The following is a 223,110-nucleotide window of genomic DNA, read 5'->3' on the forward strand; positions in this document are numbered from 1 at the left end:
ACCCAAAGAGCATTTTCCTGCAGTTACTAAAAAGTCACTAACTGAGGACACTTTTTTAAAAGGTTCCACCGGTAGCTGACAGAGAAGCTAATACCTATATCGCACAAATGAATAAATTATGATAGGCTGAACAAATAAGAAGCTGCAAAATACATCTTTTAAGTGCATTGTTCAGACTAGTGCAAAATAATACACTTTAAACTTTCACCTAATAATAAACATTTATACAGTAGCTGTCAGAAGAAACACAGAGAACAATCAGAGTTGTCAGAATGAGGCAAAAGCGTGTATGGTAACGCGTGTTTTGCTTCCCGCTGAGCCTTGTCAGAGCAACTATTCTGCTCTGAAAGGTGCAGGGCAAGTGGTGCAGCTCTCCGGGGTGTACTGGGCAACTCTGGCTTAGAAGAACAGTGTAGTAACACACTCCAATTTCAGTGGTAATGGAGGGGGGTCAAATCTGAACTTCTGGAGGCACTGTCTCACGACATGACACCAAATCTCAGCTTTAGACAGGGATATTTGCCAGCAAAAACACACACAACTCTACTACAAATCTACCTAAACAGCCATTTTGTGTCTCCTTTTAGAAAGGCAATGACATAGATGGAAACATCCTGTGGTCATACCTGACATTTTTAAGGCCTGTAGAGCCACGCCGTAAGAGACGTCCACACTGTTTCTCTGTGTCTTTCCAGTATCCGTTTAGGTATGACATTTGATTCAGCTCCATGCAATAAGAGATACCCTGCCAGAATTGTTTCTGGCAATGATGTTCTGCAGAACAATGATGTTCTGCAACAACGATGTCTGCAGAAAAGTTTCTCTAGCTGATAGGACATATTTCACTAGCCACTGCACTGAAGTCGTGGTGTTCCCAGACATAGGTCTATCCACCTCCCACCTGCCCAGTTGGGTAACTCCTGCTAGTGCCCATCTCCACCACTGGGACTCTCTATAGTACCCCAAATGCTCCCTGTTGGAACCAGCTTCATGGTAATTATCGAGTGAAAAACAAGAAGAGAAAAGATTTACCATAAAACAGGAGAGAGTCATGAGTGTAATTAAAAAAGCATCACAAATGTCAGCATCTAATATTTTGAATTCCTGCATGATTAGCTTATTTTTGCTTTATTTAACTATACAAAAGGATAAAGAATTAATTATTAATATTCAGTAGTCATTAAAAGAGCTCTGCATGTATATGATCCCCGTCCATCAGTCAGCTGAGCTGGATGAAAGAAATTTTATTGCTTATTTTGGTGAAACACAAACTAGGTATTCATAAAAGTCACTGTGTTGACACTGAAATCACAAACCCACAGCCAAAGGCCTGATCCTCCAAACAGATTTGTACGGGTGGAACTCTGACTTCTTGTCATTCCTATTAGCAAAAAGATCTTCCACAGCTATAGTTTAACTAAATATTTGGAAAAATAATGTAGGAAATACAGAACTGACCTCAAATTAGCAGCAAGATTCCCACCAGTATCCCTAAAGCCAGGCTTTAACCCATCATCTATAAGTGTCTTTGAATGCACTGACATAACAGCTCCGTAAATGTCGATTTCCTTATGATGCGTGAAGAAAGAGTTTGAACTTTCTCCACTAAGTTTGCCAGTGCACAGAGGTCTTTTATAATATAAATTTAAATACACAATCTGTTTTACAATGTTTTCCATCATCTCTCCTCTCCATATGTTCTCCCACTAGGAATCTAATGAGTTCTACATATGAGGGATGACAAGGGAATATGCCTGAGAAATAATTCCAGCAATTACGGCATATGGAGGCATTGTTTTTGAGTCGCTTTTGCCATGAACATTAGGCAGAGCATCTGGGACCAAATTCTGTCTACCTGCCCATGGACATTAGCAAAATCATCATCTTCCATTTGTAAATTCTGCTGAGGTAATCTGCCTTACAGAAAGGACCATTTCATCAGCTTTATGATCAGAGAGCATATTGAAACACAGACCATTTATAGTTAGGAAAAAATGCTTCTATTCAGATGGAATAGTTTAAGCTGGAAACCATTTTAAGAGAAAATGATAGAGACACATCATTGCTCTCTTTCTTTTCTCTCCAAGAACTAGGAAGAGCTTGTGTTCAGTTCCAGGCCACTATTTATTAAAAAACTTTTCTCATCAGTACTGACTTATTTTAAGAACTGACTGGATCCCAGGAAAAAGAGAAAATGACCAAAAAAAAGTAAAGGAACAACAACAAAAAGGAGACTCGAACTCTAAGTAAGTAATAGGAAGGATTATATTCTCTTACCCAAATATTGGCAAGGCGTCCAGAATTAATCATAAAGAGAGAAACAGACTAAAAAACGTCCCTTATATGCAGACATAGCAACTCAAACAACTTGTGTACGTTTTGTGAGTTCTGGATATCAGATCTAAATACTAAGGCATAAGGCTGGAAAATTCAAGTTTAGTTTTTGTCATGCTTATTATGACAGTAAGGAGAAAAGAGATCAAGAGATTCAACCAAAATGCTGATATGGAGTAAACTTGCAACTCCACCCATTCATCATATTCAAGAAAAATGTCCTAGCAATGTGACTAACATAAAGACTTTTACATGTTGTTTTCCCCGCTGTGCAGTTGAAGCAGTGAAAGCAAAGCCGTAAATCCCAAACTACCGGGTCTTTAGGTTACCTCAATGTTACAGGGGAAAAAAAAATGGCCCTGCTGTTATCTAACCAGGATCTAGCCAGAATTTTACAGTTATGAATATAAACATAATTTAAAGAGCTTTTTTATGTAATATATATATTATATATACATAATATAATATGAGCATAATATACAGCTTTTACAGTTAGGGTTACATATGGGCAATAATATTTCTACTACACAAACTATTTCTTGAACTTAGTTGGGCAATAAACTGGTTTTCAGAACTGAAAACCAGACATGTTTCAAGTATTTTAGTCATGGCTAATATTGATGTGATCAGTGATATTTAAACAAGAAAATCTATTATCACAGAATAACTGGATTTCACTCCCTATTGCCACAGAATTCCCTGTGTAGTAGCAAGGAGGGATTGAAAATCGTTCTTTAAACATTAACCTGAATAGGGGCAGGCATGTGAACTTTAATAAACTTGCTTATTCAGAATTTTCTGAGCAAAATGCTGGACACTCTCAATGGCAGCTGAAGGCCTTACCCAAACCCCACGGAAATCACCAAGGCACCTCGCCATGCCTGCAGTCTGGCCTTGGAGCAAATCCCAGAGACACACAGGACAGACCTTTCCACCACTCTACAGACCAGGCCTGAAGACCTGCTGTCACCACCACAGCCCCAGCTTCAGAATGGCGACTGTGCCCCGGTGCTCCCATGCGGGATCCACATCCCCAGAACCTACATCTCTGTTGATGAAAGCATACTCCAACGGTTTTGCCTAGCCTGGCATCCCACTAACAGCAGTCCGAGAAAGAAGCAGCTTATTCATTCCCTTATACAATAGCTTTCAGCTTTCACTGCCAGTGGTCCTCCTGCCAGATGGTCTTAAGTTAGTTGTGGATTAAGAGATGTTGGCAACACTTGTCATCACCTGTCAAAAGAAAGTTGTGGGAAATTCAGCCTTTTCATATACTACCTCTTGCAATCACCGCATAAGCAGTGCAGATGAATATAGTAGATGCAAAACAAACAGCCACGGAAGACATTTTTGCTAAAATATTTGCAATGACTGACTGTAAAGTGCTATCAGAAAGTTACATAACCTCTTACAGAAACAAGATCAAAGACGTAATTTGGAAATGTTTTCTCATTCTGTAAAAGAACAAACAGAAAAGTTTCTCAGGATACAAACTGTGTTATAAAGACTAACAAAGTGATTAGTTAATTCTCATTATTCAGTTTAATACCCCAGAGAAATCACGCAATACCATCAGATTGTTCAGATGTAGCATGTTTGATACAGAGCTATCTAACTATTGGCAAAAAGAAACTAGAGGTTAAAGCAACACTTCTATTACAAAGCAAAACTGTGCTCCTTTTCCTTGCCAATAAATTGGTTAACAACAGATGCGTAAAATTCAAGTCATGAAGGAGGAGGCAGTAAATCAACACAAAAGGATGCCAATCACATCTTTCTGGTTTGTTGTCAGAGACATCCATGCATTACCTGGAAATTGTAAAAGCCAGATGTACAATCATAATGAGCAAAAAGACCCTGCATATATTTTTATGAAACCTAACAACATAACGTGCTTTTAGTTTCAAAAGAAATCTATCTGATGCACTCTGTCTCCCGTTTTAAAGCATATAGATTCTACACAAAACAGAGCTGCATTGGCTTGGTGAAGCACTGAAACCGTATACCAGTTACGTTCCATTCTTGAGTAGAGCTGGAGGAGCCAAGATTTAAAAGATATAGGATAGATAGGAAGATTTAAAGGATGTAGGATAACAGGTGGATTTAAAGGTAGTAACAGTGGCATCTGCAGCAGTGCTGTTTCGAAGGTTAGCACTTACTTATGACCAGTAAGCCAGATGAAATCAAGATATAGTCTTGAATGTTTTTAAGCTCTACTTTAGATTAATTATAGCTGATTTGGAATTTTTTTTTTATTAAGACTCATATCAGGATTTCCTTTTTGCTTTGTTGAACTGCTCCAATACATTTCATTTTGAAACATCTGAACAAAGCAGTGTATTGTCTTTCCCCGGTGATGCGCTGACGCACGCAACTGCAGAATAGGAACCCAGATTACTGAATTCAAAGGGTAACATGGATTTCCCTCTGATTATAATGCCTGATCATCTTTGCAATCGGATGAGACTGGGTATATCAAATTATCTGGGAAGTAGTATACGTGGAATACAGGAGTAACTGAAGCAGGATTCGTCTTCATGTGCCTACAACATGAATGCCCAGAGCTGATCTAGTCACCTGTACTCCTTTTCTAAAGGCAGCACAAAACCAGGCACTATGGATAGCTGAACTATGGTGTCCAGCTCGCTTCAAGATGCACAAGAAGAGTTCACGATTGAACTGGCTTTATTTATTTTCTTTTAAACTGTTCAACAAATTAACCTGAAACATTTTCAGAAATTTCTACTATGTTCTCTTGCTACTGAAAAGGTCAAAAATAGAATTTTTCAGGATTCCCATTTTGTGAAGAAAAAAAAAATTTATTCAGTCTGGCCTGAAAAGAACAGTACGCCCACCAGAATTTCCCATGACAATGCTAGAACAGTTGTGCTAGAGATCAGTTTCCTTTGGAAAAGGACCTTTCAAAGCAGTAGGAGATATTCCCAGCTCTACAGAAGAAATACAAAATTAATATAACCCTTGAGATTCTTATTCACTGAAAAAAAAATATTTTGTTCCATGGGTAAACAGAATAGATCTCCAAAGCGCACATCCATACAGGGAACTCTATTTTATATTACAATTTTATTCACTTGTTATGAATATTCACAACATTAATCTACTGCAGATAATCTATTCAGTATATTTGAAAATCCATTTATTTTCACTTATTGATATGCATGTGTTACACTTGTATATAATACAGTATCTTCAGTGTTGGTTTAAGAACAAAGAAACAAAGAAAACAATTATTGAGAAGCATGATGTAGAGTTTTGACCAAAGAGAGGCCAAATTCAGATTTTACAAAACAGCACATTTACACTTTGCACTGTCCCGGACAATTTCTTTAAGATGCTACCTTCTGTCCTGCACTGGTTAGCACAAATCCATACAATATTAATCCATCCTAAAATACTGAGATACCTAGTGGCTGCTACAAACAGTTTACCCTAATTAAATTTTAATCAGAAAAGAATATCTTTCCCTGCCAACATTTTTTATTATTTCTCAGCAGAATGATAGAAGATACTTCTCAATTTTATTCCCAACAGTCATTTATTTTATTTAAGCTCTCCTGTGCAATAATACAGCAGAGGTAATGAAATGGTTTTGGAACAGCAGGGGCTACTGTGACAGGCAGAGCACTCCAGGGTGTTCATCCATCATGGAACTTAATACATAACTACCTAGCCATGTCAATGGCTTGTAATGATAAAATCACTTCCCTCTTTTTCTGGGAGTCTGGTAACCACACAGGACTTCTTTAAATAAGCTCGCCCCTATATAGTTTTGCCTACCATTAACTGTGTGTGGTTTTCATTCCAATGCACCAAAGCACACAGTCAGAGCTCCCTCACCCTCTCCAGGCAGCATGCATATGCAGCGTCACTACAAGGAATCGCCAAATTTCTGTTGTATCCATATTACAGGTGGTACAATATACATTAAACGGAGTATAAAATTATACATTCTGTAATAACTTAGAAAAAAGCTCGTAGATGCTTAAGGCCTTTAAATATTGAGGATCTTTTTTCATGTAACAGCACATCACAAAGTTCGAAAATTGCTACTGAAACAAAAAATTAAAAAGTAAATGCGATTTTGGCAAGGATCAGATCTGAATTGGATGACTGTAAGCAAGCAAAATACCCACAAACTGTAAATCTGGGAGGGCACTAGGCCTTTTTTCCTTTATAGCAAACAGACTGAGCAGACATCTACATAAGCATCCAACAGTACTTAGGTTCAAGCAAGAGATTTTATTTTTTAATAAAAAGACAAAAATTCTGAATGATTACCATCCAATTTCATAATTGCAAAACTCATTTACATCCCTGCCTACCTTTATAAAAAGGGATGAAATTGACTGCTTAGCATGAATTTCAATCAATTAAAGGTTGGGAAAGTAAAGTACATACCAGGAACACCCATCTCCTTCAAACCAAATGGAAATGTATATCTTAAAGGTATAAAATGCCTTATAATGGAAGTGGTAATTGAGTTTTGACCACTACTTTTTTAACTGCCGAAGAGCTGCAGTAGGTGGTTAGCCTTAGGGAAACATGTCAACCTGACTATACATTCTAATATGACTGATGTATTCAGATAACTATTACTTGTCAACAATAATTATTAACAATGGATATATATTTCCATTCCTATAACAAAAGCAACTTCAAGATGTTGAAATATGTACCTTTGAGAGCTCCAAGATTAGAATACAAATAAAAATGTCTAAAACTGCGCCATGCCAGAGGACAATTTCTGCAACAGAAATTTAATTAAAGCAGTGTGCAGTCCCACCAGCAATCTGAACGGCAGACCAGGGATCATTTTAGCGAGAAGGAACCAATACATTTTGGAGGTTGACTTCATCAAGATGAAAAGCCATCAGTCTGGAATGGAGAATCCAAAAGATTGCTGCTTTTCTGCACCTTTTGAATATCAGCTCTTGTGATTACAGCTGCAAATTCCTCAGCAAGTGCAATTTTACAAGTGTACACAGTTCAAACAGTTGAAATCTTTGTGACACTGAAGTTCAAAATAACTTTCCAGTAGTTTTGATATCAAGGCTGTTGCTGATTACAAGCCAGGTTCTCATTGAAACAATTGGCTCTGAAGGATACACCCAGCAGTATAAAATTTCACTTCAAGGATTGCCTGGAGGAATGAAATTCCTATGTGTTGTATTTAATGTTATCAGCCTTGAGACTGACTTGATTTGTCTTTAGCTATCGGGTTACCTGTAAAGAAAAAGAAAATCAGAAAATCAAAACTGTACATCGAGAATTTACTTCTGAAGTACTGGAAACTGAGACTGAAGTAGAAGATCTCTGTCCAGCAAAGCTCTTCCAATTGTTTTTAAATAAGTGAATAATTCCCAATGGCATTAGATGGGATTGCTCCCCAAGTTAAATTGTGTGTTTAAGTGCTTTGCTGGAATTGGATCTGACAAGGAGAAATTGACATGTGACCATGCTTAAAAACATAATAAAAAAATGTGAAGGTCACAAATTACTGACCCACAAACGTCCAAAGCATTGGTTTCAAGGAAAATTTCTGTATTTTGTTCATCTGTTTTAATGTTAGAGCAAGCATGGTAACAACTATGCTTTTAAAATGTTAGCCATTGAGTATAACAGTGACTGATACTGGAGATGTATTCTTCTGTTCTTTGCATGCTACTTTAAAATGCAATGTCCTGTTAAGGGCTAAATGCATCTTTGCAAGCAATAATCACTTCATGGAGAAACAGGACAAAAATCATGCATACATAAACAAGAGATAAATAGATCCTGTTATTCACAAGGTATAAAATAACTACCAAGGAGTTTACTTAGAGTGGTTTCACCCAACCTAACATGAAACAAGAGTGGAACAGAAGGACCACAGAGAAAGAGTGGGAGACAAAGCATTTCACAGTAATTGGACTTTCCCTGTGTCTGATTTGGATTTTAAACATTAAAAGAAAAAAAATAATCCATCATATCAAAGAAACATAACTGAGGAATATTTCTGCTGTGTCAGTGGATACAATTAATGATCATGTAACATTTTAATATAAAATCGTGTCAGGGGACAACATCCCAACTCTTGAGGAACAACCCGTTGGACCGCTCACAATAACATTTTATGACATCAAGGGGCACATGCTTTTCATTTTGATCACAGAGAGAAGGGTCATGCTCCTTAATGATGAAACATTCTTTTGCCCTCAGCAAAACTGTTTGCATACAGCTCTCGTCGGCTCTGCAGAGCACAAACGTAGAGCAGAATATTAAAAGGACTGTTCAAGGACTTCATTACTCCGGTCTGCCTTCTCCACCAAGTTGTTTCTAGGAACTGCACTTAAGAAGGCAATAATAGAATTGTGCTTTGTGATTTTTATGATACATGGGTTTATTTATTACACTGCTCTTGTTTTGTTTTGTTCTTGCTGTCGGAAACAGCCTCATGTGGCCCCTTCTACAGTGGAAGATTGCCTGAAAAAATAATGAAGAATTAATTTAAAAGTCAGGCAACATATTTCTGTGCCCTGCACCAAAGCTCAAAAGGCTGACACAGCATCTTATTGTTATTTATTTTTTGCTTTATTGTAACAAGCTGGAATTCTACTCATGGACCCAGGTGCCACTGAGCTACATAATGTAAAATACACATCTTCTGATCCTATCTTCAGGTGGATTTTTATTAGCTGCACTTTATATATATATATATATACATAAAAACTGTGGTAAATCAGCTGATGCAAAGCACACGGAAGACAGATCAAAGGATGTGAGACTCGCAAAGAGGCCAAGTAGATGCAAGGTCAAAGCTTCTTACTTTTCCAAACAACAGAACAGACCAAATCCAAGAACCAGCGGACAGTTTCCTCAAAGGCACAACTGGACAGGCAGTCACTGGAACTCAGCTGAATTCTCTATTCTGCCAACGTACCCACAGAGCAGACCTTTGCTATTAGAAAGAGAGGGTACTGGATGACTTTTGAGAGACCAAATTGACCGTGATGCAGCAATGCGCCTTTGCCACAAAGGCAGCTAATGGTATCCTGGGCTGCATTCGACAAAGTATTGCCAGCAGGTCAAGGGAGGTGATCTTTCACCTCTGCTCAGCACTGGTGAGGCCACACCTACAGTAGTGTGTCCAATTTTGGGCTCCCCAGTACAAGACAAACATAGAGCTACTGGAGAGAGTCCAGTAAAGGGTCACTAAGGTGAGTAAGGGACTGGAGCACCTTTATAGGAAGAAAGGCTGAGAGAGCTGCAGAAGATGCTCAGGAGGGATCTCATCAATGTGTACAAATACCTGAACGGAGGGTGCAAGGAAGACGGGGCCAGGTTCTTTTCAAGTGGTACCCAGTGACAAGAGGTAATGGGGACAAACAGAAACACAGGAGGTTCCCTGGAAACCAGGGAAACACTTTTTTTACTGTGAGGATGACTGAGCACTGGCACAGGTTGCCCAGGGAGGTTGTAGAGTCTCCATCCTTGAAGATATCCAGAAGCCATCTGGTCCTGGGCAACCTGCTCTAGGTGGCTCTGTTTGGGCAGGGAGGTTGGACAAGACAACTTCCAGAGGTCCCTTCCAACCTCAACCATTCTGTGATTTATTATTTCTGTTACATCCAGCTCTGCCAATGCATGGGCTAAGGTAATAAATTGCAGCTAGCATTTTCACAAATACATGACTGCTCAGTTACATAGCTGTTTGGAAGTGCAAATGTGTTAAGTCATAAAGAAACCCAGTGAGATCATAATCTGCAAGCCTATATCTGCTCCCCCCATCTAGCTCTACAATTGTGTGGTGAAAAAATCCCTATAAAAGCAACATACATTGTTACATACAAAAAATAGGTGATATAAAGAAAAAAAAAAGTCAGATAGCCATTCAAACCTCTGCTCTATAACAAGTATCTAATCATACACAAAGGTCATTTTGTTTATACAGCCTGCACAGGAAGTCCAGCTGCATATTCCTAGTTTTTACAATTACACGATTGGAGTTTTTAATTGCTTTCCCTTGCCAGATTTTTTATTGTTCCACCTGCCCTCTTTCTTCTTTTTTTCTTTTTTTTCCTCTTAACTTCCAGGTCACACACTGCTACTCTGAGTAACACACATAGCGGTCCACATTTGCTATGTAAGAAGGTGATACTTGTTACATGCAAGCACACATCGGCCATTAATGTTAATGGAAGTTATACATCCATACATGTTAGAGAGAGAACAGACTTCTCGGATGCTAAAAACAATTTCATAATGAAGCAATGAAATTTTAGCTAATATCTAGTGATGGTATTTCCACTAATGCCTAGTTTTGGATATAGTAAAAGCTATACGGTTTGAGTGGCTGGGAAGCAATGTATTACACCAAAGGACTTTATAGGAAAAGGGGGACCGATAGCAGTACATGTCCGATCTTTAAAATCCTAAGAGAACAGTAACACACTGAACGGGTGCAAATCAAGGCTAATCAATTTTTCAGTTAATAATTAATAAGTATGGAAAATTAACTTTGCTGCTGTTTAACAATACAAATGAAAAAAAGGACGTAAAACCTTTAGCATCCTAGGTGTTGATTTGAATTAATTTGTTCATTCTTGGAACATAATTACTCCCTTTATGCTAATATATTTTTTCACATGCTTGTTATATCATAAATACAACACATTAGACTCTCTTCACTTTCTTGTACTAAATGTGCAATTAAAGTATAATTACTCTACAGTTGCAGACTTTTTTATTTAAATTAGTGAGTGGCTGCCGTAAATTGGCTATAATTGTATGTGAACTCACTTGTTTTATTTTAAAACAACAATATGTAATTAAATGCAACTGAAGTTTTCCACATTTCTTCTGTTCACTAAATGTGCCAACCAGATTCATTCTTTGGGTACAGCATTTTTGCCAGGGTAACCCAGAATGGACCAGAGATGAAAAGATCTCAAAAGCAGCGCATTAGAAAAGCTACCAGCTCAAGAGATTTTTTGGACGGCCTCCATTCCAGTGCTGCTGACAATGGGTGAAAAATGTCCATTACTTGTGAAATCCCCACAGCTGATGAATACAGTCGATAATACCATCTATTCCATAAGAACAGATTCCCAATAAAAACCCAGTCTGATACTTTTACTCAAGACTTCCTTCTGCTTGAGAAGAGGAAGGGAGGAAAATCAAGACTATCGCATGTAAAGAATGGCTGAGTGAACATTCTCTGAATAGTAAAGCACTTCTCCTTACTTTCACGCACCTAAGCATCACAGGATCAAAATTAGGTACAGTACAAATCTATTTCTTCAGAGAAACAAATGTATCACCAATTATTTGCTAACTACAGAATAGTTTATACATGCAAATGAGGCATGTAATTCATTATTATTTAGTAATGTTAGAAGAAAATAGATAACAATATACGACATATTAAAATCAGTGTGTGCAGGAACATTGCATAACACAACTTTGTACACTACTATTTTTTTGGTTGGCAACACTTTCAATTTTTTTCTATGTTTATCGCAAACCATACAGAAAATCCATATTGAAAACAGACGAGTTTGCAAAGTCAAGCACTTGAAAGTTAGCGACTTGCCTTTCTACGGGTGCCCTTGCAACTCCAATTCTACTTCTCTTACATCATGCACAGTAAACAACAGAATTTAGTCGGGAATAGTGCTGGAGGGAAGCCTACTATAATGTTGTCAGGACTATGCATCAACGCAAATGCAGAAAGAGGGAAATTTTTAAGCCAGTGTTTCCTCCCTCCACAGATGACTCAGCCGTATGATGGACCCTCTGTTCCAGATTTTCACCAAAGAATAGAAATAAACCCAAGAAACAGAAGGAACTTAATACTGGGGTCCTTCTTTTTAATTAGAAAAGTTCCATAAACTGCATAGGATTGTGTGTGTGGTCATAGCCTGGGTGCCATCTGAGCATGCTCAAGAATCATCAAGGTTTCTTTTTTTTTTCCCCCTGATATGCGTAATGCAGAGAAAGGAAATTATTATTTTTTTTAAAGTAATGAATAGCTTACCCTGAACTAAGTGGAATGTCATGAGACAAAGAAAAGCCATCTTGGCACCCCTAGCATTCTTTGGTACAATATTAAAGGCCTTTGAGAAACAAAAATGGTGTGGAAATTTCTTGAAATCAAAAAGAATCTCACGAATATATTTAATGTACAACAAGAGATAAGCCAAATGCAGGGAATGCCACAGGAATCTCTTAAATGCTTGAAGAAAGAGGCCTAAGAAATGGCTTGAAGAAATGCCTAGATATGGATTGTCCTCCAAGACACAGAGATAAGACAGAGCTCTTGTACCAGGACAGCCCTTAATTGTATGCAGTACATTTCCATCCATTTTGTGTCCTTATTTTTATATTCTTCTTATACTGTACATAAACAGACCACAAAAAAAATAAATTAATAAAACAGGGTCAACAAAGTGATTCTTTAGCAAACCTTTCCTAATAAGGAATGGACTTGAAGAGGGCTATAACAGTCATATTTTTACATGACATAAATAACTTTGTTTTGGTAGTGAAAGCCTAATATGAATATTACAATGCAGAAACAGAAGGGCCCACACAACCAGAAACGAACATCTGCCAATGCATTTTTTCCACTTACACCCTCTGCGAATGAGGTCGAGGTTGGAAATGAATCTTTTGAACAGATGGAAGCGCACTATTTCCTGGAACCTCAAAATCCATAGAGTGTGTTTGCCATGCACTATCATTCATACGTGGCTTATGAAAGCAAATGTCAGTTTGCATTGCCACTTGTGCGTGCTTATTCACTGAAACAGTTCAACTTGTAAGCTCCGAAGGTGCTTCTGGTCTAATACTACTAACTTGTACCAATGATACTCAAAAGTACGTTGCAAATGTTAACAAAGGACAGGCTCACCATTTCCTCACAGCTTGAGAATCCTGTAGTTTATTTTCTAAAGTGGGGAAGCTAGACAAAAAGAGCTGTTAAGGACCTTTTTGCAATAGGGCACCTAAATGCATATGCACTAACAGCAGATAGGTGTGGATTTGGGTGTTTGTGCTAAGTTTCTGGCGACACAAGCAACCATTTCAAAAGTCCAAGAAATGTTAAGGTGATTCAACCATATTTCAAGGGTATGCTTGATAAAGTAACTCCAGCAGAGAACTGTGAGTTAAGAAACAGGCTCTTGTTTCAATATCACAGACCGCTATTTGACTTGGGCTAATGACAAAAGACAAAATTGGAGTGATTTGTGAGGAGTTTGGAAAACAGATATTTAATGGTAACTATGGATACATTTACCTTTAGAGAAGGTGACATATTGATAGACATTTTTCACAAGTCTTCAAATGTTTCATTCCTGCTCATAAAACTTTGGCCCTACTAGCGATACCAAGACTCAAGAGCTATAAATTTTTCCCTTAACTTTATTTTAGGCACTGCAGCATGAAAAACGTTAGTCTAAACATGTTCCCAAGCCTGTAATGGAGCAATTTAGAATTCTAGATCCTCAGGTCTGTCCTTCGGCAAACATCTCTAACTCGCTTTATTAATTAAACAGAACATTTCCCAGTACACTTAAATGGCTCAAAAGTTTCTGATGTCTTTGATAACCTCCAGACTCTACAGCTTTTTACTCTTTCATACTTTTATTGCGCTGTGACTAATCAGAATTGCATTTGTGATAATTCTTGTGCTTTGGACCTTTGATTAGAAAGAAACAAACATGTTGAAAACCCATTTCACAAAATGCCATTTGAAGTATATAATTCTGTATTTCATGTTTTCCCACTGCTCTTAATGATTTCAGCAGGAGATTTTTGGTGTTAAAGTGAAGACCTAGACAATCAGGGTTAAAATTTTTAATTAAAACTAAAAGGCTTTGGAAACCTTTCACACGTAAATTGAGCTTTCCACTTGCTCCAAATAAAGTTAGGACAATAAAAATAGGTAAAGGAAGAATACTTTAAAGCATGGCATACGTTCCTGAAAATGGCAGACTTCTTCATCTTAAACATGGTTTTAAGATTAAACAGAAAACGTCTAGCATATTTTAAGAATACAGTGGAAATACCCCTCTGCCAACTTTTTCTGCATTTCAAGTAATCCAGTATGGGATGCTGAGCTTTCAACTACAAAGCAACACCTAACTGAATTTACCAAGATGTACTTCCTTTCTAAGTGCTGTTGTTTTCTCCAGAGCCTCTGTTGCTTTCCCATGATAGTAACTTACGTTCATCACCTGGGTCTACCTTTGAAAGGCGAGTGAGTGAAGAAAGACATATAGCGGCTCCCTGAAGCATCTGACTGACACACTGAGGCTGCTTAGCAGCGCAATGCAGAGTCTCTCCAACCACCCTCCTGAAGCTCTGCCCAAATAAGCCATGATTCCTGGGCTTCTGCAGCAAACTAAGCAACTACAATGAGGAGTAAGGTACAACAATTCCTGTTAATACTGCATAAACCTGTATTTGTACACACCTGCTGCTCTGTGAGTAATAAACCAGGGCTGGAACACATTTTCTGGAGTGGTTTGACTCTTTATTCCTCAACGAACGTTCTGGCCCTTCCTTAGAATCCGACCAAGACTAGGATTCATCACAACTAGTGCTCCAACGTGGAGCCAGAATATTTTGTGTGTGTGGAAAAATCAAAAATTGTCATCAGGCACAGCAGAAACCTCCTTTCTCTACTTCTCCATTCGGACTTGAGGAGTTTTACACGTTTGCCTAAGAAACAAACACATGTCAAGTACTACACTGTTACGGAATTAGTTACAGAAAACAAAATTGGGAGAGATGGAATTTTCTTTAACTTACAAGGAAAAGTACAAAATGATGTGCAAAAACATATTTCAGAATCAGAGAAACTTCTCTTAGCAAAAGAGCATGGCCTCAAAAACACCCCCAAGATACAACAGTAACCCAAAGAATAGGTTTAAACGTACTCAAATTCAAACTCATTGATTTGTCAACAAAAACCAGTCATTTTTGCAAGTATTTCAGCAATTTTTAACTATGATAAAACAGTAATTGAAAAGTTCTTTGAAAACAAGTCCTTGAATAGACCTGTGGTACAGAAAAGAGCCATGAAGTCAGAATAAGATTCCTTCCACATGAAAGAATTGATTGTGTCTTTCCCATATATGCTTAAAGTAAAAATAAATAAAATAAATAAAAAAAACACACAACCAAAAAAACTTACAAACCAAGAAAACCAAACCACAAAAAAACCACCAACAAAAAAAACCCAAGGACCAAAACCCAAAAATCCCCCGAAAGTTTAAAGCAGGAAAAATGTGAGCATCCTGAGAACTCTACTTATAATCATTCCTATGGTTAGTGGGTTACTAACACTAGTAAACACCATAAAATAACAGATGACACAATTCAAAAGACAATATTCAGTTCAGACAGCTAGTTCCTTATCTAGATATTTTTTGGACCTGCTGATAATGATTGCTTCCAAAAAGGGTTGCACAACACCTCAAAAGATCACCTAAATTTCTTTAAATAATGCTTACAAAAAGGTTATTATTTTCCTTTTTCTTATCTTCAGGCTTTTTAAGTTAAATAGCATACTACAGATCGTTAGAAACATACATTACAAGACTAAACTCATAACTTTGATAACTTGATGCTTTAATAAAATCTCTAGACATTTAAATACTATGAAACAAATTCATATGGCTCTGTATTCATATTTCCTTGAACTTGATAGTTTACAAAATAAACTCAATTGATACAAGTCATTGGGACAATTATCATAGCGCATATCTGATAAAGACGTATGAGTTATGTCAAGGCTAAATCTAACTCATTAGTCTTTCAAATGTACTTCATTATTATTCTCTTCCAAAAGGTAATGTCACTACAATGCCCATACCTAAACTTTCTCAATGTTTCTGAAACTCAACAGAGAAATTAAGTTTATGGTAGAAGTGTTTTAACTTCACAAAATTTTTCAATTACAGACAAAAATTTTATATTAAAAGAAGACTTAAACAAAACCCTTATTTTACTTTCTGTAACAGAAAATAACTGTAGCAATTCAGACAAGGATATATCCTCTTGAGGTTTTTGTGGTGATCACAACTCCACAGTGGGACTGCAGCATGGCGGCATAAAAGACTGCAAGACAATTAATTAAATAAATGTAATTTTCTTCCCTTTTACACCACTTATTCCATCTAGTCATCTCAAGTGGGAGATAAAAACAACCTCCTTCCTTTTTACAGATAAGGAAACTGAAGCATAATAAAAAGTCATGCTACCCTTCCAATTGTGAGAAAGTAAATGGAGAAGGAGGGATGGGAACAGAGTCCTTCTGTCTTTGGCTTTGTCAGATCTCAAATACCTAAAGAAAAGCCTACTGTTGTTCTTGACTGGAAAGGAAAACCTGTAACAAGTGGTTTCCTGTGTTTAATATTCTAAAAATGGAAAAACAACTCCCCCCCAAAAAAAACCCAGCCTTGTTTTAAAACTAGGTTGAGGTTTTAAACTGCCAAATAGGTATAACGGATTTTCATCTTTTAATATATTTTTCCAGAAATTGGGTAAGATTGAACTTGAAATTATCCCCACTAAAAAATCAAGTAGTCTAAATTCATTACATTTGGTATCTTTTTCTTCTTCAGATGTTTATGGTGTGTTAATTTTTCTGGGATTTTGAATGGGAAGTAACAAGCCATTTGGACAAGATCAAAATAGAAATGGAAATTATTTCCTTACCTGTAATTTTATCTTCTCTATGAGGGTACCTGCTGCTCTGTTAGTGCAGTACTGATGTGTTTTCTGCCTTTGTCCCAAGCTTCAGAGATTCCTCTGGTGATATTTCCCCACTTGCTTACCAGCTTCCACTGCTGGCATTTTGAGGTAGTGCACTCACATTTGGCTCCAGGAATACTGCCACAGCTGAGGGAATATAAGACAACTAAAAAACAAGTTAGAAAACAGCAGAGCAATATCCAGGCAGGAAAAAAAAATGTTTAAAAGCAATGAATCAGTCATCAACTTGAAACCCTTCGATCATTTTCCTCTCTCTTTCCATCCATTTAGAATCTCCACACGAAGAAAAGACTTTGCCATGCTTGGAGAAGTTTTAGCCAAAGTAGTGGGTGCTGACAGAGTAGTGGGTACCCATTCAGAGAATATAAAATTATTTTAGGGAATCTAATTTTAACTTTCTCCAGTATGAGTACCCATCACGCCATCACTCTAATACAGATAAGAAACAGCAGAAAGGTGGAAGATTTGGAGGATTTCAGGAAAATCCTTGTCACCCTGTCTCAAGTTTCAATAGAACCTGGGAAAAGGAAGATTCAAGGTTTTTCACCTAAAAGCTGTCATAGATGAACAATTAGAAGGATTTCTCATTGCCCAGGGAAAAATACATAAAGTCTGGGTCACTCAGAAGTAGTCAAGATTATCATTGATGATTCACAACTACTAGTTGTAGTCATGTTGGTCACCAGAGAAAAAGAAGCGAAAAGAGCAACTAGTACTGTCGATTTAATAAGTAAATAAATTAAACACAAAACAGAGACCTTATCCACTATCCATGCCTGACGTTGCGTGTAGATGACAAAATTTCACCGTCATTCTCTTGTGTTTTTTACATGTAATTGGTCACAAATTCCTGTGGCATTCTTCAAATAAGATAGCATAACAATATGGTATTAATTCCGTAAAATGATGGCTTTGATGCTTTTTCCTGGCATTTGCCCTGAACTCATGATAAACTGATGCATGTTACTAGCATCATGTCTGAACTGATTTGAAATATCTTCTGGCTTGAGTATTATGGAGATTTTCAGGTGAAAGTTACAACTTCCTATAACTCCTCTGTACTGGGGGTCATCTTGATACTTTTTTTGAGCTTCACAGTACACAGAAAAGATGTATCCTGTCAAAGGAAAAAATGAACTCTAGAAATTTAACTAAGAACCTGCGTTGGTATCCAATTTAACTTGTCTTTCTTAAAGAACCTGGCCAGTTGTCTTCAAACCTGCATCTTCTCATTATCTTCTGACTAGTATGTCACCCAAGATAAGCTAAGTATGAATGAAGTTAATCACAATTAGAGAATGGTATTCTAAAATCTCAAGTCATGAAGCAAAGACTGACAGCTCTGAAGAGGTTGTTGCCTTCAAATTTCAGGAATGTAAGTGGCAATGATTTGCTTTAAGGTCAAGAGAGAGAAAAAGGACTCTGGTAATTTCCTGAATGACCCTCCAAAAATAATTTGGCTTTGCAAGTAATCAGCTTCAAATTTGCCAAGTTGCATTCTAGGAGGAAGTCTCCTGTTCCTTTTTCATACTTTGAAAATGTTGAACAATAATAATTAAAAATTAGAATGATGCCTTGAAGATGATAAATTTGCTATGCTCTCATTTTCCAAGGTCACTCTGAAAAGATGACACAGAGGTAGAACAGAGGGACTGCAGAATTCCAGAAGAACAACTACTCTGATTTTTCAGGGCATCTGTCTGAATTGGTAACAGCACAAGCAGAGGTAAAGTCTTTTGGTCTTCTTTTGGCAGGGACATGTTCTTGAGCCACAAAGCTTGAATTCAAGATGAAGGAACAAGCTGCTGTTCTTCTGGCTGGCATCAGTAAGATATTTTCTGTCCTTCTTGAACTTGAAGAGGCAAAGATGTTTTGGACCTCTTAAAATATGCAGCTCCATTAAAATTCTCAAATCTTCTACTACTACTGAGTTTGTAGATACATGTTGGTTAGACACAATCCATTGTTTTCTTGAGATCGTATCCATCTTCATAAACTGGAGGCACACTTGTGTTCCCTTCTGGTTTTAGAGGTCTTGCCAATATAATTCTATGGGTTGCATCAAACAAATAAGTCATGGTGAACTGGGTATTTTGTAGCTTCACCCAGAATCTCCACTTCAGAGCTCTGTGAAATTTCTCACTGGAGTTATGGAAGGGGATGAATAATACTCAGGACAGTTAGACCTGAGAAGGAATCATCTATGTCTGCTAATAATGCAGCAGAAGAAAGCTCAAAATCCATTTTATAGAACACATAAAGTCCTTTGGAGTCTTCTCTCCATACACAGCAGTAGTGTCTTTCCTAAGATGAACGTCGTGTTCACCAAGGTGGAAGAAGGAGTAAACAACAAGCGATAAAAAACATGAACAATTTTGAATTCTTATGGAAATTAATTTTATGCTGGTCCTCTTCTTTTTTTCATTTAGTCCTAGACATCAATCTTCCACTTATTCTTGCCTGAAATCCATTTTTTCTTCATTTTGAACAGTTCTCAGACAGGACAGGACTATCTTCTTTATTCTTATGGAGAAATAAGTAAGATTTACAGCCATGTTCACTTTGCTGTACAAGGGAATAGTATCTGAGTAATTTGATTTCAACTGGTTTGAGAGTTGTTCACTCCAACAGCGACTGTGCATAACGCTCTGTACGACTGACTTTCTCCGCTTGATATTATTATCCATTTCCTTCCCCGTTAGAAGGCAGAAAAGCAGCGCTGCGACAGGACAGTACTTCTGGGGTTTTCTAGAAACAGTCCTAATGAGTAAGGAAATACCTCAAGAAAACAGTGGGATTTTGGAGAATTGAAAGTAATACCTTTTGGACAGTTGGGGGCCACTTTGCCCTTCCCTCACATCAGTTCTGCAACTAAGCAGTGATGCACAGCTCGTGAAGCCTGTGTCAAATACCCATCGCAAGAGGCAAGAGTGCTGCCGGCAGCTATTTAGGTAGTAGGTAATGTGAGGTCTCAGAACGCTCCAGTTCCTCTGAGCTGAAACGTATCATTTCTGACTCGCAGAAATGATCCAAAGAAACCCTTACAGACTGCAAAGGAGGGTGAGGCAAGGAAGAAGCACTAGTTGTAGAGCATGCCAGCATGACTCACACAATACTGGCATTTAAGTATCATCTTCCTATATGGTAACTTGTGAGGTAGTAGAAGCTGACAAGGATTTTCCGTGAAAACTAAAAAGGACTGCTAGATATTCAAAGAGCCCTTCTAACACAGCTGTGGAAGGGCAAAGAGACTGGCAGAATGGAGCTGGAAATCAGAGTGGCAACATCTTTTATTTCAGTGTCAGGACTTTTCCACTTCATGGAGAAGTGGAGAAAACCAGTAATTTACATACAGCCTTCAAAACTCATTCTTATTTTCCATCACAGAGGCAGAAAATTATTCTTCAGACATGAGGTCAGTATCTCAAACATGCCAGCAAAAGACAAATTGGAGGGAAAAAGAAAAGAAAAAAAAATAAATCACAAGTTGAATCTTTTGGGACAAAGGCAGAAAACCTCTTGGCTGGACTGATGGAGTGGAGGATTCCCATGTGGAAGAAAGAAATGCTTGCAAAAATCACTGATTAGTTAATTAATGACATGCAACTGAAATCCATTTTCATTTTCTTTAAATATTGCAGAAACATTTTCCTTTGATTTCAGACTATTTCTGTCAATTTTCAGGTTCTGCAGCTAAAATGATGTTTTACAATGGATGCTAGCAACAGTCTTACCTTAGGAAAAGCTATTCCCTCATAAAAATGTATAAACCACAGCATAAATTACTAACAGTCTGTGAGTGTGATGAAGGGATTGCAAAAGATTTCATTTCTCATGATTGGTACAGTGTGTCTATTCACAAAAAAATGAGAGTAACCCTTCTGAATAGCTACAGACAAGACAGTGTATTCACAAGGAGATGCAGCAATGGACTGAAAAAAAATGAAAAATTGCAAGCCTTCTACACAAAAGCTGCTAATAATAAAATAAAAATACTATTATGGTTTTAGAAATTATTCTCTTTCAAGTAATGCATTAACAGGCTCCCTCCTTCCCAAATAGAGATACCTACGAATATCGTCTTTAACCCATTCTTTCTTTTGATGTTTCTCATTTTCAGTTCTTAATATCAGTATCCATACGACTCAGTCAGAACAGAACTAAACAAAATTTGAGACTGAAAATTTCTTGGGAGTTGAATGTTTGGATTATCTTTACCTGCCCAACTGACTTTTCAGTCTGTGACTTTGCTTATAACATTTCACACGACAGCATTTCCTCTTTTAATCCTTTTCACCTTAACTTGTGTCTTGTGGGTATTTTTATGTACATTTGTCTTTGGGGAAAGGACTACAACTTGTCTAGATTTCTGTGACCTACAAATGAACGGCATCAAGCAGTACGCCTAAACTCATGTCAAATGTAGGCTTGCAACAGGAACCTTTTCACAGGGTAGAACTAGGCACACCACGCTAATGAAGTAAATTTGGTATATAGCAGCTGTGTTTAAGAAAATCAGTGAATTGCATAGCCCTGAATACTGATGATTCCTTGTAATATGTGTTGGCTGGAATGCTAACTATTTTCATCAAAATGTCCAAGTGTCCCAAAAGATTAATGTTTAGGTGCCCTACAAAAAATACAGAGCTTCTATATAAAAGAATTGTGATGCTAGATCAAAACAATAATTACTGACTAATACAAAAAGCTAGCTTTACCCCAGAAAATGTCACTCTATTTCCATTACCACCTCATTTGCCCCCTGAAACTTGTATGTATTTTTAGGAAAATGTGTGCGTACCACTTATTGCTATGTTAATGACAGATTAGATACAGTGGGTCTCTGAGTTAGCAATGAGAAACATGCTGAGACAGCTGCAAATTTCTCCTAGTGACAGATTAGCCAAAGGCATGGAAAGAGATACCATAGCAACAAAGAGGCTGTCACAAGTGCAATCACTCTTTTCCATGGGTAATATTTTGCTACAGTCTGCGCACTTACTTATATTGTAATCGCATCCTTTTTATGAACCACAAGGTATTGCTAGTCACTGTATGCATGTGTATTATTCCTATAAATCTTCATCTGAAATTAAGGTAGAAGGAGAAGAGTGTATAGACAGAGGGCCTGAAGGAAAGCAGGGGGAAAGAGCAGTTTTACATTGAGGTTTTTTCCTAATTTATTCATACAGCCCTTTAAATAATCTTCCTGTCATTGTTTACTACTGACACATGGCAGATCATCGATTTATCCTGTAGGCATTTCATGTGTCACAGTGGTCAAAGCAAAAGGCAAATTGTTTCATGTGAGGGAAGTTAGTAGCAGTTTTACACTGAAAAAATGTCATGTGAGAAATACATTGCCTTATTAGCACTGACTGACCACAACCACCATATATCTGGTCTATCGGAAACATCCTAGAATAACCTATGCACAATGTTTATATGATGAGTTTCTGCTTTTTCTAATTACGTGTCACTACTACTGCTGTTTTGAAAAGCCATGAGGAGGAAAAGGAATAAAGATGTGAGGGAATAGGCTACCACAATGGCAATATTTCTTTTCAGCTTTGGCAGAAAAAAACAGTAGTACTTGTTCCATTTTTTTTTCCCCTCTGCTGCTGCTTGAAGAGCCTGTGCGTCTGTTCCTCATGCGGAGAAGCACAGACCAACAACTAACGTAGCTGCATTGCTAACTCTGATGTCAGGCTCAGTTACAAGAAAAATGCCATTTTCTTCTCATATCCAGGGACACATTTTAGCTCTCTTGTATTATGTTGTCTTACTTAAGCAGTGGTTATGACAGCACTGGTAGTAGTTGAGTTACTGCTAAAGCTGCCTCCTGATGCCAGGAATCTCAGTATCCCACTGCAAAGCATTACTACCTAAAGGTACCTACCAGTGGTCCTTTCATTCCTTGTGCCGAAAGGGTTATGAACAGCAGATATTATAAATTGAAGCATAAATAAAATTACTGCCTCTCCTTTCAGCAGCTGTAATTAATTTAGAAACAATCCAGCATCTGCAAGTGAGAAAGAGGTGATAGGGTAAAAATGTAAGCGGTATTTATAGGTAGCAGCAGAACTGCATTGATTCAGAGTATTGGAATGCACATACTGAACACCATTTGGCTTCGTGTGCAGCCAGTTGGTGTGTTTGGATGGTACACCTTACTCTCTTCCAAGAATGTTATTCAATTTTTAGTTTCTTTTAAACTCTGGATGCTATAATGTAAAATTAGATTAAATGGAACATTACAAATATCTGACTTCAGGCTCTCTCCAATATTGTTCTGGAATGCAGATAAACACTCTCAGTATGGATTTCTCTCCATCCTGGCAATATTTCTGTTCTTTTCACACTAGTCGTCTATCTCTGGTATTGATTTGGAAGGCAGATTTGGATTTGGAATGTAGATAAATATACTCAATATGGATTTATTTTTGGTCCTGTAATATTTCTCTTTTATTTCTCTCTGTCCTTGTAATATTTATTTTATTTTTTACAGTACTCTATTTCTAATATTGGCTTGGCATACAGTTACATAGTAATATATTAGATATTGATTTCTTTCTATTCTGCCGTGTGCTTTCCTCCACATATTAAAAATAACAGCCAGTTTTCAGAGTGACAATTGCAGTTCCTTCTGCCGCTCATAAAAGTGTGGGTGCTTAGCTATTGCAAAAGTTGGATGCTCATTTCCAAAAGATGGCCTTTTATGACCTGTATGAAAATACTACTTTCACTTGTTTATAGGAAAACATTGTTCACTTTCAGCTTGTAGAGATTTTCTGAGGTTAATAATCAATACCTGCTATGCATTATATCTGATCTTTTTGTTTAATTTATATTAGTAGCATTAGTAGTATTAGTAGTATTATACCAAGTCAATTCTAAAAGAAAATGCACTGGTTGCTGTTTTTCGGATACTGGACATGTTGCTCATCATATTATGATTCACCGATGTAGCTCATAACTGTGTATCTTCAGAACATGAACATTTCTGATATTTCTCTTATATTTCTCTCTTTTCACCACCTTCCTACTGAAGACCACATCAAAGAGAGTAAAGTCTCCACGCCAGCATCTTCTGATTCAACATTAAGTATCTAAATGTTAGTTGCTAAGCTAGTCATCAGAGCTTTCCTTTAGAGTTATTAGGGAGCCATAAGCACCCGCAGAAGATAATTCATCTGACTTATCTTAGGACAAAACAAATTCTCCTCTGGAATTGAACAATCCTCTCCAATACTAAAAAGAAGAGCCTAGCGTTTAGGCTAGTCATTTCACTCAAGAGAGTCCTAACCCAAGCAAAGTCCAGTAAATTCCACTCCACATATATCAACCAGAACTTAGTACTTAGAGTAAAACTATGCCTCATTCCAGAAGCAGTTCTACCAAATCAAACTAAAAGCTTAAGGACAAGGCACTATTTCATTACCGTGCGATGGTTCAAAGCTACATCAGGGGAGGTTTAGACTGGACATTAGGAAAAATTTCTTTACTGAGAGGGTAGTCAAACACTGGAACAGGGTTCCTAGAAAGGTGGTTGGTGCCACAAACCTGTCAGTGATTAAGAGGCATTTGGACAATGCCCTTAATAATATGCTTTAATATGGTCAGCCCTGATTTGGTCAGGCATTTGGATTAGATGATCGTTGTATGTCCCTTCAACTGAAATAGTCTAGTCTAGTCTACTCTAGTCTAGTCTAATCCAGTCTAGTCTACTCTAGTCTAATCTATGTTTGTTATGCTATGCTATTCTATTTCACTTCAAAAATATCAATGCTTATTTCTCTGTATCTTCATAAAATATCAGCCCAGGGACACTTTCCCACTCCCAAGCTCAAATGCACACTTCTCCAGTCATGCCGCAGGTCCAGGATGTCAAGATGAGACCCAGGATGCACCACTTCACCTGTGTTCCTGTGCTCCAGTTTCTGCAGGAAGGATACACGGGTTTACGGGCTGGCCAGGAGCCACGACATGCTCCAAGCCAGTCCCAGGGTGGATGCTTGGGAAACTGGGACACCAGGAGGCATTGCAGCATACACTTTCATATTGGTTACATGCAGCTTCCAGTACTCTTATTTAAAGTCAGCCTTTATTATAAAGATAATGGGCAATATGCTGTTCTTAAACATACAAATGAAACCTGGCATCTGGATCTGCCCTGGAAAAAACCCTATCCAGAGACCGCTGGTGTGAAATACATCCTATAACTGAGAGAAATATGATATTGTTTCTCCTCAAAATGTTGTTTTCCAGCCTTTGTAAAGGGCTCCTTTGTTTAATACAAACTCATAGCAGTTTTTTAATGTCATTGTCAATTTTATATGTAATACTGCTAAATTTTGTAGTTTTCAATTGATGGGAAAATTCCTGTGTTTTAAACAGACATATTCCTTATTTTGCAAAGCGGAAAGGAAACACAACCAGGAGAGCTTTTTCAATTAAAATAATTGTATTAGAAAAAGTCTATTACAGAAAAAAATATTTCAAAGTATTTTTTTTCCCCTTTTTAATGCTTTTGTCATCATTTAAAGAGGGTAACATGACAAACGCTTTGTGTTTGTTTATCAAAATGTTGAGGCCAGCCATATAGAAAAAAAAATCAATTTCTTCCTCTCACAACAGTTTCTCAGTCTGGAGGAGAATTCCACAATTCTCCTGGTAAATCTCAGCTATGCACATAATCATTTCGTAATTCTCCTAGTGCATTCCTGAACATCCTCTTTTGCTGCGATACAGTGCTCAGGAATGCAAACATGCATTTCTTTATCTGAAGTAAAAAAAAAATTACTGTTTTAGCTAAATTGTCATTGCCTTTTCTCCCCTTCCCCTCCTGCAGGCTACATAGATACGAAATAGTAAATTCTAAATGAGCACAAGTTAGGTCAGTACTCAGCCCTTTCATACACACTTCCCCCCACCCTGTATTCATTCCTTTTCCATGGTTAAATCCTAACATTGGCCTTCTCCCACTAATACGCAGACAAACTCATAAAAACAGTTCGAACTTTCCATAATACCTGCTTTTGCATTCTGAAGATAAATAATTTCCACCTGACTTTTCTTGACATATGAATTCTGAGCACCATAACAGTCATGTTATTACTAATTCATTATTCATGTATTGCCATATTAGATCCGCATATCTGAACAAAATGCAAAATGTCAAGTAGACCACATTTTTAGAAATCGATTCGTTTTCTCCCACTATTCACTTGGTCTTTCTGCTTAGTGACTGGTACCGTAAGTATTAAGAAGTTAGTATCATCATTTTTTTACAATACTGTGATCAAATATGCTAATAGAGGTGGACAAGCAAAATACCTCCTTCCTCCACTAGTTTTGTCTCTAACATAGTGCTTAACAATTAATAGCTCGAGATGTGGAAACGTAGGTACTGCTTATGAACTTGGTATCCTGTAGAAGAGAAGATAGTACTTCAGTGATTGGGTTGCTTTTTCTGCACATGAAGGAGGCAAACTTGCAGAAAATGTTTGGAGGTGAATATAAACCCTCCTAGGCCTTTCAGGAAAGCCTTCACAAGGTTTTTCTGCAATACGCTTAAATCACCCAAGTTGTTCAGTTAGAGTTTGTTTCTTTATGCTTTTACATTATACATGATAATCACATATTGGTTATTTTCTTTGACCATCAGAAACTTATTATTCATGACTTCTTAATACTGACTCTGTACAAGTCTTTTCATTTTTCTCAAAAAAGGGGGTTTTGGAGCTACAGAGCACTTCAGAATTTTTCCCCCTTTTTTATATAGGCCTTGGGGAGCACAAAGAGGAGCTACAAAAATATTGTAGTCACAACATATTAGGGAAAAGTACTTGCTTTCTGAAAATAAGCTACTCTCTTAACACAAAGAAACATTCACATTTCCACCAGCAATGTATATTTTTCTGGGCATCAGAACGACGTCTGTTAAAATCTCAGCCTCTTGCGTCTGGAAAGATGGAGACCTTCATTCACCTGCCACCTGGTTTCAGTAACTGAAACCAACTCTGTCAGAAATTTGAATTCAGGTTTGCTATTGTGTCAAAACAGCTTTGCAGCTGTGTGGGAAATGAAGGAAGAAGGCGGAAAACATCTAGTATTTGGATAAACTGGAAGGCAGGACAAATAGTGGGGGATTTAAGGGGATTAGTATTTTCCTTTTAGTGGTGGTAGGTCTGCAAGCAGCTTTTGGTAGCCATTGTACTGAATCAGTGTGTAAGATGTCAAATAGAGAACTGGGCTGGCTTTTTCATAGCTTCACTTCTGAAGAGTGAAGATTTCACTCTGATGTATTCACTCTGAAGATTTCACTTCTGAAATATGTCCTGAGGATTGACACTGTTCATGGAGGACAAGCCCAACTCCTGCAAAGAGCCAGACCTATGAGTCTGCAACAGAGTCACAAGCTCTTGACAGAACTTCATAACCTTGACCGACGTAGAAAAACCTATCTTTTGACAAAATGTCAGGAAGAAATCTCCTCAAGGTGATTCTAATTGATATCTCCCTCATTTGTGACCTCTTTTTTCCTACAGAAACAATCCAGACCAAATTTTTACTTACTGCTTGTTAAACACTCACATGAAATATAAAATGGCATGTGTTCTTCAACACTGATGGTGCCATGTAGTAGTAGCCAGGACAAATTTCAAAACGCACACATACATAATTTTTCTATTTCCATTACTGTTATTAAATTCTATCTAGTTCCTTTTGGTTATAATATACATGGGCACACGTTACGTGCATATAATTAGGTTTGCATTGGCATGTACCAAGTTAAGTGAGGGCAGCATTCAAGCAAGGTTAGCTTCAGAAGAAACCCACTTGAAAGAGGATTCAGGAGTGGAGTTGTGTATCAAACATTTAGAAAGTACCCTTCCTTCAAAAAATTTCAAAATGTCTTAAAGACATATACGTAGAGAAACTGAGACGCGTAGAGCCCTCTGTGGAACAGAAGGAATGTAATTCACTCAGCGCATATTACATTTCACTAAAAACAAATTTAGTGCCTATGCAAGGAAGATTTCAGTCAAATGACATAGACACTCAAAACTCGCATAGAGTAAACACCACACTAGCAAATTATGGCCTGACACTGCAAGCAATTACTAAACACTTACAAGCAAAACCAGTCATCAGTATGTGTGGTGGGGTGTAGGGGTGAAGGTGTTTATGCTTGCGCACGTGCATGTGTGTGTTCAGAGTGTGTTTTAATCTGGTTTAAATTGATGAAGAACTGTGTTGACCCTATAGAGATACAATGGTGTAGTCTTAGGAAGTTTGAGTGCTTAATGCTCATCTGAAGAATTTGTTATTCTTCTGTTCCTGTTAGCCACTGAAAAGCTGAGATGACAGCAGCTTTACTTTGTTTTCAGGCATTATATATGATGAATGTTAGATGTATTTCTGTTGATGTAATTTTGAACCAATAACACAAAAAGTGTCAAATGGAGATAAGGAACTCACTGAAACTCTGTCAAAACCTTTTAGCAAATCCCAGTCATACAAGACAGAAAGAACCAGAAGATCATACTGTCATGACACATCAAATGCTTACCATACTCAGCAGTATCTTTGTAGAAACATGGTAATTCCATGTTACTGATAAAAATGCACTTGTTTGCTATCCTGTGAATGAAGAGCTTATTAGGGTGTAGAAACTTTGTGCAACTGGTTTCAGAGAGAAATACATACCAGATTATAATACATTTGATCATTACTGGTAGCTGAAAAAGAGTTCAACTCTACTATCTCCACTGCTTACCTGAGAAGGTCTGGCACACTGCTTACCATGTTCAAGCAATTGCAAAGTGTGCTGAGAAAAGTGTGCAGGACCAAGAAGTCCAATCCCAGTATGATTCTCTTCCCACGCTTCTTTAGTCTTCTCAACTGGTGTCTTCTATATGGACGCAATTTCCTGTGCACTTTTTTTTTTTTACCTGTTGGTAACATGTAAGGTTGGTATTATACCTACCCTTGTTGTTTTTACTTTATTCCCAGAGGAACAGCTCCATCCCTTACGATCTGGAAGAACTTTACATTCCTCCCCTTCAAGACATGGTTGCATGTGGCACCACCATTTCTGCTCCACTATTGAAGCTACAAGAGAGGAACACAAACATATTTGCATGTTGTTGAAATGGACACTTTAATATGTCATTATGCTGTGACATTTCTTTTATTGTGCAGTAAAATGTTAGAAATATATTGACTGACAGCTAGCCTGTGATTTTCAGCCAGCTCAGAATCTTCATAAGAAATCAGAATCACAGAATCATAGAATCATTTAGGTTGGAAAAGACCTTTAAGATCAAATCCAACTGTTAACCTAGCACTGCCAAGTTATCACTAAACCGTGTTCCTAAGCACCACATCTACATGTCTTTTAAATACCTCCAGGGATGGGGACTCAACCACTTCCCTGGGCAGCCTGTTCTAATGCTTGACAACCCAGTCAGTGAAGAAATTTTTCCTAATATCCTAACAGACCTTCAGGACTGCCTCCCAAGGAACTCTGTCAGCCAGTCTCCTAAACAGGCCAAAGTCTGCCCTCTGGAACCCAAGGTAGCAGTTATGCTGACACCACTCCTTACTTTTCCAAGAATTAAAAAGCCTATCATCTTGTGATCGCTATGCCCAAGATGGCCTCCAACCATCACATCATCCACAAGTCCTTCTCTGCTCATGAACAAGAGGTCTAGCAGGGTGCCCTCCCTAGTTGGTTCTCCCACCAGCTGTGTCAGGAAGTTATCTTATCTTCCACACACTCCAGGAACCTCCTAGACTCTTTCCTCTCTCCTGTATTGTATTAGGCCTCAATTTGCACAAGGTGCTATGTGATTCAAAGTCAATCTCTTTACTGTGTTTTTTTTTTTTTTTTCTAATCTACTGCAGTTCAGGAACTAATTTCACAGGATCTCTTTCCAACCCTCATTTTTTTCTTGCTCAGCCAGATTTCAAATTTTGAAGTAGAGTACCTTCTTTTGAGTTAGTGTATTTTGCCTGACCTGCTATATAGTCTAGCATAGCCTGATTAAATTTATTCCCCAATGATGACATATTTACAGCTTCTCTGACAGCCAACAAGGTATCAACAGTAAAGAGATCACGTAAAGGGTGAATCCATCCTGCTTCTCTTTCAGAGAAAGAGATGTGAAAAATCAGCTAGTATTTTCCCAAACAAAACATATGAGCCTATGCCAGATTTGTTAAGTAAAACATTAATATTGCACCGTGAATAGGAAAAATAGCATTGATCTAAAAAGACTAAAAAACAGCCAGAACTATATTCTGTTTGTTTGCTTATTTGCTCCTCTATGATAAAAATAAATATATAAATAAAATGTAAGACTGCAGCACATGAAAATGATATGCTTATGTAGATTTTGCATAAACACTTTTAATTAAGTGAATTTCATACAACTCCGAGGGCACTCTTTTAGTTAGATCAAATTAAGCTTCTCAGGAGGTCTCTTTCACTGACATCTAATAATTTTGCTTAGCATTTCCACAGAGTAATAGCAAATAATCCATTTTTCCCATCTTCCTCCCCTTCACCTTGGGTGTCCCCTTCAAAATGCAGAAGCCTTCCTACTCTTATTTTAAACAGTTAACTGTAATGGAGTGGTTCTCAGTGATGACAGTAACCCAGCAAAACACCCTATGAACATGCAATGAAGGGAAACAATAGAGTAGTCGCACCATCAACACAAGAAGGAGCTGCCCGGGTGGTACCTGCTACCTGCCCAGGGAAGCAGGAGCACTTCACCGTCTGTGATCTTTCTTCTATCTTGTTCTTATTGCAACATCTGTGCAGTGCCACCACTTCACAGGTCCCAGTTTTAACATGGTGAGCTGTGAAAATAAGATGATGAGCAATTTGATAACATTGCAAGTTAGCATCATACTGTTTGGGGTTTTTTTTTAAATTAGAAATGCATTAAACTTGGCTCTGTTTATGCATGGTTTCTGCCATGCATGAAACTAGAATTACAATGATACTAACACTAGAAAGTTGATTTCTTTTCCAAATGTAGTGCAGAAAACACTGGCTAAAGTAGAACAATTGGAGAAGGCCACATATGGGACTGTTCCAGTGAAGCGGGAAGCAGAAACATTATAAAACTAACCTAGAAAATCTATTAATTTCTGGACTCCCATAAACAGCTGTGTATCTCTAACAAGATTTTTTTTTCTTTTCCCTAAGGGAGAAACTTTCAAATGGAAGTGTATCAATGTTAAAATACCCATACATGCATATGTTTTGAGAATCTATGTCTCCAGCTTTTATGTCCAGGGCAAATGCAGTTTTTGATATGATATCCCAAAACCTTCCTACAGATGGGAGGGTGGAGGGACACCCCTCAAACAAAACCCAGAAATAAAACCTATAAGGAATCACATTTTAAATCTTTCTGCCTGGCACCGCAAAGTCTGGGAATGTGGGGAACCAACATGGGAGGTCAAACATGGGAGGCAACAGGACAATTTTCATTATCCCATATCCAGTACCCATCGCCCCCACGCACGCTGCTCTAACTGATCACCAGAATCATGCTACTGGAGTCCTATGAGAGGACCAATTTGGTAAGAGGGGAGCTACCAAACTATCCTTTCAGGTTCCGCAGCCAGTTACCAAAGAATCCGGAGTTCAGAAAAAGTCATTTTAACTGAACTTTCAGTGGTTACTGGTACAAGATCAGATATTTCTGGGGATACTTCATTTCCATCAGAAGGAAGACAGAAAGAAATCTGAACTTTTAGCTTGTACAGGGAGGAATATTCATTATACAAAGCATATGCGTTATGACAGTACCTCTAAATCCTCTATTACTAATGCTGTTAACTTTTTGTATGCTTTATGTAAAGCTTATGTACTGAACGCTTCAGCTACCTTTTATACCCCTAATGGCAAACAATAAACAAGAGCTTCCATGAGAAGAAGGCCCTACTAACAGGCTTTCAGGAGCCCAACATTGATCTCTGGATTCACTCAGTTGTTACTGCGCGCTATCAGCTCCCAAAAGGCCTGAGGAAGGAAAACAAACTTGAGGCAGACTATGGAGGCCAAGAATGTGCCGAGAGGCAAAAGCCACAGGCAGCAATTAGACGCTGGGTCTTCATCAACAAAACATAAACTACTAAACATTTCATGTGGGCAATTACGTGTTTTTCAGTAGAACAAAGTCCGCTGAGCAGTCTGTGATGTTTGTTGCCACTCGCTACGTCGTACTATGTCAGATTAGATTATACTCTATCACATCATACTGTACTACAGCTGAAATGATATAACACAATGCAAACAATTAACCCATTATCCGTCATATTTTGGTACACTAAACGTTACATATAAATGAGAAATCTAGGACATAAAAATTCTTTTCTTTGTTTTTTAACTATTTATGACTTTTAATTCAATAGAGCATGAGGAAAGCAATTTATACTATCTGTGTGAACTTTGTAATCTCCGGTATTTTCATACCTTTGATGACGAGCAAATATTTTTACAGCTACCAGCACAGCCTGCTGTAAACATTAGTTTTATTTATTTTTAAAAAAATTTCACTGGTACATATGCCAATAAAACAATTTAAATAAGTACATTAATTTTTCACAATAAAATGGCTATAAGATTTTTTATTTGTGAATATGGTAAGAAAATTAGTCTAGGATGTATTTTGAATGTATATATAGTAGCACAAGCACATGCTGCTTTTGTAAGTTAACATCAATTTTTATTTTGATTACACATCTTATGCCCACACATGCTAACACAAATTCACTAATTTGTATTTTATGAAAGGTACATAAAAAAAACCCAGACACTGAATCTACAAAAGAAAGTAAATTTAGTGGTAGGATGTGCGCTTTGTCCCACTTAATCCTTCACTGTATTACTTTTCAGTTCTTATTTGTATTCCGGTGTGCATCACTGATCCTGAAATTTTGTCTTCTCATTCTCTTATTAAATAGCTCTACACAGCTCTACCAGGTCTACAGAAATGCCATAATATACCTGCTAGGAGAAAATAAAGTACAGTGTGCACCAATAGCCATCTGGAATGGAAGCCAGTTAAAAGAGCTGTTGTAAAATTCTGTAAGGGAAATGTTCATACTCAAACGAAACTTTTGAAAGACTTGTTTTGTAGTAATTAGGGAGAGAAAATCAGGCATTTTAAGACTTCTATGGAAAAAGAGTGTAATTAAATGAAGCGGTCACTTACATTTGTGTACCATACAGAACAGAATTTCAAAGGGTGAAAATATACGTGAAAAATGGGAGAGAACAAAAAATAATCACATGCTATTGATAGTATTTGGGGAACTTTAATAAAGCTGCCTTGAAATTTTCTAGGTATAAAACCAAAACAACCTAGGAAAGTATACAAAGATATTTCAAACATTGAAAATCTAGGCCAACCATCCTCTACTTTCTATTTACCATCTAGAGTATGCAATGAATATTCCTTGAGAGGAAACGTAGGGATTTCAGCTCCTTATGCTATCAAATAATTAAGTTCCAGTGCAGTAAGTACAGTATCTGTCACATTCATGTGAAATGAAAGCCTCTATACAGTAGATAAAGGATTTCCCACAACCTAATACAAATTAACCTCATTAAGCCACTGAACCATTCCACGAAAGGAGGATGGTACTTTAGGAGATTCACATTTTAGTTTTGTTTCTTTTTCTCCTAGCACAGACTTCAAAGTATGCTGCTTGCTTTGCAGAAAATGTTTGAGGAACTGAATGTCATTTCTGGAATCCTACAGAAATTCATTATTCAAAACCACTGCAAACACTCCGTCCGGCATTCTCTGTTAATGCAAGTAATCCTTCCTGAAATCAATGTGAAGAAGGACTGAAGAAAGAGGCTCAGAGATATCTATGTGTACAGACTGTGAAGTTTTCCTGATGATTATGCGTAACATAATATACGTATATATTATGTTGCAGGAGATGTAACACTGAGAGTGTAACTTAAAAAACAGACATAACCATATCTCACCCATTAAAGGTATATCCTGTAACCAACCTGCCACTTTTACAGCATTTTTAATGTGGTGAAATCATCAATAGATACCTCATAAATCAGCATGATATTAGTACACCAAAAACATAAGTGTTTATAAGCATGATCCTGGAAAAAATAAAGTTAAGTCATTATTATTCCCCATTTTACATAAAATTGAATGCACTTAAAGAGTATGTTGAAACATACACAGCAAAGACCTTTAAATATATATAAATTCTACCTGTTCTTGTTCCTTCATGGCAACTTTAAGTTTCTTTCCTTCAGGTGAATGAAATGTCACTCATATTTGCACTGTGCACCTGGCACTCAGTCATGGCCCTTACTCCTTTACTTCTATGGGAAGTTTGTTCCAGGCCAGAAGGCAAGTTACTGTTCAAGATTATTATTTTGCAACTCACAAATATGAATATAGGCTATTTAGCGTAGATGCAGTGTTATACACAAACCTAGCATTAAGGAAAGTCTTCTGAATTCCATCGTTTTTTATGATCACCGTTTCCTAGTCTTGCTACCTAAACATTCATGTTCAGTTCTGGCACCATTTGAATCTTTTCCTTCCCAAAAGTTGCGTAGGTCATACATTAAGACACACATAGACCATTAACAAAGAGGAAGAAATCATGTTGCCATAGATGAAATAGAGTCACCAGCTGTTTCTGTCCCCTGGTTCCCCGTCATTGCAGCAGCCACGTACAAACAGTGAAAAAACCATCAAAAAGACTCTAGAATCTGCTCTCTGCAAAGACAGTGGCACAACTGGGTGATACAGCTCAACCCATCCAATGACTAACAGCTACTGGAAGAAAAAGAAGAACCTTTTTCCCTTTTCCCGCACTCTTTCATGCCTTGCTTGCCCGAACACTGTCATTTAATGGTAACGATGGTAAGCCAGGGATTTACACTGGCAGGAAAATATTGCCTATTTTGGTTGGGTTAGTTCTTTTCCAGTTTAGCTGCTATGACTGGGTGCAGAGACTAGTGAAAAGCAGTTTCAGCCATAGAGAAGCAGCAGGAGCAGGCAGCCATGGGGACGTGATCACCTCCTGCTGCAGAAACCGGTTCCTATATCAGCTTACAAGCACCGCAGCTCTGCACTTTTATATGAAATAAATGTACCTTATTTTATTCCATTCCAGGTAATTCCTCTGAGGTTGGAGAGACTACATAAAGTGTGCAAAGCTTTGTTTGCCCGTGTCTGTGTGCTTTTTAAAGCTCTTCACATAAACAAAGCTTTAGTTGAAACAAGAAGCAACAGATCAGCAAGAAGGAAACAGAAATTGCTCTTAGCCATGAGTTTCAATCCAAATCACATTGAATATTATACTAACTTTGTCCTTTTTATCACCTTGGGTACAATCAGGAAGATGTCCTATATGAAATACCTACATGAATACTTTCACAATAGGCACACAAGTAGTCTTTATTCGTGTAAACAATATCCACATGAGTAATTGCATTAAGGACTATAATGGAACTACTTTTTTTTAATAGCCATCTGTAACAAAAACCAAACAATATTTCAGCAGATTATCAACCTGCTCCATCCATTTCCCTGAGCCATCACTCACTGTTTTGTACCACAATATTCAAACAAATGTGTGTGTGTGGGGGGGGAGGGGTATCAATATCAGAAAAATAAATAAAATTGGTGATTATAATGTTCAATTTCCAGATTAGGCTCTAAATCACTGTCCTGCTTTTAAGTGACCAGGAAAAAAAAGTGGGTTTTCTTATTCACATAGTCTGTTTGCTTTGTTCATACTGATTGACATGGAAAACAAATGTAGGTTATCTTTCTGCTACACTTCAGCAATTTCAATATGTCGTATCAGTCTCAGTGTGTCACTGTAGATAGGAAGGACACAAATAAATTTGCGAAATCTCTCACACACAAAAACCCATACTCACACACAATATTTTTGCATTTTTTCAATAGTTTAATAAGTGTTAGTAGCTGCCACATCTAAGCAATCAAAATCTTATGGAACCACAGCTAAGCCAGGATTTACAACTAAGCTTTCTCTGTTTAAACATCAGACAAAGACTTATGAAAAGAAATACACTTTCCAGTTCCTTCATTCAATTAATTTCAATAATTTTCAATATTTTCTGTTATATCCACCTAACAGCTGGTAAGGAAAAACCTGAATTTGTTTTATTCATGCTCTGACGACACTGGGGGTGCTATTGCTGCAGTTGGGTGATCTAATATGAGCGACGAGAAGTTTTTTGTTAGAGGTAAAATCTTTGATTTGTCCTCTCATTAAGTAAAATTGGGGAAACAAACAGGCCAACTTTTGGGAACACAAGCTTCAGTTTGCTTGTGTGAACACAAAGTAAAGCACGCCTGCCTTCATTTCAGCTCCATGGGTCAGAGGGAGAACTGGCAGCACAGAAATCAGGAAAAGCAGAGGTGTCTTCCATACCTGTCTTAATCTCGTTACCTCTGGCACGCAGCAAGCCACCGACCCCCAAAGAAGCACTGGTAGATAGATACACGTTGCCAGGAACCTTACTGAACATGACCTTTAAAGATCGGATTCAATACCCTTTCAAATCAATGGGTTTGGTTTGATCAGTGATTTTGGATCAGAATTTCAATGATAAGAGTTAAAATTTTGTATTGCCAATGAAAGTGACATCTGGATTTGAAACGGAGATATTTATTCTGGTGATTGCATATGTAGCACCTATTATAGTGAGCAAATGATGACATATAGTGTAGTATGTGACTGAAAAGTGTAATGAATTAAGATTTTTAAATCATGTTTTAAACCATTATTAGAGTTGTCATGTGTTTTTTCATTGAACCGTTCATTTACTAAAAGTACAGTATGCAAGCAGGGTAACTATTTTTGAAATCTAGTCAAGTTTGGTTAGACATTGAAGCTAAAAGTAGGCATCCTCAGAGGGGGGCAAAAAAAAAAAATTGTTTCCACATGTGTTTTTAATTTTGTTTTTTAACAATATGTTTTATGGCTATGACAAACTTAAGGGATTTTTAAAATTGTAAAAATTCTCTAAACAAAGCAAAATATTTTCTTTTATTTGGAAAAAAAACTACTTGTTTTTTTTTGGTTTTTTTCCTGTTTGGCCAGTGAACTGAAAAATCAATTACAGACACAGCAGTAATTCCTGTGTCCTCAGTGGTAAGAATGAGCCATGCCACAGTTGTGGTGCATCTCAGGAAAGGCACTCATGCTGCTTTATTTTCCAGATGACACATGGGGTTGCGCTATAGAATCAGCAGGAAAAAACGGTAATTTTGTGCTGTCTTATTCTACACCATCATTACATTTCACATGGCTACTTAAAAACTTATTTAGCTATCTATTCCACTGATGTCACACACATTTAAAACATTCGCGTAGTTCAAAAGTAGTGTACAACTAAAAAGAGACACCAGATTTTACTTTCAAAGAGAGAATTTTCTGTAGGGAAAAGCTGCAAGCTGCGCTCTAAGTCTAAGATGATCCCTTTTTCAAATACTAAGATCTGAGGATGTGCCAAATAACCCTCACCTTAGCATGGCCCTTGGCTAAACAAGAAGACCCTGGGGGTCCAGAGGACCCCAGGATGCTAATGAGTACCGAGGGCACACTCTGACCTGGTGCTCCCAGCGTCATCCACAGGGCATCATCAGCCCCTGGGCCTTGTAGGAAACCCACCGAGATGAGTCAACACAAGAAGCTGCCTCCCGAGAAAGCCTTGCAGACTAAAGGGAGTTACGGCACGCAGGCATCTAGGACATGTTCTCGGATGAAGGGGGAACAGAGTTTTGAGATTGTGTGAAATTTGCCATCAGACACTTTGTGGAAACGTGTGTGACTCATCATGGGCTGCTTAGTGGAAGGACCGGGGGCAGGGAATGGGAGGGGCTCAGGGTGGACTGGGGAGGAACAAGCATGAGTCAATGAAGGGGACAGGATCAGAGGGGCCAGTGAGGTATAAACAGCAACTGATCAGTACACTTGCCTGGCTGAGCCCTGTGCTCAAACACTGCAAGCTACCTACACTCTCATTAAATCCCATTTCATTAACTTGCGTGCCAGGAAAAGCATTTTGTTCCATCTGCATTGATCTGTGGGGCTGGGTTCATGCGTATGTGGGTCTGTGTGTCTATGTGTTCATCTATATGTGTCTATAGAGCATACATGTTCAGCCTTCCATTGGCAGAACCTGGGGATAAGGAGCTGCAGCTGCCTACTAGTCGAGTATTTACTCCACTACTGTACTCACCAACCTCTAACAGATGCGAGCATTAAAAACCTTTTGGAAAGAAAAAAATCAGCAAGGAAGACAGAGGCAGCATTTGGCAAAATCACATTCAAGCCTCAGCCTTTGCTTCTAAGAAATATACACAGACTGTCAAGATAATTCTCTCATATTAGGCACGTTACTCGCAAGATCAGCAGATCAATAGCTGTCGAGGGGCACATGCCAAAACACTGCAGTGAGTCAAGCAGAAGAGTTGCCCTGTTCAATGAGAGCAGTCCATTCCACGCCAGAGGACATGCAGACCTCTTTCTTTGCTTGATTTGGCTAATGCTATGATGTGGACAACTCCTTCCCATGCAAATATTTCCTAAACCCCTACAAGCACACCTTATTGACAGGACTTTGAGGTCTTATTTACTGCATTGACATTTCCATGCCTTGCACCTCAGCTAGAGCTGTTAAAAGTCACTTGGTCACCTTGGGCACTGAAAAAGTCCAGATAGAGCACAGACTATGCTCTACTTACACCAGTGGAGAAACAGTTTAGCTCAAAAGTACACCATTGCTTTTCATTTCTCTTTTACTCTGATGTTTCTTGCATCTTGGGACGGGTTCTCAGGCAAAGTGTTAAAAAAGAGAGCTGATTGCTTGGACAGATTATTTTTGCAGTGCCACCTGTATGCAACACATACACAAAAGATCCTGCTAACTGCAGCCTCTCCCAGGTTTCTTGGATTCAAGGTGGTGTTTTCTCTCCTGAGAGAACCATTTTAAAATAGCAAGAGTAATTCTGGATAAGTGTTTATTCTGCAGATGTTAGCCCAGCTCCTCTCATCAGGCTGCCTCTACCATGCAATTAACCCGGTTAGTCCACTTGGGTGAAGGATGGTAAGCAGAGTTCATATGACAACACTATGCAGACAGCGTCTCTGGTAGCCTTTAAAAACCGAGCTAATGAATGGCTTGCCATAGTCACATTGCCAAGCATACTTTTCTGCACAGTGCCAAGGAAAAATCTCATCCATCGGCTTGTCTGCCAGCCACCAGTTATAGCCATCTGTGTGGGAAGATTTTTTTCCCTTTTGGAAAAAAATCAAGGAAAACTACAATGTAAGCATTCCCCTGAGAAGAGCTCGCTAATGGCCCGGTGAGATCAAGCCTCAGATATTTCCATGGCACTACCTATGCACTGAAATGGACTGAAGGATTAAGTTATCTCCACTAAGAGAGAAAAAGACTTACTGGAATAACACAGCAAGCTGGCAAGGTCCCAGCTGGTCACACAATCTTTACAAACATAAAACCGCAGATGGAGCACCTCATGTAGGATCTCTTGGACCTGGAGAGCTCACAGCCATCTGACTTTACCCTCCTGGCCTTACTGAAGCTAATTTTATTCAATCAGTCCTTTGGCAGGAGTGAGCCAGTCTTACTCAAATGAGCTTATCTCCTCTCTCTCACAAATGTCAGAGCCTTTTTACAGCAATGGCTACAAATTATACTTTCATGCCAAACTTTTAGCCAAAGACACAGGAACTCTAAACGCAACTAATTTTCAGGTAGCCTGAAGGGTAATTTCCTCTTCTTCACATCACCCCTTCTCAGCCTAGAGTGTCACCCTCCCTAGGTCCTGCTTTCAATTTTGAAATCAGATGATAGCTAGGCCCACGAAACCACGGAGGGTTCAGAGACAAGATCACATGCAGCGATCATTCGGGATCTTGCAGCTCTTTCTATGTTTGCCCGCTGGAAGAGGAGGAGAAGAGGAGGAGAAGAGGTGGAGAAGAGAAAAGGAGGCTTCTGGACATTGACCTAGTCCTCGCGACAAGCTCAGCTCCCCAGCTGCAGCCAGCCCACCAGGTCTCTCACTGCCTACCACCACAAGGTGCCCAGGGTGGACCTGCTCCACAATAGCCACCCACTTTGCTGAGCAGTGGAGCGGACAGGGGAGGAGGCTGACGGCAGCAAAGGCTGCGTGTTTCCCTACAGGCCAGAAATGGAGCCGCTTTGCTTTTTGCAAGCAAGACGCTTCCCGCGTTTCTTCTCTATCTGACACCATCCACAAGACCAGCCTGTGTAGAGCTGGCAGAGAAACACCCAGGGCGAGGCGCAGTTTATAAATACTACAAGAAGTCAAAAGCCCCAGTATCTCTGAGGTTGTTATCAAACATGTTAAGCAAACGATATATTAAAGTGTGCAGACATTTTGTAAATTAACAGGCTGAGGTTTGAGATTACTAATTATATGATTTCACAGAGAAAAAAAGACCAATCCGTCTCTCAGGCACTCAAAAGAACATTTGGCACGAAGACTTTTTATTCTCTTCTAGTCTCTCTGTGGGCCTTCTGCCAAATATCTCGACTCAGCAAGAAGCAGTAGCACATGTCTCAGAGCAGCCTTCAGCATCTGACAGAATACAAAAACCCCCACATTTTTTCGTCAGTCTCAGGGCTTCAGAAGCTTGTGGTTTACACAGTTTATGGGGAATATGTTTCCCCTGTTTCCTTAGATGACTCTCATTATTAATTTTCTTTTCTTTCCAGCCGACCCAAATCGTCTCAGGGCACATTGTACTAGATGACAAATTAACATGTTCTCAGGGACGCATCAGAAAAAAGAAAAAAAGTTTTTTCTACCCTCACGCATTTGAATGACCCTCTGGCACACAACCCTCACCTGAAGTAACATCTTAAGAGAAATGCTGTGTATGGAGTCTCTATGAAATAGGATTACTGTAACAAGGTGGAGAGTTAAATTCAATAGTCCTTTTGAACAGCCTGCTTTCAGGCTTCTCATGCTTATTAGAAAACAGCTCAAGCACCGCAGTGGACTTTAGGTCCCTCTGTGGAAATGGCAGCTGAAGCCTAGGGAAGGACAACCATGGTTTCCCCAAAGGATGCAGCTGGGTCCCTGTGTTCTGATTCCACCTCAACACACATCTAGCTTCTCATGTGTGATCTTGCTTCCACAATTAGGGTATTTATTTCTATATTAAGGAGCAGAAACTTATTTAGATAACGGATCTCAGTAATAAGAAGGTCGATATATATTTAAGCACTTGAATGTCACCATGAATTCCATTATCGAGGTATTTATGCTTTATTCAACTTGTCTTTTTAAAAACTTACGCTTAGCGCCCCTTATTCACCCCATGCTAAGATTCTTCAAGGTTAGAAAAGCAACAGTCCCCCAAATTTATTTGGAAAGTCTTTAATAAATGCCACCAAAAGAATAAGAGTAAAGAGTAAGCAATGACTTCCAAAGTAAGCAGCACAAAGATTTTTTTCCTAAGGGTGAATATGAACATTGCTTGTTTAATATCTGTATTGAAGACCTACTAAACTGATGAAATCTAGAATATATGCTATAACAGAAACACTCTGGGATTTTAGTGATGACCTGATAGAAACCACTCAGTGGGGTCAAGGCTGAAATTCCACCAACTTCAAGACTGAAGCGTGCAGAATTTTCCCAAACATAACGTTCAGAACACTGAGTCACTCTATATCCATCTTCTATACAGAAACACAGCTACGAATACCTGTGCACATCTAGAAAGTATATTCAAATAAAAATATACCATAAGATTCTGAAAATACTTTTTTACTTTCATATGTGTGTGCACACTCATCACATCATGGGGCTTGTTTTGGCTTTGTTTTGCTTTGCCTTCTCTATTTTCATGACTGGGTAGAACGGTATCTCTATGCTAATTTAAAGTTTCTTTAATTCTGTAATGTATTTTTATAATACATCACATTGCATTTTGCTGCTCTGTAAGGCATTTTTACTTAATCTGTCACTTAAACCAAATTATCAAATATACCTTGAAATATTCCTCCCACAAACTGCAGGCACATACATGCACACTCATCTTTCTGAAAACTACGTAACTGTTTTTTTCTTTTTTCTTTTCCACCCCTGCCTTCTAGGACTTCCCCACAGTGCTTCAGACTCCCCCACACGTGTTAAGAGAAACTCCATAGGATGTCCCAGCACACAGTTCACCATCTGAAAGAAAGATCTTAATTTTAAGTTTCAGCTTGCTTCTGTAGAGCCCCAGGCAAGCTCTTTGAAGTGCAGAGTCAGGGGAGGAACTTAACTCAGGCCTTTAGAAAAAACCTGCTAACAAGGCACATGTCTAGTCCTGTGAAATCCCCTCTTTTAGAGTGATCTCCCCTGCTACAACCTTCCCTCTACATTATTGATTCCATATAAATAGCAAGTCTCTAAGCCATGGGCATGATGAATCAATAAGTATCTAGACAGAGTCTATGAATTGAAACTGGATGGCCTGGGAAGAGGCTGGCTATTCTTCAAGACAGAGGAAAAGAAAGCACATTTCAACAAGCAAAGTAAAAGAGGAGAAACTGCCAGGAGAGCCATTCAGAGCTGTGCAATCAAGAATATTTTTGCTCAAGGATTCCCAGTAGATAATACTTTCAGATATCTCTTCTTGCTGAAAAGGTATCTTTTAAGATGCTCCCAGCAGACTCCCTGGCACTTGTTTCTGAAGGAACTCTGGTTAATAGAAGCTGCTGATAGGAAACATATATACCACTCTCTGATAGGAAACATATATACCACTCTCATTGCTATCCAAAGTCAGAAGCTGCAAAAATATCACAGTTCCCAGAACTGCAGAAGCGTGCTTTGTAAAAACTGCCAGGTAATGAAAGCATCTGAAGTAATTCACACCTTCAAGAGAAAGCTATTAAAAACTAAGATATGAAGGGGGGGATCATAATTATTCAAGGACTTTTTCAGAGAATGAGGACATAGCTTCATGCTTGGCATTTTACCCCGTACCTCTACAGAAGCTCATACATTGCACCCAGCAATGCAAGAGGCCACGCCAGGCCAGCTCAGAATCCCTTTTTGTTACTGCCTACCCATGAAACAAGCCAGGCACTTGGTGGATCTAGACCACTGCTGAGACACAAGTACAGACCACAGCAGAGTGTGCTGGGCAGCTCTTGGGCATGAGCTTCCTGGGACCATAAAAAGCACACCTGGAGCAGGATGTAAGTAAATTTTTAGTAAATTAATTTTACATTATGCCAGAGAGGTCGAGCCTCCTGCATTGAACACGAGACTTGCAGATGTGCCAAGAACCCTGCCTCCAGCCATGCAGCAGGAGGAAGGCTATAGTGCTGTGCTGTTGCTGCTGAAAGGGGTGGTGAAGGGGCTGCTTTCAAGGCAAGCTTCCCACCCATCACCAGGTCCAGCTCCCACAGCTCCTCCTCTGCTATGCTGCCCAATGCCTAGATCCATCCTTCCCCAACAAGAGCCGGAACAATGTTCCCGCAGCCGCTGGGAATGAGGCATCCTCCAGGGTGTCGTGTCAGTGCTGGAGACTGCTTGTGCCAAAGGGACAGTCTGAAGTTCTCCCATCCTTCTCACCACTGTGAAAGGGTGAGGGGGGAAAGGAGAGGTGTAGGCCCTCAGGGAGCAATAAAAAATTAAAAAAAAAAAAATCAACGGTCGAATTTTAATTCAAATGTTGCTAATAGGAACTTGCAAGGACGCACTTAATATATAGGCAAATGACCACCTGAACATAAAATTATAGCATCCATATACTGGCTGTATACATTTTTATGGCTGCATATACTTTGATCTTTTTGCTACTTTTATGTAGAATTCTCTTTACACAAGTCAACATTAGAACCTTGAAACTTCAACCCTCAGATCACTCCGAAGAGTGCATTTTAGTTAAACAACTGAAAGATCCGTAGATTGAGAAGCAGTTGTTATCTGTGGGCTAGTTTGCATATACTCTTTCAAAGTCCCAAGTGCGAATCTAAATGCCATGTACAATGCACAGCAGTGAGGTATATTTGTCTGCCAGTGCCTAACGACGTCTCAAAAATGACAACAGACAAGTGGCCATTTCTAAATATCCGTAGGGCTGTGCCTCTTTTCAAGGTCACATGAAATTATTATGGGGAAATAACCAACTACCCGCGGTTCCTTAGGAGTATCTACACCGACTCACGAAAAATATTTTTACTGCTTTAGTTCTAAAATGCACACCAGAAAAAATAGATGAGAATTAAATAACTGTCCAGGTCCGCAGCACTGATATTTTGTGAAGGGAGCCAAGCGTAATCTTCTTTAGCGTGCGGAAGACTGTCACAAAACAAGAATTGCCTTCCCCTTCGATTCACCGCCTTAAAAGCTGAACAGCAAGGGGATACACTGTAGGATTTGACAAAACGCCATCCATGAGATACCTTGTCTGATCGCATACACAAATCTAGCGGGAGTTTTATCTTCACAGGGCTCACAAGGCAGGGAAGTCTTGAGAATAATCCTAGCACGTATCCTCCAGGTGCAGCTGTAGTTAGCAGAGCATTGTAAAACAAAACAAAAAGATGGGGGAATCAGAAAGTGAAGATGCAGCAGAGTGAGCCAGCCTTTCCTGACTTCAGTGGCACAGCCTTGCTATACCACCTAATTCTTCATGTGAAAGTGCTGCATTGCCTAGGAGTTATATTATGACTGGGCACCTATAATTTCTAAGGAACAAGATCCACAATAAAAGCGTAAATATGGACACTGAATTTCCTTTTGTTTCACACACAACTACACTGATATTTGTGGTTTATGACTGCTCTTCACTTGGATTTTTACTTTAGCAAATATGCTGCATAATACAGATGCTATCTGCTTATTTCTGATCCTCTGTCTGCCCTCTTCTAGGGAGTGGCATGCTCATCCACATTTCCTTTCCAGTACAGTCATTCCTAGATTGTCTAGCAACACACATATTACATGAATATGTTGTCAGCTGAATGAACAAGAAACCAAATTCCAACAGTGCATGCATGGTTCTGAGACCCAAAAGCAATATACAGCAGTGTCTGAACCTGCAAACTGGAGAGAGTTTCTGGAGTTTTGTCTCTGGTTAATTTTTTCAAGTATTATACATACGCATACATACATACACACATACACAGTCAAGGACATATAAGAAAGTGTCTCTAAGTAGAAGGATCCAAACCTTTAAAACAGCAATGCATCTTGACATTTTTATTCACTTTCTGAATCATTATACCATTATTTATTAAAATATTATAACAATGAAGAAAGTGGGGTTTCCGCTGTTCTCTACAAAGGCAAGTGGATGTCTACATCCTGGATGTCTACAGCTTTGGCATCTAATCTAAGCTGGACATCCCTGTATAATCAATGCAGAGCTAGAGAAAGAAGCACCCCCAGGAGGTAATAACTGAATTTTAAGCACGCAAGATTAGATCCCTCCCTAAGGGAAAGAGCTACACCAGCAGAGACATGACTTGGTCCCTGGTTAGTCATTTCTTTTGGGAGATTGCCCTCATGAGAATCTGACACTACCCCAACAAACAGGCCTAACAGAAGGTCAGTACTCTATGACCATGTCTGCTCTGGGACTGATAATATACGTGTGTAACTAAACCAAGCCAAAATATATCCACTGATTTATCCTCCGCTGTAAAGCTGACCTCTAAGGTCTCAGACATTTGCCAGGACACAGCAGAGGAATGACTTTCAGGTCCAAATATAATACTGAAGTCAGAGAAAGAAGCAAAAGGATATTTGAGGAATGTACTCCCCTAGCTATTATTTCAGGAGCTTTTAAAACATTACTTGTTTTGGTAGCATGATATCTAGACTGATTTTCAAAGCTCTCTTTAAACGGTGAACTTTCCTCTTCAAAGAATAAAAAATTGAAACTTAGAGGACTCAGACAAACTTCCTGGATTTAAAATACATCACTGATTTATTTCCTCATTGTAGACAATTAATAAAGAGACATAGAAACAGTCTGAAGCTTATAAATCCCACTCTATATTTGTAAAATAACATTTCCACATTTTTCTGCAGGTTGACTGTCAGAAAGAAATCTCATGTGTCCCATTTATCTCCTCCATAATTATTCATTTGCTATGCATGAACCTAGGAGATTTTTCCATAAAATAAATAAGGTACAAAATAAATGCCAAACATAAAAACTTCATTAAAAACTATTGAAATTGTTACCCCCCAGTGATCATTGCTATGAAAAATGGAGTGATGTTTTACAGTTTAACAATTCCCTCCTAAAATGACTCTATTAGGATAAGCCATAATTTGGCATTTTCTCATATTTTTAGTGTGGGTCATATTGTTGCTTAAATGTAGACTGTTGTATTTCTAGCACCCATCAGAAGAACAAATTAGTTTATAATCAGTCCTACAGATCTGCTCGGATTTTTAGGAGAGCTTTTCTGGCAGCCGAGATCAGTTGGATAAGTGGGCCTTTTACATTATTTTTCTTACACCACCACTTGGTGGGATGGTTTTAAGTGTGAGTTCTTCACAAGGCTTATTGTACATGCAGGTTAAAAATGCTCATTAGACTAAGTTATATTTGAAAAGAGAAGCAAAAACTAGACTTGAGAAAGGCATTTGCTTTAACAAATTCATTATTTTTAGAAGTACTTTCAGGACTTACCACCAATAGTACCCAACAGACTAGCAATGTTTCTTTCAAAAAGATGAAAAAAGAATGAAAGTAAAATATTGCCTGTGATGAAATAAACCACATGAATTCCAAAAAAATAAGAGTACAATACCATGTGCCATTCAGACTGCTCAAATTTAGTTTTGCTCTGATTTTCAGCAAAACCCTGAAGTTTTAAATGCCTGTAACGTGAACATAAAAAGATGATAATCTATTAATGGAGGTCTTAGTCCAAAATAATTACAAGATTTTTGTGTTTCGCTGTTTCCAAAAATAGCTGATTGATTCTGAACATTCTTTTGGGTACTTCTATAACTAAAGAACAGCTGTTCTAATACGCATTTTTACAGGCAATAATATGCAGTGGTCCTTCTGGTATTTATTTTTTTTTAAAGAAAATTTAAAATGACGCCAGTTTAAAAACTGTTTCTGTTTCTCTAACATATGGCTTTACTTCAGATTTGTGTACAGTATGTCTATGCCAGAAGTACAATATGCCTAACCCTCCTCTGGTAGCTAAGCTCTTTTCTTCGGACGTTTTCCTCTACATGAGCTGGTTTTCAGAGTAAACCCGGGAAAATGCAATGACTGTGATGTTGTGGCAGAGGGAGGCTGGGAAATATGTACTGTCCTTAGATCGCTTAGCAGAAAGCACATCTAATGATGCAGGGCGAAAACTGAAAAGTCGAGAAAGGCATGAGATAAGACTGGTGAGCACTGTCCTCGCACTGGCATAATGGGGATCCTCCTAATTGCCCATGTTTTAGCTGTTTACATCCCATCCCATCTTTTTCTCTAACATTAGGTGGGGGGGCCTGACTGCAGTTCATTCCTGCAGTCCCCAAAGAGCAGTTTCCAGCGCTGGTGTGACAGCAAAGAGTGGAGAAGCCTTTGTGCTTATCTAAATTATATTATGAAGAGGAGTGGCACAAGTAGGATGAAAGGTTAATTGTTTTCTCAGATGTTTCCAGGGCATAACCTCTGCAGGATGCCCTTTGTCTTCTGCAACCCAGCTTTCTAGTATACCATGTATTGGTATGATGAGGGACAAAATATGCAAAAATATGGATTATTTACTTACCATAAATGAGATTTTCTTGATTTTCCCATGCTCTGAAAAGGTAAACATAGGCATGGAGACAGTATTTTTATTTTCCTAAGGTGTTTTTGAACCAAAACTCGAAGAAGAGAGATTTACACAGCCTTCATATGCACAGCATGCAGCAGTGTAACAAGATGGCACAATATTACTCTTCCTCCTTCCTTATTTAAACTTGTATCTTCTCTCCGATACAGTTATATTTGCTCTTAGTATCTCTGGCAGATGTTCTGGGGTGAATGATGCAATTAAGAATCCAAAATTCCCATTTCTTCCAGATGCTTATTTTCTCAATATTCACTCACTGGAAATATATTTACTTTCCACTCTGTGGTGTCTAGCAGTTAGCACACCTTCTGGGTTCCATTTCACAAAATTTCCACAGTTAATTTGACACATGCCAATGCATCTTAGATGAAAGTTTAGCACTAGTAACCTTTTTTTTTTTTCTCAGAAGTAAATTTACATAACATAGCAAAACTGAGCAAAGTTTTAAATAAGTATTATACTTAAAAAATCTTTTCACTTTGATGTTCATAGGTACAATACTTTCTGCAGACATCTTTTTAAAACTTAACTTTGGTTTTCCTTAGTCTTCCAGCTCACTGAAGGAATCTAATGATGATTTCAGTCTTTTCTATGAATCGTTCTTTTCACTGAGATTGAATTACAGGCATAACTGCTTCACCCTTGCTCCCCTCTCATCAAACACATACATAGTCTTGGGTTCAAATTCTGGATCCAGAACAATTCTGACCTTCCCAGAAACTCAGTCAGTCTCCTACGAGCCCTGGCTCTCCTCTCGCACACGGTCCTGGAGCACAGACTCAGCTGAAACAATTCTAATAACTTGCACCTAAAAATACAATGGCATAATGCACCCAAGCTTTGTGTTGGTCTTAACAGAACACTTTTCTCAGGCATATCCTTTCCGCAGTTCTGCATTCACCCAGAATAACCCACGCATTCAGCTTTATACTTCAGTCATTCAAGGACACTTGATATTGCAGCCCAGAAGTATTTTGCAAAAAGAATTCTAAGTCTACTGCGTTTACTTGAGAACAATTTCACTACAAGAGTTATACAAATCTATGGGGAAAAAAAAGAACAAGCCAGACTTGGCAGCTCCTGCCTCTGCCTCCTCATCACCGCAGGCAGAATTCTTGCTCAGCCTGGCAAAAGAGCGCCGCACAAAGCAGACTGCTCTTTTATGATTTTCATGCTTTCTGTCATCTAAACCCCCAAGCCAGCCTCCATTCTCCAGGAAGTACACCATGGTTTTGCTCGCATCTATGTGGAGAAGTGGGTTTTTCTTGGTCATGGTTAAATGGTACTTTCACACTTTAATGGGGAGGTCAAAATTTCGGTATCGCCCCTCTACAAATTGCAAGAATTCTTCCTGACTTTCTGTGTATTTCGGCTCAACAAGGAGAAATGGAGCAAATGCCAAACACAGGTTTTACAACCAAATCTTTTTTAACACAACAGAATGACATTTGCAGAATGATATGCAGATATAAATGAATCTGTCACAGACCAAATTTCACTGGCTTCTGAACCGCAACATGAGACTCCCTTTGAACAGTAGAAATAAAATAAGACCTTTACAATTTTATTCAGACATTGTGACCCTGATACAGGAGAAGAATTATTAGGCAGATAAAAGAGCAATATCCAAACTAAGTCCTGATGCTAACTTCCAAAAGTTCCAGAAGGTTTCCAATAGGTTGCAAACTCTTTGGTATATGAATTCAGGGAAGTATTCACACCTACACTGAAAGTTTCAACTCTCACTTTGTGAAAGGAATGAGCTCTGAAGGGTATTTCAGAGCACCTGAGACACCTAAAACTGGATATTGTGGAAAATTCCCTGAGTTTTTTGTCAGGTTTGAAAAGCACCTAGTTTTTTGTGAAGGTCCCATAAATAAATAATAATCATTTTTAAAACACTGAAATGGTCCACGTAAGCTATTTCATCAGTGATGACCTTGCATTTTCCTCTTTCATCCAAGTGTCAGACCTCTGTGTGCAGCTGCGCACACGTAGGCACGCATACAGACACAGGCTTTGCTGCTTTGGAGCCATTGGTTTGTGCAGCTTAGACTCAGATCAATTCCCTTACCTTCTGAAAAGGTGAGACCCTTTTATAAATTTGCATCGAGTCCTTTAAAGTTGGACTCGATGATCTTAAAGGTCTTTTCTAACCTAAATAATTCTATGATTCCATAACTCTAAATCTGTACTACAGGGTAAGACCGTCCCAGTGAGCCTCAAAATGGTAAGTCCCCCTCAGCCCACCAAAGAACGCAACTAAAAATTTTTGTTCAGAAGGAAACTTTATAAATTGCAACCCAAAACACATAAAGGATTTTTCTCCTGCTATTCCCCAGAATAGCTGACTGTTCCTGAACATTTCCTTGGCACTTGTATGACTAAAGAACAGCTGTTCTAAAATATGACATTGTACAAGCAATCACTTAGCACCGCTATAGAGTAAATTCAATGAAGAGTGTCAAGAGAGAAGGGCATAGTCTTTAGGCATCATCAGCAGAAAATTAATGCAGATGAAAGTTAGATTAACATATCCCCTGAATGCTACCGAAATAATCTCTACATGGGATGCGATTTTCCAGGCACAAACCTCCCAACCTGAATATGTGAAACCACCTGAATCAGATAACGGGAATGTGCAGTAGATACCAGCAAACATATGGGGCAGTCATCACTGCATGTATGGAATGCATATTGGATCTATGAAATGTATATTAGGAAGCCTGAGTGGCAGTGCAGATAACCCTAAGACCAGCACTGGGATATATGCTCTTGAAAGGCAGTGTAGCCGATGAGTAAAAATATTCCCAGAAAGGGAGAAGGATCTGGGGACTGGGCACAGACTGCTGCAGCAATCCCATCAGCTCACTGTGGCATAGCATCCTGCTTCATGGTGTATGACAGGAGTCTCCAGGTCACTAACAGTCCTTCTGTTCCCCCCTGATCACAACTGCATCTACCATCCATTGCTTTCCTTTTCTACGCCGGGGAAAAGTTTGTTTAAGACATTATCTATAATATGATATACATTTAGGCAAATGAAACATTCAGAATATAACTGTAAGCCCAGAAAGGAATATTTTTAATCTGGAAATGCTAACAAAAATATACTACTACATACTCCATTAATTGAGCACTTAATAAGTTAATGAAACAACAAGGAAAATTCTGATCAACAGATCCAAGAGAGTGGTACTATTAAACTAAAACTAATTGAATAAAAACGACTATCTAGGGGAGCTAACAATTTCTTTTGTACTGTTTTTATGGGTTTAGTCAATACCATGGCATGCAAATGTAAGCACTCTGTTTTCCTAGGTATAAGGATAAAGGAATCTAGCAGAATGCATTACTTAGCATACATAACAAATCAACAGGACTAATTTCAAATTAAGAATATAAAACTGGAAAAGTAGATCTGATTACAGTATTAGGGAAATGTCAACATTTACTCATGACAGAAAGAAGTAACAGCAGGTTAAGTATATTATCAGTGTTTTTTCAGTCCTAACATCTTCCAAAACATAAATTAGTTGATTGGTGGGCCAGCTATCCAAGGGAAGGTAACACTACTAAATGAAAGGACTGAAAATGTTTAAAAGTTTTGTATTTACAGAAGTCAACTATGTAACTTTTACGTTAATATAATCTTTTGTGCAATCATCTCCTTTCCACTGCAACACAAAATCTGAACGTATTTAAGGAAAAGATGCTGGGTACTCACTCATGGAAAGTTAATAAAAATTTGCAACTGGGATTACAAGATCAGGCCCAAAATAAAGAACTGCTATGCACTTCCCTTTTACTTGTCTTCTTAGAAAAATATCAAGAAACTGTGATATTTCCCATATATAAACAGAAATATTTTTAAGTGATCAGTATAAAGGAAAATGCATGATATCTCATTGCAACTCTCCAACATCTCTCTCCATGGCTGCCTCAAGGACAGCCAAGTTTCATCGCCCAGGCAGTGGTGGGAATGGGGGAAGAAAGGAAGGCAGCCATTTGCTGGCTGTGATGGAGCTGGCAGCACAGAGAAGAAATGGGCGTAACCCTGCTATTGCCACGATTTCTGCACCCATGTCCCAGTGAACCATCAGAACTATCAGCATCTTGGCAATCAGAGAAAATTATTTTCCTTTATACCATGGCAGAAGGCCAAGGAATGTTATCTACTGAATTCCAACAGATATTGTATTAACATTTTAGATTGCAGTGACAGATACCAATATGAAAGTGTTTGACTGACTTTTCTATTTTATCTTCAAGCAAATGGCAATTTTGGGATCAGGTTCTGATCCTGATATAACTGAAACTTTCAATTAATGCCCAAGCTAGATAAGAACATCTAATATCTTTCTTCCCTATGTCTGCTAAAATAACTATCATCTTCCTTTGTTTCTATATTTAAACATTAATTACATTAAGAATTAAGTCAGTGAAAGCTGCACACAAAGCGTTCTCATTTCAGAGAATCTATCTCTGGGACAAACTTCCACAAGAGATAAGATTATCCATGTATAAGATATTTAGCAAATACAACAAAAGACTTTGATGAAGCAGGACTGACATATCGACAATAGACAAGTGGATGCCTCCATCCAATATTTTGACAGACCCCACTGACATCTTCCAGCTTCACCTGGCAGCCCCCAAGGCATCCGCACACACCTCTCTTCATGCTTGCAACTTCCCTCATCTACATATCTGGCAGTTTTCTCCCACCTAATTCCAGTAAAGAACCTGGGATATGCAGAACAACTCTCATATCCTTTGATAGGCCAACACAACCAGAAGGTGCATGTTGAACACATGCAATTTACCTACAGGGTCAGATCCCTCATCAAGTGTTACGGTACAGGCACTTCCAAAAAGTGCAAACTGAGGAAAAAACAGTACTGCTGCTGCTTACCCTTTATATTAAAGCCCGTATCATGGAACTGGGAGATCTGCATTCAGTGCCCTCTTCAGCTCAAAGAGGTTCAAACCTCATAACTCGTGTCCCCAAAGAATGCCATTAGCTCCAATAGGACTGCTTCAGGAAGGAAGGAGAACAAGAGGGAGCACGTGGCTATCTCGTGGTTACTTAGCTGGAAAGAGGGATGTCTTTTATCTGGTTTGTGTCCTCTGCACTAAGAGTACTTATTGCTTTTAAAATTTAATACAAACAACCTCTATTTCTGCATTATGAATGCTGTCTTCGACACAATGTAAAGTCCTCAACAGAAAGGACAAAGGTACATTCATACTAAAACACTATAACTTAAAAATGAAGGCAATTCTACGGAAAGACAAAGGTTTGAACTCTTCAGAGGTCTCACATGTACTGGTTAGGGCTATTCTTATCTAGACACTGAGACTCTAAACACTAGAAATGTAGATCTCAACCACCAAAATTATAGGTAACCCCTAATTTTCCTGAATAAAGTAAACTAGACAGCATCATTTAGCTGCAATGTGTTGTAGGTATTTACCCAAGCTTCTGAACATCGTTGTCAGCAACCTGCACAGTCTTAATGCAATAACAAGACACCAGAGTAAAGGACAGATACAGTCCTTCACCAGCCCTTCTGAATGCTTGTAACCTCCAGTGTGATTCTGAGTAGTAGAACCAGTTACATATATTCTGCAATATTCCAGTCGATGTAATGTTTGAGAACTTTTAATATGATTTTTCATACAAAATGCAATAATACCAAACACAGTCAGAGGTCTGTAGCAGACCTTTTCTTACAGGGTACCCTAAAACTTCAGCAGGACTAATAATTCAAAGTCATTATTATAAAGTAGACACAAACACATTTTAAAACCGAGAAAACACAGTGGTGCTGAGCAAAGCCGAACAGAAATAAAAGAGCTTATAAACAAATATGCCCTTGGTGGGATGGATTCCTCTTTCCAAGTCTGCCCTCAAACCAGAACCCCTCAATACAGTCACATCTAGCTCCTTAAGTCCCTCTCTTTCCATCACCTCAAAAGGCTAGCGGTTTGTCTCTTCATCAGTCCTCAGCTGTCCCCCAGTCTTTGCTCCTGCTGTAGGCTTCCTGCAAGCCAGTCTTGTCTCCTTTTCTACCTGACCACCCATGTGCTCTAGAGGCTTTCTCCACTCGAGGCAGTTTAATTTAGTCCACAGGAAGCAGTCAGCACAACAAAAACAATGTCTTCTGCTCTGCTGCTTCAGATTTAAACATACAGCAAACAGCCAGTCAGGAAGACAAGTGAGAAGACCCAACCATTAGTGCTCAGAAGCATCTCCACTTAGGCATTGTCTTTAGTAAACGTCAAGGTACATTTACTCACGTCCATAATATTTAATACTTCTGATAATAAAGTTTTGTCCTGTGAGTCCAGGGCGTGCAAGCTAGTACTGGACTTTTATATACTAACATCTGAACACGGAGTTACATGCATAGCAATAGAATTACACACAGGCGACTAGATGAGTATCAGTTAGTGGAGAACTGTAAAGTTCTATTGCAAGGATCAGAGGATCAACAGTATCTCTAAGGCCCAATGCACAACAGTAAGAGGTTGGAAAGCATTGCACAAGATTCAGCAGCATGCCTCAAGTCCCTCGCACTGCCCTAGTGATACAAAGGAAGAACAAATACGACATAAATCACCTATTAAGTTGTCTAAACAGCTGTCCTCAGTCACCAGCGAATTTCACCCCATGTGCATGAAACAGGCATGAGGGCATTGAGGCGACGCACACAGGCCATTACCATAGCTTTTAACAAAGTGCTATATTATCTCTCCTCAGAACAAATCAATTCCACAGCCCAGGGGTCAGGCAGAGCCAGGAGCCTGTCACATGCTGATTCAGCGCAGCGTTAGCGTTACTGCACTGGCTAAGAGAGCCCCGCTGAATGCTCGAAGCCAGAAGAACAAACTCGCACCACCCCGTCTGTCTGCAAGGGCTACAAGTCCTTCCACTCGCTCTCCAGAACCAGGCGTACTGCTGCCCATACTGGCCTACGGCATCACATTTGATCATATTTGTTCATTACTATCAGATTTCTTCCCCCTAAAGATACACACATGTAGAATGTGTGTTAGACTATATGGAGTCCTGTTCAGGGCTTGCCACCTTGTGGTTCCTTTTCCTGATAGAAAACATGACAAATCTAGACATGAGACTTACTTAAAAGCTCTTCCAGAGCAAACAGAAATAATGAGTTACCCAAAGAAAATAAGATACCCAGGGACAGTGATTGCAATTAAGTGGCATTTCTAACTCAGTTCCACAAAGACTTAAAATCTTCAGACAGCTCCTTACGCTTTCCAGGACTGTCCTGCACATTTTATTTGTACTGTTTTCACAAAACAAAAGGAAAGAGACCCGGTGAGCATGGAAGAGGATGACCACTTATGAAAGTCCAGCCATGAACATAGACCCATCAGTACCGCCTGAAAGCATGACACTGCTACCGCTGGGTTTCTTGCTTCTCATAGCCATACCCATTCCCAAACTCCAGGGACATGTCTGGCACAGGCTATGTCCTATATCACAACACTGGTGCCACCAGTGTTTCTGCCCCAGCGAGGCAGCTGAGAAAGGCAGAGTCACCCAGGAAGGGTGACCTAACTTGCAGCTTTAAAGGCTCAGTGGCTCCTTCATTCAGCTGGGCTTCAGAGCAGCTACTTCTCTGCAAGGAGACACCGAGACTCATTTGTCCTTGTGAACAGTGAGACATTCCCTCAGACTTCTAATTTAGTGCAAATTCACAGACAAGGAGGAGCAGCAATTCTGCATCACAAACCATCAAGAGTTTAGTTTAACTGTATGACAGGCATCAGATGAGTAAGTTCAGCTTCTGAGTGAAATTTTTTAAATGAAAATAAATTATCATGCCTTTTCATCTAGTAAGTCCAAAAATACTCAATTACTTTATTTATCTACCTGGAGTCTTTTCTGGTTCCATAACAACGTCCTTCCAGCAAGTATGCATTCATGAATAACCATATTTTTAAGTAGCTTTTCATTTTCTCCAGGGATTTAAAATTTATTATAAAACTTGCTGTTTTGTATTTTGAGGAATATTAAACTATGCTTAGATTCAAAAGCACCCTTAATTTATTTAGATGACCTTCTTGTGTTATCAATGTGAAAAAAAACCTCAGTAATCACAAAAAGCTCAAAGAAATACGCATTTTGAAAGTGTTTTTAGTTTTAGGGTAGAAACTGTGTCTCGTGGTAGCCTCTTGTCTACAAAGGAGTGCTTGTCAGGAGCTATCAGTGTATTTCCATCTCAAGAGGACCAGTCCAACACTTGAAACCTGAAACGCGGGCTGTGATACAATGGTCACCGAATCAATTCATGTTCCCTATGACAGAAATAGCAAACAGGCAGTGATGCTGAACTGATGCCTGCCTGCCATATCTGTCAGTGAACGCTGTATGTTTGCACAGGTTTATTTGTTTTCCAAGGGCTAGCAATGAGCAGGAGGATCAGGATCAGTCTTATAATAAAATACCCTTATGGATTTCTTTCAGCCACCCTCAAGGTATATCAGTTTTTAGACTCATAACCTTGACAACATCCTTTTGGAGATTGATATGCCACTCTTGACTTGTCTGCTCATACATAGCTACTGCCGCACAAATGGATGTGGCACTGCGGGCGCTTCACAGGTGCGTGTACTCGGGTAAGGCACACGTCACACCAGTATCAGGGTCCCCAGCGAAATGAAAAAGAAAAAGCAGAGTTCCCGTTTCTTTTCAGAAGAAGGGATAAATGGAATATAAGTATATGCAGTGCTGGGAACTACGCAGAACTCATAATCCTGTGTGCAGCAAAATAGTGATCTTTGTATTTTGTTTTAAACACTGTGAGTGTTTATCTATTTTACCTCTTGGACTTTCTGTCCAGACTGATGAAGCTTTAACAATCAGCCAAGATAAAGGGGGCAGACATGTCTTCAAAACAGTCTTCTCAAGAGAAAGAAGCATGGACTTGGCACCCACACACCTGACGCTGAAAAAACGTAATCTGAAATCCCAGTTTGTAATCCTGCTGGTTGCTCAACTGGACCTCACAGCCTGGTTCCCTGTGCCCTGCCTCAGCCTCTGTTTTTCTTGCTCCTGACGTGGGATTTCTCATCTGTGCTTTATCCCTGAAATAAGCACAACACGCCTAGAGATGGCCTGTCGGAGTCAGCTGTTTATATCCCTGCTGAAGTCTGTCTGCAGAGCAGAATGCTCATTAAACAATTTTTCACACATTGATGATCTTTCCTTCTTGTTCTTTTTCTTTTCTTTTACAATAGCCTTCAGAAAAAGAGACGGGTTTGAGAGTGGGTGAAACTGATACATAACATGCCTAAGTCAATAGGATAGTAAAGATTTTTTAAAATGTAGATTATTGATCTTTGAAATTGTAAGGGCTCCTTCAAAGTCATTAGGGTTTGTCCTGTCAATATGTTAGTAAGGACTTCTATAAATTAAGATTAATGATACTAGGGATAATTATCACTGAAGAAACTCGCATATTTCTTAGTATTTGGAAACTCTGTGCAAAGGTGAACAGTGTCAAGCTCTCCTTGAATGTACCGTAGCTCCATTTCTGCTACTAGACTAGGAGGAAGATTTTCTTTGACGCAATGGGACGTTAACTCCCAGTTCCTCTGGAAGTCTATGGTAGTTGAGCTTTGTAACTCTGATTTGTGCTTTTTAAAAGCACAAATATATACAGTGAGCGCAGCTGATTTGCAGGTCTACCCAATACACAAGCCAAAATCCTTCTGAATATTTTTTTCTTTCCAGAAGAATTCCAAAAGAACATGTACAATAGCTTCTTTTCCAAATTAAACACACAAGTCATGCTTCTTCTCATTGTTCCCCGCACGATTTCTTCATATATTTTGCTAAAGGCGTGAAAAGTTAAAACTTAAAGAAGAACCAAAGCTTTTTGTTAACTTCCAGGAATGTAAAGAAGTCCCTAAAGCTAATAACCTGATTTTGCAGCGTGGCTCATGTGCATATTTTTTTAATCTAAAGACATCAAATTCAATATTTCTCAAGTTATTTCTGCTCTAAGGCCGGGGCTCAAATGCCAAGTACTGTCCAGATAATTAATGGTATAGCTCTGCTGGGGCTTCCCTTGCATAAATATATCTAGAAAGCTAAAATTGGTGGGAGATCATTTGATTCTCAATTATGAAGCACTAATTCCCCAAATAGTCTTTAGGATTATAATTTGTTTCCATGAAATACTTGGTGACAGGTTTTACTCATCAGTTTTTCAAAAAAAGTAGCAAGCATGCTTTGGCAAAGTTTGAATTGGATTGAGGCGAGCACAGCCTGACCAGCCTTTGTGGATGGCATCAAAATGATTTGAAGATGCGCTTTTTTGATTTTTAAAGAAAGATAATCAAAGACAAAAGAATTCTGAATCCAGGCAAGGCTATCTTGGCTCTTTTTCAACAGACGCCTGAAATGGCAAGCCACAGCACAAATCCATATTCTGTTTCAGAGGGGAAACAAAGGTTGAGCAAAGGATGTCAGCACGGTTCCTGTCTGGCACGATGCCCATCTTTGGTGGCCTGCAGGACCACATCAGAATCTGTTTTGTCCGCAGCCAAATTGCAACTCACAAAAGACTTTGCAGAAAGTGCCTCTGCATGCTGAAGTCCTTAATCAGTGAGGAATCTTGAAGAAAGGTATCTTCACACAGCAGAAAAATATCTAGCAGCTGGATATATAAAATAACTGATCATAAAATCCCGTCATTAGAAGGAACATTATAAAATGTACACGAACATAGAGAGATGAACTGATTGGTCTTACTGGAATCCTATTTAACTCTCTAGCTGTCAGTAATTTTCATGTCCCACCTTTACTCAAGTTTTTAGAGTTTATCCTGATCTTGAATAAGTGGACAAACAGCCGACAGACACTCTATGAAGATGAGAAGTGGACTTCAAAGTATATTAAACTGCAGATTGCATTCAAGTTATATTAGCTTATAAGGAGACATTAGTATGTGAATCCAGACAGGTTTTTCCTTGCATTAGGGGTTTACTGAAACAAATAGACAAAGCAAAAAAATAAATAAATAAAAGGTGGGGGGGAGGTTTTTACAAGCTTCAATAAGCCATCACACCTTCTGCCTGTGTGTATAGATTTTAAGGGCTGGAATGACCAAGAAGAAACAAATCTCACATTGTCACAAGTTACTAGAGTTCCTGGTCCACTGTTAGGAATGAAGCATAGAAAAGCTATGCAACAGCCTTTTGCAACAGCCTAATGCAAAGCAATGGGCTTTTTCTGGTGACGCAACAATCACATTCAGCGCACAGTACCCACGAAGTTAGCCTTGACAGATAACCGCACACAGTAGCAGTATACACGTTACTAAAAATTGTTTCTTTCTAAGGTTATTTCCAGGAATTCATTTGTGGCACACATATGTGCTATCTGGTATATCTATTTTTATGAGACAAGAAGATTTCATTATTTGATTTTTTTACTTTATTGTCTTTTACCATGTTTTCAGCTGTGCCATCATTACAAAAGGATCAACAAGATATTAAAATTAGACAAGGCTGAAAATGGGCTGAAATACTTAAATTCTCAAGAAATTAGCAAAAGTCTACCCATTGAAAAGTCTCCTCCTTTGGTACTGATTAGTGGACCAATACCAGGAGACACAAATACGCACAAGGAAAAAAAGATTGCATAGACTGGACACTTCTGCATTTGTTGACAGAAGTCCAGACACCACAGTATAACAGAACGGAATTTCTTACCTTTATGGTGATTTGCCCCAGATGCTAATTTCCCCCACAGCGTTACAACAAATATTATTATTAGCAGTTTTCCTTTTGTTGCTTTCTGTAAGTATCTCTTATTCATCCTGGAAACAAAAACACACAAAAATAAGTATTTATCTTAAGACTTCTTGAAAAAAAAACATTTTTTGTCTTAATTTAAGAAGAATTCAGGAAGTTTTTATAAGTGGCTGGCCGACAACCCTTGATTCTTAAATTCTGCTTAGCTCTAAATGAGGTACGTCATATAGAGCATGCGTATAACCTCCCGCCCTGGTCCTCCAGCATTCCTCCACCCTGGTCAGTACTAAGAGAATTCAATGACTCCACTCATCAGGTTTCTCTTAAGGCAAAAACAGTGTTCATAACAGCAGCGGACTCCTAAGCTGACAAGAAGGAGGAAGCCATGCAGCTATGCTGCAGGTTTTGATGAACAGAGCAGTTCCACTGGGGTGTCTGGGCCCAGTCATGGTCAATGTGGTCCTCTCTGACCATGCAGTGGAGTTTTTAGCTTTTGGGATCACAAATCTTTTTTTGAATCTGCCCACAAGTCATAAGGAGGTAAGAGATGTGAATATACCTCCAGCACACATATGAACTATCCCACAGAGAAATCCTGTTAGGAAGACATGAGTGGTTTGGAAACATAGACTCAAGCCAGACAGATTCACTGTTCTCTCTCCTGTCTATCTTTGGGTAATGAAAAGATTTGATTTACTGCACCAAGGGAAATTGCACACAGCTACCCTCATCTTGCTCAGTGATGTTTTCACGGTGACAGCAAGCCACCGTGGTGGCTCAAGCACAAAGTAACACATGACCTATTTCTCAGTAACCTCCTCCAAAGACAAAATACCCCTCCACCTGCCAAAAAGACAAGTTCAGGAACGTAGGCTCTAGTGCTTAAGGATTACAGTTGTGCAGAGAATGGCAAGAGGTATAATAATGAAACCTTCTCTCACTTTTCATTCTCTGTAGAAGAGCCCTAGGGAGCTGGCTAAGAAACAGCTCTGCACAATGGTCGTGTTTCTGCTGATAGGACAATAGGATGATGATGCCTATTCCAAATCACTTATACTAGTAAAGCTGCAAATTTAATCACTTGAACAAAATTATTGCTATTTTGTAATGCCTGGAACTAGAGTGCCTTTCTGAGCAGAAAAAACTGCATTGCTTCAGTGTGGTTGCACATTTGTCTCCTACTCTGTTCATAAGAAGCCCAAAGGAATTTAAAAGCATCTCTTTTGCTCTGCTTGTGTACAACACTATCTTGGGCAACAACAACCCTGTGAAAGGCAGACTGCTCTAATACAGAATTAACAGGTAGCCTGTTCAAAGTCCCAAATCTCTTCCCATTCCTTCAAAGCAATTCTTTTCCTCTGAGCAAATTGCTTTCTAACAGAACACTACATGCTGATAAGGCAACCCCCCACACACACCCCACAACTCCACTCGTGATTTCCAGACTTGTAACCACACCACTTCCCGCAAAACTGCCACTCTTGCTCTCCAGGAGATTGATGCGACCTTGTTAAGCACTGGTAAGTTTCCACACCAGGCTGTAAGTAACAAAACACTATGACTCAAATTTAGAACCCACTGAGGAGTGTACCAAACCCTTTTAAACCTGAATCCAGTGCAAACAGAACTCAGCGTCCTTTGACAGAAATCACACATCTACAGCGTGTTTCCCAGAGGTTCAGATATCACATTTATCAGGGAAAAAGAGAGAGGAGTAAGCACGTGCTATATCTAGGATGGTGGATGTGCCCCTGAAAGCCTGACTGATTAATAACCACAGCGGAGGTCACGGTGTGCTGTGAACCACACCAAGCTCTGCTTTCTTGCACTGATTCCAGTGCCTTTGGAGTGTAAACTGCATATTCATCATCAGCTACAGGTTTATGAAGCACTCAAAGCTAAAGGGAAATACATTATTTGTCACTGTAAATAAAAACAAAAAAAATGAAACTGGAATGCACATTCAGCATATGCTCTTTCACAGCTATCTCTGTGAGCAGAATAGGAATTAACTCTTTCACTCCTGGATTCTGTTACAGCACCTGTTACGATGCTGGTGCCAAGTCATGTCTCATTAAAATCAAATCTTTCTTCCTCACCTACCCAACACTGCTCAAAACCCAGTGGGACTTGCACCATTAAGCAAAGTACAATCTAGTACAGTTGCCTCCTGTACTCTGCTGAGGCCAGGTTCCCTCGCTGCGCTGCGAGGCTGGCAGCAAATGCACAGCAGAAAATGCAAATACCTAAGGAAAAACAGTAGCAGCAGGGGGAAAGAGAGAAAACCAACCTATCTGCCTGTGAACAGCAGCCCCTCAGGGTAGGTGGCAGAGTGAAGATACAAACCTCTGCCCACAGCCCAGCAGACCAAAGAGGAATAAGCCAGCACTGAATAGAGAAGAGACTGTTCTGCAAAGTAAAGGAAGGGTTTCAGCTTAGACGCAGAAAATATGGGCTCCTTGCCATTGCCAGATTTTCCAATCATGAGAAAAACAACACACCTTCTCTGTACTGCAAGCCTGTTACACTCTCGTGCATTACTTATTTGTGGTATTCACCTTTGGAAGGACAAAAATCATAACTTTGTCTTTTAGCAGTCGCATAATAGGCACAATTCACAGGGAAGTCAGGGTAAGTATCAGTTCTAGTTTGGGACTAAGAGTTCAGAGGCCATCACCAAAGTACAGAAAAAAAATCTCAGCAATTAAAGCATTCACAACACACGGCAGCTCAAATAAAAAGTTGGAAGGTGATGTTAAGTTGCAAACTAATTATGCAGTATAACACTAGACCTGCAGTTGTGTGCGTTGGCCACTAACAACGGTCAGCCCAAGGACAGACGAGTGGCTGCATAAGCGCAAGCAAGGTAGGAAGCACTCTGCTGCCAGCGCTGCTGGTCCACACACAGAAGCCACCCTGGAACAACAGAGACCTGGAAATAAAAAAATGAAGCGTTTCTTGTCCAAGAAACTCGGGGGGCTGGGATGGATGCATCTCATCAGCAAAGCAGGCAAACAGCTAGATAACAAGGAAAGGCCATGAGATATGCTCAGTGTCTGAGTGCGTGTGTTATCACCTGGGCTCAGAACGTGTGATGCTGGGTATTTTTTGTGGATTTGCAAAGCAAATGACAGAGCACTGAGAAGACACTGGAACTAGACAGGATTTGACCTAAGCTCTGAAACATAACTATTAGCCTCCTGCAACCCCGACCCATGTCAAGTAAGTGCATCCAGGAAATAAAATTCCGTCCATTACTGTACTGTTATTACACTAACATAACAGGCTGTGTTAAATAGAACAAATGAGCTCTGAAATGAGGTCTGCTTTTCCTAGAGGTGACGCAGAGCTCCACAGACAAACTATAGCCATTAAACTGAATGGTTTTCTCTGCGAGACATTTTCCTCTTCTATTTACCTTTCTTTCTGCAGAACCTCTCCCTTGCTGTGATCCTTACAGCCTTCAGTAACGCCACGTAAACCAAACGTGATCAAAACTGAGAACAGCCATGCTATAGGAGATGTCTACATTTGAAAAACAATTTTACACAAAAATACAAACGGTATGTGTAACAAGAATTTCCCTCAGTTTCTAACCCAAACACATTGGAAATAAAACCAAAGAATTCTCAGAACTGTCACACAAAAGAGAAAATGAAAGGCTGCCATGTTTCAGTTCATTTTTCAATGTCTTAGAGGCAAGGAAAAAGAAAGATAGCTCCCTTTGTGGTTCCAGGGACACATTCAAAATAAAACAAAAGGATGTCACCCACATAATTCAAACAGGCAGTGGCTGAGTGTGAGATGACTCTGCCATGACGAGCTCTTTGCTAATCATAATACAATGAATAAATTCATAGGATTTGTTACTTTTGCTCCCTAAGATTCCTTTCCCCTAAAGCACGCTCCATGAGACCATCACCAGTCCGGTATCATGGACTCAAGGATAGACTGTTTTGGTGATTGATGACAAAAATAGCTTAAAAATTGCAGGATGTTTTCCCAGGGTGAAAAAACATCTGATGCTGCAGAGAAGCCTCACAGATTGCTGTGTCAGCAGAAATCCTTCTCCCCGGCCTCCGTGGCTCATCAGAAGCAAACTATGAATACACTAGTAGGATGCACAAGCTCTCCTCATCGGTGCTGCATCTCACTCTCAGCCCCCTCCCAACAGCAGATTGCCCAACTATTGCCCAACAGTGGCCCAACTATTCGGTTTTACTGAAACTGCCATGTGCAGATGCGTATTTTCAATTTCACTGCAGCAATGTGGCATCCTTAAGTTTTTGAGTTTCTACTTTCTTCCTTCTTTGCTTCTGGGCTTGAGATCAGCCACCTTTCCAACAGTTCAGAAATAGAGAAGAATCACATGGGAATTGCCTTACATTGTACGGCCAGTGCTAAATTGCCTTGCTTTCCTATTTTAAGTAAGTGAAGTGTAACCTCATGTAATCTTTATTGTTGAGGAGAAAAAAAAAAAGTAAGGAAATAATAGCTTTCATTCTTCCCTTAAGAGCTCATACACAAATAAAATTCTCATCTGTTTCCTAGGAGTGACAGCGTTTTTCTTTGTTGCTCCTTTTCTTTCTTTTCTTTACAAACATCAGCTTCTGTGAAACTGTTCAAAATTCATTCGTTCCTGCTTTACATATGTAGAAACTTTCAGTGTCAGTAAGATCCATTTGTCTTCTACAAAGACACACACCCTGTGAATGCAAGTGTTCATAAAGAGAAGAGAAAGCCTATTTCTCTACTCAGTCCTGATGAAATGTTTAAGAGACAAAAACCTGATAGAAAATTATTCACACATTCTCTTCGTTTTCTTTTTACGACGAATATTTTATTTGCTACTTCAGAGAAACCCTAAATGAGTAGTAGAAATCACTTCTGACCCCAAGTCTCTTGTACAGAAATAATGCAGCCATTTAAATTATGTTCCATACTTTCTTGAATCTTACATTATTTATTAGTTGTGTTAGCTTCTACATCCCACGCAATGCAGGTATTTGCAGTTTTATTTAGCCTTTCCTGTGTAAGCTAATGCAGATTTAAAAATGCCCCTCTGGTGGATAAGGTCACTTTGCAAAAGTAACACCGATGTGACCCCTGTGCGTTTGCATATATATAAATTCCCTCTATGACATTCCTGTCATGTTTGCTCAGTGAACAAGCAATTTGCCTCTCTCATTACTGCAGGTACAAGGTAGCTTGTGAAAATCAATCTTCTTTCTGCTTCATACATCACAGCCTGTAACAGACACAAAGTGCATTCTGATTCTGGAGTGAAGCTGGGGGAGAAACACAGACCTGTTCCCGTAAGTGACTTTCTTTGATCTAGGTGGGCAAGGAAAGAAAGAGAGCAGGCATTTAGCCTCGCAAAGCATGCAGGGCTTACGTAGGAGTCACAGGGGAAACCTCCATATGTCAAGCAAAAGGGGTGGGGTTTGTTGGTTTTTTTTTCAAAAAGTAGTCATTTACCGGTGTGGATCTTTTAATAGTAGCCCTAGAGAGCTTAGCGCCGCTATTGAGAAATATTCGGAAATAGTTAAAGCACTGTCGGCAGAGCAATACCGCAAGGTTGTCGCTGTCACTCAGCTGAAGTGTACCAGTGGAAGCAGACGGAACAATTTTAGGCTTAATGCCGTAAGGAGGGCTTCTGAAAGGCTACTGTGCAAAGACTTAAGACACTGAGGCAAATGAATTCTTCTTCCCAAAAGTACTTATGCATATGATTGATGTGCATGCCCATACTTGTCTTTTATTTAAACCATTGTGACTTAAGCACATACTTAAACTGGAGCACTTACTTTCCCCAACAGAAATGTATGTATACAACACGAGTTCTTGAAACACAAATAATACGTGAGCTTTTATAAGAAGAGACAGTTTCAAGAAAAAAAATATCTCAAGTATCTGAAAAATAAAAAGTTATGGAAGATACAAAAATATGCAAGAAACCAAAAAACATTTTTCTTTACATACTGCAATTAGTTTCCCAGTAGTGGGAAGCTGGAGACAGTGGCAAATACAGGTAATTACATTTGCCTGCTGTATCTCATAGCACTTGGATGTGAAATTTACATATATATTATTGTTTCCAAAATCTGATAAGCAGAGATGCTTGAATTACCAGCGGTATAAAATGCTTTAGCCACCTAGCTGCATGCCACCTCACAGCTAGAAACCCTGAGAGATTATGGGGAAAACTTTTTTCTTCCAAAAGGGTATGTATGGTTGCGATGATAACGACTTGAAAACTCAGATGATACTGATGAATGGCCTTCCTTCTAAACTGCCATCAATGTTAATCTCCCCTGCTTCCAGATTAGCACTAGTTCTTTGCAGACACAATTGATTGTAATTTTCACCTTCATTAATTTTCAGATGCCACACCTAACTGAAAGCAATAAAGAAAGCAAAGAAAGAGTAAACAAGATACGCAGTGTTCTCCGAGCCAGCCTCAACTCAAACAATACAAAGATGTATTTAACTGTGTATATATTAAATTTCTTTCTTGGTCATTTCATCAGAAACAGCAAAAGAGTGTTCACCTGATGAACATTGATGCTACACAGAAAGAAAATGTCATGAATTTTTGTGGGATTAGATTCTGTACCTCTATATATTAATGTACCTATATATATATAAATATATATATATTAAAAAATATATATATTTATATATATAAAAAACTGATAGTAATAATCTAGCATTAGACCTGCATATCCCATTCATTGTGGTTTTAAGTGCTAACATAAAACATTACAGAATATTTAAACATCCGAGATATTCTAATATCTTTAATCTGCCCAATGATGTCCTATACCCTTGTGAAATAAGCTCTCACAGTTAAGTGTTCAGTATTAGAAGGTACTTAGGCTCCAATTCACATAATTTTCTCAGATATTATTATACCACTTTAAACGCTTTCCCAGTTTCAGTGCTTAAGGGAGCTTTAAGTTGTAGGGGGGAACTATCTATTCACTTAATCATCACGGCAGTAGTATTTGCTTATATCTTACATGTGATCCTCTTGCAGATGGTTATTTAAATTTTCTGTATTCACATCTCACTAACCAATCAAAACTTTAACTGGAAAAAAAAGGATAACGGTTCAGTGGGCTTTGAACAAAATGTCTCACTGAGACCTGAATCACTAGGTATACTGTGATTTCATAAAGGCCACTGCAGTGGCAGAGATAAGCCTCCAAATCTATCAAGGCAGAGGAAGCATCAAATATCAGTGGAGAATGGCAACTGAAGTGCTCATATTTAAAAGCAAGGACGAAAATGATCTGGGCAAGCATAAGCCTATTAGTCTGACCTCTTGAGTTTGCAAGAGCTTAGAATAGGCTTTGAAGAAAAAGATAAATTAAAGACAGAGAAGTAAATAGAACATAGGATAAAATGTAGCAGTGTTACCAAGGGTAGATTGTGCCAGACTAACTTGACAGCTTTTTTGATAAGATAACTGATTTTCCAGACAAAGAAATGAAGTAGATATAATTTGTCTGGATTTAGATAAAGCATTTACTGCAGTGTCACTCCGGAACTTACACATTAAGCCAGAGAATCTGTGGATTACCACAAGAATTGAAAGGTGGATCCAGGTGCGATAACAGCGAGTAGTACTGAAAGGGAGTACCAGGGATTAATAGCAGTTCTGCTGCAAGTTGGGAATTCATCATTTGAAACAACACATGTAAAAAACAACTACTGTATTTCAGTTGATCACTCAGAGTACACCAGTATCAATATGACATGAGATGGCTGTGAAAAAGGCAAATCCTATAAATTACTAAATGATACATTTCTAATAAAGACACAGAAGGATGAGTATGCATTTTCTTAAAGTATCACTCAGAATAATCCACACAATTCTGGCCAAACATCTTCACGAAAGAAAAACTGAACTCACTAAACATATGGGGACAGTCTTCCTTGATGGTTATAGGAATGAAGACCCTACCACAGCAGGTGCTTGAAAGAGCTTGGCTTGTGGAGCAAAGCAAAGGAGCAAAGCGAAGGATAAAGGGAAACAGAGACTGAGGAAAGGAAATAAACACAGGGAGGGCAAGAAACATACCCATAAAAAATGGATTAGATGGTATCTTGCCAGCACACAGGATCAAGACGCTCAGCTTCGTGATTCAGGAAGTCTCTTCCAGCCTTCTCTCTACATCAATATCATGATCCCTTTTTGTACATTAGTACAGGAAGTCAGGTGCTATTTTTTTCACAAAGAAAACAATAAGCAAGTTTGTTCCAAGTGCGTTAGTGTAGTGGTTTTTTTCTGAGTGATTTCACTCTCCTCAAAAAGACAAAAGTCACAGCATCTCTCTGTGATATCCTACGTGAAAAAAACTGACGGTCCTCACTAATGACCTGAACCCACGTTGGGTTCCATACAAAAATTGGCCATGCTGATGAACATCTGATTAAGATTAATATTCCTCCTTATTTTTCAACATCTTCAAGGCATAACTGCCATCTCTGTCTCATATATTCGATGATTCTATAATATTTAAGATGACCCAAACAGTCACAGTACTGTATTGGTGGACCATTCAGTATTAAAATTGCTTTTTGAGTAACTTAATTGACTCAAAGTCATACTATTGAACATGGCTAACCGTTCCATGATTGACAGTCCCTCACTTTCTTTAGAACTCACTCTCTTTTCTATCACTCTTGCTTTAAATTGAAAACCTTCCTATTGCTTTTTACCTATTCCTATTGTTTTTAACATTGCCATCATGGAAACATACAACTGGCAAGCATCACAACTGTCAAGGTAAGAAGGAGTTTTGTTTTCCTCAAGAGTCTAAATGTAAAGAACAAAAACTATGTACTTTCAAAAATTAATTAAGCATTTTAAAATAAAACCAGACTAAACAATACCATTAGAAGTAGTCTAAGAGTGTGAATACATGCATTTAAAAAATTCTGTTATTGTTAAATCCTTTCAAAGTGACTACCATCTTAAACATAATGTCTTTCAAGCAATACTGGAGGACTACTACTGGGCTTCTTAGCTGTATGTAAGAATATGGTTGTATTACGCGACCTTGACAGACCTGAAATTTAGTATGTTCACAGGAACCATTCAGATTCTACTGCATGACTTCCCTACTGAAGGATAAATTTTGTTTTTCCAAAGAATTCTTCTGGAAAAAAACACTGTGACAGACCTCCGCAGATGAACAGGGAAGTAAGACTCAGACTAAGTCCCCCCCTGCTATTTTTATGACAATTGTATCTGTCAATAGGCAAAGTAGCGCTTCTGACAAATAATAGGTAGGTCTGAGCCCAATCTATGTTTTATTGTCTGACTCCTACACATTTTAGGCCACACTTGAAAGCAAGGGTTCAAGCGTAAATAAAAAATGACAAGTTGCTCAAATCACAGAAAAATATAAAGCTTGCTTGTGCAATGACCAAAATAGCTCTAAGAGCTGACATAACACACTAGGAAGATAGGAAAGTTGTCAACTGGGAGTAAACCTAGTTGAAACCTAGTAATGAAACACATTCCTCCACTCTTTTAGTGTTAAGTCCTAACACATGCTCATTCATCTCAGCCCCCACAGGCATCACTCCCAACGTTAGACCAGGCTCTTCCAAATATGAATCTGGTATATAATCCGAATCTCTATCCCTGAGCTAATGCATAGGAAAGGACTTCTTTCACTCTGAGCGATGCTAAGGAAAGGAAGCCAGGCCGCACAACCAACCTTCCGCTACCAGCTGGGAAGTAGAACACAAAATCCAGCAGCTAATCCAGAGCCTTGTACTCAGCAGAGCTATGCCCACATAGGCACACAGGGAAAATCTGAATTTTCAGCTTACTCGTTAACAGCGGTTTTTCTGCCTATGCGCAGGGTTTTATCAAATATACGTGGCTTTTAGGCCCTGGCATGCGATCTAATCTGTCACATATACTATAATAACTAATGCTGTCTTGAGAAACATGCTATATGCCACACAATTTTGAAGTCTCCTCTCAGTCTCTATTTCCTCATCAGTGTTCTGAAACAGTAAGAAATCATTAATAACCACGTCATACTGGAAAAACAATCAAGAGTATTCCTGTGATGGCTTGCTAGGAATGGATTCAAGTCAGGTCAGGATTTGCTTGATGACAGCTGAAATATCTAAATGACATCCAGTCTTCCTTGAAAAGCTAAATCAATTTCCCATCCCCTTTCCAAACACCCTCTTTTGAAGTGTAAGAGCAGCTATATAAGAGCCATATTGACCATACAATCCTGAGTTTCATCCAAGTGAATGTACCTCCAGAAACAAAGCACTTACTTTGGCATGTACCGTGCCAGCCTTACAATGGCATTTTAAGATGGCCAGGAGCTCATTAAATAGCCAGTCATAACCTGCAGTTCCTACAAGTTTATACCCAGCTTCCTGCTGCATGATATGGAGCTTGGCATTTACAGGTAGAGCACAACAGGAGGGTAAATGACATAACAAACGAATAAATAGTGTTCTGCTCATCTAGCACCCGGGATCAGAGACTCTTATGAGGTGCAGTTTTGTTAGCATTTCAGTTTGGAGCTGCACTTCACTTTACAAACAAATTTTCAAGTTGTCTCCATTTACTATGATTTGGATCACATCAGGGACTGATTCTGGAGGACATGAAATTAATCCCTTTTAGCTGAAAACATAGCAGAAGATGAGCCTGAGGGTGGATCTAATGTACTCCAACAGTTTAAGGGTGTTCAGTTCAGGGGACAAGAGACAGTCAAAACCAATCTCCTTCTCCATTAAATGAACATAATGTGGACATTGTGCCCTCAGCAACAACAGTTTGGGTCTACAAAATCACTTCTGTAGGGATAAACTATTTGCTAATATAGATGCAGCCCTATAATCTTGTGAGGAAGGAGGTAATTATCATCATTATTTTAAACTTAGGTAAGATGCCCTTTTGGTTGTCATTAATCTGAAAAGCATTTTCAGACCCTCAGCAAACCTCAACAGCATGTTGAAAGGGACCTGTCACTCAGGAGGCCCTCAAACAAGTTCTGATCTGCATTTTAGGGCCATTATTCCTACCGTGACACCACAGCAAAGGGAAGGACAGCTTGTGTGCCAAAATCAGGGAACAGCTACCTGCAGTACATCCCCCTAATTTAGAGCACGGAGTACAGAATAAATGACTTCAAATTACTCAGTGAATTGTTCCTTTTTGTGAAACAGCAAATCCCTTGTCTTTCAATGCAGAAAATTAAAGACAAGAGCTTTGCTGTCTTTTTTCACACTGAGTACTGCCTAATTTACCAGCAACTCTACTGTCGAAGGAAAGTACAACTTATTGTAAAACTGTCAAAGTGGATACTTTACTGCCTCCATACCAGCCGTTCTCAGGTATTGGATTATTGACAGTTTTTCCCTGAGTCTGGTAGCCAAGCTACCAATAACCGGTTGTGTAGGTTGACCCTTTTAGTTGAACAACAGAAAACGACAGGCCTAAAGAGAAAGCCTAGGAAATTACTGACTGGAGGTGGGACGGGCCCTGACCCGCGAGGACCTGCCCCGCCCAGCCCATGGGGAATAAGGACCCCCTACATCCCCTGGCCCAGGGGGAAGGTACTGCGTTCCTGTTGCCCCGGCAGCAGGACTTGAGTTAAAAACCAAGCCCAAGTACATTTTGGTGGATTTTATCCAAAAAACAAAGGTCATATTCATAATTAATTAAAATTCTTTTATTCCAGCCTAGCAATGTAAAGTATCCTTAAATTAGAAGTTTATTAGAGTAAATTAAGTCTGACTCAAGATGCTTTTTGTTCCCTAATACAGATTTGGCCGAGAAAATCTTCAAATGTTACCATATTTACAACAGGATTAACTGTTTCTAACAAACTCTGCATTTGCATTTTTATGCATGCTCAGTGGAACAAAAAAATTATTTACTTTAATTTGTATTTCATTTTATTAAAGAGGGTTATATTGTTATACTTCTGTAACAATTGCATTAACAGCACCAGTATTAGACACAAGGATGTTCAGCATTCCATGCATTTTGTTTCAAAAGAAGGGGTTACAGCCAGTGTCTGTAGTATTTATGATAGAGAGCTTTTTTATTATTATTATTCATTTTATAATAATTAATTGGAACTGTCTAGGAAGTAAGCCAAGTAATGCCTGTTCTGCTGTAAGTAACAATCTAAATTTGGTAACATACAAGAGCCCTACCGTCCACTACAGTTCTTCTACTGCTGTCTAATAAAGACTTTCCATGTGTCTCCCATACTAAGAGTGCATTATTCTCTAAACATGCAAGACTTGAAAACAGTCTTTAGATAAGAATGAGAATTAGCTAGTACAACATAGGAAGAGCCATAAGTAAAAGACAGCAGAAAATTACCCAAACTTTTAAAGACAAATAAATGGTGAGATAGAAAGGTTTAGAATGTTGTTTCTGTAAAATCATGATTTAATTTTCATAAGGGATCCTTATAATTTACTAGAGCACAGGTATAATACTGTACATATATTACTTACTAAGAAAAAAATGGTATAATAATATTTCCATACCATTTCAGTCACAATTACGGATGTTGAACTGACATCACCATCAAAGGAAAAGATTATGTGCTTGCCAGACTTGCAGGAAACTGTGTGTATGATACTGAGACCAGCAGTTCATTACATGTTGTTATAATTTTGGAAAATCACCACAGATTTCATAACTTGAAGAGAAACAATGCACAGTCTAAGCCAACATTTGTATTTCCTTCTGCACCAGTTAGAATTTTATCTTAACAGCTATCATCTGCCTTGCATTTTCCACAATCCTTGCCAATAAAAGGTGAAAACTGTTCATATGACACTGATCCAGTAAAGGATGCTTGCTCTTTTTTTTATTCCTTCTTGCATAATTTGCAGTTGTGTTTGCTACCAATGGGCCTCCATTTCAGTACCCTATTGCACAGTGAAGCAAGCACAGCTCCCCCGGTGTTTTCTTGGTATTTGATGTTTCTCTGAAAGCTTCCAGAGTTCAATAATTAGATAAGAACTGCAATTTTAATTATCCTTTGCAGTTGCAGAGAAAATGTGGTTTCTGAAGGCAGTAAAACAAAAGGATCCATTTTCATTTATTAAAGCCTTGAGAACTTGAGAAAGATGAGCCTAAATTTCTGGACAATCGGATTTGGCAAGTATTGCCAGATTTTTGGTTTGGAAATAACCAGTGGAGGTTATGTATTTATTTTATGCTTCTTTTTTCAAATTATCTACAGATGCTGTATGGAAATTTATTCTGAATAGCTACATTAAATTTGATAAATTCACTTACATCATTGTTGTTCGTGTCTAATTAATATAAATGCCCAACTGGGAATGTAAAGAATTTGCATAAAACAAGTCACAAATTCTGGAAAGGGGAATTTTCTCCTCATTTCCCTATGTAAGTTTTGAAATTTTACAGAGAAAAATGAATTTGAGATTTCAAGGTCAAGACGGGTTAGGCCACAAGTGAACTAAAAAATGCTGCCTAAACTATGTAAATTACTTACTGCAGAAATACGTATCTTTAATAAAAAGCCATTAAGATAAATGGAATAATCAAGATAAAAGAAAATAAAAGTTCATTAAATAAGACTGCTTCTTTCAATTTCTTTTTCTTTTTAATAGATGACAGTAGGTTCCCCTTCCTTTTTTTGCTGGTACTACAGCAATGCATATTTTGTTTTCACTGTCAAACCCAAACGCTGCTAAGACTCTGTCTCCTGTGAATGGCAGGAATGAAGTTGAATTCTCATTAACATATCTCTGGAAACAAAAAGAAGAGCCATGAATTTTCAAAGTTATTGTTTTAGGTATTTTCAGTGGTAGCTGGGTTGCTCTTCTCTATCCAGTCTAAGATGTTGCATTTGCTGGTGGCAATTCAAGCTTCTTCAGTAAAACAAGGAGGACCAAAATCTGGTCGAAAGAAATTAAGTGTCTAAAGGACACTTCTTTGCACACTAAATGAGATCAGTACCATTTTCCAATCCTGTGTTTTCATTGTACTTCACCTAAAATAAAACAGAGCTGATGAACCGAAGTTGTACGCCGTGACCTGAAAGTTTACTAGTCATCTCAAACTATTCATCATCTGTTAACTGCAAGATGTGCAAAGCATATACAAGAACAAATCATGAAATGCAGTGGGAAAGCAACTCACCCAAAATGTATTGCTCCAATAAATATAAAATACTATATATTTGTCGTGTACTGTCAGCCAAATTAAGCTTATCAAATACCAGTTCTTTGTTCAGCTATAATGAAGACCTTTTACGTAAGGCAAAAGATAAATGGGACATTTCTCATGACTGCTGTAATTCAGAAATACTCATCTGTGGGCAGTATGGGAAGGAGCCTCCACACCAAAAAAAGTTCTCTGAGAATCAGTATATTTATTTTTTTTCTATTTTGAACCATTCCTCTAAACATGATAGTTGTGAAATACTATTTAAAAATAAAAATGCTATGCAAATACTATGTTTTATTATTGTTGCCTTCTAGCTTGTATGATGCCAATACATAGACATACATTAATGATTTGAAAAGTATGAGATCAAAATAAAGATGACCCCACATTAAGACTTGGGAAGAGAGTGGCACAGTGTTTTAGCAAAGTTCAAATCCAGAAGATAATTTTATTCCAAATTAACTTAAAAAACATCCTAACTCTTATTTTCAGCTTGTGAAATTCATTAAAAGAGGGACGAGAATTTATTTCTTTATAACAGGAGAAAAGTTCTGTAGCTTCCTTGCTGAGAAAATGCAGTTTCACTGATTAAAAATTATGCAGACGTTTGCACTGAGGTCACCTAGATAGCTCTGATGAAGAAAAAAATAAATCAAACTAAATAAAGAAAATGACAGGGCAAAACAGAAGTTTTAATTTAATAATACTGCATAAGCCATTCATCCAGCATATGGAAAATCCACGTTCAGGTCCTTGAAGGTAGCTGAAGGAATAAGAACCTTCATCTTCCAGAAAAATATCCCAATGAGTATGCAGTAGTGTACGGTACTCACAGATTCTTATGTTGCCCCTACAAACTTCATTATTCATTGCAACATCAAAAAAATGTATTTCACCTCCTAGGTGAATATCCCACCCACCAGACTGCAGTCATTCCCTGAATAATTATGTTTGATACAAAACAGAAAAAGCATCAAGGGATAATCTTTGGGGCAAGCCATTCACACCTTCACTGCACGATCAAATTTCTCAAGGTAAGAAGAGAGATCTAAATACAGGTAACCTATGTCTTAAAGGAATTTTGTACAGAAGTAGCTGTTTCTCCTCATTTTTGAGGACCAAGACTAGGTCTTTGTTTTGCTATTTTATACTGTGTGTAAAAGAAATAAGTTTTCTTTTAATCAAATATTTTGCTCAATGCAAACACAAAATGCACCAAAACCCCCAAAAAAGGTATTTCAGCAACAGCAAAACAGAAAAACACTTTCATTCATGTTTTATCAAATGAAAATCTGATGAAAATCAAATTATATCTGGAGATCTTGAGCTTCCACAGAACCTCACCTTTTCTGCCCTTTCTTCTGTATATATCTACATCTACATAGCCCTGGATGTGTAGTGGTCACTGCCTCCACAAGCACATTATCCTTTAGATTCTGGCAACTGGAGACAGAATATTCCCACAAGGCACAATGATTGTTCAGTCCCATGGAAACAGTATAATGCAGATAGGGAAAAAAAGTGCAAATCAGAGGGTAAAATGGAAGCACAGGGAACAGCCTTAACGGGGCAATACAACTGTTGAGGCAAACAACCTGAAACTGTTTCAGTATTTCCACATCTTATTTTAATCCTATTGCATCTAAATCCTTGATTCTGAAAACTATCTAAATACAAAACATTAAGCTCTTATAACCCCAAAACTAGTATTTTTCAATGCAGGTGAAATTAATCTTTAAGGCTATTTATGAAAACCACGTTATTTGAAATCTACACAGACAAAGTGCTTATAAAATATTGTCATAGGAACTTAGTTTCAGTTAACTTGGAGTCGTATGTGAATGTCCTGACATACTGCAGAATATGGCTTCTACATAGTGGAATAAGTGAGTTTTAGAAATAAAACGTGGGTTTACTTCACGTTCAGCTTTTGGTCATAATCTGTTCTTGAATTATAGTAGTTTTGTAAGATCTCTGGTTGAAGGAGTTCCGATTTGAGAAGATGATTAAATATTCATCAGAACAGACAGAAAAGACCTGTATTCCACAGAAAACTGAATGATTTGGTGAGGCAGCCATCGCAATAAAGAGTCATTCCTTGATTCAAAGTCTATTTTATATATATGTAGTGTGCTAGCTCCGTGAGAACATACTACGGGAGACTTAACGGAGAAGACTCTCTGCGCCAAAGGTTACGACACTGACCTCAGGTAAAAGACTCATCTCAAATCTGCCTTGTGGAAGGTAGAAGTGAAAACTATATGCTTCAGTCATTAGGATAATGACATAATCATGGAAAACTGAACTCAAATCCCTTCAAGTAGGAGAGGAAAATGGTCCTGCATAATTGGAGAAAAGCCCTAATCCGCATGGTCCAACCAGGGAGCTTTATGATGAATGACTTGCAGGATTCTTTATCTGTCCTACTTTTATCCATCTTACTTCCTTTTCTCAGCATTTCTGGTGAGCAACCTACTGTCTACAGTTAACCATAGCTATGGCCATTGTATCTGAGCATGTGTGAAGGAAGACGTGAAACATACCCACACTATGCAAGCACTAGATTGTGCTGAAAGAAGCCACTACATGAATGCAATCTCTTGGAAGGAGACCCAAAGATTAGGATCTAGCTGCTAATTTTTGACCAATCTACCTCAAACAGCGGACAACATCCTATACATGTGAATCTAGTTCCTGTAAAATCCCATAGGCAATTTCCCCTATCACAGAATTCTAGAGTACCTGTAGAATTATGAATTAGTTGGCTACAGCTAAAGTAAATTTTGGAGATACCATTTAAAAGTCAGTACACGGCATGCTCCAAATACTAAGAAAAGTTGTTTCAGCTACACAGTAAAAAAGAAAGTGTGAAAAATGTCCCTTAACTACATGTTCAATAATGCATGCCAAAAAATCAAAGTATCAAAAAGATTAGAAATTATTCAAATTGACATTCCCAGAAGTACTATTTTTCTATCAATAGAAGAATCAGTAGAAAGCAACTGCCTACCTCACAGTTCATCAGAAAAAGAATCACCTAGCTATATTTCATCAAAAAAGACACCACACCAAAATGCCATTATAATCCAAGAATCAAGGAAATAATTCATCTCTCTATTTATGAGCCTATGATGTAGCTGGTATGCTGTGCAATGCTGATTTAAAATCTACTCAATGTCTCTTCTAACTCTGATTCTTGAAAAATATTCAGTGTGATTACAAAAAGTATTTAAGTTTATAATGGCCATTATATTAAAAAAGTGAGAGAAACAACTTTAAAACTCACCGTATTTCTTATCCCTTTAGCATTTTTTCCAGTAGCACGAGAGGAAAGATCCGTGCTTTTTTTTTTTTAAATAAAGGCTTTCCAGAAGTGATCAAAGGTGAGCCAAGTGTTTAGACTTACTAAAAAGAAATCTGAGCCATGCATACCTACCTGCCCTCTTAAATGTACCCACTACTTCAGTACAATTCAGAATGGCTCAGAATTTATGAATATCATAAGCAGGAAAGAGTAGAACATTGATCCTCCTTCCACCATAATAACTACCAGGGTGTACAGGGCATGGAGTAAATGAGACTTTCCTTCATGGACTTAAAGAGTTCTCATTAACCAGGTATTATGTTCGTATCAGTTGACATCTTGTAATATAAACCTCTGATGACCACGCCATGCAGTATTCTGGTATCCCTCATGTTAAAGTTTTAACTGCATACATAGCCTTCATTTGGCAGGCAAAATTTAATTTTCACAATTTGAAGAAAAGAACATTCAATCCCACGGTCCCTTATTTCTCCATGATAATACATAAGTGCTGTCAATATGCTTTAAATAAATCTGAACATTTCAACTTTTCTGCAAATACCTTGACCTGATTTTACTTTTAAATTTTATTCTGTACATCCACTGAGCAAGGAGAGGATATTTATGATGAATCCTTGAATGTGCCGTAACAGTTGATACATATGTTTATCATTTCTCAGAAAGTCCGTCTAGATATTTTGTAGATAGTGGTTTGACTTGGGGAAACTGAATCACTGCTTTTGATTGTGCCATTGAGTGGCGGAATAGTATTAACAAAAACTGAAAACATACCCAATGACTACAAGCCTGTCACCTTTTTGTGACAATTTTCAACACTTCATGAGATGAGAGAAAAATTACTGTCCAGAAGGCTGCATAGAATCTACATGGGCAGACACACACTGAAGGTTCGAAATAAGCACCCAGACATTACTCGCAAGTTTATTCCCCTGGAAGCAGCTTTTTTATTAAGGATTGTTAAAGATTTAGTTGAGCTTCCTGGCTGTGACTTCCTTTGCATGGTATATCAAACAACATGGAAGCAGTCACTTTTGAAATAGTTAAATTTTCAGGGTGTCTTCACTAAAGTAGACAGATGCCATGTTTGTAAATATGCAATTAGATGTATTTATAAGACATTTGGCTCAGCTAAACTGAAGAGCTAACCACAGAGTAATCCCTAAAACACTGAAGAAATCATCTCTAAGTAAGACATGAGATCTGTTGCTGATTGTGGGTGACAAAAAAAAATCTGAATCCAATGAGACAACGCAGATAATCTCTAAAACACAAGAGATATTATCAGGGGACTTTTTCATGTCAGTAGCTGACACACTTGACCATGATGTGGAACAACATTTTGACTGCAAAGATTGGCACCCTCTCCCAGCAAAGTCAAGGTCAGAGATTTGAGCTCAGTGTCACATCAGAATTTGTTAAATCAGAGGGAAGGCAGAACTGTAACCGCGAACCCATCCAGCACTCCAGAGACTGTAGAAGTATATTTCAAGGGCTGAACATCCAGAAGAAAATCTGAGTTTAACAACATATTCCTGCACCTCCTTCCCCAAGGGACATAAGACTATGAGGGTCACACCACCAAAAAGGATCCACAGCTTAGAACTAGCAACACCACCTTCAAGCAGACTGGTTCAAGACACTTAAGGACGTGTCACCAAGTTGAGGTACGTACAAGTAACCTTTGCCCTATTAATCACAGCAATTTAAACATCATCCAGGAAAGAAAAGTTTGGAAGGAGCATTTGGAACAGTCTGCCAAGCACACTGCTGGGAAGGTAGCTGCAGCCTCAGCCACTCCACACCCTGGTCTGCTCTTAGCATATAGCCAATATAGTTTTAGCCATATAAACTGGGATTAACCTGTTCTAGTTAAAGCATTTTAAAGATTAGGTATCTAAATGTCTCCATTTCTCTTATAGTTGATGGAGGGGAAAAGACAGATTCAGGAGCTGGTTCTCAGCAGCTTAACACAGGTATCCAGAGGCTGCTGAATCATCCCTACAATTGCAAGTTTCTCTCCTCTCATTATAAAGGGAGGTAGAGATACTGTAGACAGACACATCTGCCTTGTAGAAGTCTAGTGCAGGAAGCCCACTCATGGAGTCCTTTACTTACCGAGCAAGAGTATATTAAACAGCTGCAATCTCCTCCTTTCACACGATTATGACAACTACCTCCTCCTGCTAAGAGCAGCAGCAATGAACTGCACACCTATGCCAGCTACTGAGATGTATTTGTTTGAGAGGATAATGTTCACTGCATTCTTCCTCTGCCATGCACAGAGTTCTCCACTGAAATTATTCTTGATGGAATACTCCTAGACACCAACTCTGGAAATTGAATAACCCACTGAGATTTAGAGGTGAGTCTATTCCCCAACGCTATTTTCCAGAATATCTGATGTCCTGATATATCCTTAAAAGGCATTCTATGTTTGCTAGCTTTCCTTTAAGGAGCAGAAATGACAGTTCACTCAGTGAAAACTGTGATTTCATTATTCCAAGAGCTGGAGCACTAAGTCTACCGTCTCTCTGTGTAGATCTCAATCTGTGTAAGATCAGAGAGCTGCTGAAATTTCTGCAGTTTTTGCTGTCCTCTCTTTAGAGCCAGAAAAACACAGTCTAAATAAAACAGCACATAATATATAGTCTTTACATATTTTACAGCCTTTTAAGGACTTCAAATAAGAAATTTGCTTTTCTAATCGGAACTTAACTCCCGTTGCTTTAAAATTCCTCACTAAAAATCTATTTGAATGAGGGTGGTTTATGAGTATCAAGAGTTTTGTTTTTACCTGGTAGCCAGATGGCTGCTCTTTGTCTGAGGTTTTGGTGTTATTTAGTTGGATTTTAGTTTTTGTTCTTAATAGGTATGGCAAACATTTTATTCTGCTACAACTACGTTTTAGCATATTTAATTGCCAAGTTCACAAGAAACTGACCCACTGCTTTTCCCAAGCAGATGGTGGAAGTTGTTTTTAAAACTGTAGTGAGACTTCTCTTCCAAAATGCTTGCATAGCTTTATGAAGTCTAATCGCTGTTCAGTATACACGTAGAAGATCGGCTTATAAGCATGCATATGCACTTAGGGGCTAAATAGGCAAAGAGTTGAGCGCTCTAGCCTAGAACTCTGCACTGGGATGACTTTTTGTATCCAAAACTCAGCACATGTTCCAGTATCTGTGGAAGTGGGACTACAGCTTCAGTTTCTGGGAGGCATGAGGTCTTAATAAACAGTGGTGTCCATTTTGGACTTTATTATTTACCCTTTGATTATACATATCTTCTCTTACTAGTTTTAAATATGGATAATTTACAGAAATACAAGTTGGAAAGGTATACAATAAAAGCTCACTTTTAAATTAATTCTACTTTAACTGCCAAGCTAAATCTATGGGTGCTGCAAAATGAAGAGTAACCTAAAACAACAGTGTAAAAAATAAAGAATTTACATAAACTTATTTTTTGTAGCTTGGCAAATAAGAAATATGAAAAAGCACATTAGATGACATAAATCAGAAATGTAGGTCCAAATATCTCCCAGCACTCTCTGAAGATCAAATCTGGATCTGAACCCAAACACTATGCCTTGCCAACAATTACAATTAACAACTGTAAAGTAATATTCTAGTATAACTTCACAAAATCACAGAATCATAGAATGGCTTAGGCTGGAAGGGACCTTAAAGATCATCTAGTTCCAACCCCCCTGCCCTGGGCAGGGACACCTCCCACTAGACCAGGCTGCTCAAAGCCCCATCCAGCCTGGCCTTGAGCACTTCCAGGGATGAGGCATCCACAGCTTCTCTGGGCAACCTGTTCCAGTGCCTCACCACCCTCATAGTGAATAATTTCTTCCTAATATCTAATCTAAATCTGCCCTCTTCCAGTTTGAAGACATTACCCCTTGTCATATCACTACATGCCCTTGTAAAACGTCCCTCCCCAGCTTTCTTGTCAGCCCCCTTCAGATACTGGAAACCTGCTATAAGGTCTCCCCAGAGACTTCTCTTCTCCAGGCTGAACAACCCCAACTCTCTGAGCCTGTCTTCATAGACAGGCTATGTCTTGTGTGCAAACGAAAAAATAAAAGTCAGTAGAACTACCTTTTGCTAAGAATACAGCTTAGGGACACGATTTGGAGCAGCCTGCCTGCCCTGCCCTGATCTCAGAGCTCTTTCCCCCAGCAAAGCAAGCTCCTGCCACCCCACCGAGGCATGGCAGCCCGCAGCCAAGGCTACATCAGCAGCTACGGCCCCTGAGGTGTGCTCTGCTGGAAAAGAATTGCTAGAAGGAAAGTGCCCTGGCAGCAGCCTCCTAAACCTCCCCTTACCTCGAGGGACCTGGCCCACATCTTTTATAAGAGGAAGTATTAAATACAATTGTTTCACATAAATATAATGCTGTTCACACTGAAATCTTACATAAATGTCCACTGGTTTTTAACAAATCACTCTTATTTTCAGTGAGTTTGCAATATTTTTGAGACTGTCAATCCACGGCTTTTGCGCCACGTTTAGCACAGTACTAACTCTAACAGCTGATGCCCAGACAAATAAACAAGAGCTATAACAAACGGCATCCAAGTAACAGGTAATCCTACCCACAACTGAACCATCAAATTAGCAGGTCACTGGTATTAATCGGGGTCTTTGAATATTGCAAAATGTTACTCATTTGTACAGTGAAAGTCTGATTCTTTGCATAGTTACACAAAGACTAGGAGAGAATAAATATAATGGATTAATGAATAATATGAGAGAATGAATAGTACGCATTATTCTATGGGAAGACAATGATGTGCCATTAAATAGATCGGCTATTATGCTTCCTAAATTTCAATAATGTAGTTAAGAAAGGGCAAAAAGAAAGAGTGAAAGAAATGTAATGTTGTTATTAAAAAAGCGTGTCTAAGGACCTTGTGTGTATACTCCTTCACAATTTAATCTGATTAACAGAAAGTAATAATTTTCTGCTCAGCGCTACTTGTGGGGAAAAAAGAAGTTTTCGTCTTATGTAAGATTTTGTATAAAATGCTTTTCAGCCTCAAGATAGCTAACAAGTTAGTTATTAGAGAGCCTGCATAATTTTATGACACAAAGTAGGGCTTATCACACATTTCACATCTAGACTGTATTGTAAAAAAATGGTATCCAGTCATTGCTGGGTTTGACTGACTGGAACTAAACATGGTGGGAATAAAATGCACATTCTTTTCCAAACGCAAGAAGAAAGGAAGTTCCCATTAAAATGATTTGCCGATATGACTTAAAACAATTTATTTAATCTTCACCTTTTTTATGTAAATATTCTTCAACTGAGAATTTTAAAAGTATAATTTAAAATAGATTTTGTAAAGTATAATGAGATGCTCTGTCAGATGGGAACACAAATTAAAAGTGCAATTCACACTGTTATAGCAGCATTGCCACCACGGAGCTACTAATCTTTTGCACAATGCTCACAGTAGAATGTACTACAGTCTCTGTAGGGCACGTGACTATAGACTTGCAGGGAGACTGGGATTTAAATTATTCATCAATGCGGATTTCCTTTTGCAGAAAAATTAGTGTGCCACATAAATAGCCAAACTCTTAATTCTTGGCCTTTTGCAAATTAACTGCCTGGTAATAGCACCAGTTATTACCGGTTAATTTCCCTAGCAGTTACAATAGCAATATTCTGTCAAACAGAAAGCTGTATATGAAAATAATGCTAAAGACAGAACATCCGCACAGCCAATTAAATGTTCAGAATGCATTAGGTCCTGTAAAGGTAAATAGCCATGCATAAGCCTGTCAGGAGATGTGACGAACGCCAGATTACAGGCACAACCTATACGTCCAGAGAACAATGCCATCTTATCTACGGCATGTCTTTACATACGAACATCCAGAGGGAATAGGATATCGAAATAATTTGCCTGAAAAAGACTTGCAGTCTTCAAAACTGTCAGGTATGGATTTCAAGTGAAGTGATATGGGCTTTCATCTGCCTGTTAACCACAGAACGCTACAAGCCCATTATTTACAAAGTCAAATTCTGTTGTCATCTAAACAGTATTATTAAACATTTGCGCAAGTGGTACCTGCCCCAGCTGGGCAGTAGAGGATGGCAGCGTTTGTGACACGCTGGCTCTGTCAGCCTTTCAGTGCAGCAATACCTGAGGCTGGTTTCTTCTACATTTGGGGGAACTGCCACAGAATTTCCAACCTGCAGGATGGATTTTAATAACTGGTTCCGAGCAGCTTCACTGAAGGTATTCAGTAGGCACAAAGTTAAGCTGATGCCTAAAATTTGGCCATTACTATAGAACAGACAGAGTAAATCAGTGAAAGGACTGTACTGGTTCCTTCCTAAGTGCCCAGAAGGGTTCTCTGGACTTGTGGCTGGCTCAAAAAATTGTAACCTATAAAAAAATATTTTAAAAAAATGAAAGGCTTCATAAAAAAAATAATTTTGACAGTTAAATCAAAAAAGCAAATATCCTTGATTTTAATACATAATTGAATTCACTGCTTCTGCTTTAGGAATGAAACATTTAAAAGTAAGAACTAGTATCAAAGAGAAAAATATCGACCTCAGTGAAATATAGGCGAAATGTCAACATTAAAATTAGAGGGAAAAAGAATCAAAGACACTGATTCCATCTGAAATAATTACGTGCAAAGAAATACATGCAGTTGACACTGGGCCAAAATACACCATTTCCAGTTCAAAATGTGAAATCGTTACCTCTGCAGCCTGAATGGTAAACAAAATATATCTTCAGCCTAGACTCAGGTCTCCTCTAGTTACACGGAAATCGAAGCTGTCCATGGTGTGACACAACACGAAAATTAGCCTGTTACATCAGATTTCAGTTCAAACCTCAGCTCGCAGTTTTGAGAATTCATACGACAATACTTTGGTCTCATGGGGCAAATCACATTCTCATTTTCAGTATTTTTCTTTTGGTACCACCATAACACTGCGATGGAGCTATAATGGATGTGGACCAGTCCTATGTATGACCAATAAATCTGAATATTTCAGTTAGTCTTGATCACTCTCTCCTGGAAGGTCAAAAACACTACATCCAAAAAACTTAGGGAACACAATCCGTTCTCTCCAGAAACAGTTAGATCTACTCAGCCTCCTCTCCTGCCCTCAGAAGGACACACAGAGAACACACAGACCAGCCAGGACTCTTCTCCATTTCTCATGGCTATCAATGGAGGCAGTCTGACAGGTAACACTTTCTTTTTATTTCCCACAATAATGATCACAATACAAATGCGTACAGATGAAGGAAATCTGTCTACAGGACCTGAAAATATCACTTGGGACACAAAGCAGATACTTCTAGAGAGAGGACTTGGTCAGTGATATATTGCTTTTCTTAAGTGTTGAATTTTTTTTTATTTTGCAAAGGTATTCAACATAGTAAAGCAAGATGTATTTTACTGCATAAGAATAAGGGTGATCTTACTCACTAAACTAGTAAACATCACTGATTTGAACTTGACAAAATCCATGAGTAGTGAGTTGCCACCACCAGCAAGTTCTACAGATCAAGACACTCCTTCCAGGAGTATAGACCTGAACCTAATCCAAGAAGAAAAATGCACTGCAATATTCTTTATAGTTTTTTAGGCCAGATAACATTATGATTTAAAAATACAGCAGGTTTCATTATCTAGTGGGGGTTCATTTGCTACTATAAACATTTCTGTTTTTTTCAAGAACAGTGTTCAATCGATTCACCTTCCCTTGCACTCAGAGACAGAAGCAATGGAAAATCGAACGCACGTGGAGATCAGTCCTGGTTCCTAAATATTTTATCACAATTTGTAACATATGCATTTTTTAATTTCACTTAGGTTTCAGGTGTGAAGTTTAGCATCTTCTTTCACCAGTGTGTATGAATTGGAAATTTTGATTCTGAAATTATTATTTGGAAAAACTAGTTGGATTCATGGAAATCTCTTTCACATAAGATACCTTATAAAACTTGTATTGAAATTAATATAACTATCTGCACATGGATAGAGCCGGCATATTTGACCTCTAATAGACAAACCCCCACATAGTGGTGGTGACCTGAAGCATTCCTCCTGCATGCTGCCCTCCCTCCAGCCTCTTATCCCTTCTTTGCTCAGAATGTGTAATTTAGATATCCTTCTGGGAGAGCTCCAGAATGCCAAGGCTTTGGATACGTGGAAGGATAAAAGAATGAAATACTTTTATTTAAATACAGTTGGATTTCCAAATATGTATCTCATTGATGATTCCTGTAATGTATAAGCAACATAGTGAAAACCTTGTTCTGCTGAAGCAGCACTCAAAAAAAGATAATTACCTTGCCTGTAGTATCACTTGTCTCTCTGGAACTAGCAATCCCAGTGCTTGGGATAGACCTCTACAGTGTATGTAATGGAGCAGCCAGCCTAAATATAGATCCATGCCACTGCAGCCAGGCTGCTTCTGTTACTGCAGCTAGTTCATTTAGCAGGAGATTAAGCATCTCTACATTGCACAAAAGAGACTGAAGGCCAAATCCCTCGGTAACTTTAAAAAGAGTCCAAGCACAGAGGAAATTCTTTGCAGATAAAATACAGCTGTCAGACTATAAACTTTCCAGTTTTTCTGTTCCCTTCCTTTCCTCAAAGGGAGGAGAGGGCTGAGCCTCGATAATTACATTGTCCTTTCAGCATAATTACCCAGCTTTGTCACTGCTTCACACATAATTAAGTATTAATATTACCCTATAAGTAAACAATACATACATGGTATCTCTGCAATGCGCGAGAAAGCATTGCCTTATATACACTCTGTTAGCTGGAGTAAAATTGTAAAATGCATGCTGAATCTGAACCTATACTATGCTGTCAGATATTTTTGGTTAAAATGAATTTCTTTGCTCTTCAGTACAACGAGCCATTAAGAAATAATTTGCACAATGTTAAAAGGATTCATTATTGAAGGGATTCCTATGCAATGAACAATGCATCTAAATGCCTGAGTCACCACAGAACACAAGATACTGGGCTCAAGACTGCTGTTTGGAAACATCATTACATGTGTGTCAGTACTGTAAAACTGCCTGTGGTGGCTTAACCCCAGCCAGCAGCTCGGTCCCACACAGCTGCTCACTCACTCCCCCCCAGCAGGACAGGAAGAGAATCAGAAGGGCAAAAGGAGAAAGCTCATGGGTTGAGATAAAAGCAGTTTAATAGGTAAAGCAAGAGCTGATTGCACAAGCACAGCAAAACAAGGAATTCATTCAGCCTTTCCTATGGGCAGGCAGGTGTTCAGCCACCTCCAGGAAAGCAGGGCTCCATCACATGTAACAGTTACTTGGGAAGACAAACGCCATAACTCCGAACGTCCCCCTCTTCCTCCTTCTCTCCCCCAGCTGTTACTGCTGAGCACAACGTCATATGGTATGGGATAACCCTTTGGTCAGCTGGGGCCAGCTGTTCCAGCTGTGTCCCCTCCCAGCTTCTTGTGCACCCCCAGTCTCCTTGCTGGAAGGGCAGCATGAGAAGCCCAAAAGCTTCTCAACACTGTGTAAGCACTCTCAGCAATAACTAAAACATCCCGGTGTTATCAACACTGTTTTCATCACAAATCCAAAACACAACAAATTACAAGCTACTGTGAAGAAAATTTACACTATTCCAGCCAAAAAAAAAGTACACTTCCAAAGAAGAGTGGCACTATATTAGATGTTATTTGCGTAAGTGCTGATGACTGCATGGGGAAGAGTGGAGAAAGCTGTCGAGAATGAGGTCCTCCATGTTCATTTGTGAACTTTGAGACAAGTAAACTTTAGAACTTCTCAGTCTGGCCACTTCCCTGTATTGAATAATCACCAACAGACAACAGAGTTCACACAGAATGTTTCCCTCATACGACAGCCAGCAGTGTAGGGACTCACTGGGTCTGATGTCATACCAAGACCATCAAAAAGAATAACTATAAATGGCCTATTTTCCATAATTTAGTTTCATCACTTCTGGAAACCACCTCTGTGTTTGCCTTTCAAAATATCCTATAGTGGTGAATTTTAGAATTTACTTCTCAGTTGTACGAAAAAGCACTTCCATTTCTTTGCCTTAAATGGCTAAATTAAGTTGGTGCTCCTTAGTTTTAACGTAACAAAAAAGAGTGGTCATTTATGATTTTGTACATATTTTCACATTTATTCACAGCTGTCTGTTTTCCAAAGGAAAGAGTCCTAATTTTAGATTGTGATTTCTAATAGCGTAGCTGATCCATGCCCCTGGTCCATATTTGGTTAAATTCCCTGTGCCCTTTCTCGTTCTGCTACACCTTTCTGTGATTGAATGAATCTTGCATGTAGTATTCAAATGAGCTTGTGCAATGTGTAATTGCAGTAGTTTAATGAAATTTCGGTGTTTCTTCTCAAAACCTTACCTCTAAATTTTCAACACCTACTTCTTCTTTTCAGTGTTCAGCATGGAAGTGACATTCTGTATGAAATATCTGCTGTGATTCTAATATTGCTAAATGATAATAGTAATGCTAATTTTGAGGTCATTATTCTGTATGTGTAGTTAAGACCATTTCCTCTGCATGCATCACTTGGTATTTATTGACACTGAATTTCATTTGCCGTTTTATTACTCAGTAACTCAGTATTGTACCACCAGAATCTCATCACAGACTGTTTTAAATACTAGGCATTACTTTGTTTTCTCTGCAAACTTTATTGCTACAATACTCATCATTTTCTGCATATTTTACGAGTTTGTGAAATTCAAATTTATGAATATGCTCAACAGCACAGGCTCAGCACAGGCTTCTAAGCAGGACTTTATTTGTAACTACACTCAGTTATAAGAAAAAAACACTCATTTCTAACTAGCAATCTTTTAATAAGGTGTCAATATGGGTCTTTGTTGAAGGAATCTGTCATAATCTCCTTCACAGCTTTAACTACATTGTATCATCTGGATCGTCTTTATCCCATGTTTACTGATACATTCAAAGAACTCTAGGTTTTTGACTCATGACATCCATCTAGTTTCTAAGCCATTTCAGTGCTTATTGCATATATTTATCTCTGTGTCCACTGATTCTAGGCTTTATAACAACATCTATCGAATTGCTTAATGCACATGTCAGATTTCTAGGTATGTAATTCACAGAATCATCCTGAGACCCCATTTTAAACACTGGAATCACATTTTCCACCTTCTACTCATTACAAATGGTAGGTTGTATATTACTATTACTAGCTCGGTAACTTTGTATTTAAGTTCGGTCAAACGTTTGGATGAAAGCCATTAGATCATGGTGATTTGTTACTATTCATTTTATTGACTTGCTCCAAAACATCTTTTATTGATACTTTAATTTGAGATAGTTCCTCAGATTTATCATCCATAAACAATTACGCTGGGGTAGGTATTTTCCTGACCTTCTCTGCAGTGAACATAAATGCGTACAATTAATTCAGATTTTCTGCACAATGGCCTTATTACACTCAATGACTTTGATTAGCTATCTACCTAGCTATCTCGGAGATTCTCTGGCACACTTCCCAATTCTGATGGGGGTGCAGGGCTTATTTGTAGGTCTCTGTTAGCAACTTGTCCCTCAAATGTTTTGGCTTGTTTCATTGCAATTTTACATTTAAACTGCCAAGTTTACATTTATTTCCGCCTTCCTCATTTGGACATGACATGCATGTCTATGAGTTCTAACAGTTTCTCTCTGGTTGCAATTTAACATGTTTTCAGTGTTTCGAAAGTAGTCTCCTATTAATGCTTAAGTTTATAGTTTATTTAAATGTATCAAGGTTACCTGCAAGCCTTTTTGTCCTTGCTGCTGCTCCCTTCAATTAGTTTCTTTACACTTCATCTTTCTCACAGTCCACCTTTTCAATGTTAAAAGCTGCAGTGGAAATTTTAGGTCATTTTGTACAATGTATTTGGAGGCAACTGTAATCTCTAAACATTATTGTGTTTTCTGCTTTCACAAATTCCCCAGTCCCTGGTTATTCTTCTAGGGAATGCTCATTTACTGTCTCTTTCAGTACAAGAACTACAGGCATCCATGTGAAATTGTCAAGTAGAAACTTGACAACAGGCAATGGGAAGAACCCTTTTCATCCAGTATTTCTTTAGACTATGGAATTCACCGTCAGCATTTAGCTAGGTGTTCAGTAACACAGTATAACAAACCTTTACATATTTAGGCACGCCATAACGGCCTCTAGCAAATCTGTGACTTATTTTAACAAAGATACCTTATATGACTTAATGTTCCCACCCATTCACATCATGACTTGGTGTGTCATTTCTGTTTACTTTCTGCTGCAGCAATACATGTCTCTGATTATCCTCTCAATTTTTCTTCACAGGTGCCTTTTATAGCAATATGCTCATTTAAAAATAGCCATTTTCCTTTCTCCATTTGGGGCTCAGACTTGAAATGTAGAGATGGAACTGAAGGTGGAAGACATGCACAGGGAGGTATGTGGAATATCACTGTATTGCTGACTACTCAAGATAAGTGCAAGATGATTAAATAGTTATTCCAAAAGCTAGGAACAAACATTAATTGGGAAAAAGTGTTTATTTACAAGATATTGACTATATCAGATTAATTCCATGTGTGTATCTTCTTATTCTACAACAAGAAGAACTTATTACAAAAGAGTTTCTTTCCAAAAGAGTGTATCTATATACAGCATTAATCAGAAAGAGTGGACTGCAAACAACTTCTCAGAGATACCTCTCATCAGCCAAATTCTTAATTTTCTTAGGTCATAAATATTCAGTGACAGCTGGTTTTACTTTTGTCTAAGAAATTATACAAATTAAATACAGTGTTATTCATTTCATGCAACTAAACACTTTACTGACACTAAAATAGGCTTTGTATAGACTGCTGTGTGCTTGCAAAGAATTAAGGCTGTGTGAGTATCTCCTTTATCCTCTTCCTAATTCAAGTTGTGCAATATTAATTTACGTTGAATCTCCTAATTGAATATAAATCTCAAATGCAAATCTCAATTACAACAGTAGCTGGTCAGACTGCAAATAATCGTATACAATAGCGAAGTGGTAGGCAAATAAAATGGAGGTGTAGGTTTATATTATGAACACCACGTTTCAAACTGTCTTCCAGAGGTTGAGTAAAACTTAAAATTATACGTGCACTTCATTGGCTTTCAGTCCCCAGTATGTGCTATTATCGTGTTATACTCGGAGGAGAAATGTCTCCCCTTCAAGAATACAATAGATTATACTGATTACACAGATTATACTGTCAAGGTCAAGATAACTATTGTGCAGATATATAGACAGATAGACAGACAGAAAGACATATAACTTTTTTTCAGTCCAAAATACTGGTCCACTCTTAGTTGAGAAGTGAACACAGAATCACAAGAAAATGTTTAATCTTGTTTCTCTTCATAGTAACAAGACATAACAAAAGGAGAAGAGGCGTATATGTCAGATCAAACGCTCGTGTAACTCAATATACGGTCTCTGGCAATGGTGAATAATGATACCTAAGGAACCGTATAAAATAAAGCACATAATGGTAATTCTGTGATAAACTCTCCCTACCTACAGAAATCTTCAGCACTGGGCTAGTCAAACGTCTTTTTTTCAGGGTGAAGTACACTGGCATAGAAAGTCACTCTTCATGTATTTAAAGAAGTCATTACACACCTTTCATGAGTCACATCTTCTTTCTCTTTCTCTTTTCTGATTCTTCTATATGGTTTTCAGGACTAGAACCCTAGAAGTGTACAAATTATTAAGGATGAAGACAGACCAGAGATTTGTGCAATGCCATAATGATGTTGCCTGCTTTGTTCCCTATTCCTTCCCTAGCGAGTCTTTTCATTTTATGTGCCGCCTTTGTGCACTGTTGAATCATTGGCTATTTCCAAGCACTGAGATGACTTTTTCATAGAATGAGCTATTATAATTCCAAGGTTTCTTCCTTCAGTGAAAATAACTCATTCAGAGCCCATCATTATGTATGTAAAGTTAGCTTTTTCTCCCAATGTGCACCGCTATACATCTATCAACACTGAATTTCATCTGGCACTTTATCACACAGTCCCTCTGTATTGTGAAATCTTTTGTAACTCTCCTCAGTTAATTTCCATTTTCACTTCACTGAATAGATTAGTATCAGCACACTTTGTCACCTCACTATTCACCTCTTTTGCCAGATCATTTATGAACATCTCGAACAGACAGACTTAGCACAGATTCTTCTGGACTCTACCAGTGATCTTTCCCTACTGAAAAAGATTATAACTTCTTTTTTTTTTTTACTGCCATTTAACGATTTATTAGTCTAAGTGAAGACCTTCCCTCTTATCTCATTGCAGCTTAATTTCTCACTGGCTTTGATGAACAATCTTACTAGACACCTCTCTTCAGAATGCAACCGAGAAATCATTTGCAAATATTTTCTGCGATTCTGGTAAAAGAAAATGTATTTGTGAATTAGAATTTCATTTCTGATTTTTTGACAAAATTAAATTTTCCATATAATTACAGAAGTGGACTAAATATTTTTATGATAAATTTCATTTCTGTTTTCTTCTTGCTTACTTTGCTGGCTCAGAATTATCTTCTGGTACAGTTTTGTGCATTGTAGCAATAGGATAATTGAACAACTCGAAATACAGGATCAAATAATCCTGCCCGATTTTATTATGTACTAATAAGAATAATAATTTTCAGTTAATCTTTTCCTATTCCTAGATAGAAAACTTACGTCAGCTAGATATTTTCTGTTTCTTTATTATGATGGCCAAGTAATAGAACTATTTGGAAGTAAATGGCTGAATCACACTGGCCAATAGCTGAGCTGGCCAAATATGACAAAAATTATTGATGGGTCTTTTTGTACCCTAGTAATTCATTTCAATAGTATTAAATCACTTTCCTTTTATGTTATTTATTTTAACATTTTAATTCAGCACAATCCAAACATTTATAAGACTATGTCAGCACATTATCAACCTGAACCCCAAAACACTAAAGGATTTATATCAAGAGATTTAGCTGAACTTTCTATGACCATTATTCTTCGAGAGTTTTTAAAACTTGTTTAGTTTTTCCATTTTGTACTAGCCAGATGATTCGTACATGTTGTGCTTTCATATTTACCCTTTCAAGATTGCCAAAGAGATACCAAACACGGATGAACTGTGAAAGTAATTCTTCTTTGTCCTTTTGCTTTTCAGATAAGCCGCTGAAGAAGGCTGGAAACTGTAGTGCTACATTTTATAAACAAGATAGAAATATGATTTGTAAAACTGGATGCAGAGATTTCTCTATTTCAGTCACTGACGCATCACAAAGGAAAGATGAATTGGTAACACAGCTTTATGTCTCTGCTTGGTCACAGGCTTTATAGTCCTAATCAATAAGCAAATTGAGCTCAGTCAGCTTGCTCTCCTGCACTCTTTGTAATGAGGCAAATATCTAACTTCAGCAGTTGCTGCAAGACAGTTCCTTCACAGTAAATTCAGGACATTTAGCAATAGAAATTATTCTATAGTGCTTGAGTCACTACAGGGAAAACTAACCTTGTCACTCAGTCCAGAACAGATGGTCTTTCCAGCTACAAAGAGAAGGTGGAAGAACTGTTCTAATTAATGACATCAGTGTCCGAGCTTCCCTTTGCTTTCCTAGAGAGGTGCCGCCTTTGCTTTCAGAGCACAGGGATTAGCTACACATTGTCCAAAATATAAAACACTGGAAGAGGTTTAAGTGCAATTATTCACCCGTTCCCCTCGAACTATTAACGACCTTAACTGCTCAGTTTTCTCAATATAAAAACAAAACTTGCACCTCAGGGTGGAATTACAGAATCATAAAATGGTTTGGGTTGGAAGGGACTTGAAAGATCATCTAGTTCCAATTCCCCTGCCATGGGCAGGGACATGTTCCGCTAAACTTTAGTTCAGAAAAAAAGCCAAGAGTAACTCACATCAGTAACTCACATGAACAAAGTTCAAAAGGCCACAGAGAGTGGAAACTGAGGCTGTATACTAAAAAAAAATAGGAAAAAAGTGGAGGGGCTATTTTTAGTGACATGGAACAGAACAGAGAACAAACCTGCTTAATTTCTCTTTCCAGAGGACCTGCAGTGAAGCAAGCAGAACTCCAAAGACATGGCACCTAAACTCCCAGTACCTGGCCAGTTTTAGAAGAATAAAGGGAAAAAAGCAGAAAAGGAATGAAAAGGGGTGAACAACTCAAATTCTCAAAGAAACAAGGCTAGACTATGCTGAAGCACAGAGAGGTGAGGATGGGAGGACAGGGTCTCAAGGATGAAGAAGCAAAAGGAGGTAATACAACAATGAAAATTTGAACAGTGTTGTCATGAACTGAAGGAAACTGTATCATTTAAGTTCACTCTTCTGTTTTGTGCCAGCACTGCCTTCAGGTCCTGTACTGCGGAATGCAGGGAACTTTCCAAAATATAATCAGTAACCTGTGCAGACCTCTCCAGGCAACACTCCTCAGCATCAGCCGCCATCCAACTTAAATACATTTTGGACCTTCAGTTTCTCCAGGGGCAGCCAAGCACAGAGCGTGTGGCAACTCCTTGCTGTGAGCTGAAAGTCTTCAGCCCTGCAAGTCCTGTTCTGTCTCTGAGTCCCTGACTGCTAGTTTCAAGCTTTTTTAATAGACGTTTGTTGTTTAAGTCATAGCCCTGTTGTCACAGTTTTTTCTTCCTATTCTAATTCAGTAAATTTGCGTAGGTTCCTAAGGCAATAAAAGTATTTTCATTTTTACTTTTGGTTTAAATTTGATTTTAAAGAATAATAACCTAATAAAACTTCCACAAAACCTGCAAAAAGTGCCACAAAAAAATCCCCAAGAAGGAAAATACAATCCCATATTAAAGAATTTTCATTTAAAAATCGTTTAAAGGTACATGAAATGTCCCTTGATTTTTTTCATTAAATATTCATGAGTAAAGCAGGAGACAAAACATTCTAAAAATAAACAAAGTTTCAAGTTGGAAGATGAGCTCCTATCCCAAACTGTGCAACACCTCAGGATCATCTTTGGTTCTTTTTCAAATGCTGTTAAGGGTAATGAGATTAGTATGAATGCAGCCATTAAGTGTCAGCTGTGCCAATTCCCATTCTATCATCGTGCTCTTACTTAAATATTTCAGTGACAACTGAACAACTTATGATATAATCCATGAAGCACTCATGAACTAATCCCTGAAATTTTCAATAATCTGAACTATAAAAGAAAGACATTTTACTTAATTTTTTTAAATCATCTTATGTTCTCAAAACAGGAATACAGAATATCCCAGATGAGATGTCCCTAGAGATTGTAGTTTTGCATCAATATCTCACTGGCCTCTTGTAAATCTTGGAAAGTTTCCAAATATTATTTCTTAAATTGCAGTAAGGCTTTCTCTGCACTGCCAGGTATTTTGCAGCACGTATCAGCCAGCCATAATTCCAGTGACTACTGTTCAGCCAACCCTGTCTTTGTCAGGAGATAGCACCATTTCCCTTACAGTCTTCCAAATGCACCATTGGTCAGGATGCAGGTAACAGTTAAACAACCCTTTTCCTCAATCCAATTGTGTAACGAGAGTGTGTCTCTGTTAGGATAGTAAAAGGTCAACTGAGTCTCCCAAGACAGCAGCAATGATTGCACCACTTTAATGTCCACCAAGCAAAGAATTTAGTTCCTTCCAAACCAAACAAAACAAAAGAAAAACAAACAAGCAAACAAAAAAAAATCCAAAACAAACGAAAACCCCAAAACAAAACAAAACCAAAAAAACCCAAAACCAAACAAAAATCAAAACAAACAAAAAAAACCAACAACAATCAGGCTACAATCAGAGTCTTCTACTGTGATCAGCTGGACCTCACAGCTCAATGGAAAATTACTTCTTTCTGTTAAAAAACTCAGATGTCTGGGGCAGAAGCAAAGAGAAATATGGATTTTATCAGCAGCTACTGTAATTTTGCAATCCTGCATTCTCAAGTCTACAAATGCCTGAGCTAGTGCCTGAGTACTGGGTTCTCTATCAGTATATGTGTATCTCTCCCAGGATCTTAAACAGTCTCTCTACCTATACTTTAACTGCTACCTGCAGGCTAATACGAATTGTAGCAATTCTGAACAGTGTTACCACACACTACTAAGTAGTTTAAGAGCACTCATAGTGGTATATAGCTTCCATAAATATCAAAGAAGTAGTCTTTGTTACTCTCAAGTTTGGAGGCCACTGATAATCATTCCAGATCAGCACCATTATTGTCACCCACCAGTCCATGCTTGCCTCCAGGCCTGTATTTTGCCTTGAATAAAACTGATCTAAGACACAATCTTTCAGATACGGTTGTTCTGTGTGCTCCTCTTCCACATGCTCTCCTTGCTCTCCATCACTCTATTGCTGCTTCAGCCATTACAAGCAGCTGCCAAAACTACTGGAAAAGCCGTTCAATACTGGTAGTAAACGTCGTGCTTAAGCCCTTTGCAGATAAACAACAAATATATCACACAGACAGCTCCGTAGTTGCAATAAACATTTGTCCATGCTGACCAGATACAAGTTGAAAGTAATGTTTTCTAGCAAAAATACGTACTTGGAATAGCAAGTTGTCAATGGAAGTTGTGTCATTTGGCCCCAGATTGCAGAATTCCTATTGACTGTTGCAGATTTCCAGTTTTGGTTAACCTCTGCCATAGCAGGGCATCCAGTAGCAGGGTGAAGTGACTGAGATAACTTGGTTTGCTATCTTGATCCAGTATACAAATTTATGTAATTATGGAAATTGTAGAACCAATTATGAATAATCTATAGAAGGAAAATTGTTCACCTAAGAGCCCTGTACAACATACAATGAATTCATTTAGGGAAATGAATTATTCTAAGTCATAAGTTATTTGCCAAATAAATTATTCACTGTGAATCGTTCACCCCCTAGTAATCAAGGGCTAATCTGCTGTTCCTCCAAAGACCAAGTCAGTGGATGAATGCAAATTAATCTGGAAATTGTAATAACCATTGATTCATCTCTCTGGCACACATAACAATGCAACTTGATACTGTTTCCTATTTCTTTATAAAGGCTATATTAATTCATTTGATGAAGATCAAATCTGAAAAAAACTGAAATACTCAAAATAAAAAGCAGAAAGAAGGAAAAGTTCTTCTTTTGCAACAAACAGCAATATTCTGCCTAAGCAGAACTCATTCTAAACAGTATATGCACTTACACTTCTGTTGTGGTATTATAATCCTCTTTGCTCTCTCTGTTATTCACCTAGATCACTTACACAGCTTAAATTCTCTAGGCATTATATTGAACAAGTGTTCTTTCTCAAGATTTTTACTGAAGGAATTTGATGTCTGTTTGTTTTAATTTCACTTTCACTTGGAGAGATAATTTTGGAGGCTGCTGCAAGACAAGCAAAAACCCATGTCTGAAGGTATTCTGTGTCTCTCCAAGGAGAAAGACCCCTGAGGCAATACAGTACTTGTTAAAATGATGCTGAATGCTTCTCATTAAATCATACCAGAAATACGGTAGCATAAATGATTTAAGTATGTGTGGTTAGATAGTAACTTTGCACTGAAGCAGATGTTTGGATTAGTAGTCTTCTTTTGATTCTTATTTTCTATTATTGTCTACCTTAGTGAGTAGGTCTAGAGTGTTCTACCCTAGCTGTAATAGCTGTATTTCTCATTTCTCATCTCTCTTCCCTGTTACGGTGTCTCCACCTTCTTTACGTTCCTTACTTTTTCTGCATTGCAACAAGTTTTTCTCCTGGCATGTCCTCTATCTTCCACCACTGCAAGAGTTCTAACTTTCTACATTTCTATTTGTCCCTTCCTTTCTCCCAAACTATATATTTATCAGAAGTTCCTATGTTGTCTTCCCCTCTACTGGCAGAGTACTTGTAATTCCATAGGAGGGCCAGCCTCTGCTCAGAGCTCTTCCCATGGCATGCCAGGACAACATCTGACAAATCCTCCAAAGGCAGTGGGCACAGACATGCTGTTTGTGGAGTGGTTCATAGATTCCCAATTTGTGTGCTTTCACTGGCAAAAGGAAGACCCCGGCACACACGTACCACAAGAGCTCCAGGTCACTGTCCGCTTTCCAGCTCATCCAGATCGTCTTGCTGATACTCTGGATGCACAGGTCTCCTCACCTCTTCCTCTTATGTTCTCTCTGAGGCCACACACACAAACTCATTGCACCTCTTCATTCACCTTCTTCTGGCTCTGGCATGCTGGCCATTAACACCGCCAGGAGGAAGAAAATAATAGCAGGGAGGCTTCACTGGCCCACCTCTCTGAGCAAATCACCACAGATGTCTTCTGGAAGCAATGGGTGCTCTCAGACATGTTCTGCTTCGTGCCTTCTTACTGGGCCCACTCAATCCATTTTGGAGCCCTTGACCCTCAAACCTTGGGGGTTTTTTCCACTGGTTGTTTCCCATCATCAGTTGCTTGATTGTATTCTCCTTACATTTGCTCAAGAGACATCTAGGCACATTAAAACAGGAAGCATCAAGCAGTTTGGGAAGCCCATCTCCTCTCTTGACAACACCAAGTTAGGCGGGAGTGTCGAACTGGTTGAGGGTAGGATGGCTCTACAGAGGGATCTGGACAGGCTGGATTGATGGGCTGAGGCCAATGGTATAAGGTTCAACAAGGCCAAGTGCCGGGTCCTGTACTTGGGTCACAACAACCCCATGCAGCGCTACAGGCTTGGGGAAGAGTGGCTGGAAAGCTGTCGGGCGGAAAAGGACCTGGGAGTGTTGGTAGACAGCTGGCTGAATATGAGCCAGCAGTGTGCCCAGGTGGCCAAGAAGGCCAATAGCATCCTGGCATGTATCAGAAATAGTGTGGCCAGCAGGACTAGGGAAGTGATCGTCCTCCTGTACTTGGCACTGGTGAAGCCACACCTCAAATACTGTGTTCAGTTTTGGGCCCCTCACTACAAGAAAGACATTGAGATTCTGGAGTGAGTCCAGAGAAAGGCAACAAGGTTGGTGAGGGGTCTAGAGCACAAGTCTAATGAGGAGCAGCTGAGGGCGCTGGGGTTGTTTAGCCTGGAGAAAATGAGGCTGAGGGGAGACCTCATCACTCTCTACAGCTACCTGAAAGGAGGTTGTAGCGAGGTGGGGGTCGGTCTCTTCTCCCAAGTAACTAGAGGAAATGGCCTCAAGTTGCACCAGGGGAGGTTTAGACTGGATATTAGGAAAAATTTCTTCACCAAAAGGGTTGTGTGGTGAAGCATTGGAACAGGTTGCCCAGGGGATGGTGGAATCACCATCTCTGGAGGTATTTAAAAGACGGGTAGGCATGGTGCTTAGGGACATGGTTTAGTGGTGGCTTTGGCAGTGTTAGGTTGATGGTTGGACTCGATGATCTTAAGGGTTCCTTCCAACCTAGATGATTCTATGATTCTATATGCCTCAAGCTCCAGTCATATTTACGCACCCAGTGGATTTCTTAGGGTAGCTGCATGCTACCTCTTTTCACATACTGCAACAGATCTTAGTGGGAAACTAATTTCCTATCACACAAAAATATTCATGATTTCAACAGCTTTCTTTTCCCATATTCAGGAAAATAAAGGCCAAAATTTCAAACCTTTTGCAACTTGAAAAAGCGAACAGAAGACATACTTTGGCAAGTCAAAATATTTCATTTTTTAAATTCTCATGCCATTGATGATATTACTATATAACAAAAACACATTTCAAAACAATTATTTCTATTAAGAAAGACTAAAGTCTCCATTTGGACAATGGCAAAATGGGATGTTTTTTCAAAACAATTTTAAACCAGGTAAGCAGATTGAGGGAGGTCATCCTCCCCCTCTACTCTGCCTTGGTGAGGCCGCACCTGGAGTACTGGGTCCAGTTCTGGGCTCCCCGGTTCAAGAGGGACAGGGAACTGCTGGAGAGGGTGCAGCAGAGAGCTACCAAGATGATTAGGGGACTGGAACACCTCTCTTATGAAGAAAGGCTGAGGGATTTGGGGTTTTTTTAGTCTGGAAACAAGATGGCTGAGGGGGGATCTTATCAACGCTTATAAATATTTAACGGGTGGGTGTCAGGAGGATGGGGCCAGACTCTTTTCAGTGGAGCCCAGTGACAGGACAAGAGGTAATGGGCACAAACTTGAGCATAGGAAGTTCCACCTAAACATGAGGAGGAACTTCTTTACTTTGAGGATGGCAGAGCACTGGCCCAGGCTGCCCAGAGAGGTGGTGGAGTCTCCAACTCTGGAGACATTCAAAACTCGCCTGGATGCGTTTCTGTGCAACCTGCTCTAGGTGACCCTGCTCTGGCAGGGGGGTTGGACTAGATGATCTCCAGAGGTCCCTTCCAACACTATGATTCTGTGAACTAATCAAAAAAGTTATTTCCCACAAGCAGTTTAAGTTCAGTCCCATCAATGTTTTCCAACTAAAAATGGTTTCATCAAAAATTACTCTGATCTACTCCATCTTGTACATTATTGATGATGTTTTGATATGTAAGTCTTCTTCTATGCTTTTTTCCAGTTTGCTTGTTCTGAAAATGTTATATTCATTCAAGTGAAGTATTTATTTTACCAATTAAAATGCAAATACTTTTTTTCATCACATGCAAAATCCATAGGCCAGAGTACAGTCATAACTGAGTTTCATATTCAATATCATTGTCTTTCAGATAATTAATTCTTATTTTGATGTGTATAACACTTAGCAACTGTTGGTATTTCTTTGCTATGTATTAGAATACAAGGTGTAATTGCATAATTTCTCCAAGAGAAGGTAATGTTCAAAGAGTTCAACATTTTCAAAGCTTACCTCTAACACCAAAGGTGGTGAGCTCTAAACTTAACAAAATACTGAGAAACAGTAAAAGATTCATTTTTTATTACACTTCACATCCCATGTTTGGTGAAAGCTTAGCAGGTAACACTAGTGCTTTGGAGAACTGAGCCAAAGCTTATAACTGTAACAAATGTTCTCCTGAAAATCAGATCCTACAAAAGGATCAGCTCCAAATACAGACAATTCAGAAAGTTAGCACCATCTTATATCAGCTCTTTAGACTGTAAACTCTTGCTAATAGAGTCTGAACAGAATATATGAAGAGTGTGTGTGTGTGAACACCTGTCTACAGAAGCACAATAAATAACAGCAGAAAATCTTTCTGACTAAGCGAGTGGCAATTCCAACAAACCCTTCCATTGTTGAAATTGAATTTTGATAAAAGTGGAAGTTTTGTTGAGATAAGGGTATCTTATTTCTGTTTTGTATAATGATTCATAGGTTTTATCAAAATAAAGGAACAGACTGGTTTGTCTTTAATTGATGGGAGAGATTAAAAATTCACCTACATAGGTATCTACAAAATTATGCAACCTTTCATATAAATAAAATGAATTTAAATTAAAGAAAAAATGTTAAGTGTTCAGTGCCACTTGCATTTAACATAATGTATATTGACAAAACCTTTCTGATTGCAAAAATAGTATGAAAGCAATCTGAAGGAAACACTTTTATAGTTCATAGCTAGATACTGCTGATTGTTTATGAGTTAATCCGATCAACTGATCACTCTCCACGAGGTTCAATGAACACTGAGATGCAAGCTTACAATTATAACTTTTTTCTTTAATTTCCTCTGCTCTGTACGTAGATTGTTGATGTTAGAGAAAGATATTTACAACCTAGACATTCGGAACATGAGCAAATGAACTCTGTATCCTCTAGTGCAAATCCATGTGATGGCATAAACTGTTCCCTAGGATTGTTGAAAAACATTACTAGATTAAAGGCCCCCAAAATAAATCTAACCTATCACTTTGCTTTCTGAATTTCAGGACAGCAATCTACAAGTGATGAGCTCTTCTTTTATCAAACCCAAAAGGCTTCTGAGCAGAGAGGTTTCATTTAATAAAAAATAAAGCCATCTCCTTCCCTAGCCTTTTGTTTTTTCATCCTGGCCTTTAGTCAAAGCAGCTGAGGTTTCACAAGGGTACGGGTGCCCAAGCCTTGTACTCACATTTCCCTGCAAAAAGAGCTGCAGCTCTTCCCATAGTCAGTAACACCTGTGACACAGCGGCAAGGCTCTCTCCAAGTGCCTTGCTGATTTCTGTGAGCAGCAAAAACCAGTGCCCACCGCGCTATATTGTTTTGCTTCTTTTGTGACAGTGATAAGTGAGGCCTTGCAGCAGGAGGACCATTCATTCTGCGCTATTAGAGACAGCCCTTATTTGGTGCCTAATGTTCCATGACCCGTAAGCATTAAAGGAACTGCTAAGAAGTATTTGATCGGGTAAAAGGTATATTTTTGAGCCACAGGCATGCAAAAGAACATATTGGAGAACAAAAATGTTTCATATAATGAATAGAATACAGCACCGGCAGGTAATAAAACAACAGAACAAAAGCATAGTCTGACTTGGAGGCAAATTCTTACACGGAAAAACCACCACCCTCTTTGTGGCAAAACCAGAGAGACAGTCAGTCCCAGGCACGACAACAGCCAGCCCCTCCTGGAAATGCTGCTTGACCTGAAGGTTGCAACACTAATGCAGGATAAAAGTAAAAAAATCATGTCATGTTTTATATTAGTCCATTAGTGCCTGGTTTCCTCTGGATTGTCAATAATCCTCTGAGAAATAGGCTTTCACAGAACCCATCACAGGGTTAATCCCTTGTGAATGCCTTGGTCTGGCGGATGAGCAGAATAGTACAGACCACAGGCAATACCGTGTCAAAGCCATATCTGGTGCCTTAGGCAAAAAAATGGGATATATAAGCACAGTCTCTCTCTTCATCTTCCTGTGTCCACTTCTTTTCCCACCAGCAGAGGAAACATTATTTTAGTCAGGCAAGGCTGGAAGGGACATCAGGAGGCAGGAGGTCTCTTGTGCAGCTCCCTGCTCAAAGCAGGGTCACCTCTGAGCTCAGACCAGGTCGCACAGGTCTTGATCCAGTTGGGTCTTGAAAACCCCCAAGGACAGAGAGCACAACTGCCCTGGGCAGCCTCATGGTGAAAAAAAAAACATTTTCCTTATGTCTACTGTGTACCTCTCCCTCTTTCAGCTTATGTCCATTATACCTCAGCCTCCCAAAGAGCCTGGCTCTATCTTCTTATTAACCTCCACACAGGTACCAGTAACCTGTTGTTAGGTCCCCCCAATGCCATGCTTCCACCAGGCGGTGAAGAAGCCCTGGTCTCTCAGGCTCTCCTTGCACTGGATCACCGTGGGGGCCCTCAGCTGAACACACTGCAGTTCATGTCTTTCCTTGGGTGTCCCAAAATTGGACACAGTGAGACAAGGTCTAATGAGGGCTGGATAAGGGAGGATGATCTCTTCTTTCAGTCTACTGCTTGTGATCCTGTTTGTGCAGCCCAGGAGGCTGACGGCCATCCTCACTACCAGGATGCTCCATCCTCAGCTGCCCACCAGGACCCAGAGAGCTGCTCCCCAGCCAGCCCTCGCCCAGCCTGGGTTGCTACAGGGGTGCTTCCTTCCCAGGGGCAGTGCTGGGCACTCAGAATTAATATGGATCTAAACACCATCCTCAAATGGATAACCGAGACCACCACCAAGAGGAAGAACTGAACCTCTTGCAATAGATGTCTGTCCAACAAAATCACTCCTTTAGGGCAGGGTGAGAGCAGCGGGAGCAGCCGCTGTGCCTGCAGGGCTGGCACTGGCCCTGCTGCAGCAGCAGCACCTGTAGAACCAGCTCCAGTGCCTGTCCATGCGCCTGCTGGCCCAGGCAAACCAAAGATGGGTACAAACAGCAACTCAAAGGCTCGCTTAAGGCTATCAAATGAAGTGGCAATGGCAGCCTCAATAAGCAGAGTCCAATGAGTAGCTCAGGGAGAAAGCAATCATCTTGTTAGCCCTTAATCTGACAAGAGCAGCACAGAGCCCATCCTGAGAGCTGAACATGATTAACAGTTATTCTAAGGTACCACTGTGTAATCAGGAAATGCTCTGACAACAACTCCAGGAGAAGATTAAGGTCTTTTCTCTGTCTGCAAAATAGGTAAGTCCTTCTTAAGTAAGGGAAACACCTATTTTTGCCAGCAGGCAAGGGCTGGTCCTGCTCACGCTCTATGCAGGCTCTCCAGCCAGTAGCTGTGGACAGAGATTTTTCCTAGTGAGAAATCTTCTCAACCAGCCCTTTCTTTCTATGGAGAAACGGGACAAGTTGGTTCAGACGTAGTGTTATACCCTTCACATGCACACACAGAGCAGCTTGTGCCTGCTCAGCAAGCCCCAGGTAGGCAGTGGATCCCTCCTGCTTTAATCAAGCCATAGGACCACAGCCCTGCCCCTTCCCTTACTCCACTGCTCCTTCCCAGCACATCCCAGGGCAGCCCGGACCGTGGGTGGCAGTGTCAGCCTGGACACAGCCCCATAAAGTGGCAACCACACGTGGGCAGCAACAGCACTGAGCCCAAGGAGCTGCCCCTCACCTGGGCAAACCAGTGCCCTGGAGAATTCACCCAACCCAGCTGCCTCTGAAATACAATTTACAGGAGCCCCAGCTGCCGGGCCAAGTCTATTTGGTTGCTGCAGCAACCATTTTCTGTAGCCCCACTTGGCCCTGCCACCTCCTGCATTGCCACTAAAAAGAAGTTTCTCAGTGCAGGGAGGGGGAAAGCTCCTACGGAAGAGGAAATCCGCAGGGGAAAATCCATTTAGATCTATACAAACTGTACAGCCAAAAAGATCCTCAAGACATTTTTAAATAAACAACCACTTGAGCATTCAACACTGAACCTGGAAGAAACCAGAAAGGAAAAAAGAACCAAGGGCAACACAAGCCAAAGCGTATTTCCCTTTGAGCTTTGTTTTCTCCAAAAGAGACAATGCCACATGCTTTATCACTGCCCTACTCCAAGAGAATTAGGGGTTTTTTTTCCAGTACATTGCTTTGCCAGCTGATGAAGCTAGTAACAGATTTCAGTAGCAAAATTTTGCAAATGTAGTAAGTTTTACTCACTAAAGGTTGAAATTACACTGTATAACTCCCTACAACTGCAGTAATCATTTAATGTCTTTTATTTAATGATACCAACAAAGCAGCCTATGTTAAAAGCTGGCTTTCATAAAAATGAGGCAATTTGTTGACTTGGCAAATAAGAAAGATGAAGAAAAAATACCCAAATGAGGTAATAAACAATTAATTTCAAAGAACCAATCATCAATTTAGTAGCTTACACAATAAAAAGAGATGGTGATGTAAATATAGTGTAGCTGCATCTACAAGATGTGATTTAATTGGTAAAATAAATCAACTAGAGAAACGACTAAAAAATCCAGCATTTCTCAAGTTTAGGGAGAAGGTTTCCTTTCTGGTTTGTAATGTGAAACATTATTGCTATTCTCTTCCCATTCCACTGTAAAATGTCACTGATGTCCACTGGAAGTCTGTCAAGTCCCAAATATGTAACCAATTCATCTTGCAGAGCACTGATGAGTTTTTTGCCCCAGACCTGTACTCAGTAAATGCTCACTATTCCTGTTCACAGTGGAAAAGTCCCTTTCTAGGTATCATAGGCACATATAAAATTTAAAGCTGGAGCTCTCAAAACTCAGCGTTTTCCTATTGTTTCCTCTGTTTTGCCTTCTTGCCCAACAAAACTGATGTGTCCTGAACTGAAATATTATATTGAATGCAAACATTCAGTGGAATGCAAATATACATGAGAAAGCGTCAGAGGAAATGGCAGAACAGGGTTAAAAGAAGAACGGCCTGTACTGACAACCAAGGACACAGACAACAGAGCGGACAAAACACTCAGAGAGGCGATGTTTCCATCGAGACTCAGGCCTGTAAAGAGCACAGCACAGATGACTCAAGAGTGGAAGACCCTACACTTTGATAAAAGGAGGAGGACAGCAAGGTTAGAGCACATCAGATGAGCTGTTCCTCTTCTTGCCAGCCCAACAGGAAGCTAGGTTACAACTCTGAGATACCTAAAGTCAGGAAACATAAACAATGTCCCGCAAACTTGCCTAAAATTTATGACGGCTGAAGTAAGCAAAATTCTGAGGCAAAAGAGTCAAGCCATAGTAACAGCTGAATCCTGAAGGATATAAAAGGCCTGCTCAAATCCCCGTTTGTCATCACCAATCAAGAAAAACCCAAATGCTGTGATGAGGATTCAGCAGCCACAATCCCGTGTCCTTTGTGTCACGCTGAGTCATCTTGGCCAAACCACTTTGACAGACCTATCTCAGTGCTGCCAAGTATGTGGGGGTGAGAGTATGAATGAGTGAAATCTGTGACAGAATGACTGTGAATTAAAACAGTGTTCTTTAAAATAAACCCACCTTCCTCTTCCACAAGATCTCACACTGAGTCTTACTAATTTCCCACAAACACTGAAGGGGATATGGCCACAAGTACATAGGTTGGCATGTACTTTACCAGTAAGGATTAAGGAGGGCCTAGAGCTGCCATGATCTTTTAAAAAAAATGGATTAGCCTTTAATTATCGAGAGTCTTCTGTTTTTATTAGATGATGCGTTAGGAACGCAAAGTCAAGGAGTCTCCTCCCTTACTTGATGTATTTCAGACAATCTTCCCAATTAATGCTTGTCCCTGGAAAACACTTTTGTCATTCCTGAGTCCTCATATACAAGATCTGACCTATGTAGCTCCCACGGAGATGTAACCCGTTCCCTTTTGAATTTCCTCAAGCTGCACATCCTGGGGATCTGGGTGCTTCCTACTCTTGCAGCAGCTGGGCATTAGGGATCGCTATCTTTTGGTTTGGGAACATCCTGACGTTCCAAATCACCCATTGCTCAGGTACCTGTTGCACTGTTCGACCATCCTTCTGGGGACGAAAAATACAACAAAATAAAATTCCTCCTATCTAATCTCCATTTCCTATGTTGTAAGTTGCATCCGTTGCCTCTCATCCTACCACTGTGCATCTCCAGGAAGAGTCTGGCTCTGTCTTTTCTACAGCTATGCAGTAATTACCCTTTCTCACAGAGTGCTCCAGTCAGATTCAATTTTTCTCTCCCCAAGCTGATTCATCTTTAGCAAATCCAGAACAAAGCTTTAATATTCCTCCCAGTAAGTTATGAACCAGCTGGTACAACATGCAAAGCCTTCTGCAGTGGGCCACGTACTATTCTTGTATTTATTATTCTGGTTGGCCAATTTGAAGTAGAACTTTCCCCATATTTCAGCATGAATTGATTTTATCCAGTGAACCTTCTATTTTGCACCAGCCTATAGTGCAGCGCATACAAAAATATAAATGTGATTCATGCACGCAACTTTTTACTGTTTCTTCACTGAAATCAGACACATAATAATCAACCATTTGAGGTGACTGTGAGTTTGAGATTGCTGGCCCCCCAAGTCTTTAAGTTTTCTTACAGTTTTCTATACAGTACGCATTCCCATCCCAAACTTTTTCTACGGCTTTTTTAAGTTAGCGTTGTCGTTGTTTGAGTCTTGAAGGTTTTTTCATTACCGAGTAAACAGGGATTTGGCATGGTGACAGCAGCATCTGACTGTCAAGGATATCCTGACAAAGTGCCTTTACAAATAAGATTGCTCACCAGGGATATGATGAAAGTTTTAATGTCTACTTAATCCTAGTCTCTTTATAGAAACTTGAAAGACCATAATTAGTGCTAAACAAGATGGTATTTTGTGATTTGGACAGCTGTCCACTACCATAGGCCAAACAAAAGCTCTCAGGTGATAACTCCATTCAGACAGTGCCAACCTAGCCTGGGACATAAATCAATGCCCTAGGGGTGAAAGTCTTCAAATCCTGTTACTATTTCCCTGAACAATCCATCCTCCCATCCTAAGGATCCTTGGGAGGTGTAAATACCAAGGCAATAACACAACCTAGACAGAAGAACACATTTTCACACATCCTTTAGTATCCTGTACTGGTCAGCTTATTAAGGTTGTCTGCACGTGTCAATACAGAAAGAAATATTTGGCCATCCAACTGCAAAAAGAGTTCACAAAAATTAATGGCAGCTATAAAAATCTCATCACTTTATTTAGACTGAATCTATTCTTACCATGAGCTTTGGAATGTGACAGCTATATGTGCTGTACACAGGATGAAAAATGCACTGTAGCATAACTACAGCTCCATGAAACTTTCCAGGACAACTTCTTTTTGCAGATCGTTCCCTAAGCAGAAAACCAACCCATTTGTGAAGTCATGTTTAATCAGTTAAAATGTTTTAAACAAACATCTGCTTCAACTTGTAAATTTGTAAAGATTATTTCATTTCAAAATGCATCTACAAAAATATCTTTTTTTTATGTTTAAAACATTCAAAAAAATCAAAGTATTTCCTTCTGATTCCGAGCACAATAGTTTTTCTCTTTTAGTTCAAAACCACAATATTTTGGTTTGTGATTCTTCCAACACATTTTATATTTTCAGTAGCCCTGGTCAACCAAGAACACACCTCTTGCCAAGCATTCCCCATTCCTCTGCATAGCCCAAATTATCCAGCACCCCATTTCTTCTTTGTTAAAGACTTGCTGCTTTGATAAGCTCAAAAAACAACAGTCATCCAATCAAGTAAAATAAAGGTTAAGGAACATCCACTAATTTGTCTGCCTTGTAAAAAAAAAAAAAAATAATAAAGTGACTGTCTATATTATTTGTATAACATTTTAAAATATTATCACTAGTTAATTAAAAAAAAAGGAAAGGAAATTTGAAATACTGCAAATAATTCCAGAAATGGAATGTCAAATCAAATTGACTGTGTGACAGAAATTATCCTTATTCTAGTATACAGTAAGGCATTTTTATTTATCAATATAATTAGTTATTACACTTTGCATTTAAAAGCATTTGCATTTGCAGACCTCAGCCGTAGCAACAGTCACTTGTGTGCTGCTGGCAGGGGCGGTCATGTAAGAGCTCAGAATTAGCTAACAGCCTTTCCAGCTTCCAGCTTGTTCCTCTCTGGTTCTTCAGGTCATGCCAAGAGCAAAATGCCCTGCAGGGTCCTGGCAAGACCCAGGCCACCTGGTGCACTGCCTTGCAGAGGGTGGCTTTCCTCCCTCTCGCACCCTGAGACCCGCCAGCACAGCTGGTGAGCACATCCGATGCTGCAACTACGCGCGCAGAAGCTGCACCTTTCAATTTTGTTCCACAACCTTTTGGAGACACATCAGCATTCCCAAACCTCTTAATCAAAATTTGTATAGAAATAATTGTCTTTTATATATAAATAACTGCCTTGAATATTTAGGAGATATCTATTAGGACAATGTCCTAGTTAGATAGATAGGATAAGTATTAGGACAAATTACTAAAAGGATAATACTTTTTGAAAGGAAGTGAGGATGGAGAAGCACTAAAGAAAGTAAGTGGATTTCAGTTGTATCAATGTGTGCTAGTGAATGCGAGACTACTGTTACCGCATTACCTATAAGCTATGAATATAAAAATACATTTTTAACAACCATTGGCATTTCCTTGATTGAGTTCAAAAGTGCCATAAACATTCTTCAAGACAGAGCACAGGCCCAACAAAAGAAAATAAGAAAACTGACCGAATTTTCAGATATGAAACTCAAATCTCTGATTTTCATCTCTTCTGAATATCTCCTACTTCACTTAGAATTCAATCACAAACCAGGCAATTTCCACACTCTTTTTTAACTTTAATACCACCCAAATGTTTTCAAACTGCAAAAAAAGACTTGGAATATCTTGGAAGTTTTTTCAATGTTTCATTTGCATTTTAAGCCCCACATTAAGCAGCTCAGAAGACATGGATTTGGGAAAATCTACTGGAAAATAATATGATTCCAATAGATCAGACTATACTTCTGAAATAATGCCATCACTGATGTTATCTTTTCTACCTCACGCATACTCATTTTATTAAGTGTTTGTAGCATAATGCTATGTCAAATAATTTAACTTAGTATAGCAGGCAAATTCTGATAGTGATGTTCATCAGAGTCCTGATCCTTTGTTACTATGACTTGGTATATTGCTGTCAGTTGACTTGTCCCACTTGGGGAGCTGACTTTATGTTGTCACCATTTGAGTCAAACAAAAGTATTCAAGGACTGAAAGAATGGGAGACTTTTGGAGGGTATCTTTTAAATGAATTCGTTGCACTAATTTCCTCTTCATCAGAGCATTTGCATGTTCCATTAGCGTGAATCATAACACACGCAGATGGATCAAGCAGCAATCACCACTCTATCACATTCTTATGCACGGCATGATGAAGCTGACTAACAGAAGTTGCCTTTTATTTGCTAAATGTGGAAATGCTCAGTCAGCATTAACATTTCTTCTCTTGCACAGAGGAAAAGAGAGAAAGCAGCAAAAGGGCAACTGAACTGAGCCCTCATTATTTTGGGATCATGTTTTGGGGCCAACCTCCTCTGGCACTGAGTAGCTGAACTCCGTTGAATGAATGAATTTAAAAGTACTTTTTGTTAGATATGTATGACATATATGTATGACTTTTAGGCCACAGCAAAATATCTTCATAGAAAAGATGTGGTTTATATCCCTAAACGTTAGGACCTGACGTGCTAACATTACTCCAGATTCACAAATTCTCAAACATCTTCTTCAAAAATGAGCCTATATCTGGACTAAAGATTTTTTATACATATATATATATATATATATGCCTATATATGTCTGTGTGTGTATATTCTCTCTATTCCACGCATACAGGCACTTAAAAATCACTTAAAATTAGGTCAGTTCACATGTTGTTTCCAGCTTACAGATATGGAGAAAAAAGAAATGTAAAGGAATTTCCTTTAATTTATGCTTTACCCTTTAAACTGCATTCCTGTGTAGATTCATCTAGATGCCTCTCAAACCTATGACTACAGCTTTCACTATACCAAAACCAATGACAGCCTTGCCTGTATTTTTCCTTTCCAAAGCACTACTGAAATAATCTTGTCTAAATACTGAAGTAGCCAAACCTCAAATCATTACAAACATGAATCTTCACCCAGATCCCACCGGGAAATGTTCAGTTTTTCACAGAAAAAAGAAGAAAGTCACTAGATGTTTTCCCTGCCCAAAGAGGGAACCAGCTGTATTTATGTCATTCTTCAGCGGCTCTATATCAGTCCCTTCTTCTTCAGCCTCCCTTAGATAAAACGCTTTACTGAAGACTATGAAAGGTTCCCCAACTAGTGAAAAATAAACAAAGACCCTGAGTTCTGTTTTAGAAAGGTATTTTTGAAATTCCTTTTCATCACATCCTTGAGAATCTGAAAAAAAATCCTTCAAATCTGTACTCTGAAGGCAGGGTTGTACCTTCACTGCAGAACAGATTTGCAAGAATACTGCTGCAGACAGACACTGCAGTACAATCTTCCCAGTTAACAAAAGAGCTGCATACCCTTGACACACACACTGCTTTTTTATTACAATGTTGAAAATTAATTCTTTGCCCAGAAGGCTTTCATGGCCCTACCGTTAAAGTTATGCATGTTCTGAAAGGAAATGTTTAGATTATCTAAAGATGCTGTCAAGCAAATTAAGCCTATTGTTGAATGTTTGCATTTCACTGCCAGACACCTACTGGCTTCACTGGGACTATCTGCTACAAATAGCAATGAAAATACAGGACAGTAAATTAACCAACATTACAATTTATAAGAAAATACTGAATTAATTCAAACTTCTGAAATCTTGAGGAAGATCCATGGATCACTGAATGCACTAAGGAAATCATACTCCCACGTATCTTTTATTATATCCTCACTGTTCGACTCTAATAGTGGAACAAGAATTATTCATGGTAAAACATTTCTTAAGATATAAATTAGTTCAATAAATGTAAAGAATATCAAAAAAAGAGGTGTTCCCACAGTTAAAAACATACCATTCCGCTCTAATGTACACGAATATTAAAGTTAATGGCAAAACAGCCAGGTGTCTTAATTTCCCAGGCAAGGAACTACAGTTTGACATTTATTTGACGGAGGTCTCATCCCAAGAAGATCACACAGTCTGTTACACCTTACAGTTTTAAACAAAGTTATGAGCTCCAGTTTTATCTCAGCCCTGATAAGACCATCTCCTTTCACACCATCAATTTTTAAATAGAACAGTGCAAAGAAATCAATGGGGAGCTCTACTAAATAATTAATATGGCCAACCAAAATTCAAGCACTACACATTGTACAGCTGCCCTAAGACGTGCCATAAATGGCTGCTATTATCAATCACAGTAATTAGACTTCCAGAGTATATCCGTATATCGAGTTGTGTAAAAGAGCCAATTTGGTGTATTTATTGTTATTTGTGTTAGATAATTTTCATGACGTATCCATTCCAAGCACACAGGGAGACATAGCTTCTGCTATTTTTTTTCATCAGTACTACAACATAACATGCAATTTATTTCATTCCTTAGTGCAAAATAACTACATGCATTATTGTAAGTATGAAGATGATAGATATTTGATATTTCTTGAGTAGCTAAAAGGTGAGAACTCTGCTAGCTCGACATGGAATAGATTTTGAAGAATGAAACTGAGAGTTTTATTCATATGCTCATTACAGAAAAGTTGTTCATGAGAAGACAGGTGGTGCAGAGGGTTAAGTGCAAAAGTTTCTCGGTCCTGAGTTTGAGTCAGGACTGAAAATGAGCTTTACTGTTCTCATGCAGCTAATCCTAAGGAAGTCTGCGAGCTTCAGAAGAAAACATCAATTTGTCACAACTGATAGCCTGCGCTATAGATATACCTTACTGAAATAAAAGGTTATTCCAGGGAAAAACTGGCAGTTATGCGGGAACACAAAAGAAATGCCTCACAATTGTCAATCGATCGGCTCTGTCTAATGAGTTACAAAATGAAATGAAAAATTTTGTAAGGCATCTAAGATCAAGTGAATAGGACTGACCCTTTTTACACAGTATTTGTTTAAATGTGACAAATATTAAAATGTTTCTACCCCTTTTATATTTAGATTATGTCATTATAAAAAAGTAACGCTTATTAACATGGATATTGAAAATTTTTAATTCAAGGTGTAAGTATTGATTATTCTACAAAAGCAAATTATTTGATAAGGAAGAGCAAGAATTTAAAAAAGCATTTTTTTACATTTGACTACATTCTGAAATTAGAACAACTGATTCCTAATCAAATTAAAAGAATAACTCGATCAAGCAATAGAAAAAAAAAAGTAGTTCAACATTGTCAATGCATACTGTAGGGAGAGAGGGGGTAGCACATATACTTTTCTGCAACATATTAACATACCATGGAACTGTGATATTAAACAAAAAACTATTATAAAGTGTTGAACATTTTGTACATTTATTGAAGCTAGTTCACCTTCAGATATGTATTTGAAATCTGCCACCAGCTTCACCAAGTAGAACACAATGCTCATGCTCTGCCAGTGCCAACACAGGACATTACCCACACAGCTGAGGATCTCTATACGTTTCTCTGTCTTCTAAAACTGTTCTTGAGATCTCATTTTGCAATTTTTTGGCTCATTTACATTTCATTTTGAAAGCTAAAACACAGAATTGAACATTTTACAGGACTGATCTGCTGCACAAGCGTCTTTCTTCTCAATAACTGCGTTGAGCTGGCTGACATTTTACACATATCTCCATGCATAAACACAAACATGAGGCTGAAATAAAATCCCAAGACAGTAAACATTTATCAAAGCAATAAGAAACTGAAAATGGGGTCCTATGACAGGACTTATTAGGGAATCTGACAATAGGCAGGGCTAGCAATCCCATTAATAATATATACACGTACACAGTATATGACACGTTCATTGTTTATGATGACTAAAAGTAGTTCATGGCAGCAGAGAATCAAGCTTTGTAACTTTAAAAGTCTTTTTCTGTATTCTTCTCTTAGCCTCCATAGAAACATTTAACTCTGCATGAGATGTGACATGTGAAATTTCACAGGGAATGGCTTGTTTTGGGGACAAGTGGTTGATGGGAGTTGTAGATCAGGCTTGTAATGGAAGCTAGCTTCAACCTTAACTGTGCAATAGCTATAACTGTTTCATAACAATAAAAAAAGATTAAGTCATGGTGTATTGTTTTGTCACACTGGCATCCTGGAGTCGGCAAGAACCATTTGCACAATCCAGTCAGGATAAAGCATGCTAAGAAAATTGAATGAATATAGGTTTCTAACCTTTCTAGGGCAAGGATTTGTCAGATGTTTCTTTCCTCTAGTTTTATTTTGGGAAAGGTATTTTAAACAATTGGGGTACAAAAGCAATATACAGTGCTGCAAAGGTGGCTTCTACAAAGCAAATCTCCATAGACACAGGAGAGCCATTTACAGGTTTACTTAGAGGTCACAGTGCAGAGTTAAAGGGAAGAAATACTGAAGACTGAATTACTCTGCATATTCAGCAAATGTACTGTGATATATTTGTCTCTTAGTTGTGCTTAAGCAATGATTAGAGACTATTTTGTTAGATATTTGACATTTTGAAAAACACCAATGGCAGAATTCTGACCTAAGTTTCCTTCTGTGTAAATAAAAATAAAAAGTCAACAGAAATAAACAATGCAAGAAATACCAGAGACATGTACTGTATAATCTTCTGCATGATTGTGGCTTCTGAGCAATTATTTTACAGCAGACCAAAACATTAATTCCACTCTACTACGAAGCACATTTTTTAAAAGTTTGCCTTAGTAGGAAGACAAGATAACAAGCTACCAGCCATTGCTACTACACCTCCAAGAGAATGAGAAAACAGAGGCTCTGAGAACTGCTCTCAAATGTGTAGGAAGGCATCATTAATATGCAAGAATTACCACTTTACTGATAAAAAAAATATTATTACTAACGGTCTCTTAAGTGTTTGGTGATACAGATTTTACATTTGCACAGCAGAAGTTATCATGCTTTAGACCTCCTCCTGTTAAGTCATATGTGATGTCCTGTCCCAAGCGACTCCAAGAGGGTTAAACAAGTGGTATATAGTCTTACAACAACAGTAAAAATATTTTTAGGAATAGTTTTTTCCATTATTATTTCTAAGCGGCATGGAATGAACAAATAAATCAGAAATATGGGAGACTATTTATATTTATTAGTAAAAACTAAGCTGCTATCAGTTCAGAGAGTTTATAAAACCTTTGGATTTCGTACCATTTGAAACAACGTTTGAGAAATGCGGCCATTTCCTTTTGGTTGCGGAGAGAAACGTGAATACAAATTACTGGGTTTCTCATGTCTCCAACTGGTAAATTACTCTTGTGTAAGTAGTTTTCTTGTGCCATAAGATTAAGAGACAAGATATTTTATTATCTCCTGTAACATGTTTTGTGTGTCAAAAACACACTTAAAAACTGCAGTAAGAAGTAAAGCTGCTCTTTGATTAGGGAAAACTCTTTCTGACTATAAATAAATTAGTCTACATAAAAGCTGTGATTTTCTTCATTCTTATAAAATAATAATGTTCACATAAATTGTTTCAAAACATTTTTCCTAGGGGTTGCGATTCAAAAAATGGATCTTATTTACAGTAGTTTATAAAGAATCACCCCAGAAAAGTTCATGAGGATCTTATTTGTGTAAGTAAAATGGGGTCAATAAAAATGAATAATCTAAAGATGGAGTAGCAGAATTAGATTGAGCGTGAAGATAAATACATTTTGCTTTAGTGTCAGGAGTTACTGTACTGAACTCAACACATGTATAGGTGTCCTGAAATGCAGAGTGAGTGGCTGATCTTGAGATGTCATTTGGACATGCAACCCTTTTGTTATAAGAGCAAGTCAATGATTAAAGTTTGGAGTTATAACTTTCATTGCATCAGCCAGAAGGTATTTGCAGGAAACTAGGTATTTGTAGCTAAATATTTTTATAAAAAATGCCTTTCGAATATACATCCACAACTGGATCAGAAAAAGCTGTGTCATTTACTAATTTCCTTTCAAGTTTCAACACAGGCACATAAGATTTTAAGAAGATTAATTACCTACAAATGCAGAAAGCCTGGAGGGGAATGCCTACTTGAATCTTCCAAAGGGCTTGGTGAGTTTGTCAACAGTAGGACTTAGGCACCATTTAATCAACTTAGTCAGAATAGGCCATCTACAAAATTCCTGCGTCTAAATTCCTGCCATCCCTTCATAAGTCTCGGCTTCCTATGCCTATTATTCAGCAACAGTTTTATGTGTAAACTTTACAAGAAGCAGGAACTGAATCCTAGAGTACCTCCCCTCTACACAAATGGGCTTCATTGCTGGGCTACTGACTTGATCCTGGTCCTATGATACTTACATCCCTTTCCACAGAGTAGCATAGATTCACTGGAGAAGTAGACTTAGAACATGTAAAATACCCATAAGACTGCAGAAAGACAGGGGTCAATAATGGACATCAGATGTAATCAAGGTATAACCAATAAAACCAGCCAGTAGAGAAAAATGGCCAGATCAGGGGGAAATATGCTTTCAAAATAGGCCAAATGAGTCATTCTCTGGTCGTTGCCGGTTTTTCACCATTGGCTAAAGGTATGCTGGGATTACTACTTTAGACTACTTCAAAATCACAAGCTGGCCTCTCCCAAGCTCAGGGGTGCAGAGCAGCAGGATCCTCGCTCCGTAAGGCAGCAGCCACCCCCGCTGCAGAGAAGGATGGGGCAGAATTATTGCATATGCCTTGGCAGAGGATTCACTTTATCTTTTGGAGCTTTCTAAGGCAGTATGACTTTATGTTTCCTTTCTTCTCTCTAGCCAATAAAATATTGTTTGTATAAGCCTGTTAAATTTAGCAACTGGGGAAGTATGTCTCACCAAACACTTGCGTAGCGTTACTCAGTTTCCCAAATCTCAGCATTGCATAGTTCTGTAGAGCGCAAGGCAGCACAGTGTTTTAATAACCCCTTGAATCTGGTCCTTGCTATGGTAAACAAAAAAAAACCTGGCAGAAGAGTCATATAAATAATTGTAATAATGGTGTTAAGTTTATTAATTATGTTGCAAATTTCACTTTGTAAACTTCCTTACAACTTCTGGGATTATCAGCAAACAGCAAATGACCCCAGAATGGTGGCATGAATTGGTGAAACACTATTTGGCCCATATTGTTTTTTCAGTGGGGTTGGACAATGCAATACTTCCAGCTATGACACGCCTACCATATCACTAGTGAGACTTCTTTCAAAGGGACCAACATTTTCTGCCATAAAAAGTGAAAAGCTGGGCTCTCTGCACTAACCTCCCGATAATCTCTGATGTTATAGAAAATTGGAACTTATGAAGGAACTACTAATCAAACTCCACATAAACAAGGGAACTTAAATGATATGATAGCAATGAGAACTATAACAATTTGAAGTTTCAGAAACATCATAAGGATAACAAATAACAAGCAATATTTTAAAACTTTTGTTGCTTTGGTGGCAAAAACATTTACGTGGTAAAATTTTTTAAAAGCAGGAAAGCAAATGGCACTAGAGCCATCTACCTTTTGCTCCTTCCCAAAATCAGGCAGAAATAAAATTATTTTGTAAAAGTTCTTCATATAATCTGTTGAACAGAGTATGATAAAAACTCAAGTATTTCAGTGACAAGACAGCAGAAGCCTAAGAACACTGTAAATACAGACAGAAAAGTGAATTTCCATTGCAAAGATAAGTGTTGATTTGAGTTTAGTCTTAAAAGAACAAGTTACCTGCTTTTTAACACATTTTACTTTATTTTACGTATAATTACCTATGGATTGCTGATCTTATTAAAATACTTCATTCTTTGCTATGATTTTCATATTTCATTGTTTTATCTCCAATATATTTAAAAAATATTATTTTCAGGGACATGAAGCATATAAAGTTATCCTTGTATAACCCCTTTCAATTGCATCATCTGCTGTTTGCACTCCACTAAAACTATCCTCTGTAAAATCCCTAATGACCTTCTCGAAGCCTATACTTAAAATCCTTACCCTCCTTGATTTATCAAATTACTTCAAAGCATATATACCCTTTTCTTCTTCCTAAAACACTTAATTACAAAATCTTGACTGAAGAAAAGGTCGGCATTTGTATCAGAGATGAGGACTGAAAGTTCCCTCTTCTGTTTTTAAGCTTTTTCTCCATACCTTGGCAGAAGCTTGACGCCACATAGCTCAAGTGGGATGCGCTTATTTCTTCTGCAGAAAGGGAAATCAGAGAGTGGTTTAAAAAGAGTAATTTTTGAGCTACTCAGACCAAATAATTAAAATGGATATGACAGAAGAAGATACACAGTATTTCCCTGACACCCCTTTGAAAAACACAGGAGAAAAGGACAAAAGTCTACAGGCCTACAAAGAAGTCCTCTCTCAAAGGACTCGGTGCTCAGAGGGGACATTAGCAAAGAGAAGACCATTGAAGTGACAGCATTTCGGCACTGCTTGGGAAGGCCCTCAAAAATGTGAGAACTTCTCTGTTCTTAGTTGAAGGCCTCTCCTCTCCACAGCTCTCAAATCTGAACTGAATTTGACAGAAATCATTCATTAGGTTGAAAGGACAAGGAAAAGCCAACATCCAGGCTTTTCATACGCCCTGTTAACTGTTAGTTTACACATCCTGGGGAGTCAGGGCCATTTCTTCCTATGCTTAAAGAAAACTACTAAGAATTATGGCTTTTAAATTGCGTTGCTCTGCACTACTAGGCCTTAAGGGCACATCAAATCTGTGCTGAAAGCACAAAGTTTTATTTTCTGTTTGTGAATTGAGAGAGCAAGGAGAAAACAGGACTTCAGAAATTTAAGTAGGAGATGTTGTACCACTGAGGGGAAAAGGTCAAAAAATGTACCTCTATATTTCATGCATATCCATTTTTCTTTTGTCAGTCTTCCATTATTACAAAAGACTCTGAAAAAAGGGGAACATTTAAAAGCTGAAGTGAAAGGCCAGAAATAAGAGAGAATCTGCTCATGTTATTCTCTTCTTCATAAAAAAGAAATAAAACTCATAAATAATCTCAGAAGTCAGGAAGGATGCGTGGTTTACAGAAAGAGCCACTGATCATCGTTGGTGGCCAATATACCTGCAGCGCAAGGGAGCTGCAGTCACAAGTGCTGTGTTCCTAGCAGGCAAGACAGGAGCAACTCTGGTCATCCATGCTGTTGAATACTGGGTTTCTGTGCTCCTGAACAGAGCTGCGTGACCAAAAGCGAAGGTCGGTGCTTTGCAGTCCCTGGCACCAAGAGTGGAAGCCTGATGGCTAACCAGCATCGGTGCCTTCCACTCTCCTTATGAGCTGCTTAACTCTGCCCACCAGCTATACAGGGAACCTGACATGCCAAAAGCCCAGCAATATAAATGCATTGCCAGAGCTTTTAACCTCATTCAACCCAATCCCCTTCTTACAGTCAGGTACATACAGCAGAGGTCTGTGGAGAACACCTTCTCTATTTATAAAGCTGCAGCTTCAGTCGTTATCAAAGTGCGAACAGCCAGTTTCAGTCTCCTTCTCATAGGTAGAAATTTCATGGTATTTCCTTATGAGACGATGACTGGAATTGATAAATGATGGTGCTGTCTAATAATATGAACATGATTAGCTCAGTCGCCTTCTGCTAAAGAATTTTGTATGCAAGTATCTGTTCTCTAAACACCCAGGCAGATGTAGATTCACACTGTGGGACCTCCATACATTACTCTGCAAGGCACAATAACGTTTAACGTAAAACCACTTCTGCTCTGAGTCATCAGAATCACCATCCTACAACACAGCATTAGGTCTTCTTTTGAAGTGCAACCAAAATCACTGAAAGTCCAGTGAGTCCAGCTTGAACCAGTACAGGAAGGAAATTTTCCATAGAAACACGTAGAGGGAGCAGGAGGCGGTGGGATCTAATGTTGTCTGTGATTAGCTCCAGACAGTCCTGGTGTCTCTAAGTATTCAAGGAAGCTGTCTTTACTAACCAAAGGTATGTCTGCACAGCTCTGAGCAGTTCCACACAGAGGTGACCAGGTTAGCATGGACAAAACTAGCCTAGGTACTAGAGGGCACATAGCTCCCTTAGCATGGCACTCCATGAGTCATTACACCCAATTTCTCAGTAAAGCTGACTAGCTGGGCAGTGAAACACACTTACTGTACAACCGCTGACACCTTTAGGCACATCTGCATGGCCATTCACTGCTTTATAGACATGTCTTCATAAGATGTGACTTGCTAACCTTGAAGAATTCGTATTCTTTCCCTGAATGGCACTAGCACTTCTTTTTCATTTTCGGACTCCTGCTAGAGGCTCAGAGGACTCTCTGTATGTGAGGGCTGAAAACACCGCTATTATCTTATGTCCAGAAAACGAACCAACAGATCTTAGATATAAATGCTTGGATCTTCCCCTATTAAATCCTTTAAGATGACCTTGCAAGGTCCTCTCCAGTTGTTTTCAATCATAAACTCTTAACTGGAAGGTACAATCACATGCTGCGATTCCTTCAAAAAGAAGCTCTTTGCTGATCCTTTCAGCATCAAGATTTCCTTCAAAAAGAAGACAAACATCCTTCACTTTCTTTATTGTCTGATAGGAAGTACAAATGCCATGATAAAAATCCTCAACAGACTGGAAAAAGTAAGAAAGGGTCCTTTCTAAAAGTGTTAAAAATTGATATTTAATTTTTTTTTTTTCCCCATCAAAGATCAATTAGGGCACTGATGCTACCGATAGACCAAACCCACAAAAATAGTATTACTTCAAAAATTGAAAAAAACTACCAACACTGTTTATAAAATTAAAGAACCAAAAGAATTATAAGATAGCACAGTAAATCTCAATGTGTTTCTGGAAGCAATAGCCCAGTTCATGGAAAGAAACCAGAAATGGTTTTGCTTCCTGAGTATTGGATCCAATAAACACACACAAAAATCAATAACAACTTACTACTTATTTCCTTTTATTTATGAAGAAAGACTCAACTCCTACAGCAGGGCTCCAGAGATACATTGCCATGAAGAAGGTGGTTTATTTTAAATCAGCAAAATATGATGCAGAATTATTTGTTTGGGGCTTTTACAATTATCATATATCTATGTTACGAAAATTGCATACAAAATTAGTTATACTCAGCAAATAACCTTGAAAGCTCTGAGGTATTTTGGGTTTTTAATAAACTAGAATATAAATATATAGAAACATACAACTTTGAAGAAAAAGACATTCAGACTTAAAAAAATTTGAATTTAAATGCTTAACCATAGTGGCTTCGCTTATGAGACAATCTCTAGCAGCAGGAGATAAATCATAGCACAGCAATAAATTATAGTCTTAATTCATCTGATTATATAATTTTAGTCTTCTCTTTTTCTCTCTTTTAAAATCGCTGCTTGAAGGAATGAATTTATTGCTGAGACATCTCTTCCTGTTCTGAATGATGGATCTCACATTATTCTTGGAATTTCATATATATGGAATCTAGTACTTGAAAAATAATTTTCTTTGTTTTATAATTTAGTTAAAAACATCTTCTGCATACTTATTCATGAAATATTAGAAAGTCAGTGAACTGCAAGAATAATATAAAATATGTAAATGTTCTACCAAAATGTGTTTTCATTGAATGGTACATTTTTTTTGCTTATCAGATCTTATTTATTGAATGAAACTTTTTTAGAAAACTGTGATATGAAAATCAGAAAGTAAAGAGTAGCTCAGTTACTTGATTATGACAGGAGACTATACCAGTCATCTAAGACTGGAAGGTTTTGAGTAAACAGGTTAACAAAATGAGTCAAGAGCTAAAGTCTATAATGCACTGGCGTGAGATTAAATCGCTGCAGACATTAGTGGGAAACAGGTAAATGCAAAAGGATTGACAAGTGGACACAGCTTAGGGAAAGAAGCAGCTGGATGAAACCTAGCTGGGAGTATTTTTCCTTTTACTCTTTTGGAGAAAGAGAAGCAAGACTTTTTTCTGTGCTCCGCCTTTCCCTGGAGGATGCACAAGGAAAATGCTGTTGAAGGACTTGGACAGAAACAAGTCCTGTCAAGAGCCAGGCACCCAATGCAAGCAGAACCTGCAGACTGGTGAGCGTGGCAGTTGCCTTTCCTTCTATTCTCACCAGACTGTCTTTTTAATCCTTCTCTTGGGATTAAAAAATGTTGGGGTTAAAAGCTCCAGCCACTTAATTTTGCTCTACTCATGTCCTTTAGCTCTGCTTTGCTTTTTAGATAGATCCTTGTCTCTGTCTCCCACTAACTCCCAGTACAACATCACTCAATCAAAAAAAAATTGTATTTTTATTAGGTTTGAGAAGCACTTCTTGTATAAGAGAATAGTGAGGAAGCAGCCAATTCCTGTAAAACATTTGCCGTTTGTCCTCACAGTTTATATGCTAGGAGAAGCTGAAATAATTTGTGTAATAACCAGCTGGATCTCAATATTTTCCTCTCAAGCTGTTGGTTCGCTCAGTTTTCTCCCTCTCTTCAATACAGTAGTTCTCCCACTGAACTTGCTGTTCCTTAAATTCCATCTGTGCTTTCAAACCATTATCCATCTGTGCAGCATGAACTTCAAATAAACCTTCGACCAAGTGCTGAGCAAGTGCACTCTGGTTTTGTTATACCCTGTAGCCTCTTTCATGAGCTGGTGAATAATCATTAAACAAGACCGACATTAGATCAACTCGTACATGAACCTATTTATTTCTCACTCGTAAGAAAAGAGGAAATTAAATCTTTTTTCCTAGTTAATACATACTGGTAATTTTTAATGTTAAAATAAGATTCCTTCCTAAATACACTAATGCATTTAAACTGGTAACTGTGTCTTCTGTGTAACTAGGCTGTCATTTTTGGAAGTAGATAGCTATCACCTTTTACTGCACTTTATCAGTGCCCAGGAGTACCAGCCAAAGGGACTTGCTCTGAGCACAGGGGTCAGCTCTGCCCGCCCGCCCGAGCACTCTGCAGTACCACCAGCCCCACTGATCCAGCACAGGTCTACACCATGAAGCCATGGTGAACGTTTGCCCACAAGATGCATGACCTGGTGTGTCACAACCTCCAGCTTCTGATTACTGTGCAAAATCAACATCTGCATTTCTCAGCAATGCAACGCAAGGGGTTTTAAGAAAGCTTTTAAGCAGTGAGTGAAGCAGTGACCTCTCCACTCCACAGGTGTTTTCTTTCTGATAACACACTGTTTTCCTTTTTTAGTAGAAATGAAAAAACAGCAGAGATTATATATTTGGCCTACATGTAGCAAGAACTTTTGCACTAAATATGCTCTAGCTAAAGTCACAATGAATGATAGCACCACCTTTAAAGATACAGTCTAGTGGTCAGGTCATAGGTCAGCCCAGGTTTCACAGAGCGATAGATAAGAAAACTACAACACAAAACATTCACTTCGATCACAGAACATGTCAAACATGTTTTGCAAGACTATACAGGATTTCATTTCCATTGGTTCCTTAACAGGCCTATTCTTGAAGAGCTGCAGCGATGATTCCTCAGCAAAATGAGATACGATACTTGCAAGTGTAAAGCCATTAACAAAGCAAATGGGTTATAATACTAATTAAGAAACCACTAAGCAGCCATGCATGACCTATTCCTGATTTGTGCCATGAGACTGGGCAAACTGAAAGCAAACAAGAAAATTCAGCAGAGAGGATGACCATGCTGAGTTAAATGAATCCATCATTCTTTATTAAATTAGCATCTATATCCTAAAGTGTTGTTAATAATGTTTCGTTCAGTTAATACTGGATCTGAATTAAAGTTAATTATTTCAGCAAAGTAGAGCTCTGTAAATCCGTAGTATGAATTCTGTGAAATTCTACATTAAAAAAATGTAATTTTATATTACTTTAATCTCTACTGTTACAGTATTCATAATTGTATTAAAAAACTACTTATCATTGTTTGAATGCAAAATCCATCTTGGTACAAATATAGACCCCTTCCTTTTGAATTTTTAATGATTAAAAAAAAGGCATGCTTATGTTCTACAGTCACATATTCTGTAGTAAGTTTTTTCTTATATTTATCCCTTTTTTGGATTTGTAAAGCGAAGAAGTTCTTGTAGTATTTGTAGTATTTCAAAATAAGACAAAAAAATTGCTAAGGCTTAAGAGTGAATCCTGTGGGAGCAGACTGGAGACTTTTGCTCAGTCATGTTATAAGACATAGATTTTTTTTTATTATTTAATACTATGAAAAACTATTTTATTGTACTCTGAACGCACAAGTTTCACATCCACTGTGTGCATCAGATCTTGACAGTTTGGGTTCTGAAGTTAAACTGACTGTTGTCGCACCTATTTTCTTCATTGCTATACTTTCCCTCTAAATGCCCCACAAAAAAACAGATTTAATCTAACTTTCCCTGGCAAAATTGTAGTCATATAAAGAAAACACTGCCCAATATGCTGGTGTATGGCTTTTTCCTTCTATTTTCTTTTTAGTATGATTGCTGGAAGTCCAACCGAAAATGCAAATTCAACATAGTACCATCAATCTGGCACGATAGTCTAGCCCGGTGCAGCAGGAGGGCCTATCTGTGAAACATAATGTATCCTCCTTTCACTACCACTATATTACAAGCCTGCTTGACTTAAGGCAAAACGTGATGAACATCCAGTTTGTTTTGTACCTAGGCATATGACAAGACTACTTGATTTAGGTTAGAAGGCGAATTATTTTTTAACATCTGCCTGCTTGGCATAGTTGTATAAAAGTAGTAAAACTAAGATAACAGCACCCGATCTACAACTCCTTGAGGGTATCAGATAACCTGCACAAGTCTGCAAACTCGCATACCAACTGAAAAGACCAGGATGGACAAATGTTGGGGGATAACACCTGCCTGGACAAGCTGGAACAGATTTGTTCCCACCTGCAGAAAGATGAGGTAATCCTTTGAACCAGACTTGTCCTAATCCACGGAAAATGTTTATCCAGATGCCAGTAATGCGAGTGGAGCTTGGGAGAAAAAAAAAGAAGACACTCACTTCAGCTCCAGTTTCAATCATTGAAGAGCTCTTGAGTCAGCACGTCTTTACCTCAGACACCTGAGAACCACCAAACACTTTGGCCATCAAGGCCAAACACAACATTAGACTTGCAATATTGTGTACCCAAGGCTTGGCCAACTTGTTTGACTATCGTTGATTCCCAGTTGTTGAGCGTATGTAAAGGCTTGTTTGAAGTTTTGAGATTTGCCTGGTGCCTCAGCCTCTCAGGGTAGTTCCATCACAGCAGCTCCCAGTCCCCTAACAGTAACAGCTGGAAATAGAAGTTGCTATCTGGAAGGGCCACAGAGTGTATTTGGTGAGAAATATTTTTAATTCTCCCCTTAGGTATATATCAGAAAATTATAGCATCCAGAGTACTTCCTTTACAGACTTTTAAAGAGATGAAATACACTTGCTTTGAACCAATTTTCATACATGGGATATATGGATATGGGGAAGCATATTAAAAAGTTCCCAAGATACATGTTCCATTAAAAATCCCAGAATTTTAGAATTAAGAATGAAATTCAATCTTTAATTTCTGTGACTTTATATATATTAGTCCCTAATTATACTAAAGCTTCTGAGATGAACCTTCATTCAAAGAACAGGCAGTTTTATACAGATATGTACCATAATTTTACTGAGGACTTACAGTCTAGATTAAACCCATCTACGAAACATTTTACTATACAATATTCTTGCAAGTTATGTTTAGCCAGTGGCTATTTGAATTCATATAATTCACGTATAGATCATACATTTCAGTTCATACATATATATCGGGATGAGAGGTACTTGTTTTCCCCCAGAATTTTTCTTATATCAATAATAGTTATGGGAAGTGTGAAACCAACAGGTGAGAGGTTGATGAGCTCCCAATTAACTGGGAGCAGTTAAGAATAAGGGCAGCAGAAGTATACATATGGCCTGCTAAAAGTGCCTTCATTACTGGGCACCAAAAATAGCTGGCTATACTGTAAAATGTCTCTTATCAAGCAAGTTTTACATACCAAATCTCTTTCAAGAACTCAAAGAAGCATGCAGAGACACTGTTTGAGGATAGGTTTTTTGGGCTATGTGAAAAATTATTTCTTTAAACAAAAATGAAGAATTTAGTTAGAAAAGCAAAAGTTTGAAAAATAATTGTACATCTTCCATTGAAAGCAAAAAGGCTCTTTGAGAACTCTCATGATGTCAAAGCGTGGCTGTGAAGAAGGTTTATTAACAACAAAATAGCTTCGGTGTCACTGGAACTCTAGGAGACGGCTCTACTGAGAATTATAATAGCTCTTTTGGAATCTATAAATAAATAGAGAAAAAAAGTCTACTGACATTATAGCAGCCCTTATATTAACTTAAACCCTGCCATGTCAATGCAAATGTATGTAACCTTTCAACTAAAAAGAAACACTTACTTCACAAGTGATATCTTCAGCACATAAATTCTTTGAACTTGATGCAGTGACCTGGCACAACCAGGAATTTTACTACGGGCCAATGGGGTGCAAATTTGCTGTACATTATACTCTTCTGAAGTTAGGAAGAAAGACACTCTGACAGTGATAATTTTCCCTCATACTGAAGTTGAAGGAAGTTTGTGGCCACTCTGGATTTCTATGCAGTACCTACCCACAACAAATGTCTAAAAAATCTAGATGAACGAAGTCAAAGCAACGTACAACACACTGAGCTTTCACGCTATCACTACTTAGCTCAGTGTAAAAGCTGTTCTTGAGTTGATGTTTCAAGATCAAGCTTCTAACATTTTCTGTTATATTTAGGTTTGAACCCATTTTCAAGAACAGCTACTCCTACTTTCAAGCAAAAAGAAAACCAATACAGAGAGAGAGAAAGAACTTAAATACATCTAGAACACGTCTGGTTTCTTATTTATGAGGTCTGGGCAGATGAGGCAGGGTGATGACCAAGCGCACTAAGGACCAACCCATGAGCAAGCCCAGGCTCAACTCTCCCAAAGCACAGGGTCAGTGTTCAGAGAGACCTGCCATGTCCCCAAAACTCAGGAGTCCAGAGAAGGTTAAAAACTCTCAGGTTCAGCCTTTGTTTCTGAGCAGAGATTTACCCCAAGAAGCTACTTAACAGAAAGCCAAAGCTAGATAATAAAAATGAACTTCAAGAATAATCAGCTTGTGGTTGAATAGTGCACTGGAACTACAACAGAGCTGTCTGGGAAATGCATACAGCCAACAAGTTTTCTTCCTGGCCAGAAATAACCCACCTTATTTGACAACTTCTGTGGCTTTCTTTCAGCTCTGGTCTAAGTGCTACCCATGTTGAATCACTGTAGATGCACATTGGACACACTTTTTATCCTAGAAACCTTCCCTGCCAGCTGTGCCAGCTATCAATCAAGTCAGAAGCTTTCATAACATTATTTAATACAGCTGTATTGCAATATTTTTCAAATACTTTTAACTATTGATATGAAATCAATAGCTTATATGTCTAGTTTCGGGTTTTCAAGTATTGCATTTAAGGTCTCAGTTGTCAATGCTAAATATGCTAAAATGTTTTAATAGTCATAGTCAAAGAACGCAGCTTTGATCACAAAGTAAGCCTGTCATGATAGGTTTAAATCAAGTGGAGTAACTATGGATGAGAGAGACTAACAGGGAACTGTTAGTTAGTACTGACATGGCACATCTGGGATTTGGTACTAATTCTGATAAAAATAATATTAAAATTCTAAAAAACATAATGAAAAACTATTTTGGAAAATAGTAGAAAAATAGAAACTTAGAAGGTGATCCCTTTTTCTGAAGTAATGCTACTACAATCGTTTTGTTAATCTGCCATTCTAGCAGTACAAAATCTAGTGAGTAATATGTGACTGATATGCAAAGTATTGTGCAAATGATATGCAAATCACAATGACTGATAGCAGGTCAAAGCAGCATGCCATTAATATTCTACTAGTGGTACTAGAATTACTGTAAAGTACTGTCTGCACACGACCAAGACAATTAATGACATTCTCCACACATACACTAATGCACATTACATTTTTTCTTAATCTTCTTTATTTCAGACACAGTGAAAAGAAACCTAGTCACTACTTCAGCATTTTAGCTTTCATTAGGATATAAAAAACATTTCCAGATGATAAGCACTAACCCTTCTAGCATACAAGGGTTTCCAAATGCCACCCTCACACATTACCCAGGGGATGTACATTTTAATCTCACTCAACACGTCTGCGTCCCAGTGAGCCAGAATTTTACAGCAGGCTGATTAAGCAGGAGAATAACTTTTTGTTTTGTTTTCCCTTTCAAAACACATTACCTGTACTAAAATTAAGATATCGTCACACATAGCAATGCACAGTCAGCTGTGAAGAATAATACAAGAGCCAGGTATTTAGCAAGGGAGTGGAGCAAAGTCCACATTCTCCAAGCAGAGCCACCACACTGCTCTTTAACAACCACCTCACACCACCTTGGGAGCACATTTATACAGAAAAAAAATGCCATTTTGAATGGAAAACGTCTCTTAAGCCAGCAAATTAGCATCACATGACAAAAACAGCACCGGGAAAAATAAAAATGATGGCTAATAATAGAAGGCTACACACAATCTCAAGTATTTTCCCTGGGTTACACAAAGTGACTGCAGAATGACACTGAGGTAGCACTGCTGTTCACTGAGCAGAGATCTCCAGGTCCCTATGCTATAAAGGAGAGTGCTTTCAACAAGCCACTTTTCCCTTCGTAACCCATTCCTGTTCTTGTAAGAATTATCCATTTCTGCCCATCAGATAGAAGCGTAAAAGGAGAAATTATCCCTTGCTTCTTTCAGTCATAACTGAAAGGTCATCACATGAATCAGCAGGCATGATCCCTTCCTTCAGACGATTCCCTTTCATGAAGAACTTAATAGTTATTTTTAGGAGTTTCCATAGGTTAAATACCATAGCATTTGGTGTCAGATTCACATATCTTGAATGGATCCTATTTGGGAGGATTTGACATTTTGGGAAGTATTCAAGGGTTCACCTTTTCTGAGAAGAAAATTCCTGATACAGAACAAAAGCCATCTTTGAAATCCCAATACATTGCGGCACAGACAACTCTTTACACGTGACTACTATTTTGTTTAAGAGAAATCCATGTTCTAGTTAAAAGTTCTGTATGTTGTTTCCTGGTATGCAATAATCCACAAAAACTATTATTTTTCCTTGGGTTTAATTTTTTTTTTTTTTTAATCTAGGGGTTACTATTGCAAGTTATCTCCTCAAGCTTATCCAAACTGATGTGATATCAGTTGCTACTCAGAGATCACACTAGCTATAAACAAGCTAAACAACTGCAGGTTATCTCTATTTTATGGTGACTCGTGTAGTATTGTAGCTATCAGTTCCCTGAGGGAGGGTTATCTCTACCACAACTCCAGTAGTGTTGGAACCACATTCACAACTTAACAAAGTTGTATAGCTGCTATGGGGCCTTCTGCACGTACATGCATTAAACATTATATTCTGTGGCCATTGTCCAACATCAATACTGTCTTCAGGAAGCCAATGAGATTGGGTAGAAGGATGAGTTAATATGTGCTAAGTGTTGTTATCCACCTGTGGTTTCTCCAGCTGAACTGAAGCAGCCAGATAACAGAACATGCTGCTCCGTTGGCAAAAGGAGTTGCCTGTCACTATGTCCTCACCGCTTTTGTCCAAATGTGTATATTAACTCCATCTTAGTTTTGGTTTTGCATACTAACTTCATCTTAGTTTTGGTTTCTGATTAAAGTTTGATACAGAATGAAGACAAAAATGACTGCACTGGGTGAGCAGTGGATGTCATTTACCTCAACTTTAGGAAAGCTTTCAACACTGTCTCCCACAGTACTCCTTTATAAAAGTTAGGACATTACACTCTGGAGGTATGGACAACAAGAAGGGTAAAAAAATGTTGAGATGACAAGGCTCTGAGAGTACTGGTTAATGGGTCATACCCTGCCTGGAGGCCAGTAGGAAGTGGAGTTGCAGGGGTCTGTCCTGGCACCTGTCCTGCTTAACATCTTTATTAGTGACTTGGAGGAGGTAATGGAGTGCACTCTCTTCAAGTGAGCCGATGACACCAAGGTGCAAGGGCCAGCTAATATGCTGGAGGGTAGGCCTGCCATTCAGAGAGACCCAGGAGGGCTGGAGAAATGGGCTGACAGGAGTTTCAAGGACCTTCATGAAATTCAATGAGGAGAAATGCAAAGCACTGCCCCTGGGAAGGAAGAACCATTGCAGCAGCCCAGGCTGTGGAGGGACTGGCTGACCTTCTAAGGTCCCTTACAACCTGAATTATCTGTGACCCTATGATCCTAAGAGCCATAAGCTTCCTTTAAATAGGTATTATATAATACAGTCATATCTGAAGGTGAAATAATAATGCAACAGCTGCAATGTTTTAATTAAGTTTACTGCTGCACCTAACAATCTCTCTCTCTGTGTCACACATGCCTGCACACACACTTTTCCCAGCTTCTCCATCTTTGCAGTGAAAGTATCATATCAAGGACATAACCCCTTTAAAATCACAAATTTTGACAGAAATCCAGATGTTTAAACGAATTCCTATTTCCTCTATCTGAAGATTGCTCAGCATTAGCTCAGTACCTCTTCAGCAAGAGGTTTTGCTAGTTCCAGTCACCTGGGTTCTCACCTTGTGAAATGTCCTTTTCTTTCACATAATAAAGCGTCCACTGTTCGGGTATTTTGAGAGGTACTGGATGCCTGGTGTTCGTTTGCATGCTTGAAAAGGAAACAGTTCTGTATTTGTATCTCACTAGTCTTTTATCAAAAGCAAGAATATTTTCATCCTTGTGAACAAGAGATACAGAAATAATGAGTCATGTGTTATGAATCCTTCCCTGTAAGTTAATTTCAGTACAGCACAGTGGTCTGAAACAGACATGTCATTTCAATTTCCTTTGTCTTGAGCAACAAACATTTCAGACAGAAGGAAAAGAATATCCAGTGTTTAGGCCAACAGTTGCAAATTTAGACGAACATGCCTTGGCTCCCTGAACTACTATAAGTTTCTCACAGGACCTTACAGAACCCAGTCAGTCTTCTTACGTGGACACTGCATCCATAAAACTGGAAGGCATAGTAAGACAAATAATCATCTTACAGTGTAAAGTAAAATTTTGAAACACTCAGATACCATGTTAACAAAAGTGGATCATATAAATACCATGAATATATAATCTTCCAATTAAGTGCAGATATGAATGTGATGCATTGTGAAGTAGATCTGTAAATATTGAGAAATCGGGAAAAGAAAAACAAACTCATTTCTGGTAGCATACTGAGTCTGCTGCAAAGCAAATCTCCAATAGGTAAAAATGTTTTATGTGCTTGTTTTTAACATCAGAAATATCAGGGGCTGAGTTCCCTGTAGTATTTGTGTTTGTTCTGAGATATTTGCTGAAGGGCTAGCATTGTTTAAAGAACTCACATGTACACAGACATCATATTGGGCAAGATACCTGGTTTAGAGCTTGTCTATGCGCGACACTAGAAAAAATTCTCACCATTTTCATCAGCCAGATCCTAATAACGCATAGCAACATTTAGGGGTAGAAAAACAGGCAGGTGCTAACAAAATAATGAATATGTAATGGAAATGGCATCTCCACGCATTGAATTCTGGAGGCTTGCTGTGAATTTTGCAGGACCAAGTGCTGCTACTACTTCAAAGATATTATCATTAAAATATCACGCTTATGCTTGCAGTACCATTCCTGCACACTCCTGACCAGTGCCTACTTGTAAGCACAACAAAACCAGTGCTATTCCTCCGAGAGCCCTGTCCTAACATTCATGATTATTTCCAGGGCAGATATTTCCAGTTTGGAGTTGGAAGTGCTGGGGGATGATTCTGTTGGCTGCTACACTGTGAGGTCTTGTGTGTGACCATATTTCAAGGAGGCTTCTCACAAATTCCATACAGAATATCAGATTCTCTAGGGAGATCAGCCCATCCTTCATTTTTCCAGAGGTGTTCCCAGAAGATGAGAAAGTCCTTCAGCTTAGTCCTCCATCTAGGGAACTCAGCCATATATATAAGCTCAAGTCAAAGACTGCGACCAAGTCCCAGTTATTTTAATAACAAGTATTTGGTTTTCATAAAAGCGCTTTCAAGTATCTGGCCTATTTATTTTAGTAAAGAAGAGTTCATTATTTGAGCACTTCACTCTATCTATGAAAGGAACACAAACATCCATCAACTGTTAAGTGCCAGAAGCAATCTTATTGGGATGGGGCGTCCCTCTTTACCGTGACTCGCAGCCAGGTGATGAGAGGACCATTGAGAAAACAATTACTCACTATGATAAAACACACTGTTGCTGGCTTTCTGAGTAGCTGAGAAGGCAGGAAGCAACATAACCTTCCCTCCAAAGCCTACTAGGAAGTTTCCTCACGGGCTATGGTCTCTGCAGCGCTAGAAGACTCATCCAGGGCCTCAGCGAGCAGCAGACTGATTTCAGTGCCTCCATTCCTTTCTCAGGAATTGCAGAAGGCTTAGCCTCAGCTTTTCCAAGGCAGAGTGCTTTCTTGTGTTCCGACAGCACACAGTACAACACGACCTGTGCAGAGCTGTGTCTATAAGATGGAATCAAACTGAACTCTTTCATTCCTTATTTGTGCCTCAGGTGTGCATAATATATAAGATGTCCATTGTTTCCACTGAGGCTCTCACTCTACATATAATAATTTATTCTTTACTGGGACTTAGAAATCTGTCATACTCTGTTCTTTTGTGACAAATACTACACAACCATGTAAATAAAGTATCAGTTTTGTCAGTCTGCTTCCTGAATCCTATTCCTTTCTTCTAAAAATCCCCTATTCCATTAATTTATTTTAATTTCTAAGAAAGAATGAATAAAGAATCAGAAAAAAATCAGAACAGATTACCAGCATCAAGATAGCCTCTGTAATGGTCCTTTGCACTACAAGATGTTTATCAAAAATCATCCATCACTCTTTCAGCTGGGGAGCAATGCTAAAACCAAAGGAATGAATTTTTTTCTCCTGAGGGCTTATAACTGGAGGTTTTAACAGTCACCTTTGCAGCCCTGAAAAATCATTTTATTTTATAAAGCAATCCACATCAGAAATTTCATGCATTGTCAACACATTATCATCACTGTTTGCCTACACTCTTTGAACTGTCTCCTTTCAGCTACTGAAATATTAAAACTGCATTTTCCTCTGTTGTGTCAAAACGCTACACAGCTTAACAGGACAGTCTTCTGTAGTTCCTGAATGCTCCATTCTCTCCAGTGAAACTGAAAGTGGGAATTAAATGCATGATGTTATGGAAAATAACCGTTAAAATATAACAATGATTGGCTTGCAGCGGCATGGAGAAGAGAACAGGGAATTATCATCCATTGTTTTTTCATAATAAATAGTAAGTATTAATGCTGATTAAGAAGTATCAGAGGAAATAAGACAAACTCAAAAACAAATACAAATTGCAATGTTTGGACAGAGCATACAGTTATGGCAATCACCAGCACAGGATAGGCAGATACCTAAACTTTTTATGGATTCAGTTAGATGAAATCATGGAATAAAACTATCATAGTCTATTAAACACAAAGATGCAACCTCTGATTCAGAAAGTCCTTAAATGCAGACTGCTGCAAGGGTATAACCAGCAGGCAGGACTTCTGAAAGCCTGTCCTGTTCTCTGCTTTTCTGCAGATCTCAGCCACCGGGGAAGCCCAGGATGGTTTGACCCAGTACAACTGTTCTCATATTCTCAGTACACAGCAAGACTCGTGAATGAATTTTAAATGACCAGCTAAATCCAGTAGTCCAGTAAAATTATCAGTTCAGATAGTAGAACTGTGACAGTCAGACATGACATTATATGTGTTCGAATTGTTTGAACTTAGTCTTTATTAACAGGTCTTACTAATTTGTTTATTGGTCTGACTTTCATCATTCATCTGTTGAACATAATGCTGTAATTAATAAAAGTACCCTCCCACACCCCTTCCTCTTATAAGGAAGGAAAATGTTAATCCTATTTTACAGCTGAGGAGTCAAAGAACAGGGAAATTAGGCATTCCCCTTGCAATGAATCTATTTACGGGAAGGATGCTGTACTGCAGAGCTTGCCTGATGATCCAGTCACCCCCCCTCACATCCTGTTTTCCCTACATTAAGAACTGTACAATAAATCAGTTAATTCAGGGGATTAGGGCTTGATTCCCGAGTCCCAGTCAAGTGCTTTAGCCAAAGAATATCTTATGCTCTCAACTTCAGAAGAGACTACTTCATCATAAAAATCAACTTACTGTCATTTTATTCAGCATTTCTTCCCCTCATCCTTATGACACTACAGTTACCTCATGGTATAATTTTAGCTTATTCTGCCAAAGCAAGGACCTTGTTGTATAAAATGTCTACCATCACACTTTTGACTGCTGTGGAGTAAATAACAACAGCTTAAAAATCATAACAAGAACTTATTTCAATCTCTTGAACATCCACTGAGGTGTCCTGGGGCAGATGGTTACCTGGGCTACAGAAACGGATAACTTTTCTTTCTGTCTCTCACACAGACTCAGACACATTGTCTTAATATAAATTATATTTGGCCAAAGATTGAGTGTGCTGAAAGAAGTGTTAAGGAACTGTAAATTACTAAAGACCAGTCAGAACTGTATTTGGAACATTATTACTCTATACAAAGAAGCTAAGTATAAGCTGACTACTGGGCATTTGAAATTGCACCTTTAAAGAAATGTAACTATTCGTATGTACCCTGCTTAGATGTCAAGTCTACTAACAAGTCAGAAGTTCCTCTATCTGAGCCCCAAACTCAGAGAGACAAAGGATGCAAATGAAGAATTTCATGGAATACAAGCAAAGTTAAAGTCCAGCCATAAAGTTCAGATTTGCAAATGAGTGGTATGTGAGTTCCTTAGAAAATATAATCACAAATAAATAAAGCAATCTTGACATTTACTCATACTATGCATGTTCCTTATTTGTTTATATTTTCAGTATATGCTTTGAAATCATATCCTTTGGATTATAGTTATTTGCTTCACAGAGTCAAACTACAGTAAGTATTTAGAAGACAATAATTTTAATGGACTCCTCCCACCAAATATTTTGAACAGCTTTTATTTTTGATAGCAGAGATTTTATAATCATTAGATCTTTAGACTTTTATGAGGCAACAGATATTTAATGATGTAAGGATTATACACCAGTTTTATTTGTGATCCCCAAAATATTTCAAAACAAAATAAAGTCTATGGATGTTGCTGATCCCAGGGCAGTGAATGAAAAGCTTCAGAGTGATTTCTACAGCAACAGCTTCAGAGCCCCCAGTGGGTTTGATCCAAAGTTATATGAAGTTAGTATTAAGAATTATCTGTCATCTTCTTGTTCTGGGATTTGTCCTCCATTCAAAGAGCAGTATCTTATACTGATCTGTTTAAAAACTGTTTCTCTTGATTGCCTTCATTCATTTTTAGTGTATTTACAGAAACATCATCATAAATTACTGTACACTTGCTAAGAATGGGCCAACTAACTCAGAAACTTTGACCTGCCAATCTTTTCCACGTCACAGGTTTGATAGCAGTTATATGACTAATCAACAGATTACTGAGCGGTCAGAAGTCCTGATATACAAGTCACTTTTTATTAGTATTTATTTTATAAAAGAAAGTGCTAGTAATCTCAAATAACTGTTAAAAAAATTAACCCTCATGTATTCCAGAACTGCTTTATTCAAGATAAACAAACTGAGATGGGTATTCAAGAAAGCGTTAGGCATCTTCTAAACTTCTTTTCAAGAAAGAAAACTGAACAGGATGTTCTGAAGCTGTGTCTGATGTACACCACAAAATATTAGCTTGACTTTTCTCCAAGAACACTCCCAGGGATACCCACTCCTGCAACTTCTAAAATAAACTTTAAAACTGGATAAATAAAGACAGGTCTGACAGTACCAGGATCATCTTAGAAAAGGAATGTGAGAAATTTCTGAAGTGCTGGTCCTAGGAAAGAGCCATGTTACCCAGGGCTTACCCTGTAGCACTGGGATTTCAACAGTAGGAACATTTTATATTCATTTTCATTTAATAGCTCATAATCATAATCCTACTCATATATGCCACTGCCTTTTTTTTTTTTTTTTGCTATTTAAAAAAATTAAAACTCCATTAAAAATTCCAAGCTTCCTAACCCTACTGCCTCATCTGTAGGGCCCAATGACATTTATAGCCCTCAGGCTGCCACGATTCTGCCAATGCAGATCCTGATGTACAACAAATGGCAAAAATGATGGATGCAAAAAAGTATTTCTTCAAGGACACTGAAATCCAAATGATTGTTTAGCATATTAGACAACTCTACAAAGTTTTTAAACACTTTAGTAGCTTTTATTTCATATTTCTATAGCAATTAAGTGGCAATTTTGTTATGTATAAGAAACTTTGGGAATATTTTAGAGCTTTATTTACTTAACATAGGAATATTCGGAGAGCATTAGAAAAACATGGTAACTTTATTTACTATAAAATAAGGTGCCTTTATATCAATTAAAATATAATATTGTAAAAACAGAATAGTATGAGAACAGCCCTGTTAGCCTAAATAAATGACAAAACCATCCAGCCACAGAAAGAGGGACTGTTGTACCCTTAACATACCTGCACAAGCAGCAAGACCCTGCATACCCTGAAATTCAACAGCTTCAAGTGAACTGGAAAACATGAGATCCTTTTGCTGAAGAATGCAATTCCAACTCCAATGTACTTGAACAAGGAGGGATCCAGTTTGTCTGCTTTTGCCAGTACCTACGAGGTGACTTACTTTTTCACAAGGATTAAAAATTATGATTCCAGAATAAAATGTGGTCTCACGTATTAGAACTAATAGCTGAATGCTGTCAAACAGTCACATAACATATGCTGAAAGAGACGCTGTTTAAGAAGCCCACTGCTGCACGTTATACCTTTCTAAATTTCTGAACATCTTCTAAATGAATCAACATGAGTGAAACACAACAGATTCCTATCAGATGTACAAGGGCACCGATGACTACACAAAAATTATTCTACATTTGGAGGATGGAAGAACAACCTCTTAGTGAGACAGAGAAATGTGGAAAAGAAAAATTCAGGCCACGCTTGCTCCCTCAGCTTAGGAAGCCAGCCCTCCCAAACTGGGATCTCTGTAAAAGGGCGCAGCTGCACACTATGTACTACACTAACTCTCTTCCCCATATGGAAACTTCACCTTTGTCAGTACAAAACTGATTTCTCAGCACCACTGATGCTGCATAAGCTGAAGAGGAATTTTATTTCAGTTATGCAGCTGCAAGCATACCTCTTTTGTCATTATAATTCCCTAACTGTTTTTTCCAATATTCAGAGTGGGGAGATTCAACACACCAGAGCAAAGTCCTCCTTAATTCAATGCTATAAACTGCAATATAGAAAAAGTTCCACCAAGACTAAATAGTAAAAAGCTGGACACGCTAAAGAAAAGTTAATGGCCACAATCCTCCGCTCTTGCTTCAGCTGCCTCATTCACCTACGTAAGGAGCAACAATGGCATGTACCGATCCACCGCCACTGTCAGCAGGAGTCAAGCCTACCGCTTTTGTCACTACAAACACACACTGCTGCCTAATGAACTGAAGCAGAGATTAAGAAGCTTAGCAAGTCAGCCAGTAGCGAGAAATATCAGCTTAAAGAAGCGTTTATTTGAACAGACCTACAAATTGCCTGTATAAGGAGACAAGTTTCAACCAGTTCTACAATGACTACCCTGTAAAATTTCCATTCCAAGCAAAAGAAATGAATAATGCCAATACAACCAACTTTTTTCACCTGCTATTCTACAAAGAGTACAAGCAACTTAAACCACTGTATTCTGCTGAGAGACAGTTTAGTCTATATCTATACAGCAATTTATTATAACTTTGAATGGATCATACTCTTTTAGTATCTAAACTTTTCGTGGGGGAAAAAAAACTTCTCACATAGCATTATCACAGTACTTGAGCTCAAAAGTTACCTTTTCTTAGATTACATTTATAGAATATAAGAAGAACATTAAGAAATATTTTGTAATAAATAGAGCAATGTCAGACGTGTTGTATAAGAGGAAATTTTTCCAGAATTTTGATAGAACATTAACAGATTTCAGCAACATAAATGTTTTGAAATATAATAGGTCTACTGTGGACTTGAAGATGTTGCTTTCCAAGTTTATAATGTAAAGCAAAATAACTTTATAATGCAGAAACTCTTTCAATTTTTAATCCTGAATTTTTGATTTATCATACTAGAGCAAAGTCCTGTCTCCTTACTTCAGTGCTATAAACTGCAATATAGAAAAAGTCCTGCCCTTTTAAACAGTTGTTAAAATGAAAAAAGACAGAGTTTTTTCAAGAGGTTGGGACATGGAAACCTGTTTATTTCAACTCTGATGGTTTCAGGAATGCTATTAAATTAGAAAACAATAAAACAGACACATTAAATGGTACTAACTCCCCAAATAGATAATGACCAAAGTGGATCTAAGATCAATAATTCACATTATAAATCTGTGATAATAAATCTTGATGTTCACCAAAACATGATGTCCTTAGTTTAAATCCCATAGCTCTGACATAGGCCAAGCTCCACATCAACTTGGCTGAAAAACAGGTTTCCCTAGTGAAGAGATGACTTCTTGCAAATGTCATAATTAAGCTCCAGAAAAAGCACACAGCACTCAACTAAATGTAAGTTAATATTTCTGCCCTGAAGAATTTACAGCCCAAAAATATAAACACAGGCAAGCACCAAAGCACCAACCACCCAGTTGAAGGGCCCCCCCACGGAGCCTTTCTTCTTTCTGCAGTAAGTTTTAAATAAGTCTGATAAAAGTGAAGAAAATCCTTCTATTGTGTTTCGAGGATTATCTGGTTTGAAGTAAGTTATTTTGTCTTCCTCGCTGCGGTGGTTCAGGGTTTGTCTCTCTGCCGCCAGCCTCTCGCAGAAGGAGCAGCAGCAGGGGCTGCTTCTGCCCCACAGCTGGGCTCAGCTACCTCAGCCCCACACCCCCTGGTGCTGGGAAAGGGGATACATCCAGGCTCCGAGCTCTCTGCAGCTCACAACGCGCTTATACACATCTACGCAGATGAAAATGCCTATATATTGTGCTTTACTTATATTAGTTTCCCCTGGTGAGAGAATATGTCCCATCTATCAGCCTAACTGAGACTCTTAGGGTGCTTTACAAAACAGAATGTGTTTATTTTAACAAGACATTTCAATCTCTTAATTATAAGGCTGGAAACCAAGTCACAAAAAAGAAAGATCTAGAGTCCTTGGCTATTTTAGCATGTGGGAAATCCTTTAACTTGTCACAGAGATAAGAGTTGAAGGAGAAATCTGTACAGCAACACTTCATCTTCTGAGTGTGGCTCTGAGCCTGTGCTTTTTCTCCTTCTCAAAAATATACACAGCTTCTGAACTTCACTTCCTTCTCCGTTTCAGTGCAAATAACATATTTCTCTTCAACAGGCAAGAGACTTGATAAACATCCACCATTTTCTGTTGGTTCCTCACCTCACGCTATCTGAGGCAGGTAAAAAAGAGGCTAGATAAAAGTTTTTCAGCATAAACCAGGTCTCACCTACCAAGTTTTGGAGCCTGTCTGCCTGTATATTCTGTTTGTTCAAGAAGATGAAATAATATTTTTCAGATATCAAGAGAATATATTGGGAGATGCTTTCTTTAGGCACGTAGATTAAAGTGAAATGCTGTACATCCCGGGCTAAAATCTAAATTGTCATAATTATCTTTGATCCAGTGGATCCACTGGAGTGGATTTTTGGAGCTTTTCCAAAGTCTGAGTGTTGCTGTAGACCTTTATTTTTTTAGCTGACCAAAAGATAGGTATGCAAGAATCTGTTCAAATGGAAAGCTTTCATGTAGTCATTATAGTATAAAGCATAAGCTGCTTTTCCTTTGAAATTGACCTCTTAAAAATTACTTTTTAGAGGTTCAGGCTTCCTCTTAGAGGGAGAAAGACTTCACTAACATAAGGTTGCTAATTAGACAGTGCTGACTGGCATACATAAACAGGTTAGCACTATTACCCAGGTTGCTAAAACCACTCTGATTATTCTGCTTAGGACAACTCAAACAACAGGATTTTCTCACCTATGTGCCAGTGAAAAACAGATACGCTCAGAAGAAGAAAAAAAAAATAGAATTATTTCTTCTTTTTCTGTCAAAATTTAAAATAGCTGGAGAAAAATCGTAAAAATAACACTTTTTATGTCTTCTATGAAATTTTAATATTCAAAACTATCATCAAATCTGGACTGTCATTTGGTGAATTTCAATATCTGTGATTAATTAGCTTTCAGGAGGACTCATCCAAGTCCATAATTATACACCCACAAATTAAAAACAGGGATAGGAAAACCTGCAATTTAGATGTTCAAGCAAATACAAAGCATTTCCACGTTGATTGAAAAACAACGCAAATTCAGCTTAGAGAATATCAATAGATAATTTACTGTCTTGATGATGTACAAATCTTAATAGACTTCATAAGGACAGCTCAGGAAATTGGATGATCTACAGGAAAGATCAGAACAGCAAAACGATTACTTGCATGATAAGCTCATACTAGTAATGTTCTAAGATCCCTCAAATACATATAATAATTAATATGATTTTTTTTCTACTTAACAAATGATGAAATTTTTTTTTACTTAATAATCAGCATAATACATTCAAATAATCTCATTTTGAAGAGAATCCTCATGGCAGCATAATGTGTCAGTTGCAATTTCCTAAGAGCACAGGCTGAAAGTCCCAAAAAGAGTGAATTACAGTAATCAGCCCTTGAGATGACAAAAGCATTAATCAGCATCTCTGTATCTTTACTGCTGATCAAGGTCTCAGCTTGGCAATGATACAAAGACTGCAAAAAGGAGCCTTTGTAACAGATGCAAATACTTACCAAATGGTAAATCTAAGAGCGATATGACACATTGTGACCAGATGTATCAAATGATGCTAAAAGCATTACAGAACGTGATAGCAAAAGGGAGAGACCAGAAAATAAGTAATTATTTTAAATATTCTGCAACAGAATTCGTGCTCTGTGAAGGATACCATTAGGACTGGTATTTTTCCAAATAGATTAAACTTCAATAATTGAGAACATAATTAAGAATAAATGGAATAACTTCTAAATGACTTAAAACACTTGGTCACCAAAAATGGATTATTGTTGTTGGCAGACTTCACTGTTCTTCCGATTAAAATCAACCACTTAAAATGTTTTCTTCCTATTAATCTGACACATTTGATGAAGGAACTATAAAATTTAACACCCTCTAATGAAACTATTTCCACCTTGTACTTCTTCTCAGTAAACGGTGACATTCTGCTCCCCAAGCAAAACAAACAGCCCCATGGATTTCCCAGGGGATGAAGCCCTGAGCAGCGTTTGACAACTGAAAATGCAGATAAACCGCTACCTGCCTTTCAGTGACTTCACTGAAAATGGAGATTATCTTTGCTGAAGACATTAAGAACATTGCATATTTTCTTGGAGAGGGTCCTTCCGAATCAAAATCAGCAATACTTATGCAAATGGGGCCTGACCATTGGTCACTACCCATCACTGTAAATAATTCAGCATATACAAGTCATAATTGGAATGGAAGTCGCAAGACAGGAGCAGGACTTCCATAAAGGCAGCACTCATGCTCCTATGAGAGCTGTGATCTGGGAAGTCTCTACAGCAAGTCTAATACACAGTAATGGGAGAAAACTTGCAAAAGCAAGCCATAACCTTTTAAACTAACCATAAACTGCAGTTTGAGTGGAAAGCGACTTATATTACCCCATAGTTGGAGGTATCAGCGAGAAGTGGATGGGTTCAGAGGTTTCTGCAGCCTGAGAAATTACAAACGTATTCCCATCTTTCAGGGACAAGCCTCTTGCTCTCAGAATACAGATTTTTTTGTGGCACTGGAAGGAATTATGCAATTGATCACAGTGGTCAAGGCCTTATTCAGTCAAGTCCTAAAGACCTCCATCCTAAAAGGATGGAGACTGCACAGCCTCTCTGGGCAGCCTGCTCCACTGCCTGACTGTTCTCATGGGAACAGTCTTTCCTTATACCCAGTCTGAACTCCTTGTATTACAACTTACGTCAATTATTTTCTGTCCTCCCACAGTGCACAACCAGGAAGTGCCTGGGTCTGTCTTCTGGTTAACATTCCCCTAGGTATGGGAGGGCTGCTGTGAGGTCCCCCTGAAGTCATCTCTTCTCCAGGCTGAACATACCCAGCTCCCCCATCTTCTCTTCACAGGACAAGCACTCCAGCCCCCAACCAGCTTCACGGACCCCCGCTGAGCTCACTCCAGTTTGTCCTTGTCTTTCTTGCATTGGGGGACCCAAAACTAGATGCAGTTTCTAGATGCAGTTTAAGTGCTGAATAGAGGCAGACAATCCCCTCCCTCGATGTACCAGCTGTGCCCCTGCTCATAGAGCCCAGGAGCCTCCCCGCTGTCCCTGCTGCCAGGGCATGCGACTGGTCCACGCTCAGCTGCCCACCAGGACCCCAGCTTGTATCAGGTTGTGTGACCTGTCACGAAGACAAGAAACAAGGAGCATTTCTCTCTCATGTTGACAGATAGAACAGTGGCACCTGTGGACCTCTTTCCTGCAAAAGCATTGACATGACTAATGGGTTAGTTGTATAATCATGCTTGAAGAGGGGAAGACAGGGAAAATCCCAAGTCCTGCCAAAAAATCTGTGACAAAACATTATCCTGAAGATTTTTTTTTAATATATTAGGCAACATGGTATCTCTGGAGATCTTAAAATCCCTGAGCTCTGTGACTTATCCACCTGGAACTGGACAATGGTAAGTCTCTTCTGAACTTAGTATTAACTGTCTGTTTAAAGCTTCTGTGCACTGCTTCATACACCTTAGGTCAGACTTTTAAGGACACCAAAATAATTAATTTATGGACATTTTTAATATAGCATCAACTGAGATGACAGTAACAACGTACCACATTAAGATGTGCTACTGGGAAATCCCACAAACAGCTCTAGATAAAATCCTCTGTTAAAATTTATTAACTACCTGAGACCCTGCTTTTCCTACTGTAAATTATGCACTAATAAATGTTTGCTTCCTACTGCAGAGTGGCATTAATATGACAAGAAATAATATCACAAACACTATAAAAATACACACAAAACATCTAATTAGCCCCCATTACTGAAAAAGGAACCCAACGCATAATTAATTAGTTTTACTAACTTTAGCTATTCCTACATCTTATAAGAGGCCTTACATCAGTGTAATTCCTATTCCTACACCAGAATATCATCTGAGGACCTGGACAAACCCTTGCCTTATATTTTTAATCACAGCTGTCGTTTCTAAATCTAGTACAGGAAGAAGCTGCCACTTCACTACAACATAATCTCATTTGCTTTGCCATCAACATGGCAACTTTCCTTTGCTGACTTGACAAACAGAAATAAATCCTAGATTTTGAAAATATATTTAGGATTTATTAATTTTTACTAAGAGAACAGAATTTGACCAAGAGGCCTGCATCTGGTCACAGAACTGCCTATTTTAATTTTAAATATCTTCTCCAGTGTAAACTTTACAAGAAATCTTCCTTAATATCTCTTACTTTCAGAACCTTAATGAACAAAACAGGACAGACTTCTTTTAATATACTATTTTGTTTCCATGCAAAATAAAAATTGAATACTGAATGAAGTATTTTGTTAAATGACATGCAGCATATGGAATTATATATATGCAGTAGCATCCCAGCTCATCAGGCAAAGAAAGGGTGTTAGACAGGACTGTTTCCTTCAAAATATTCTTCTAGATAATTTTCTGATAGCATCACAATTTTCAGGAAAAAATGCGAAAAAGTGATAAAGAAACTAAAGTGCTGACATTACCAACAAGTGTTTCTCATTTCATTAATAAGAATCTAGACTCCGAACAACAGTATAAAAGAGCTGATATTAGTAATTTCTCAAATGAAATTGTGCTGCTAGGTAATTCTGACAGCTTTCAACCACAGATAGCTTACACTAATGAAGATGGATGCTATATTAGCAGAGAGATGGTGGGAAGTTAAAACACTGCACATCAAGGGAGCTGAGTCCTACTCTTGTATGACTTTGGACTCATTTTGAGGGACAGCTTAATTATTTTTTTTACCTGAAGCACCAGAGTTTACGCACAGGTAAAAGCAAGGCAGAGAGGATTCAGAAGCATGGATGCCACTGCCTCACCTGGAGTTCAAATGACCCTCAGATTTCAATTCAGAAGGAATTTAAACTTTTGTTCCAGAAGAATCATCTGGGGTCACTGAACTTTTGACAATGTGACTGCCTCTTGGGATCATCCAAGAGTTGTAGCTGGCAAACCCCTTGTCATCCCAGAGACACAGGACATGGACAACTTCCTCAATCTCTTATTTTCTTCACTGTGACATCGTAGTCGTCTCTTTTTGGCCTTTCACCACTTTAGTCTTGACTTAGCATTTGTCACAGAGCAGTAGGAATCACTTTTGTGGTCAATGATATGTGACTATCTGTGCAGCAGATGTTCTGCAAACATCAGATCCTGTGAGGCAGCTGTTCTGTGAACGTTTGAACAAGACATCTGTTGTAATAATTGTAATAATCCTCAGTAATTGCAGGGGATTAGACTCAATGACAGAGTTAGTCTATACCTGCCCTGTCTCACCTCTGTATAACAAATTCCTTCTTTGCAATAGATAAACATTTCTTCCCCCTCTTAAGAATGATTCCTAGCCAATCCATTAGTTGGAAAGTATTCTGAAGTCCTCAGGTCCCAGAAGGCAACAATCAGAGCAGTGAGTTATTCTGAACTCTAGAAAGGGCATATAAAGCCTTCGAAAAAGAAGTCACCTCACTACAAGCTTCCCCTTGCCTCCCATATGCAGAACACAGCCCCCATCAGCTGGTGATGGGGGATCAGATGACTTATTTAAAGCAAAGAGCAACACCCAGAGGCTTTAAGTCTCCTCCTGCTTCCCTCAAGCCCCGACACATCTGTTGGGGACAGTGGAGCTGCAGCTTCCCTTGCCACACAGCAACAGCAGATAACAGAAAGACCTTAGAAGAGGCAAACATAGGAATTTCAAAGCCTCAGAATTGCTTCCCCAAAGGAGCCTGCACTATTAGCTAAGTATATAGGAAGTACCTTAGTGTTTTCTGTCAGGAGGCAGTTTTGTTGAGTTGGCCATCTGACATTCTTTTGGTAGGGTGCTTTTTTTTTTCCCTTTACGAGACATTCTTGACTGTTACAGAGGAGCTGGATGAGCTACACTTTGGAAACCAGCATTCCACAATGCTAATTCTAATCTTTTTGCCATAATATTTTGTTCAAACTTCTTTTCCAGGGACTCAGTACCAGGAAATGTGTCTTAAGCAAACTAGGATTGTCTTTCCTAGGTTTTGAGAGGAAGAATGAAGAGGATAAATCACCTTTACCAATATCGGGGGGGCGGGGAGGAACAATGTTACTTAATTGTCAGAAAAATAACAATATCTACAAATTCTGCAAGGACCTAATTCTAGCTGTTACTACGGAGTGACCTCACCTCAGAGGACTCAGCTAGTGTTACCAATCAAAAAAGAAAAGACACCAAAGAGAACACTGAAATCTCAGAATATTGATGTTGACGGTTTAGTATTTAAAAGGCAAAATGATTGATGTATCGCTCAGGACTGTCAAAATCTAAATTCTGCACAGACAGGAAGACAAAGGGGAGATTAGTTTTGTTAAAAAATGAATTAGCTTGGGAGCACCAGCAACGGTAAGAACGAATGAGAACGCACTCTTGCCCTGCCCACTACTAAGTTAGCTGTCTTCACCTGTTTCGTGTCAAACTATTTTTAGACAGAATTGTCAGAGTACTTTCTTCTCTACTTCCAATGTGTGGCCAGGACAGGGACAGGACACCCCATGACAATGGAATAGCTGCATGCACTGGGCCTCCAGTCACCAGAAATACTTTACAGAGGAAAAATAATTCTGCAAGGGGATACCTGCTCTCATCATTGCACAATAAATGTTTCTTCAATAATTACTTTACTGTATTCTGAAATCTGAAACATATAAGCTGATTTCAGACAACTCTTCAATTCTCTGGGACCGATCCCGTCAAAACCTTTTCAAACTTACCAGTTCTCTAAAAAGAACATAACCTCACTGGACTACTAATTATCTGACCACAAGCCAATGCCATTACTGCTGCTTAGGCATTTACAGGCAACATATTCTCTTCCTCTGCTCTTAGTGCTTTTATTTAAAATCATTCCTGAAGAAACTTACTGACACTTTAGGTCTCGCGTATTCAGCATTTGATTGATGATGTGGTGTTCCACTTCCCATGCTCCTACCATGAAAGAAACTCAGGCGCTTACAATGTGCAGTATGATGATCTCCCCTTCAGCAGTCTGCAGATGCACATGTAGCTTCTTTGCAGATACGACTGGCCAGTCACATTTTGCAAGTCATATCAAAAAGCCAGAGGTCACGATACTGAGCTGCTATTCCCAGTAGTTCTGTTTCTGAGTAGAACACCTTGTTCAATGAATTTTAGCACCATTACTGCTGTCCTTTTCATGACCAAACAGAGTATTGTCTCATGCAGCAAAGAAGAAGGAGCATTGGAGGTCGGAGAACGCAGAAAACACTAAGACCAGATCTTATTCTTCAAGGTGTTACACAAACCTGCAGCAAATGACAGATACTGTCCCATATAAGAAATAAGCCATATGATCACGAGACTCACAGAAAAAAGTGGAAAACCATCTTCTTTCTCTTACTAGTTTAATTAATCTGCAGCTTCAGAACTGCAGACCAGCCATGATAAAATTCACAAGCAATAGAGTGATTCAGGTTTCTTTCCTTTATAGAGGTTATGGGGCCATGAATTCTTTGGGCATGGAACATTTTTATATGAATGTAGTTAGCAAAATTGTCTAACCAGTATTCAAAAGGTTAAAAAGAAGCAAGCCAATAAATACTAGAAAGCCACAGTACTTTGGTAAACATGATACTGTCATCAACACATCGACAAACAGCAACTGATCATGAATTCCATTTGTTTTACTTTGATATGGAATTGCTATTAATCATTTTTGTTACTGCATGTTCCCTAGGACAAAAAAGCTTAGAAGTTCCTTATCTTAGGACCACAAGGTGTGCCACAGACATGTTTGGATTTTTTTCATTTCTTTATTCTTAAACAGGTTAACACTGTACTTGAAATGTGATAATTGTGTTCTGTAAGACTCCATTCCTTCACTGGGCAGCATGCAAAAGTCCAGGTTTCCCGTGAAGCCCATCAAAATTAATAAGTGTTTTGCCCTCACAGAATGATTTGCAAAAGGAATGCTTAATGTTTACCATAATTCCCTTTTGGCTATATTTATATTTTCCTAAGGTGTCATCCTTCTCCTGTACGCTGACAAGCAATGAGAAAAAGTACACTTTGAAAAAACAAACCGAGTGGAATTAGGAGGAGTAAACAGTGTGCTTGCTGGGAAGTAATTAAAAGCCATGAAGCAGGAAGAAGGATGGAGGTGCCTAAAAGGCATTATAATTAAAACCTAATGCATGTTAACTGTGAGTGAAGCACCGAAGTCATTGACATGAATGACAAAACTCCCACTGAATTCAATAGGGACGGGATTTTACTCTAGAAGTGCTCAACAAGAAGGCCAGTTCAGCTTCAGAGAGATTGATTGGAGGTTTGAGGATAAAAAGAAACCTTGCTGAAAATGGGAACTGGTGATTTATATAGACAATGATATGCACAGTTGTGAAATATCCACAAGAGAAATGAAAAGAGAGAATGAAAACCAAATAAATTAATCCCTGAAAAACAGGAAGAAGAAATTATTTTTAAAATATGTCTAGGGAAAAAAACAAAGAGCATTACAAAGGAGACAGAATCAAGACAAATCCTGAACATGGAGCAACTTTATCCCAACCAATAGCTAGAAAGGAAGTGATGAAGCAATTAAAAAGCAGTGATAACTTTGTAGAGCATAGCTATTGATAAAAAGCTTATTGGGAATACCTGGAAAATCTGAGTTGGTTCAGATAGCACATACTCTATTTAACTATGAAATTAGAAATGAATTTAGAAAGAAAAAGAAAAAGAATTTGCCGCTCAGTATATCTAATCTCCAGAGCACAGGTAAGTAATGGAACTGCTCTTCAGAAACAGTCAACCCACTTCCAGTGGTTTTAACACCATGTTGTCAAAATTTGACAACATAATTTAAGTTTTCCTAGATGTATTTAATGGATTTACATAAAACCCCAGAAATTTAAGATCATATTGAATATCACTATCCTATAACAAATATAACACCAGAAGTCCTACTCGTGCAGGGAGCCTAGCAGGCTAATAAATTTTGAATGGAAAACTTGGTGTTTAATTTGACAAAATGAATGAAATTTCATATTAGATGTACTGCATGTGAATAGCAAAAAAAAAAAACACGCAGAAGAGTAAGTGCAGAAGATTACATGAGTACTTGGAGTTCAACTGTTGCTAGAAGGGAATTCTGTTAAGTTGGCTGGTATATCCAAAACTCTGACATCAACAGTCAGCAAGCAATGGATGGAAAGGAAATATGAGCAACATATCAGCTCATTCAGTAACGGGCTGATTCTCCATGTCTGGAGAACGCTTACAAAGTCACTCCATACCAGACCAACAAACCTTCCCAGCAGAATATTCTTAACCTTGAGTACTAATTCATGAAAAATTATGAGGTGGAATTGTGAGCATGTAACTTGTAGAAAGGATATGAGAAACCCTGACCAAAATGTGGAAATCAAGTATTTTAACAGCAGCAGCAAGCAGACAATCTCCTAAAACACCAAGCAACTTTACATTATCTGATCCTGCAAGTCAGGACCTAAAAATATGCACTTAATTACTTACTTAATTGCTCTGTGTGAGATAAAAGAGGACACAGAGCCAACTGAGAGAGCTCGAGAGCCCTGGGATGCAAGAGAGTCCTAGTCAGAGCTTTCAGCTCTGAAGAGACTTTAACTTAACCAGAGAAAGGGCAGAGGATGGAGCTTCTGAAGCATAGTGAGTGCTGCCTCCTCATCTTTTACTCACTCAGGCTGCCCGGGAAGTAGTGGGTCTTATGCAGACTACCCCAGACATTGTTATATTTCAAATACAACTATACGTTCTCTTAAAAGGCTGATTACCCTAGCGCTATGAGCAAAGACACTTCCAACTGCTCTCATGTGTAGAGTATCCTCATGAGACACTCCTGATTGATAGTTCTGCACTGCAATGCAAAGGCTTAGAAAGAAAATATTCCCCCAAGACACCAGTCCCTCTCCAGACTACGCAGTTTGTTCCTACAGCCACACAAATGCTCCCTGGAGACCTGACGCATATTCTCACGCACATTCGGCAGGGAGCTCTATTTTTCTGTCTTCTCCACATCCGCACACAGTATACCAAATGCAAATAGGGCAGTCTTAAACTTCCAAAAAGCACACATTACTTATTTATTCTTGACCGTAGTTCCACAAATATGTAAGAAAAAGACAGCCTGACCAGCAACTGTCCTATTTACCTTGTCCTACATCTTGTACCTACTGATTCATATTTAAATTTCCAGTCATTTTTAGCACAGTACAGTTATTTTTATGTACTAAGTCAGGTCATTGTAGACATACAATTGACACTCTTATCTGCAAATTTTGGAAGTAAAAGGTCCCTTCAATCACTATGAAAAGCTGAGAAAATGTTGACAAGACTTAAGTTATTAACAAGAAAATCACCTTAATAATTTTGCCCTTGCACTACTAGTGGAGAAATAATGAGTTTCTTTTCAAGAAGTCATTTGTTCCTCTACAGAAGTGATATTCAAAGTTAAGACTACAATCCCACTTATTTCTCTCTTATTTTGCTTGTGAGTTGCGTCACATACAGTGTGCAACATTGTGCACTACTTTTAGAACTGTGAAAATCAGACATAAATCATTCCTGTTTCATAAGTCACCTTTAAGGAAGTATTTAAGGTTTTTTTATTCCACTGTGACTACATAATTGAAAAGTAAGTACTAAAAATGTTTAAACATGAGATTCAATGGCTTAAAATGAATACTGCCACAGTAAAAATAGATTCCTTGAGCGAATTAACTAATCATTAATAACTTGAATTGACAAAGGCAGCACTAATCAAGTTCTGGCTTCATAATAATTCATACAAAAATGGGTGGAAGGGGAGAGAAAGCTAATGAAGTGAGAATAATTTCTGCAAAAATAGTAATGAATCTACAGCACATTAAGTCATTACAGAATTATACTTTTATTTCAATATTTCCTTTCCAGGTCAAGAAAAACGCAGGCCACTCAGGACAGGCTGAGTCCCTGACAGGACAGGGGAAAGATAATGCTTTTTACTGCTGGCATCACCTACGTCACATGAGAATATACCAGAAAAAGAGATCAGTTTTCTGTTAGAGAAAGGGGTCAAGCATCTGAAAGGTGCTGACCAGAAAGAATGATCCAGTTATAGAAATAAATGTACAAGCTACGTTAAATACAATTTCTTTGAAAAACTAGATTGTTACCTTGAGTGCCCAGCTAGCAGGACTGTCATGCCACACTAAATTAAAGACTAACCTGAAAAAAACACATTTCTACCCAGGAAAAGTATAGTACTTCAATCTGACCCTCAAAATTGACGACAATGTCTGAGGACTCCACTGGGGACAGAATCAACCTCCATATACCCAATTTCGCAGGTCGCAGTGTGTGTGCACTGTAAAGCACGTGCACGTTAAGCCTTTGGCTTCAGAAAGGGATCAGAAGCATTGTACATGCATAAACCAGCTGGATGGCACAGGCCCAGAAGACCTTCCAGAAGTGTCAAACTTATAACGTGTGCTCTACAAGACAGCACACATGTTCAGAGGCTCCAAATAAGATAATTTCTACGTCCAGAGTCCCAGATGAGACCGCTGTGAAATACTGATGGGCAGTAGCTGGAGCAGGGGCATCTGGGCCAGGGTCATCAGGTGTCCCTAAATCCCAGACACATTTATAAAGTATTCAAAATGTTCCAAGATTTCTAGAGAATACCGCTGAGAAAATCTGGATATATGTATGCCCTAACCCTCTGTGAGAACGTGTCTGAACAAATTTCCCAAACATCCAGAACTCCCAGTGTTTTTTTCTGAGGTGATAATGGGTAAAATAGTGTTACCTATGTACTACACATGCACACACTGAGAGTTCAAATTACTTCATGAACCTCCTAGCCAGCTTCAATTTAAAGCGTTCACCTAAAAACTTCATTTAGCCTCTGCAGCTGCTTCAATCAGTGGGAGTCTTTGGCTGGGTCTGAGCTCTGGTCAGGCGAGAAAGCAAGCAAAAGGAGTTTGTAAAAGCTTCTTTTCTTTTTTTTTCTCAAATCTTTACTTTTGTGTGAGTAAAGGCAGCTGCATTTATATTCCTTGAAATAAATCCTATTTGACACAGTTATTCTGTCTGACTTTCTGCAAGGCAGACTTTTTTTTTTTGCTAGGAATAAAAGCTGTGATCATTATAAAACTGTGAGAAAAATCAATGTCATATAAAAGGAATGGTTATTTTATATACGCACACAAACACTGCACACACACGTAGTATGAGACCTGATCCTCTGATCATGCAAATGAGTAAACAAATTAGTTACACTTGCTGAGGATGCCTTCTAACACTACTGCTAGATATTTTCTGGAGGTGGGGCTGACAGAAAGCACCAACACAAGCTAATCAGAACTTGCTATTTTTATTTGTCAACATAATGTCTGATAATTCAGTCTATGTGAGCCTACAGCTAATTTAAAAGATCACTGTAGTGCCAGTTTTGCAAATGGTTTTACTTTTAGGCTTCAACAGATCAGGATGTTTCCTCTCAGTTTTCTAGTTGTAATTCTGTCTTGCACAATGCTGATTTTAATTCGAAGTTGTTTTCTGTTTTTTTTAAAAATCATATATTTTCCTCTTCTGAGCAAATCATACATTCCTCCCATGGTATCATATTTAGATTTCCTTACTAAAATACCAAGCCTTTCTACTTTCAACATTTTTTATTTTTCTCACTAAATTCCTCTTCAATTTGACTATGTATTACCTTCTGTTACAGCATTTCTCTGCTGAGAATCCAAAATAAACACCAAAAAAGTGCCATAATTTCCAAGTGTCTTGAGAAACAAACTATGTCTACACTATGCAGTCCTACTTTAGACCAAAAATATTTCAGAATCTCAGATTTCGACTTAGTACGTTACAACACATATCAAAATCTCTGGTTGCATTTGAGATTGCAGATTTGACTTAATCATGTACAAACATCACTTTTTGTTTGAAGATTCTCCCGTCAGACAGTTCTGGCCGCTTTATGCATTTCCTCTGTATTATTTCAAGTACTATGTAAGCTTTCACAAGGAAAGCTCTCTGTTGCACAACCGGCTTGCCTTAATTCTTACGCATCGTCCTTTTATCCAGCCTGTGTTTGTACACCAGCAGAAGGGCTGCACTCTGTAAGAAATCAGTTTTGCAATTGCCAGCTCACAGAAACTCCCTGCACGGCTCCATGTGATCGCTGAGAAAGAACCGCACACCGCTGCTTGGTGGCCACGGGATGCCACATCAGACATTTTGTTCTGCCTCCCTCCCCAGCGGTTCCTGATGCTGCCTCCGGGCCAGGCTGCTGGGGGCCGGGGGGGTATGCTGCAGTGTGTGCCCAAGCAACAAGCAGGTACCCTAATGGCTGGGTGGTCTTTTCCCTAGCTGCCTTCAGGAGCAAATATCAGTCAAGCTAGCAAAGACGGTACCTAAAAACAAAAAAAAAAGGAGCAAGGGACTGGTAGTTGTAATGTTTTTCTCTCTTAACTGACGCATCGGCTCTGTACATTGCCAAACAAAGGGAGTTCTGACTAAATATTTGTCTCCCACTCTCTCCCTCTATGAAAAATTAACATGCACAGGATCACTCAGATGAAGAAGAGCATGAAAGCGGCTAACAATCGAAAGAGCAATACGAAGAGACAAAACATTCATTAAGGATTAAAAAAAAGAAGGGTGGCTTTACACGCTGCCAACAGCTTTTATTTAAACAGGCTATTGCATCCTGCCCCCACTATATACAGCCACACGAGGCTGACTCCAGAATAAATCTCAACTCTATAAAAATTTACTGACAACACAGACTGCGAGAGAAGAGCTTGTTTACCCTCATTCTCCAGCTCCTCCCTTCCTGCAAAATTCAGCAGTTTAGTGCTGCATAAATATGTTTAATCCCACAGAATCACAGAATCACAGAATCGTTCGGGTTGGAAGGGACCTTAAACATCATCTAGTTCCAAGCCCCCTGCCATGGGCAGGGACACCTCCCACTAGACCAGGCTGCTCAAGGCCCCATCCAGCCTGGCCTTGAACACCTCCAGGGACGGGGCATTGACAGCTTCCCTGGGCAACCTGTTCCAGTGCCTCACCACCCTCACAGTAAAGAATTTTTTCCTGATATCCAATCTAAATCTACCCTCTCTAAACTTGAGGCCATTACCCTGCGTCCTATCATAACACTCCCTGATAAATAGTCCCTCCCCATTCTTCCTGTAGGCCCCCTTTAGGCACTGGAAGGCTGCTATAAGGTCTCCTCGAAGCCTTCTCTTCTCCAGGCTGAACAACCCCAACTCTCTCAGCCTGTCCTCATAGCAGAGGTGCTCCAGCCCTCCTGATCATCGAGGGCTCCAGCTCTCTGATCATCTTTCCCAGGACTTCTCCATCCTCCACTTCTCCACCTCCATCTCCATCTGGAGACCCAGATACCACTGGCACTTCATGGAAAGCTGAGCAATCCCTTCCTTGCTGGGGTAGAGGACCCCCCCCTCAAGACACCTCGAAAAACAGAGGAGATAGAGGGGCAGGAGGAAAGTGATGTGACACAGCTATACCACTTTGATTTTCCAAAAGGGGGGCTGGTGGGAAAGGGGGGCAGGTCCATGGAGAAAGGGAGTGCTCCACATCGCCACCTGAAGGGGTTGGAGCAGCAGGGACTGCAATGGAGGATCAGAACTTCACCCCGACGCAATCTCCAGTGTGCCCTGCAGGGCCATGGCATGCAGGCACCAGGGGAATCCCACCGGTTTTCCAGCTCCCACAACCCAGAAGCTCTCATGCTGATTCAACCTGTGCTCCTTTGGACTTCTGTCCACATGCAGGGGATAATTTTTCTGTCAAGCAAGTAACTCAGTAGTCATCTCATGCCTGAAAGTTTCAGATTCCAGTCTAAACTACCCAAAGCCACCCTGCTGTTTGCCTCCCTCTTTTTGTTGGCATGAGGAACATTTTCTGTGATAATGGCTAGTGAAGCCCTAGGAAAGATGGCCAACCCAAATACTGCAAGTTTTCATGAACAAATAGGCTGCATAAATGTGTCCCAGGATGCTTTAAATTCAGTTAATGGGCCAGGACAGATTACATGACTCTTAAGAGCCCTTGAGAAAACCTTCCTCTCTGATTATGTTTGTTAAAAAGCTATCAACCACCTTCTCCCCTTTGCTCTCCATCATGTAACACAGTATCTTCAACTCTAGTTTAAAAATAAATGTTTAGCCCTGTGAGTGCAAGCAAGAGTTGGAGCAGGTGTCTTTTTATGACTAAGGAAAGTCACAAATGAGACATGTTAGGTCAACGAAGCTGAACAGATCCAGTGGAAAACAAGCCACATGCTGAACAAATGTTGACACGAGCCAAAACAATGAATTCATCACAGAGTTGGTGGAATGTCCACCTCCACAATCCCCGAAGTCCTGTCCATGTGGTTCTGTGACACCAGAGAGTGACAGACAGGAGATTAAACTGGGCAGTGGAGCAATAGAGCAGGATGGACAATGTCTATCCAATGCCCAGCCCAAAACATCAAAAAAAAATTACATGGCCTTGGGCACTGTTCATGCTCTGCTCAACCCTCCCACTGAGGACCAATGAAAACAGCTCTCCCCAGGAGGTGATCTGGCAGATGATCTAAAGTGAACAATGAGGTGCACAGTACGGGAAGATAAACATGCGGAAGGAGCCCAGACTGTGACAGGCTTTCCATGTGATGGTCATGCTGGATACTTGAGACCCCATTTGCAGGCAGCCCCCCCCGCAACGCCCTTGCCATCTCCCCAGGAAGTGATGGGAAGAAATCTCTACCCCTAGATGTCCCTTCCACATGTCTCCCTAGAAATGGATGTTCTAGGCCACGCCAAAAATACCAGCATGGTGTGTTTCCACACCACTGGCTTGATGGTTTGATCGCTGCTCTGACTGTTCTGACAGGGTGAAAAAGAGGCCGTGAAAAAAACGTCAGTTACATTTTATCTGGAGAATCATTTGACAGAAGTTTGATGGAACAGTGTGAAGTTTTCCCTGGTGTGGGACTAGGACATCCAGAGAACTGGAAGGAGGCCAAAGGGCAGAAATTAGAAGGGCTGTAAAAGATTCAAGCAGAAATATCTTTGAGCAAGTTTCACAGTTTATACCCATCCTTGTTCTCAGGTGTCTAAAAAAACTTCCCAGAAACTAAGGATAGTTATTGTCTCGCCCTCCATGTCGGGCATTTCATTCAGCAAACTTTTTTAACACCTTGTGTTAAGATAACTTTCCCAAACAGCGAGAAACTAACCTGTTTTTTGTACTTCTGTTTAGCATGGTTCTGGCAATAAGACCTGCATCCACAAAACAGGCACTAGAGAAACCAAATTAGCACTGATTTCTTCTCAGAAAATGAGAGGGGTTTAGCTCCCCACTCTATTAGCTTCTGCCTCCCACCCTGCTATATTACCCCCAAAATCCCACTGTTTGGCAGAAGAGATTTTGTCTGACAAGGAATGGTGCCAAGGCTGATGGATCAAAAGACTTCTTCCCCTGTGCGGGCCAGGTGTCCCCCGCTCATGGGGACACCTGGCCCACACAGGGACACCAGCGCTGCCCTCAAGAGGATTTTGCCAGTACCAGTGTGGTCCAATGCCCCATGTCTGGAGCAGCCCTAGTGTGTCTCTCCTGGGAAACTAAACAGGCTTCATATAAGACACCAGAAGGACCTCCAGGCAAACATTCAGCTTTTTAACCAAGCCCATTCACTCCACAGAATTCAAGAAATGTTAAACACATTTCAGCATTTAATCAGGCAGGAAGAGACTTACGTGATATGTTGAATTAGGACCAAAAAAAAATAATTCTTGACTGAGATGTGCTTTTTACAACAAAGGACATGGTCCTTAAAGTGAAGGAAGAGTAGCATAAAAATAAATGGTGGATAATCTACTGAACAAAGTGCATGTTTCAAGCTGGAAATTTATATCAATTTTAAGATTTTGGTCAAATGTTGGTCATAAACAGGTTAACAAAAGTATAGCAAAAAGATGCTACAAAAGTCAGAGATATGTCCTTGAATGCCTTATTTTCTCCTCTTTCTTGTTTTGTCTTTTTGTCCTGTTAAAGGATCTGACAACAGTGTTAAAGGGGAAGATTTCAAAGTCTGTAAGTGTTATTAGATGAGGAGACACAACATATCATATGGAAACCAGAATTGAAGAGGAAAAGATTTTTATCATTTAAGACCCTGGTCTTGCCAAAAGCAAATGTAGATGAATGCAGACTGACAAGCCCTGGAACAAAGAACCAAACTGACAGAATATCAGCTAAAAGAAAGATTCTGCAGCATAAAAAAAGATTGGAAGTTATTACAGAAAAATCCTTTAAAGCCTTTAGCCAAGTATCCAGTTGTAGTAAAGAAAGCAAACAAGAAGTTAGCTAGTACTGCTAAAGGAATATAAATCAAAGCTGTTGATATTATCACTATAATAACACAGTAGATAAACTTGCAGAGGGAATACATGGTACACTTTAAGTGTACATGCACTAGAGGAAAACATAACTTCCTTTTTGTCAGGTTGAGCAAAAGAGTTATTAAATACTAACAGCAAATGCAAGGTTTGAATCAAACTAAAAATCAGAGGCAATATCTGAGGTCAGTCAATCTGGTTAATTAGATGAAGGATTATTTGAATCATTACTAATAGCTTTAATTTAAATTTTGGGCATGCACAACTTAGCACCACCACCAGAGTGTGGTAAAACAGAAATCCTATATTGAGTATCCCCAAGGACTCTCTGCACAAGGGTCATAACTGCTTCTGTAGGACAGACTGGCTACAAGTGAGTTTTCATTTCCGCAAAATAGTATCTTTTGAAACAACTGCCATCCTTCTTGATCATTTGTCTCCAGCATGTGCCAGTAAATATTGGAAAATAAGTAAAATATGCAAATACGCTTTCCTTTTCTTCAATTACAATGTGCTCTCCAGCCTTAATTAATAAGGGTAGCCAGCAAATCACTTAAATTGCCGGATTTTCTCTTAATGCCTTTGTTAAACTCCCTATAAATCACTGAAGATATAATTCATAATTACTAGGACTGTATATGCCTGGGATATATCTCTTAAAAATAATATTGATGACATACAAGTTTGGCTGTTGTCTAGTTCAGTATTGTTGAACATAAAAGCGCTGCACTTTCCTGCAGATTAAGAAATCCTGTGCCGAATGTTCTTAGATCATGCTTTTATAGGTTTCATGCTTACCATGTACAACTATGTTTCTCTAACTTCATTTAATTTAGAAGGGGAACAGAATGAAAGAAAGTATTTCTGGGTAGGTTTTGTGTTGTTCAGGCTTTTTTGGAATACTCTTGAAATAACTGTACTCCTTAAAGTCTTTGGTAGAACTGAATTGTACCATTATATTAATCACAAGTGCAATCATTCACTGCGTTAGTTGTTATTGCGGTTAAAATTTACCTATTACTGTTTCCTGTCAGAGACACAAAGATAAAAGATAAAAGAAATGTCAATCCAAAAATCATTCATTTAAAGAACAAATACATATTCAATAAATAGCTATTGACTTTGTTCAGGCATTCCTCCCCAACTACAATCTACCTCTGCCATCAGCAGTAGAAGAAAAATCTCAAATAGTGGATTCTCTCACTGAAAATTAAACTGCTTCACCAGTTTCCAAGAGTTCATGCCAGGAAACTGTTAAAGAAAACACAGCCCATCTAATCTCAGAAGTTGGTAAAACACAAAACCAAAAAGGTAGATTTCATTTTTGCTCTCAAATATTTATAAACAGCATCATAAAGTTAATTGAAACAAGAAGCAAAATGAAACCCAGGGAAAAAGACGCAGCACTATCCAACCAATGGAAAACTATACAAGGAAGAAAATGCCAGAAGAAACTGATGTAGGAAACGAGCATGATGATATTTTACAATTCCAGTAGCACTCAGGTTCTTTTAAAATATACTTGATGACTTTTTATATTAAATACATTTCTCTGTTACAGGTTGGCTGGCAACATTGCGCGATGCAGTATTTCTGTTTAGGACTTCACTATCTGCGAGTCGTCTTAGCCTAGTAATTATTCTGAGCTTGATATCGAATTTCCTCCACCAGTTCTCCCACTGGGATAAGAACTAGAGTGATTTATACCTGCTGGGAACCCAGTCCTTTAAATCATGTTTTCCCTCGCATGTGATACATGAGGTGATTACGTCTACACTGTCTCTCAGAGTGTCCTGGAGGCCCTTCTTGAGACCAGGCCTGGCTGCCGTGCAGAGAGAAAGCCTGCAGTGTCCCATCAGCATAGCCGGGGCGACGTGGACCAGTGCCGGGGGCTCACCTGCCCGACCCACTGGCAGATGCTTGCTGCAGAAGGCAGGGAGCCTTCAAGGCAGCACCAGACACCAGAAGGGGAAGAAGACTAACCATATGCTGCCAGTGTCTGCCCCCGAGCCCGCTGCCATCCACCCAGGGAGGCACTCAGAAAAGCCAGGCTTTAATTTTGCATAGATTTGCATAGAAGCATGCTACACCTTCAAGTCTAATTAAAACAAAGAGCATCACTGAGAAACAAGCATCAAGAGCTCCACCTTCTCCTTACAATACTGTGAGTTCTGTACATGCATCTTCCCTAAGATTAGTGAGAACTGCTGCTGGCTGGGGAGGACTCTGGGAGGGCTCAATGTGATGGAAAAAATATTCAGTTGACTGGCACTTTTCTGTACTGAAACCTGTTTCTAAACACATGAACTAATATGAACTCTGGGGCAGGTACCTAATTTTGTTGTGGATTCACACAATTCCCAGGAAAATAGGGTCTGGTCTACGACTGCAGTAGTGTAGCACTGCCACTGCAACAACGTCAGTCACAGCACCAACATCCCGCAATACATCTGCCTGTGACTCAAGCAGGAAATCAGCAGATTTTCAAACAAAGCCTGGCATGAAAAAGCAATTTGAACTCCAAATCAGCGGAAGTATAAAATGCTTTCTCTCAATATTTTTAAGAAAACAAAGCTGTAAGGCAGTGTCAAAGCCGTTACAAAAAAAATGCAAAATGTTTCTCCATTTTTTATGCAGAATTTTTCAAATGAAGGCAGCAGTCTGTTTTGCTGTGCACAGGAGAACTGCTTCCCTATCCCGGTTTAAGTGAATAATGCCTTTCACACAACAGCGAGATAAAACAGTTCATGCAGACTATCTTGGCACTTTGCAGAGCAAAGCATCCTAAGAACCCAAACAATTAACAGCTGATAATTTTTGTTAACTTTTTCTTTAAGAAATGGAAAGCATAATAACTTGGCCAAATGGTGGAATATGTTATGTATTCCTTCCCGCTTGGATTTTTAAGAAGTTATCATTTACTGGCAGGTGTGTAGCACATGAGCATCACTGCCTCACACAGGTAAAAAGTCATATCTTCTCATGTTCCTGCTCTTCCCTTCTTTTACCTTTCCTCAAAAAATATTCTTTGTCAATCAGATGTATGTTTAATGAAAGTCAAATCCTTAATGGACAACAATATGCAAAATATCATGGAAAACAACAATAGCAATTGAAGATGTGCGCCACTTTCCAGTGTTTTGTCAGCATGCACACTGAGGTTATTCACCTGCAAAGACTTGCATTATTCAAACAAGCCTACAAGTTACAGGAGAAAAAATCACAAGTTATGGTTTAACTGCTGAGCTTTATTCCTGGGGCCATCTGCACTTCGCTCAGAAGCAGCCACTGGCACCTTCCCACATGCCTAACAGCCATTAAAGGTCCTCTTCCCTTCAGCATCCCCTCGCACAAAGCAAATACTTAATCTCATATAACAATACCATCTAGTGGCAAAATATATTCATTACACTTAGAATCTCTGTCGCGTTTTCCTGCAGGACCATCGGATACACACAGCGAGAGCAGGGCCGGCAGAAAACGTCGCCTCAAGCTCCCTGAACACACACATCTCCGTCCAGTGCCTGAATAGATTCATAATTCTTCATTTCACCTACATTCTCAGCTTTAAGCATATGAATCGCTCCATGTAGATCAGATGATCTTGTGCTCCTCCAAAGGATATTGATATATTGATGCCATAAACCATCACTAAGAAGCAAAGACACAGAACCAGACTGGAAGTCATTGCAAAGCGCAACACTACCTGTCACAATTGTGCTGGCCACACGTCTGGAACAACAGTGTGCCCAAAGCTGCAGCATGCCATGTAATATAAGAAACACAATTTTCTCCTGTCCTGAATGGAGTAAATAGAAAAAAAGTGCTTACTCCTCTCTACATAAAGACGGAAGTTGTATTCAGGTGGTATCCTGAACCAACCTCCTTTGCGTGAGTCCACTTATCCACAATATCTAAAAAGAGTGAAAATTGAACATAAAGGCAAATCGTTACATTTAGCTGCAATCCCTTTAGGAGAGTGTGAATGGTTTGAGACCGCAAAATAAAGGCTAGAGTGAGTCAGCAAGGCAGAAAGATGACAAATAGGAAACAGCAACAACTTGTTCTACAAAACAATAAATACTGGTTACATTGATGATGCAGAGCTAAAAAGCTATTTGACATGAAATAAAATTATTCAAAGTTAGAATCCTGTACTAATGAAATGGGACAATTTGCTCTACTTCAGTGGGCTTTGTGGGAACATTAGTACATTGTAAACAACATATTAACAGAGAGTGCATATTTGTGAAGGGCAAATTAAGTCAATACTCAAGCTGTAGGAACAATTTAGCATGTAAAGCAGTGCCATGTACAAGTCTGGCTTGTCATCAGCTTGGCCTCTTGAATTTTTCGTTCTCAAAAAGAACAAGCTTTGCCCAAAAGCCAGAACACCCCTATACTGAGGAAAAAGAAACCATCAAACACGCACCCTACCAACTTACATAGAGATGGCAAGCTACGAAGTTCTGCTTATAGTGAAACAGGAGATTCACTCTATTGTTTGAAATATGTTCTTATAAAATAAAGTAAATTGCTTTCACAAAACGTGATAGTCTAGAAGCCTTCTTCAAACTTTCATTGGAGGTGTTGCTTTTCTGCAATTTACATATTCATCCAAGAATTCTGAAAGCTATTTAAATGCTTACCTTTCTCACACTCAAAACCCGTTAATTATCTAACTCAACAAGACTAATAATGTAACTATCACCCTGTGAAAAACTGACGTTCTTCAGAATCTGCTTTAAGCAGCCACTTCACTTAATGAAAAGATGAGCAAAAGAAGCAAATTTCCAAACATGAGACATTTATTAGCCAGCCATAACAACTTCCTATTGAAAAATGGCAAAAGAGCAACAGCAATGAGGCCAAAAATTGTTTAGAATGCTATTAGGAGTTAAGATGTTAATAAGGGAATGTGGTGACAACCTCTTATGAATAAAAAATGATGGATAATATTATGTTTTAAGAAATTCTGAACAGAAATGCCATTGGCATCATGCAGTTTCTCTACGATGTATATTTCCACCACCCTCAAAGACACAACTACATTATCATGAGCTTCAATTTATTATTTTAGCTGTTAGTTATCAGCTCTAATACATTTTGGTTTTTAAATCTATTCATAAAGCTCTTTACTTGGACAACTAAAATTAATTTGAAACTCGGCCTTCACAGAATCAATATTTGGTTGGTATCTGTAATTTATTCAAGTCTGTTTACATAGGGAAAACATCAGTTTCACTGCTGAATTTGAGGCAGGAATTGACATATTCTATTCCCCAAGGTTTTGAAAATTGAGAGAATTAGGATCTGAAGATGGAATACGTGCTGGCGCAAGCTTCCTGAAGCAGCATACCTGCTCCGCTTAGCCCACCTGCACTCCACCCCTCATACCAACAATCCATACACAAGTCTCTAAAAAGTTTCAACCTGTCAGTAATGATTATTAGCTAACATAATTTCATTCAATGAAATCAAAATCTAAGGCCAGGCCTCAGAACTAATCTACAACACTGAATGAAATTCCTTTTCATTTTTCATTTTCAGAGAAAAGTTACATTTACGTAAAAATTATTTGTCATTGATTCTTTGCTGTTCCTTGCACTTGAATGAATACCTTATGATATAAACTTCAGTGCATACAACATTGGACTGTCGTAAATGTTATAATCGTATCATTAAAAAACTCTTGCATTTTGTAGAAGCACTACAAGTAGCATTCAATCACGGAAAGTAGCTTTCCATCATTCCCACCTTCATAATTCTTAAGACAAAAATTGCAAGGGGCCAATCACCACCTAGTATACAAAAGCAAATATTGAACAGGAAAACATTCATATCTCCATATGTATGGAGATTTATTATGAAATTATAGAGAAAATTTCCTTGAAGGGGCATGCCTCAATATCTTCCTGTTTTAAAAACTGACAAATGAAATTCTGAAACTGTTTTAGTAGATTAAGAGAAATGGTTGAAAATTTTCATTATACAGCTTTCAAGATTCCCTGACACCTGCTGAAAGGGCATCATGGCAGGACACAAGCAGTCAACATTTCTGAAGGTGACAGAGAGAACTTCTTGATAACAGTACTGGGTGGGCCAAACTGGGCGATGCTCTCCAGCATCTGCTGTTCACTGATGAGGGAGAGCTGGCTGGGGATGTGACAGTGAGGTGGCAGCCATGGCTGTAGTGACCATGCAATAATGGGGTCCAAGACCCTGGCCAGTAAGAACGGCAGGGGTTTAGCCTGGGACCTATCCTGCTTAACATTTTTGTCAGTGCCCTGGAGGAGGCAGTGGAGTGTACACTCATCTAGTTTGCAGATGTCACCTAGCGGTGAGGGGCCGGCTGCTATACTGGAGGGCAGAGTGGCCTTTCAGAGAGACCCAAGCAGGCGGGAGAAACGGACTAAAAAGATCTTTGGGAAATTCAGCAAGGAGAAAAGCCAAGTGCTGCCCCGGGGAAACAAGCACCCCTGCTGCAGCCCAGGATGAGGAGGGACAGGCTGGGGAGCAGCTCTGCAGGAACTGCCCTGATGGGCAGCTGAGCATGGGCCAGCCCTGTGCCCTGGCAGGAGGGACAGCCAGCAACCTCCTGGGCTGTATTAGCAGGGGCACAGCCAGCAGATCGAGGGAAGGGATCATCCTCCCTTAATCCTCCACTCAGCACTCACTAGACCTCATCTAACTGTGTCCAATACAAGAAAGATACGGACAAACTGGAGGGAGCTCAGCAGAGGCGCCCACACAATGGTCGGGGCTCGAGTACTTGACCTACAATGAGAAGCTGAAGGACCAGGGCTTGCTTAGCCTAAAAAAGCTTTGGGGGTACCTAACAGCAGCCTGCCAGCGCCTACAGGTAAGAAGATGGAGCATCTTCATGGCATGAGGACAAGAGACAATGGGAATAACCTGAAACAAGAGGTTCAGAATGGATTTAAGGAACAAAATTTCACCCTGAGGGCAGTCAGGCAGTGAAACAGGTTGCCCAGAGAGGCTATGCAGTCTCCCCTCTTGGATGTTTTCAAGACAAAGACTAGATAAACCTCTGCACAACTCAGTCTGACTTCAAACCTGACCCTGCTTTGAGCAGGCCCCTTCCCCTGAATTACCTGTGACCCTATGGTCCTAAGACTAAGTGATAACCTATCTCTCGCATATCTTCCTATAGGATACAGCATGTAAACTGGTTAAATAACTAGAATCAAATAACTTCCATTAGTCTGAAAGCACAGTGATGTCTATCTATGTTAAAATTAGCATTAATAAATACAAATACGGACATACTGTCAGTGTTCAAATACTTCCATTTTGGCATTTTATGCTTTGCCAAATATTCCTAACGAAGCTTTGTTGCTATTTTGAAAACAGTCATGCAGATAATGGATTAGTCTCCTTTCAGCTGCACAGTAATGATAACTCTCAAAAACATCTGGATATTCCACAGTTTGAGGATTCACTGACCACAAAGAAATTGATACCCTTTTCAATCGACTCTTCAGTTATTTTCTCAACTAAAAGAAGAGGAAGAATGTACATGAACATTTGCACTACCGAGGTGCACGTCTGTTCTGTTCCAAAATTACACCAAAAGTACTCTTTAATTTTTTTGTTGTATTCATAAAGATTAGTCACTACAGATTTTACTTCATTAATCATCTTGGTTTTTTCTTATTATGACATTTATTAGCAACCAAAAATTTTCACAAATTCTTGGAACACGTGTTAGAAGTATATGCCCCACTACACATCTTATATATGAGCAATTAAGAAACTACTTCTACATAAACTACAGTAAACTGTATGGCAATCTTCACTAATTCCTGGAAAACAATTTTTCACTCATTCTGGAAGCTGCAAATCTTCTTCCCACTATCTGGAGCATTCTGACTTTTTAACAGATATTCGGCCACAATCACCACCATAATCACAATCTAGAAATAAATTCCACCAGGTAAAAATTGTAACGTTCAACTCAACATTACAGCACATTTGCTGTGTTACCTTTGCATCCTTGTGTCTAAGCCAACAGACCTCAGACATTTTTCTCTGTGTAATATTTATCCCCATGACAAATACACGGAATAAAATGATGTTTGGACATAAAATATTTAAGTACATACATAATCCAATTTGCAGTACTTTTATGTGGACCGTATGTATTCCGGAAATACAGTTCAAAACTCAACTTTTTGCCTTTCCCTCATGGCTGCACACTGTTTAAATGTGAGATCCTCTCATGTTCCCAGACAAGTGATACGTAGATGTGAGCTCCTGATGCTTCAGATCGAGTACACAGGACCGTTCTGATGCTGCCATTAGAGGTCCCCTATGAGACAGTGATTATTCTTAATATTTCACTAAGTCCTTCTTAATTTGCTGGTGAGGTCTATTAACCTCATTATAGGATCTGAGGGATCTTCTACCTCAGTTCTCTCTTCTCTGAAACTCTCATCTAATCCTTGTCCTTAGTGAAAAAGGATCTGATTTCTCTCTCCAGCTTTACCATGTGCCCTTGAAGCATCCCTGTAACGGTCATTTCAGCAATTCAGAGCGCAAGAAACACGCTGCAGTGAAGATGAACAGGGGATGAGGTCAGCTTCTTTTTATGGGCTGCAGAAATCAAATGAAAATACCAGGGGCTCTGTCAAGGCCACTAAGTATGAATTTCCATGTCCCATCAGAAGAAGATGGCCTGCTACTGTATTCCAACCTGCACAAAACATTCACTTAATGCTTGAAATAAAACTTACAGATGCCTATATTTGGCAAACTTCTGCTTTTTACATAATTTAAAAAGAAAACCAGGATTTTTGTTCTTGCATTTCCTTATCTAGGTAGCAAGTGCAAGAAAAACAGAGGTCTGGTGTATAAACAAGTTTTAACAAGAAAGATCTGAAATATGAAGCTGCCCCCATAACTTGTATTTTCTGCATGCAACTTGGCGCATCCTAAAATGATACAAATGGAGAAGTTTTAATTGGATGCATTTTTACAAACCTTAACCACAAAGCTCAAACAAAAGACAACGTTTCTTTAGGTTGATTCTCAAATAGAATTACAGAAAAAGACTCAATCCACAGTCATATTGTTTAGTGTTGCTCTGCCGACATTTGACTGCTTGGTTCAGGTTTCCTCTTACACGCACAAAAGACAAATGAAATGAGGGGCATTCTCTTATAGAGAGAGGTGTAATCACTATTTTAGAGTGGCACAAAGCTGACATAGAGAATCCTCTTCTAAACTTAAGGCCTTCTCAGCAGCCCCCTTGAACGAAAAGATTTATTTCTGAAGACTGATGAGAATAAAGTACAGATCATCTGCAGGATGACTTGAAGCACGTAAGGTGGATGCTCTGAACTGCCCTCTGGTCCTCATTGACTGTAGGAAAAGCCATGGGAGGACTAAGATAGATGTCTGGAGCAAAGGGATGGTAATAAATTTTTAAAATATAGTAATGATTTTTGGATTTCTGAAGTACTCCATGACAATTTGTCCTCTGCTGTACTGACATATTGTCTCACGGCGGTTCTGTGTAACTTCTATTGAGAGGTATACCACGCTGAATTTTTGTTCCTCTCAAAGAGCATTTTAGGAACAGGGCAAGAACGCAGGTGTCCCAGTATGCAGGAGCTTAGATCTGCCATACCCTCCTCTGTGGAAAGCTTTGGTGTATGCCAGTTCACTCAGATCTAGCTTTACCATCACATAGCGCCTAAAAAAATTAGCATGTTTACTAGGAAACAGGTATGGAACAAAATTGGAAAATGCCAAAAATAATAAAATTTTATTAAGACTATGACTAAGAATAAAGATTTGGTTACTCCAGCTTCTCTCTCTCTATCTAGTTTATCTGAAAATTTTCTCTAACTTAAAATGGAGTTTCTTTGCTCAAGATGTGCTGCTCGTGGAGGAGGAAAGGAACCAAGGAAGCGCCAAGACTCTCTTCTACATCTTTGGAGCTTTGGAGGCCCCAGCATTGTTGAATTCTTTTGCGTATTTGGATATAATGTGTGAGGATTTAACATTGTTAAACAGTGGGAATTATTTAGTGAGAATTTAGCATTAGGAAAAATACCAGTGAATACCGTATAAAGATTGGTGACCATATTATTAGAAGCGGTAAAATTTGGAATGGGATAGTTCAGCACAGCAGTGCATCCTCCTCTCCCTCTTTTTGGTGTTGCAGGGCACGTTGAGGGACACTGTCAGCCAGGTTCCTGTTCCTCTGATCGTGTAATAAATAGCCAAAACACCAACAGAACCACATACACCACGTCAGCTTGGGCTTCCTGAGTCTGCACACAGCCTGAAATCACCACTTGGTGATGGAGACTGTCTCACTGCTTACTGCTCCGTCGGAAGTGTCACACAGACACAGCCTGTAATACTTTCACATGAGCTAATATAGCAATAGGGTGCAGAAACAACGCCGGGGGCGAGGGGGGAGGGGGCTGGTGAAAAGTGGGAGTCAACACAGAAGAAAGGACACAAAGAGGGAGCAATGAAAGCAAAAGGCAGGAAGAAGACTGGCCTGGTAAGAAGCAGAGTCTCCAAGTGACAGTACATATACATAAATTTAGGGAAAAATGCTTTATTCTCCCCATGATCTCCGCACGAGTCCCCCTGACATTATAGGGAACCGTGGAGCTTGGCCTCAGTCTACAATCCATCTGACAGACTATAAAATAAATGCAGAATCTCGCCTTTTCCTCTTCATGAATTTGCCATGCCAGATCAAAGAAGTGGGAGTTTGGGACCAGTGCAGTACTGATGCAGCTGGCAGAATTGTTTATTTGAGAGGCTAAATTCAACCTTCGCTTGGTCGAATAACTTAATTGTGCTTACTGGGAGCCTGCTTTTTAAAAGGTTCAATTCTTTCTGCTGCCAAGAATCAGAGTTTGCTTTCAGCATGTTGAAATTATCTCAGGGGAAGGCTTTTGTGAGCCAAACTGTTCCAAAAGTATTCTTAATTGCTTTCCACACTCTTGTGAAACAGGAGATTATGCATCAAATCCACATACTAAACCAGAAAAATGAAGGAGAGAGAAAAGTTAAAAAACAACCTGACAGAGAAAAATAATAATTTAAACCACATACTCTAAATAACAAAATGCAACTTAAAATGTTAAGAGTTTTTAACAACCGTTGTTCTCCCCATGGAAAACTATAACCAGGTTATGTTAGTGACAGTATCTAGTAGACTATGCATATCTATTCAAACAAATTGTACAGGCCACTATTTGAAAACTATTTGCCTGGTCTATACAGATGCATATTATCTTTATTTGAATATTGTCCCATAAATTAAACACAATGAATAAGATAGACAGCCTTCTGATGAGAATATAATTTTTCCTTTCTCTTGGTTCACTTTTATTAATACGTCAGAAGTCTCAGGAAGGATGAGATTATCTTCCATGCTAGAATAGCAATGCTGACACAACAATATCAAAGCTATCATTGAAAAACATTAGTCTGCAGATAGTTTTCATCTATTGTACTGAACTACAAACATATTTCTTCAGGATTTGGCGGCAATGCCCCAGTATGAAGGTAGACAAAAGGAGCAGTTGAATACAGCCTCTGTAATCAACAGCTTTATACTCTTCAAAATGTCTAGGATTATGTCAGGAAAATTCAGAGAATTTCTCAAGTTTAGAGAACAAGTAACCAGAAAGCTTTGAAGACAGATTAGTTAAAAACAGAATGTCTATAAGTATTATGAATCATTTAATACAGATATGGGTGCAGATGGGTCAGACAGATATCGGTCTAAATTCATATAAGATGTGACAGGTTTTGTCTCTTCAGTGATTCTTCTGTCAGCTCAAATAATTTGCAGAGGAATATATCTGCTTTTTTCTCCCTCTACAGAGGCATCTCATTCTGTCATTCAGTAAATATAAGTATCCAAGCGGAAGCCTTTTATAAATGTGTTCACAAACACACTCATGTGCATGCTTGAAAGTAATTGTACAGGAAGCTCTGACTGTTTAGGTGACTTGCATGCTTATAAAATAAGCATAATTTGCAAGTGTTCCCTAACTGTATTCTTTTACAGAGAGAAAACAGAACAGCAATCCGTAATTAGTGGTAGCTCAGCTTAAAGCCAGGGAATGTCAATATACTAGAAAATTTAGGAGTCTGACATAAAGTCTTCCAGGCTTGAAGCAATCTGAGGTGAGACACTTGCTAAAATAGGCAGATGACGGGAACATGCAATACAGGTTGGCCAATGCACACCATATGAAATACTCCCGCCTACAACCAGGTTTAAAATTAGCATGCCATGCACCAAAAATAATAACAGTTTTTCAGTACATTATGCCATTTCATATTAAGGTGGAGCAAGTGAGGCTGAAGCAACGCACGTAGAAAAGTAAAAGGTCTGTAGTCTCTCCACTACTTGTGTATAAAAGAAGAGATACCCACCGGACTCCTAAGCTGCCGTGGTAAGGTGTGTCTGCTTGGAAGTCATTTAGAGATATTTGATCAAGTCCTCAATCAGAAAGTAGATTTTATTAGATTCAATCTCGTTAAATATCTCCAAATTAAATTTCTTATAGATTAGAAATATATTCTCAGAAGCTGGGTATTTTCAAATTCAGTTGATATAACATAGTTAGGCATCTATGAGGCATTTGACACAGTGCTGTCTGACATACTGATGAAAATGCATTACATAAAATCAATTTAGCACATCTTAAATGGATTAAAAACTGGTTAAATGAGAGATCTCAAAAAATAATTCTTCTCCAGTGAATCCCGCAGGATCTATTCTTGACCACACATAAAAATATTACTGTGTAACATTATTGTTTATAAGATTTGCAGAACTCGTCTTAATCCAAAATAACGTTAAGAAAAATCCGGATTCTACAAAGTGACTTGACGATTTGGTAACTCGGGCTTATTTGAATTACTGGTACTTTCAACAGAAAACTGTATAGCAGGGTTGAATTATTCACGTCATACTTACTGTATGAGGAATTTTACTTTGAAGACTTTGGGAGATAAGACGATTAAAAAACTAATCAGAGGTATGCAACATGGTACAGTGCCATGACTTATATATTTATTTTTAATAACTGTTGAAAGGGACATTGATGGAAATGCTGTACTGTGCGCTGCAAGGTATTACATATTACGAGCCCATCTGCAGAGTGAATGAGGAGGAACAGGGAGAGAAGTTCCCCCAAACCTCTCCGTTTCACCCTGCAGCACAGTTCTTTGGGAAGGAAGAGACACTTCTGACCTCTCCTCTTCCAGAAATAAAGTAGCAGATGTCAAAAGAGAATGTTGGTTATCAGAACTAGAGAACTCATTTAGAAAGTAACACCAGGGTATATAAGCCAGTTCCCAAGCAACTGCATCACTACCTACAAGTACCAAAATAGAAAGACATGTGATTTTCACATATATGGAACAAGAATCCCATTATATTTGCATAAAATAAGATAAAATGGCCAGGCCCCACGTAGTTTATGAAATAGCATCCTTCAGTAGATCTGTACAAATGTTGGAGTTTGCAGCTGAAGTAATAAATAAAGAGGCCAAAAACAAATTAAAACAAAACAAAAAGTTTTCTGTTCAGCAGGAAAAAAAGAACTACAAAAATTCTGTTTTAACTCATAAATTTCAACTGACTCAAAAGGGGATTTTTTATAGTTTTGGTGTCATGTTACTCAATCATTTTAGAATTCAGGTCACTTCAATAGAAAAACATCATTTCAAAGTAAAAATCAAATAATTTCATTTCTATAACATAAGAACATTCTGTGTATTCCTGAAAATAAATGCATGCATGTTTGCCTTAAAAACTAAGAACATTTTTATGTTTTCAAAAATCGCTTTTTATCCCCAGCCAAATCTGTCTCTCAGACTGCATCCCATTTCACATTTCAGCCTCTCCTTACAACATCACTGAACCTGTAAATCAGGTGAAAATATATTTCAGGATATGTAAAATAAAAAGGTTACACTGTGTAAATTACAATCTCCAAATGTCAGTGCTACATTATTTCATACTGTTGTTCACTGATCTTTTCTATCGTTCCCTTTTTGAAGGACTGCGCGTAAAGGCTGTAGAAGAGGTGAGGCAAACATTATACTCAACGGTATTTTTCTCTTCTGCAATGACTACACGGAGAGAAAGTCAAAACAAGTGTAATGACTCATAAAAGATTAGCAAAATGTCACATGTAAGTAGCGCTCTCGTGATGAAATCTAGAGAGGAGCCTCACTGGTAATCTTATGTTTGACAAACCAAAACCATGACAGAAAACAGTGAAAAACTGGAGAAAAATCGCAGCCTAAGTAGCTCTGAAGGGAACTTACAGTCTGCAGGTTGAGATAGGAAAAAGTTGTTCCACCCCAGTAATATTGTCATGACATGCATAAATAGGTACATCTGCGTGCTCTGGTCATTCTTGTGATACTGATTTTCAAAGTCCTTTTCAAGATTTCCACAAGATCTGCATGGCTAAATCCCAGAGACAGCAATGAAAATCTCAAGCATACATTTAAAGTATTTAAAGACTGCTTACTTTTGAGTCTTGTTAGATATAATGAAATCTTAGATCTGCATTTAGACAAACTATATGCAACACATAAAAAGTAAGAGCTTCTCAAAAAAAAAAAAAAGAGGAAAACTTAATTTGAAATGTAAAACCCCACTCTCTTTAAAAGCAAATGTTTTGAAAATTTTGTGCCATGCACTTTTGACTGAGCACAACAGAGACTTAAGCATAAGCTTGTGAGACCTTTTTTGAGACTGAAAACCTTTTATTAACCTAAACATTCTGTTAAAAAAAACAGTTTCTGCCTTGTATTTCTCAAGTGGTACCTCTGTCTGGAGTGAGAGGTTTTTTCCGCCATTGTCGCTGATACTTTCTGATTTGAGTTTGTTTTGATCTCAGTTATGGAACCTTGAAAAACAGATCAACGTGAAGTCTTGAAGAAACTGTAAATAATGTGAATCACATTTACAGAGAAGAAACAGCAAGGGTTTGTCAATTTAAACGGGCATCTTAAATGGCGTTTAAATTCCATCATTAAATATAAATGCCTGGTATGATTCTTTTAAAATAATTCAACATTAGCTGCTATTACTAGAGAAAAATCAACAACTGAAACATCAATAGAAGTATAACACTTTTTACCCTGTTTGGTGGCAGGGTCATGTGTGGCCTCTGTATCATTCCTCACATTCACACTTAATCAGAGAAACAAAAGAAATGTAAAAAAAAATATATCTCCCAAATAGCAAGCTCACAAGTCCTCCAACGAGGCAGTTTCTACAGAGTCAAATATTGGACTGAGATGTTATGGGAAGTGACTTTGGTCCAAGTGACTTGTAATTATACCAGGAGTAATCCTTACCAGGTAAAAAGCTAAGGGCTTTTTGCCACCCTCTCTCGTCAAGAAAACGCATCATTCACAATTCACATCTTTTCTGATGACTTTTACTTTACTTCATAATCCACAGAAAGCTGACTCAAGAGTCCTTCCCCTTACCAGAGGGCAATCTACACTTCACAGGTTTCTCACTCTTGAAACCCAGTCTGCCTGCTCCTAAGAGCAACTGTATGGGGTCAGACTGAAAGCACATCTCCTCCAGTAAATAGTTTCTAACAGACATCAGCAGCAGGAGCCTTGTAAGACGTTTATACAGAGCTTTTAACCGGGTAAATATGCAGTGATAATTTCCCCAGAACATGCTCCCAACCTCTAGCAATTTGCATCTCAGTTAATTCCTCAGGCAGAGAGGGCCTTAATGTTTTTAGTAAGAACTTGGTGGAGTTTTCTTCATGGAAGTGCCCATTTTTGAAGGCACGTTAACAACATCCTGCAGCAAGTTCTGCAGCTCAACCACAAATCGTGCAAAGAACGCCCTCCGCCTTCCTGCAAGACCCAGCCTGATTCTCCTCCCCTTTTTCCTCCTTCCCTCATGGACTCCTGGGTTTCTTTCATTCTTTTTCAGCACCCTGTCCAACCTACGGCACTTCAAAATCTGGTCGCTAGCTGATCAGTCCTACATGGAAGACAGCTGATCTACTACAAAGCGTCATCCCTCCAAACACTCTGAACCACGTATGCCGCTTGCCTGTCATCTTCATCTTGAGATCAAGAACATTTCAGGGCTCTTTCCAACAGAACACTAATGCTCCCATCTTTGTAATTAATATTCTTGTTCTTTGTCTTTGTTATGTGAAGAAACAGTAGGTCACAGTATCACCTTATCTGGGTTAAATGTTTGCCATCTGTTGCACCCATCGTCTCACTGGTTTCTCAGGTAGTTAAGAGGCAAGTTCAGGTACACAGAGATCAATTGCACAGCCTTGAAGCGTAACTCTAAAGCTGTTATGAAAAACACTCAAAAAAAGCCTAATCAATCTCAGAAGCATGTTGTAATATATTCCCTGCAACCCACATTGCTAAGCAAATGAGACAAATACCTAGGAGTCATGACATAATTTTCAGTTACTGGAGTCTGAATGAGATCCCCAGCTAAGAGAACATGTTCTGCCACGTGCCTGAAGGAAACCATAACCTCCACAGGGCATCACCTTCAAGGTACAGGATCCGTTATGAGCCTGAAGGAATAATTAACTAGAGATGGTCACAACATCACGGACAGATGGCAAGGAACTAACCAGGGAATGAAGAAGTCCTTCCACAATGCCTTTTTGACAATTTTTATGCAAACAGTCTGCCATTCTAGAACATTCACATAAAGTGAACCTGAACCTAAGTACCTTCTACAACCAAAAGGCCACTTAAGACATCACACCCGTTCTCTCAAAAACCTCATGCTGAAGTCCAAAATAGATTTCTGACTTTGGAGGCAAACGTAAAGGAAAAGGGTTTTGTTCAGTTCCATACCAGAATAATGACAAAATCCAAAAGCATGAAAATGAAGTAGAGTTGATAGTCTCCGGTAGTAGTTAAAATTTTTTTCACTTTTAACTTTCATTGGGAATCTCAGTCAATTTATACCACAAAAGGAATCTGGCTCATAACTAGGATGGGCAATTTTCACCCATTGTCTTTTTCTTTTTGAAAAATACTTGCAAGAATGTGTCCCTACACAGGGGAAACAAGATCACATAAGAAGCCCTGAATATAGATCCTTCCTCCACCCACATACCTTCTAGTGAACATGGGATAAGATACTCAAAATGCCCATCAAAATCATATGCTCATCAAAAAAATTACAGCCACTACTATACCATGCTATTGGGTTTATTGTCCATTTACAAAGATATTTTTTTCTCAGAAGAGTGCAAGTACTCAGAGAAAGACTGACACATGAAGCTTTGTCAAGATGCTTGCTAACTTTAAGAAATCTTAAACAAAATTTTGATTTGAAATGAAACACAGGTCTAAACAAGATTGGCCCAGCGTTGTATTTGTACAAAGATCTCAAAGTCTTGTCACTTTTGGAAGGAGAACATTTAGCAAGCCCTTGATACAGGTTTTGAACCCTGAGGATTCAAACATAGCTCTGAGGTCTTTTAGAATAGCACACGTTGTCAGAAAGCATAGTTTAAAAATCTGAGCTGCAGAAGGTAGAAAACATTGCCGAAACCAGTGCTTTCCCCATGACATGACAGGGTAAGTTTCCCAGCTTTTCTTGGAGGCTGAACAGCCATGCGAAATTCTGCTCACTCCCTGGCATAGGCAAGGTGTTCTAAAAGAGGTCTCGGCACCTGGTTTGGTGCAAACTGAGCCTGCCTTTTGCTAAAGCAGCAAGAATTCTCTTGCAATAAGACAGTGTAGCAAGTACATACTGTCAAACGTTTTTACCGAAGTTGGTAAAGAGCCGTCCTTGGCTGCGCCCCCTTGACAATGTTATTATTTGACTTCTCAGCATGTCTTGCAGGTGATACCATTTCCCAAGCCTGACTTCAGTTTCCTTTACACACTGAACACCCTGAATAGTGCCCTTCTCACAGTTACAATCTTGCTATAAACTATGTGAAAACTTCTGTGAAGTTATGCTGCTGGAGAGCAGCCTAACTTTTCTGCAGAGTTTCCAGGAGAAAATCTTCTTGTATAATCACAATACGCACCAGGACAGATCCTGGTTCAAAAATAAAAGGCTACAATGTCTTACGTAAATCTGGGGGTTGGGTGAAGAAAGGGCAGTGATCTGGAGGTCATACATATTCTGGCTATGCTCACTCCATATGCTCTGAAGTCCAACTATAAATAGCCTTCAAATTGGTACACATTTCAAGAAAGTTGAGTAACCCAGCTTTCACTTTGTAATGTGAGGGTAAAAGTCTAATGATGCCACAGAAGGGCAGAGGAAAAGAGCTGCTGAAGCCACACAGACATCTGCTGAAAGGGTCCTAGCTGTGAATTTCCATAGAGAGAACCAGCTGGCTTTAACACAGACAAAAGAAATGAGAAAGTACAAGGCCAGCCAGAACAAGGTCAGTTCTGTGTGGCGGGCAAGCAAAGCAGCTAAACACTGACATGAGTGGTCTATGGGAGGGAGAAAGGAGCAGCCACACACACGTCTGCTTCTGCACGTCTGATTCCCAGCAAATTCTACAGCCAGCTATGACTTTAGACTAATTTTCTTTTACATGTCAACCACAAGTCTTACATATTTATGTGTTCAGGAGTAAAAGCATTGCAAACAGAAACTGGGTCATCTGCAACCCCTTTCCAGCTTATTTACTAATAAATTTCATTAACTTTGAAATACACCTCCAAGCAAAAACTACTGATTTGCTGGACCCTGTAGCCTTCTTGCTTCCTCCATTCCCCCATGACTCTTTTCTGTGTTCCTTCCAGCTGCTGATGCTGCCTGTTCAAACCATTACCCTAGTTCTGGGCACCCCACATCCCAGGTAACAGCTAGCTGAATTTGGACACCATCACCAGCACTTACGGTGCCAGAGTTGCTTCTGTCATACTGCCCTTGCAACAGCTCACAGTGAGTTCTCAATGTGACGATGGAAAGGACTCTGTCATCTGCTTGGCTTCGCACACAAATATCATCCATCACTTCCCAAATCACTTCTCCCACACCCCAAATTACAATTTTGGATAGATGCTGAATTGTAAATAAATACCCCAAACAAAGAAAAAAAGCTATATATTACTCCTTCTTCAAGATCGTTGACAAAAATTTTCAATTTAAATAATCTCCCTATAATCACAGCCAATTTATTCTGAAAACAGAAACTGAACAATTTTTTTTATGAACAGTCTTCTATTCCAGGCAATAAAAGAAAGCAGAACATGAAATCTAGTATTTGATCCATTGTTCCCAGGCACGATTCAGAAAACTTCTATGCTTAGGCCACAGACGCATACATACAACACTTTCTTTGAGAAGTCTCTAGATGAGCTAAGCTCATTGATCTAAGATTTTGTGGATCTGAAGTTTTTGAAGGGCAGCCAAAAGTTTCACTTCATTTTTCAGCTCCTTCCAGAACTTGAGATCTTGCTTCTTGTTCCTAAAATACTTAAACATATTTACATTGTAAACAATATTATGCTGAGATGTATGAAGTGGGAAAGGTCAAAAAAAGAAAGGCATGCTTAACGCTTTATTTTCTATTTCAAGTTTAACATCGAGGACTGAATTTATTCTAAAAACAGGTCTTGAGCTCTGAATTGAAAAATTATGTGGGTTTTGTTTGTTTATTTTTTTAAAATGTTATCACACTCCTCTATCTAGCACTCCTTTCAAGACGCATGGGTTCAATTGCTTGGCCCCTATGTTTACTATAAAACACTTTCTGATAATATGAGGATGACCTTTCTCCACAGAACTCCCATCTCATGAACATTGTCTCTCCATAAGCCCTTTAAAGGACACATCATAACTGAAGTGGGTAATTTTAATTGACTATGTAAAGATTCTGAATGCACTTACTCGGCTTCAGACAGAGCACGAGTTGCATACTGCACTGGAGTATTCATCGGTGTTAGGTGTTTATTCAGAGTGACAAGTGATTTTTCCAAGACTCTGCTACCCCCAAGCAGCTCCCAAATGGAAGATGCCATCTCCCATGGAATATGTTTTCCTTCGACATTTACTAGTCCCATGACAAAGAACAAATTTCACACCCAACTCCTCTTTACTGCTTCTGGAGAAATTTCAGTCCTTCAAACTGAAGGGCTGAAAACCAGTCCCTCAGCCCAGCCCTAAAAAAAAGGAAGCCTGATTTACCAACCTTCCTACAAGATGAGGTGCTCCAATTAGAGTGAGTGATCAATAGGGCTCAATAATGCTCTACGGCATCCGGTATGAGGCGCACAGTATATATCCCCAACAGAAGATGGTAAATTTCCTATACACATCAACAAGACAATGATATCATGAAATCAAACAGAATGCATAAGTGAGGTAAGATTTGTAAAAGGAGATTCTTTTTCCTTTACAATTAAAACAGGTCAATACAAATTGTCCAGGTCATCAGAGATAACTACATAGCTATTCAAGCTCTCATTTTCCACAATTTTGAAAATTGCTCTCCAAACTATGATGTGGAAATACAGCATTTTCAACAATTACAGGCAAGGTAATAAAAGCATTCCTCTGTAGAATATCAAAAAATTGAACTCATATCAAGGAGCAAAATCTGTTAGTCCTGAACTACAGGAAAATATGCAAGTTTGATCAGCTGAATTTTTTCTGCCTGCAGCCCAAGCTTAGGCATATTTATGGACGAATCAAAAGCACCTGCAGAAAACTCGGATTTGGTCCTTAGGATAGCATGCAGCTGTCCTAATAGCTTTGTCTGGATCAGAAAAACTGATTCAAATTCTGTTTTGATTAGTTAACGTGATTATTGCTTCAAGGTTGTTTCCCTAGGGATCGAAATAGTGAATGCCACAACTAAAAATGCATTGAATAACAATTCTTGCACTAAAGAGCCACATCTTTTTATGCTACGGCTGTAACAGCTTTCCCAAGCATCCAAAGTCCATGGTGATTCTAACCTTGTAGCCGACACGACAGCATCTCCTGGCTAACTAAGCTTTCTAACTAAAGCCCAAAGGCAAAGGTCCTTCTTGTCACCTGCACTGCATAATAGCTACAATCACTGAACTAAATAATCTGAACTAGAAATGCCAACTCATCCTCTGTGCAATGAGGATGCGGTTCTTACAAGAGCTGCTTCTGTGATCGAGACCTAAAAATGTTCTAAATCACATTTGGCTTGAAGCCAAAAATTCGAATTAAATGTTAGACAAAGAAAGGGGGAAAAAAGAAATTAAACACACGACACACACTACTTGCAATCAATCACCAAACTGCTTTCTCTTGGGAATGTTTTGCAGAAGTCCTTGGAAATAAAACCCACTGCAGATATCATTATAGTAAAGGTATGCAAAAACATGATTTAGGTGAAGATTGTTTGGAGACGGGGATTAGTTTCTTTCAGTAGACCACTTGAATACAAACCTTATTAAGGTTCATCTCCTTTTTCCAGGACTTCCATGCTGCCTTTGGAGTAAGCTGTATCTCCAGTAATTTTTCAAAATTTTGCCTGGCAATGGCTGCTGCTTTAGTGTAGAGAAGGGTTTCATAGAGATCTGAGTCAGGACTCTTCAGGGCAGATAGAGTAACAAGTAGTTTAAATTTGATTTAATTAGGGAATTTGATTAAAACACAGTGCTGTTTTTTCAGCATATGGGCTGAACTGTATGCACATAATCTTTTTACATGCACAAATGACAGTAAGTTATGCAGGCTGTCTCACAATTTACACATGCGATCTTAATTTGTGCTTATAGAAAGTTCCCACTCAGAGCTGCAGAACTGCAAATTATAACTGAGGTCAATGGCAGCCATAAGGACTTCACACCCCTAACATAAAGTACCGTGGCCATGCATCAGCTGAAAATGCAGACCTCACGTCCAAAAGATGCTTTGACTGGAGGGGGTGGGAAGATTCGGTTTATTGGCCCTGAGAAAGACATCAGCATCACCCAAGGTAAAATCTGCAGTCTCCTCATGTTGAAGTTTCATTCCCATTAGCACTAAGCAGTACTGCTGATGTAGCCCAGCAGGTCAGCTGGATGCTACAAAAAATCAAGTGAGCTCCCCAGAAAGCAGACTTTCTGGTCTACATTTGGAGTGGAAGTAGGATGAAAGTCAAGATTCTAGTGGAAGTTTTGCTGATGCTCTCTTCTATGCTGCTATGGCGAAGAAATTAAAGTGTATGAAAAACTAAGTAAAAGTAGCAAAATTTCTTCTAGGAAATGATGCTAATATACTCATTTGGGAAGGTTTGTGAGGAAATGAAAGGTGAAACAATTCAGAAGGGTTACAAAGTTCTGTTATCTCCCTCCTTTTTTGTTACAAAAATGAGGGCTGATTATAAATACATCTATACAGCAATCAAAACAAAACCTGCCAAAAGCTAAAGGTAATGCTTCAAATTTAATGCAAACAGTGAACCCAAGTTAATAATGCAATCTGCTTAATATGGAGAAAGAACTTAATGACTCCTGACAGATACTCATTATATGCACAGTCTATATGTATCCTGGTTATCATAGCTCCTACAAAAGTCACCATGCAAATAGTCAAAAAGCAGATAAATCAGTTGTATTTTCTGGTCTTTTTCAAAGTCTGTATTTGTTTAGAGCAGGTACATATGCACGTGTACAGCATGTGAGCTGCTTCCTAGAGACCATGCTGTGTTACAACCTTCAAGTACTTCTATCCCATCTAAGGGACAGAGAGAGTGGAATGAAATGGGTTCAGCAGAAATGTTCCACTTTGCACAAGTACTGCTGGGCAGCTGTTTGTACTTTTTGTGGAAATGCATTTGTATGAATTCAGCAAAAAAAAAAAAAGGGCCTAAAGCAGATGTAGTATTGCCTTGTTGCTAACCATGAGGTGTCTTGCTTTAAAGATGTTATCGCACTGCATGTGGGCATTCTAGCCATATGCAAGCACATGGCTTGGTCAAAACCTGGTCCAATATATAATGGTTTCTTTGAACTGGGGCTGGACAAAGTTCATCCTTCATTCATTTTTATCTAAACAGCATTCACCATCAGTTCAGCTGTACAAATCGCTGATGCTAATTCTTTCTATTATAGATAGGCCCTAGGGTTTTAAACTGTACCCATCAATCTCAGTATGTATATCCACTCTAACATTTAAAGACAGATTTGGTCATCAGTTATGAAACCTGTGCTAACAGTTATCAAAAGTTATCATAAATAATGTACTAGGAATTTTCAACATTTTTTTCATTGTCTAAGTATTTTAAAAGCAAAGGGGTTTTTTTCGTTTTTTTTTCTTTTGGTTATAAAAGGAGGCAGCTAAGTACATAGGAAGGATAATATTTATTCACTGAAAGAAGTATAATCCTCATTTTTCTGTAGAAGTTTACAATTTTACCTACCAGAAAATATTTTATGTCTGTATTTTAAGCGGCATGAGAAACCTTTTTTCCAAATATTATATCTTTGGCAATTTGCATCATTTCTTGCAATTAAAATTGTAAGAACTCTTCACAAAATGGTACTTAGGATCTTTCCAACCATAATTAACATTTTCATGTGTTTTGCGATTAATTACAAAGTTAGAAAACTGCATTACTCAATACTCATTTGGCATTTCATCTCTAATTAGTCAGATATTGATATTTTGCTAATACAAGTGTCCTGCTACAAGAGGTTCTCAAACACAGGTATTGGGGGAATCCAGACAGATTCTTCATAGTCTAGAAATAGTAAGGAGCCTTGAAGACCCCCAGCAAATTAAAATACGGTCAAAAATCATTTTGCTGATAGTGAGGAGTGAAGAGAAGAATTCTGGGGAAGAGATAAAAGAGGGGGATATGGGATGAGGAGAGAAGGCACATTGCCTAATCATGTCAGGGTTGGGGCCCAAGCATTTTATCTACCCAGTGACTTAAACCATTGCTGCCTACACTAAGAATCACTTCACAACACAAAGGACAAGCAAAACTACTTCTCATTTTTAAGATTCGCTGTAATTCTGGGGTAAAGAGTTTCATATTCCAAGAAGTAGTAAAGAAGATGTTCTTCTTATATTACTTACTCCCATTAGAAAAAGGAGAGTTGTTCTGCTTTGTTTTCTGGTGGTGTTTTTTTTTTTTGTGTAGATTAAGTCTATCCAGTCCCAATGAGAACAATGGGAGTTTGGGGTCTGATGCCAGTAGACCTGTATTCTACAAAAAGCCAAAACTAAGGAAACTTAATGAATCACAGTTAAGTTACTCATCAGAAAATGAAAGCCACAAAGGAAATCTTTATAACATTCTCATTGTTTGTTTTGATAACAGACTAGTAGACATTAGAAATTACATACTTCCCACTCCTCATAGGTTGAGGCACATGAACCACTGCCACAGCTAGGACAACGTTCTGACTTGCAGTTGTAGACCTAAGCACAGGCAGCTGCAGTAAGGACTAAGGACTAAAAGATTCTCTTGCAGAGTTCAGTCTTGCAAGTGAACCAAAGTAAAGGACAAAAAAATCTTTTGCTTTATGTTTGTTCAGCACCTCACTCCCGACTGGTTATGCTAAGTGCCACTGTCACAGAAATAATTAATACAAAATATGCCTCTTTCAGGACTGCACATTTTGTTTATTGCTCTGAAACTCTGTAAATAGATTTTTACATGCATTCAGTATATGCTTATTCATTCATGTGGAAACTCTTCCTCTTTTTTCCCCCTATTACACGATAATGCAATAAATGCTTCTTCTGAAGTTAACTGTCCTTCTAGATGATGCTCTCAGCAACAAAAGTTGACCTGAGAAATAAAATTTAATTAATGTCATGCTCTTTATGATTTAGAAGAAAAGCTGAAATCACCCTTTCCAGACCTACTTTTAAAAAGCTATTCTCTGATTATTTATTTCTCTTAAATTGTCAGAAACAGCAAATCTAGCTTACCCAGTTTGGTTAGCAGGCTCATAACTTGTGAGATTTTTTAGTGTGAGAAAATTCTCAGTGATCTGGATCTGGATTCCTCAGCTGACAATCCAGCCTTTGAATTGGGAGCAGAGGTATTTTTTCACAATCTAGAATTTAGCATTAGACTACATCACTAAATGATAGACAAAGAAACAGGCGAAAATAAAGTTTTAGCAGAAATTGCCTCCAAGATTAATTCATTTCAGAACTGTTGCATATGATGCTATTAATTCTTCCTGTTATCTATCAGTAACACAGGTACTGATATGTTCGAGGTTAAGACACTTAAATATAGGCATTAAATATAAGTACTCAGTTCAGCTGACTAAACATGGTATTTGACATGCCCAAGAGTCACATGTCATAGATCTGACGCAGTGCTACAAATCCCATCCAAGTATCTTAGACACTTTGACGCATTTAAAATGCTCACTACAGAAAGTTAAAATATACATTGAGGGCAAGGTATTCAACTTGACCAACTTGCCACGACTTGAAGTACTATTCAGCTGAACCAAAGTAGGTATCTGTTTTAGGGCACGCAGCATCACTCTACAGGTCTGTTGATAAGAAACAGGAGTCAGGTGCCTGAATATAACCACCTAGAACCATCTGAGATGTCCAAGGGGATTGGCAGATACGATGCAAGGCATCTTGCATCTGATTCAGACTGGATTCTGCATGCATCTGAAGTAGCACTTTGAGGGCAGACAAGATACTCTAGAGTGTTCTCAATTATGTTATGCACCTGAACCCTACCGTGGGTCTCCCTTGACTATGAAGCTAAAGCAACTATCTCACACGTAGATAGTTACAACTGGACAGCTATTTTAGGTGTCAAGCTCAAGCTGAATCCTGCCTCTACGGTCCTTTTTGGTAGGCTATGACTGAATTTCCAACACCAAAAACCAAGCAGCACTGGACTCTTAAAACGCACAAAGCAGCAACAGGGTGACACACAAAGTTTTTTACCCTTTGCACACACTTAAGTCTCTGAAGAAGTAGTTTCTATTATCATTAAAATAGATTGTAACTTTGAATCTAGCTTTGCAAAGGTTCATTATCCAACAACAAAAAAAATCACAACTAAAGGTGCATTTACTTCTAATCTTGTATAGCTTCTGTTTTGTGGTGGGTTTTTTGTTTTTTTCATAGAATCACAGAATCTTCATGGTTGGAAAGGACCTTTGAGATCATCGAGTCCAACCATACACACACACACACAAAAAAAAAAAAACCACAACACAACCTACAATCTCTGCCACTAGAGCATGCCCTGAAGTGCCACATCTACACGTTTCTTAAACACCTCCAGGGATGGTGACTCAACCACCTCCCTGGGCAGGCTGTTCCAGTGCCTGACCACTCTTTCAGTAAAGTAATTCTTCCTAATATCTAATCTAAACCTCCCCTGCCCCAACTTCAGACCATTTCCTCTGGTCCTGTCATTATTCACCTGGGAGAAGAGGCCAACACCCACCTCTCTCCAACCTCCTTTCAGGTAGTTGTAGAGGGCAATAAGGTCTCCCCTCAGCCTCCTCTTCTCCAAGCTAAACATGCCCAGCTCCCTCAGCCTCTCCTCATAGGACTTGGTCTCCAGACCCCTCACCAGCCTGGTAGCTCTCCTCTGGACACACTCCAGGACTTCCATGTCCCTCTTGTACAGAGGGGCCCAGAACTGAACACAGGACTCGAGGTGAGGCCTCACCAGTGCCGAGCACAGAGGCATGATCACTTCCCTGCTCCTGCTGGCCATGCTGTTCCTGATACAAGCCAGAATGCTGTTGGCCTTCTTGGCCACCTGGGCACACTGCTGGCCCATGTTAAGCTGGCCGTCCACCAGCACCCCCAGGTCCTTCTCTGCTGGGCAGCTTTCGAGCCACTCTTCCCCAAGCCTGTAGCGTTGCTTGGGGCTGTTGTGACCGAAATGCAGGACCCAGCACTTGGTCTTATTAAACCTCATACAGTTGGCCTTGGCCCATCGATCCGGCCTGTCCAGGTCCCTCTGTAAATCCTTCCTACCCTCAAGCAGATCAACTCTCCCACCTAGCTTGGTGTCATCTGCAAACTTACTGAGGGTGCACTCAATCCCCTCATCCAGATCATTGATAAAGATATTAAACAAAACTGGCCCCAAAACTGAGCCCTGAGGGACACCACTGGTGACCAGCCGCCAAGAGGATTTCACCCCATTAATGACAACTCTCTGGGCACGTCCATCCAGCCAGTTTTTAACCCAGCGAAGAGTACACTTGTCTATGCCATGATTCGCCAGCTTCTCCAAGAGAATGCTGTGGGGGACAGTGTCAAAGGCCTTACCAAAGTCCAGACAGACAACGTCCACAGCCTTCCCCGCATCCAGAAGGCGGGTCACATGGTCATAGAAAAAGATCAGGTTGGTTAAGCAGGACCTCCCTTTCCTAAACCCATGCTGGCTGGCCCTGATCCCTTGGCCGCCCTGCACTTGCCATGAGAGCTCACTCAAGATGATCCTCTCCATGATCTTTCCTGGTACCGAGGTCAGGCTGACAGGCCTGTAGTTCCCCAGATCCTCCTTCCGACCCTTGTTGTATATGGGCGTCGCATTAGCCACCCTCCAGTCATCTGGTACCTCCCCTGTTGACCAGGATTGTTGATAAATGATGCAGAGAGGCTTGGTAGCTCTCCTGCCAGCTCCCTGAGTACTCTTGGGTGAATCCCATCCGGTCCCATAGACTTATGTGCGTCTAGGTGCAGAAGCAGATCATTGACTACTTCCTCCTGGATTATGGGTGGGTTGTTCTGCTCTCCATCCTTATCTGCCAGCTCAAGAGACTGAACACCCTGGGGATAGCTGGTGTGACCATTGAAGACGGAGGCAAAGAAGGCATTAAGTATCTCAGCCTTCTCCTCGTCCTTGGTTGCAACTTTCCCCCCCGCAGCCAGTAAGGATTGGAGATTCTCCCTGGCTCTCTTTTTGTTGATGTATTTATAAAAACTTTTTTTGTTGTCCTTAATGTTAGTGGCCAAATTGAGCTCCAGCTGGGCTTTTGCCTTCCTAATTTTCTCTCTGTATAACCTAACGAGATCTCTGTACTCCTCCTGAGTTGCCTGTCCCTTCTTCCAAAGGTGGTAAACCCTCCTTTTATTCCTAAATCCCATCAGAAGTTCCTTATTCATCCAGACTGGCCATTTTCCCCACCCTTTAGACTTGCGACACTTGGGGAGAGCCTGCTCCCGGGCCTTTAAAATTTCCTTCTTGAAGAGCGTCCAGCCTTCCTGGACCCCTTTGCCCTTTTGTTTTGGTTTCTTTTTTTAAGAAAGAGAAGGAGATGTCTGAAAAGGTGTTCTCTTCAGATTCTTTAAGCTAGCTCAGGAATTTTATTTGATGATACACCATTATTACTCTTCTCCAAATACCAGGAGAGTTAATAGATTTTTGAGCAGAGGCTTCAAGATTAAAAAGAATAACTTCAAAAAATAAAATTACTACCATACTTTTGAACAGGCAAAGAAACATATTACTATGAGACCTATCAGACTACTGCTACACCTAGCTGTATCATTCCAAATCATAAATTTTAATCACTGGGAAAAAGATCTTCAGGCCAATCAAGTAACACAAGGTGGTCATAAAACACAATTGTAGCTGTTCTCCAGCTTCCGGATTTGCTAATGTCAGTAAAAAGGTAAATTCCAACTACAAGTTTTATTAGTGTTGAAAATGCTGAAAGGTGGTTCCACCCTCACCTTTTCAATCAAAATCAGCCACCCAAAGAGCTTTTATTATATGAGATTCATAGAGTGAATTTCAGAATAACTGCAATGGTTATGTGAAGGGCTCGACTCTCTTTTCTCTGACAGATCTAGGCCATCTGAGCAGGTTTTAAACTTCCTGCATCACCTTTGAGATTGAAATTAAAGAGGAGGTATGTGGTACTCAGTCTGAAATCTCTATAGTATTGAAGGCTAGCAGAGAAACTGAACACATGGAGTTAACCATGAAGGGATATGATGCTATTTTAATAACCAACATTAATGACAGGACTGCTAGCAGTTGCAAAATTAGCTGCATCTCTGTTCTGTTTGTGGTGTCTGCTGCTCAAGACCTTTAACTTTTTCTCAAAATAGTTACTGTGTTACGCAGATATTTGAGCAACTGCAGAAGGCAAATCAACCTGGGCTATGAACTGGAAGAGATAAACTGAAGAGTAAGATAGAAAAGACAGTCCATTTTATACGTATCTTCAATATCTTCATCAACGACATAGACAGCAGAATCGAGTGCACCTTCAGCAAACTTGTGGATCACACCAAACTGGGTGATGCGGTTGACATGCCTGAGGGACAGGATGCCATCCAGAGGGACGTGGACAGGCTCAAGAAGGGGACCCGTGTGAACCTCATGAGGTTTAACAAGGCACCAAGTGCAGGATCCTGCACCTGGATCAGAGCAACAGCCGGTATCAATACAGGCTGGGGGATGAAGGGATTGAGAACTGCCCTGAGGAGGACTTGGTGGTGTTGGTTGATGAGAAGCTCAATATGAGCCGGCAACGCACACTTGCAGCCCAGAAAGCCAACCACATCCTGGGCTGCATCAAAAGAAGCATGGCCAGAAGGCTGAGGGAAGTAGTTCTCCCCCTCTACTCCAGTCTGGTGAGACCCCACCTGGAGTACTGCATCCAGCTCTTGGGGTAGGAAAGACATGGACCTGTTGGAACAGGTCCGGAGGAGGGCCACAAAAACGATCAGAGGGCTGGAGCACCTCTCCTATAAAGACAGGCTCAGAGAGTCAGCGTTGTTCAGCCTGGAGAAGAGATGGCTGCAGGGAGACCTTACTGCAGCCTTTCAGTATTTAAAGGGGGGCCTACAGGAAAGACAAGGACAAACTTTTTAGCAGGGCCTGTTCACACAGGGCAAGGAGTAATGGGTTTAAACTAAAAGAGAGGAGATTTAGACTAGATATAGGAAGAAATTTTTTACAATGAGGTGGTAAAACACTGGAACAGGTTGCCTAGAGAGGTGGTATCGCCACCCCTGGAATGGGGATCTGAGCAACCCGATCTAGTTGAAGATGTCTCTGCACATTGCAGGGGAGGTTGGACTAGATGATTTTTAAAGATCCTTTACAACCTAACTATTTTATGATTCTGTGATATTTTGCTATATTTGATTCTTAGTATTAAAAATAACTTTGCATTTAAAATTTTTCTGACTGTTTTCTTCAATCCTGGTCACGAATCAGTTAGACCTGCTGAGGAAGCCTGGTGTTGAAGGTCAATGTGTCCTATGGGATGGCAAAATGATGGCTATGCTCAAAAAGAGATAAAGCGGTAGGGGCTTAAAAGCATTCAGAGGTAGGAAGAAGTGCCCTCAAACAGCAAAGAAAGGGAAAAAAGTTGACCTAGTTCTGCAATTATGACAAGCTCATTGGAAATTTAACTAGAAAATTAAAACTCTCATATAAAATTGCTACTATAAATTATTATGCTGGTAAAAAGAAAAGCAAGGAGTTGTGCTCTCTTACTACTCGAGTACTAAAGTAATTGGCATTACTATGCACTGGGGTAAGGGACATTTCAATTAGAAATCCAATGTTTGTAGAAGAATGTACTTATAAGTATACAAAAGTTCTTAACTGTTAGTATGTAATTACTAATCAAAGACATTATGTCATTCAATCACAATTAAAAAAAGAAAAAACTGAAAAAAAAAATCTAATGGAACAATACATTTGGTTTCATTTTTCAAAGAAAGTGTTTCTTGGACAGAAGCCCAAGTTAAAGATTGTTTAAATTAAAAAGGAAGGACATGCACAATCTCTTCATCAGCCTCCTCTTCACCAATAATGGTCTTGTCTTCTTCAGTGCTAGAAAGTATTTAAAACAGTTAAGAATGAAAAGGCCTTACAAAGCAGGGTTCCATAGAAAGTCATAGACAGGCATGCCTTTCACCAATGTATGGTTAGACATTTCTGGGAAACACTAATGAATGTCTTCCACACATGTGAAAAGAGCACAAAATAAAAATAGAACAAAAAGTAGAGGCCAGGTACAGCTTCTTTCCACCAAAACCGGAATGACTGTTCAATCCCTGCACAAATTAGTGTTATATAAGTCCTCACATAACAGTGTTATATGAAACATTGGCTATTATGAAACAACAGAAAGAATATGGCAAAGCGTTCATCAAAGTACGAAGCAGTATTTTTCTCATATTCTCATTTCCTTCTTTTGATAGTCTAGTCCCACTTGTTGTTTGGCTCCAGCCATTACTGAAGTTCCTCAACAGACCAAGTTCAGTTCTCCTTCACAGAAGAGAACTACTGAATAAAAAACTAAATGTCTTTATCAAGGTCATAGTCACTGGAGAACCTCAGCAACAGCTGATAAAAACAAAACAGAGAAATTGTTTGTCCGTTATGCTACTTCCTTTTCCAGTGGGCTCCAATCACAGATCTTGTATTTCATGGGCAATGACCTAACTTCAAAAATTCTCCTGATGTGAGGGGAAAGGCAAAAGTAAAGAGAACAAATATTTTCAAATAATAATTTCTACTAGAAACAACCACATTGTGGGAGCCAACATATCATTATGTACAGAGCTCCAACATCCCCTCTACCTCCAAAACTACCCGTCATCTAATAGCTGAAACCATTATGATAGGCCTGACTCATCCGTTGTCAAAGACCAACTGAGAAATTATAATTAGCTAACAAACAACCCCAAAAGCAGTAAAACAGAGAAGATGTATCTTTAAATCTCCACAATCTGTCATTGCTATGGTCTGAACTCCACAGCCCACTGCTGAACCAGGAATGTATTGTATATACAGCAAAATTATGTGTGTTTATCAAATGGTTTCTGTTGATAATGTAGACTGATATACACTAATTTTCTGACTGTCACATAGCTAATTCACATACAATCAGTTCATAACTGTTTTTGGATTGTTATATTTATTTGGACATAAATGTATTTTATATGCAAGTGGAAGTACCAGCTGTAAATAAAAAGAAAAATAAATATACTTGTGGAGAGATAATAACTTTAAAGTTGCAATAGCTTGGCCAGTAATTGGAAAGATGTTCTTTCCGGGTGCTAGATAAAAGTAATACAGATCTTCTGGTCAAGACCAGAACACATACAGAAATTAAAAGAACAATACAGCTACAAATTGCCTCTCCAGGAAGGAAGCCATGAATTACCAACAACTGCTTAATTTAAGATGCTGAAAGAAAGACACCGACTGAAATATGCAACTCAGAACAGCTGTGGACATAAGCATTAAATCATAACTTCTTTTTCCAATAAAATAATAAAGTTTAGGTAGGATTGGGCATACACAGACTTTTCTTTTATCTTTGTTTAACGGGTAGGAAGTTTGGGAGAATAAAAAATATTTTGCTATAAAAATCTGGTTTTGTATCACCTTAATCATTCACTAGAAAGAAATATTTTATTTCAGCTGACAGAATTAGGGCTGTCATGTTACTATGTCAAGAAACCAGAAAAGATCGCAACTGAACTGAAGCAGTGCTGAACCAAAAACTTCCAGCTTCAAGAGAAATGAGGGAAGAAGTGAAGGTACCTGTTTAACTGCTTACTCATCCACATATTTAGATATATACTCAAAAGGGGGGGCAAAGATGCATAAGGCACAAGTAAGTTGTGAACTTACAGTATCCAACGGGGCAGAGGATACACATCACACCCCTCAGCTATGAAGGTGACGAGAATTTTAGGTAGCTTGAAAACCTCACAGCACATTTTTCAACCATATGTATATTGCACTCATTTTAAATCAGCGTTTAACATCTACTGATTCAGAGAAAGGAAATTTTCCCCCAGGAACTTTTTCAATATTGTTCCCACAAAGTAACTGTGAGAATTAGGCACAAGCTCCGATACACGACAAATGAAGGAAGTCTATTAGAGACTTACTTTTACTACATCTTGAGCATAAGGTTCAAACCTGAAGATTAAGACTTTTTAAAATGTACACTTCTACCTTCTGCCATGGCAGGGTCATTGAAAAAAGTTTTCTTCTGTCATTCATTTCCATATTTTGCTAAAGCAGAACTCTGAGTAGCAGAGAAAAAAAAAATCATAGAATGATAGAATGGTTAGAGTTGGAAGGGACCTTAAAGATCATCTAGTTCCAGCCCCCCTGCCATGGGCAGGGACACCTCCCGCTAGACAAGGTTGCTCAAATTAGAATTCATGGAAAAGTTATTGGGATTTACCACAAGCTAAACTATTGGCTGAACACATGTGCATTTATGACATTTATTTTGTATGCATTAACCGGATATCATTAACCACAACGGCAGAAGCAGGATTATAGGGCCTGAACTAGTAGATATTATTGGATTCAATAAAAACACAGATGTAATAGAGCCTGTGAGCACAAAGACTGAACTCACTCATCGCTACTGAGCCATCTGCAATTTTTGCAAACTTTTTATAAGACAACCACTTAATTTGAAGAATTAGTCTAACAATTTAATATTACCATGACCAAAAGAATATATGAGCATAACATTCCAATTCCAAAATGTCCACATCTATGCAATATATACAGAATATTATTTGTGTTTGTGTTTAACTTAAATTTAGACAAAACATTCTCCTGGGGTGGATTTTTTTTTATTTAGTCAAAGCAGAAATTAACTATTCATCCATCCATGTATCTATTTTCATTTTGTGTTTTATTAAAACAGCTTATGCAGTAGTCTTGTCTATATTATTGATGACAACATGGTGGCTATTGGACTGATATAATGGTCTCAAGGAGTTTCCAAATATAAATATATTCTAATGAGATAATCCCTAGAGCATGGATATGGAGGAATGCTATCTAAATAATGTCACTGCTGTTGCAGAATTGGTTTCAAATTAATTGTTTCTTTCTGAAGCTATAATTATCAGGAGGAATGCAGTTAGTCAGAAAAGATGAAGTTAAAAAGTGCATAATGTTTAATAGCTCATTAAATAGAAAATATATTGTAAATTTGGGAATCAGAATGACTTGCAGCTAACTGTGAGATGACGGGTCATGGCATATGAAAAGAGACTTTTTTGGCAGGAAAGCAATTTGGTAATGCTGACTGCAGTCTGCATTTACTTGACATTCGGAAAGATCATATGACACCAATGCAGATGAGGTGAACAGTGAAGAGAAAAGGAAGGGCAAGGAGAGCTAGAGGAGAAAAAGTTAGATTATGGGCAGCTGGGAGGATGATGAGGAAGAGGAGAATATGGGTGTCATGTCTGGGAGTTCAATTTTTAAAGTGGGAATGGGAACAAGGTGTTACATTATAGAGACTCGGTGTATTCATGCCGCTATAGTAATAGCTGTGTTAGCACTTTTCTCACAAAGGGTGTTTATATAGAATTTGTGTAGGTGAATAATTAGCAATTTTGTAATTTCTTTTCTGATAAGAAAACATAGTAACAGTTACATACCCATAGCTCTGATAAAAGCGTACTTCATTTTTTAAAAGCATGAAGTGTGTATTTACCAGATGTCAAGTACGCATTTATAATAATGTAACAAATCAAAGCAACTCCAAAGAAATTCTGAAGCTTTTAAGAATAATTATACTGTTAAAAAAAAAACAAAACAAAACCCCAAAACTAAAACATTACACCACAGCCTCAAAGCGAAAGAAGCTCCAAACAGCTGAGCTAAGCTTAAACTTTCTCCTAGTACATTTTCACATAAGCAGTGACCCCAACAATTACATGAGGGAACACAAACATGATCAGAATGGGAGAAGGCAGCTGTGCATTTGCATGGTCACAACTAAATGCACTCCACGCCAGCCTGCACAAACAGGAGGGGCTAAAGCCCCTTAAAACCTTGTACAGTCAACTAAAAGCACAAAGTGATGTATGAAGTACTTTGGCAGGTGGGTTCAGATTCCCAGATGAAGGAGAAGCAGCTCAAAAGGGGATGAAAGTTACCCGGAGTTACATTCTTTTATTTTGTCAGGTTTTCACCACAAGCTGATCTATGTGGTAACACAAAATCTGCGATAGAATCACCAAAAATTCTTCTGTCAATGTAGTAGTTTTGGCTGAGATAGAGTTAATTTTATTTAATAGTGACTCATAAGGTCTTGTGTTTTGGATTTTGTGACCCTGAAGCATCAGTGGCCGTGGATAAGTCTACAACATGGCAGGTACACCCCTGAAGGGTCTTATCACTCTGAGAGCGAACAGTTTCTGAACAATATGCTGTTAATTTCAGAGTTTAATCAGTTAGAAGAGGCCCAGCTAAAAAGTAAAATTAAAAAACAGAAAATTGATTGTTTTACCTCAAATCAGGACACCCCTGGATAAGGCCACGCTGGAGCAGATACACCCCAAAGAGACTGCGGCCTATGGACAAGGCCACGCCGGAGCAGGCACATCCCTAAAGGGGTTGTGGCCCATGGATAAAGCCATGCCAGAGCAGGCACCTCCCTAAAGGGGTTGTGGCCCATGGATAAGGCCATGCCAGAGCAGGCACCTCCCTAAAGGGGTTGTGGCCCATGGATAAGGCCACGCTGGAGCAGGCACATCCCTAAAGGGGTTGTGGCCCGTGGATAAGGCCACGCTGGAGCAGGTACACCTCAAAGTGATTGTGGCTGTGGATAAGTCCACACCACAGCAGGTATACCCCTGAAGGGACTGTCATCTGTGGATAAGTCCATGCATCTGTGGATAAGTCCATGCTGGAGCAAGGACAAGCGAAGGAGTTCATTACAATGTTAAACCCTATGACCTGGTCCAAAGGTCACGTTATAGGAAGTAGTATAGCAGAAACCACCCAAACCAACAGAGGACAAGCCTCGCAAGCAGCAGCACAAGCGCAGCAGTGACCCAAACTGAGCTGGCTTTGGTGCCCGATAACTCCACACAACACATCACTTCTCCTGTCCACAGTGACCACCACAACAAGTTGAACCCAAGTCATGGACTAAATGAATGCAATGGACATTTTATGGAGATTATACAGGGGTGGTCCACAGACTAAGGGATGACATCTGTGTGCCTATCAAAGGGCAGGAAGGGGAGGGGGGTGCTTAATGACGATGTACTGGATAGTGTGGGACCTGAGCATGACATAAATGGTAAAGAATAAGGGGTGGAGATTGCACTGGGTTTGGCTGGGATAATTTTCTTCATAGTAACTTGTAAGTTCCTGTGTTTTGGATTTGTGATGAAAACAGTGTTGATAACACAGGGATGTTTTAGTTATTGCTGAACAGTGCTTACACAGCATCAAGGCCTTATTTTCTGTTTCTCACATTGTCCCACCAGGGAGAAGATCGGAGGTGCAGGACAGCTGACCCCAGCTGACCAAAGGGATATTCCATACCATACGATACCATGCGCAGCAGTAAAAGCTGCAGGGAAGAAGGAGGAAGCAGGGAAGATCGGAGTGATGGCATTTGTCTTCCCAAGTAGCTGTTATGCGTGATGGAGCCCTGGTTTCCTGAAGATGGCTGAACACCTGCCTGCCAATGGGAAGTAGTAAATATATTCCTTCTTTTGCTTTGCTTGCACATGCAGCTTTTGCTTTGCCTATTAAACTGTGTTTACCTAAACGCACGAGTTTTCTCACTTTTGCCCTCCTGATTCTCTTCCCACCCCACTACAGCACAGTGATCAAGTGGCTAGGAGGGGCTGAGCCACCTACCAGGGTTAAACCAGAACAATCAAATTATGATGTTTATAAACAGAAAATAATAAAATCTCATTGCCATAAAGGAAAACTAATCTGCATGGGGGTAAAAAAAAGCATTTCCTAAGTCAGAAGCTCAACCAGCACCTGGATTCATGGCCTTCTTTCTTTGAAAATCCACTGCACAAATACCAATATAATTCTTTGATTATGAAGGTTTGGACACTTTGGGAGTAATGTGTTTTAAGTATTACCTTAATTCCAATGCAAGGGATATCCCTCATGATTCTAGATTGAACAGAAAAAAGTAGGATCATATAATGAGAAGTGTCAGGCAACTTTAAGCATATTGGCTGATAATATATCTGAATCTATAGCATGTTGTGTCAGCATACAAATACAATATTTCTTCTGTCTTGATTCCAGAAAGCTTATAAACCAGAACTTATCTCACTTCATTTGCTGCTGTTACCAGACCTCAAGATAAAATTTCCCATCTTATTGAAGTATAGCTTATTTGTTACAATACATAGATAAAAAAATTTCTAAGCTAAATAAAAACAGGTAACACAATCCAGAGAGGGTATTCTTCTTCTGTCATGGTGCTGAAACAGATCTTTTTCTGCAATTAAGCTTTAAACATGACCTCATTTCTAGCAAGAATACCATAGCCTGATATGCTTTGTCAGAAAGTAATATTTTTACTTCAGTGCCACACCAGTAACATCACATTTGAAAATCTACATGATTTTAATTGTAGTTTCTAATACTGTAATATAGGGTAGCTACTTGTAGCATCTTTCTGAAAATTACCTGCTGTTTTATAGTCTCTGTTCTGAATTTAAGGGGATTGAATGTTTATAAAAGGTGTAGGACTGACAAGCCGTTGAAACAAAGCTCAAGTCTTGAATATATACCCAGAATACAGACACAAACATAGTCGGTTCAACACCACCCCACCTACAGGCCTTCCACATGGATCACTCGAAGCAGTTAGCAATGTTTATTCAAGCTCGCTTCAGAAAAGTCTTCAAGCACATCATTAATTTGCCTAGTCCCATTGAAGCCACGCACTTACAGCTGAAATGCCTTGCGTGATCAGACCTCAGGTTTTGCCTTTCTGTGCACACAGCAGGCCCATGTCCTACAGTTTGCTAGTGGTGACTTTTGCGACTTGAGCACTTCTACAGTAAGAAGCAAAGTAAGACTACTAACTCATTTTAGATAAACCATGAGACAAGCTTTAGATGGTACTGACTCTCATCCCTTGCTGGAAAGGATCCAAATTTCAAAGAGTTTCCTACATACAAACGGCACAGAAAGCCATTACCTTTCCCCAGAGCCATCGAGACACTCTGTGTTACTTTGCAGAGCCATTAAGTACAATGACACAAAAGCCAACGACGATTTATGGTTGAGCCTAGAACTCGAAAGGCCAAACAGGGATCTTAAACAGGAACGATCGCCAAAAAAGTCTCAACTGAAAGGGGATCTAGAGCACATAGTTTTAATGCAGTGTTCTCAGAGCTCCCATTTGCACAGCCACGAGGCAGAAGGCAGCACCCAGCCTGAGACTGCACATCAAAGGCTTTGGGAGAGGTCCTCTCATACATGTAGGTTCACATGGTGAGGGAGAAGCCACAGGGAGAGCCTGTAACCAAGAAGAGTGTCCTGGATAAGGATGCTCGGATGAGCATGAAAAGCCATTTGGTGACCCAAGGGCTGCAACCATACCGTCTCCTCCATTCCATGACACCACATGTCAGATGGAGATGAGCGGAGGGCCACATATCGCATAGCTAACTGGTTCGTGGTGAGACGGACTGGAAGCCACAGCTCTGCCTTATCAATATGTGATGCAGAAACTGCAGTGGGGGAGTGGAAGAAATCCAATACGAGAGTATCACTGCAAATGTGAGAGACTTCTCAGGTCTGTGCTCCTGTCTCTAAAAGAGCTGGTGTGAGACTGCATGTTACTGAGAGATTATTTTAGAAATGTATTATATCCTGCTTTAAAAGGGAAAAATAAAGCAAAAACAGTACACAAAGCAGTTGCAGTTTGGTTCTACTAAGTCAGTTAAAATATACAGTACTGCAATACCGCCTCCTTGCATTTCAAGAAGGAAATTTCTTTATTGGATCATGCCAGTGGTCCGCCTAGTCCTGTACCTCATCTTCAAATACTGGATCTTAATATTGCAACAGAGGCAAGAAATCTTCCACCCAACAAGAGGCCAGCATACAACCAAGGCTAAAAACTTCATTATCCATCTCAAAAATGTTTCATACTTACGAATCTATTTCTTAATATTTTTCTATTTATACAACCGAATAGGTTTCTTGAACTGTGCTTGTGCATGTTTACTTGTGAAGTTTGTCAACCTAAAGCACCTTAAGAGACCTTAGCTCCAATTCGTGACTTAAGCATAGAAGATTACCAAACACCCACAAGTCCAAAAAAAGCTCTGTGTGCTTTCATCTGTGTGCTGCCCTGTACTGCGGCTCTCCCCTTGGTGTGGTTAGAGGGATGCTCACGGTAGAGGTGGCTGTATACAATGCTGTCCGGGTACCGACAGACCTGTGTTCAAGTTTCATATTACAAGATCAGCAAGATGTGAAGTGAGGCTACTGGAAAATGTAAGCTATTAATGTAGTATGGATTACAAGGTTTGATAAGCTTTAAACAAGGCAGGTGGGGGGTGGGGGGGGACGACACGACAATTTCTCGCTTTTTACACATGCAATTATATAAGTGATTCTTCCATACCGCAAAAGATACAGGAGCTACTCCTATAAGTGCTTACTCACGCAAGGACTAAGGATCAAATCCATACAAAGCATTTTCCAGTGCTCCTTCAAGCAATAGCTACAGCTACAATGCATTCTACAAATCAGTGTCCTGATGTATCCGAACAGAAGAAAAAGCTAAGAAAGCTTTTTTTAGTGACTTTGTCCCATTTTATGTAAGTATGTAGTGTCCTGCCATAACTAGTACTGTAAAGCACAATGTCTTTATTTTCTCTATCTCCAAAGCATTTTTCAAAACACGCTGCAGCAAAGAAGCTCTATAAAAATGCCTCGAATTGTTTATTTTAAAAATGTGACTGGTTTGCACTAGCAGTATGAAAAAGTACATTAGGTGGCCTTTATTATTTTGTCTTCTCTTTTGATAAATAACTGACTACATATGGTAAGCAAGAGTGGCTGGCAAGGGTGTATAAGGAATCAAAGCACAAAAATCACTATCTTTCCAAGTTCTACCAAGAACAAAAGATAGCTCTGAAGCCGTCACCAGAAAAAAAGAACAACATTACCCCTGATGTTTCCACATTCATTCCTATGTCTGATGAGTTTTATAAATCTGCACTGAGTTATGAGGAGGAGTGTTTTGAAGCATGTATTAACAGCTTACAAAACCAAATCCCTGGGCCAAATTTCCTGTTGAAATAGCTCCAAGAGTGGGCCTCTGTCTCTAAAAAGTATTTCAAATGTGAAGGTGTACACTTACAATGGATTCTGTGAAGCTCAGTATGCTATGTAAATGTTTTCTCATCCTAAAAAAAAAAAAAAAAAAAAAAGGCAAGCAAAATCCTTTTAAAATATACACTTAAATTCAATGATCTAAGGATAATGGAGCAAATCTCCAGATGGTTTAAAATGTCAGAGCTTCAACTACTCCAATGGAGCAGTGAAAGTCTGCATCAGTTGGGGATGTCCCTCTTAACACATAAAAACGGTCATGAACGCGGACAGGTCACTATTCAGTTCTGCTGACATGGGACCCTTCTGTTCTATTCATCCAAACGCAACTTTAGCCTCAATGCCTTTAAAACACAGCATTTCAAAAGGTAAATGGAAAATGCATTTTGAAATGAAAAGCTATTGCTACCTGAATTATCTGGAGCTGTAGTAGAAAATCGATGAGAGAAAGATATTTAAATGAGATGTTTAAATATAGACTGTAAATATGAGGCTGAACATCAATTAATTAGATTTGCAGGGTCTTCCCTTCCTTTAGGCTCCGCATCATCACGCAGTCTTTGTTTACTTTCATTTATTTTCTTTGTTTGATGACGTTTGACTAATAAATACATTGATGAATTGCATCAGTAAATGCCATCCATATATCACAAAAATAGGATATACTCAGTGTTTCTGGCACGCTGATGCTAAAGGGTTTTTTTGTTTGAACTTTCAGTACTTAACAAAGGAAATAATGCTGCTTTGCTGGATAAACTTCCTGATTTTTATTTTAATTTTCAGTGAACAAACAGCTGCAGAATAATGTGATTTAATGAAGCATTTCTAATAAAATCCTGCAGAAGTTAAAACAGGGGCTTAGAACTGCTTGCTCACTCAGAGTTGTATCATTCAGAATAATTTTTCAAGATGGTGATCACATCTTTGTGTAGATGAGTATCAGGTAATGTGATTTTCTGTCTTCCAAAGTCAGTGATTTCCTTTAGTGTGATAACTAGTTAGCATTGTTCTTTTACATACAACATAATTTACGCAACATATTTCTAATACACTATTTAGGCTTTACGCATGTCGGTAAGTAGCAATACAGCCAGCAATCAATTTAAGAGTGAAGACGCTCAGATCTGAAAAATTCCATGGTATGTTTTGCTCACCAAAACCATATAACCTGCATTTGTAAAGACGTCCTTTATCAAGTCTGTCATCACCTGTGATGAAATTATGGAACTTCTTGGCTGCTACATGTTTCTCTGCCACCACAATACAGTGTATTTGCTTTATGTAAATCTAGATAGGGTTCAATGAATCATCACTTTGCAACCTGCCAGTAAAGCAATTTCCAATATCCGTCTGTACACACATCTATTTACTTCCATTCAGAACAAGTTTTTCATGTATTCCCCACTAGAATTATGAAGTGCATTACCAGCACCTGCATGTAAAGCTGGGATCCCTCAGATCAAAGGAAGAGACAGGTAAAAAAGGTTACCTCATATGTCCAGTATGATAACAGACACTGCCAGATTAGTCGTCATTCTCTGATTAAAACAGCATGACAGGAATCAAGATTTTATCTGTCACCCACATCAGCAGCATATCTAAAATTAATACCACATTTTTGAAAGTCCCCTATGTTCAACCAACATGTGGAACCAGTGAATAGTAACCCTGATTTGCTATTAATTAACTGTGCAAAGCTTTCCACTGAAATTATGGCACTTAGTTTATATTTATAAGAATAACAGTACTGTAGATTTGGAAATTGTGACTTTATGAAACCAAAAAACACATAGCTTTCAATATTGCCTCAGCGGTATCAGCTCTCTGAAATAAAATGTTAATAATGGAATTTATGTGAATTACTTTACTACTGTTAATTATACAGTCACAAAACAATTTAGGCATCAGCTTGAAATGACTGTACAATTACTATGAAAAAGTACAATGAAAGATATAACCTTTGCCAGCCCTGATAAAAATGCCTTAGTTTGCTCTTTCCCAACTTCAGCTAAGCTGTGTTCCTACTACCATTGAACTACTATTTTTCTAGTGTTTACCTTACGCTACAGAAAAGAATCTTAATTTATCAATTTGGCTTCACTTAGATCAGCCCATAAAGCAGCTTTGAAGTGTTAAACATATAGCAGGCTGAATACTAATGTCTGAAACTAGTTGGTAAGATAGAGAAACCAGATAACAATTATCATTTAGTCAATAGTAATTTAAATGTATCCACTGCCGTGCGAAGACCCTAAGACCCTGAATGCTTTACGGGGCTTTCAGGGATAGGGGTTGAGTATGTTTATTATTTAAATTGACAGTTCTGCAGGAGTCAAAGCACGATTCTTTAAATACTGAGCCGGTGTCTGCTGGGGGGCTGCGTGGTAGAAGTGAGGTACTTAGTGCTCTAAAAAAAATACTGATAATCTCCAAGCAAAAGATGGAAAGACACAATTGTAACTACACATATAATTTAAACTGCTTTAAGCAATGATTTTAACCCTCGGTAAGAATGAAACACACACAAGAGCCAGGCATGGCAACTCCAAAGAGGGCAGTGAGAGCTATCGCTCTTTATTCTTTGCATAGATAACCTGCTGTCCGATCCCACAGCTCCACAGGAACAAAGCAGGTTATTTTACAACTTTCTCTTGCAAAGCTATAAATGGGGTGCAATAAGGGAAAAGCCCTCTCCCTGTATACAGGACCTGAAACGTATTTAGTAGGTAAATGAGTTCACTGAAATGCAAAGCAAGAAACGTGGATGGACAAGGTATGTTTCATGCTATATACACCACAACTTGGGGAGCGTTACAGAAAGAAATGACGCCACGAACCGTCTCTTTATAGCTCTTTTTTTTTTTTTTTTTTTTTTTTTGCCCCCAAAGGATTCACAAAGCGGCTCCTTGCTCTTCCAGCCGCTCTCTGAAGGCGGCCGAGGAAGCGTCCGGGTTCCAAAGCAGAGGAAACCCCCAAGTGCCCGGGGGTGTTGCGAGTTAGCGGCCACCCTTCCTACACAAGGAGTTGGGCTGAAAAACGGGTAGGTTCCCCTGCCCTCCCCCCGCCCCGCCCCCCCCCCGGTTCTGCTGAAAGGATGAAATTTTCTTTTGAATAAAATCAAATAAAATTAAAAGGAAAAATTAAAAAATAAAAATAAAAAAGCCTTGCGGATGCCCCGGCGCAGGGAGGGAGGGGGCTGCCCTATGCAGCCGGCAGGAGCCGCGGAAGGGCGGCGAAGGCAGCCCCCCCACACACACACACCCGGCTTTCTGCAACTTTTGGGCGGCGGGAGAGCGGCAGCCCCGCACACCCTGCGCCTGGCCCCGCATCTCCCTCCCCATCCCCCCAGCAGCGCCTGGACAGACACACAGACACACGCCCCTGGAGCGCTCCGCTCACCTACCTGCAGCCCCGCTTCCTGCTGGAAACACCTAGGGATCGGCCGCCTCCCGTCGGGGGGGAGCTCCGGCTCCAGCCTTACCGCCCGGGCATCGCCGGCAGACGCCCCGCGCCCCGCCAGCGCCCGGGGGCATGGAGCGGCACCGCGCTCCGCTCGGCTCCGCTCGGCCGGGCTGGGGCAGGCAGCCCTCCGCCGGCGCCCGGGTCTCCCCCCCGCCTCTCTCTTGGAATACACCAGGAATCCGGTTAAGAGATGCTGGAGGAAGGGCGAAGTAAGTGGAAAGGGAAGGAAGACTTGAAGTGTTTCTCGAGCACGATTTCAGAGTATTAAAAAAAAAAAAAAAAATGAAAAGAGGACGAAGTATGGATTAGGTATCGGAAAAGCGGAGGGTGAGGAAGTCCTGCAGCCCGGTGCGGCTCCGGCCCCTCCGCCAGCTGCGTGCGGTCCCGATTCAGCGCCGCCGGCAGAGGAAGGGAGGAAAAGCCGGCGCGTCCTGCAGCAATCCCTCCGTTAGAGCATCTCTGATTGGTTTGCCGCTCGCACACAGCACGACTTCCCCCTCCTGCTGCCTCCTTCTCCCTCTTGGGAAAAGTAATTGGAGAGCGAGAGCTTCACCTTCAGCAGCAGCCGCCCCGCGCCCAACCTGAGCGCACCGCACCGCAGAGGGGCGCGGAGCCGCCCCGGGCGGCCGGACAAGCGGAGGCAGCTCCAAGCGCGCCCTGCCGGGAGGGGAAACGGGATGGGAGGGACGCTCTTCTCCTCCCCGGTGTTTATCCGGCTCCTCGCTGCTCTCCTCCCCAGCCCCTTGACGAGGCAGCGGGTCCCCGCGGCCGCCGCTCTGTCTGACCGAGGAGGGGGCGGGGGGGCTCCGCCGGCAGCGCCAGCCGCCTCCCTCCGCGGCCCGCGTACACCGGGGCTGGGCCGCCTCCCGCCCCCGCGTCACTGCACGGCACGGCGCTGCTCCCCCCTCCCCTCCCCTCCTCTGGGCGGGGGGGTGCGAAGTTTCCGCGCAGGCACACGTGGCCGGGGAGAGGTGGAGAGCCCCGCGGATCCCCGGCGGCCCCGCTGCTGGGGCGGGTGGCACCGCCGGCTCTCCCGCCGGGACACCCCCCCCCACCCCCTTCCCCGTCCCCTCCGGCGGGAGGCTGGGCGGCGAGCGGGGAGGGAGCCGCCAGGCCGGGCAGGGCCGGGCAGCTCCCCCCGGGGCCGCGGCGGCTGGAGCGGGGACAGGGGCAGGAGGGACGCGGCGGCGCCGGCAGCCAAAAGCTGGACTGTGTCTCCCTCCAGAGGGAGAAGGGAGTCACGCACGGCAGCTCCGGCGGCGGGAAAGCCGCGGCCTCGGCTGCGCCCCTCATGCCCGGGTGGTCCCCGAGTGGTGGGGTCGCCGAGCACCTGCGCTTGGGAGGTGGTGGGGGAAGGTGTTTCGGGTCAGATCCTGAAGGTCTCTTCTCCCTCTGCTTAAAGGCGGGTGGTGGGTCGCAGTCGTCTGCCACGACTATTGATTAATAGAGGGAAATGTTGGTGCGTGAGGATAACTGAAAGCGTAGCTTGCTTGTTTATTTCAGCGTGTTTTGTGCTGTTTGAAAGGGGGTGCAGAGACGTGGAGGGGAGGGAGCCAAAGAAGGAGACAAAAGGCCCTTATTCATTACAGCGATAGCAAACAGAGTCAAATTTTCTCCTAGAATTCTTGTCCGCTCCTAGGTTAAAAGGGGATGCAGCATTAAGAAGTACTGATATACTTAATCATCTGTTGCCTATTTTTAATTTGTACCAGCTCGTATAATAGCAAGTTTTCTGAAAAAAAGCTTCTGTTGAGTCCTTAACTGTCATTACATCTTATATGATGTTGATAGTCAACTCTGTGAGAAACAGAAAAGGGAAGTGAAACACTTCCCCAGTTGTTATTGTTCATGCCAGAGTTTTTCCATGTAAGTAAGGATGTGTGGAATGTTTGAAATATTTTTTTTCAAAGCAAATACAGACCTAAAGGTCCATGCAGTCAAAAGAGAAAAGACAAAATGAAGGCTTAATGTTGACTGCCCTACACACAGTGATGCAGCTGTAGGATGAAATACAAAGAGCCTGGTATGGAAAGGGCAAGTTAAAAGTAGCCTGGTACGTGGTTGTCACAGTCACTGTTGCAGCAAGCTCTGCAGTACACATACATGCCTGGGTGCGGACTGCAGCCAAATTAAAGGCTGCTGGTGGTAAATACAGACGTCGTCTTATCTCATTCATTGGAAGCCGGTAGAATAACATCACAATTTCCCTAGTCAGTTTTTACGTTTGCAGACGGCTAAAAATAATGCAGAGGGAACTGAAACAACCAAGACCGTGCTGCTATCAGCAGTGTGATTTCAGCACGTTGACGTAGACTCAAACTAATGTGGATCCACAGGGGTTGGATGCTCCTGCCCCACCAATGCAAAATGACCAGGGATCCTGAATACATACTGGAACGGGTAACCTTTACTGTTGTGTGGTTCAGTGTTCACAAGTATCATTACTGGATTAAAAGCAGTCAAAGCACGCCAAAAATGCAACTGCAGCAGCTAAAATGCAGCTACAGCAGCTGTTACACTTCAGATGTAGCAAACACTTTGTAATTATAGGAGCACATATACCTGTATTAGCTGCATGTATCATTACACGCAAGTTGACTGTGTATTGTGAGACCAGAGGATACTAAGTAGTTTTATATTGGTGTCCTGCTGTTACAGAAATCAGGCAAACACACCTGAAGACACAGAACCATTATCACCCAGTTAAAACAACACAAACAAGTCACATGCAAACAACAGAAGAAAAAGCAGCAGCCAAAGCAATAGATAAGCTGACCCGTTTTCGAACGCAAGAATTTTGTCTGTGCAAATCTTGGAAAATGTGATCATTATTTACGGTGTGATGCTGCTGCACATGAGCAGTTGTTCTAAATCACTTTGCCCGACATCTGACAATGTGAAAAAATCCCCAGGTTGCGTGACACCATGCAGAAAGACATGCTTTCAGGAAGCTTCTCTACGTGCTTTCACAGTATGGCCAACACTCCTGGGAAGAACTGCACTGATCCGTTGCACCTAGACAGTGCAGCTGGTTTTACAGATGCTTACTTAGTAAGCCTGACTCATCTCCAAAGGTGCATTTGTACATGCTGCACATGCACGATATGATAAATTTACCATTTTCTGGAAATACCAGATTGGCAGTCTTTGTCCTACACAGCCTGTGTTTATATCTTCCTGACTGGAAAATCCCCAGCTGAATACCATGGCCTTAGAACACAATACAGTTATGAAACAAAATTATTGTATGAATGTTCTCTCTTTCTTTCTTTAGCTTGTTTCAGTTTTGAGTTAGTGTCACTATTTCTTACTTTTCATCAATTTGTAGGGCTCTTCCACACGCTAAAAGAAAAACATAAAACATGAAAATGGGCATTGGCACTCACAACAGGTATGCTGTTTGGAACAGCTTCAGCATTTCCATTTCAAGGTGAACAGCACAGCATAAAAATCAGGAAAATAAAAACTTGTTTCTGAACAGTTGCTTGTATGTGGATCTGGTATGCATCTTTTTTAAACACTGATTTTACTCAGAGGCATGCATGTTCTGAGCTGCTAAATAGAGAAAAAGAAAATTTATATTTTGGTAGCCACATGTAGATTTTGTCTTTAAGAACTGATGAGTTCAGTAATGTCTATCAACAATTTTGCTCCTTTGCCTTTCCCAAGAGACCCTTCCCCTCCCATCACCCACCGTGCTACTAACCTAAACTAACTGAAAGCGCCAGTTATGGTTAGATTAGCAGTTAGGTTCTTGATTTCTCATTTTGAACATAAAGATCAGGTTTTTACTTGGGTCTTCCACCTCTCTTAATATTGAGCTTCAGGTACTAAAATAAGCAGGGACAAAGACCACAGCTGTCATCAGGAATACCTCCATGTAAGGAGACCTATAGTGGCTTAGAACCTGATGTGCAGCAGCATCTTACAACATTCCTCTATTGCCATCCCCTAAAGCTGGGGAAGAAGCAGCATAGATTCCAAAAGCCAGCTGCTGTAAATGATTTGTGGTTATCATAAAATCATAGAATCATCAAGGTTGGAAGGGACCTTTAAGATCATCGAGTCCAACCGTTAACCTAACACTGCCAAAACCACCACTAAACCATGTTACTAAGCACCACATCTACCTGTCTTTTAAATACCTCCAGGGATGGCCATTCCACCTCTTCCCCAGGCAGCCTGTTCCAAAGTTTGATTACCCTTTTGGTGAAGAAATTTTTCCTAATATCCATCCTAAACCTTCCCTGGCACAACTTGAGGTCGTTTCCTCTCCTGACGCTCTGTGAGCTGGGACAGTCCAACAGTGCCTAAAAGTCCCCTTTACAATGTGTACACAGATACACAGCTACACACTCATGTTTTTATCGCAGGTGAGAATCTGGTCCACCAAATTTAAAGTTTCTTAAAAGCTCTGGTATATTCCAATATTCACATACAAAAATAAAGGTAATTGACTCCTGAAAAGCTGATGGAAAATGAAAAGGCAACGGAGCAAAGTTATTCTGGGGTTCTTTAATAAGTCTCCCACAGGCATTTATTAAAATCATGCTGGTTATTGGATTCTGAAGGAAATAGGGTTTTTAACTAGCATACTGGAATCATCACTGATCTTTCAAAGCTTCCACATAAAATGGAAAAACTAACTGCAAAATATAACAAAAGTAGCCATTCTTCCTTTTCTACAACACATAAGTGACACAGATAAACACTATGATGATTTTTTTTTACCATTTAAAAGTATTCCCCTAAAATACGAGATGACACGGATTGCTTATCCATGCTAACATAAACGCTGCTCATAGAGTAATGCCATCTTCCAGGATTTAAAAAACAGATACATGTACATATTCAATGTCAGTTTGGGAGCAAGACTTTGTTGCTTTCATGAAGGAGGAGAGAAAGCTGGGAATCAGAGAAAAAATTGGGTTGGAAGGGATGTCTGAAGGTCTGGTTGGGCTGAGGATCCAAACCCTAGTCATGGGTGGGGCTGACTTAAAAGTTTGATCAAGTAGCTCAGGGCTGTGTTCAGTGGTTTCAAATATCTTCAAGGACAAAAATTCTACCTACCAGCCTCTCTGGCCCATTTCCAGAATTTGATCATTCTCATCATGAAGGATTTTCTTCCTTACATCCCAAAAAATTTCTCAGAATTTCTCTTTCTGTCTCTTATGTGCATTGCTTCTCATCCGTTTGCTGTGCCCTTCCAAGAAGCCTCTGGCTCCATCTTCCCTGTAACCACCCACAAGTAGTTGAATACAGCAGTTAGATCCCCTTTTCTCTTTTTTAACGGGGCTGAAGAAACACAGCTTTCAGGTTTCTTGTATGTCATGCCTTCACCACTTTAGGACGCACTGCTGACTGAAGTTCAACTTGTCCACCAGCATCTACAGGCTTTTTTCTGGGAAGATATTTTCTAGACGGTCTGTGCCAAGCTTGTACTGTTGCAGGGGGTTATTCTGTCCCAGGTGCTGCACTTGCCTTTGTCTTTGTTGAACTGCATTAAATTTCCGTGAGCTCTCTTCTCCAGCCTGTTTTGATCCTCCTGAGCAGCAGCCCTGCCCTCCAGTGCATTGATGGCTCCCCACGTTTTGGTGTCACCTGCTGGGAGTGTTTGCCACAGTCATCCAGATTGTTGGTGAAGATTGTAAGCAGTATGAACTCCAGCGCTAAACATCGGGGAAGGCCACTAGTGGCCTGCCACTGCTCTTTCAGCCTCACAGTTCAACCAATTTGCACCCATTTTATAAATTATCCATCCAGCCTATATCTGCCCAATTTGGCTACAAGGATGTTATGGTAGACCATGTCAAAAGCCTAACTAGAGTCAAGATAAACAACACCCACTGCTCTCCCCTTCCCCATACAGCCAGTCATTTCATTGTAGAAGGCAATCAGGTTGGTCAGGCAGAATTTGCCTTTAGTAAATCCATATTGACTATTCCAAATCACCTTCTTGTCCTTCATGTGTGTGGAAATGACTTCCAGGAGAATTTTCTCCATTATCTTCCTGCAGACTGACCTATGGTTCCTCACATAGGAACCTTCTTGTCTTGTTTAAAATAGGCATATTTACCATTTTCCAATTATTTGGGACCTTCTGTCACCAAGAACATCTGCAGATGACAGACAGCGATCCACAGTGCCCTCAGGGCACTTGGATGCACCTGGTCCCACAGACTACTGTATGCCCACTTCGCTTAAGTGGCCTCTATTGATCTTCCCAACTATCGGAGTTGGTACTTTACTCCCCCAAACTCACCAACAAAGCAGAATTTAAAAAAAGATGAAGAAACCCTGGGATGAATGCTGTTTGTCTGACCTGCCCCATAGAATATCATATGAACGGATCTTTCTTCTTACGTTATTTCATCAAAAAGAGCAAAATCCCCCAGGCTGTGAGAACTGTAGCTATTCTGGAAAATAAAAATGCTTCTTTCTGATACTTTGTAAAGCACCTAAGCTCCCTAAAGGGGAAAGATTTAAAAACCTGCACTCCTCATTTCTCATTTGCTACCTCTTGACAAGTCACTACTGAGCTTTTTAGATCTTTTATATATCATCATAAGGCACCTTACTTTCTCTATGCATTAGAGATCCTATGCTGCCAGGCAAAGCTTCCCAGTCTTGCTCTGGGTGAAGCACATACCAAAAAGTTAGGAGTTGCAATATTTAATGCTGTGGCCCCTAAATTTCTTTTTGAGTCTAGGCTGTAATCCATACAAAAAGCAGAAAAAAAACCCCACCAGAAGAATTCAGATCAAAAGTAGAACAATTCTTGGTCTCCCCACCTTTTGGAAATCATCTTAAATTTTCTTTTTAACAAGTAATTTGCTTGGTTCTATTATATCGAATATAATAGCAATATATATATATATATAAAAAATACATATAATAGGGAACTGCTGGAGAGAGTACAGCAAAGGGCTACCAAGATGATTAGGGGACTGGAACACCTCTCTTATGAAGAAAGGCTGAGGGATTTGGGCCTTTTCAGTCTGGAAAAAAGACGACTGAGGCGGGATCTTATCAACACTTATAAATACTTAAAGGGTGGGTGTCAGGAGGATGGGGCCAGGCTCTTTTCAGTGGTGCCCAGCAGCAGCACAAGAGGTAATGGGCACAAACTTGAGCATAGGAAGTTCCACCTAAACATGAGGAGGAACTTCTTTACTTTGAGGGTGGCAGAGCACTGGCACAGGCTGCCCAGAGAGGTGGTGGAGTCTCCAACTCTGGAGACATCCAAAACCCGCCTGGACACGTTCCTGTGCAACCTGCTCTAGGTGACCCTGCTCTGGCAGGGGGGTTGGACTAGATGATCTCCAGAGGTCCCTGCCAACCCTATGGTTCTATGATTCTATGATTCTATATTTAATAAGCAACAGGTCTGTGCTTTATTACACCAAAAGAGTCCACGGGCCAAATATTTGGGGGGGACTACAGGGCTCTATTGCACTACAAAGGTGTAAATTACAAGAATATTAAATGTAGTGCTGCTTTCTTATTGGAGGTACAGTAAGTGTTATTCATGAGTTTGGGAAATAACCCAAACTATATCCAGGAAAAAATATTACCCATCTTTCCTTTTTTAAAAAACAAAACAAAACAACTCCAACTATTCCTCCACCTACATCTGTGGGACTCGGAGCAGTAAAAGGAGGCAATAACTAAATCAGGCATCCAGAAGAAGAAATCAGGAGAAAAAAAAAAAAGAAAAAAAAACAGGGGAAAAAGTGTTGGTGCACATCTGGCCTAAATTTGTGTTACTGTATTATACAACTCATTTGTGAATCTGTTTGTCTTCATCTGATACAATATGGTAGTTCTCATTTTCCTGTGTATCAAACAGAATCAGCTCTTGCAGTCACGCTACAAAGAACTCCAAAATTAATAAATGTTTTATCCTTGGTTAAATGTGTTTTAATTTTGTTTCAATTTTACATTAAGGGTTGCATTATAGCCAAAATGGGGAAAAAAAGCAGACCTCCTTACCTAATGAGGTTTTCATCTAATTTTAAAATAAATATAATTATTTCCAAAATTATGTCTTGAATTATTTTCATGAATTAATTGTGTTTATGTAATTAAATTATATTAAAGAAAAGAAAAGAAGACTTTGTGAAGACAGGAGGTTAGGCAGACCAAGAGTAGTAAAGGTAAGTCAGGATCAAGCTGATTTCACAAAACAAATCATACTTATTTTTTTCTGAAACCTCTTTACCGAGGGCAACGTGTTGGCAGACTTGAGAACTCATCCCCAAGAAGGATTAGACTTCGCTGTAGAGATTCACGGTGCCATTTATTATCTCATGATATAGCATTTTCTAATCTGTGTAGTGTCATTTCAAAAACAGGCATCACAAATTCTGGTTAAAAAGGTGTCAAAGCTTATTAGCCCAGTAACTCACTTCTCTTACAGTGGGAGATAAATTAGGGGACTGTCAGATGTGTTTGCTGGAAAAAAAAAAGAAAAAAAAAAGAAAAAAAAAAGAAAAAAAAAAGGAAAAAAAGTCACTCCGAACTTACCTGGGCTATTTTTTCTAAAGAAATAATACTTCACCTGTTTTAGTTACAGCACGCCCTTTCAAATAATATCACCCAAAGTTCAGTAAGTAAGTTCAGTGAAGGATACAGTGCATTAAATAGGAATAAGTTGTTCTGTCCCTCAGCATTTCTTTCTGATTTTAAGTCTTTCTTCCTCTGAATTTTAACCACCTATATTTCAATAAGGGAAGGAAAAATAAAGGAGAATTGCACTCAAGAATGTACTAGGCTTGTGTATGTGCATTAAAAAACATTACAAGATGGCTTAAAGGTTGCTACAGACTTTGCATTTTATGCTGTTTTAATAGTAAGGCAAAAAGGTGTATTTTGATATCATCTTTCTGCATACTGAGTACAGGCAAAAGTAGAGCTTTCCAAGAGTCAAGAGCAGAGAAGTACTATTATTTAGAATTTTATCTACTGTATTTATTCCAAAACAGCCCTAAACTGGAGGGGGATGGAGGAGTGAAACCAAAGCAAGAATAGAATATGATCATGTTTAAGTGTTCTGAATTGCAGATTTCAAGATACTTTCAAAAACAAGACCAAAATGAATTTTATTTTTTTTTGAGAGAGAGAGAAGAGAACTAAGAGTATTTTGGCTTGGCTGAGGACAAGCAGCTATTAATTCAGCATGAAAAAATGCCTCTGATTAATAAAGAATCAAAAAAATCCATTTCATATATGTAAAAAGTTACATTTCCTATTTAGAGTAGCCATACCTTTCAATGAGATTACAAATGTGGAGCTAATGGATTACGTAGTTAATAGTCTGAATATAAATAATTTCTCTTTGTATAAATATGAAAGTAAACTATATGTCCCTAGAGAGGATTATTGCCACATAGATCTCGGGGTCTGCAGGACTAGGAACTCAGACTGAACGAGCTCTGCCTTCCTTCCATGGTAGGAAATGCTAAAGGATGAATGCCTTTTGAGGTTTTTTCTGCTTTTGTGTCTGTCACTGTCTGATTCCTTTGAAGGCAGTAAATTTGTAGTTGGCAGTCCTTTAGATTAACCTTGCCCTATTCAGAGTGCGGACTGCGTGATGGCAGAGAACTGGGATGCCCTGGTCCTGCTCAGAATATTTCACGTGCGCCTCCCTTCGCTACTACAACTGAGTCCACCCTCACCTGACTGAGGTGAAATTAGTATCTGGTTGCCCATGCTAAACAGCCACGCGTGGATGGACAGAAATGTCACCACATGACTCCCTGCATGCCACCTGCCTCCGCCTGGCATCCCTCATCCTGCAAAAACATTTGGCCTGAAGAAACGACTGCCTCAACCCTGGCCAACCTGAAGAGCTTCACCACCTGCCAGGTTGCCTCACATAGCAAGTCAGTTCAAATTTCCATTTCTTTCTCACCCACAGGGCATGGTAAACACAACATAAACATCTTGACTTGATCTTGGATGCACGTAACACTCATTTTCTGAAACCCAGCCCAACGAGGGTAAGGACAATGAGCAATAACAGGGGAGACCTAGGGCCTTGGGGATGTATGTGGTATGGTCTTGAGAATCATTCTGGCATTTTCATTCTGACCAATGCTTAATCGCTTACAGTTTTCTTCTAAAAAGATATTTTAGAACCAACTGTTTCTGCATGTGCTTGTGGCCCCAAAACTCAGTATTCGCAATGAGCAAAATGAGCATTTTTACTTGTGGTCAGGAGGCACGTATCTGTAGCGGCCGCAGTGCCAGGCAGGTGTGCTGGGATTTGGCAACTGGAAGCAGATGCTCAGAGCTTGGCATGGAAAAAAATTGCTTTTCTGAGCAGGTATCTCAGACGTCTCTGCTCTGCACAGAAGGCATAGCCTGGGATGCAGAGAGATGCTGCTGCTGCTGCTAGAGCGATAAACCTGCTACATAAATCTTCTTTTTTTTCCTCCCACTTTAAGCTTCATGGCCTGTCTGCTGCTTCCTGCCAGACACCAGAATTACCTCCTTATCCACAAGTGCCCTGGTTTTCACTGGCATTAAGCACCCACAAATGTCAGAGCAGCCCGTAGAGTTGTGGGTGGGGGAGATTTCTGAAAAATTCAGAGCAAGCACTGCAATGGAGAGATGTTGCCACCAGATGTCAGAAGGCAGAATGCAGACTAGGTAATACACCGCCTTACCAAATCTTGGAAAAGGACATCTCAGTTCTTTTATGCTTCCCCTTCCTTCTCCCCTCTTCCTCCCCTGTCACACATATGCATATACACACAGAAAGAAAATCACCTAGGGAACACCGGGTTTAGGGGTTTTTGTTTTCATTGTAGCCTTAAACAGATAAAAAGCAGGAGATCTAATACCCTGTTAAGCTTCAGGTGACATATCAAAGAAAAAGAGTTGTCTAAAATTTGGAGTTGCTAAACAAGCTGAATAACAACAAGTTCTGTGAGCTCTGTAACTAATGAAGTATCTTTTCCTATGGATTTTACCTCATGGTTGATTGAAGCTTTTCCTATGCTGGGGAACTTCAAATTTTCTCTTTTTTGTGTGTGTAAGAGTGACCCCAAGGCACAGCTTTTCAGAGAGATGCACTTGTGGCTTTTCTCTCTTTTTCCCAGGGATCTGTTCTTATTGTAATTGAATAGCTTTAAGACTTCTACCCGTCTCTCAAATTTTGTTGAAATCAGAGGGGGCTCCAAAATGCACAAGGCTTTCTTCTGCACGAAACCTAGCAAAAGAAAATGGAAGGACAGCTTAATCTGTTACAGAGTTAGATTAATGAGGCCATTAATTTTATAGAATTACTTAAACACCTGAACTTGCTCTGGAAATTTAAATGTTCCATTAAATATTCTGATGATTCCTCATTTTTCTACCATATTATGAATTTATGGAATATGCAGAAATGTGCCTGATTGACGATGAGTCTTTGCTGATGAAACCCCCGTTCCCATGACTGCATGTTAGCGGGTTACCTCTCCCGTCTTTTTTCTCCCTTCTTTTCAAAACAAAGTAGATGATAGCGTGAAAAATGCCATCCTTTACAGCAAGTTTCCACATCCCTCCGGCACAGCGAAACAGGCAGCATTGATAACAGTGAGAGAAGAACAGATTTGCCTTCTACCAGTGTGCTGTGACTCCAGTTGAAGTTGCCCTGAATTTCTATGATGATTTCAGCGAGAATAAGATTAACCGCTCAGCACTTTTCTCTTATTGTAAGCTTGTGCTTATTCCAGCCCTTTTTGATTGTATGTATTTCTACTATGCTGAATTAATGAGCTTTGCTTTATTATCCTATCACATTTTTAGCTTTGATTAGTCTAGCTCTTAAATGTACATAAAATGAGTTTGATTTTATTAGCTATTATTTAAGTGATCATCCTTAAATTAGTCCCTTTGTATTGTGAAGCTGGTTTTGTTGCATTACAATGGTTACTTAACCTTCCTGACCCAAGATTATATAGCATCATAAAAATTTAGGAACAGATTTTAAAAATTAAATGGAATTTTTATGAAGCATGAATGATAGGCACATGGGCTTGTCTATATTAATCTATAATAATGATCCCTCTTGAGCTTTTTTTACAGAAATGGGTCAATTCTATGAAAACTTAGAATGTATCGAAACAGACTTTCACATGACTGACATGTTAAACAAATTTCAGCAGCTTCACAGTTAAAATATCATCCTCAACAGATAGATTCAGAGCCATTTCAATGTCTGGTAACACAACTATACAATTAGTAAATCAGTTGTGGGAGTCATACCCAGCAAAACTTCTTAATGGTATATCTGGAAATTGCACACATGGATAAGCCTAAGCCAATTATCTTTATGTAAACAAATTTGAGAAATGATGATGATACGTGTTCAAAAACAAAGTCCATACACCTTATTAATTTCCTGGAGTTAGATTTGGGGGTGTTGGTGGTTTGTTGTTGTTTTTTTTTTTTTAAATAATGCAATATCAGTATATTACAGCCCAATACAAGCCTTCCCTTCCCCCTCTCCACACACAAAGCTCCCGCAAACCACCTCTCCTGCTTCACCACCAACTCAGAAAAAAAAATATAGCAAGATGTTTTATGTGTTTATTTGAAGATCCTTGTAAATTCAAAAGGAAAGAATTTGATTTTACAGGGCTGGCTGTCAGTAAATAATCCTTTTATTACATTATAGGTTGAAGGTCATTCCAAATGTCAACAGTAAAATAATTTTGTCAGTACTTGAACAAGGCGTATGAGTCTGACCTACACTGACTGACCACCTCTTGAAGTACTTCATGATTTTTCTCTGAAGGGAAGGCTTGAATAACCTACAGCATTTGCATTAAACTCCCAAAGATCTTGACTTGTTTCCATTGCTAATGTGTCACGTTTTGAAATAAGTACAAAATATTTTGTACTTATTTTAGTGCCAGCTAGCAAAAAAAGAAAAAAACTGGAATACGAATTTTTGCAGTCAGAAGCAGAGAGCAGCACCAGAACATGCCTTGTTTCGAGCACAAGGTTAAGATGTAGACTGAGGTTAAAGCACCCAAGTCAACAAGGTATCTAAAGAGATAAAACAGGTGCCTAAACATTTCTTTTAATATATGCCAAGGAGTCTAGCTACACAGGTAAGCACATTCTCAAAGCCAGACTTTCCCACTCCCATCCCCTCTTTCCCCCCATAAATCCTCAGTCCTGTGCCTTGGACCTGCTTTCAGTCTCGGTCAGCCGTGTGCATTGTAGGAAATACCGGAGATTTAGTTCTTCCTAAGCACATTGTGGCAATTTGAGCCCAAGCCCCTGTTAGGCCACTTTGCTTGGTACATGTAGGTCTGCTCCTCAGTGTAGGCGTACCTGTACTACATGAGGACCACAATGCTCATTCCCATTTTCAGCTGGATTTTCTCTACTAAACCTATCATTTAGACAGAGCTAACACTCCTGGATGTCTAAACCCCTAGACATTTATCATGTTGCCGCTCAGCAACTGGGAAGTGACACGGCTAACAATATCACCACAGCTAACAAGCTATTGAGAGGCTTAATTTAGGCCAAAATGCAGGACACCCAAAGCTGAAAGAGCCTGCGAAGTCCCCACTGCTGAGCCTAACTCAGTGTTTTGACTCTCGCCTTATCTCCTCCTTTCATGTTTCCAGGTAAGCCACTTCTCCCCTCCAGTTCTTTACAAAATCTGCTGGAGCCCCCAAGTCCAGGAGGCACATTTCCCAACAGTGACCCAGTGCCCTGGGCTCTCTCTTATTACCTGCCCAGGAAAACCTCTCACGTAACCCAGTGTGCTCTAACAGGATTCCCTGAGTAGGCTTGGCCCATCATGGAATGAGAGTCCTAATCCTATCATATGGCAAATATTGGGAATATCAGGATCTCGGTAGACAGTGAAGTCTGTACACTTCCATATACATGTCCTTCACCCATGAAGCACCAAACACTCATCATCTGCAGTACCCCGTGGCTGGAAGGCTGGAATTAAACGATGGGCAGACATAGAATCATAGAATCACAGAATCATAGAATCATAGAATCACAGAACGGTTCAGGTCAGAAGGGACCTTAAAGATCATCCAGCTCCAACCCCCCTGCCATGGGCAGGGACACCTCCCATTAGACCAGGCTGCTCAAAGCCCCATCCAGCCTGGCCTTGAACACCTCCAGGGATGGGGCATCTACAGCTTCCATGGGCAACCTGTTCCAGTGCCTCACCACCCTCAGAGTGAAAAACTTCTTCCTAATATCTAATCTAAACCTACCCTCATCAGCGCACCTCCCTGGGACCAAGGAGGTGTAAGTCCCTGCCATATTTGGGCAGAACAGGGATGTAAAAAGAAATCTAATATTCAAGGTAAAAGTCCTGGCTATTGTATACCTTGTTTGTCTTATTCTCCATGGCTTTTTTTTTTTTCCATTTTTCTTTTTTTACCAAAAGAATATCTGCCTAAGAAGATGAACTGGTTTAAGCACATAACTTCAGGAGAGTGTTCATGCTCAGGAAAGGAAATCTGAAATGGTTGTGTGTCAAAGCATCTCATATTTTCCACATTTCATTCCTACTTAGATGATAATTTTTCATGTTTAATTACAAGCTATTCTAGGTGCTTCCTATGCCACGGGTTGCTGACAAGCCTTTTCTTGGGTACCAGTTCTCCAGAGATATTTTTAAGAGGCCCAGGACCTTACCTTGATGGCTAAACCCATGCAAGGTACTTTGAGATTCTAATACTTCCCAAAAGTCTAACTTTAATACTTTTACATATTAAACCTTTCAATAACTGCATATGTGTAAGTGGATGTGATGAACAAGACCTAGGAAATTAAATGGCACCTTGAACAATTTAAATTTATCAGTTAAAATGATTAGCACTTCACATAGTTGGCAAGCTATAATGCTAGAAAAAGTCCCTGAGAAAGGAGGTGGAATTACTTTTCAAAATATTTCATTAATTCACTATTTAAACAGATTTTTCTGCATGGGCAGTGGATACATGTTTTCCAGACACATATGACCCTGTAGAAAAGGCAACACCCTCCCTGTTGGGAGGTAGCCGCTGTCTTAGATTTGCCACTAAATGTGTTCTTGTGTACTCTCTCCAGTGCTTTTCATAATTTTCAGGGTTAAAAATACTACATGAGAGAGAATAGAGGTCAAAAAATGTTATTACAAAAGTTATTGGTTAATAATTCTCTTTCCCAGTGGATAACTATACAAACAGAAGTTGCCTATATGATATTTGAAGTTCACCTGATAGCTACTAAAAGTAACTAAATTAAGAAAGTATGCAACTTCATTTTTTTTTCAGACTGACCAGGTTAGTCCCTAATTTAAGCTTAACTTTTCAGGTTTTCCAAATATTTATGTGAGGTAGCTTTGGCTGTTCTTCTCTATAATTTTTATTTCTGGCCAAAGAGATATCTGATGCTTTTTTAGTTAGGAGTCTTGACCTGAATTTATCAGGCAGCTGCTTAATGTCACTGTTTCCTTTATCCTTCAGAAATAACTTATTTGCAAATTTAAATCACCTCCACCCAGAAACAGCTTCCAAGTTGAAATAAATAATGATCAGTTTCTAATTTCTCCGGAGTTGATTACAAGTGGACATTAATATAGCTTTCACCCTTTATAAAATCAAAAGCACTGCAATCCTCAATGAATAACCCTCGTGCAGAATGCAAGCACACAAGCCACTTCTATTGAAAGGTAAGTGAAGCCACTGCTTCAGTCTTCATGGCAATAGGATTTTTCCCAGGAGATAGCATCTTACCCAGGGTGTTTAGGTGTTCAAAGACAGAAAAGAGATGTTCCAGTCTTCTGAGAGGATGCTTAATGATTAATAATATATATGGATCTTGCTCTTTTAAATACACAATGACTTTATGTGAGAGAAAATACAAGCCAGCATACTGTCATGGAGCTATCCCTACTTAGTAACTTCTGAATTATCTTGACAGTGCTTGTTACTTTTCGGTCTCAGATCTCAAAATTCAGAAGGCACTTGAAGCAGGATCTACCTCACCAAGCGTTAGCTGCCTAACAACTCACTCATTCTCTAGGTTCCCTTTATAAACAACAGAAAGGCACCCCCAGGCAGCATTTTTTTCTCACTGTAACACAGAGGGGATGAGTCATCCTTTAGAAGAGGCCATCTCTCTCTATTGACTAATGAAGGACCATATCTGATTAACTAAGACTAGACAGTAACCTTTAGATATTAAAGTGTGATCAGATTAATCCTATACATGGTGAAATAAGACAAAATATACTTCTTTTTCTCCCACTAATGCATGGGGGGCAGGTGTTTTTCATGGTAAGTCCACTCTTTCATTGCCCTTTAAGTCAATTGAAAATTTGCAGAAAAAGGAATTGATAAATCAGTTACAACTGACAGCTACAAGCCAGCTTCCAGAGGTACCAAACACCTACCATGCCCACTGACTCAAAATGTTATTGTTGATTCTTCTCACTTCTGTGTTATATTCTCTAATTGTAGAACGGAATAGAAGATTCAATCACCATTTCAGAGCCTGCCACACCTCTGTGTGGCACAGAAAAGACACTGCTTAACAAGTTTGTATTCTGTGAAAACAAAATGAGTTGTTATTTATAAGTTCTTATATTTAAAACCATATTTTCACCCTTAAACCCATCTATGTACAAGAAATTCAAACAGCTATGTACACCTATATCTATATATCTGTATCTCTCTATAGGTATTATCATGTAGTTAAGCTTCACCAAGTTCCTGCCAAGTAGTGAACTGATCATCAGAAAAGTTACCCAAGCTTGTCCAAGGTCACACAGAATTGGCATCATAATTTAAATTAAAGCTCAACGAGTGCTTCAGGAGTGCTTAAGTCATATATGAATTAGCATCATGTAGAGGTTACAAAAATATACCAGAACAAACCTCTAGCGTAGACATACTTAAATAGGTATAAACTTTGTAATTGCTAGTAATTTACACTAAAGAATTCAAGGAAATGTTAAAAACTCCTAAGTTGGTTGTAACAGTTTACATCCTTTTTGTATCAGTCTGGTACTTTCCTTAGCACAACGTACCATTTGGCAATATTAGAGACAAATCTTTTTTTTTTCTTTTTTTTTTTTTTAGTGTAACTTAGATTCTTTTATCTATCCAAGCTCCTATTTATCTTATTTGCAATGTAAAACATTTAATTAAAGCATACATGCTGTTCAAGAGAAGACTTAAAAAGGAATTGATAACACAGTTTTAAAAGTCTCCAGAATATTTTGTATCTAGAATGGCTAACGCTAAATATTTTCATTGTGCTTTTTGCCTCAGCTCAAATGCTAAAAAGATATCATGCTTGTTCCCAGGCACAAACACAAAGAATAAGACCTGCTCCGCATACAGATGTGTTCCCTTAGGTCTTATCTGTATCACCCATTGAAAACACCTCTTGTAACTCATGCAGTCTTCTCCAGGTGAGGTGACAGAAACATCCCTTCTCTGTACACTGCGCAGGATGACTCTTCTTGCTCTTGGCAGAGGAAGGCCCTGGGCTGAGGATGCAAACCAGCTGGTGAGGAAACCCAGCGGGGCTGCTTGGAGGAGCTTTACACCCATGTCTAGGCATAGATGTCAGACAAGTCATCAAGAAAAGGCTTTCTTTATTCCTTATTTTCCTTCTTTTGTATAGATTGCCTATTACATAAATCTATTAAAAATGTAGCACAATACTTATCAAGACTTAAACTATTATATGCTTTAAATTTTTCATACTTTAAAATCATGTTGAAGTACATCATATACCCTTATGAGGCCCAGATATTATCATTTTTAAGGCAAATGCTTTTTAAATGCTGAATTACTAAGTAACGTAACCCTATTGCCTGTAGGGGAGAAAGGACTCGTAAAAAGCTGTCTCGCTCTCACAGGAAGGAGAGACAGTTCTAAACAGTTTCTTTATCGTTTTCCCTAAAGCACTGGTGAGGCCAAATTCCAATCCATGCATCAGCCGACCAAACTCCTGTTCACCGCCATCATCGACTGCTCTGCTTCACACCAAGCTGGAAGTGGAAATCACTTTCCCTTGCACTGTTACAAGAGGCAGTTTGACCCCGTTGCAGAAGGTAACAGAGGCTTTTTGTGCAACAGGTTCACGGATGGCTGGATCTCGTGTACCACAACTTGACGCGAATTGTTTCTTCTCTCTAATTCCTGTACGCGCGCAGCAAGGGACAACACCGACATTTACAAAAATGGATGTGCTTTGTCACTTATTCTGCCAAAAAACCTCCAATCACCAAAAGCTCCTGCAGCTTTTTCTGGAATGCCAGAACAGCAACTCAAGGGTTTTCCAATTTATAAAACTTTTCTATGTCTGAGACATTTAGTCAAAATACTTTATTTTTCCTTTTATAGATCCACTGACACTCTACTTTGAAAGTTTTTTACTTGGTCAGGATCATGTTCATATATTTTTCAAGTTAGAGTAAGTCTTACTAGATCCCATAGTAACAGTAATGTTTTATTCTAAAGAAGGTTCAGAAAAGGAAAACAGAAACCACGTATCTGAAATGTACAGTATTAAAATATGCCTTTGTATAATTTTACATGCCACGTGTAAAAAATATACCCTAAATGAGATATTTCCTTAATGGCTGTCGCCCATACACGCATGTGTTTGTGCATGTAAAATCGGACGTTGTTCTAATACATCCTATATTGGTATGTTGCTGCACGTTCTGTTGGACTTCGTGACAGTTAATGAAATGAATGTCAATTTATTCATACTTTATAAAGCCAACTGGTAAAAATGTGCTGAAACAAGTGTACTTAAGCCAACAACATTGACTTCGGCAACTTGTCTGCTGTCTGTATTAGGTCTTGCTATAAATCTCACTATTATCTCCTTCCACTGAAGCACTGTATTTTCGAACAGCAGCCTATTTTTAGCACACAAAGTACAAATCTTACCAAACCTAACTTCTACATTGTGTTTAGATTTCATACATCTCCAGCAGCTAGCGCTTAAACCCTACATTATGAATCATCCTTTTAAAACTCACGTCTCATGAATTATATTACCTGACATGTTTTGTGCACAGTTAATATATTTAATTTTACCTCTTGCTTTCAAAAATGTTTTTTTTTGTTCATTTAGCAGCCATACAGGAGAAAATTTTGATCCATTCCGATGTGCAAACCAAATATAGAAATTTACAACAGTTTTGACATATTTGCCAACCACAGCCAAAACCTGTTGCCATCGTACCTTGTACATTAGTTTCTGTGTTTAAAGTTCTTGAAGGAAAAACATTTTTGAAAGAGATATACAAAGGTCAACCAATTTGTAAAAATTTGAAAATAGACTTTATTTGGCTAGATAAAAGCATTGAGTTAAGGACATGGAAAGTAATTTTATCTTGTTGAAAATGGGTAATTATTGCTTAAATTAATATCTGAGTAAAAATACATAATAGAAAAAGCCTATTTTTCAAAATTATTTGTTCATTTCCTAGGCTATTAGAATTGAAGATTTCAGCGTGTTAAACAGATGCTTTGATCAATAAAAATACAATTTATTAACTACATTTTTTAATTTTAAACATGATTTTAATATTTCTACATAGCATATTTAGCTTATTATTTCTTTTAATTGTTTGTATAGTTTATTAAGACGTCATTCTTCAGAAAATTTAAAAAAAACCATAATGCTTCACAATACGTAAAAAAATCTAAATTGGAGTAAGGGGAAAACACTGGCTTTTCTTCCATTGTCATTACATTAGGAAGACTTCTGGGATACCCTTCGTTGATCCCACTGAACTTTATCATCATTCCTCTATATTGGGATCTATGAACTTTATGACTTAACTTGTCCAAGGATGCCTGGTCCTAGATGAAGTACATTAAGGTAAGAAGAAGGTAAAAGAAGACTGAATGTTAGAAACATCTTAAAAATAACAATCTCTTCTCCAAGAGTCTATACCCTTGTTCTCTCATTTGAAAGATCCTTTTGATAATACTAATTACTAAAAATGTAGAAAAATTGTAAGAGTCTGATATAAAATCAACTAAACAAAAAACTACCAAATTTTAAAATGTTGGGTTTTTTCTTATCTCATCAAGTGTGTTATTGCAATAACATCCAGTAATTACAGTTCCATCTAGCTGAAACAGGAATTTAACATGGTTACATTCAGCCTATGTGAACGAGCAAACCATGCACAGACTGGCTTAAGAGGAATATGCTTCAAAAACTACAGAGCAGTCATGGTTTTACATCCAGGATGGAAATGGGTATCTTAAATAAATGTTATTTCCCCACCTCTCTATCTTTCAAATTTATCTCGTATTTCTTTCTGTCTTTTAAAAAATGCGTATTCTTATCTGCTTCTGCCCGTCACTTATCCCATGCTTCCTTGGGTTCCTCTACGTTTGTTTAATATTCAATTTTTGTTCCTATGTTTTCCCTTCTTATGTTTACCTTACAGAAGCCCTGCTTTATCTTGCCATTGTATAACTTTAGTCCACTATTATTTCTGCTTTCTTGCTTTCGTTATTTAACTGTTTCAAAAAGGCTTATAATTCTGTCCCTATTTTAAAACAACCAACTCCCCATACATCCAAAAAGTAGGATATGGAACAAAATCAGCAGTGGTGGCACTGGTAATCGACCTTTTGCTCCACTTTAAATTTGTAAAAACATATTAGGCTACTAAAATTAGTTCTAAACGGGTTTCCATCAGATTTCTCAGCCAAAAGTGAAATTACCTATCTTTTCATGACTGTATGTGTGAACGCTACATGTAAAATACTCGCTCATCACATCCATTCCAAACTAAAAAGGAAATTCACGCAGCCACCAGCAGCTGTACGCCCACCGTATACACAAGTGCTTGTCAGACTGGTGGGGAAGGGAATCTGAAGCCCTATTTTCCCCCTCCATAAATTCACAAATGTGGTGTAGGTTTAGGAAAAAAATAAAAAGTGGTGAATTTTTCTGTAGTACCTGTGACTGAGACTTACAGCTGTCTGTCATTTCTACAGAATTTATTGCATATATGTTTCCACCACTGAGAAGCAGAGCTTCTCATATCCCCAATAATCAAGTTGTATTTTAAGTTTCTTTAGCCAAGTCCACTGACTGACTTGAAAACAAGAACTGAGAGCTTAAACTTTATGTTGTATTGGGAATCAATAGAATCATCACTGTACACAGTTTGCTACCTGCAGCCCATTTGCTGAATGTCTGAGCTGCTGTACACTGTATTAATTGCATCCTTTTTTTAGGATCAATGTTTAGAACCACAAAAAAACATGTTTATAAAAATTCATTCAATAGCAATGAAATCAGGTAAGGATGGAGGCCAGATAATTACTGGAAAGCCTGCCACCTCAGCTAGCTTTACAACACCCTGCATTCGGTTTTATCAAAAGCAGCAAGATATAAATCTATATTACAAACACTTGTTTTTTGTTCAAGAGGTCATTCATCAGTATGTCCAGTGCTGTTTCTGTTTACTATGTGCTTTAAAATTAAAAGATCCTCAGTTACTGTCTAGGACAGATGTACTCGGAAACAATTCCTTGCTAGCTCAGAAAGCTTTTTTAAAAATGCAGATTTAACACTAACTGGCATTTTCCAACAATTTTGTGTAGAGGAAAGTTTTTCTCAAGCTTAGGATGCTGTTCTATTATGAAAGGCACAATTGCTTCTTGTGAAGCACTGACAGCCACAGAAAAAGACTCAGTTACTCTTGTCTCTCCTTTGCAATTCTTAAACAAAGCTGTGCTTCAGATGGCACGATATGCTTTTCTGTCCAGTATTTATAGTACCTAATATCTGCTTAGTATCTGTTTCTGTACCATGAATAGACTGAATTTGGGAACAAGAGATCTTTCATCTCGTAACTGCAGTTATGCAACCCAAAAAGTAGAGGCGTGGGTGGCTCCAGGTGAAGCTTTCAGCAAAGTAAAGTGTTGACGGTCCTACTACAGACTGCTGAACAACAAAGCTGCTTACCAGCATAGTGGATCAAGAAATATTTTCCCCCAAATTCCCATGAAAATATCATTTTTGTAAAAATCTCAGTTTGGCACAGAGACAACTTTCAGGGTTCAAAACACTGTCCTTATTTGTCGAGACCTGGTATGTGTGGGGTGGGAAGGTGTCACAGTTCTTCCCAGACTCTCAGATTCTAATCCAGAAATTTATTCTTTAAACGGCTGGAAACCTTGTTGTTGTCCACTTGTTTTCTCTCCTCTCATTAAATGCAGCCATTAGATCTGCAGCTCTCAGTATAAAATAGATCTTTAACTTGCTTGCCCCTCCTCCTGGAATTTCATATTCCAGCTCTTAGAGAAGCCAGGAATGTCACCACCAATCCCTCTGAGCTCTTGGGAGTTTTACTTACACATTCCGTATGACTTTCGAATTACCTTTCCAGCCATAAATCCTGATTTTGCCTCTATTTCAACATCATCATCTTTACTGATAATCCTGGCAAAATATTTACTTAGCTTTGAACTACCATGGCTGCATGAGAGCCTCATTTCCATTCTCTTTTTTGCTGTGCATACATCTAAAGAGCAATCTTTAGTGCTATTTATAACTGCTACATGCTACTAGCTCACAAGTGCTAATTAGCTAATAGCTAATAATGTCTAATAGCTTATAATATATGACTGGCAGCCTATGATACATTTCTAGCGTTAGTCATACAATTCAGCATGCTATAATGATTTGGGTGGAAGAAGGGGGCTAGATACACAATTGCATGCATTATAGATACACCGTCTTTATCTAGAAGAACAAACTTTGTTTTCAGATGTAATCAGCACTTCCCACCCTCCAGCCCCAAATTTTAATAATCATAATAAATACAAAATATTTAAATCATAAAAGGATTTTATGAAACCTATATACAAGCGTGAAAACAGAGAGAACCCTGTTAATGTAATGTAACAGATGGACTCGGTTTTTGGTGAAATGCCAAATGACAGGTTGCACTCTTTGTACAAGGTTGATAAGAGTAGATGAAACAAACATAGCAAATTATCCATTGGCTTCTGCAAAGGTCTGGGAAAGTTAATGTGAGTCACACGGCCTATTTAAATTCCCAACAGTATTTGCACAATAATACAGACTGTATCATTATATGAATTATGGGAATCCAAACCACCCATTTGTTAGGAAGGCATACAGCATCTCATTGTGCACATGCTCAAATTGAAACACTAACACTGAAGGGCACGTTGTAAAAGAGATGGCTCCTTATTCTATAAATACCATC

The 223,110-nt window shown here is 39.2% G+C and overlaps 1 protein-coding gene across 4 annotated transcripts; it reads right to left on the bottom strand.

Moving 5' to 3' along the window:
* Positions 1-5,399: 5,399 nt before the first annotated feature.
* Positions 5,400-200,898, bottom strand: TAFA2 (TAFA chemokine like family member 2). Of its 4 annotated transcripts, XR_012585023.1 has the most exons (7): positions 199,798-200,898; positions 59,780-59,886; positions 30,838-30,990; positions 29,111-29,235; positions 17,062-17,244; positions 14,813-16,461; positions 5,400-7,578 (listed from the first exon to the last, which is right to left on the bottom strand). XR_012585023.1 is itself a non-coding variant. In XM_074571193.1 (5 exons), the coding sequence occupies exons 2-5, from the start codon at positions 59,883-59,885 to the stop codon at positions 7,567-7,569; spliced, it is 396 nt and encodes a 131-aa protein (XP_074427294.1). In that variant the 5' UTR covers position 59,886; positions 199,798-200,893; the 3' UTR covers positions 5,400-7,566. The 4 variants fall into 4 exon arrangements, 1 of the variants encoding a protein (XP_074427294.1); XR_012585012.1 differs by having other exon boundaries at positions 14,813-17,244; XR_012585037.1 differs by lacking the exon at positions 17,062-17,244 and having other exon boundaries at positions 14,813-15,060; positions 199,798-200,890.
* Positions 200,899-223,110: the final 22,212 nt, after the last annotated feature.

Source organism: Larus michahellis, chromosome 1 (assembly GCF_964199755.1).
Source record: "Larus michahellis chromosome 1, bLarMic1.1, whole genome shotgun sequence".
In the NCBI taxonomy this organism is placed as follows: Eukaryota; Metazoa; Chordata; class Aves; order Charadriiformes; family Laridae; genus Larus; species Larus michahellis.

What these genes read in the sequence shown, in the direction of transcription:
- TAFA2 (XM_074571193.1), bottom strand. Translation starts at nt 59,885, where the DNA reads ATGAATAAGAGATACTTACAGAAAGCAACAAAAGGAAAACTGCTAATA. An exon ending in TGGGGCAAATCACCATAAAG is followed by an intron (nt 30,991 to 59,779) that starts GTAAGAAATTCC and finishes TTATTTTCACAG; the next exon opens with CTCACCATGTTAAAACTGGG. An exon ending in AGCTCCTTCTTGTGTTGATG is followed by an intron (nt 29,236 to 30,837) that starts GTGCGACTACTC and finishes CCTCTCTTGTAG; the next exon opens with CTTCAATAGTGGAGCAGAAA.